Consider the following 288,358-nt stretch of genomic DNA (forward strand, 5'->3'; position numbering starts at 1 on the left):
ATAAATTGCCCTAACCGATTTGCAAAAAGTGGCATTGCTGTAGTGGGAGGAACGTTTTGATCGAGTCACTTTTGTTTAGGGTTCCACAATCTCATCCTTACATAGCTTAGTATACACCGGGAGATCTATACAAAATTCTCCACAAAATGAGGACTCTGCTTCATTTTCAAAAAACCCATCCTCTATCTCCTCTATCTCCATAGGTGAGATGTCTTGGTCCTCCAGGCGGTTCATCCAAGTTTCTTGTATGCCTTCTGTCATTGCCGCTATTAAAGGTGTCTCTTCTATGATCGATACGGGGGTTCTGGCAAACATGGGGATACTCCTAGATGTCATGGGAATGACATACCACCATTGAGGTTGTTGCGGATTAGGGAAAAAGACGACCTGATCCATATTACGATTAGTATAAAAGTCCACTTTGAGATTGCTAAAGCGCATCAAGTATTAGGGACTCTTACCTACTCACAGTGATTTGGCAAAACAAATGTATCACTCAAATCGGTCCACTTCTTCGTTGAGTCAATCTCAACAAAGCCACTTGGCCTTCGCCGAACAGTTGCACCTGCTCCTTCGAGAGTAACCTTGAACCATTGCACATCAAATACGGTTACGGAGAAACTTCGATAGTCCACTGCAAGGATACTCTGTAAACATCCGAAATACTCCATCTCTGCAACTACACGGTTTGGATCTGTGGCATGTCATCGGCTTTCCTGCTCAAACACTGCCATCACTCTATAGTCCATTGTCAAGCGTAACTTGTCAATGTGCTCTACTCTGAAATGTCTTCCACGTGACCATGCTACACTATGGACCTTATACTGGGAGAAGAATAAGTATATTAGTTGTGATTTGCAGTATAGATTGTAATTTCTTGGGATTGCATACCTTGGGATTGCATCCATACCTTGGAATTGCATCCACGTGAGAAGTCCCACTCTTCTTCAGTAACTGTTTCTCAATCTTGAGATGCTTTGGTTAGGGCCTCATGTAGCCATCCAATGGACATGAGTAGAGGCATCTCCTCTAAGCCCTTCAGATATCGAATGGGCCATTGCCGCATACTCCGCCGTCGAAAGTCAGATCTTGCAGACTCTCGCTTAGCTCGAGCATCCTCATACTGTTGCAGCCACTTCTCCATCGTAGCGCTATGCAGCATACAAAATTGGTTTACCTTGGACTCCATGGATGCGTCCGTCTTCTTCTCTATTCCGTTTCCCACTAGGACATCTCCATTCAGACGATCATCCTCCTTAAGTGACCATATCAAGCCTTTGTCCCGGTCCACAGTGGACAACCACTCAGAAATGTACACCAAGGCCTCCGACACTAACCAACCTTTAGCCATGCTACCCTCAGGATGAGCCTGTTGTCGCACAAATCCCTTTAAGGTCTTTATGAACCGTTCAAGAAAAAACATCCATCGACTATGGACTAGACCTGCAACCGGCAATTCATCTACAATATGCACTAGAAGATGGGTTTGTATCATGAGCATGCTAGTGGAAAGATACTTCTCCAAAAGACAAGTAGTCTCTACTGCCATGCATTTCGCGGATTCAATCGATGATGTGAATCTCTTTTTGGGAGACAAACTGAACCAACTCGAACAATTTGTAAATGGCTATCCGTACCTCCGATGTCAGAGACCCCGCGATTGCGATCGGCAATACGAACTGTGAAAACCATGTAATCAATATTGTGTATAAACAACCGGAGATTCTGAAATCTAATATGCAGAATCATGCCATACGCAGCCTCATACCGTACATACTTGACACATCTTATGCCAATCATGGGATTTGAGTCCTGTCAGTTGGTCATCCTTTGTCAATGCTGTCTTGAGAGAACACATTAGGCCAGTCGGCGTGCGAAAGTACTTGATGTTTTCCTTTACTCGTCGCACTTCATTGCCAGACAAAACCCAAGGAGCGTGAGACAATTGCACTTGACTGTCGATACCACTTACAGGCCAATATGGTTCCATCTTTCCCACAGCTTTCAAATCCATCCTTGCTCCTAGTGTGTCTCGCTGCCCAGTGAGGTGGTCCCATAGCAAGCTACCCACATTCTTAAAAATGTGCATGGGATCTAAAAGGTGGTTAATTTTCAGTTTTTTCCAATAAGTCAGCTCATAGAAAATTGAGAAGCGTCGCATTCCACTGGGAAGCGAGTCTTGGTCCACCATCCTGCGATCAAACCAGCTCAGTGCGTTCATTCTCGCAGGAGGGCGACCAAGAAATCCTTCTCTCATGACATGACCCTCTGGCAAAAAAGCCCGATGTCCCTCAAATACCATCTTCTTCATAAATTTTGACATACGAGAATCCAACCTTGGTCCACGCAGAGGACATGCATGGTAACCTGACGTGACTAGCCCTGCAGAACACACATGTACAATGAGGCATGTCATAACATCAACATCTCTCAAAGAAAACTAGCAAAATAAGAAAACACGCTTTACCAGAGCATTCTCCATAACCTGGAAAGTCATGTATGGTTCACATAAGAATTGCTCTTATAGTTGCGGATCGCCTACCAATATGTTTACTCATGTCCTCTACTACAATTCCCTCCCACAACTCCTTTAGCTCATCAATCAGTGGAGAGAGATAGACATCCATATTCTTGACTTTGTATCGTCCAGGCACAAGCAAGCTGAGCAAAAGGTGTCCTTTCTTGGTGGAAAGCCATGGCGGTATATTGTAGTTAACAAGGACCACGGGCCATACACTATAGGAGGTGGAACGTAAACCAAAAGAATTTATCCCATCCATGGCAAGACCGAATCGTAGATTCCTCGCCTCCTTTGCAAAGTCAGGGAAAGTCTCGTCAATGTGATGCCATGCTTCTGAGTCAGCTGTGTACGCTGTATACCATCAGTGGATCGATTTTCCGCATGCCATGTAGTCAACTTTGCAAAACTCTTGGTCTGAAAAATGTGATGAACATGCGGTATCAGCGAAAAGTGCCTTAAAACCTTCTGCGGAACAGTCTGTCCTTGCAAGTCATTTCGATACCTGTCCGCACCGCACTTGGGACATGTGGCCAACAATTCAAACTCTCCCCGGAAGAGAACACAATCATTGGGGCAAGCATGAATGCAATTATAATCCATACCTAGGTTTCGCAACACTTGTCTTGCATCATCACGAGACTTAGGCATCGTGTTTTGGGTAGGCAAAATGTAAGATTTCAACGTTCTACAAATTGCAATGAACCACGTTATTAGAGTACTACATAGCACATTTTAATGGCTTTCAATAAAGAATCATACACATCATAATATACCTGAATAGCTCTGTCACACTCGCATCGCTCCATCCATACTTTGTTTGTATGCTCAACAATGCAAGAAGTGTCTTCAAACGGGATACCCGACTCCTATCATACAATTGAATGACAACCTCCACAATTAAAGGATCTTGGGATTCTGAGTTCGTCCGAAGCAATGATTTGATCATGTCCTCTAACTCGGGCTCCAAAAAAGCAGGAGGATCGTCCATGTCTCCATCATTCTCACCCATAGAAGGGGGTTGAGAGTTATCACCTTCTATGAGACAGTTAGTTATCTCGGATGGCATTTGTATAGAGCACGGACGAACCCGTCTTACTAGACGTTGAACTCCATCCGTGGACCTATTCTGCACATGCCACGTTGTCAAGCTTGCCATGCCAGACGTGCGAAACATGTGGTTTATGCGGGGGATGATTGGAAAGTGTCTGAGAAATTTTTGAGGGATGGTTTGCCCTTGCAAGTCCTGTCGATACCTGTGAGCACCACACTTTGGACATGTCTCCATAGTCTCGTATTCATCTCGAAACAATATGCAGTCGTTGATACATGCATGGATGTTATTGTAGTCCATGCCAAGCTTCCGTAAAACATGTCGTGCATCATCACGAGACTCATGCATGGTATTTGCAGGTGGTAATATATGATATTTCAATAACCTGAAAAAAAATCATAAAACACCTTGAAAAAGCACAAATGTTTGCAATAATACTGTTTAAAAAAAAATCAATGAAGCCTATGTGCAAGGTACCTGAATAACTTAGTCACACTCGTATCGCTCCAACCGTATTTTGCTTGCACACTTAAGAGTGTAAGCAATGTCTTCAACCGGGATACTCGGCACCCATCATATAATGGTATGGATGCTTCCTCTCTAAGCGGGTCAGATGTCTCAACATCCATGGGAATCAATGCATCGATCATTGCCTCCATCTCAGGCTCCAAGATTGTAGGTAGGTCAGGAAGGTTGTCTGTCTCCTCTGGCATTGACGGTATAGATGGGCCTTGCAAGTGGTGGATTGGCTCCTGCAATCCATCCATCGCACGTCCACGAACTCTTCTAATTGGCCGAAAAGGGTGCACTCCCCCTTGGGTCGAGACATCACCCCCTGGATAGAAAATTTTCCAACAAGACCCAATCTTATTGTGTATGGTTTTCAATTAGCTTGCGAGTACAATGCATGATTAATATTAACTTCAAATTACCATTTGCTGAAAATCCACAATCGCCTGATCAATGATCTCAGATTGAAACTCGCCAAATCGTCGTACGTGTTCTATAGACAATCGGCATTTTCGTCTAATTGCCAACTTGCATTGAGAGCAAGGACATGGGACACGCTGATTAAGATACGTCTCGTGGTCTTGAACAATAAGACCTTCTTCGTTTTCCATCTTATCTACATTATAGCAAATGAGGCTTAAATGGATAGCTTTATGGAGATGTATGTCAAGTTGCAAGTTGACCATAAATCATGCATTGTACATAGTAGTTGAGACATTTTTTGATGTTATATCTCGGCCTTGTATCATGCTCAAGGATTTGTTTGTCCCGGTAGATAATTATTTGTTATTGTAAAAAACTGCACTAGAGGGCTTTGAATATAAGTAATCCATTTATGAGCATCATTGAGGATCTCTTAGTCTAATAATAAATCAGTCTCAACAAAAAGCATCTTAGAAATGTGGTTTTTTTGTCCTAGGATCGCGTATTAAAATTAATGCCATCTATGAAATTTATCAACTATAGTAATAAAATTTATTTCAATCAATTCTACTCATAGTCATAAGACCTGAGAGAAAATATCCTATACTCAATTTAAGGGATTCTTCTTCTATAACAATACTTTTGGGTTCATTTTGATGAAGTACTGTAATGACCATTAGCTAGGGTATCATTTTCTTTTAGTCCTTCCGTTGACTAGTTGGAATGATTTCTAATTTGTTATGCCTATAAAGTTAATACAAAAACAATGAATTATGCATATCACAATTAGATCCCCTACTTGGACATTATGAAGGACATGACCAATTTTAAGCAATCTTAAAGAGTCACCAATGTACGTGGCCCATGGCAAAGCACATTGAATACCATTATCGATAATCTATTATCTTACATTTCCTTCCCCTCCCTCTCCCTCTCTTTCTCTCCCTCTCTCTCCCTCTCCCTCTCTTTCTCTCTTTCTCTCTCATTTTCTCTCCTAAACAAGCAAAAAAGAAAGTGATTCAAACATTAAACAAGCAAGAGGGAGAGTGAGAGAGAGAATGCACTCTCCCTCCCTCTCCCTCTCCCTCTCCCTCTCCCTCTCCCTCTCCCTCTCTTTCTCTCCCTCTCTCATTTCCTTCCCCTCCCTCTCCCTCTCCCTCTCTTTCTCTCCCTCTCTATCTCTCTTTCTCTCTCATTTCCTAAACAAGCAAAAAATAAAGTGATTTAAACATTAAACAAGCAAAAGGGAGAGGGAGAGAGACAATGCACTCTCCCTCTCTTTCTCACAATGCACTCTCCCTCTCTTTCTCTTTCTCTCCCTCTCTCATTTCCTTCCCCTCCCTCTCCCTCTCCCTCTCTTTCTCTCCCTCTCTTTCTCTCTCATTTCCTCTCCTAAACAAGCAAAAAATAAAGTGATTTAAACATTAAACAAGCAAAAGGGAGAGGGAGAGAGAGAATGCACTCTCCCTCCCTCTCCCTCTCTTTCTCTTTCTCTCCCTCTCTCATTTCCTCCCCCTCCCTCTCCCTCTCCCTCTCTTTCTCTTTCTCTTTCTCTTTCTCTTTCTCTTTCTCTTTCTCTCCCTCTCTCTCCCTCTCCCTCTCCCTCTCCCTCTCTTTCTCTCTTACTCTGTCGTTTCCTCTCCTAAACAAGCAAAAAAAAAAGTGATTTAAACATTAAACAAGCAAAAGGGAGAGGGAGAGGGAGAGAGAGAATGCACTCTCCCTCTCCCTCCCTCTCCCTCTCTTTCTCTTTCTCTCCCTCTCTCATTTCCTCCCTCTCCCTCTCCCTCTCCCTCTCCCTCTCCCTCTCCCTCTCCCTCTCTTTCTCTCCCTCTCTCTCCCTCTCTCTCATTTCCTCTCCTAAACAAGCAAAAGAAAGTGATTTAAACCTTAAACAAGCAAAAGAAAGAGAGAGGGAGACTCACCGATGAGATATGGCGAGCGTGGGACGGCTCCTCTTTGCGATGAAGGCTCCTCCTCTCCTTCGCGAACAATGGCGGCGGCAAGTCTTCTTCCTCTCCTTCTCTCACGGCGGTCGCTCTCTCCCTCGCTCTCGCTCTCAAAACTCACAATGGAGCAAACGCGAAATGAAAACCGCGCTCGGTTTCGGCTGCTTTTTTTCCCTGTGGAGCGTCGCTATTTGCGTCGCAAATGGCGACGCTATTAGCGACGCCAATATCGACATCAATAGCGATGCCGCTATCCGCCGTCGCTAATCGGCGTCGCTACTAGCTCAAATCTGTGTAGTGTCATTATCACATAAAAGCTTCATTCTTAGACACTAGATACAATGATGCACAAGAAGTTCATGATTTAGAAATTAAAATTGGCGATTATGTTGAGCGCAGAAATTTCTTGGTTGTGTCTTTGCAAGCTAGTGACATTATTTTAGGAATGACTTGGCATCACAAATATAATCTCGATATAGATTATTCTACACATTCCATGAAAATTCATTCTAATGAAAAAAAAAATCATATTATACGGAATGCATACTTTTGATAATTTTCCATTGCTTAGTCACACACAGGCTAAATGTGCATTGAGAAAAGGTAGCAAATCATACTTAGTATGGTTGAATGAAATTGAAGCTAAGGAAAATCAGATGCATCCTAGGTATGCACAATTTCTTTCACAATTTAAAGATTATTTTGCTGCTGATTTACCCCCTGGTTTACCACCTACATGTCATAAAGATCATAAAATAGATTTAATCCATGGTTCTCAACCACCATGTAAAGCACCTTATAGACATAAATAGATTGAACCGAAAGAAATCCGAGCACAAGTTAAAGAACTGTTAACCCGAGGACTCATTAGACCCAGTATTCTCCTTTTGGTTCACCCGTCCTATTAATTAAGAAGAAAAATTAAAACCTATATAATGTGCATTGATTATCGTGCCCTAAACAGGATCACTACTAAGAATAGATATCCAATCCCGAGGGTAGACAACCTCATTAAACTCAAGAAGCTACTATTTTTAGCAAGATAGATCTTAAATTTGGATATTATCAAGTACGATTGGATACACTAGACATTTTCAAGACTGCATTTAGAACTCAATTTGGTCATTATAAATTCCTTGTTATGCCTTTTAGTTTGACTAATACACCAGCTACATTCAGTCGTATGATGAATTGTATATTTTTGAAGCATCAGCATTGTGTAATTGTTTTCTTTGATGACATATTGATTTTCAGTGAAAATGAGAATGAGCATTATGAACATCTATCTTTGGTTTTCAAAATATTGAAAGAGAATTAATTATATGCTAACCTAAAAAGAGTGAATTTTTCCAAACCCACATTGAATACTTAGGTCATATTGTTTCTTCTAATGGTATTCAAGTTGATCCTAAAAATATAGAAGCAATTTTGAATTGGCCAATCCCTAAAAATGTGCATAAGTGATGTTTTTTATCCAGTCTTGCTAGTTTTTATGGAAAATTTGTGAGAAATTTTTCATTGCTTGCATTGCCTTTAACGAAATTATTAAAGAAAGCTGTTGTATATCATTGGTCTGATAATCAGCAAAGGCTTTTGATTCATTGAGACATGCTTTAACATATGCACCTTTTTTTGCAATTATCTGATTTTCATCGACCATTCTTTCTAGTAGTCACTGATACTAGCAAATCATGAATAGGAGTTATCCTTATTATGCAAGATTCACATCTCATAGCCTATTCTAGTTGCAAACTTAAACACTCTAAACTGAAGTATTCTACCTATGATAAGGAATTTTTAGCTATAGTACAAGCCTTACATCAATGGAAACATTATCTAATGGGATCTGAATTTATGATCAAAATTGACCAACAAAGTATTAAACATATTCTTAGTTAGCCACAAATTTATGACCGTCATATCAAATGGGCTGCTTTCATTCAAAGCTTCCATCCACTTATCCAATATCATTTCAGAAGAGATAATATTATTGCTGATGCATTGAGTAGAAGAACAAGTATCCATAATATTTTAGTTGTATCTTTTGATTCCCTTATCCCTATGAAAGATACCTATGACCATGACCCCAATTTTCAAGCTTATTGGAATAAATTAGTTGCTAATAACTAGACTCCAATTGATTCTTTATCTTATTCTGATGGATTTATGTTTTATAAGAAAAGATTGTGTCACTGTTTCATTTAGATCATTCGTGTTGCACGAAATTCATTGTCCCCCATCTCAAGGCTATAAATGTATTATTTCTACTTTAAGAACATTGGTTGTAGATTTTATATTCAACGGTGGATTCCATGAGGTTTTTATTCCACGCTGGATTTCGTGAGATTTTGTGGTGGATTCCGTAAAACTATATTTATTTGCCGGGACTCATACACAAGGTGGATTCCTTGTGCAAGAAGCTGATGGAGACGCCTGTCCTTTTCGAGCGTCATGTTAATTTAATGTGCACGTGGGTGATTCATAGCGAGTGATTTCACAAAATACATATTTAAATTAATGGACATTTATGAGTTTAGAGTGCACTCATATTAAATTAAGGTTAGGATTGAGTTTCAACCTATTTATTTATTTTGTAGCTAAAGACTGCTAGGTATTCACTTTTTCCGGTTTAATTTTATTATTTTCTAACAATTGTGAATGCTTCAATTGATGTGTAGAGCAGGCAGCAGTGGCATTGGGAAGCAGTGGGTGATGGTGTGTATTCAGATTATCTAGAAGAAATTGTCATTTTTTATGGGCACGTGTCTTATCATTAAAGGCATAGCGCTTATATTTATTTAGGTGGCATGCTTGTTTATTGAAGAGTTTGACAAATATTTATTATTTTATATGCGCATGGACACTCAGTTTTAATATTTCATTATTCGACATTGTATTTGGACACAGCTCGATTTTTGGGAAGCCCAACCACTTTATTCTTTATTTGGACAAAAGCAAACACAAAAGTCAAAGCATGCTAATTGTAAATTGGCCTATTTTTTAGCTTGGAGATTAATAAATTTATAAATACATGCCTTGTGGAGTGCTCACACAAGGCATGGGGGAGATTGTACCCAATTTGTCTTTTTGCTTCATGTCGTGCAAAATCTTCTTCTTACTTTATGAGTTTTAGTAGAGTTCTTTGTTTTTGGGGACCTTTCGGCACTCACTACGCATGCATCCAACATTCAATTTGCACACCAAAAAGCAAGGGCAAACAACAAGATGTCACTTGCTATCAATGTGGACGTAAAGGGCATAAAAAGCCTGATTATCACTACTACAAGAAAGAGCAAGAAAGAGAGAAACATCAAGGAAAGAAAAAGAAGGATGACAAGAAAGATGATGACAGCTCTCCCTCAAAAGAATTTGCAAAAGAAAATGTTGTATCCAATGTGGTTATTGAAGAGCTCTCTAACACTGAAGAGATACTTGTTGCAGCTTCATGTAATGATGCAGATATTATGACAGCAGCAGGTGATATGCACATCACTAAAAAGGAGGTGATCGATGCCCTACTTTCAGCTCATGTTGGACTATATCAATCATGGATAGTGAATAGTGGTGCCTCTTTTCATGTCACTCCCTCTTTGGAGTCATTTTCTAAATATACTTCAAGTTGCCTAGGCAAGGTTTACTTAGGAAATAATTATGCATGTGAAATAGAGGGTCTAGGTACCATTCACTTGGCCCTTCAAAATGGTCAAGAGCTGATTTTGCATGATGTCAGATATGTACCTGGCATAAAGAAAAGTCTACTATCAATTGGGTAGCTTGATGTAAGAGAGCATTTTACTACCTTTGCTGGTGGAACTTGGAAGGTCCATAGGGGCTCTATACTAAGGCAGCAAAAAGGAGACTTTGTATTATCTGCATTGTAAAGCATTACCTTTTTGGTTGTGGCTAAATTTTATTCACGAATGGAACTTTGGCACAAAAGACTTGGTCATATGAGCCAAAAAGGTCTTGAAGTTCTCTACTCTTCAAGGAGATTTGATGTAAAAGGCTCTGGTCTCGACTTTTGTAATGATTGCATGTATGGAAAACATGTAAACTCTCCTTATTACTCTACTGTTGTTAAGAAGTCCAATGCTCTTGACTTAGTACATTCAAATGTGTGCACTATGCCTATTAATTCACATGGGGGTGTATGGTACTTTGTCACTTTTATTGATGATTTTAATAGAAAGTCATGGGTGTATTAAAGAGCAAAAAGAAAGTTTTTGATGTTTTTAAAAGGTTTCATATTTTGTGTACAAGCATGTTTCATGCCTTTCTCTAGAAACTCATTATGACTAGAAGATCAATTATTTGTAAGCCTATCTTTTTTTTTTCCATTTGATTTGTGGTGTTAAGACATAGAGGAGTTAGAATCCTGAAACCCATTTGATGGTTTTGATTGCTAGTTACTTTTTTGCACATTGGGTTTTAACTTCATTGTGGTGGCAAGGAAACATTTATTAGGACTTTCTTTTTAGATCTGCTCAAGGGTCTGGACAAAAGTAGTGAGTATTGGCAATTGTCATAGTAAACTTTCTGCTAGTATTTACTGTTGCAATGTGCTATGAATTTTCTGTTTTGCTTGGCAAATGAATTGCTAGAGATGCTTATTGTTGCAATTTTTAGCTAGTTCTGCTATGGAAATGCTGAAATTTTAATGGAAATTGCATCTGACATTTGCATTTGACCTTCATGATGTTTACGAGTGAAACTGTGTGCTTGATGCCAGTTTGTGATGCCAGGTTGGATGCCTTTTTTTTAGTCCAAAATTTTCCTAATGTTTATGGTAATTTAGACCCTCTACATTTTGATGGGTAGTGGTGGACATTGGTATTTGATGTCAAGGACTAAGGTTAATGGAAGTTAAAATGCTTTCAAGGCCAAAGGGTGTAGGATTTTAAATGTGGATGGGTGGTGGCCAATTTTGGGGCAAGGCCAATCAATTTTTGATTTTCAACAATTACTTAATTTTTCTAAATTCATTTCTAGAGGCTGAGTTGCAATTCTAGGCTGGCTGTATTTTTTTGTATGGGGAGGGGGGACAGGAGAAAGAGAGCAAGTGCAATTTTTTTGGATGGTTGTTGTCTAGGGTTTTGGATAGTAGGGAAACATCATACTGAGGTAACAACCGATTTAGAGGTTTTTGAGGTTTTTGATCACCACTTCCCTATAAGTGACCCGATCCGATGACATCTTGGCTATAGGTGATGTCATTCATGGTCTCTAGGATAGCAAGTGTCATGATTTTGGCACTAGGTGGTAGCAGATGAGTGTTCTTGGAACTTTGATCTATAGAGCTAAAGATTTCATTCTCTCTCTTTACTGTTTTCCGCTCCTATCTCTGCAAATCTAAAGCTTTTGAGCACTTTTTTGTTGTATTCAAACTTAATTTCAATTGTGATCAAGGTTTCTCAGCTATCTTGGGTAGTGTGCCATCAAATCTCAGTCAGTACCAAGGAGATTTACTAAAAAATTAAGGATTTATAGAAGATCTAAGAAGAATTGCTCGTCTATAGAAATTGCTTGTAAGAGAAGATGACCCAATTTGTGTTAGAGATTTGGTCATCCCCTGGACAACAGACATAGGCAAAGAAATTTGATTATTTCACACTTCCACTTGAGCTCGGTGCACACAAATATATATATATATATTATATACTAAACCATTTTCTTAGTGGAGATCACATCTTCCAGCTAGTGAGCACCCTTGGTCGTTTGGAGTCTATAGACTGTGTGTGTGTATGTGTGTGTGTGTGTGTGTCTCTCTCTCTCTCTCTCTCCACAAGTTAGCTCGGCATTTATCTGTATTCAATTTCTTTGTCATTTTTGTCGAGTTTAAAGTAATAAAGTTATTTATATTAGATTTAGTGATTAATCATTGATTATTATTTGAATCAAAGTTAAAGGACAAGAAGATACATTTTTGGTTCTTGTGAATTTATAAACCATTTATCTATTTTCTCTTTCTTTGTTGTTATTGTTGAAATTAAAAGGAATAAAGTGGCTTTCTCATTCTTTATTGTTTATACTGACTTTAGTGATTAATTATTGATGATTAATTGAATTAATATTAAAGAACAAGAATTAATGTCAAAGAGCAATTAAATAACAAATAATTATCTCTCTCTCTCTCTCTAGGATATCGGTATGTGAAATAACATGCTGTCTGAGAACAAGATGGCTCACCCGAATTTGCAAGATAACTTGTACAGTTTTGTATTATACTCCTTTGTGAGTACTTGTAAATTCTTGTTCATTGTCTTGCTTACCTCAACTCTAGGTATAAGACCCATCTTGTCTCATAGCTACGAAGACCATTTGTGATACTTTGATTGAACTTTTTCTCTATATCACAACAAAATTTTTTGAGGTATATTTTCACCTTTGTGGTGGTTCATGTTCTTAACATGGCTCTTGTTTTCAATACAACTACTTAAGATAATAGACAATACTTTTGGTGCCAATATTTTTGGCAATATGTTCTCATCAGGGGCTAGTGGATTTAATTCTGGTGGTTTCTCTGGAGGTGGTGCTTTTGGTCAAAATATGAGTCGAACTACAGATAGTAGTTGGTCTAGTAAGTCCCAAACTGGTTATGCTGCTAGCACTGGGTTTAGCAGACCTTCTACCTATGGTAGTAACAATGATTTCACAAGTAGGCAGCCTTTAAATTATGGGAGCTCACCTTCAGCTGCTTTTGGTAGCAGCAACTCCACTAGCTTTGGATCAACAGGAAGGCCCTCCAATTTTGGGAGCACAGCTCACCTGCTTTTGGTAGATCAAGTGGCAATGGAAGCAATAATTGGTCAAGCAAGCCGCACATTTAATTGGACATGCATCAAGTAGCTTCCTTAATTAGCCAGTTAGACATCGGTTCCTTCACATAATCTTAGCACTTGACATAGAAAAACAATGTCAAACAAGTTCCTTTTCAACCGGTTATCTTATTTATCTTTGGAATACATCCATATAATCCAGCCCATAGGCTAATCCATAGTCCGCCCGAAGGCCGCCCAAAGGCAATCCATAATCCTCCCAAAGGCTATCCAGTAATCCACATGGATTACTAATCCAAGATTCCACCCGTAGACTAGTATGCGGGCCTCGAGATCCAATCCCGAGTCACATTCGCCTCTTGTGCAGGGTCTAGAAGGCAAGGGATTTACGGCCAGAGCTCCCCCTGGCACCCAAGTGTCCTCTTACTCCAAGTAGCGCCCAACGGAGAGACCTCTCGTGGCAGGTTGGGTCCATGTTCCTGGCACGACTAACAACCCCCTTGGTTAGGGTCAAGTAGACAATCGAGGGTAACTGATGCTACCTCTCCCTTCAGGCCTTCAACCTAAAGCATTAATTAACTTTCCATCTTTTAGTTTCTTGAGCAAACAATGCAAACAGTGCTCCTAAACTATTACAAGCACAATCAATCCAGTGGTCATTTATTTGGCCAACTGCTAAGGAGTGAATCCTTCTCTCCGAATGCATACAGCTCGATCCGGGATCAATTGCGACTTGGCAAGATCCCCCAAGGACCTATTTGTTACCCTTATATCCTTGGGTTAGGGTCATACCCTGTCAACCCAAATTTACCAACACCTTAGGTTTCATACATTAATAGTAAATCTTGCCGACCATGTTGCTCTAACTTGATTGAAAACCAAGCAATACATAACTTCCCTTATCTTTGCAATTTTCCCCAAGAAAGGTGATGTAACAGGATGACTACTCATCCTCTTACAAGTTATACTTGTGCTAGAACTAGCCAACCTCATTCCAAGGAATGGCAAATCTATCTTATGATTAAACCACAAGGCCATGCGACGTTGCATCTTGTTGCACAAGTATTGCATCTATCTCATGGGATCATTTCACCCATTGAATGGCGTTTCCTAGTAAAGGAATTATGTTTAGACAATAAGAAAGGTTTAGGGTGTCTTCTTACCCAACCCAATCCTAATTTTCCAAACTCAATCCAAGTTTTAGCATTAGGTCAAACGATCCTTAGGGTAGAAACCCTAGATCGTTATTTGCATGAGCGTCCAATTGACCCAAACATTCTGTGAATGTGGGTAGGACCTTAGGGTTTGAGGATTTCGACTTGGCATTCCAAGTGCGATATTAGGCAGCACTTCCAACGTGCCAAGCCCTAGCTAGTACTTGAGGTGTTTGTTGTACCACTAGATATGCTTATACAAATCACTAGCGGGTTACTAGACTTGTGACAAGGACGAGCCTTCCCTAGAGGTGCTAAGCTTGTTCTAAAGGTGTGAATAATTTCAAGACGTCACAATACATGTAAACCTGCAATTCATTACTTCCACGCAACACAAGGTTCGCAATAACCCTATCTTTTCTTGCTAATTCAAGACGCATGATAATTTGAAGAAATACTTTCATAGGACCTACTAGGACTTACATCAAAGAATCATGTCTACAACCTTTTGTCTAGGCAATTGAATTTCATGCTTTGGTAATCCATGAAATGCAATCTTTTCTAAATGCAACTTGATGAAATGAACTTTACGAATATGTAACATGCGACCCTTTTACAACATCGTAAATGAAGTTCAGGCAAGACTAAGGCTAGTGATGACTTAATCCATTTCCAAGTATCTTTTTGCAAGCAACGTGCAATGTCCATTGTTTCATTTTTATGCCTGAAAACCCATCTCGCCTGCATCCCCATAACCAAGGAAAATGCATTTGACACTCTTGGGATCCAACTTACTTCTCTTGTCCCTGGGCACATGGCAAAATGCCTCACATCCAAAGACACGGAGATGCGCATAAGAGGGAGGTTTTCTAGTCCATACCTCCTCTACAACCTAGAAATCCAAACCACTAGAGGGTGATCTGTTTATGACATGCACAGATGTACTAACTGCCTCAGCCCAAAAGCTCTGTGGTACGCCTGCATGACTAAGCATACTGCATACACACTCCTGGATGGTTCTATTCATCCGCTCAGCCAAACCATTCTGGGGGGTGTAGAGGGCGGTCAACTGATGCTTAATACGCCTCTCATCACATAACTGCTCAAAATCACGTGAGACATACTCACCCCCATTATCTGTCCTTAGGCATTTTAGCCTATACCCAAACTGGTTCTCAACCAATGTAAGCTATCTCTGAAACACAGCCAAGACATTGGATTTCAGCTTAATGGGATAAGCGTAAACTTTCCATGAAAAATCATCTATGAATGTAACAAAATACTTTGCACCACCCATAGACTGACAAGGCATGGGCCCACAGACATCCGAATGTACCAATGCCAAGGGCTCACTCATGCGTGGCCTACCAGACTTCTTATGCGTAGATCTAGTCTGCCTGCCATAAAGACAATGCTCACATGAATCAAAATATGCATAATCAAGGGGTGGTAAGTACTGCAAACTAGAAAGCATTTTCATTCCCTTCAAAGACATATGGCCCAAACGGGCATGCCAAAGAGATACATGTAGGATAGAACCCATAGAAAAAACATGATCAAGGGAAGAAGCTAATACAATCAAGGGATAGAGACAGCCAGCCTGGGCACCTCTCGCAATCACAAGTCTGGCACGAGTGATCTTCCATGCAAAGTCTCCAAAAGATACATGATAACCTGAGTCATCAAGCTATCCAGCTGATATGAGACTGCGTGTCAAAGCAGGTACATGACGCACATCCTGCATAACAAAACTGTTGCCAGAAGGAAATTGCAGCCTAACATCACCCATGCCCACAATATCAAGAGAGCTGTCATCACCCAAGCGCACAGAACCCGAAACAGTACAGTATGAATGAAACCACTCTATGTCACATGAAAGGATGCACCTGAGTCCAAGAGCCAACACTGTGCATACATAGAGTGTATCTCTGTCATCTGCGAAGCACTAGAAGAAGCTGCTAGGATATAATCATCATCATCAACATTCTCAGGCTGCATAACATTGATCTCTTCAATTTTAACACTGGACTTTGCAGGTACTATGCTGCGATCAAAAGACTTATCCTACACTTTGTCTTCTCCCTTATCTTTGCGCCTTTCATTGCCCAATTCATGGCATTGTGGCCTAATATGGCCCTTTTTCCCACAATGGTGACAAGTAACATCTGCATTCCTACCACGGGATTTGCTACGTGACTTCCCACGAGACTTGGACCGAGATTTCTGAGAATCCTGTCCACGACCACTACCACTACCATGCTTTCCATATCCATCACTCCTACCTCTAACTATCATAGCATGAGACACATGAGAGGCATCTAAATTCTTACGGTTAACCTCTTCCTGTAGAAGACCACTCTCAACATCAGATAATTTCAAGGTAGCAGTAGAGGCACATAATGCAATCCGAAATACATCCCATGACTCATTAAGAGTACCAAGCAAGAAAAGAGGAGTGACATCCTCTGCAAAAGTGATGTCCTGCGAAGTCAAGTTCTTGAGTATAGCATGGAACTGGCTCAAGTGCGCAAACATAGTCACATTCTCCTTCATGGGCAGATCCATAAGCTGCTTCAGCCAATACATTTGACTCGCTGAACTTTTCTTGTCATAGAGATTTTTGATCTTTTTCCACAACTTCCATGCACTCTGTTCCTCCTCAAAGACATTATAGTGAACCTATTTTGTGAGAGACAATACAATAGTGGACTTGCATAACTCATCAAGCTCAAGCCATTCCTCATCTGGCATAGTTGCAGGCGGATGCCCGCTTTGTCAAGATTGTGGGAGAGAAGGAAGGAGTCTCGCTTGAAGCTTTCTTGCTTGCACAATGGGGGAAGACACACAAGGGTGGAGGCTGAAAACAGTTTTCCTCTTCTTAGTTGTGTAAGCCAAAAGAACTCAAGTACAAAGAAATAGAAGAACCCTCTATATGGGTCTCAAAACCAAACTCAACTAACTAAGGTGGCATACTAACTGAGCCACGAACTAGAGTAGATAAGGATAGCTATCATGTAGCTATTATTCATGGTCCGTGTACCAACCGCATCTGCAACTAACACGTCGGTGACATAAATGCACAACGGTCACCCTGGCGTATCACGAGTGGAGCTCGATATCTCAACACGCTTAACCTCAAAGGTTTGATCTGCGATTTCTGCACCAACACAGCCAAATCTGGCTCTTCCAATAAGAGTAATTCGTACCATCAATCTTAGTGATGTTGAAAATAGCATGATCAGTGGACGAACTCGCCATAATGCAAGCTGGAAGACTGTAGACAGTTCAAAACTGCTTGCTGTTTACTGCAAAAAATGACCAAAAAATCATCAAAATCGAGGAAAAATGGGAAAGAAAGTGGAACCAAAGCTACTGCCCACCAAGTACTAGTGAAAGTACATCATTTCAGAGTGTTTTAGCATGAAAAATCCATGTCAGTCCATACATATATGCTTGATGTAATAAATTTCAAATTTTAGTAAAAGAGAGGTAACAGTGCCAAAATCGGATCCCAAGGCAATTAGATAATGCCAAGACCAAAGCTGGCATCATGCGGGCATAGCATAAGCATATGACGGTCGATAATCATGAATCCAGTACCCAAGTATGTCATACAAACATCTGCCAATGAGTAGGCACACCCCCCAGGCAATGGGGCAAAGTGTTCCTGCCACTACCAAAACTTGACACAAGTAGGTGTCAATTCACAAAGATACAGATCCAAAACTAAGACTTAGCTCATAAGCATACAGTGAACCAATACAAATGATGTATCATCCCAAAAGGTAAGAAGTCCCAAAGTCTCAAGTGTCTGTAACTACTCAATAGCATGTAACGGTTCAATGCATAAAAGTACCACCTGCTCAATGTCTAATAAGAATTCAAGAATGCTCCAACTGGCACAAAATCCATATGTACGAGCTCAAGAGCTCAAGACAAGGTAAGACACAGTGCCAATGACATAAGTCCAAGACAATATATCAATAGTACATCCCGAACATGTAGGTGGTAGAGCATTCGTATGTAGCATCCGTAAGCATGTAAGACATCAAATACATCCCAATCAAAACTCTGACAAGCCAAGTAACATCCAAGACTACTCCAGATAATCCAAAATGCATCCAAGGTGGAGCTTCAATGAGCACTCAAGCTCAACGTATGCATAGGGTAATCAATCGTGACATGAGCATCAAGTTGTAGGCAACGAGTATGCATAAACCCAAGAAGCATCACTGTCAAAGCATATACCAATGTCAATAAGTGCGGGCTGAAATAAGCTCAAGCTTCCAAAAGCATCTGGATTCAATGACAAGCTCAAAGTCGTCCCTTGATGATCAATACATCATAGCATAATCCAAGACATACATCCGGAACCAATAGGCATATGTCAAAGTATGAAAGATAGCTTCAGCCCAAGAGTGTTTAGCATGCATTTACTATTGTAAACTATGTATTTCCAGCCTCAAAATCAGGCCAAAATCATAGCATTACATGTAGCTTCAATCCCCCAATCAATCGGGATGCAATAGGCATCAAACCGGTTATGTAGTCATGCCCAAACAAGCATAGGCATACAAATACATACTGTCTTAGACCTGAAATCTATTGCAAAAGATTCTGTCATCAGAATTTGGCAAATCTGACATCACCATCACATCTGTAGTGTGCCAAAACCCCAACTTAGACTCTTACCTTGCCTGAATCGGGTTCCGAATGCCCGAGATATGACAAAAAGAGTGATTTTTTTGGCCAGATTTTAAAACAGGTGCAAAAAAAAGTGAACTGGTTGGGGGGGTCTGATGTCCCACGTGTCAACAATGGGGCCCAAAGGGGGCACAAATAAGGGCCAAAGAAGGCCTACACCAAACCTCAACAAGCCTTGATAGGCTGGAAGCAAAATCCAGGTGAAGGAAGCTCCAAGAGGTGTGAGCTATGGCTGCCCACAACTTGTTTACAGCCTATGAGACCTGAGAACTGAAGTAAACCCTGAAGAAAATGATCAAATACCTCTGATGTAATGCCCTTAAGGTGCCCAACAATGCCGGGAAGGTGCTCGAGAAGCCGGGGAGTGACAGGGAGATCGAAGGAATCGGATATGGCTGCTCTGGGAAGGAGACCCAATGCAAGTAGGGAGTCGATGGGATGCTGAGAATGCCACGAACCAAGCTCAAGAGTCGAAAAGCAAAGCTTTGATACCAGTTGAAAGGGAGCGACAGATTGAAGGTTGGACTCGAGAGCTATGGTGGGAGAGCAAGAGCAAGAAAGGGAGAGACTAGAAATGGGAACTCCAACAGTCACAATGTGTGACCGAGCCTTCCTTTATTCAAACTGTCACTAAAAGAATAAAGAATAAAGTGACAGTGACAGGTGCTCGCCACCTGCAGTGTGCAATGGCGGTGACTCTCTGTGTAGTAATACACGGGCGGCTAGGCAGAGCCGCCTTTACCCCCAACAATGTCATGCAACGGAAGTTAACAATTTCCTCATGCGAGTCATAATGAAGGAAGTTATTGACTAAATGCAAGATACTCTTTTCCTTCACAGCGAATGCACATAACAATTTCCTCTTTAACCCTAGGCAATATGCATTTTAGATTTCCACTTTGAAAATGCACGACAAGGCAATTTGCGACTAAGTTCATAGGGCGAGTAAGTGATAACTTTTGGAGATGCAAACGATCCAATTGCATGATATGCACCAATCCCTATCCATCATTTACAGAGATACTTTCGCAAATGTACTTTTATCACTACTACATGAATTAACGATAAGCGTAAAATGCATTCTCCCTATGGAATTAATTGTGCTTAAAGCATCTCTTTATGTGGAAATAAATTCGTGGTATCTAGGCTTGTGGATCCACGGTGATGTCCACGTGTAGGTTCGGGGAGGAGCCTCCCGCGGGTGTGCCTTGCGTCTTCTTGGGAGCCATCGTAGACGTGATAATGGACTTCGTGGATTCCCTCTAGCCTTTACTCTCACTCTCCGAGACTGCCTGGAGGTCGATACCTTCTCCTCGCGTAGGAATAGGAGCTTAATGCACCCAGTTTTAAAATCAGGGAAGGGCACGTAGGAACAAGGCCTATGGGCCTTATCCCTTTAGAAGCTTCTTAAAGAAGCTTCTAAGAAGCTTTTGATTGTCCAGGACCACGTGGGAGAATGGTCAATGATTGGGAAAGGAGAATTCGACAACGAAGGGGAATATTGACTCGATGGTGGCAACTGTGAGCTAAGGCGACAGCAGAGCTGCAACGGCGGTAGTGGGCGGTAGGTCTGGGCATGGCGAGGCGGTCCTCATGGCGGCTTCTTCCCAGCACGGCAGCCTCTCTTCTTTCCCCCCTTCCCCCAAGGCTAAGGGGGGTTTTTATAGCTTTAGTAGGGGAGATGGTGGCCACCACGTGGCTGGTGCATGCCTCCCCCCTCATACACCTCACTCCACCTCTTTTACTTCATCTCACACTCCCTCTCCCCCAGCCATGCATCGGCTGGGGAAAAGGGATAATAGTAATAAAAAATTTGCTTATTTTTTAACCACTATCCATTTTGCCCCTTCCAAAAGGGTGTTTCCCCGTGGGTTTTTTTATGGACTTCAACCCCGGCCTTGATTTCACAATGCGGAGGCCTCATTTTTGCGCATGCGGGGTATGGATTAAGCTGCCGATAATTATGATGTGGGAGATAACCTTGCACAAGTTTTATGCGGCGTGCGGGGAGTCAAGGTTAATAATATTTTTGAGCAGAAATATTACAATAATACCCACATTTCATACAATGTATTGAGTCAAATCAGACTCGTCTTCATTATAATAAAATTTATTTTTGTGAAATTCTCTGAGTATTCTTGTGCTATTCTTTTCATTATATTTCATGTAAATGGTATGATTAAAGTGATGTCTTGAAATTAAATCTATACTTTGTGTTGATGTATATATCCATATGTGTTTCGATATCGATGTTTATGTCTGTTTACAAAATGTAAACATCTCTTACTGCCATGTTGATTTGTATGGCATATTGGTGATTACTGGACAGACTTAAAATGCTTCTTATTTAGGGATTAATACATACTTCTTTACATCTAATGCATAGGCTATAATTCCTAAGAGAAGAACAAGCATTCTCTCGATAGAAGTACATAACAGAAAAGATGAAGAAGGGAATTGTATCACTGATACGTATCATTGCTCGTCTTGGATACATATGCGTCCAAGTATGAAGGGAGCTTTCAGGGTGAAAGTATCTGCAATTGCAGACGTATCAAAGCACTGGAAGGGTAAAATTTTAGCTCTCAAACAAAGGAATGTTGATTCTCACCTTGTAACAGATGCGTTTGTACAACATGTATTCATGCAAAAACAAATACATATTGCGCCCACTGTGCCATTTCAACGAAACATTGCAAACAGTAAGTATTAACTTGTCTTTTATTTACAGAAGTACACCCTTCGGATTGTTGTGAGCGGCAAAATGTTCAGAGTTTCACTGGTTCTTTTAAGTGTTACCACCTCGAAATTGGTAGATTGCTCTTTGAGACGTACAGCTAAGCAACTCACAGAGAACCTTGTTTTTTTCTATGACTCCAAGTACATATTATCCAAGGGGAGTCGAGAATATGGAACCCTTGAGTCTATGCACATATCAAATCTCAATAGCATAGAATGGCCATTGTGTAGTAGTGACATTTTGCACATGTGTAGCATAAAAATTTCAGCAGACATATTGAATTCTATGAAGCCAAGCACTAGCTCGAAGAATGTACATCTAAGCTAGTTCATACCGATTGCAATTTTTGCACACATGTTCAAGAAATATAAGGGTTTGAGATGTACCAAAAGCACGTACGTTATAAAAAATACATCAGAGGATTATGTAACAAGGATTCTAGGCAGAACTTAGACATAAAAAATAACTCACAATCCTGACACAGTGGAGTATCGAGTCACAATAAGGTACATGGCTTTCAGGTAAAAATTTTCTCTCTTAGTTGACTATTATCTTACTTTGGGATGAATCGGCTAACTTTCCTTTCCAATTACAGGTACTTTGTTTCACGACAAACTTTATGCCTAGTGTTCAAGTATCGTAGATGGAGAATGCTCAAGGGTAAATGGTTGTGCCTTGATCAAGTCATGCGTGAAAGTGTAGTTGTGGATGTTACTGTCATTTGTGAGGGCCGCGAGCCCCAAGTGTTGCAAGTGGTGGATGATTGGCCCTTGAGTATAATGTGCCAGGAAATTACAATAATGCAGAATCCACCTGTTAACTTCTATTTTAAACTAGATGGTAGGAAAATTCGAAGCCAAGCTGAGGATACTGTTACCAGAGGAAAGTGTGTGGCTCCATATATTTTAGAAATTGTAGAGTCTTCCTAAAAATCCCAACACCGCAAGTTTAATATCCAACACCTGTAAATTTTTGGATTTTTTTGGCCAATAGAATATTGTTGCTTACAAACTTGCAACATTTAAAAATTAAGGTATTTATGCAAAATCATACACTTGTTATACACTTTTCACATCAACACATTTACATATGCATGTAAACTTTACAAAGATGTAAGTAAAGCCATAACTAAATATCGTATGCGAACAACCCTTAATGGTTTAAAACTTAAGGTTTTTAAGGTAGAACTAGTTTAGTTCTTGTTTCATTGTTTCATTTCACACTTTCTCTCTTCATCTCTTCATAATCACCACATCCCTCCTACCTGCTACGATGGATGCTCACGCACACTTTGATAAGTGGATCCACGAGACTATCTTTGCCAACCAGGGTGACGAGATATTCCAGGTTTTCTCTAAGAACTTCAACCTCGAAAGCATGCTCTCATTGCTAGATCCCCCCCTTCAGGTTTTGGAAGACTTTGTGAGCACCATTGCTACATGCACATACTCCATCGAGGGACGACATGACTTGGGTGCCTCTGGAACAGCTCATGGTATTTCAGGTAGGAAAGAATCACCAAAAAGTGGTGAATAGGTATCTGGCCCATGTGGATCCTTTGCATAGAGTATGCACTATTCCCATGGGAAGTGCACTAGGTACATCACCTTTGGATCTCGTGGAGTGTGATTGTGCATTGGCAATTTACCTCCTTGCATTGGATACACCCCTAGAGGAGGAAAGCGATGAAGATACAAGTCCACAGGTTGTTTCTATCACATACACGGGAGAAGAACCGATTGAAGACCTCATAAATATTGAAGAGGAACATTGAGTGGTGACAGAGCAAGGGTTGGCTCTCATGGTGCCATCTTCTTCAGAACAGCCCACAAGTCGACAAACCCAACCTTGCCTCCTTGACACCCATTGAAGTAGATGGTATACAATGCTTGCTTCTATCAGATGTATTGCAATACTTGGAAATGAAGGAAAAAGAGTTGTTTTCTATCCTAGTCAGGGATTCAATGGAAGACCTGATCGATTATGATTACATGGATGTGCATCCAACAATGGCAGAGATTGGAAGTTATGATGGCACAAGCTTAGATACTATGAGTGCGGTCATAGCAGCACAAGAGCATATTACCTCGATTGAAGAAGTTTACCTTGTGCCTGATGCTGAATTTGAAGCACTACATCATGATTTGTTCAGACCAAGGCCCCAGCTTCCTACCAAGGAGTTTGTAGATCCCTCTACCCAAAAAGGTGCCTCCTTGACACATGAGGAAATGAAGATACAAGATGATCTGGAGAACATGATATTTCTAACTACCATATATTTTTATGCAATGAAAATTGATGGTAGGGTGAGTCAGGTCCCTCGAAGTCCACCGGTGAAATCTTGGCAAAAAATGATGCCTGCAACTGCCTTATCCGAAGTCTGGTGTCAAAAAGTGGCCCTAGATGCCAGACTTCAGACACGGCAGCTGCATGCATCATTTTTTGGCCAAGATTTCACCGGTGGACTCCGACGGACCCGAGCACCCTACCATCAAGTTTCATTGCTTTTTGATAACTCTAGGTTAGTCGCTAAATATATTGTTTGATTTGACTTTGTCATTCAGGACATACTGTATATAGATGAGTTTGCATCAAGGCAAGGAGGAGCTCAACATGCGGATCGACGCAAGGATTCAGCTCTTAAGGAGTATATCGGTAACCTTGTTGCAGATTTGGTGGTCTTCCATAAAAAGTGCTCACCAGGAGGGCATACATATTCATGAAAATTCAAGCTTTGACCAAGTTTGGACCTTTTCGAGCGATACATGTGATATCTAGCTTGGAGAAGGTGATGCTAATCAAGCGGTCAAAGCTTCTTTACTTGTTTGACCAAATGTGTAGTGAAGCAATGTGTGTGCTTGTGACATTAGGTAACCTTGCTGAAGTGTCAGATTCGCTTCTCTTGGAGAAAGAGCTAAAGGGGGAGCGCATCATTTTTGAAGCAAAGAAGAAACTTATATTTTCATCGGAAGTTGGCCCCTTCTCTACACCGATGAAAAAGCCAAGGAACAATTGAGAGTTCTTGTTGGCTATCGGCTTTTTGTATCTACATTACTAACAACCATCACATGTATTTTTCTTGATGAATATAAGATACTTTACTTTGTCCTTGAAAATAAATATTTATTAAATAAATGTGTGGTTTCTATAAGTGTGACGATAATGTGTGGTACGTGAATGATGCATTTGCATACGTTAACATAATTCAACGCATAGTACTGCACTTGCAATTCTGTAAGTGTGGCGATAATGTGTGGTACGTGAATGATGCATCTGCATATATTAACATAATTCAACGCGTAGTACTGCACTTGCGATTATGCAGAAGAAATAACGTAACTTGTATCCATATGTATTACTACTTTTGATGCGTTCATACGTTAAACAAAAATTAAGAGTCGTGCATTTCAAGAAACAAAACAAAACAACTTTACTCAATTATTTGAATTCAGTACACATCGCATGAGATATTATGTGTATATAAATAAATATTCCAATGTGGCAAAGTATACAAAATTTTTTGGGCCTCCAAGATGTTATGGCGATGTAACACTCATTACAAACCTTGCATCATTAATCTAGTAAACTATGGCAATGTCCCCTTGCCGTATCAAAGCCGAATGATAAAGTTCATGTCTTTATCTATGATTGTGACATGCTTTGCATGGATGGCTGCAAGCTGTGTATCATCAAACAAGTCGATGAGAAACCCCTCTGCAACTGTTTGCAGGGCCTTCATGGATGCAACAGTCCACCTTCCTATTCATGGGCCATCCCGCACTCGTGCCCAAAATCTTCCCATCCCTTTCAGCTCCAAGTCTTGCATGACTTCTCGAACAACTTTATGAAAAGAACTTTTTGGGATGAGAAGCTCCTATCCGTGTTGGATTCTCCTTATCTCTCAAAGGGCGATAGTGCCCGGTTTCCATCTACTCTTCTTCTGTGGTGGTCCTTGTGCTCTACGGGGAGCACCTGTTGCCTGCACTAGAGGAGGCTCCACCTTGTGTTCTAGATGGCGGGCCTTGGCGTGATGTCTTCCGGGGCCAAAACGGTGACATACTTGCTTAGTGCATTCCATGCAAGCTCAAGGAGGGCAAGACGGAGAAGAGACAAAGGTTGGGGATGTGAAAATGAAGGAAGCAAAGAAATCAAGATGTAAAAATGAGAAGAAGAATGAATTTTTAACCCATTTAAATCCCAAAACTAGGTTAATGCAACTTCATACACGCGTTGTCCATCGTGTGATCGTAAATCCATAACCTTGTATTAGAATACGAAAAAACTTGAGACGCGCACTCATTAGGTGGTCAAGAGCCCAAATTTTTTTTTTCTTGAAAAAAAAGTGCATACAAACCCTTGGTCCGAATTCTGGCGTCTGGATCCACTTTTCTCTTGGCCACCTAATGAGTGCACATGTGAAGTTTCGTCACATTCCAATACAGTTTAGTATTTTAAAAATTATCCCACACCAAAATTATGGATTGATTGATAATTGAGAAATCAACATCGTGACTACTGGCCCTTAGAAACTTCATACCACATAGACTATACAGAGGCATTAGGAGTAAAGTCTACAACAAGAAATGGCAAATTTTTTCATGTTATTCCTATTGAAATTGACAGTGCTAACAAAAACTATAAGTAAGAATTGAAAATACAATGAAGATGCACAGTCAAAATTGAGAGCAAAGGACAAGTGCAAAATTTTAATTCATATTTTAAGGGTGCATACAATAGTTTGCACTGGGACATAGTCATATGTCCAATGCACGAGGATAACACTATGCCAAAAAAGATAACATTGCAAAATGTGTTCATTCCATTGGAACGAATGTATCCTTCACTGCTTGAAGATTTCTTACAAGTTGAAAGTCTTTGGGAGTTATAGTGATGTGCTTTGCATGTATTGCACAACGTTGAGCATCAATCATCAAGTCAACTAAAAAGGCCTGTGCAGCACACTGTAGAGCATGAAGGCATTCTTTTGTGAAGCGATCAGGTCTATCCTGACCTTGTGCCAAAAACCACCTCCTGCTTTTTGTGTGATAGAGGTCTTGCACAATCTCACGAATAAGTCTCGAGAAGCTCGCCTTCGGAATGATGAAATCAAAAGAGCATTGATACCTTCTAATTTCTCTCAAGGCCACTATACATGGCTTCCACTTGCGTTTCTTGTGGGGATGCTGAGGAGGACCCTTGTGAGGGCGACTTGAGGAAGGTGGATTAGGTTGATAAGGGGGTGCATCTGAGCTAATAGATGCTCCAAGGGACTGAACACGATATGGGGCTCTGAGCAGAAGCTTATTTGCAACTACCTTAGACCTAGCCATCTTTCCTGCATAAGAGATGTGAGAACTCAATGAATAAGATAGAAAGTGAAACCCTCTTTTATATAACCCTAAACTGTGAGACTCATTCACATAGATGCACACTCTCTCTTTCTCTCTTAAACTATGAATTGCATTCACACTAACTCGTATTGTTCATCTTACTATCTTAGCCCTTTTCGAACCCATTTGCTGCCTTGTCGAAGCCTTGTTTCTTAGTAGCCACTTGGCATGGTTTTCTTTGGCACTTGAAGCTTCATAACACACTCTTTTAGTAACACGACGTGATTCCATCATGTCTGCAGCCGATTCATCAGCACTTTCATTTTCTCTCTTTTGTGAGAGTTTAGCTTCATCCGCTACTATAATCCTATACCACCAAGATAGCAATTGGATCATTGGATTGCTACCATTCACCCCTCCACCATGATCAATTTTTCTTTGGTATGCACCACGTGCTATCCAATGTTAATTTTCCATCCCTTGTGTGGACCAATTTCCAATGCTTCCCTTTTTTGCAAAGTATGGCCCATGTGCCTCAAGGATATGCTACAAAGACACATATCACACATGAGTAAAACTATGCTCAATAGTGTATACAATTCATACAATTTTAAAATATTAACTTAGTACGCACCATGTAATGTGTGATAGAGCTTTTGCCCCATGCTTCCACCATGTTTTCATAGAAGCTATGCACAATATTGATAAATTCTTGCTCATCTTTATTGTTAAACACCATCTTGCCAAGTAAAGGAGAAAATTTGTTAAGACTTATCCAAACCTTAGCTTTGGCCAATCTTGTTTTTCCTCCATTACTTCGATCAGGAACTGCAAAATGTAACTTTTTCCACCTATTGTAGTCCTGTGGCCTATGAACCATGACATTCCCTTCCTCATTGATGGGTACTGAAAGAAACTTCCTAGCCTTTGCTTCTCCAAAGCAAGGCTTTTTTGGCAAGTTACCAGATTTTCCTGATCTCTTCTCATCTTTTTCAATCGTCATTTCATGCTTGTGTAGCCCAATTTCTGATAGCACTCGCTCCACATTCCTACATGCGTTGCAATGACTTCTTTTTATGGTTGCATCCTATAAGAAAAACAAATGTATTAATATACAAGTTTCTCCATGATTCTGACAAAAGCATGCAATGAAAAAATGTGAATACGATCCAAGGGAATGTTGAAGATGGGCTTTCAAGTGGGATCTTCTCTATTGCGCGTCGGTGCAGCACTTGTCACATTTTTCTAGTTCTTCTTTCTGTCCTTTCCTTCCACCCTCTTCGTCAAGCAGTATAGGCATGGATTCTTTGTATTTGTACCATTGGAGATTCCACACATGCATTTTAAAGTTTTCAAGTCTCCTACAAGATGCCATTCAACCAAGTATTGACCATACCCTTCAACCGAGAGCATCTCACCATGTTCCTGACGATCGATGATGCTTGGAATGCTTGTGTGCATAAAGAATAGCTGCAACACCTCAAATATTTCCTTAGGAATTTCAAATGCAGTGAGCCACCACACATGGCGCTCAGATTGAGCACTAAAGTTCCCTGGGTTGTTCTTGTTGAATTGTAAAGCTCTATTCATTAGAGTTACACTAACTCTTTCAAGCTTTACTCCTTTGACAACCTCACTTTCATATAATTTTATAACAAACTGTAATTTACCATTACATTTCTCAACAGACATATTGTAGTACATTACCATTGCCGGCTGCACCTTGTTCAAATCTAAATAGTAATTATTGAGTTCGGTGAGCTTCACCCCATATGCATTTTTTGTCCCAACCTTTAGTGTTTCCACACATTGAACTTTCATGGGATCTCCTATTAACTCCAAAACTTTTGTATTAAGTTACCGTCGGGCCTCTATTAACTTTGAAGGTTGAGGAAGAGGCATGATTCTATTTCTCTTCAGCACACGACCAAACCCAGCCTTCACACCTTTGAATATTTTTGAGTAAGTCATTGTGCTAATGCCGGCCCTGTCACAAATAGATTGTGCATCCACAGCTGAGAACTCATTTGACACATCTTCTAATGTGCACTTAATCACCTTTTCCTTCACAGCCTTAAACTTACGATTGCTCAAAGCGTTTTCCAATGTACTTGCCTTCAACAATCTACTATTACACGATCCAACCTCACCCTCACCTAGGTTCTCTTTCTGAGCTACCTTACATGCTTTGATATGTCGCTTCCACTGGCCACTATTCACAATTAACTCATTGATTGGCTTCTTCTTTTGTTTGTGCTCCTATGTTAGCTTGATGTTGATCTTTCTCAAGTATTCCAATTGTGCCTTTGCCTCCTCTTATGAGATATCAATGTCATGGATAGTATCCTGCATTGAAATAATTTGATTGTTTTGTTGAATTACAGTGTCATTCAGTTGTACCACTTGTCCTATGAGCTGTTGTATATGAAGTTGATATGCAATGATCACATCATCGCAATTTTTATGTTTGCTTGGCAAGTTGTAAATACTTTGAACGCCTGATCATTGAGCCGCCTAGTATAACCAAGTAACCCATTTTCACCCTTGCACACATACTTTAGCAAATTTGTAATTCCTAAGAAAGTTGGAGGTCTATTGTTTAAGGGGTCAATTGGGTAGATTCCCCTATCAACCCACAAATCTACATGTTTCAATCCCATTTGCCTGTAACTCTGCAAAACCTGAGGGTTGACACTGGTACCTTGGATTCTTTTGAATAATGGGGCATATTCTCGGGGGGTTCACTAAATATATATTCTCTATATAACGTGCGTATATCCTAATCTGTTAAAACACAACCCTTTTCTATTCAATTTGTAAGTACCCCCTTTATATGATACCATTCTGTACGTAAAAAATGTAAAAAATGATGTTTTAAAAACCCTCTATTTTGAACTCACGTTATATATACATATATTCATGAGTGACCCCCCTGAGGGAATATTCAATATCTACCTCAATATGTAATTCCTTCTTTTCTATATTCATTTTACTATTAATAGAAACGGGAAGCCTACTTGGTTGTCACAAGAGGTAGAGTGGAGATGCACAGAGAGGCACACAAATGTCCCAAGGAAAAGGAGGGTGTAAGTAATTCACTCTTTTAATGAAGGTTGCATAAACACAGAGAAGAGGTCACAATAGATCCATGAGAGAGTATAGATATGGGGGAAAATAGCTCAGAGGGTAGGGATGTCCAAGACTTTTCGTACTTTAGATATTTCTATTTTGCCTCCAAAAACATCTCCAAAAAACACGAAATTTGACCAATTGGTTTGTTTTTTGACCAAAAGCTAGGATATAAAAAATCCCCAAAATATCTTAAAAGGAACTTTCAAAATTTCATTTTCCTTGTTCTCGATTAAAAAAACAATTACCTCGTATCTACTAATCATTTTGCATTGAAAACAAAGCACCACACTCCCGTAACTAACTCATTTTTTAATATAAAATTTGGTTGAAAAAGACTTCTTGAATGAGGAGAGAGAAGGAATCTGAGTATATCTTTGTAGATAATATAAAAAAGGCAAAAAGAGATTGCAAAAGTGGAGAGAGAGGAGGATTATTTTACTATTCTTCTCTCATCTTTTCCTTGTTTTAAGAAGGAGAGAGGGGGAGGCTAAAAGGCCCATTTGTGAGTTCATTTTTTTCCTAATGTGTATAGCTTCTGTTTTATTCTAATTTTTTTCTGTATGAAGCATGGATTGATCATTGATGAATGTTGAAATCTCTTGAAATCTTATTGAATAGTTTTTGATAGTTTGGAATGATTTTAGTATGAGTTATGATGATTTGTTGTTCTTTGATGACCTTCTGTAACCCTCTATAAACCTTCTGTAGAGCCTCTGTATCTGTTCTATCTCTATTTCTGTTATGTTCTGTTCTGTAGATCTTCTATAAGTGTTCTGTAGAATGTATGTATGACTGTGAAAAGTTTTCTAAATTTTGGAAAGGATGAATCTAAGTCCAAAAGAGCTGAAACAAATGGAAGAAGCAGCTACTAAAGACTGAATAGAAGATTGAAGTGATAGTAACAGTAGAAAGTTATGAAGAGACACTGTAGTGGCTCTGGTGCCAATTCATACCTCCCATGCCGCTTGGTAGGTGCATCCACGACCTAAGAGGGATTATTAAGTGTCATTATTGAGTATTGTAGTGAGGAGATGATGTATTATTGAGAGAGAGAGACAGAGAGCCAGAGATAGCCAATTCTATCAAAACAGTGTATCTTTATATGAGAGATCAAGAGAAGAAACTATAAAGATATTGAAGATGAATACTATGTGATTGATTTCCATTCAAAAGTGGTGTATTATTTTATTTTTCTTGTTCTATTGATGGATTCTATGAAGATGTTGAAGATTATGATTGATTCTATCAAATCCTTGGGAGATACTTACTATGTTGCTACGTGAAGATTTGCTATTTTCTTTGTTTTGGTCATCAAAAGAAACAGTGGTATGAGAGACAAGCAGCGGGAACTTTTAGCACATGGGATGACCTGAAGTTGGCCTTCCTCACTAAATTCAAGCGTGAAGGTTTTCAAGAGTGGATGCAAGAGGAGTTCATGAACCTAAGTCAGTCCTCTAGAGAAAGAGTAGAAGCTTATGTCTTGCGAATGGAATCCATCCTGAAGAGATGGACTAACCATCATTTGGACGAAGGTATCCAGAAAGGAGTGTTTCTCAGAGGCCTACAACCAGAAGTTTGCAAGTTCATGGAATTGAGAAGACCAATCAATCTACAAGCTGCAGTGGAAGGTGCAAGATTGTATGATGAAGTTGAAGCAAGGTTTTCAATGACTCCAGGAAGAGGAGTCTTACCTTCTCCCATGCTAGGAATGGTATACCCACCAAATGCAGTCCCAGGGACAAATCCGCACCCTTATCCCCAGATGCAAACAGTGTCGCAGTATAATACACCTAATCCACTATGGTTGCCACAGTCGACAATGCCTCAAATGATGGTTTAACCACAACAACAGTGGCCTCAAACAATTCCTCCAATGGCGACTCAACAACAGTGGAACCCTACCAACTCGAATCAACAATCCCAAGTCTCAACAGGAGCTCTGAATCAAAACCAGAATAGAGGACCCTCTGGAACAACCCAACTAGTTGATTTCCATCTATAATAATTAGTGATCTTTTATTAAAAGGCTCCCACATATTTAATGGACATTGAACATATGAAATATCTTTAATAAAAGATCAATACCCATCATAGGTTGAAATTGGCTACTAAAATTTTTAGAAAAACCGAGTCTTCACATGGAGTCTTCTCTCAAAAATGATAATGCCCAAAAAGCTCCGGTTGAGCCTTGTTGCGAAGGCCCTCCTCATTGCCCATCTTTCTCCCCCTCTTTCTATCACTCTTTCTCTCCCTTTCTAAGAGGCCTCCCTCCCTCCCTCCCTCCCTCCCTCCCTCTCTCTCTCTCTCTCTCTCTCTCTCTCTCTCTCTCTCTCTCAATTTCATTCTATCTTTCCATTTCTCTGCATTAATCTCCCTTCGTCTCTTTCCATATCTCTATCTTTGTCTCCTTCTCTCTTTCCCTATCTATCTATCCCTCTCTTTCTTTGCTCTCCCTCCCTCTCTCTTCCCATATCTCTCTTAATCTCTCTCTCTCTCTCTCTCTCTCTCTCTCTCTCTCTCTCTCTCTCTCTCTCCCCTTTCCTCCCTCCCTTGTGATGGAGGGAGGAAGGGAGGGAAGAAGATTAAGAGAGAGAGAGATAGAGATAGAGAGAGAGGGAGAGGGAGAGGGAGAGGGAGAGGGAGAGGGAGAGGGAGAGGGAGAGGGAGAGGGAGGAAGGGAGGGAGGGAGAGAGCAAGCAATATTGAAAGAGAGGGAGAAGAGAGAGGGAGGGGGAGGGTGAGGGCGAGGAGGGAAAGAGGGGATGGAAAGATAGAGAGAAATAGAATGAGATGAGAGGGAGAGGGAGGTTTCTTTATCTCTCTCTCTCTCTCTCTCTCAGTTTTCCTCTCTCTTTTCCCTCTCTATTATCTCTCTCCATCTCCCTCTCTCCCTCCCTTCTTTTTGATCCATTCTTACGACAACTCATCTAAGAATCTCAAATGTGGGGGGGATTGGGAAACATTTCATGTATTGTAGCAATGATAAGTTGAATTGCATCTCAATCTTGATGTTTGAACTATAAGAATGAATATCTATAGTTTGTCTGTACTAGAGAATGCAAGTAACCGATGGGCTCCTTACTCATAGTATTGTGCATAATGCCACTTGATGCATTTAGTTGGTAACACACTTCTAGGTAGGCTCTATTTGTCTCTTTTCATATTGTTGTGCTACTGTCCCTCTCTCTTCATTTTTCTAGGCTTCTGCCAATCTCTCTCTATGCTACTATGGAGAGGGACTTTGACGACCACCAAAACAACCTCTACCAAAAAATCTATGCCACAATGCCTACACCCATGGTTGTTACTACTACCACTCTCATGGGATGACTCATAATGTGGGAATTTTTTAGCAGTTCTTCCAAGGAAAGGCAAAGCTAATACTATTGAAGTTACTAGTGATGGTGCAATTGTCTATGGTTTAGAAGACTAAGAGGTTGTCATGTACTCATACATCTTGGATAGGGTGGGATGGTTCCCAAAGAAGGCCTTTACCTTAGCCATCATTATATATATATATACCCCTACTTGGGGTTAAAGGAACGACCTAAGAAGGATTATTGAGGGTTTTTATGAGAGGATTTTAGTGAGGATATGATGTAATATTGATAGAGAGAGAGAGAGAGCCAAAGATAGTCAATTCTATCAAAACAGTGTAACTGTATGTGAGAGATTGAGAGAGAGAACTATGAAGACATTGAAGATGAATAATATGTGATTGATTTCCATTCAAAGATGGTGTATTCTTTTGTCTTCTTTGTTCTATTGATGGATTCTATGAAGATGTTGAAGATTATGGTTGATTCTATCAAATCCGTGGGAGAAATCTACTATAATGCTGCGTGAAAAATTGTTGTTTTCTTTGTTTTGATGATCAAAATAATGAAATAAAAGCTTGTTGATGTTACAAGATAGATTTTCTTACAAGAGAATTCCCTTTTCCTTGGTGTTCCTCTTGGGGCTCCATGTTTTTGGTGCGCAGCCGGGGAAACTTGCCATCAACAAGCACCAGAAGAGGTTGAAAATGAAGGAAATGGCATTGTCAAGAATAGGAGAATTCAATGGATATTTGCAAAGTTCCTTCTTCCACTGAAGAGTTGGAACTTCTCATAATCAAATCCACTTTTCACAAGAAGTTCATCCCACAATGGTGGAAACATATCACCATCATGATGCATGCTCTATGTGGTGGACTGTTTCCTCTTCCTGTTGAAGCAGCAGAAACTTGCATCTTGGTGGCAAACTGTTTGGGAACAAACTGAAGAGTAGAAACTGAGAGAATGACCATTCATGGAGGATTTGGCATTCATTGAGAAGTTTTCAGACATCATCAAGTGGGAGATTGTGAAGAAGCTTCAGGAGTCTTGGTCTGTAGAGGTTCACGAAAACAAGAAGGAAAATAGTTGGAATTTGTTTGTGGATGCTCAATAGCAAGATACATGGGATGCTTGGTGCACTGACAATCTTCTGTTTGTCCAATTAGCAACCCACTAGAAGTTGGTAGATAGAGTGTTTTTCACAACATACACTATTGAAACCCTCAAAAGCTGGCATTATTATAATGACGCAACAACGATCCTAAGAAGAATGAGTTTTGATACTTTCAGAACAGAATATCTTCCCCTCTGTAGTGGTTTGAAAGCTGAATTCAGAGATGTTGAAAACAAGGAAGTAGAGGAGATGTTGGCCAGAGAATCCATTAGAGACTGAAGCCCTCTCTGATACTATCCTGTTGAGTCCAGACCAACTGGTGGAGCCAACCCCCTGAAGAATGACGCAATAAAGAGGCAAGCGTTAGAACGAGTCCAGAGGTACGTGAGAAAAGAGAAGGAAAAAATCAAAGCTGAGAACAAGCTTGCAGAGCAGAAGCCTCCTTTGATGCCCTAAAAGCACTCTTTACAGAAGTCCCCATGGCGACTTAAGGTCCCCTTCCTAGTCAGATTTGTCCTAGAAATATTGATGACAGGCCAACAAATGTAGTCCCATTGCTAGTTTTTAAGGGAGAGTACAATGAAGACCCTGATCTTCATGTAGTAGAATTCATGGTAGCATGTGTGGCTAACAATGCCAGAACCCCTGAGCATTGGTTAGCAATATTCCCTGCCACTTTCAAAGGCGCGGCGTTTTAGTGGTATGAGACAAGTAGTAGGAACTTTTGGCACATGGGACATTGGCCTTCCTCACTAAATTCAAGCGTGAAGGTTTTGAAGAGCGGATGGGAGAGGAGTTCATGAACCTAAGTCAGTCCTCTGGAGAAAGAGTAGAATCTTATGTCTCGCGAATGGAATCCATCCTGAAGAGATGGACTAACCATCATTTGGATGAAGGCATCAAGAAAGGAGTGTCTCTCAGGGGCCTACAACCAAAAGTTTGCAAGTTCATGGAATTGAGAAGACCAGTCAATCTGCAAGCTGCAGTGGAAGGTGCAAGATTGTATGACGAAGTTGAAGCAACGATGTCAATGACTCCAGGAAGAGGAGTCTCTAACGTTCGTGTAAAAATTTTTTTAAAAAAAGAGGATAATACAATTTTTTTTATATATTCCCCTCCCCAGCCAACTGATGTGCTGGAAGGGGAGGGGAATAGCAAGGAAGCGGAAGCTCCTCGCTGGGAGCTCACTAGTGTGGGAGGCCATGCAATGCGACACATAAGGAGAGGGAGGATTCCCCTCCCTCCCCTATTTAGGAGAGGGGTTGCCGCCGTGGAGAGAAAGGAATGGAAGGGCTGCCAATTCCCTGTGCTACTGCCGTGAGGAAGAAGGAGAGACTACTGACGAAGGGCCACCATTCTGAAGCATTAAGGGGGAGAGAGGGGGGAAAAGATGAAGGGAGAGGTGACGGCACTCTGCATATTCCATCGCCTTGGGAAGTAGCGTCACAGCAATTACCCTCTGGGAAAAACTGAGAAGAGAGGAGTGGAAATGCACCGCTGACGTCTACCAAGGACAGCCGTCCACCGCCCCCCATCGCCGTTAAGTTCCCCCCCCCCCCACGTGGGGAAACTTTGGAAGCTTCCTGGGGGAAAGCTTCCAAAGGGCTTAATAAGCCCCTTTTCACCCCTCTTTCCCACGTGTCTTAAAATTTCCCCCAAGACCCCCTTACTATACTTTTTCCCCCCCCCCCCCACCGGTTTTAATCCTCCGAAGGCCCTTTTCACCCCCCTTCTCGTGCCTTTTCAAAACCCTTCCATACTTAACCTTTAAGCCCTTTGTTATGGGCTTTGAAACCCTCCCCCCCCCCCGGTGCTAAACTCAATGACCCTTTTGTCTTGGGCCATATAAACCCTTTTCATCCCCTATTGTGCCTTTCAAAAACCTTTCACTTTTCCCCGTGTCTTATCATCCCCCTTATCCTTTAAACCTTTAGGCTTTAAAGGTCTTATCACCCCTCTTATCCCTTAAGCCAAAAACACCCCCGTGTGTAAAATTCCTCATATCCCTTCCCTTGTGACATATTGAAGACCCCCTCATGTTTAAAGCTCATAAGGTTTCTTTTTTCCTTAACCTTCCCATGTTTCCCGTGGGCTTTAAAAACCGCATGCTTTATAAAATTCCTTAAGCCTTTCTCTTTGGACTTAGGAATTACTCCCCATTTCTCCCGTGGTTAAAACCCTTGGCCGTTCCTTACCCTTTTCAAATTACCCTTGGGACTTTGATTTTTTTTTCCCCTACTCGAAAAAGAGAAGAAAAGTATTGAGGTGCAAGGGAGCAACCGTGGAATTCCGAAAAGGAAGTGTAAAGCTGTTTCCACATCCGAAGGACTACAATTGCGATGCCTCCTAAGAAAGTCCAAGGCGCAGTCGCGGGAGGGTCATCTCCCGGTATCCATGTGGATATCTCACCCCAAACCCAGGTTTTTCCTTCTTAATTTTTATTTTATATCGTTGTAATTTAATCATGCAAGGTTAGTTGTTAGAAATAGGATATATTTTGTCCTAGTCATTCACGACGAAATACGTCTAATGGAACATGCAAATTAAATAAAGTATAAACGTACTTTTTTCAAATAGCTTTATGCATTGAAATGAATTATGAGCTAGATTATTACCCATTAAAGTAGTATACTTCGGTTAAGCCTAAAGGTATAAAACTGCATCTCGCACTATTAACCCCTATTCTTTTTACAATGAATCATCATGGAAAGTACAAATCATGAAAGGACTCTTATGATGCATAAACTCTATGAAATTATCATTGCTAACTGCATAACTTAGCAAGAAAAAGGTTGCTTATTTAGCATGAGTTTTGTTCGCAAAGAAAAGGGAAGATTAGTTGGAATTAACCTAACCTCAAATCGATAAAGTTTAGGATTGAAAAGTCAATTGACACATAGATAACAAATCATGTGGAAGTAATCTTGAAATTTCCTTCTAGAGTTAACCATGTTGATATAAACTTAAAAATGCCTAGGTTGCGAAATATTCGTTTGGAATAAGTTAAATTTCAAGAAACACATATACCTTAAATACTTGCCCACATTCCCTGAATGTAGGGACAGTGAATTGTAATCGTAAAAGGAACAAGGAATTGTCCCTGAAAATCTTACAAAGATGAAACTTGGAAACCCTAGGTCTAACGATGTCAGTCTAAAGAACCTGAAAATAATTTTTTCATGATTCCATTGTCGCATAATAAGACGAGATACTTGCGCCGCAATTGCGGAATCATATAGTCTTGATTGGATCACAAGAAAAAGGCCAAATTCTTGCGACGAGGATGGCGGATCCTTACACAAGCTATCTTGCAAGAGGATGAATACTTTAGTATCCTTCTTGAGTAAGGAAGATTGTTTAGAAACTAAAGACCAGCCGATAGACGGAGGTAACCAATGAACTCAAGGTTTGACCAAACTGGGTTAATGGGGTATGCCCCAACCCAGGATATAGGGGATCTTGCCAAGTTGCAAGTCCCCGGATTGAGTGCTGGATGCATTCGAAAGGAAGGATTCATTCCTTAGTAGTTTGCCAATAAAAAAAAGGATCAATGGAAATGTTTGTGCTTGCTACAGATTTTAGAGCATTGTTTGGCTTTGTTTGACCAATGAGTTAGAAGATAAATAAATATCTATACTTTAGGTTGAAGGCCTGAAGGGAGAGGCAGCTTCAGTTACCCCCGACTGCCTGCCTGACCCTAACCAAGGGGGTTGTTGACCGCGCCGAGAACGTGGACCAAACTCGTCGGGAGAGGTCTCTCCGTTGAGCGCTACTTGGAGCAGGAGGATGCTTGGGTGCCAGGGGGGCTCTAGCGGCAAATCCCTCGCCTTCCGGGTCCTGCACAAGAGGCTAATGTGACTCGGGATTGGATCTCGAGGCCCGCATACTAGTCTATTGGTGAAAACTTGGAATAGTGATCTCTGTGGGTTGCTGGATAGCCTTTGGGCGGATTCTGGATAAGCCTACGGGCGGAACTCTTTGTATTTCAAAGATAAATATGATGACCTATTAATAAAGAACTTGTCTGATATTGTTTTTCTATGTCAAGTGATAAGATTACGTGAAGGAACCAGTGCCTAACGGGTTAATTAAAGAAGCTGGTTGTTACATATCCAACTAATGTGTTAGATAAGTGAATAACTAAAACAACACAAGGAAAGTGCGGAGGATGGACCATAGGTCCATCCTATGGATGGGTGGTCCCGGTTGGCCAGGAACTTTTCTCAAGACACGAGGAACAGCAGCATGAGTGTCAAAGGACACGAACAACAAAAGTGTTGACCTAGAGTTATGACTTAACCCGATTTACGTTGTTTTAGGGGAACGGAATGGGACTATGCCTTATGGCAGAGAGGTTGAGCTTTGCATCCCTCTCGTTTCCCATTCTCCTTGAACCAAGTGCAGCGTGAATCTGCTTCGAACTTGGTGTTTCTGCGTAAAGTAGTTCGCTTGGGTCCGCGCTACTTGCTGTTAGGAAATGACCAATCAGGAAAACCCTAATTCAGGTTGATCCTAAGTGGGAACGGTTGGAATACTTTCGCTATGTGGCAGACGTGAAAAGCCCTAGATCGCAAACCCCGTGACATTCCATGGGAGTGCCGGGCAGAGCTTTCTAGACATCCTTTCCGATGGACTGTTAAGACGTGTCCTGGATGATACTAGTGGACATGTTACAGTTGGTATCAGAGCCGACCAACAACATAATTGTTTTTATGAAATCATAATAAGATGAAGTAAAGCAAATATTGATGTCCAAACATTTCCTTACCTTCAATACTGTCTTGCAGAATTACAAAGTGTGGAACAAGTACTTGGTATTTCGAGTCATGTTTATGACTGCAATGCATTCTCCACATTATCAACAAAGGGTTGAGATGATGAACATCCTAGAGCGGATCTATAATCCATCACCCTTGTTCGACTTTCCTGACGCGGTCAACAACCCCCTTGGTTAGGGTCAGGCAGGCAGTCGGGGGTAACTGAAGTTGCCTCTCCCTTCGGGACTTCAACTTGAAGTATAGATATCCATTTATCTTTTAATTCATGAATCAAATAAAGCCAAACAGTGCTCTAAAATCTATAGCAAGCACAAACATTTCCATTGATCGTTTTTGTTGGCAAATTGCTAAGGAATGAATCCTTCCTTTCGAATGCGTCCAGCACTCGATCCGGGATGACTTGCAACTTGGCAAGATCCCCTATATCCTGGGTTAGGGCGTACCCTATTAACCCAACTTGGTCAAACCTTAAGTTCATTGGTTACTTCAGTTTATCAACTGGTCTTTAGTTCCAATTAATCTTTCTTACTCAAGAAGGATACTAAAGTATTCATCCTCTTGCAAGGTAACTTGGGTAAGGATCCGCCAACCTCATTGCGAGAATTTGGCCATTCTCTTATGATCCAATCACAAGATCATATGACTCCGCACTTGCTGCGCACGTGTCGCATCGAACTATGAGACAATGGAGTCACGAAACAATCTGTTTCAGGTTACTAGGCTGATGTCGTTAGACCTAGGGTTTCCAAGTTTCATCTTGTAAGATTCTTAGGGACAAACCCTAGTTCACTTTCCAAATTACATTTTCACTGTCCCTACATTCAGTATAGGAATATTAGTTTCAACAATACGTACGATTAGGTCATGTATTAAATTCTCTAGTGAATCTTTTGGAATTCAACTTTTTCCTAAACGAGTACTCCGCGGTTTAGGTGTTTTAGGCTTATGCTAATTTGGTTAACTCTAGAAGATAATTCCGAGATTACTTCCACATGATTTGTTGTCTATGTGTACATTGATTTTTCAACCTTAACTTATCGGTTTGAGGTTGGCATTGGTTAGGTTAATTTCAACTAAACTTCCCTTTACTTTGCAAACAAAATTCATGCTAAATAAGCAACCTTTTTCGTACTAATTTATGCAGTTGACAATGATAATTTCATAGATTTTATGCATCATAAGAATCATTTCATGCTTTGCACTTTCCATGATGATTCATTGCGATATGGGTTAATAGTGCGAGATGCAGTTTATACTTCTAGGCTTAACCAAAGTATACTATTTTAATGGATAATAATCTAGTCTTATAATTCATTTCACTGCATAAGCTATTTGCTAGAAATGCATTTATGCTTTCTTAATTTGCATGTTTCATTTAAAAGTATTGATGACTAATTTCCTTTGTCGTAAACAACTAGGACGAAAATATATCCTATTCCTAACAATTAACCTTGCATGATTGAATTACAACAATATCAAATAAAAATTAGGAAGGAAAATCTGGGCTTGGGGTGAGATGTCCACGTGGATGCTGGGAGACGACCCTCCTGCGGCTGCGCCTTGGACTTTCTTAGGAGGCATCGCAATTGCAGTTTTTCGGATGTGGAAGCAGCTTTATCACTCCTCTTTGGAATTCCACCGTCGCTCCCTTGCATCGTCCGTCAAAAGTAGTTTCAGAAGGCTCCCTCGAGGCTTTTTGAGTGGAAAAGGGAGGTGTTAAAAAAACCTTCAACACTCTTCTTCTCTTTTATGAGTGGGGAAAAAGAACAAAAACCCCAAGGGTATTTTGCATAGGCAAGGAATGGGCTAAGGGGTTTAGCCACGGGGGAAAATGGGGAGTAATCCCAAAGTCCAAGGGAAAGGGTTTAAGGAAATTTATAAAACAAGGGGGGAAGGGGGGGGGGCGGGGTTTCAAAACCCACGGGAAGATGGGAAGGCTAAGGGGAAAAAAGGTCTTACGAGCTTTTAAACACGAGGGGGGTGATAAGAGGCACAAGAAGGGGCCCTTGTAAGGTTTTAGGACACGGGGGGGGTGAAAGGGTTTTCAAGAGATAAAACACGGGGGTAATAAGACCTTTAAGGCCTTAGTTCTTCCAGGGGGAAAGGGGGCTTATAAAGGTTAAAAACCCGGGGGGGTGGGGGGGGACTTCAAGGTGAAGGGAAAGGGGTTTAAGGGATTAAGCACGGGGGGAAAAGGATGGTTTTCCAACATTCATGGGAAAGGGCCTAAGGGGCGTGTGAGGATTTTAAATACGGGGGGTAGGGGGGGTGATAAGCCCAAAAGAAAGGGGGCTTAAGAGGATTTTAAACCTAGGGGGAGGGGATTTGATGAGGCACAGAAAGGGGGGTTAAGGAGGCCCCCCCTTGGAAGCTTCTGAACTTCCAGAAGATTACATGGGGGGAAGGTGTGAGAGCTATCTGTCGACGGTGAAATGAAGGCAGTGGCTCCACCCTGGGCACCGGCGACGTGGCAGCTGAGCGGTAGCACCCTTCTTCACGTTTTCTGGCCCTCCGTCAGTCATCACGGCAGCCCCACTCTCTCTCCCTCAGCGTTTCAGAATGGCGGCCTTCACTCCTCGATCTCTCCTCACGTATCTCAGCTACCCCCTATGGCAGCGCCTCCTCTTGTTTAAATAGGGGAGGGGAGGGGGATCCTCCCTCTCCTATATGTCGACGCGCATGGCCCTAAGGCTGAGCAAGCTCCAACGATGAGCTTGCTAGCCCTTCTATTTCCCTCTCCCCTTCCAACACGATTGTCGCTGATGGGAGAAGAAGAAAAAAAAATTTCCCATTAACCTTAATAGGAGGTTCATGTATGAATTTTCAGTATTTGATATATTACATTCTCTCCTCCTTAGAGGAATCGAGATGTCCTCATCTCGAGATAAACTGGGAATATTGATGGTTGAGTGTGCCTTCATCTATCCAAGTGGCATCCTCTTCGGGATAATCTTTCCATTGGACGAGGCATTCTCTCAAGGTTCTGGATCTCAATTGTCTCTCCCTAACGTCTAAGATCCTGTCAGGCCTTAGCTCAAGGACTCCTTGACTAGGCATTACAACTTGTTGATCATCAAGTACATGGTTAAGGTTAGGTACATACTTTTTCAATAAGCTGATATGGAATACATTGTGAACCTTTAGGTTTTTCAGGAGTTGCAGTTTATAAGCATTAGGTCCTAGGCACTTGAGGATCTTGTACGGTCCACAATACCTTGGACTTAGCTTCTTGCAATCTCCTAAGGATAGGGAACTCTTTTTAGGGCGTACGCGAATGAAGACCATGTCTCCTTCTTCGAAGACTCTATCTTGATGCTTCAAATCCGCGTATGCCTTCTGTCTATCCTTGGCTGCTTGGATGTCTTGTCTTATTGACTTTATTTGGTCATCCATCTCTTCCAACATCTGCCTTGAAGCTTCAACCCTTAAGGTTGGATCTAAAAGGTTTAGGGGACTTCGACAGTCATGACCATACAATGCTTGGAAAGGGGTCATCTGAATGCTTTGCTGGTAAGAAGCATTGTAGGAAAATTCAACCAAAGGCAAATATTGAATCCACCTCTTCGGCTCATGACAGTAGTATGCCCTTAGCATATCCTCCATGACTGGATTTACTCGCTCTGTTTGGCCATCTATTTGGGGATAGTAAGCGGTGCTAAAGTAGAGTTGAGTCCCAATAGCTTCAAAGATAGCTCTCCAGAAGTGTGACGTGAAGAGAGAATCACGAGCACTAATGATTCTTCTAGGTAAACCATGTAGCTTGAATATCTCCTTGATAAACAATCTTGCAATGTCTGAGGCTTTATAGTTTGTATTTACTGGAATAAGCTGTGCAACCTTATTAAGCATGTCAGCCACAACCATGATGGAGTTGTATCCTCCCTAAACTTGGGGTAGGCCAACAAAAAAATCCATACTGATGAATTCCCATTTCATTTGGGGAATGTCAAGCAGTTGCAGCTTCCCTGGCATCTTGACATGTTTGGCTTTGATACATTGACAAGACAAACACTCGGTGACATATTTGAGAATGTCACCTTTGAGCCTCTCCCAATGGTAGCTCTTCCTAACTGCATTAAGAGTCTTGGCATAGCCAGGATGCCCTGTGAAAGGGGAATCATGAGCTTTCCATAATATCTTCTACTTAAGTGACTGGCTTGCTGGTATACATAGCCTTGTTCTATAGTAAACAAGTCCATTATTAATGGAGAATTCATGATACTTAGCCTGCAGCTTTTGGTTTTGATCTTTGATAGAGATCTCCCTCAGCATTGTTTGGTAGGCCGGATCATTGCATGCATCCTCTCTAGCTAACTCAAGTATTGGGTTGTTTGGCATAGATACTTTTGTAGCTAGAGATCTAGCTATTGATGGGTTCTGCAAGATTAGGGAATTAAGGAATGCCTTGCAACTAAGTGCATTGGCAACTACATTCTCTTTTCTTGGTCGGTACTTGATTTCAAAGTCATACTCCTCCAACACTTCAATCCACCGACGTTGCCTCATGTTGAGCTCGTTCTGGGTAAAGATCCATTTGAGACTCTTATGGTCAGTTACTAGAGTAAACTTATTACCCAACAGGTAGTGTCTCCAAAGCTTTAGAGCATGGATGATAGCTAGTAATTCGAGATCATGCGTAGCATAATTCTTTTCATGACTCTTCAATTTCCTTGAAGAGTATGCTACTGGATGACCTTCCTGCGTGAGTACACACCCCAAGGCAAGTATGCTAGCATCAGTTACTACCTCGATTTCTTTATTGAGGTCTAGAAGTTTTAGAATAGGTGCTCATACCAAACTTTGCTTCAATCTGTCGAAGCTATTTTGTTCGGGAGTTAACCATGCAATGGTTGTTTGCTTCTTTAGTAAGTCCGTCAGAGGTGCTGCATTCAAAGCATAGTTTTTTATGAAGACCCTATACCATCCTATCAATCCAAGAAAGCTGCGTATCTCTTTGACAGATGTTGGTATTGGCCATTCTAGCACATCTTTGACCTTGGCTGGGTCCACTGAGATTCCTTCTGCTGATACTATGAATCCCAGATATTCAATTTGGCATTTGAAGAATGCACACTTCTTCATCTTAGCATACAGCTTATGTGACCTCATTGTCTCAAGGACAATCCGAAGTTGGGGTTTATGATCTTCTTCCTGTTTGGAATAGACTAAAGTGTCGTCGAAGAAGACAAGCATGAAATCATGAAGATATGGCCTAAAGATATCCTGCATTAACCTGTTGAAGGTGGCAGGTGCATTCATAAGTCCGAACGACATAACTAGGAACTCAAAGTGCCCATATCTTGTATTGAAGGCCGTCTTGGGGATATCTTCTTCCTTGATCCTTATCTGATAATAACTTGACCTGAGATCAATCTTGGAGAAGATCTTTGTACCCTGGAGACGATCAAGAAGCTTATCTATTCTAGGAATAGGGTACTTGTTCTTGACTGTTGATTGATTCAACCCTCGGTAATCAATACATAGTCGAAGTGTCCCATCTTTCTTTTTCTGGAATAGTATTGGAGCTCCCCACGGTGAACTGCTAGGATGGATATAGCCTTGTTCTAGCAATTGCTTGAGTTATTCCTTCAGCTCAATTGCTTCTTGTATGGACATTCTATAAGGTCTCTTTGCATTTGGCGCAGCTCCTGGTACTAACTTAATCTCATGATCCACTTCTCTTTGAGGTGGGAGTTCTGTCAAATCTTCAAGGAATATGTCCGCGTATTCCTTTAGCCAAGAAGGTCCTTCATTAGACTCTTGCTTCTTATCTAACTTATTGAGTTTGATCAAGTAGACAGGTAATCCTTTTCTGACTCCTTTTATGATCCGAGATACTTTGGCCAATTGGATTCTTGGCACTCCAGCCTCACCTTAGGTTGTAACTAGTTCCCTTTTAGAGTTTCGAAAGGAAACTTGACCCTTTCTGTTGAGATATCGAGCTCCACTCGTGATACGCCAGGGTGACCGTTGTATATTTATGTCACCGACTTGTCAGTTGCAGACGCGGTTGGTACACCGCCCATGAATAATAGCTACATGATAGCTATCCTTATCTACTCTAGTTCGTGGCTCAGTTAGTATGCCACCTTAGTTAGTTGAGTTTGGTTTGAGACCCATATATAGGGTTCTTCTATTTCTTTGTACTTGAGTTCTTTTGGCTTACACAACTAAGAAGAGGAAAACTGTTTTCAGCCTCCACCCTTGTGTGTCTTCCCCCATTGTGCAAGCAAGAAAGCTTCAAGCGAGACTCCTTCCTTCTCTCCCACAATCTTGACATGGTATCAGAGCCTTGTTTGTGGTAAGGAGCTCAAGAAAGCAAGCCAAGCTCGCGGTGGTCATGGTAAGAGGAGCAGTGTTGCTTTCATTTCCTGTTTTGGGAGCAGATCTCTGCAGGTAGCACAGCCGGAAATTGCAGGAGTGCATTGTCTCAGGTTGAGACCTCGGTGACCTTGTTTTTTTGATTTGAGGCCATTTCGGGGCCTGTTTTGCAGACGGAAGTTTTCTGCACGCACTCAAGAAAAGGCTCAGTTTTATGCTGTGCGACCACTGTTCTACAGGTCGGTGAAAAGTTACTGTAGAAATTGCATCGTATGCTTGTGCGCAGAGACATTGGGAGTTTCAGAATCATCCTTGGTTCCTGTTTATGCAAAATCGTCACTAGGAAGTGACTGTGTGGTCAAATACCACTTTCGCCAGTTTTGCAGATTTGCCCTTGTGAGGGTGAAGCTGTGTTTTTTGCAGTGACAGAATTTCTTGCAGTATTCTGTAATGGCGTCTGATTCTCTTTCACAGATTGTCACTGAAAAGCTTGACAAGAACAACTTCCAGGCATGGAAGTTTAGAATGACGAATTTCCTTATGGGAAAAGGATATTGGGAATTTGTTGCAGGAAATGAAGAAGAACCAGTTCTTCCTGATGTTCCCAATCAACAACAAATGCAGGCATTTAAAACATGGCATGAGAGAGCCAGGAAAGTTATGTATTGGCTGTCTATCAGTATTTCAGACTCTATGATTGTGCATATTCAGGATGCAAGTACGCCAAAGGAGGCATGGGATACTTTGTCAAAAATGTATAGCACAAATACGCAAGCTAGGAAAATGCAGCTCAAGCAAGAGTTGCATAATGTGCAAAGAGAAAGTATGAGCATCAACGACTACCACATGAAGGTGAAGAAGATTGCAGATGCACTTGCTTCCATTGGGTCGCCAGTGGAAGATGATGATTTAGTTTCCGTGACCTTGAATGGTCTAGGAAAGGATTATGCACAGTTTCGGACATCCATTTCAGTTCGTGAAAGATTTCCTGATTTTGAGGAGTTGATTGCTCTTCTAATTTCTGAGGAACAGAGAAATGGTGGTGCATCTTCTTCAGGAGGAACTTCAAAAGAAGCTGTCTTCTACTCAAATGCTGGAAGAGGTAGAGGCAGAGGTAGAGGAGGCCGATTTGGAGGCCGTGGCAGAAATCAGAATATGCAGCAAACTCAAGAAAACCAGTCCTATGGAGGAGGACGTGGTAACTCTAGAGGCAGGGGGAGCCAAAGAGGTCGTGGTGGATGGCAAAGAGGCCAAAATGCAAACAGTAATGTTGAATGCTACTACTGTGGTAAAATGGGTCATATGGCTAAAGACTGCTATAAAAAGCAGAATGACATCATGAATGGAAAACTGCAACAAGGGAATTATGCATCTTCTAGTAGACAGGGTGATGACAGAAATGAGCATTTGTTCATGGTGCAGCACATGAACAATTCTATGACAAGTGCAGAAGAAAGCAATGATGTATGGTATGTTGACTCAGGTGCATCAAACCACATGACAGGTCATGCAGAATGGATGGAGGATGCAAGGAAAATGGAAAAACCAGGATTTGTGGAGACTGGTGATGATACTGCACATCCTATTGTGCAGATTGGAAAAATTCCCTTGTCTATGCAGGGTGGGAAAAAGAAATACCTGTCCGATGTATTTCATGTCCCGAATATCACCAAGAATCTGGTTTCAGTTGGTCAAATGGTTGAACAGGGCTTGCAGGTCAGATTTAATCCTCATGGATGCTTTGTTGAGGATATGAAAAATAAAGGTCGCTTGATAGCAAAAGGAAAGAAGAAGGGCAGAATGTTTACATTGGATGCAGACATGTCTGAATTGAGTGCAGCAATGTTTGCACATGGGACCGGTGTAGTTGCAGATATTGATATCTGGCATAAACGCATTGGTCATGTTAATGTACAGCGACTTAAATCAATGCAGGCCCAAAATATTGTTGCAGGATTGCCCAAATTCAAGGTTGCAGAAATGCATAAGGTATGTGAAGCCTGTCAGTTTGGAAAACAGGCAAGGAAACCATTTCCTAGACATGTTCAAGAGAGTGAGAAGCCATTGGAATTAATTCACTCTGATGTGTGGACAACTAAGGCTGCATCTCTTGGAGGCTGTCATTATTTTGTCAGTTTTATTGATGACTATAGCAGAAAAGTTTGGGTGTATTTTATGAAAAAGAAAAGTGAAGTTTTTGGGCATTTCAAAACTCTTAAAGCTATGGTTGAAAAAGAAACAGGCTTGCAGATAAAATGCCTAAGGTCAGATGGAGGGGGAGAGTACCTCTCAAATGAGTTTGCAAAGTTCTTGCAGGAGCATGGCATAAAGCAGCAATATTCATGCAGTTATACCCCACAACAAAATGGAATTGCAGAAAGGAAAAACAGGCATATTGGAGAGGTATCTCGTGCCATGCTCAATGAAAAAGACTTGCCAGATTTTTATTGGGCTGAAGCAGTTGCTACAGCAGTCTACATAATGAACAGGACGCCCACTGCAGCAATACATGGAATGACTCCAGAGGAGAGGTATACTGGTAGGAAACCAGATATTTCTCATTTGAAAATTTTTGGTTGCATTGCCTATGTACATGTGCCAGATGAGCTGAGATCCAAGTTGGATCCAAAAGCTGAGAAGTGCATCTTTATTGGTTACTCTCTGCAGCAAAAAGGGTATAGATGCTATAACCCTTCTACTCGTAAGTTTACAGTGAGCAGAGATGTTGTTTTTGATGAGATGAGTAGCTGGTATAAACCAGTAAATGTGATTGATGATGAAGATGCACAAAATGGTAATGCTACACAGAATTCACAGCAGCAGTCACAAAATATTAGTGGACCTGGAGCGTCCTCTAGCAGTGGTTCACATTCTTCGCCATGGACAGGCAGATTGAGATCAGGAGAATCTTCTCAAAGCAATGCAGATAGTGGTATGCAGGTATCACGAAAAGGAAAAGAGAAGGTTGATCAGCCCATGTTTGATGTGAATGCAGGTCACTCTTATGTGGATGGTGAATCCAGTGGCTCAGAACAGAGCATTGATGATGAGTTGGGTATTCCTTCTATTGTTACACCTGGAGTAAGGAAGACCAGGGATGTTTTGAGAGCACCTGGGAGTGAACCTACTTTGCGCAGGTCTACAAGAGCTAGGTATCCTGTGGATAGGCTGAAATATGATGGATTTACAGCCATTCACTATGCATATATGGTCAAAGTGATACAGGAACCAGAACCCACATCTTTTGAGCAAGCCATGGGAAAAGAAAAATGGGAGAAAGCCATGGATGAAGAAATGGATGCCTTGGAAGCAAATGCTACATGGGAGTTAGTACCTTTGCCTAAAGGTAAGAATGCAATTGGTTGTAAGTGGGTTTATAAGGTGAAGCACAATGCTGATGGTTCTGTGAACAGATACAAGGCAAGATTAGTAGTCAAGGGGTATGCACAAACATATGGCATTGACTATGAAGAAACATTTAGTCCGGTTGCAAGGATGGCAACCGTAAGAGCAGTCATTGCTATGGCTGCATCAAAGGGATGGTCTTTACATCAGATGGATGTAAAGAATGCCTTCTTGCATGGTGATTTGCAAGAAGAGGTCTATATGGAGCAGCCACCAGGTTATGTGCATGCCGTTCATCCTGAGTTTGTTTGCAGGTTGAAGAAAGCCTTGTATGGCTTGAAGCAAGCACCTAGAGCATGGTCTGACAAGATAGGACAGTATCTTGTCACTATTGGCTTTCAGATTTCCAAGGCAGATTTCTCACTTTATGTGAGAAAAACAGAGAAAGGTATTATGCTGCTTGTCATTTATGTTGATGATTTGATTATGACAGGTGACAGTGATGAAGATATCCTTCATGTGAAAATGCTATTGAAGCAGAAGTTTGAGATGAAGGATTTGGGAGAGCTGCGCTATTTCTTGGGCATTGAGGTGATTAGATCACCAAGTGGGATACAGCTCTTGCAGAGGCAGTATGGATTGGACATGCTGTCCAAATATGGGATGACAGGTTGTAAGCCTATTTCAGTTCCTTTGGAGCAAAATGTGAAGCTGAGCACAGATGCAGGTGAGCTTCTAGAAGACCCTACTATGTATAGACGCATAGTAGGAAGTTTGATTTATATGACTATTACCAGGCCAGATTTGAGCTATGCTGTTGGATTGGTAAGTCAGTTTATGCAGGCTCCAAGGAAACCACATTTGGATGCGGCTAGACGCATACTTAGGTATGTGAAGTCCACATTGCAGTATGGACTATTTTATGAGACTGGGGTTCAGATACAGTTGCATGGATACACTGATGCTGATTGGGCTGGTAGTATTTCTGATAGACGATCTACCAGTGGATATGTATTCTCTTTTGGGAGTGCTGCAGTCACTTGGAGCAGCAAGAAACAGCCTACAGTTGCCTTGTCGAGCACAGAGGCTGAGTACAGGGGTGCAGCAATGGCTGCATGTGAGGTAGCTTGGTTGCATAAGCTACTTTATGATATGCATCAGTCTACAGATGGGCCAGTTGTCATTTATTGTGACAACATGAGTAGTATACACTTGGCAAATAACCCAGTCTATCATGCTAGAACAAAGCACATTGAGGTGCATTATCACTATGTGCGAGAGAGGGTTTTACTAGGTCTTATTGATCTAGTTTATGTCAGCACAGAGGATCAGGTAGTTGACATATTCACGAAGGCATTGGGCGCAGAGAAGCTGCGCAAGTTCAGAGACCTGCTTGGTGTGCAGGAATTGGGATTGAGCTCGAGGGGGAGTGTTGAGATATCGAGCTCCACTCGTGATACGCCAGGGTGACCGTTGTATATTTATGTCACCGACTTGTCAGTTGCAGACGCGGTTGGTACACCGCCCATGAATAATAGCTACATGATAGCTATCCTTATCTACTCTAGTTCGTGGCTCAGTTAGTATGCCACCTTAGTTAGTTGAGTTTGGTTTGAGACCCATATATAGGGTTCTTCTATTTCTTTGTACTTGAGTTCTTTTGGCTTACACAACTAAGAAGAGGAAAACTGTTTTCAGCCTCCACCCTTGTGTGTCTTCCCCCATTGTGCAAGCAAGAAAGCTTCAAGCGAGACTCCTTCCTTCTCTCCCACAATCTTGACACTTTCCACAGTGAATGTGGGCGTCATTAGGCTTAAGCCAATCCATTCCGAGTAGACACTCATGGATACCTAAATTCATGACTCTGAATTTAATTGAAGTCTTCTTTCCTCCCAGAAATATTTCCACCTTAGCAATTTGCCTAGTACAAGTAACCTCATGACCATTCGCCAATTCCACAAGCAGGGTAGGTGCTTCTACTGTGGCTATTCCTAATCTTTTTGCACATGCTGGTGAGATAAAGGAATGAGTACTACCACAATCAATCAAGGTCTTCTTTTACCTTGATAGTTCGACGGTGTCTGAATCACCGAGAACTAGCGATTCGGCCCTTTCTTGTGTAGAGCGGCATGGACTGTCGCCCTTTCAAACTCTGCTTCCATGGTCGGATCTTCTTCTTCTTCTTCTTCGCACATTTACCTATTGGCAACACAGGCGGTTCTTCCTCTTCCTCGGGTAGCGGCTCCTTGACCACGGCCTTATCTAAGGTCTGAATGCTTCTTTGTTCGGGTCATTATAAGGTCAAGCTTTGTTACCCCTTGGTCTAGACTGCACTTCCTAAATTATAAGCGCCGCTCGAATGAGTGCATCCTGAAGATCTGATGGATGCATAGATTCGAGACGGGTATTTACTGGTGGATTTAAACCAGCACAAAATTTGGACACCTGTTGTGTCATGTCCATCTGTGGCGCATACTTAAGAAGTGAGACAAATTCGGAATAGTATGCGTCAAGAGTGAGTCCCAACTGTTTTAGCTTGTAGAACTCATTCATTTTCTGCGTGCGATATGCAGGTGGCAAGTATCTTTCCTGCACGGCTTTCTTCAGCTTATCCTAGGTAACGGATCCCTCCACGATCCCTTGATCCCTGCACCATTGCTTCCACCAAAGCCTGGCTTTGCTGATGAGCTTTAGCTTGGCGAGCATAGCTTGATTGGCAGGTGCAGTCAGCTGCTTCAAAGTAATCCTCCATGGATTCAATCCAAATTTCAACATCAGCTTGAACGGACCTGCCTCTCCCGTCAAACACCGGTGGCTTAATCTACTTGAGAAGAAACTTCTCCTGGATTACAATAGTACTTGATGTAGGAGGCGAACTAGGAACCTGTACCTGGGGTTGTGCCTGGATAAAGGTTTCTTAACGTTATTATACGATAATTGTTATTGATTTATATTACATCTTCCATTCTGCTATCACATAAGCAATGTAGCTACTTAACTTTTTATCTATTCTCATGCACAATCAGACATTGACAAGAGGAACTTCTATTCGTATTTATATGGGCCTAGCCCTTTTGGGATACAACATTTCTTGAGATGATAAGCCAACTGTTACATTTAGTTTGGGGAGAACAACGTTGTATTACATTTATCTACAGGAACTATATAATAGTATGGTTTCGGGTCATGGATCTTCAGGAACCAGTAAGTCATTGGAAGTTCAGGGTATCCTTTCCGTTGGAATCCATTCTTCTCATGGCGGCCCAACACTTTAATCCTGTTTGCGGAGATTACACGGGTTACTTTCTCATATACATATGAGTTCATCTCAACCCTCCGACCTCGAATATGTAAAGTTGAGTTTATGTGAGCTTCCACAAAAATGAACGGCTTCATGACTTTCAGATATCCAACCACTTTACCCTTTTTAAGTTGGTTGTAGGTAAGCAAACCGGTGGGCGACTATATAGTAGATTCCTGAGGCACCCGTCCATCTTCATTCCATCTACAAGGGTGATGGATTATAGATTTGCTCTAGGATGTTCATCATCTCAACCCTTTGTCGATAATGCGAGAATGTATTGCAGTCATAAACATGACTCGAAATACCAATAACTTGTTCCACGCTTCGTAATTCTACAAGACAGCATTGAAGGTAAGGAAATGTTTGGAACATCAACATTTGATTTACTTCTTCTTATTAAGATTTCATAAAACAATTCCATTGTTGATTCGCTCTAATACCAACTGTAACGTGTCCACTTGTATCTTTAGGACACGTCTTAGCAATCCATCGGAAAGGATGTCTAGAAAGCTCTGTCCGGCACTCCCATGGAATGTTACGAGGTTTGCAATTCTAGGGCTTTCCGCGTCTGCCACGTAGCGGAAGTATTCCGGCTGTTCCCACTTAGGATCGACCTGAATTAGGGTTTTTCTTATTGGTCATTTCCTAACCGCAACTACCGTCAGACCCAAGCGAACTACTTTATGCAAAAATGCCAGGTCTGAAGCGGATTCACGCTGCACTTGATTCAAGGAGAATGGAAAACGAGAGGGAGGCAAAGCTCAACCTCTCTACCATAAGGCATAGTCCCATTCCGTTCCCCTAAAACAGCATAAATCGGGTATAATCATAACTCTAGGTCAACGCTTTTGTTGTTCATGTTCTTTGATGATCTTCCTGTTGTTCGTCATGATTTGAGAAAAGTCCTAGAGATAGGACCAGAGGTCCAGGAGATGGATGATACAGAAGCACCTCCAAAAATAGAAGAAGTGTCTATGCTGCAATTATTAAAAGAAAAAGGAAAGATGAAAATGGGTATAGCCCCATTCCCCAGCCGGCAGGAGAAGCCTATGGATCCTGTCAAAGATTATGACTTGGTCAAAGACCTAGACACTTTTAAACCAAACCTAACATTCCGACAGTTGCTGATGCTGTCTCCTAGCTACCGAAAGAAATTCAAAAGCATCTTGACAAGAAGGCATGGACTAAGCATCACTCCTTCAATAGCGACCAAGAACAATAAGGCTCTAGAGCCTGTAAAGGAAGTAGATGTGGCTAATGCCTTCCTAGATCCTGGAACCACAGAGATTAGTGTATGGATAGAAGGATGCTTCATTTCATATGCATTGATTGATGGAGGCTCATCAGTAAACATAATGACGGATGTCACAATGAAGGACTTAGGGCTGCAAGGAATTCAACCTACAGAGTGGCTTATCAGATTGGCAGACCAAAGCAGAGTCAAACCGTTGGGCATCCTCCCATATGTAAAAACAACCCTTGCAAGAAGAGACTATTGGCTGACATATTTGGTGGTCAAATCAAATTCTTATGGGAACTCATACCCTCTGCTGTTGGGAAGACCTTGGCTTTTTGAAGCAAGAGCCAGGACGGATTGGTTCAAAGGAACCCTAACCCTAGACAGAGGACCCAACAAAGTAGTGTTAAAGCTATATGGATCGCAAAAAGGCAATGGATCCACATCCATTGAGATCATAATTGACTCCTCTAACAAGGTAACAGATGGTACATCAGGAGAGGAAGAAGCTATTAAGCAAATCTTTCCTACAAAAACAGAGGCACAGTCCCTAACAGTGGGCACTGTAAGTCAATTGCCAAGGGAAGCAAAATCCTTGTCCATGGGAGAATACCTCCTGCCTCAACTAGAATTAACTTCGAAAATCACATTAGACAGTGAAATAGAAGCATGGATGTATTGTTCTCCCTGTTACATGACAGTCGCAGAGACAGAGCAGAAGTAGTACAGAGACAGTATAGTTACAGAGCAGAGACAGTACAGAGATAGACAGATACAGAGCGGCTAAAGAACAGAGACAGAGTAGATACAGAGACAGTTACAGAGACGGTAACAGATACAGAGCCAGAGCCAGAAGTAGAATCAGAAGCTGTAACAGAAGCAGAAGCAGATGTAAAGGCAGAAGATTTTTTCTTCTCCTACAGAGCCTCTACAGAAGCAAAGACAGAGCCTCCAGAGGAAGAGGATGAAAATGATGAGGAAGAAAACGAAGCAGGTTAAGCAAGTCTAGATGAAGAATTTCCTCTGATAGAGGATGATCTTGTTGATGTCCCTATAGAGACCTCAGAGGTCGAAGATCTCTGGGTGCTGGATGGAATGACTATGGTTCCATTTGGATTGATCAATGGACCACAAAGTATGCAGAATCTATATAAGCAATGGATTAAAAGCATAAACATTAAGTTCACCAGTGGCTCCTATCTCCCTTACTGTTCAGTCTAGAGAAAAGATGATGATGATGCCCCTTGTCGACAAAAGCCAAAGCCCTCAAAACCCCGGCCCCTAGAAGGTCCGTGCTATGTGACATTCCTGGTGGATGCATCTTCTAAAGATGAATCCCTAAGTCCAGAAGAAGTTACCACTCACACCGAAGCTAACAAAGCTCTGATCCCCTTCCAACAACCTAAACAAATGAATGAGTCATCTGTTTAGAAGAAGGACACTGGTTCTAGTGGGACATCAGACGAGGATACTACTCTCTTGAAAGAGTCAGACCTCTATCCAGAAGCAATCCATGGGACATTTATCTACGAAGTGGAAGGTGAAAGACAAGTAACGTTCTTGGATGCTGACGGTATTGAACGTTGTCGTAGATTTCGTGTAAAAGCTGCTGAACAGGGAGTTCAAGTCGCAACAAGGGAAGAGGCTAACAAGAAGAAATCAAATTTTTAATGCCAAAGTTCGCTATATTGCTTGTCCAGTAAATTACATGAGGTCCATGTTTAGAAAAATCTGTAGTATCTCATTATCTGTGCTGTTTTCACAACTAACTCTACACATCTTCAAATCAAACAGTTTTCTTTCACCATTATAGGCATGTTCGGCATCTCTAAATCCCAAATATGAAGGATGTCTTTGAAGTTCCCAGCGGCAAGTTGTCAGATTGGACAGATTTAGAGACTCCAGGTTGTACAATCAAACACAACATTGTCAAGTCCTTGAACATCTAGCAAGTCACAACATTCAGAGAGCCAGATCAAGAAGCCATCAGTGCTGGTATCTCTCCAGGAAGTAGTTCTAGTTCATTCACATTGAACCTCTCTTCATCATAGAAACTGACTGCTACAACTTTATCCCCAAAAACAATCTCCCATTCAAGTTCATCAATGCCTTAATAGCCTGTTCAGCATGTTCAAACTCCATAAAAATCCTTATAGTTTCAGTTGCAGGAAATTCTGGTTCTGTAATCTTTTTCTGTTGTTCAGAGATACTACCATTGATCCTCACTCATGAAGAGCTGGTTACCAAGGTTGCATTACAGTCTGAGACGAAGCCCCAAAATCAACTTGGAGAGAAATCTGAAGCGTGTTGTCAACCTGAGGAAGGCAGATATTAGGCAGTCGAATAGTCAGCATGAAAGGCTGCTATTCCATCTTCATGAACGATGCCTATTATGGTGTCACAGCAACAGCATCTCGCCTTCTTGTAGAGCATCAATAATAGAGTAGAGCCGAGTCATCCTTGCACGCAAAGATGTGACCCTACGATGACCATCTTCTCCACAAAATTGCAAAGATAAACAACTCTAGAGTTTGCATTCTTGAATTCAATTTGCAACTCATCGCTTTGATCCCAGTTAGCGGAGGAATGATCAAGTCTTGAAGTTAGATCCCGCTTTGTTGCTGATAATGTTTTCTTCATATAATCAGAGCTTCAGCCCTCCATTAAATGGATCAATTTTCCTCCGTAATAGCAGGACCTCTCCATATTCGAACGGGCTTTACACATATAGCACAGGTAGCGGAATAATATGTGGCTGAATAAGGTATGACCATAGGTAATCTGTGCATCATATAGGCTCTTCAATTGCACGCTTTTGAATAAATCACTGTCTGCGAGGTTCCGGAGATGGATGAACTTGAATTACCAGAAAGTCAGCAACTAGCTGGCCAGACAGTAAGTTTCTGTCTGGGTAACAGGCTAAAAATGAGTTACACTGGCGAGACGACAGTATAAAGCAGGGAAATATTCCGTCAGCAGTGCGACAAACTCTGGCTTTGGTCGCTTTTTTGTAGGTTCCAGCTCCGCTTCGCATGGTTTCGGAAGTTGAAAACCATTCCTTGTAAATTTCGATTCCATTGTTAAAAGCATCAGAATAAGAATTCTGACTGATCAGTGGACTGCATTTGCTGTCAAATTTCTTTGATCAACTGAATAGAAGTGTAGGTTTTTGTCTGCACACACGAGCAAAGTAACTACTGTAGATGATTGCTTCGAATCAGAGGAAATCCTACCCAATTGGCTACAAGCTACCTTTTCCTATCCACCAAGAAAGAAACCTCTGCCCTATTGCCGTGTCTTCCCCACAAAGGTATCCTTTCTGCTCCCAGCGTGTTTTTTGCAATCCACACAGATGATGTTGCCACACCAGGGCAAAAAGCATATCATCCTTAGTCTTCCTCCTCTTCCGTCATCGATTATGCCTCATCCATCTTCAGACTCCTCTGCCTTCGTATGCAAAGCCCCCCCCCTTTTTCCTTGTCTTCTGATTCTTACTTCCTTTCTTATTCGTGAATCTCCTTCATCTCCTTTTTCTTTCCTTTCCGATCTCTCCTCGTCTTCTGTTATTAGTTTTTCTTTTCATGCCGTTCACTGCGTGCCAAAAAAAACTCATTCTAGCCCTCCAAAACAGCCTGCTTTTTTCCCCTCCAAAAGCGGTTTAAAACCCAAAAATAGGTTTCCCCTCTTCATCCTTGAATAACCTCTTACACCTTTAGCTTTGGCGATAATCTTCAATTCTGCCAGTTTGCTCTTTGAGAGATCCAAATGGGGATCAGTGCATGGTTTTAGATCTGAAGATTCAGCACCAGTTTCATGACTCAACAACTTCTTGCTGTCTGATTTAGGACTTCTCACTACTTTTTCTGCAACACCATCCACCTTTGAGCCTTTCTTTTAGGGTATCTTTGGAGTCATCAATTGCCCCATTAACATACAGCTTTGTGATGGGTGATCTACGCACAAACTGCAACTTCGGCCTTGAAGATTGGATGGCAAAGTACTCCCTCGGTGCTTCACTAGCGCTTTACTCGCTTCAGAATTTTTGAGAGACTTCCTTCAACTTTATGTCATGGGAACTTTTGAACTAAGATGATCGCTTCCACAAACCTTCCTTTGATTCCATAATTCCCTGCACTTTTCTTAGAGATCATCATTGAAATTATCAGCTTGATAATGTCCTTTGGCATCAGTTTTTCATATTTTTCTAACACATACATATCATGCATCCAAACAAAATCATACACATGCACTAACGGAATATATACATTGGATGTGGATTATCATAATGCATCACACACACAATGAATCACATGCAGAAAATAACACAAATGCACAACAAAAGAAATGGAGGTGTATATGACTCGGATGCGCAGCAGCACGACATCCACCCCCTCTAAACCTGCGCATCCTCCGGATGTGCCAACTATCCAGGATCATTCAAATCCACAAATAGGTCGAGTCCATCTTCTGTTTCTAGTAGACCTGTTTCTCCTTCAGCTTCATCATCTGTATTCTCTGCTTCTTCTGCTTGACTTTCTTCTATCTGCTCTTCTTCTGTCAATGCTTCAAGTGCATATTCTTCATCTTCTCTTCTCTTGAAAATCTTGACTCGTTTTCCAGCAATGGGCACCCTCAATACTGTTCCATCTAATTCAGCCAACTCATAGGTACCATTGTCAAAAACCTGTTTCACCTCATACGGTCCAAACCATCTTTGAACCATTTTTCTCATGCTACTATGCTGATTCTCTAGACTACTGTCGTAGACTAGAACCCAATCTCCTTCTTTTATGGCTCTAGGCCTCAAGCGATGCCTTAAATCAAACCTGTCCTTATTTCTGAGTCGGGTTGCCTTCAAACGATCAACTGCTAGCTGCACATCTTCTGTCCTTCTCTCTAGTTGACGAATCCGAAGAGCTAGAGGCTCTTCCCTTGATAAATTCTCATGCCACGGAAGAACACTCCAAGTGAGAGTACAAATTTATGTAGGCATGACAAGTTTTTGCCCATACATCAACTCTGCAGGCATGTATCCAGTAGTCACACTATGTGTAGAGCGATCAGCCCACAACGCAAAAGGTAGTAATCTCGGCCAATCCCCAATCCGACCTCTACAAGCTTTTGCCAATGCTTTAACTATTGGTGGATGTCCTCTTTCACTCTTGCCATTTCCCTTTGGATTATAGGCAGTAGTAAGAGCCAATTTAATCCCAAGCCGTGAGAAAAATTCTCTAGCTTCATCTGCATCTAGCTCTCCACGATCAGCTGTAATCTTGCCTATACATCCATACCTGCAAAATATTTCTTCCAACAAGAATTTACATACTGTAGTGGTAGTCTTTGTCCGCAAAGATCTGCCTTCAACATAGTTTGTAAGATCCTCCCTAGCCAAGACAAGGTATCTCATCTGCCAAAGTCCCACTGGCAAAGTAACCAAGTCTACCACCCACTTATAATGCATACATAGTGGATAAGTCGGATGCAACTCATCACGATGTCGCACTAAAGAGTATAGCTGGCAGTCCCTGCAAGTTTCCACAAAGTGAGAAACATCTTTATACATCCCTTTCCACCAGTATCTTTCTTTGATTTTCTCATAGGTAGCCCACACACCTCTATGTCCAGCCCATGAGCTCTCATGAAACTCTCGCATAATCTGTATCTGCATCGCTATATCACAAACTACTCTCAAGGGCAAGCCTCCTCTCTTCTTTGGATGCTTCCAAAGAAAACCATCTTTCAAGAAATACCCATAAGCCTTCCTTCTGATTTTCTTGAATTCATCATCTGTCCAATCAGCTCTTCGAGTCAATGAACTTAGATACTGTCCAATTTGCAGCCACTCGTCAACATAAAGTTCTTCAATAAAGGTTTTAACAGTAGATACATGACAATCATGAACAAGGACAGAAGCAACAAACTCTGTCTCATCATCTTCTACAAGCATTGACTCCTCATCCTCATATCAAACTCTAGATAGCATGTCAGCAACTGGATTATCTTTCCCTGCTATGTGTCGAAATTCTGGATTCAATGATTTGATATAGGCAATCCACCGAAGCATCGCTATATCTGGAGTCGAGCAACTAGTAATCATACCAAGCAAAGGCAAAAAATCTATTTCCACAATAACTGAAGCTTCAATAAAATACCCTTTGTCACACTTCAGTGCAGTGACTACTCCCCACAACTCTCTTTTAATCTGCGGATACCTCCTCTTTCGCTCATTAAGAACTTTAGCTCCAAAGCGGATTGCATATCTATTTCCATCAGCATCATCCTGTCCCACTGCCCAACCTATGCCAATAGGGCTAGTATCAACTGTCAACATGATCGGCCGTCCACACTGATAATTCGCCTTGCGAAGAGTAGGAGCTGACTGCAACAGTTTCTTGAGTTTACGCATGGGTTTTGAATGCTTCTCATCCCAATGAAATTTCTGCCCCTTTCGAAGAAGCTGATAGAGAATATCTGCTATATGAGCAAAATGAGGAATCCAAATCATGTAAAATACACAAGCTCCCACAAATCTCCGCACCTCTGAAGTAGTCGAGCAATACTCTGCAATCCTGTTTATGGCATCCACCTTTGCAGGTGAAGGCTTCCTGCCATAATATCCAACCATATGCCCAACTATGATGACTTCATTAACACCAAAGACAGATTTCAGCCCTGAAAGTGTCAAATTTACCTCCTCTAATCGTGTCAATATTTGCTCACAAGCAACCAAGTGGTCAGCCACAAACTGTCTACATCCACGAAAATCAAGACTTTCATTCTTTTCTTCTTCTGCACAACCCTTAATAGGCACATCATCTAGAAAAGGCATGGTATACTGCGGAATATAGTCTCGTAGAACTCTATGCATAGCATTCATCATATGAGCAACTGAATTTGTGGCACCTTGAGGCAAGGTACACATCCTCACAAGACCAATAGGTGTCCGCATAGTAGTAATATCCCTGCTTTCCAAGGCAAGCTGAAACTGATCATAACCTGAATACAAGTCACCTAGAGAATAGATGGCTCGTCCTGCAAAAGCCTTAGCAAATTCATCCACAACTGGACCTGTTCCCACATTCCTGATTGTCACTTTGTTCACGGGCTGCATATCCTGAATAAATCTCAAAGTACCATTCTTCTTTGGTACAGTAAACCACCTATTAGAATAGGGTGCAGAAGAGGGTTCCAAAATCCCCATTTTAATCTTCTCATTCAGCAACTCTATCAGCTCTGGCAAGTGTGCTTTAGGCACAGGTATAGGACGTATATTCCATGGTACATGAGGAACAGTGAAGATGACCATAGGTGCAACCAATTCGGGACTAATGCAGCCAATTTCATGTGGAAAGAAAGCAAATGCCTTACCATGATGTCCAAGCATCTCTCTAAAACATTCTTTTTCCACTGGAAGCAAAAAATCATCATTTCCAATCTTCAATTCTGCAAGAGTTTCAGCTATAAACTTATGTCCAATATTTGCAGGATCTCTCAACATAGGCTGCTTCATAGCTTTTTCAATCTGTTCATCACTATCAGAAGGAAGAGGACCTGCAACCGGCTTAACCTTCTTATCAACTGTTTTATATTTTGTGTCAACCTTGGCATCATTCAAGCACTCTTTTCTTTGCTGCAATTTCTGCAAATTTTCAGCAACTTTCAACTCTGTTGGCTGAAAAATTTCAGCCTTTCGCTCTATGGACTGCATGGGTGCAGCCTGAAACTCTGTATGTAGAAATGTTTCTGCATTCAACTCTGTTGGCTGAATGAATTCAGCCCTCTGCAGCTCTGTTAGCTGATCAAGATCAGCCATAAATTCAGTTTGCTGAGTTTTCTCAGCCTCTAACTCCGTTTTCAGCATAAAACCAGAAATTTCCTGAAACATATCCAAGGTTTGCACAGGTATGATCTTTGAACCCTTACATACATCAGTTTTCAGCATTGCTCCCATCTCAAACAATGTATATGCATAAGACATCCCTTCATACAATCCATCTACATGCTCTTCTGCTTGCAAAATACCTGCATTCTTCAACTCTTTCTCCTTGCGACCAATGTACTGCCTGGCAGCTCTAGGCAAATCTGAAATTTTCTGATAACTCACTGAACTATCTGAAGAAAAACCAACAAAATTATTGGAGAAAGACTGGCTGCCAGGAGGCGAGATCTCCTCTTTTCTCCGCTCCGTACCACTGGCGTCTCGCAAGACAGCGGTACCTAATGAAAATCCAACTCCTTCGCAGGTAGTGGTGCCTCACGCAAGGAGTCCCTGTTTCTCGGATGATTTACCCCAACAGTCATAAACTGAACAGCTCGCATACCATCTTTACTGCGTATCCGCGCATAAGCTGACCCGTCATCCATCACTTTCGTTTCCATTCTTGCTTCTGTAATGAAAGGCTGTCCAAGGATAATCGGATAAGAGCAAGAATCCTGAACAAAGCAATGATAATCCTCTTCAACATTACCAATAGAAATTCTGATACTCGGACAAGCAGCATACATATCACCAGAAGTATTATTGGCAGCTCTCATGCGCCAGCCATGCTATGCATCCATAGGCCACTTGCCACTCTCATAAACACCTCGAGCAATAAGATTAATCTCAGAACCATGATCGACTAAAGCGACCAATGGAATTTGTTTCTCTCCAATCCTTACCACTGTCTCAGTGGTTACTCTAGCCCAATGACTTCGTGAAAAATGGCTGCGAGGAATGAGAATAGGGGTATCATCATCTTCATACTGCATAGGCTGAACTATTTTCTCCAATTGCGGATTAACAGAAGCATTCTCAACTATCACTGCATCATCATGCTCTTCTCCAAGAATTCCATGCCACAATCCCTGTAAAGCAGGTCCTTCCATTGCTTGTCGTTTCCTCCTCAAAAGATCCTGCATCTGATCCTGTATTTCTCTTCTAGCAATCCCAAGAGCTTCTCCAACGGTAAAAGTGACTTCACTATTCAAAATTCTTTCATGAAAAATCTTACTCATATCCGTCTGCATATCAAGGTCTGACAAGAGCTTGAATCCTGGCTCTTTTCTTGGTTGTCTCTTTTCTTTCTGCTTGTCTCCCATTGGTTGTTCAGGACCTAATTGAGCTAGAGAACTTGACATAGGTGGAGCTGTAACAAGTGGTGAAACAAAGTCACCCCCTCTAATCTTTTTGGAGGTGCTGGGACCCTCCTCATCTCTTCTTCTCTTTTCCTCAACCATGGCATCTAAACCCTGTGTTTTAGCCATATAAGCAAAAATAGAATACCTGTCAACAGGAGAATCCCATCCTGTTTCTCCTCGGATGCTGGAGCCCACACAAGTCATAGTAGATGCCTGAACTTTCCCTCTTCTCGCTATCTCCAAGGCAGAGGATCATAAAGCAGAGTCTCCATCAGATTTCTGCTCAAGCTGGACTCCATAAGCTGAAGCATCTCCTCTAACACTCACATAAGCTGTTCGCGCAGCCATATCATCAACAAGCTTCTTCATGCCTCCCTTACCGAAGTTCATGTCAAGAGGAGCGCCAGTCTCTGTCAGCCATATCTTCCCATCTTGTCCCCAGAACACTACATTCTTCTTACGTGCTTCCTAAAAAGCATCACAATCTCTGCAGTGTTGGTGCTCTGTACTATCGCACCAAATACATCATCGCCCTTTTCTTTGGCCAGCTGGAAAAGCAGTCGCTGGAGCAGGTGCTACAGCAGGTACTGACATAAGTTGCTCCTTTAACTTACCAACTTCAGCTTCGACAGCTTCAATAGTCAAATCTGCCAAGCCTTTAATAACATCATCTACAGATAAGGGCACTGGAGCAGCAGGAACTGATGGATTCACAGCAGGAGGAGTAGGCTTAGGCAAAGAAGTTGCAGCAGGGGTAGAAGAAGAAGTCTCCAAGGATTTTTTAGGAACTGATCCTGTATTACGATGCAATCGTACTCTCCTGCGCTGCTTCTTAACAAGAGCATTCACAGCATCAATGACATGTCTCCACTCGGTCTTTAAACCTGAATCAGTAGCTTGATCTTCCAAAAGATCATCCAACTTTTCCTGTAAATCAGCATCACCAGCTTGTAAAAATAACTCCACTTTCTGCATCTCCAAAGCTTGCTGCTCAGTCCCATCCAACTGATCATAGCGGCTCTCAAACTCTCGTAGAAGACCGGTAACTGAAAGTCCCTTATTAGGCATAGAAACCCATGCTAAGAAATTCCTGCGATTCATAAGACCTGTATCCTCCAGGAAATATTCATCTTTTAATGCCTTCTTAAACTCTGCCCAACCTGCATGTGTTTCTTGAATTTCTGAAATGCGGACTTCAAGAGCGCGCACCACGATCCGCAAGTAGCGGCTCCAAACATCTTGAGAAACCCCAAAAAACTTCATCTTTTCTTCATACAAATGCAGGTAAGTTGACACTTGCTGGCCGTTAAACTGCTTCATCTCCTGTTGGACAGCTTTCAAGGCATCCATAGCATCACTATCACGTTTCGCGTGAGCTTGCTGCTGCATATAAATGGTAAATGACTGAAACAGGTTCTTCATGACATTATCATCTGTCATCTCTTCTTGCGAGTCTCCCATCTTGCTGAAAAGTGACGCAGCACTTTCATGTCGGGTTCACCAGAAATGTCATAGATTTCGTGTAAAAGCTGCTGAACACGGAGTTCAAGTCGCAACAAGGGAAGAGGCTAACAAGAAGAAATCAAATTTTTAATGCCAAAGTTCGCTATATTGCTTGTCCAGTACATTACATGAGGTCCATGTTTAGAAAAATCTGTAGTATCTCATTATCTGTGCTGTTTTCACAACTAACTCTACACATCTTCAAATCAAACTGTTTTCTTTCACCATTACAGGCATGTTCGGCATCTCTAAATCCCAAATATGAAGGATGTCTTTGAAGTTCCCAGTGGCAAGTTGTCAGATTGGACAGATTTAGAGACTCTAGGTTGTACAATCAAACACAACATTGTCAAGTCCTTGAACATCTAGCAAGTCACAACATTCAGAGAGCCAGATCAAGAAGCCATCAGTGCTGGTATCTCTCCAGGAAGTAGTTCTAGTTCATTCACATTGAACCTCTCTTCATCATAGAAACTGACTGCTACAACTTTATCCCCAAAAACAATCTCCCATTCAAGTTCATCAATGCCTTAATAGCCTGTTCAGCATGTTCAAACTCCATAAAAATCCTTATAGTTTCAGTTGCAGGAAATTCTGGTTCTATAATCTTTTTCTGTTGTTCAGAGATACTACCATTGATCCTCACTCATGAAGAGCTGGTTACCAAGGTTGCATTACAGTCTGAGACGAAGCCCCAAAATCAACTTGGAGAGAAATCTGAAGCGTGTTGTCAACCTGAGGGAGGCAGATATTAGGCAGTCGAATAGTCAGCATGAAAGGCTGCTATTCCATCTTCATGAATCAATAATAGAGTAGAGCTGAGTCATCCTTGCACGCAAAGATGTGACCCTACGATGACCATCTTCTCCACAAAATTGCAAAGATAAACAACTCCAGAGTTTGCATTCTTGAATTCAATTTGCAACTCATCGCTTTGATCCCAGTTAGCGGAGGAATGATCAAGTCTTGAAGTTAGATGTCGCTTTGTTGCCGATAATGTTTTCTTCATATAATCAGAGCTTCAACCCTCCATTAAATGGATCAATTTTCCTCCCTAATAGCAGGACCTCTCCATATTCGAACGGGCTTTACACATATAGCACAGGTAGCGGAATAATCTGTGGCTGAATAAGGTATGACCATAGGTAATTTGTGCATCATATAGGCTCTTCAATTGCACGCTTTTGAATAAATCACTGTCTGCGAGGTTCCGGAGATGGATGAACTTGAATTACCAGAAAGTCAGCAACTAGCTGGCGACAGTAAGTTTCTGTTTGGGTAACAGGCTAAAAATGAGTTACACTGGCGAGACGACAGTATAAAGCAGGGAAATATTCCGTCAGCAGTGCGACAAACTCTGGCTTTGGTCGCTTTTTTGTAGGTTCCAGCTCCGCTTCGCATGGTTTCGGAAGTTGAAAACTATTCCTTGTAAATTTCGATTCCATTGTTAAAAGCATCAGAATAAGAATTCTGACTGATCAGTGGACTGCATTTGCTGTCAAATTTCTTTGATCAACTGAATAGAAGTGTAGGTTTTTGTCTGCATACGCGAGCAGAGTTGCTACTGTAGATGATTGTTTCGAATCAGAGGAAATCCTACCCAATTGGCTACAAGCTACCTTTTCCTAACCACCAAGAAAGAAACCTCTGCCCTATTACCGTGTCTTCCCCACAAAGGTATCCTTTCTACTCCCAGCGTGTTTTTTGCAATCCACACAGATGATGTCGCCACACGAGGGCAAAAAGCAAATCATCCTTAGTCTTCCTCCTCTTCCGTCATCGATTATGCCTCATCCATCTTCAGACTCCTCCGCCTTCGAATGCAAAGCCCCCCCCCCCCTTTTTCCGTGTCTTCTGATTCTTACTTCCTTTCTTATTCGTGAATCTCCTTCGTCTCCTTTTTCTTTCCTTTCTGATCTCTCCTCATCTTCTGTTATTAGTTTTTCTTTTCATGCCGTTCACTGCGTGCCAAAAAAAACTCATTCTAGCCCTCCAAAACAGCCTGCTTTTTTTCCCTCCAAAAGCGGTTTAAAACCCAAAAATAGGTTTTCCCTCTTCATCCTTGAATAACCTCTTACACCTTTAGCTTTGGCAATAATCTTCAATTCTGCCAGTTTGCTCTTTGAGAGATCCAAATGGGGATCAGTGCATGGTTTTAGATCTGAAGATTCAGCACCAGTTTCATGACTCAACAACTTCTTGTTGTCTGATTTTGGACTTCTCACTACTTTTTCTGCAACACCATCCACCTTTGAGCCTTTCTTTTAGGGTATCTTTGGAGTCATCAATTGCCCCATTAACATACAGCTTTGTGATGGGTGATCTACGCACAAACTGCAACTTCGGCCTTGAAGATTGGATGGCAAAGTACTCCCTCGGTGCTTCACTAGCACTTTACTCACTTCAGAATTTTTGAGAGACTTCCTTCAACTTTATGTCATGGGAACTTTTGAACTAAGATGATCGCTTCCACAAACCTTCCTTTGATTCCATAATTCCCTGCACTTTTCTTAGAGATCATCATTGAAATTATCAGCTTGATAATGTCCTTTGGCATCAGTTTTTCATATTTTTCTAACACACACATATCATGCATCCAAACAAAATCATACACATGCACTAACGGAATATATACATTGGATGTGGATTATCATAATGCATCACACACACAATGAATCACACGCAAAAAATAACACAAATGCACAACAAAAGAAATGGAGGTGTATACGACTCGGATGCGCAGCAGCACGACAACGTCATCTGAAAGTGAGCCTCAATCTTCCAGAAGAAGAACTAGTGGTCCTGCGAGACCTACTCAAAGAGAACTTAGATGTGTTTGCTTGGTCCTACAAAGATCTAAAGGGGATTGATCCCACAGTATGTCAACATCATATTGATCTAGAGCCTGCTGCCAAACTTGTAAGCCAAAGACAAAGGCATATGAATCCCAATTATTCTGCTCTGGTGAAGGCCGAATTATTGAAACTTCTTGAAGCAAAGTTTATCTATCCCGTGGCTAACAGTGAATGGGTTTCGCCCATTGTGGTAGTACCCAAGAAGAATGGGAAACTCCGAATATGTGTCAACTTTTGAAAGCTCAATTCAAAGATGAAGAAGGATCGTTTCCCTATCCCTTTTACAGACTAACTATTGGACACAGTGACAGGCCATGAGCTTTATTCCCTCTTGGATGGATTCAGCTGATATAACCAAGTCCAAATCACAGAAGAGGACCAATCCAAAACAACCTTCACCACGGAATGGGGGACTTATGCCTATAGAGTGATGCCATTTGGGCTCTGTAATGCTCCTACCACCTTCCAATGAGTAATGATGACTGCCTTCTTGAATCATTTGCATGATTTCATTGAGGTGTACCTTGATGACTTTTGTGTCTATAGTTTGATCCATGAGCACTGGGGACACCTAGAGCAATGTTTTGACAGATGCCGAGAGTATGGGATTTCTCTCAACCCCGACAAATGTGGCTTTGGTGTCTCCTCAGGATTTCTATTGGGCCATATTGTCTCTGCACAAGGGATTGCAACAGACCCGGCAAAAATTGAAAAGATTGCCGCCTTAACAGCACAAACAAACCTCAAGCAATTGAGAGGATTTCTTGGACATGTGGGCTACTACAAAAGATTTATTGCACATTTTGCAACTAAGGCAGCCCCTCTGCACAAGCTTCTAAGGAAAGAAGCCGATTTTCTTTGGACGGATGACTGTGAAGAAGCCTTTAATACCCTAAAACAGTGCCTGATCCAAGCACCTATTTGACAGCCTCCTGATTGGACGAAGGAGTTCCATGTGCACACTGATCCATCAATTTGAAGGGCTAGGTGCTATCCTATGTCAAAAGGGCCCCTCTAAATTAGATCAACCGATATATTATGCAAGTCGAAAGGTCACTAATAGGGAACGAAACTACACAGTGACAGAGCTTGAGTGCTTGGCAATGGTGTTTGCACTGGAGAAGTTTTGACACTATCTATTGTCAACACATTTCAAGTTCTACGTGGATCATGAAGCCCTGCCATTCTTGATGAACAAAGTAGATGTTAAAGGACGACTGATGAGATGGTTGCTACGATTCCAAGAGTTCAACTTTGAAGTGGTCACTAAGCCTGGCCGTTCCCATGTCCTAGCCGATCATCTATCACGGATCCCTCAAACAGAAGAAGAGGGGGAATAGGATGATCCAGACCTTCTTGATGCTTCCTTGTTTCTAGTTGAAACAGTTACTCCCTGGTATGCAGACATAGCCAATATCCTGGCAACTCAACAGTATCCTCCTGGCATCTCAAGTCATGATAAGAAAAAGCTTCTATTAGAATCAGCCCCCTACACCTTGCTAGGCGGTGCACTGTACAAGAGAGGCAAAGATGAAGTGCTGCGAATATGTGTTGCAGGGGATGAAATCGGCATAATATTGAAAGCATGTCATGATGAACCATGTGGTGGACACTTCACAAGAGAAGCGACAGCTAGGAAGGCTCTATTAGCAGGATACTGGTAGTCGACCCTCCACAAGGATGCATACGATTACTGCAAGAGATGTGATGCTTGTCAGCGAATGGGCAAACCCACCAAAACAAGTGCCATGCCACTTCAACCCATTCTTCTCCTAAAGCCGTTTGAGAAGTGGGAGATCGATTTTTTTGGTCCCATTGATCCACCCACCAGACGGAAGAAAAACAAATACATCCTAGTATGCACGGATTATGTCACAAAGTTGTGTGAAGCTGAAGCCCTGAAGCGAGACGATGGTAACAGCGTAGCCCCATTCATGTACGAGAATATTATCAGTCATTTTGGTAGACCCCTCGAGCTGGTAAGTGACAGAGGTACTCATTTCCTTAACAAAATCATGGCGGAGCTGACGGAACTGTATAAGATCCGCCATCTTAAGTCCACTCCCTATTACCCCAGAGCCAATGGCCAAGTTGAGGTCACCAATCGCATCCTTTGCTCGATTGTAACAAGAACGATTGCCGCACATTGTTACGACTGGGACGATCGACTTACAGAGGCCCTCTGGGCGTACGAAACCTCTTATAAGGCAGCAACAGGATAGACCCCTTTTCAGCTAGTGTATGGTACAGAAGCTATCTTCCCTGTTGCGCTGGAATTACCCTCTTTGCGAGTGGCAGTTAAATAATGTTTGGGAGATAATGAATCACTGCAATGCCGCCTCCTGCATTTGGAATGCTTGGATGAGATACGGCGGATGGCCCTACAGTGCATGGAAACCACTCAAGCACAATGCAAGGCCTATCATGACAGTTTTATCAAGCACAAGGAGTTCAAAGAAGGTGATCTTGTTCTAGCCTATGATTCGAGATTTGGCAAGTTTCCTAGCAAGCTTCAACAACGGTGGATGGGCCCGTACAACGTACTGGCCGTCAATCCTAATGTCTCTGTTCAGGTGCAGACCGTTGATGCCTCTAATGATCCTTTCCTGATCAATGGCTATCGCCTGAAGAAGTACTTTCCTTCCTGGGGATCTTAACAATCACAGTCAACCTACCCCTTTCCTTTTTGGCGTTGCACTGTCCTTCTTGTCATTCTTCTGATAGCCATTAAGATTCTCCTCATGAGGCGGTCTTGTTCTGCTACCCCCTCGTAGAAACATCTCAACCCGACATTGTTCTCTTCTCGTCTGATCCAACAATGGTGGCGAGGTTGGTCCTGATATATGGTATTTCTACCATTCCCTTTATTAAGAAAAACGAAAAAGAAAATTTAAAAAAAAGAAAAGAAAAAGAAAAAGAAAAAACAACAAAAAACAAACAAACTGTTATGGGAGAAAAGGAAGAAATTCCCTGTCATAACAGGCCTCGTTACAAGAAAATGTGGAAACACCCTCGGGCAGGAAGCTGACTGTGGAAAAGGTGGTAACACCCCACAGTTCAGGATAGCTGACTTACCAGCAGAACCTTGTTAGCAAATAATTTGAAGCCACCTCCCTTGGTGCAATGTCCCTGCAATATCAGTCCGTCTGCCCTTCTTAACAGACGACTCTTCTTACAAGTCATTGAAGTATGAGATTTGTAGGCTGCCTCCCTGGGTACGCCTCGTCCTCAATATCCTCATGATAACAATAGCCGACATGATCTTCATCACCGACACCTGGAGTGATGTGAGCTTTCATCCTAACAAGATGGGGATGTGAGTTTGGGCTGCCCTCTGTATCTTCCAACAGAGTGTGAGACAGAGGGTGGGGTGAGTGACCAGTCTTTCCCTTCAAATCAAATGAGAGGTGAGATGTGTGAATGGAGTTTTGCACGCACGAGATGAGCCTCTCAATGCACAAAGCACGATCTGTTTCTGTGCACTGCACTATAAGGCTCCCTGGCCTTCCTTCTTGCACTATATGACGGCACAAGGCGGGATGCACAGTTGCACCCTCAAATGCACACAAGGCATACAACCTCTGCACAAGCGACCGTGAGGATTACATCAATGGGTTTCAAGAATGGGCTACCCTCTATATCGTTCAACCGAGCGTAAGACAGAGGGTGGGCTGAGTGTGACTGGTATTTCTTCAATCCATTACCGAGAGGTGAGGATTGAGGGACGTTACGACCTTTGAAGTCAGGTACGTTCCATTTCCCTATGCACCCACAGGCTGGGTTTCTGCCAATAGCACAGGACACATTACTCTATTCTATACACTGCACTACAAGGCTCCCTGTCCTTTCTCCTTGCACCTATGCCAGACGGATTGGACGCACTAATGCACCATCAATTGTGCACCCTAGCATACTCTTTCTACACCATTCCTTTGTTGATTTCTAAACCGGGTGTGAGCTCTGGGATTTCATCATTATTTCCTCGAGTGATATTAGTCATGGGGCGAGTGCCTGCTCTTTCAATCCATTTGAGTGATCGTGAGTTAGGTGCAATATCCCTCGCTATCGACGAATTTCCTGTGATTCCTTCAACTAGCTACCTCCTTGGGTGCTGCCGCGTGATCCCTGCCACGAAGGACAAAGAATGTGTTCTGTGCAGATACTTTGTTACCTCCTGCAATCGACACAACGACACCAGATGCAACCTCGATAGTCGACATTCCTCCTCCACAATATGGGGCAAGTTTTTCTAACCCTACGCCTTCTGTTTCTCAATACTGGTCATGTTTTAAGTGTGGGGATGTTATGGTTGGTCTAATGTGAGGTGTCAAGTCCTTGATGTTTGGTTTCTCCTTCCTGTTAGGCCTTAAGTGTGGGGACGCATCCCTGTGCCTCTATGTTGCATACCCCCATGCATATATCCTGTTCTAATCATGCATCTATACCGTGATTTCATTTTACCTTGATGGGGTTCCTTCCTCACCCTTACGTTCTATTTCATCCTGTCCTCGAGGTTGTTCCTTGACCGTTTACCCTTATTCTTGGTTTTGTGCTTCTTTCATACAAACAGACCTTACATTCATCGGAATCCCAATTCAACCTTACAGTCCTATTCGTCCCTTCGAACTACCTATTTTTCCTTTTTACCAACCCCTGTTCCGACAGACGGTTTTCAAGTTATTAATTTTTGAAGTAATTCTCGTAAAAATTAGACAGTTTTCAATGAGAACGTGTCATTATTGCTTTGGAACCCTGATCTGATGAGTCAGGCCTGTCCTACCCCTTCTCCCTGATATTTTTCCTTTTACTCCGTTTCATTTCGATGCACGGTTCATCCGTTATTAATTTTTGCAGGTTTTCGAGTCTTTTTTTGTGCCTATTTTTCACATTTTTCCATGTAAACCTACCCTATTTTCACCAGAATTCCAGTTTGATTTGAGAGCCCTGTCTTGCCAGCCTTTCCTCCACTTTTCCCTTTTTCCTCCCCCTCTTCTGATTGCCGTATTTTTTGTCATTAATTTTTTCGAGCGTTTTTTAATGCATTTTTCGTGTTTTTTCCACGTGAACCCTTCCATGTTTCCCCCACACTGAGTTTTCATGCACCAGTCCTGTGAATTCCTTTTTTTCAAACATTTTTCCTTTTTACTATCCTCTATTCCAACGCACGATTCTTCCCGTATTAATTTCAGAGTCCATTTTTGGGTCCATTTTTGGGGTTTTCCCCATGTGAACGTGGCCTATCTCGATCGGAACTGTGTTTTCTCATGGTAGGATTGTCAGACACATTGTTCTGTACACTTTTTCTTCTTTCTGCACCTCGTTTCGATGCGTAGATTTTCCGATATTAATGCTCGTATGTGTTTTCGGGTTTTTTTTTGTGTTTTTCCCATGTGAACACCCTGATTTGGATTTTATTAATTTTTCTTTATTTTTTCCGTTAACCATGTTTCTCGCCTCGCGCATGAATGCGCATATTTTTGGTTTTACGCACCTCGTGATGCCCCCTGGCGTCTCTGGCTCGCGCGTCCCCGTCCCTGCTCGTTTGACCCCGTCATTGCAAATTTTTTTACCCCTGCCCGCGCATGCGCACGGGCCGGGGATGTGTTCTTTTTTTTTTCATTATTTAACATTAAAAAACAAAAAAATAAACTATACACAATTTAAGAAAAAAATAAAAAATAAGAAAAAGAAAAAGAAGAAAAAAAACACACTAAAATCACACACGAAAACACAAAAAACAAGAAAAAGAAAAAAAAACAGGAAAAAGAAAAAAAAAACATACATACCTGCCCGTTGCGAATCGGTTCCCTGCCTCCTCCTCCTCTTCCTTCCCCTTCCTCCTCCCCTTCTCCCCTTCCTCTCATGCTCCTTCTTTCTTCCTTCCCCTCCTTTTTTTTCTTTCTTCTCCTCCTTCTTCCCTCCCCCACTCCTATCGGCCGCCCGCTGTGGCTCCCTCCACCTCTTCTCCCTCCCTCGGCACTTCCTCCAACCGCCGCCTCTCCCTCGGCAGGCCTCTCCTCCAGCACGGCCTCCTCCAACCGCCGCCTCCCACTCTCCTCGGCACTCCCTCCACCTCTTCTCCCTCCCTCGGCGCTTCCTCCAACTGCCGCCTCTCCCTCAACAGGCCTCTCCTCTAGCACGACCTCTCCTCCAACCACCGCCTCCTCTCTCTCTCGCGACATTCCGTCGCCCAGTCTTCTAACTCCGCTCCCCCCCCCCCCCCCCCCCCCCCCGCCTTTTGACTCCGCCGCCTCCTCCTCTCCTCCACCCGCCGCCCCCACCCTCTCTTCTTCTTCTTCTTCTTCTTCTTCTTCTTCTTCCTCCTCCTCCTCCTCCTCCTCCTCCTCCTCCTCCTCCTCCTCCTCCTCCTCCCATCTACCTAAAGCTAGGTTAGCAACTAGCCTACGTTTAGTTACACTAACCTCTATTTAGTTAAAACCAACCTAGCTTAAGATCAACTAACCTAACTTTAGTTAGATTAACCCCCATTTAGTTAACTTAACCCCACTCCAATTAACCTACCTAACTGTAGTTAGTAACTAACCTCACTAGAGTTAGGTTCCTACTAACCTAACTAGGGTTAGGTTCTAACTTAACCTAACTAGAGTTAGGTTCCTACTAACCTAACTAGAGTTAGGGTCCTACTAACTTGACTAGGGTTAGGTTTCCACTAACCTAACTGTAGTTAGTTTGACTAACCTAACTCAGGTTAGTTCCACCCCCACTAACTAACCCTAGGTTAGTTAGTCTAACCATGGTTAGTTAGAACTAACCCTAGACTAACTTAACTTGACCTAACTGACCCTAGATTAACCTAATTGACCTAACTAACCCTAGATTAACTCAGACTAACCTAATCAACCTTGAGTAACCTAAGTAACCCAAACTTGACTTACCCTGACTTACTTGACTTATCTATACTAACTTGATTTAGTTGACTTGTTTTGACCTTAGTTACCCAACTAACCTGATTTACATCATTTAATTGATTTAGTTAATTTAAAAATTTCATTTAACTTTAAAAAAATTACAAAAAATTTTCTAAAAATTCCCCCATATTTTTGTCATTTTTGGGAATATCTGTAAGGTGGAAATTTCAACAACCAAAATTACTAGAAGTTAAAATTTTGAAAAGTCATTCAAAATTACATGAAAAATGGATAAAATTCATTTAAAATTAGTAAAATTACAAAAGAAATTCAAAAAAATCTCAAAATATTCCACCCACCCCTTGACCTTTTTCCACTAATTTCTCACTTCAAAATATTTTCATACAAGGCACAAATATTCTTTGAAAAAAAAGAATAAAAATAAAAAACTTATTTTCATTACATAAATTGTGGACATTTTCTATATGACTGAAATTTTATTTATTTTTTCTTTCATCACATACCCATGTGCTATATATCTTGATTTCATTATTATTATTATTATTTAAAAAAACAAAAAAAAACCACAACAAAAACCAACCACAAATAATAATAAATTAAAAAAAACACATAAAACAATTAAACCAAACCAAATAATCAATACAAAACAAACAAAATACAAAATCAAAAAATTAGAAATACACTAAAAATCAACAAACCCGCTAAGGTGTTTTCTTTTTTTGTTCAGTCTCAGTGGTCTTTGATTTTGTTTGACTGGATTCATTGCTTTTGGGGGACTCCTCCATGCGCCTTCTGGCCATTGCATACACACCCCTACCAGGTATTTATTTTGTGAGCTTTATTTATTTTTATTCCCCCTTAATCACAATTAATTGCTAAAATGAACTATCTATTCACCCACATTTTCCACGCGCATTCGTGCTATACACACAATTTAACAACTTAAAAATCAACCAGCCATTCACTTTGCACGTGCTACATGCACTTAAGAGGCACCTTAATTTGTAATAAAAATGAACCAGCCGTCACGAAGAAGCACGCGCTGGCAAAAAAGTGCTCCACATCACTCTTATTTTTTAATTAAGAAATTCACATTTAGAGACCCAGTCTAAAAATCGTAGTCCGGGTTGCGCTAAAGCACCGTTTCACCATAATAATTTGTAATTAAATTTTTAAGAAGGAACCACAGTTTTCTTATAAAGGTTTATCACCTAATAAAATGTCACCCATTGTTAATAATTTCTTAAAATGAACCCTTCATTAACATAATTTCCCCTCACTGCACTTTTTTCTCCCTTTTTAATAAACACGCTTCGTGGGATGGGCACGTAAAAGTCCTTTAGTTGACACTAATGGTCAAGGTTATGGTCAAGCCTTGATGTACATTCTTATGGTATTCTGATTTGTCTATATGTTACGATTACGGGAACGGTGTGTAGTTCTTTCTTTCTTGCCTGATACGGGGATTTGGATGCCTGTTTGTTGCATCGCATGAGGTTTTCGGTCGCATCTGTGTAGAGGTCATGCCGAAATTTTTCTAGGATGTGTATTGTCTGGGGTGGTAAATGGGTTAGTTACGTCTATGTATGCATGAGTGTCCTTCTTTTTGGATTGATTTCTTTTTGATAGCCCTTTGGTTGTTTTGCAGGCATTCTTTGTGACTGTTGTGTTGTGGTGTGTGTGTTTTCCATCTGAACAGCGCCTCACGCTCTTCCCCCTATCCAATATGTCCCACTGGTTAGTAGGGATTACTCTTCCCTACTCACTTTTGAGCCTATCGCGAAGGCAGGACTTGCGACTTTCGTGGCTGCCTCCTTCCCCTTGATTCTAGAAGATCCATCCATGTATGATGAGTTCCTTGCCTCATACAGCAAGAAGTCAGGACTGGTCCATGGTACTTCCATGACACTAACACCCCGAGGTTTAGGGAAGGTTCTGTCTCTTCCCTACAAAGGAGAGCCCTTTGTTACAACTAGACAGCTATTCTCTAATGATGAGATTTTGAAGCTGTTACAGAAACAGAACAAGGAAATTTTGGATGTCAAGAAAGTGATCAACACTTTAGGAGTTTCCTTTTCCATGATCACTGATCCTGTGTGGAAGTTGGTCTACCATTTTCTCCAAGACAAGTTTATGCCTGCCAAAACACCCTCCCATTACTTGTCCAAAGAGCTCTTTACAGCTTCTAGGATGGTGTTAAAAGGAGTAGCTATTGATTGGAGCACTTATCTACTCACAAAGATGGATCAACATTTCATCAAACTAACCAGGGGCAATGTCACAAACGTCACATATGGGTCCTACCTGTATGCTTTCTTGACATACTCAGGCCTCAAGAAGGGTGTGCCTCCACCTCCTCCATCTGATCCAGTACCTCCTCCTCCACCTTCAGAAGAGTCAGAACCTATTGATATAGAGGATCTGGATTCTCCTCCTCCCCTGGTCATTCAGCGAAAACGCTTGAAGCGTGTGGCAGATAAAGCTCCTTCAGTTCTTCCTTCAGTTATAATTCCTGCTACATTTGGTAGTGACCTCCCTGCTTATCTCACATGTAACAACCTGTTCGGAGCACATAGAGAGGGTTCCTTGGACATATCACTCCCTTCACTGAACAATTTAGTGTCGGGAGATGCCATTCCATTCCTGTGTAAAGACATCCAGAGTTCAATTGAACTTTCAGTGACAGCTTGTGTTCAACAACTGTATGCTTTCTTTTTATGAAGAACTGATGCAGTCCAAAGACCAGTTGTATAAGGCAACATTAGAGTTAGCCTCTGCTAAAGACACACCGGTCGATTTGTTTAAGCAGATGGAGCAACAAACCCAAATGATTGAGACCTAAAGAGAAGAGATATCTTCTTTGAAGATTCAGTTAACAGAAGCTCAATCAGAGGTCACTAGAATCTCAGAGGAGAAGGAGAACCTGTCCAAAGACGCGCAAGAGTTTCAGACTCTTTTAGATGCAAAACTCTCAGCCTTACAGACTGCTACTGACACAGTGGAATCACAAGCTTCCCAAATCAAGCAGTTGCAAGACCAACCGGTACAGTCACGGTCTGTTCCTCCAAGCCCTAATGTTCCCCTGATCCCTTCTCTCTCAAAGCAGGACTTGGCAGTTCTCCAAAGACAAGCTACCTTGTGTCCTTTATTCCAAGATAAAGTGGAATGATTACAGTCCAGGATGGATCTGCTATGGTCTACATTTGAGCATTTCTAGGAATATGTTCCTCCAGACCATTCTTTCTTTGTCCACTATCAATTACAGAAGTTGGCCTTTTACATGAAGCTTTCAACGATGGATCTTCCTCTTCCAGAGGATGGTTTGAGTGGGGCTTGGTCTCCTGAGTTGCTGACAGAAGTTATTCGTATGGTGTTTGAAGATTCTGTGACGACGAATACCATGTTGCTGTCATATATGTATCTACGGGGAGATCTGTTGATTCCAGATGAAGTAGATATGGCCTGGTATGTGGGGGACATGGTTTTGCAAGCTGTTTTGTATGTCAACTATTTGGAGCTGCGAATAGATGACATGTTCGAGAATTACTCCTCAAAAGTGGCTACTTGCCCTGATAATTTCTGGCACTCAATGATTGATTTTGTGGTCTTGAATCAACGACAGAACATAGCTTCTATCTATGTACAGAGCACTAACCAACTGAGGGTGGATCTCTTAGCTCACCTTTCCAAAAACAATCCATTTGATTCAACCTATTTTTATGCCTATCAGAGAAGATCTATCTTAGGTCCCTTTGTTCCTAGCCTACTGTATTACCAACAAATGGCTCACCGCTATGATACCTATCTTTCCCTTTATCAAACCAATTCAACCGCAATCTTACCTCTTCTTTTCCAACCTCAATCTTTTTCTCAAATTCCCATATTTATATATTGCTCTTTTATCGAAGATAGAGTATTTTCCCCTTCTCTACCATGCCCTTCTCCATCCATCCATGTACCTTCTACCTTTCCTATTTATCAATTAACACCTTTCCTAACTGTTTCCCTAAAATTTTTAGCCACTCCTTCTTTAACTTATTCCTCCTTTTATGATTTTTCCTACCTATCTCTTCATCCACTTTTACTTATTCCACTTCCATCTCCTGCCACTTCTATCTCTCAACCCCCTCAATTGGTTAGTGAATATGAAGGGTTTGATCAGTAGATTCCTAGAAGAAGAGGATGGAGCTCAACTGATTCTCTTACAGGACCTCAGATAAACTGGCCAATAATTCCAGGGGATTGGACAACTCCCAACAGTCAAGCATACCAGAACTACTCTCATTTTGCTCACCAATATTCACAATCTCTAGATCCTTCGGTGAGATTGACAGCTCATTTTGCTTGGTATCTTGCATACATACATAGGCATTCCTATAATGATCAAAAGGCCATTCCAAAACTTTGTATGAATGTGAATGTGAACATTGACTCCCACCAGTTGGATGTCCTGTATTTTCATGCCCTATGCCTCCCTAGCAGATACCTTGTTTTGTTAGAAAGGATGTGCTGCTTGCAGTTCTTTCAAAATCCTCCAAAGACATTTGTAGATGAATCCTTCTCCATGGATCTCTTTCAAAACCACCAAGCCTTCAAAATGGATCATCTTCATTGATGCCTTTACAATGTATCTTGGATGATTCTTAATTATATATATCTCTTTTTGGAGTGTCATTCATATGGTTGTGTTAGTGTTTGTGTGTGTGTTGTAATAATTGTATGTGATGAGTTCGTGCTAATTGAGAATAATTTGTTCGAGAGCTCTTTTCAAAAGATTGATGGTGGATGAAAAGCCTATGGTGGAAACCTGCAGAGAACCTCTCATATCCTTTACAAATTTGTTATGGCTTTTAAATGATTAATCAGATGAGTTAATGAATACTGGAAGTTTTCATTTAGTAGTCTTTTTCTATCAGATACAGGTAATAAGTTGGGGTCGTGGTTTGGAGAGATTATTGAAGATCCTATGAAAGATCCAAATTGAGCTCTTTAATGAACTTATATTCTTCTTTTCCTTAGGTCGCGAGGACGCTTCCTTTCTAAGTGTGGGGATATGTTGAGAGTGGAAAAATATTGAATTTTTGACTGATTTTTGTTGTTTTTGAGGACTGAATGATTGATTTTTTATGGATTTTAGAGTGATGTATAGTTGTTAAAGAAAGTATTTGAGAGTGTTCTGGATGATATTGATTATGTTTTGGAAATTCATGATGATTCTCAGTGGAGATATGAGGTTTTGTGATGTTCTGATAGGTTCTGATTGGTTCTGTATACCTTCTGTATAGCTTCTGTTTTGTTCTGATTGTCTTCTATATGAAGCATGGATTGATGATTGATGAAGATTGAGATCTTTTGAAAGTAGACCTAAGAAGGATTATTGAGGGTTATTATGAGAGCATTGAAATGAGGATATGATGTACTATTGATAGAGAGAGAGAGAGAGAGAGCCATAGTTAGTCAATTCTATCACAACAGTGTAACTATATGTGAGAAATTGAGAGAGAGAACTATGAAGACATTGAAGATGAATAATGTGTGATTGATTTCCATTCAAAGATGGTGTATTCTTTTGTTTTCTTTGTTCTATTGATGGATTCTATGAAGATGTTGAAGATTATGGTTGATTCTATCAAATCTGTGGGAGAAATCTACTATGATGATGCATGAAGAATTGTTGTTTTCTTTGTTTTGATGATCAAAAGAATGAAATAAAAGCTTGTTGATGTTACAAGATAGATTTTCTTGCAAGAGAATTCCCTTTTCCTTGGTGTTCCTCTTAGGGCTCCAAGTTTGTAGGCATTAGCTAATACCTTGGACTCAACACTTTCCTAATGATAGAGAACTCTTCTTTGGGCGTACACAGATGAAAACCATGTCTCCTTCTTGGAAGATACGCTCTTTCCATCCTAGATTAGCATAATTTTTCTAGTGGTCTTTGGCAACTTAGATGTCTTACCTAATAGTTTTGACCTGATCATCCATGTCTTCTAGCATTTTGTTAGAAGCCTCAACCTTTAGTGTTGGATCTGAGAAATTCAATGGCGTCAAACAATCTTGCTCTTACAATGCTTGAAATGGAGTCATTTGAATACTTCGATGATATGACACAGTAGGAAAAATCTACTAAGGGTAAATAATGTATCCACCTCGTCGGTTCTCTGGAACAGTAAGCTCTCAGTATATCTTCATTGACCTGATTAACCTGCTCTATTTGATAACAATTTGGGGATAGTAAGCTATGCTAAAACAAAGCTAGGTTCCAATTACTTCAAATACATAAACAGAGAGTTACAATCATTAACGATCTGTTTAGGAAATCCATGAAGCCTAAAGTTTTCTTTCACAAACTGTTGTGCAATATCTGAAGCTCTGTAGTTGGTCTTGCTTGGGATAAGATGAGTGACATTTGTTATTATATCCACAATCATCATGATTGAGTTATACCCTCCTTGGACAAAAGATAAGCCAACTATGAAATCTATACTAATGAATTCCCATTTCATTCGTGGAATGTCAAGTGGCTGGAGCTTGCTTTGCATTTTGACACACTCTGCTTTCACCCACTGGCAACTTAGTCATTCAGTAACATATCTGAGTACATCATGCTTCAATCTTTCCCAATAGTAACATTTTCTAATTGCATTGAGAAATTTTGCATAGCTAAGGTGTCCTGAGAATGGGGAGTCATGGGCTTCCCATAATATATTCTTTTTTAGCACGTGACTGAGAGGAATGCAGAGCCTTGTCCTGAAATAGACAAGTCCATCATCCACAATGAAATTTTGGTATTTGACTCTGAGCTTAGGATCAATGTCCTTAGCTCAATGACTGGACTTCTAGGCATCGATATCATGGTATCTAAAGTCTCTTCTTTAGATGTCTCTTCCATGATAAGTGCATTCAGAAATGCTTTACGACTTAATGCATCAGCAATCACATTCTCTTTTCTAGTTCTGAACTTGATTTCAAAATCAAATTCTTGAAAGACTTCAATCCACTGACATTGCCTCATGTTGAGGTCTGGTTCAGTAAAGATCCATTTGAGACTTTTATGGTCACCGAAAAAATTAAACTTGCTTCAAAGTAGATAGTGTCTCCATGATTTGAGAGCATGGATCATAGCTAACAGCTCAAGATCATGGGTGGTATAATTCCTCCCATGGATTTTCAGTTTCCTTGAGGAGTATGCTATCAGATGATCTTGATGCATAAGCACACAAGCTAGTGCAAGAGAACTTGCATATTTACGACCTCGAACTCTTGACTTAGGTCTCGTAGCTTTAAAATGGGTATTGTTACTAAGATTTTCTTGAGCTACTTAAAACGAGCTTGCTCAATGGGCATCCACACAATAGCAATTTTCTTTTTCAGTAAATTAGTGAGAGGTGCAGCTCTTAGAGCATTATTTTTTATGAAAATTCTATATCATCCATTTGGCCCTAAAAAACTTCTCACTTCCTTAATTGTCGTTGGAGGTTTCCAGTCTTGAATATCTCTAACTTTGGATAAGTCTATAGAGGTTGTGCATCCTCATTGTGTCCAGCACAATGCGCTTGCAGCTCATGGTCTTTGTCTCTCTTGGAGTATGTTAGGATGTCATCAAAGAAGACTAAGACAAACTCATCGAGATAAAGGTTGAAAAATGTCATGCATTAATCTGTTAAATGAAGCAGGGGCATTAGTTAGACTGAAAGACATTACAAGAACTTCAAAATGACCATATCTGGTATTGAAAGCAGTTTTGGGGATATCTTCTTCCTTGATCCTTATTTGGTAATAACTAGATTGAAGAGAAAACTTGGAAACGATTTTTGCCCCTTGCAGTCTATCAACAAGTAGCTCCTCTATTCTTTGGATCAAATACTTACTCTTGATTGTTATCTAGTTTAGTCCTCCTCGATAATCAATGCAAAGGCGGAGATTTCTGTCATTTTTCTTTTGAAACAATGCTGGGGCTCCCCATGGCAAATTACTGGATCTAATGTATCCTTGATCCAGTAACTACTTGAATTTCTCTTTTAGCTCAATTGCTTCAGGGATAGATATTTTATATAGACTCTTGGCAATTGCCTCTTGGTTCAAGTTTGATGTCATGATCATCTTCTCCTGGTAATTCAATCAACTCTTTTGGGAAGATGTCATCATATTTCTTCAGCCAATATGGCTCTCCCTCGTCTTGATTATTCAGCTCAATCTTATTTAATTTTATGAGATACACACGTAATCGTTTTCTTAACCCTTTTATTATGTGAGATGATTTGGCTAGTTGAACCTTGGGTTTTCCTACCTCACCTTGGGTCATCACTTTTTCCCCCTTTAGGTTTTGAAAAGTCACCTAGCCTTTTTTGCACTAAATGTGTGCGTCATTGGAGATTAGCCAATCCATACCTAATAGACATTCGTAGGCCCCTAAATTCATGATCCTAAATCCCATTTCAGAGAGATTGCTTCCCAAGCTAAATGCCACTTTGCAAGTTTGCTAAGTAGACATGATTTTGTTTCCATTGGCAAGTTCTAGAAGCAACTTGGATGTAGGTATTGTGTCTATACCTAATTTCTTGGCACACTTTGGTGACATGAATGAGTGTGTGCTTCCACAGTAAATCAAAATTTTAAAGGACTTACACTGATATTTTTTTGGTGTTTGAATCACCGAAAACTAGTGATTTGGGCCTTTCTTATGGAGGGTAGCGTGGACTGATACCCTCTCCATACCAGCTTCCATAGTTGGGTTTCCCTCTTCTTCAAGATCTTTAAGAATTATAGCAAATGCTTTTCCTTTTACAATTGAGGATTGGTTTTAACCTCTGTACTATCCTTGGCGAGGAATTTGGCCAAGCTTTGGGCATTGTCTTTTAAAGTGGCATGGCTTATTACAATGGAACTCACAGTGGAAACACCTAGGTACTCTTGAATTACTTCCCGTAGGTATAAAGTTTTCGACTGCATGCGCCTTTTTAAGGCCACCCAAATTTTTTCGCGCACTTTTCTTCCCCATTTCTCCCGCATCAAACATCTTTGTCTCCATCTCCGTCTCCTTCCATGCGCTACTCCAAACTGTTTGTCTCCTCCCGTCGACTCCTTCTTCATCATCGACTTCCATAATCCCATCTCCTTCTTCATCATCAACACCCCCTCCATCCTTATATAATCCCAACCCCTTCTTCATTGAACCCGTACCCTTCATCCATAATCTCGCCTTCAACCTCCATGTCACTCCCTACATCCATACTCCGTGGCCCCTCAGTAAATACTTAGTGATCTCCTCCGGAGTTCCATAGTCCAACACCCCCTCCATCAAAGTAGTCCAGCCATAAGTAGATAAATAGAAAGGTTTTGATTTTCTTCCTATTGAGTCGTGTTCTCGTTAGAAACGACGTTTTACTACCCCTGCAGAAACGGCGTGATGCTAGCTTCTGGAGATTCCAAAAAGCTTCTATTCACGTCGTATTCCTAACTCATCCAACATGGAGCGAGGGCTACACTTCAAAGAACTTATACATTGATACTCGCCTTGTGTGCAAAGTAGTCTAAAACCTCTAGAGCTATTGAATCTCAAGAAAATTACTGGTACAAACATGTCACACATGTCTGCCTCCACATGTATGAAGAGGAAAAGAGTTCTTAAGCCCACAATGAAAAAGGAGTCAGTTGCCTCAGATGTTTCAATATCATCTCATATGTCTATGACAACTCAAAGTTCAAGCAGGGCTTCAAAGAAGGGAAAGGCTTCAAAGTCTCCTATGAGGATCCCAGAGCTGTCTCAAATTATAGATGTCATAGCCTCTGAGAAGCTTTTGGATTTTCTCATAGAAAACAATATTGACATTTCTTTCTATCCAACAGCTATGGAGATTTTCAATCCAAAGTGGGACCTTGATCAAGTTATTAATTTCTCAAATGACTTTTGCAAGGAAGATTTTGTAGAGTTTGAAGAGTTGGCAAATCCTATTGTTCAGTTGGATTCCAAGGAGTATGTTCACATCCCTGTTGGAAGATCAAGCAGTGAGAAGTCCTTGTTTACCAAGAAATGTGGTTATCATTGTCTTGATAGATTTTATGCGTCTGAGTTAACTTTATACCTAAAAAAATGCAGGCTTATGCTTAAGTCTACTGCATTCATTGTATTTTTCCTTATGAAATACCCTCTAAAATCTGATGAAAAGCATAAAGAAACCTCAAAATTATCTAGTTGTTTCCTTCTTAAAGAGATTGTAGATGAAATTGATGTTGAGGAGCAACTAGACACCCAGATGAAAGCATTAGTTGCAAAGGACCTGGATGTTACTGAATTCAAAGCAGAGACAATAATTGAAGAGACCACTATAGAGGTTGATGAGCCATCTGACACTCCTTCAAGCTTTATCATTCCATCTTGGCCTACTTTCCCAATTAAAGACAAGGAGTACATATTATTGTCTGATCTCCAAATTCTTTTCAATTTGAGAGAAGATTATTGCTTGGCATTTTTGCAGAGGCATCTGTAGATGCCAAAGGCATAGTGGATGTTGAAAATGAGTCCAAGGAGGACTTACTTAAACTAGATACTCAAATTTCTGATGATAAGTTTATGGATGCATTGATTGCTTTTTCCCTGTGTTTAAGCAAGGTTAACGATGCTGTGAGAGAGTTACAAGCTGCGGACAAAGAATTTGACCAATTTCAAGAGAAGCTTGGAATCTCCAATTTCAGAAGGGAAGAAGGAGTCAGAATATGTAAAGGAGCTCAAGGAGACATCAATTAGCTTATGGAATCCAAGCAAACTTGAGAGTGATGAAAATCAAATGGTAATGCATTCTTTTGTTTTTTGTAGAACCACATATATATTTCCATTTTTTTCATTTTGGCTGTTGCTTTTACAATTGGAGATTGCAGATGACAATAATTTCTTGGGAAGAGCCAAAGGATCGAGAGTTGGTGGTAGTTCCCTAAAGGATGTTGCACTTGGGCATTACATATCGAGGATTGATCCCAATATTATGTTGTTTTTTCATAGCACTTTCTTAGAGGAGGCCTTATGGCCAATTGTCTGTGTTAAAGAACTTACAAGGATTCTTGGATACTCATGTTTGTAGTACAATGCGCACAAAGTTATGTTTTTGGAAAAGACAGCAGCCATCCGAATATTTGGTTATGGTCCCAACTTCTCTGCCTCTAGGATTGGATACTTCCTTGCATACTCATCTTATGTTTTAATAGCAAACAAAACAGATATCAAATCCATAGCAGGATACAAGAGAAGAAAATTTTTACATTATAGAGGAGGACGAGGTTGTAAAGGCTCTTAAAAGCTAGCCATGAATATAATATTTTGAAAATAGTGTCTGTATTTTAGATTCCACCTCATTTATTGTGTTCTCCATCTTTGAAGTTGTCTTCGAAAAAACCAATTGAATAACTCCTGAAGGCATTGGTTTTTGTTTCTCCTCCATTTCTAGTGCTCCGAAAGAAACACATACGTGCTTGGTAGTGAGATTTCTCCATACCTTGGCTACTATAAGTTGCTAGGCCCTTGCTCTTCCACAAAATAAGGCCCATGAATAAGAAGAATATGTTGTGACAACCCAGAAATAATAAGTTTAAATAATTAAACCTTGTTTTCAAAGCAGAAATGTTCAAATTTATGTATATCTTACCAAGTAGAAAGTAATATCCTTTTCTCCCCAAGCTTCCTCAATTGCTTGAACAATATTCACAATTGAACATTTGTACTCTTCCGAATAGTTAGATATTATCTTTTATTCCCTGAGAATTTTTAAAAATATGTCAATTTGTCTCCAAATCTCCATTCATAGAAATGCAATTCGTGGTGTGCTTGCCACATTTGTTGTGATTGCACACAACTCTCTCTAGCACTCCCACAATGCGTTCATTTGTTTACCAATATGATTTCTTAGGAATCGTCTAGCTTTTGCACCCCTCACAGAGACATCTGCTAAGACCTCTCTTGTTTTCCTTGATGCTATTGGATCATTTCTCAAGTGAACTTGACCTCCGTGAAAACCCATTTTTGATAGTAAAGCCTCACATTTATGAATGCAGTCATCTAACGAAGATACTGGCTTTATTGAATATGCATAGTCAAGATGCAATCTAAGCAACTTATCAATTATTCTAATCTCTGCACGTAATGTGCAAATTTGAATGTTCCTTAGAGAGATTGAGAGAATAGGATCCTACAAGCCATCCATGTTTTTGAACTTGCTTAAATCTATAGAGTTCCAAGTCGGGGCTCTTCTTGCTTGGTGCACAGATCGGATGTTGTATGTGTGCGTAGTGAGCGCCAAAAGGTCCCCAAGAACAAAAGAACTCTACTTTTGCACAAAAAACAAGGAAGAAAGCTTGCACGACATGAAGCAAGAGACTAATTGGGTACAATTTTCCCCCATCCTTGTGTGAGTGCTCCACAAAGCATGTATTTGATATATTATTCATCTCCAAGATCAAAAAATAGCCCAATTTACAATTAGCACGCTTTAGCTTTTGTGTTTGATTTTGTTCCACTAAAGAATTAAAGCTATTGGGCGCCCAAGGAATTGGGCGGTACCCAAATATAATGTCCAATACAAATATTTAAATCGTACGTTGTCGGAGGGGTTTTGTCAAAAGGTCGAATCCATCGGGGATCAGAGGTCGAAGGAAGTAGAGATAGGAGATGGAAGAGAAGATAGAGAATACCCAAGTGGTAAACACGACAAAAACAAATCACAATAAATTGAATCAATATATATTGAAAGAACCTAGAATCTTTGCACTACTCAGAAGCAATCTCCCGGCATTAGTTCTCCTAGAGCTCCTTCATAGACCAAAAACGTGAATAAGAAAAATCAGCTCTTTCTCTACTGCCCGAAACCCAAATCTGATGGCTTCGTTGGCTCCAAAAGGGGGTAAAACCCAAGGACACCTAATCACGGATCTCCCAGATCACTCCTTCTTCTTCTTTTAGTTCAATCTGCAGTTTTCAGCCTGTTTACAGTGATCGTGACGCGCGCAATTTCGTCAATCTATCTTTTTTATGAAAATTCTCCTAATTGGCTGCAAAAGTGTTGGGGTAAAGGCACCTCCGCCGTGCCGCCCCGTGTATTACTACACTGACAGTACCTGCCACTGCACACTACAGGTGGCGGGCGCCCGTCACATCACTTTATTCTTTACATTCATTTTAGTGACTACTAAATAAAGGAAGGCCCAGTCACACATTGTGACTATTGGAGTTCCCATTTCTTGTCTCTCTCTTTCTTGCTCTTGCTCTCTCGCCATAGCTCGCGTGCAAGCTTCGATCCTTCTCACCTTTCAACTGGTATCAGAGCTTGGCTTCCTCTTGCTCGAGCTCAACTCGGTGCTTCTCTACCTTCGCATCGACTCCCTTCACGCATTGGGTCTCCATCCCGGCAACCATAGCCGATCTCCGGAGCTTCCGACACTCCCCGGCTTCCCGAGCTCCCTCCCGGCATTGTTGGGCTTCTTCAGAATCTTGCCCTTGAGGTATTGCATCAGAGTTTGAAGGGTTTTACTTCAGTTCTTATTTTTAAACAGGAGGAAGAAGAGGGGCAGCCATCATTTGAAGCTTCAAAGCTCCATATCTCCCTTGCCCTTTGCTTTGGGCATTCATGGCTTTGTGTATGCCCTCTTTGGGGCCTCTTTGAGCCTCCCATCCACACCAACATTGCCACATGGAGCAGCCACTTCCCAGGACGCGCTGAATTTGCCCTAGATTTCTGCCTACCTACTCATCACGTTTTCAGCCTATATGCCTTGTCTCCTAAATGAGCTCTTAAACAATGGTTTCTAGAAGGCATTTGAGCTACTTTGAAAGCCTCTTTAGGCCTTGTGCTTCGCATTGAAGCTTTAGGGCTGACATTCTATGATTTGGGATTATCATTTACTGTTATACAGTGCTGGAAATAGGGCAGCCACACTTGGCATTGCCATTTGATGCTTATACTCTACTCTGGTTACCTTGTTTGATGCCCGTATGCGGCCTACATGATGCCTAGTGCCTTGGGAATGTATGCACATGATGATGCCATGATTTTGGCCGGAAATATTGGCTGAAATTTCTCAGTTTTGACAGTCAAACTTGGCTGTAATAACAGTGGGCTGAAGGTACTTTGGATGCTTTGTCACTTACCTATTGGTACCGGATGTATGCTTTGGGATTTGCCATCATGTATCTGACATTTGGGGACGACTTTGAGTTCATGTTTGAGTCTATGGAATGTATTTGAGCTACGCATAAGCTCCGTCTTGGTTGGTATTCACTGGCATTTGGACCGACTTGGCATGCTCTTAGACCACTTATGCCTCATGTCTATGCTTGATAGTTAGGCTTCATACATTACATGCTTTGGTTCGTGATATATGCCGCTTGGTTCGTCTATGCTTTGCCGACATTGGGAGCTTTGCCTTGGATGTATTTGAGCATTTTCGACTCAGTTTGATCATTTATTTGGTTGCTATCGGATGTCATTGAGTTGACAGAGATCTTATTTTGGGATTATGTATTGCTCGTTGGTTGCTTCCATCAGTTGCTTCATGTATGTCATGCTCTTGGGATACGTATGACGCATTGACTTGGTCACTTGTCATTGGTACTTTTTCTTGGGTTGCTTGAGCCCTTGAGCTTGTTTGTACGCCTTTTGTGCTAGTGGGAGCATCTTGCATGCTTACTTGACCTTGAGTAGGGATTACATGCTATTAGAGCAATTACATGTATTGGAGCAGTCTATGTCATTGAGCAGTTACAGATGTATTGAGACTTTGGGATTATACTCCGACAATTGGATGTTGCATTGAGTATATGTCTTGGTTCACAGGATGCTTATGAGCTAAGTCTCAGTTTTGGATCCGCTTTCTTTTGAGCAGACACCTATTTGAGTCAGGTTTTGGCAGTTGCAGGTACATTTTGCCTAGATTGTCTGGGGGTGTGCCTCTTACTGTGGCAGATGCTATTTGACATCTCTCGGTGTTATGCTCATGTATTTTCACTGTCATTTGGCTTTGCTTTGTCTTATTTATGCCGGCTTTGGACCTAGCATTATTTAGTTGACATTAGATCCAGTTTTGGGACAATTTACTCTCATTATTACAGTTCTGAAATTTTTTACAGCAAGCATTTATTGGTGGACTGAGCACTATTTTTTATGTTGAAATATCCTGATTTGGTGTACCGCACCTAGTACTAAGTGGGCAGCATCTTTTGGCACACTTTTCTCGCCATTTGGAGCTCATTTCAATGGATTTTGGGCATTTTCTGCAGTAAAACAACAAGCAGTTTTAGACTGTCTGTGCATTTCCAACCTGCATTATGGCGTCCTCTTCGACTGATAATGCCATATTTAACATCACAAAGTTGGAAGTACCAACTACTCTTATTTGAAGAGTCAAATTTGGCAGGTCTTGGTGCAGAAATCTCATATTAAGCCACTTCGGTTGAGCGGGCAGCAGCCTGCAACTATGAACAATGACGATTAGCTTGAACTTGATGAGCTATGCAAGTCCACGATTGTATTGTCTCTCACTGAATAGGTACATTATAATGTATTTGAGGAAGCACAGAGTGCATGGGATCTATGGAATAAGATCAAGAATCTTTATGATAAGAAAGGTCCGACGAGTCAAATGTACTGGTTGAAGCAGCTTATGGATCTGCGCATGAAGGATAATGCGACTATGTCTACTCACTTGAGCCAGTTCCATGCTATACTGAAGAACCTGACTTCGCAAGATATCACCTTTGGAAGGAAATAACTCCTCTTTTCTTGCTTGGGACTCTGAATGAGTCATGGGATGTATTCCACACTGCCCTATGTGCCTCTAGTGCTACTCTGAAATTGAATGATGTTGAGAGTGCTCTTCTACAGGAAGAGGTTAATCGCAAAAACTTGGATGCCTCTCGTGTTTCACATGCTTTGATAGTTAGAGGCAGGAATGACAGGAATGATCGTGGTCATGGCCGTGGCCGTGACTCGCAAAAGGGTCAGTCTAAATCTCGTGGAAAGTCGCGTAGTAAGTCGCGTGGGCGCAACGCTAATGTCACTTGTCATCATTGTGGGAAAAAGGGCCATATCAGACCACAGTGTCATGAGTTGCGCAATGAGAAGCACGAGGATAAGGGGAAAGAGAAAGTGCAAGAGAAGTCCTCTGATTGCAGCATAGTACCTGCGAAGTCTAGCATCAAGATTGAGGAAATTAATGTCACGCAGACCGAGGATTTCGATGGTGGTGATGAGTTCATACTTGCAACTAGTTCTTCTGATGCCTCACACTTGACTGAGACACCTAGTATGTATGCACAGTGCTGGTTATTGGATTTAGATGCGTCCTTCCATGTGACGCCTTACCGTGAGTGGTTTCACTCTTACCATACTGTATCTGGATCAGTCAGACTTGGAGATGAGAGGTCTCTTGATATTGTGGGCTCTGGAGATATTCAGTTGCAGTTTTCCACTGGCAGTTCCTTTTTGCTCAGGTATGTACGTCATGTGCCTGGGCTTACACGCAGTCTTATGTCTGCAAGACAGTTGGATGATGCAGGGTTTCATGTCTGTTTTGGGGATTCTTCCTGAAAGATTACCAGAGGCAGACTTGTGCTTGCTAGAGGCAGACTTGTGCCTGGAAGATTACCAGAGGCAGACTTGTGCTTGCTAGAGGCACCAAGGCTGGCAGCCTCTATCCACTTGTTGTATCTGGGTCTTCTGTAGACCATGTTTTGGCAGTGGGTTCTATCCCACATGTATCACTTTGGCATGCCCGTTTGGGGCATATGTCTTTGAAGGGAATGAAAATGTTATCTGGTTTGTAGTATCTTCCGCCTTTGGACTATACATGTTTTGACTTGTGTGATAATTGCCTTTATGGTAAGCAGAATAGGTCTACGTATAAGAAATCGGGTAGGCCATGCATGAGTGAGCCCTTAGCTTTGGTGCATTCAGATGTTTGTGGGCCCATGCCGTGTATGTCTATGGGTGGCGCGAAGTACTTTGTTACCTTCATTGATGATTTCTCTAGGAAAGTGTGGGCTTATCCCATAAAGCAAAAGTCCGATGTCTTGGCAGTCTTTCAGCGTTGGCTTGCTCTTGTTGAGAACCAGACTGGGTATAGGCTGAAATGCCTTAGGACTGACAATGGGGGAGAATATGTCTCACGTTCTTTTGAGCAGTTTTGTGATGACAAGGGTATTAAGCATCAGTTGACCGCCCCTTATACCCCACCCCAGAATGGTTTGGCTGAGCGCATGAACAAGACTATTCAGGAGCATGTCCGCTCTATGCTTAGCCATGCAGGCCTACCACAGAGCTTTTGGGCTGAGGCAGTTAGTATGGCAGTGCATGTCATAAACCAATCGCCTTCTAGTGGATTGGATTTCCAGGTTGCAGAGGAAGTTTGGGCTGGTAAGCCACCTTCTTATGCGCATCTCCGTGTCTTTCGATGTGAGACATTCTGCCATGTGCCCAAGGACAAGAGGAGTAAGTTGGATCCAAAGAACATTAAATGCATCTTTCTTGGTTATGGTGATTCAGGAGAGATGGGCTATTGCCTATGGGATCCGCAGGCGCGGAAAATAGTATGCAGCCATGATGTAGTCCTCCATGAAGACAAGATGCACAGGCAGCCTGAGAAGGTGGTTGAGATCCACAGAGTGATCTTTCAGGAGGAGCCTAGAGCTCCTGAACGGCCAGTTGGACAGCCTACAGCTGCAGTAGATGCTCATGGTTAGGGTGTTGGACAGGCAGCTGGGCAGGCAACAGAGCCTGCAGTGAGACGGTCTGCTAGAGACAGACATCCACCTGATAGATTTCAGCCCTCTATGCATTATGTTTTGGTTACAGATGCAGGAGAGCCTTTCACTTATGATGAGGCTATGCGTAGGGGTGACAGTCACTCCTGGGAGAGGGTTATGCAGTCTAAGATGGACTCCTTGCATAAGAATGAGACGTGGGATTCGGTTGCCTTGTCTAAGGGCAAGAAGGCTTTGCCATGAAAGTGGGTGTACAAGCTGAAAAGTACCCCTGGACACCCCAAGCCAGCATACAAGGCTAGATTGGTAGCAAAGGGTTTTAGGCAGGAGCATGGTGTATACTTTGATGAGGTCTTTTCTCCTGTGGTTAAGATGACCACCCTGCACTTGGTCTTGGCTTTGGTTGCTCAGCTTGACTTAGATCTATATCAGATGGATGTCAAGATGGCTTTCTTACATGGGGACTTGCATGATGAGATCTATATGGAGCAGCCTAAGGGCTTTGCAGAACCTGGCAAGGAGCACCTAGTGTGCAAGTTGAAGAAAAGTCTTTATGACTTGAAGCAGGCACCTAGGGAATGGTATCATAAGTTTGATGCCTTTATGCAGTCACAAGGCTATAGCAAGAGTGCTATGGATCCGTGTCTTTACACGAAGAAAGCCCGTGATGGTTCATTGCTTATTTTGGTACTCTATGTGGATGATATGCTGATAGCAGGGAAAGCTCATGATGAGCTAGATGCTCTTAAATCTCAGCTGAAGAAGAGCTTTGAGATGAAGGATTTGGGGCAGGCCTCTCACATACTTGGTATGTGCATTAGACGCGACAGGCATTAGGGACTCCTCTACTTGTCATAGAGGGAGTATATTCATAAAGTCCTTAAGCGCTTCTGCATGCAGGACGTAAAGCCTATTGGCTGTCCATTGCCTTCTTATGTGAAGGTATCACAGGCCGATTGTCCGCAGACAGATGAGCAGAGGGCCGAGATGGCCCAGATCCCTTATGCTTTAGCCGTGGGCAGTTTGATGTATGCCATGATAGCCACTCGTCCAGATATTGCCTTTGTAGTTGGTGTTGTGGAACCATATATGGCTACACCTGGCAGGAAACATTGGGATGCCATGAAGGGTATCATGAGGTACCTGAAGGGCACAACAGATATGTGTATTTGCTATGGCAGCCAGGATACAGGGGTCATGGGGTACACTGACTCCGATTATGCAGGACATGCAGATAGTAGGAAGTCCACTTCTGGCTATGTATTCACCTATGCTGGAGGTGCTGTCTCTTGGATGTCCAGGGTTCAGAAGTATACGGATTTGTCTACCACTAAGGCCGAGTATGTTGCAGCCACTGAGACTTGCAAGGAGGCCATATGGCTAGGCCATCTAGTTGCTGACCTTGGGATTGATGCTATACCTACACTGCATTCAGATTCTATGAGTGCCATTCAGTTGGCTAAGAATCCGGTCTTCCATGCGAAGACGAAACACATTGAGATGAGGTATCACTTAATACGTGGTGCCGTGGAGGACAAGTCTGTTGACCTTGTCAAGATCTCCACTGATGAGAATCCTACAGATCTGCTCACGAAAAGCCTCACTACTGAGCGCTTTGCCTTCCTTAGGAGATTGATGGGCGTTGGATGAGATGTTGCCTTTCCTCATCCCTTGTACCTATGTACAGTTGTACTATCTTTTTCTTTTCTTTTCTCTCTCACTGGGGCAGATTTGCCTTTAAGTGGGAGGTTGTTGGGGCAAAGGCGCCTCCGCCGTGCCGCCCTATGTATTACTACACTGACAGTACTCGCCACTGCACACTGCAGGTGGCAGGCGCCCATCACGTCACTTTATTCTTTACATTCATTTTAGTGACTAGTAAATAAAGGAAAGCCCGGTCACACATTGTGACTGTTGGAGTTCCCATTTCTTGTCTCTCTCTTTCTTGCTCTTGCTCTCCCACCATAGCTCGTGTGCAAGCTTCGATCCTTCTCACCTTTCAAAAAGCAACTAGCTTTTTGCATGCCATCCTAATCTAGAATATTTTTCTAACTTTTTTAGATTTTTACAATAAATAATATCAAAAATAGAGTAAAATTATCCAAAAATCTAGTATTTTCGGATAATCCATGCAACTCACACTAGTACTAATGGCTCAGATCACATTGACTCTCTAGATCAATAGAGAAGTCAGATGATGCATTCCATATTTTTTCACACTGTGTCCTCTTAACATCACGACATCCACCCCCTCTGAACCTGCACATCCTCTGGTATGTTCCAAAATCCTATGTGTCACCGGATTCTGAGTCCTCCTCATCCTCTGCAACCATATCCTTTACTTCTTCATCTTCCATATCTTCCTGGCTAGCCCCTATATCATGGCCACTATTTTCTTCCAATTCTGGCAACTCATAGATAGTAGATTCCCTCCTTTTGAATAATTTGATTCTTTTCCCTGCTACTGGAAGTTTTATGGCATCCCATCCAGCTCATTTAATGCATAAGTAGCATTATCAAACACTTGTCTTACCACATAGGGTCCAAACCATCTTTTGGAAACTTTACTCATCGCACTATGCTGGTTATCTAAACTGCTATCATAAACCAATACCCAATCCCCATCTTGTATGGTTCTTGGTCTCAGTTTATGTCTTTTGTCAAACCATTTCTTGTTCTCTATCCTTGCTGCCTTTAACTTTGCAGTTGCTGCCTCTATATCTTCTGACTTTCTTTCCAACTATCTAATGCGTAAGGCCAACAACTCCTCTCGATTCAACTCCTCCTCCCAAGGTAACACACTCCATGTGACAGTCATCTCTTCTATCGGCATGATAGGTTTTTGACCATACATCAATTCTGCAATATCCTGTAACAGCACTATGAGTTGTTCTGTCAGCCCACAAAGCATAAGGGAGCAATCGTGGTCACTCCTTTACCTTCTCTCCACATGCTTTTGCCAATGCCTTCACAATAGGTGGATGACCTCTTTCACTTTTGCCATTTCCTTCAGGGTTATAGGCTGAAGTTAAAGCAAGCTTTATCCCCAATGGTACAAAGAAATCATGAGCTTCATTTGCATCCAACTCACCCCTATTTGCTGTAATTTTTCCCACACAGCCATATCAAAAAAAGATCTCTTCTAAGAGAAAAGTACATACGGAATTTGTCATCTTAGTACGTAGAGCTCTCCCTTCCACTTGATTAGTCAAGTCTTCATGAGCAAGCACAAAATACCTCATTTGCCAAAGACTTGTAGGCATTGTGACCAAATCCACCACCCACTTAAAATGAAGAGAAAATGGATATGTGGGTTGCAATTCATCCCGATGTCTCACAATTGAATACATTTGACATGTCGTACATGTTTCCACAAAGTGAGCAACATCCTTATACATTCCCTGCCACCAATATCTTTCTTTGATTTTTGTAAAAGTACCCCAAACACCTCTATGACCAGCCCATAAGCTTTCATGAAATTCTTGCATTACTTTCACTTGTGAAGCTCCAAAACTCTCAATGGCATACCGTGTTTCTTTTTAGCATGTTTCCATAAGTATCCATCTTTTAAAAAAAATCCATCGGCTTTCCTCTTGATCTTCTTAAACTCCTCATTTGACCATTCATCTCTCTTTGTTAATGTACTGAGATATTGACCAATTCTCAGCCACTCTCCTGTATATTTATCTTCCAGAAACAGTTCTGGACAAGATGCAAAACATCTAAAGTGTCTTCTCTTTGTTTTTCAAGCTTCTGTTAATGCTATAGCAACACCTTGCATTGCTAAATTCACTCTTGCAACATCATTTTCAGCCATAAGAAAGTCATCTTCTTCCTCCTCATCCATCATCCCATCTTCATTCTCATAGCGTGCTCGAAATAACATGTCTGTCACACTGGGTTATCTCTTCATTCTCATAGCATGCTCGAGATAACATGTATGCCATTGGGTTATCTCTTCCTGTGGATATCTTCTCTATCATTCAGTCAATATTGTTGCACCAAAGTGTATTGCATATCTTTGCCCTTCCTCATCATCTTGCCCAATTGCCCATCCAATCTTGTGGATATCTTCTCTATCGTTCAGTCAATACTTTTGCACCAAAGCGTATTGCATATCTTTGCCCTTCCTCATCACCTTGCCCAATTGCCCATCCAATCCCAATTGGGCTTGTATTAACAATAATAATGATAGGCTGTCCATGTGAATAATCAGCTTTTCTCAACGTTGGAGAAGATTTTAAGAGTTGCTTCAATTTCTTCATTGCTTTTTGATGCTTCCTTTCCCAATGAAATTTTTGACCTTTCCTTAGAATCTGATAAAGAGCATCGGCTACATGTGCAAAGTGAGGAATCCATATCAAATAGAACACACATGCACCCAAGAATCTATGCACCTCTGATACATTCGTGCATACATCTTGCATTCTATCAATCCCATCTATTTTTGCTGGTGATGGCCTTCGCCCATAAGGCCCACACATATGCCCAACAATCAAAACCTCCTCAACTCCAAAGACATACTTTTGTCCAGAAAGAGTTAAATGCACCTCTTCTAGACATGTCAAAATCCTCTCACAATCCACAATATGATCTGCAACAAATTGTCTACATCCATGAGCATCCATCTCTTCATTATTTTCATCCACTGCACACCCTTTGATTGGAACATCATGCAAGAAGGGCATAGTCAATTGTAGTATAAAATCCCTGAGTACCCTATTCATAGCATTTGTCATGTGTGCTACTGAGTTTGTTGCACCCTATGGGAGAGTGCACATCTGTACTAACCCCAAAGGAGTCTTCATGGTTGTGATATCCCTGCTTCCAATTGCAAGCTGGAAAAATTGATCATAACCCGAGTAAAGATCACCCAAAGAATAGATCGCTCTACTTGTAAAAGCCTCTGCAAATTCATCAACCACAGGACCTGCACCCACATTTCTTATGGTCACTTTATTGACCGGTTGCATGTCTTGAATAAATCTCAAAGCCCCATTCTTTTTGGGCACAGTAAACCAACAATTTGAGTACCGGGCTGAAGAAGGCTCCAAAATCTTCATGTGAATCTTTTCATTTAGCAAATCCGTCAGCTTTGGCAAGTAAGCTTTAGGCACTGGAATAGGCCTCAAGTTCCATGGTACATGTGGCATAGTAAATATGACCATAGGAGAGATAACATTTGGATCCAGACAATCTATTTCACTTGGCACAGTAAATATGACCATAGGAGAGACAACATTTGGATCCACACAACCTATTTCACTTGGTTGAAATGCAAATGCCTTCCCATGTCTAGCCAACATCTGCATAAAATAGTTTCTCTCAGCAGGCAAAAGAAACCCTTCTGCACCAACTTTCAATTCCTGTAATGTTTCAGATGTAAACTAATGACCTATATCTTTAGGATCCCGTAAGCTTGGCTGCCTTGACACTTTTTCATACATACCCTCACTCTCTGGTGGAAGTGGCAAAGCAATTGGTTTCACCTTTTTGTCAACTGTCTTATACTTTGTCTCCACAAGTGCTTTAGCCCATTGTAATCCTTCAGCCCATTGTAATCCTTCCTGCTGAGCAAACAATGCTATAACATCATACATATCCAAAGAACATACTCACAACACTCTTTTTTTAGCCTCATTTTCTGCATGTATAGTTGCTGAAATTTCAACCATAGTGTGAGTAATATTCAGCCCATAAAAGATGCTTGAAATGCCATCATTTTCAACTAACAACCCCAATGATCTCAGTTTCTTAATAGCCCGTTTCATAGATATGCATTCAGCCCTACACATAGCTTCCATAGGCTTAAACCAACATGAGCTGTTTGTTGTAAACTGAAAATTATCAATAGTAAATACATGCTTCATTTCATCAAGAGGCGAGTACACCCTCTGAACAGCACTATTGTAGCCCCGCATTACAGCTGTGCTTAATGAAAATCCAGGTCTTTGAATTTCCTTGCATTTGGAACCAAAGGAGACTCTCGAAGTGTATCACAATTTCTACGATGATTAACACGAGCAGTAAGAAATTGGCCTACTTTCCTCCCATCTTTGCCTTTGACTCTTGCATAAGCAGATCCATCATCAAGCACCTTTGTTTCCATAAGCACACTTGTAATATAGGGCTGTCCCAAAATCATTACATATGAGGAATTATCTTGCACAAAGAAGTGTTGCTCTTCCTGTACATCACCAATCGTCACTTTTACATTAGGACATGCAACATAGAGCTCCCCTGATGAATTATTTGTAGCCCTCATACGCCAACCATGATCAGTGTCCACAAGCCATGCACCATTTTCATACATTCCCTGCTCAATGACGTTTATCTCAGACCCATGGTCAAGTAAAGCAACACAAGGAGTTTCACGCTTCCCTATTTTCACTACCGTTTCAGTCGTAGCTCTAGCCCAATGATTTCTTGTGTAGTGACTTCGAGGAATAAATCCTAGAGTCTCTTCTCCATATTGTTGCATTTGCCTTACTCCACCATGCATATTGCTACAAGACAATGCATTTTCAGCCACTTTCTTCTCTTTTCCACATGATGTCCACTGATTAGTAGCATCCTGCATAGATAATCCAATACTTACTTCATACTCATATTCAGCCTGAATACCCAACAAACCAGTTTCCTCTTCAAATTGCGACAATGCACTAGTGGTATCACCAAGAAACTGATGCTTCCTTTTAATTATGACAATGATCTCATCATGAAATTCTTGCTTGACAATGCCAAGCACCTCTCCCAAGGTAAATTCCACCCGACTGTTTAAGATCCATTCTTCAAGAACATTCTTAAGATCTGTGGCTATCTCATTTTCAGATTGCAACTTATATCCTGGCTGCTTGCCCTTCTTTTTGCCCTCTTTTTTGTTATCCTGATTTTGCTTCTGACTGACCTCTTCCATAACATGCTCGGGAGGTGGCTAATTTGCAGCTTTAGGCTGATCCACACTTCTTCTTGTCATTCTTTTAGATGTCCCTGCAATATCTTCATCTCTTTTTCATTTTTCTTCCACAAGTACATCCGTGTTTTGTACCTTCGCTAAATATGCACACATTGAATATGCATCTACTGGTGATTCCCAACCAGTTATGCCACGAATGTCTTGCCCTGCATGAGACATTTCACTATCAGTGACCTTTGTCTCTTCAGCTACATGTAAAGTATGTGTCCATATTTCAGCCTTTGGACCAACCATCACTTGGTCATGCATTCTATCCAACTATAGACAAAAAGTAGAAGCATGTACCGCCGCATAAGCATTTCGAACAACCAAGTCTTCCAACAACTTTTGCATACCTCCCTTTCCAAAATTCAAAGCAAGAGGCAATCCTATTTCTTGTGCATGGATCTTGCCATCTTTCCAAAAGATAAGATGTCGTGCCAAGGCCTCCTAATAGGCAGCACAATCCTTTCTCTTGTGCTGCAAACTATCACACCACATACATCTTTTTCCAAGCTTAGGGGCTGCTGCCAGTCCCCTTTCCTCTTGTCCTTTTTCATCCAATTTTACAACCTTCAATTGAAGATCCCGCATCCCTTTGACCAATTCATCTAAGACATCTTCCCTAACAGAGGGAACAATAGCAGGTACAGCCATAGGGTTAGCCACAGAAGTAGGTGGCTTACTGGACACATCAACTGTCTTGCCCATAACAGTGGGAAAGCTAGAGACATGCAATCTTTCTCTTCTTCTATGCTTCTTCACAAGCATAGTAACAGCTTCCTTGACATGTCTCCACTCTGTTTTCAAACTTGTCTCTGTAGTCTGATCCTCCAGTAAATCATCAAGCTTCTCTTTAAGCTCAGGATCAGCTGCCTGTAGAAACAATTCAATTTTTTGACTTGCAAGAGCTTGCTGTTTTGCAAGATCCAATTGCTCAAATCTACTTTCAAATTCTCTTAATAATTCTGTAGTCACAAGACCCTTATTGGGTTGTATAACCCACTCCTGAAAAGTCTTGTGCGTAATCAAACTGGTGTCCTCAATGTAAAATTCTTCCTTGAGTGTCTTCTTGAAGGCTACCCAGTCTGCATCCTGCAAGTATAATTCAGTAATCCGTGCTTTCAACTCATGAACAGTAATACGTACAAAATACCGGCTCCATGCAGATTGAGCCAATCCAAAGAATTCCATCTTCTGAGCATAGGTATGTACATATGCAGATACATTCCTGCCATTGAATAACTTCACCTCACGCTCAACTGCTTGCAAAGCATTCATCACAACACTTTCTATTTGAGCTGAAGCTTGCATCACCTGTTGTTGTTGTTGTACATGCATAAGCATTTTCATATTTTGCACCAATTGTTGCAAAACATCATTGGAGATTGTATTCGAAGGTTCTCCCATCTTATATTTCCTTCTTCTAGGACGACCTTTCACGTCAGGTTCACCAATGTCGGAGGGGTTTTTGTTGAAAGCTTGAATCCACCGGGGATCAGAAGTAGAAGGAAGTAGAGATAGGAGATGGAAGAGAAGATAGAGAATACTGAAGTGGTAAACACGAAAAAAACAAATCACAATTAATTGAATCAATATGTATTGAAAGAACTTGGAATCTTTGCACTACTCAGAAGCAATCTCTAGGTATTAGTTCTCCTAGAGCTCCTTCGTAGATCAAAAACGTGGATCAGAAAAATCAGCTCTTTCTCTGCTGCCCGAAACCCAAATCTGATGGCTCCGTTGGCTCCGAAAGGGGGGTGAAACTCCAAGACATCTGATCACGGATCTCCCAGATCACTCCTTCTTCTTCTTTCAGTTCAATCTATAGTTTTCAGCCTGTTTACAGCAATCGCGACGTGCGTGATTTCGTCAATCTATCTTTTTTATGAAAAATCTCCTGATTGGCTGAAAAAGCAACTAGCTTTTTGCATGCCATCCTAATCTAGAAGCTTTTTCTAACTTTTTCGGATTTTTACAATAAATAACATTAAAAATAGACTAAAATTATCCAAAAATCTAGTATTTTCGGATAATCCATGCAAGTCACACTAGTACTAATGGCTCAGATCACATTGACTCTCTAGATCAATAGAGAAGTCGGATGATGATACATTCTATATTTTTTCACACTATGTCCTCTTAACATCATGACAACACCCATGCGCATACAAAAATAATAAATAAATGTCAAGCACTTCAATAAATAAGCGCGTTAAAATAAATATTTGTGCCATGTCTAAGATGGGCGCCCATAAAAAATGATAATAATTTGAATACACGCTATCCTCCAGTGCTTCCCAATACCACCGCTGCCTGCCCTACACATCAACTGAAGCATTCACAATTGTTAGAAAATAATAAAATTAAACCGACAAAAGTGAATACCTAGCAGTCTTCAGCTACAAAATAAATAAATTGGTTAGAACTCAATCCTAACCTTAATTTATTACGAATACGCACTCTAAACTCATAAACGTCTATTAATTTAAATATGTATTTTGCGGAATCACCCGCTATGGAATCACCCACTTTCACATTAAATTAACAAGACGCCTGAAAAGGACAGGTGTCCCCATCAACTTTTCACACAAGGAATCCCCCTTGTGTATGAGCCCTAGCAATAAATAAAATTTTACGGAATCCACTGCAAAACCTCACTAAATCTACCATGGAATATGCCTCTTGGCATCATTGCTGGCCGCAAAGTACTCCATTCTTTGGATCCCAAACTCTCCATACAATAAATACAATGATATTTTGCATTGGTCCCATTACTTACTCCAAGCATACATTTGATAGTTTTTAAGTCAGCACTGATATGCCATTCAACATTAAAACTACCAACACCATTGACTATCAACATTTCACCTTCATTTTGAGACTTTATAATATCAAGAATACCTATATGAGAGAATAACCATTTCAAGATTTCATGACTTTCAGTTCGGTACTTGGGCCGCACCAATCTACCAAAGCTCCATCTCAGATTGTATCTTAATTTGTTGTTCTTGCCCCCTACCAGTACTATAATCCAATGCCCTCTTCATGATACAGATGCTGACTCTTTCTATCTTTTGTCCCTTTTGAATATGTGCTTCATCCAATTTTAGTGCAAACTTTAAAAATACTACCACATTCTTGGACAATAAATTTATACATATGGACCATTGCAATCTAGACTCTTTTAAGATCAATCCAAATATTATTAAATGTGTTGTATTGAAAAAAGACCATTGTTTTATTTTTTTTCACAAGGCATAGATCCTTTGATATGGATATACTCCATCTAGAATCCTACAATTCATAGCTATCCTAGCAATTGAAACTGCAAGAGGCTGAGGCAAAGCAAATGCACTTATTCTATGACATTTAAGATTTGTAAACCACAATTTAGAGAGAGCACAATAACCTCTACGGCTAGTACCCATATTGTCACATGTCTCCACTATTTCATTTGGTTTAACCATTCCTTTTAATTTTTTCACTAAGACTTTCAAAGTTTGGCTTCTCAAGTCTACATTTTCAGGTGAGTTAAGAATCCTTACAATGTCCTTCTTTGTTCAATGTTTCTTTAATAAGCTTAATCCTCTCATCATTCTCTCGAATATTAATACCTGAAATATTAGAGACACATCTCTTTGCAAGATTTAGTCTCCTTTTCTTCACCCGACTACACAAGTCCATTATATTTTTAAGTGGTCTTTTTCTTTGTCTAAATCCTATTGGATTTTCATTCAAGCATAATAATTTTTCTTGCAATGACTGATTAGAGTTTTCTAGATTATTAACCTTGTCCGTCAACTCAAAAATAGTTTTTTGTGCTAATGTTAATGCTTCCTTCATTTCATGAATTTGTTCTCTAAATGTAAAAGATGCAGAATATAACCTCATGCAATAGCGAACCATCCCAGCACAACCATATCCAACATACCTTATGAAGTCGTGAATATTGTAAAAAGGAGGATGCTTACCAGTAGAAGGGTCTGGAGGATAAATGTTTCCATCCATCCATAAGTCTACATGCTTCTTTCCTTGTAATCGCAACTTGTTAGCTTCATCCTTGTCAAATAATGCTCAATGGTGTATACTCCTCCAAGATGAATAGACTGGATCTAATTGAATAGTAAGTTTATACTTGTGTGGTGGGGCTGCGCTTGTATTGCTAGAAGAGGTACTGTTAAACATTTTGATAGGGAACCCTAAACAGGGCAACAATATCACACATAAGGAAATAGAACCACAAGAAAGAGAGGCACAGAAAATGAACATCGAGGAACAAACGAGCGGCATCTTTTGGCGCGAAAATTCGAAAATACAAGATTTTGAAATTTCCAAGAGAATAAGACTGAAAAGCTAACACTTAACATCCATTAAAGATTGAAGATATTTAATACCTGACCTCTTAAATGAATCATACATTCTCTCATTAATCACGTTCAGGCAGCCAAATTTGGAGGGTTTTTCTCTTCTAAACCTCCTCTAATTAGCAACTTAATCATTTTCTTACGAGTGCCGTTTTGAAACGTTTTTGGCCCTAATGCTTTGCAACACATTCACATCGGCCTAATTCAAAAATCCACCCAAAACCTTTTGCTAAACTCACAATGGAGAGTGTACTAACCTGGATGGATCATTTTGATAATGTTGCTAGTTGTTACCATTGGCCAGATGAGTGCAAGGTGATGGAAGCTTGCATAGTACTGGAAGGCATCATTGGAATATGGTTTATCCAACAGCTTGACAAAGGTAAGGTTAACTAGGACCTACTCAAATCATTATTAATTCAGAATTTGGCTCACCAAAATTTACCCAATTTGCCATGCAATAGCTCAATGCCCTCAAACAACAACAATTAGAACTTTTGGCCTAGTCTCCATGAAAGTGAATCAAGTCTTGCTTCATGTAGACCCTTCCATGTCTGAAGAGATGAAGTTTTTCCTTTTGTTGCCTTGTCTTCAATATGACATCTCCAAACATGCTTGTGATCACCCAAGGGCCCACTTTATTCCATGTGGCCATCTAGACTGTATAGCAAATAAAAGATACATTTCAACCTGATGCATCTACTATAGTACTTTCACAACCTACTATACGATGGCTTGTAGGGGAATCAAATCCTATCGCCATGGAGATCAACATCCAGGATGCTCAGATCAATCCTTAAAGAGCTCTTGATCACCAAAATGCTCAACGGAAAAGCTCTACCTAATTGAGATTTGTGAGGACTATTGAAATGTTTCTACTGCAATAGCAGGTGGAGAATCATATTCCTACAAGGACAATGTCCATAGCATAGCAATCGGTCTAGAGGGTGTTAGTTTTGCATCAGGGGAACAAGGGGTTGGTGCTTGAATTCCTGTAGTGGAAAAATTGGTCTCAGCTTCTTGCATAAGGGAATGGCTAATCAAGGAGATATGTTGCCATCAAAGAAGCTCATCTTGCTAAAGTAACACTGTCTCCAAGCCCTAATTAGATGCATGAGTATGCAATTTTATTGGCTTTTCAAAGTCTAGGTGGGCTAATAGAGCTGCCTCATTAATGACCTGTTTAAGTTTGTCAAAGTTCTGTTGGCAGCAGTATGTGACACCTTTTTTGAGCAACTTCCTAAGGAGAGGTTTAGGATGAAGCGAAGTGAACAATTGGCCATGCCTAAGAGACTTTGGAGAATTTTCATAGTAGAGGGAGTTGGATAGTCCTAAATAGCTATGATCTTATCAAGGTCCATTTGTATACCTCTCTCAGACAATAAAGCAAATAACTTTGAGCTTGGTGGGCCCCCATTTACATTTTTTGAATTACAGCTGGAGATTATAATCTTAGATCCATTTTAACACTTCCTTCAATACTACTAAGTGTTGTTTCCAACTCTGTGTATGGATGACAATGTCATCTAGATACACAACCAAAACTCCTTTAATGTTGAGATCCTAGAAGATAGTATTAGCTACTGATTGGAAGGTGCTGCTAGCATGAGAACAGGTGCATGAAGTTATATTTTTTAAAAATTTTATTACAACATGGTACATGTCACAAAAGTTAAATCTCTCTTGTAAGTGATTTTGAACATGTAACTTTCTATCCAAACCCCCGACAACCTTGATGGTGGTATGTTGTACCTTCAGCTTCCTGAAGTGCGAGAGTATAGGATCAAAGCAATGTTCCCAATGTAGATGAGGACATTATGCAAATAGAGGGGTCAATATTGCGAGGGGTGGAGGCCGTCGAAATCTTGAAGCATGTAGAGCATCCAGAATCGGATAACAATGATGGAAATACAAGAGTCCAAGAATTCTTTGAGAACGAGGTGGACTCATCCTTTTGTGGTAACCTATCTATTGACCTTCCAGTGTATGCGGAATTGTGTCAAGAGATTGACATGGGACCATAGGGTACTTCATACTTGGAGCATCCACCTACTCAATTCATTGACGAATTGATTATAAGGGTACATAAGATATGTGTTTTAAGTAAGATCATTTTTTAAAGATTTATATTACCATGATTTGCTTGATTTATATTGATTATGCTAACATTAATTTTTATCTATGTAGGTGAGCTTTGTGGATATTTGGATCCATACGATGAGTCGAGGGATGAGCGATGAGGAGTTACAGGAGATCTTCACACGTATGTCTCTAGATCAGATGGCTTGATTCAGAGATATGGCAGACCAAGAGCTGCCTTCCACACCATCAAGCCATTCTGTTAGATCTACTTCGGTGTGCTCTGATGCTTCAGTTTTCAGTAGACAAGGTTGACGCTCCAGAATTGGATCGGACGGAGGAAGTGGTTCTAGGGGATGTTGCGAAGACGTGGATGTAGTGAGCCCCCAGTCGACTCGGGATATAGGTGCTACTTCTCGCTCTCGTGCAAGTTCAAGAGAGTGTGGCTTAGGTGGTTGTTGTGGAGGTACCGAGATATGCAGTGTCTCCATCTCGTCATTCTGTTAGAGTTATGTCACCTATGGGATTTGTCACACCTGTGGGGACGTTGACTCTAGTCACTCCAATTTTTGCTCAGCTATCTACAGGTGGCAACTCTATGGGTGCTACTCCAAGCGATACTACCCCCATAGGTACACTAGATGTATAGGGGTCTCCTAGATATGCCCAGGAGTGTGGTCGCAGGTGGGAGAGGATACATCTTAGACATATCCCAGAGGGGTATGGATACCTTGTAGATGATAGGACAAGAGCCATCATCATGAATGATGAGGGGAGGAGGGTGATGGCGCATATGAGAGAGTTGTGCCAACAAGTTTTTCGATACAACGTCTTGGATCATTGGAAGAACATATCGGAGGGGAGCAAGAACTACATAGTAGCATCCTTGCATGAGGAGTTTTTGGTACCCGCCACAACAGATTGGTCTTCCACAGGCTGGATGATGGAGTGTATGCATGCGTATATGTCACACAGACGATTAAACGTATGCAAGGCACTTAAGAGTGGGGCCTCAAAGCCTGAGTGGCTAGACGGAGATGACTGGCACTGACGCAGGGAGGAGGCTACAGATTCTCCAAGACGTTGGAGACAGCAGCACGAGGTGGGGAGGGTAAGACTGGAGGCAAGAGTGGTCCATTATCTTGGGAGTGGCAGCCACATAGCTTATCTAGAGACAGCAGCACGAGGTGGGGAGGGTAAGACTGGAGGCAGGAGTGGTCCATTATATTGGGAGTGGCAGCCACATAGCTTATCTAGAGGACTTTGTAAGTTTTTCTTTTGTTCTTCTTGGTTATTTTTTTGCAATATCCCTTGTATTGACAATCGTGTTTCTAATAGTTGTATTTTGTTTTCTTTTTATAGCACTCCATTGCAAACCATGATCCCACCGACGTAGAGACTCGATATGCAGAGAGACACGGTCTCACTACATTGATCTCCCGATTGTATGGACGCAGCGGTCGAGTCCCAGGGGGTCCACTAGGGTTTTACCGTATGGTACCACGCGAGTGTAAGGGGGGGGTTATTTAAGGGAAGGAAGGTACATTTTATAAGGTAAGGTCCCATAAACAGGGGGTAGATAAGGGGTATTTTCATATATTTCTTGCACGCATGTGACATATCCTTATTACTTCTAGTGAATCCCCCGTGGGCCCAGTAATTCACTCATCTTTCTTATTCGTAGTTACTAATTTTAATTAAAATGCATTATTTTATGGTGGACTGATGTGTGATTGTTTTTTTTTTTGGCAAAGTCCATTCGATGTCCTTTTGTGGCGGGACAAGCTTTCGGATAGGAGGATCTATATCTCGCCCTTGGATCCGTGGAGCACACATTCTCTTCTTTTTTGGTCATGCGATTTATGTAGGCATTTTCTATGCACTATGTTATTATCATCCTTTATATCTTGCCATGATTGTACCATCGCTTTCGTTACGTGATCTTGTATTTATTTTATGTTTACTTAGTCTTATGGATTCAAGTACACTTTGCCTTCATTTTAAAAGCATTGTATACTTTACAGTAACTCTTTTGTATGGCCCAAATAAAGCAAAAACTGTTATTTATGGCAGGGTAGCTTGTTGCCTTGCCACAAAATTTTCCCCCTATAACTGTTGCTATTAGCATCGTAAATTTATTGAATATGTCACTATTAGCATCACAAATCATCGCTATTTGTGTCGCATAGGCATCACTATGCGATGATGATAGCAACACATATAGTGACGATGATAGCGACTATTCTATGGCGTCGCTAATGCCGACATTTTTTGCAACGATGGGGGCAAATTTTTTAATGAATATTTTCATCGCTTTGAACGTCGGTATGAGGCATGTATCTTGTAGTGAATCTATTTGACTTTGTTCTAGAGGGGATCTGCAACAAGAATCCATGTATACTAAAGAAGCATCAGTTGTATTGATAGAATAATGCAAGAAGGGTGTGTGTTTTTCTGAAAGAGCTTTAGAAATTTGTGTAATAAGGTGTAAAGTGATGCAGATGAGTGTGTTGGATTACCGATGTATTCTGTGTGTGAACAAAATTGGGACCTTTATGTGAACAAAACATGTGAATTTGAATTGTGTTTGGCAAAACAAGCTTATGACTATCAAAATATAATCAAGCCTTGGTTTTTAACAAACCAATCACAACCCAAAGTAACTGGAAACAAACTAACGCGACAGAACATAATATGAATGAGTGAAATGCTTATGAGCCAACTAAAATGTGTTGTGAGCTTGTGTATATGAGTGATATGCTGGATTGTAATCTCCGAACAATACAATGATTGGAGGTGTTGTTGTTGTGGGGATGCCTAATTGATGAACTGATTTGTGACTAATTGAAGCAATCGTGCTTCCTAAGTCTAGTAGTTCCCCTTGTGATGTGTTATCCAGATGAACCAACATTAAACATACCATGTGTCTAGAAGATTTGGTGCCCTGAACATGTGGGCAGTGCTCTTCCACCATCCTCCAGCATAGTTTTTTATAAAGACCTTGTACCATCCTGTCAATCCAAGAAAACTACGTATTTCTTTTACAGATGTTGGTGTTGGCCACTCCAGAACATCTCTGACCTTGGCCGATCTACTGAAATTCCTTCCGCTAATACAATGAATCCTAGATATTCAATCTGTCGCTTGAAAAATGCACACTTCTTCTTCTTCACATAAAGCTTGTGTGCTCTCATTGTTTCAAGAACAATACGAAGCTGGGGTTCATGATCTTCTTCCTGTTTGGAGTAGACTAGGGTATCGTCAAAGAAGACGAGTATGAAGTCATCAAGATAGGGCCTCATCGAACAAATAGGAGCCTATGATTCAAGACATTATAAGGCAACTTAAGCCTCCCTAACTTGCAAAACCTCAAAGTCAATTTTTGGTGTTGGATAATGTTTTACATTATGTTTCTCCAAGCCAAAAACATCACATCTACTTCATAGCAATATTACAATCCCACTATTTGGAATTTTACCACTTCCATCCTCTTTCAGGTTACCTAGGTTTTCACAAGGTTTGGAGAAGTTGCTTCTCCACTACTATTGGCCAAAGATGTGCTAGACCATATCTCAATACCTAAAGTAATGTGAGAGCTATCAAAGCATCAAATCTCCTCCTCAAAATTTAGGTAATTTCTCACCCATTCTCATGCAATAAGCATTTGAGCTAGCCAGCTAGGACTTGATGTGTCCATTCCCAACATCAGTAGTTGGAAACGGTCACATCCTTGTTATCATAGAATATCTAACCCGCTAGTGTGAAGTAGTTTCCATTCCCAATGTCATGAAAGGCATGTCCTTCACTATCACATCTGTAGACATCCAAAAGTGTATTTTAAGCCATGGGAGCCCCCAACAACTCTTGTGAGATCAAGGTACATAGCTTAAGAGTGAAGCACTACATATCCTTTCCTAGAGTTTAGGGATTACATAGCTTTTCACCTCTCCCTATGCAATGGTCTAATAAAGCAAATGAATCGGACCATCAAACAAATAATAGCCACGTATGTGGATCTCTACACCAAAATTTGGACTAGGTACTACCCTCCTGTGTAGTACATGTGTACAACACTTCAGTCCAAGCATCAATGTATATCAACCCATTCCATGCTTTATATGGGTGTGAGTCTCATCTTCCCCGTGACATCCATACCTCGTAGCTACAACCCTTCAATGCTGACATCGTTGATTGGATGTTATACCTCTAGCAAAAGAAATCTCTCCTTCAATGATCCCGTCTCCACAACCTCGAAGTAGCACAAAGTCAATTGAAAATTAGCAAATGATGATGACCGACACACAATGGAATATCTAGAATAGGCTTTGGTTCTTTTTTATTATCACATTCACACAGACCAAGCTGAAGGGAATCCCTTCTAGAAAGGCGGATAGGACCTTACAAAGTCCCCAACAAAAACTACACGCCAACACATATTGACTCCAATGGCTATCCAATAACATGATTACAACTACCCATGTAATCTGCATGAAGCCCTACCAAAGCTTCAACTCAAGGTTTTATTGTAATGGTTGTTTCTTTCTCTCAAGGTATGCATTGAGACTTTCCTTCTTCTTTTGACTTGTTCCAGCTTGCTCCCCGCTTGTTGAGGAGCTTCCCAAGGCTTAGTTGAGCCTTGTTGAGTGCTTATTAAGTGCTGAAGAGCAACCATTTCTTTCATTTTGAGTGGATACAGAGTATGATATAGAAGTCATGGACAACTATGGCAGCTTGGTAATAGCATCGTATTTTTAGTCATAACTTTTGCATACGCTATTGTATTTAGCGATTCTATAGCTAGAAATGAATAGTGTGACGAGATCTAAAAATTTGGACACGCATAGAGTTGATTCTATGCAATTTCTTGTTCTCTATTTCACACAAAACAAAACTCTTTTGGTTTGAACAACAGACAATAAATTTCATAATGCATGTTTCATGCTTCGGGGATACTATTTTGGTTACCCGAATGGTATGGTTTTGATTTTGGGCTGATTTTGAGCACACATGTGACTCACTTCTCTCGGAGATTTCATTGTTGTTATAACAAGGCTAAATACCATTTACCTAGGAAAAGCATATGTCTCTTGTCACCCCAGGGAATTCACTATATGTGTACCCTCTATATCACATGCATTCAAGGCCTATTTATAAATATCATTATCTGTGAATTTTTCCTAAATAAAATATAACCCTTTTCTATTCAATATCTAAGTAAACCCTTTATATGGGACCCTTATATATGTAAAAAATGTGTAAAAATAGTATTTAAAAAATCCCTTATGCTAAACCCATATGATACATACATATATTTATGACTCTTCTCCCTTGCCTTATCATTTGATGCTTCCAAAGCTTGGTATTGAAGCTTGAATGCTCGATTTTGACACTTGGGGATGCTTTGATAAATATTATGCTCATTATGGTTTGAAGCTACTAGGGTATCACATATGGGATATACGGACACTTTGGTTGTCATGTATGGCTATGGATATGTTTATGACATGCTCTTAAGTTGGGCTTGGAGTTTGGATTCTTTGACATTAGTCTTCTGTAATATTTCCGCTCGAAATATTAAGTCAACCTTAAACCCCGGACACCCCACGCAATAAGGAACCCCAAAGTGATCTCCCACATTGAAAAATGTTGGCAGTTAAACACTTACCCCGCACGTGCGATAATAATCCCCATCCACGTTGTGCAAATAAGGCCGACGTTAAAACCTGCAAGCCACATGAGAACACCCCTTACGGAAAGGCAAATGGATAAATGATTAAAGTAGTGCAAATTTTTTTATTAATTACCCCCTCCCCTCAACCGATGCATGGCAGGGGGAGAGGGAGTGTGAGAAGGAGTGAGTTAAGTGGAGAAGCATGTGGAGGAGAAGGCATGCAATCATGCCATGGGGATGGCTATTCTCCCCCCTTAGCCTATATAACCTCCCCATTAAGCTTGGGGGGAGGCACGAAGAGTAAGAAGAGGGAGACTCTGCCTGTGGTGTAGCCGTCGTCGTCGCCTTGCAACGCCACGTAGCCCGCCAAGCTACCACCTTCAACGCCACGATTGCCATCATCATCGCCCTCATAATTATCATCTTTCCCTTTCCCAATCATTCCCTAAGACACGCCAAACACTACATCTTCACTAATCATATTTCTTGACCAAGGAACGTCGTTGATGGGAGATTGATCCCACGTACAAGTTAGATGTGACTCCTATGCAACAAGTCACAACGTCGCATGGCTTTGTGTTTAAGTCACAAGATGGATTTGCCACTCTTTAGAACAAGGGTTGGTAGGATCTAAGTACAAGATAATTTGCAAGAGGATGAGTAGTCATCCTGCTACATCACCCTTCTTGGGCTGAGTTGCCAAGTTAGGGTAACTATGAATTGCCTAGCAAGTTGACAAATCAAGTTAGAGCAACAAAGTCACCAGGATCTACTGTCTTAGTTAGGGTACCTAAGGTGTTTGCTAATTTGGGTTAATAGTGTATAAACCCTAACCCAATGATAAAAAGGGGTAGACAAGCAATGAAACCCTTGGAAACTTGCCAAGCCGCAATTGATCCCGGATCGAATGATGCTGGATGCATTCGGAGATAAGGAATATACCTTAGCAGTTGGCCAAATAAACGACCACCGGTTTGATTGTGTCTGTACAATTTAGGAGCACTGTTTGTATTGCTTTGCTCAAAGAACTAAAGATGGAAAAATAATTAATGCTTTAGGTTGAAGGCCTAGAGTGAGAGGCAACATCAGTTACCCCCGACTATCTGCCTGACCCTATCCAAGGGGGTTGTTAGCCGCGTCCGGAACATGGACCGAACCCGTCGCGAGAGGTCTCTCCATTGGGTGCTACTTGGAGCAGGAGGACGCTTGGGTGCCAAGGGGGCTCTGCCTGTAAATCCCTTTCCTTCCGGGTCCTGCATAAGAGGCTGACGTGACTCGGGATTGGAACTTGAGGCCCGCATACTAGTCTACGGGCGGAAACTTGGATTAGTAATCCCTGAGGATTGCTGGATTGCCTTCGGGCAGATTATGGATTGCCTTCAGGCAGATTATGGATTGCCCTCAGGTGGATTTTGGATAAGCCTTCAGGCTGGATTATATGATGTATTCCAAAGATAAATAAGATCAATTGTTGTAAAGGAACTTGTTTGACATTGTTTTTCTATGTCAATGCTAAGATTACGTGAAGGAACGGGTGACTAATTGGATAATTAAGGAAGCTATTTTTGGCATGTCAAACTAAATGTGGTAGGTAATTAGACAACTAAAGAAACCCCGAGGAAAGTGCGGTGGATATGGCCATGGGTCCATCCTACGGATGGGTGGTCCCGGTTGGCCGGGAACTTTTCTTGAATGAAATTGACAGCAAGGAACGATGACTTAGAATCTAGAATATTAGAATCCCGATTCATGCTGTTTTAGGGGAAGGAATGGGACTATGCCTTATGGGCAGAGAGGGGAGCTTTGCATCCCTCTCATTTCCCATTCTCCTTGAACCAAGTGCAGCATGGATCCTGACGTTTTTGTGTAAAGTAGTTTGCCTGGGGTTCAACGCTAGTTACTCTCTAGGAACTTGACCATTCAGGAATCCCTAATTCAGGTCGGTCCTAAGTGGAAACTGCCGGAATGCTTCAACTTCATGGCACACTCGGGAAGACCTAGATCGCAAACCCCATGACATTCCCTGGGAGTGTTGGGCGGCGCTTTCTAGACTCTCTTCTCGATGGGCTGCTAAGATGTATCCTACGAGCGAACAAGTGGACACGTTACATCTTCATTCTTGTCCTTGGATGCTACTTAAACGCTACAATCAGAGTCTTGCAGACTACTTGGGTTCCATGTGGATGTATACTCTATGAATCTTATATACTCAGATGTCATTCACATGAGGCAAATAATAATTAATTAATTACTGAACAATATAAATATATTAAAAAATAAATATTTATATTAATAGATTGAGAAAGTTTAAAAATAATTTGTGACCATTCAACAAAAATTATCAAAATAAATATTAAAAGAGTATTGGTAGAGAGAAAGAGTGCACAATATAAAGTTAGAAAGAGAGAGAGAGAGGGAAGTAAATTCGAAGGATTCTTAGAGGCTTTAAAAATTGAAGAGCCTATACCAATGAATATAGAAATATCAAAATTTTAGTTAAATTTTAATAATTAAAAATATTAAAAATAAAAAATAAAAAACTATGAAGGAAGAGAGAGATAGAAGGTTACTACTACTCTCTGTCTCTCTCATGTCTCCCCTTCCCATTCCTTTTTTTCTCTTTCACTCACTATATATACATTAACATTGTGTGTGTAGAGAGAGAAAGAGAAAAACTATATATGCTACAACTATATACCATAGTATATATGTTTAACATATTGATATTAGTATAAAATATAAAATAATGACATCATTATATATGCAATATGTTAAAGTATATACTGTAACACACACACACACACACACATGATGTATTGATATTAATACATACATTAATATTTCATTATGTGGGTTCTTTCAGCCTAGCCAATGATCACGTGGGTTGATCTCCATCTATTTGACTACAATTGCTCTAGCTTGTGGGTTTCTTCTCTACAGCTTTACATTACATTGATTAATATGCATTTTATCATTATGTTGATTAATATATTTTTTATCATTACGTTGACTAATATATGGATTTTTTAGAATTCCTCTCTAGCTTGCGACCATCACCATTTGTGGGTTCCATCTCATTACCTTGATTAATATATGTAAATGCATATGTTCCCTAACTCTGGCTTATGGGATTTTAATTGAAGTGAGCCAACCTGAGATCTTGTGTGCATCAGAGAAGGGCAAACATTATCATGCATGCAACAGAGAAGAAGCAAACTACTATGATCTCCTACCTATGCGACACATGCGATGACGACTTCTAGCATTTGGCATCAGATTGGTTCTGACCAAGAGTGGCATACTCTATATAATACATTTTAGATTTTTTTGTGTATAATAGTGTAATATTTTCGACACAACGCTTCATATCAAGAAACAAATTCGGGCTTGAAGCGTTTTAAAAATTACTCAACGAGCTATCACATAAGTGACTACACCACACAATTTTCTTAATATTGAGTCTCGCATTAAATTAATTCAGCAATCCAACTTTGAGAAGACGCCTCAATGTTCCCAGCCAACAAAAAGCAAAGATGCCTCGTAAATAATATTTTGATGGCTTGATCATATAATTTTTCCCACATTATATTTGATTTGGCATTCCCGATTCCATTTAATGCGTTAAGAATTGCATTGATTTTGTAACCGCAAGACAATTCGCAAAAGTCTCAATCGGTAGTAGACGAAGAATGCACAAGAATGAGTATGATGCTCAGTAAGTTAAGTATCAAAGAGTATGACATGACTTTATACACTAGATAAGTCATGAAGTAACTAGGCCAAAAACCACTAGATAAAGTCGTTTTGAAAAGAAAAAGACGGTTTTGAAAAAAAGGTTGAAATGCATGACATTTTTAATGCCTAGAGAGAGGTAAAGCACTAGATAATCAACCCCATGCCACCATCCAACAAGTAAGAAATCAAAATTAATATTTAATAAAGCTCATCTGGCTCTTAAAGTAGCCAAAAGAATCAGTTGACTGCATATTCTTCCCCATGCCTATAAATACACCCCCTCTCCTTCACAAAAGAAGCAAGAAGAAAGACCTTTTGATGATGGAAATTTTTCTCTACTTCTCTTATCCATTGAAGCTTGAGCCTTGAAAGAGAATAATACCCCCCCTTCTACCTCATTTTCATTTTCTCTATCCCCCTGCTATGCCTTCATCCCCCCATATGACCATACCGCTAAGCGAAACACTAGCAAAATTTTTGGGATGACCATGAACTCTCTCTAGACTACCACGCCAATTTTTCCTAACCCATGGATGTGTGAGGTCACGCAGATATTCAAAAAGCTCATTTGAAGCAAGGAAAGCAAGAAACACCGATGAAGGAGAAAATGACACGGTAGAAATTGTTGAGACCCTTGTCACAGCAAACTTGAGAGAGGTAACATCTTGTTGGTTTGGAGCAAATTAATATTTTATAAGCTTATCACTTGATTTGGATTTAAACGATTATAAACTCATTCTAATGAAAATGCATATAAACTGCCGCTTAGGAAAATAACCTAAGTAATATAATAATTAACTATTCAATGAAAAGAATTTTTCACTTGGAAAATGTGTATATGCATATCATTAAATAAAAATCTTAATTATGATTTTTTTACAATATTTATTGTTATTTCATCAATGACGTGTGTGATCATAATAACATAAAAATGGTAGACGTTGTTAGGGAAGGGAATATTTTGTATTATCACATTCACACTGACCAAGATCTACAAAGGCGGATAGGACCTTACAAAGTCCCCAACAAAAACTACACGCCAACACATATTGACTCCAATGGCTATCCAATAACATGATTACAACTACCCATGTAATCCGCATGAAGCCCTACCAAAGCTTCAACTCAAGGTTTTATATTAAATCGTTGTTTCTTTCTCTCAAGTTATGCATTGAGTCTTTCCTTCTTCTTTTGACTTGTTCCAACTTGCTCCCCCCTTGTTGAGGAGCTTCCCAAGACTTAGTTGAGCCTTGTTGAGTGCTTATTAAGTGCTGAAGAGCAACCATTTCTTTCATTTTGAGTGGATACAGAGTATGATATAGAAGTCATGGACAACTATGGCAGCCTGGTAATAGCATCATATTTTTAGTCATAACTTTTGCATACGCTATTGGATTTAGCAGTTCTATAGCTAGAAATGAATAGTGTGACGAGATCTAAAAATTTGGACACTCATAGAGTTGATTCTATGCAATTTCTTGTTCTCTATTTCACACAAAACAAAACTCTTTTGGTTTGAACAACAGACTATAAATTTTATAATGCATGTTTCATGCTTCGGGGATACTATTTTGGTTACCCGGATGGTATGGTTTTGATTTTGGGCTGATTTTGAGCACACATGTGACTCACTTCTCTCGGAGATTTCATTGTTGTTATAACAAGGCTGAATATCATTTAGCTAGGAAAAGCATATGTCTCTTATCACCCCGGGGAATTCACTATATGTGTACCCTCTATATCACATGCATTCAAGGCCTATTTATAAATATCATTATCTGTGAATTTTTCCTAAATAAAATATAACCCTTTTCTATTCAATATCTAAGTAAACCCTTTATATGGGACCCTTATATATGTAAAAATGTGTAAAAATAGTATTTAAAAAATCCCTTCTGCTAAACCCATATGATGCATACATATATTTATGACTAATCTCCCTTGCCTTATCATTTGATGCTTCCAAAGCTTGGTATTGATGCCTGAATGTTCGATTTTGACACTTGGGGATGCTTTGATAAATATTATGCTCATTATGCTTTGAAGCTACTAGGGTATCACATATTGGATATACGGACACTTTGGTTGTCATGTATGGCTATGGATATGTTTATGACATGCTCTTAAGTTGGGCTTGGAGTTTGGATTCTTTGACATTAGTCTTCTGTAATATTTCCGCTCGAAATATTAAGTCAACCTTAAACCCCGCACACCCCGCGCAATAAGGAACCCCAAAGTGATCTCCCACATTGAAAAATGTTGGCAGTTAAACACTTACCCCGCACGTGCGATAATAATCCCCATCCGCGTTGTGCAAATAAGGCCGAGGTTAAAACCTGCAAGCCGCACGACAACACCCCTTATGGAAAGGCAAATGGATAAATGATTAAAGTAGTGCAAATTTTTTTATTAATTACCCCCTCCCCTCAGCCGATGCATGGCAGGGCGAGAGGGAGTGTGAGAAGGAGTGAGTTAAGTGGAGAAGCATGTGGAGGAGAAGGCATGCAATCATGCCACGGGGGTGGCTATTCTCCCCCCCTTAGCCTATATAACCTCCCCATTAAGCTTGGGGGGAGGCACGAAGAGTAAGAAGAGGGAGACTCTGCCTGTGGTGTAGCCGTCGTCGTCGCCTTGCAACGCCACGCAGCCCGCCAAGCTACCACCTTCAATGCCACGATTGCCATCATCATCGCCCTCATAATTATCATCTTCTTCATCATCTTTCCCTTTCCCAATCATTCCCTCCTCCCACGTCACCCTGTAACTCAGAAGCATAGAAGCTTCTAAAAACAAGGCTTCTATAAGCGTTGTTCATCCTCACCACTGCGGGTTTTGCCTAAAACCACATTCTGTAAGGGCCGTGTCCCATGCAAAATAGAAGATCTCGAGAAGAAAGGGATTCAATACGCGAAAGATCCAAAGAGGAATTGTTGAACCAGAATTGGACTCATCAATGGCTCCCAAGAAAATGGCTAGAGGCGCTCACGCGGGAGTTTCTACCCCGAGCATATGCGTGGACATTCCTACGAGTTCTCATGCCCAGGTTCTACGAGCTTGATTCCACATAAAAGAAATGAATTAGGCACGTTTAAATTCATGGGAAGAATGCATTTATGCTTGTCTCTAGTTCACGTAGTCAAGTTAAAATACATTTGGAAAATTTATCTCCTTGGTGGATTTACAAGAGTTAGTGCATGTCGTGCATTTGGGTTGCTTGCATTTCCAAAGTGACAATCCTAAATGCATATTGCATAGGGTAAAAGGATGAAAATTTGTTTAAATTCACCATTTTCTTCCTTGCAAGAAAGAACAAGCGTATATTGCATTTAGGCAATAACTTCCTTGTTGTGATTCGCCTGAGAAAATCATTAACATCCATCAGATGTTGTCCAAAGAATTGTGTGGTATGAAAAGGAAACCATGAACTTGCCTGTTACATGAGAGGATGCGAGCATTTTAAGTCGGATTAATTGCCGTAGAACGGATTAAGTCAACAATAGTTTTATGACATTCGTCATGCATAAACTTCATTTATCGAAGCTGTCTCTAGAAAAGGTTGCATGTCATATTAAAGCCTAAAATTCAATTGCATTAAACAAAAAGTTTGTAGGCAAAGTTCTTGACATAAATCTATGTAGGTTTTATGCAAGTTATTCCCCAAATTGTCAATCATCATGATTTTTGCAAGGAAAAGAAATGGTCTTTGCAAACCTTATAGTTGCATAGAAGTAAAAGTCTATGATTCGCATACTTGCATGGAATGTTGCATCTTGAATTTATTTATTTGCACCTCTTAGGAAAATTATTTGCATATCTTCTAAGCAAAGATCACTCTTGTCGCAAGAGAATTAGATCCTTTTAGGTAGATCACTTGTAATTGTATAACCCTCAAGGAATTTGTAAAAGCATAACTAGTTGGTACGATGAACACTTCAAAGTGCTATGTAGGGTTTAGCACGTTAAACATTCTGCCTAGTACCGCACTTGGATGCAAAGTCAAGACTTTCGAACCCAAGGGTCCTACCCACATTTACGGAATGATTGGGTTAATCGGACACCCATACAATAACGATTTAGGGTCTTTACCCTAGGGCAAATTGGCCTAATATTAGACTTTCGATTGAGATTAGAAACCCTAGGGCAAATCATTATCAACCTAGTAAGGTTAGGGTTGGGTTGCGTAAGAAGACACCCCAAACACTACATCTTCACTAATCATATTTCTTGACCAAGGAATGTCGTTGATGGGAGATTGATCCCACGTACAAGTTAGATGTGACTCCTATGCAACAAGTCACAACGTCGCATGGCTTTGTGTTTAAGTCACAAGATGGATTTGCCACTCTTTAGAACAAGGGTTGGTAGGATCTAAGTACAAGATAATTTGCAAGAGGATGAGTAGTCATCCTGCTACATCACCCTTCTTGGGCTGAGTTGCCAAGTTAGGGTAACTATGAAATGCCTAGCAAGTTGACAAATCAAGTTAGAGCAACAAAGTCACTAGGATCTACTATCTTAGTTAGGGTACCTAAGGTGTTTGCTAATTTGGGTTAATAGTGTATAAACCCTAACCCAATGATAAAAAGGGGTAGACAAGCAATGAAACCCTTGGAAACTTGCCAAGTCGCAATTGATCCCGGATCGAATGCTGGATGCATTCGGAGATAAGGAATATACCTTAGAAGTTGGCCAAATAAACGACCACCGGTTTAATTGTGTTTGTACAATTTAGGAGCACTGTTTGTATTGCTTTGCTCAAAGAACTAAAGATGGAAAAATAATTAATGCTTCAGGTTGAAGGCCTAGAGTGAGAGGCAGCATCAGTTACCCCCGACTGTCTGCTTGACCCTATCCAAGGGGGTTGTTAGCCGCGCTGGGAACATGGACCAAACCCGTCGCGAGATGTCTCTCCATTGGGTGCTACTTGGAGCAAGAGGACGCTTGGGTGCCAAGGGGGCTCTGGCCGTAAATCCCTTGCCTTCTGGGTCCTGCACAAGAGGCTGACGTGACTCGGGATTGGAACTTGAGGCCCGCATACTAGTCTACGGGCGGAAACTTGGATTAGTAATCCCTGAGGATTGCTGGATTGCCTTCGTGCAGATTATGGATTGCCTTCAGGCAGATTATGGATTGCCCTCAGGCGGATTATGGATAAGCCTTCAGGCTGGATTATATGATGTATTCCAAAGATAAATAAGATCAATTGTTGTAAAGGAACTTGTTTGACATTGTTTTTCTATGTCAGTGCTAAGATTACGTGAAGGAACGGGTGACTAATTGGATAATTGAGGAAGCTATTTTTGGCGTGTCAAACTAAATGTGGTAGGTAATTAGACAACTAAAGAAACCCCGAGGAAAGTGCGGTGGATGTGGCCATGGGTCCATCCTATGGATGGGTGGTCCCGGTTGGCTGAGAACTTTTCTTGAAGGAAATTGACAGCAAGGAACGATAACTTAGAATCTAGAATATTAGAATCCCGATTCATGTTGTTCTAGGGGAACGGAATGGGACTATGCCTTATGGGCAGAGAGGGGAGCTTTGCATCCCTCTCATTTCCCATTCTCCTTGAACCAAGTGCAGCATGGATCTTGACGTTTCTGTGTAAAGTAGTTTGCCTGGGGTTCAACGCTAGTTACTCTCTAGGAACTTGACCATTCAGGAATCCCTAATTCAGGTGAGTCCTAAGTGGGAACTACCGGAATGCTTGCACTTCATGGCAGACTCGGGAAGACCTAGATCGTAAACCCCATGACATTCCGTGGGAGTGTCGGGCGGCGCTTTCTAGACTCTCTTCTCGATGGGCTGCTAAGACGTATCCTACGAGCGAATAGGTGGACACGTTACATCTTCATTCTTGTCCTTGGATGCTACTTAAACGCTACAATCAGAGTCTTGCAGACTACTTGGGTTCCATGCGGATGTATACTCTATGAATCTTAGATACTCAGATGTCATTCACATGAGGCAAATAATAATTAATTAATTACTAAACAATATAAATATATTAAAAAATAAATATTTATATTAATAGATTGAGAAAGTTTAAAAATAATTTGTGACCATTCAATAAAAATTATCAAAATAAATATTAAAAGAGTATTGGTAGAGAGAAAGAGTGCACAATATAAAGTTAGAAAGAGAGAGAGAGAGGGAAGTAAATTCGAAGGATTCTTAGAGGCTTTAAAAATTGAAGAGCCTATACCAATGAATATAGAAATATCAAAATTTTAGTTAAATTTTAATAATTAAAAATATTAAAAATAAAAAGTAAAAAACTATGAAGGAAGAGAGAGATAGAAGGTTACTACTACTCTCTGTCTCTCTCATGTCTCCCCTTCCCATTCCTTTTTTTCTCTTTCACTCACTATATATACATTAACATTGTGTGTGTAGAGAGAGAAAGAGAAAAACTATATATGCTACAACTATATACCATAGTATATATGTTTAACATATTGATATTAGTATAAAATATAAAATAATGACATCATTATATACGCAATATGTTAAAGTATATACTGTAACACACACACACACACACACACACATGATGTATTGATATTAATACATACATTAATATTTCATTATGTGGGTTCTTTCAGCCTAGCCAATGATCACGTGGGTTGATCTCCATCTATTTGACTACAATTGCTCTAGCTTGTGGGTTTCTTCTCTACAGCTTTACATTACATTGATTAATATGCATTTTATCATTATGTTGATTAATATATTTTTTCCTAACCCATGGATGTGTGAGGTCATGCAGATATTCAAAAAGCTCATTTGAAGCAAGGAAAGTAAGAAACACCGGTGAAGGAGAAAATGACACGGTAGAAATTGTTGAGACCCTTGTCACAGCAAACTTGAGAGAGGTAACATCTTGTTGGTTTGGAGAAAATTAATATTTTATAAGCTTATCACTTGATTTGGATTTAAACGATTATAAACTCATTCTAATGAAAATGCATATGAACTGCCGCTTAGGAAAATAACCTAAGTAATATAATAATTAACTATTCAATGAAAAGAAATTTTCACTTGGAAAATGTGTATATACATATCATTAAATAAAAATATTAATTATGATTTTTTTACAATATTTATTGTTATTTCATCAATGATGTGTGTGATCATAATAACATAAAAATGGTAGACGTTGTTAGGGAAGGGAATATTTTATACTTTTTTCTTGAAAGTGACTATCTCTATTTCATTTTGCTAGTGATAAACAGATGCATATGAATTTTACAAGAATTTATAGAAAAATATTTAGATAATATTGTGAATTAATCAATGCATTAAATCAACACAAAATTGTATAGGAAAATATATACTAGATGTGCATAAATTAATTTCGTGGAAATATAATTCGATGGCTAAAAGACGAAGAAAAAAATACACTTATGATTTTTGCATTGCTTGGAATAAAAACTTCAGAAAAAAAATCAACATTGCACTTATGACATAGCTAAATGAAAAATGATCTTTCTAAATAATGTTGAAAGTTTGGCAAATGGTGAAACATCAGGAATTAAACCATAGAATATGAGTAGAATTTAAAAATTTTGGTTTTTACAAAAGACACATGTAATGTTAATATTAATGATTATATTAGCGAGAGCGTCAATATCATGAGTTAACCCATGTATGAACCACAAAGAAAACCTAACCTAAAATATCAAGAATGTTGAAGTGAAAACAACTATGAAATACTTAACAATCTTGAAACTATCAATATCACGAAGTTAAATAAATATCGAAAGTCTATAGGACTTGTTGGACATCGATAAGAATTTGTCGATACAGATTCTAAAGTCTAAACAAACTTGGAAAAGCATTTGAAATCTTGCTAAGCACGGGTTAGAGCAGGGCAACACATGAATAGCCTACCATAGGCGTAAATGGTTATATTATCTTTTAGGGAAAAAACAATAAAATTTTCATAAGGATAAAATAGACTTCTCATAATTAATCAGCTTCGCGAAATAACTTGCGGACTTTGAAAAAGAGCTGCAAGTAGGAAGCAAAACCCTAAGAATATGGGACCTTAAAATAGAAACCCTAGATTTGGATGGGGCTTCTTTCTATGCTAAAAACACTTACTGATGTTTCTTTTTTATTTGTGCATGCATTGATGGTTGCACATGAAAGATTGATTATTCTTGCAATAGTTAGATCCGATTGTAAATATATAATGAGAAAAATAAGAGGAAAGATTCTACTATGCCTCCCCCATGGCTAGATGTCGAACCCTGCTCCAAGGGAAATTGTTTTGTACCACCGCGAGGAGCTTTGGACTGACCCCGACGGCAAGAGTTTTCTCATCAGTGAGGAATCCATTAGGCAGTAGCAGCAGGCAAGAGTGCTAGGGTGGCTCTGGCCATAAGTTTCTCGGTTGTTTTTAGATATTGTCTAACCCTCACACGAATCAAGATGGGATTCTGGAGTTCCCGGTACTAGTGAAGGGACAAAAATCTTGGAGGGTTACTTTTCTTCTACATAGACAAAATGGATTTTCCAGTGAATGGAGGTTTATCTTTTGCATAGACAGAAGAGTAAAATCATTGTAAAAAACTTTGTGAAACAATAAATAAATATATTTTGCCAAAAGACCATTTTCTATGTCTTTGTGTTGTGTTGTAAAGTTACGCGAAGGTACCTGTGATAACAAACTTAATTAACGAAGCTGCTTTTATATGCCATAACTTAATGTGATAGGTAATTAGAAAACTAAAGAAAACCATTAGTGGAAAGCAGGTGGGTGAGATCCCCATGGATCCATCCTACTACGGATGGGTGGTCCTGATAAGCAAGGAGCTTCTCTCAAGAGATTGAACGACGCATTAATTAGAAAAAATTAGGTAGAGCTGAGTGTTCACTTACCTAGGGTCAAGTCTTAAAACCTTGATAAAAAATTATCTTAGGGGAAAGGTGTGGCAGTTGTGCCAAAAGTCTATTAAGTTTCCCTAAATCCTAACTAGTTACTGGAAAACCAAGGGTAACTATGATCGCTACAGTCAGACGAGAAGCCCTTGTGGGACACCTCTGATGGAGCTAGCTGTTGTATCGAGACCTCAATTGTCAAATTAGGACCTAGAGCTTGGAGCTTGATCCGCATGGGGATGGCCCGCTTATAAGGTGGAATCTAGGAAAGCTAGACGATAGACCCTGTGCATTCTCAAGAATGCCAGGTGAAACCGTCTAGATGAACCACTAATCTTGGCAGATATGTCTAAACTATTATGTCTATGACAAGGTACTAAAGGTAATCCCAACCGACATTATTATAATCCAAGGATGTCGCAAGGATCGAGATTACTGTCTCCATGGTTTTCCAGATCTACCATTTCCACAGTATAGGTTTTTGGACATAGACAACAATTGTCCTACTTTCTTCTACATGAATGTAACTGATATGCATCCCTAAAAAATAAATATATATTGATATCTTGTTTTAGAAATTATACATAGCATCCAGCCTATCCTATCAATGCTGATGTATCACTACTTGTAAATATCCACCATTTGTAAATATTCCTTACTTGTAAAAATCGTAGCTTATGGATACTGATAATAAAAGATAACAATGTCTAGATTTTGAAAATCTATTGTGCTCTTTGGCCCATCATTGTTTTACAAAACTAGTAAGATATGTTAATGTGTAAATTAAGCTGAAAAGTTTAAGTGCTAAACTAATTCACAAAACTTATGATAACCAAAGATAATACATCTATCGCCGGACTGAAATTTAGTAGAAGTATCTCCTTAAGCAGGTTAAGCCACCAGAATTTGATGGCAAGGGCAAAGACATTGAAGCCGAGGCAAAGATTTGGATTGAGACAATGAAGGACTACTTTACTACTGCGGGAACTACCCTTGCTAATTAGGCTATGATCGCCAAGTTGAAATTGACCGGTGAGGCATGCCTATGGTGGAAACAATGGTGTAAAGGCCAAGAACTTGCTGAGACAACTATTACGTGGGAAAAGCTAAAAGAAGTTGTGCATGGTTGATATTTACCACCATCTTATTGCATGCTAAAAATAAATGAGTTTTTTAACTTAAGGCAGTTGGGAATGAGCTTGGAGGCATATTACTCAAAGTTTATCTCATTGCCTAAATATTCGTGTTCCATGACTATTACTCAGCAGGTTTCTAAGTTTTGCCATGGATTGAATGCTCCTCTAAACAAACGCCTTGAATCTATGCGTCCAACTGATCTGCAAGATGCTTTGACTCACACAACACCTCTTGTTCAGGAGATTAAGTCAAAGCCAAGGAATAATAGGCTATGGAATCAAAACACAGGGACTTCACAGGACAATGTTAAGCGAGCCCAAGGTCAGCGTCCGATTGGTCAAGGAAAGAGGGCCAAAACAAATGCGGTTGGAAACTTTATACCTACGGGAAGTAATTCAAGAGCACCTAGGTGTTTCCACTGTGAGTTCCATTGTAATGAGCCATGCCACTTTAAAAGACAATGCCCAAAGCTTGGCCAAAGTCCTTGCCAAGGATAGTATAGAGGTTAAAACCAAGCCTCAATTGCAAAAGGAAAAGCATCCGCTGTAATTCTTAAAGATCTTGAAGAAGAGGGAAACCCAACTATGGAAGCCGGTATGGAGAGGGCATCAATCAGTTCACACCACCCTCCATAAGAAAGGCCCAAATCACCAATTTTTAGTGATTCAAACACCAACAAAATATCAGTTTAATTCCTTTAAAATTTTTATTTTTTGTGGAAGCACACACTCATTCATGTCACCAAAGTGTGCCAAGAAATTAGGTATACACACAATACCTACATCTAGGTTGCTTGTGGAACTTGCCAATGGAAAAAAAATCATGTCTACTTAGCAAACTTGCAAGGTGACATTTAGCTTGGGAAGCAATCTCTCTCAAATGGGATTTAGGATCATGAATTTAGGGGCCTACGAATGTCTATTAGGTATGGATTGGCTAATCCCCAATGACGCACACATTTAGTGCAAAACCTAAAGGGGAAAAAAGTGATGACCCAAGGTGAGGCAGGAAAACCCAAGGTTCAACTAGCCAAATCATCTCACATAATAAAAGGGTTAAGAAAAGGATTACATTTGTATCTCATAAAATTAAATAAGGTTGAGCTGAATAATCAAGATGAGCGAGAGCCATATTGGCTGAAGGAATATGATGACATCTTCCCAAAAGAGCTGATTGAATTACCACGAGAAGTTGATCACGAAATCAAACTTGAACAAGGATGCAATCGCCAAGAGTCCGTATAAAATATCTATCCTTGAAGCAATTGAAATGAAAGAGAAATTCCAGTAGTTACTAGATCAAGAATATATCAGATCCAGTAATTTGCCATGGGGAGCCCCAATATTGTTTCAAAAGAAAAAGGACAGAATTCTCCGCCTTTGCATTGATTATCGTGGACTAAACCAGGTAACAATCAAGAATAAGTATCCATGCCAAGAATAGAGGAGCTACTTGTTGGTAGGCTACAAGGGGCAAAAATATTTTCCAAGATTGATATTTGATCTGGTTATTACCAAATAAGAATCAAGGAAGAAAATATTCCCAAAACTGCCTTCAATACCAAATATGGTCATTTTGAATTTCTTGTAATGTCTTTCAGTCTAACTAATGCCCTTGCTACATTTAACATATTAATGCATGACATTTTTTGACCTTTATCTCGATGAGTTTGTCCTAGTCTTCTTTGATGACATCCTAACATACTCCAAGAGAGACGAAGACCATGAGCTCCAATTGCGCATTGTGCTGGACACAATGAGGATGCACAAGCTCTATGTGAAGAAAAAGAAGTGTCACTTTTTCAAAAGACAGATGGAATATCTCAAATTCATAGTATCTATTGAAGGAATCTCTGTAGACCTAGCCCAAGTTAGAGATATTCAAGAGTGGCAACCTCTAATGACAATTAAGGAAGTGAGAATTTTTTTAGGTTTGACCGAATGGTATAGAATTTTCATAAAAATTACGCTCTAATAGCTGCACCTCTCACTAATTTACTGAAAAATCAAATTTCTATTGTGTGGATGCCCATTGAGCAAGCCAGATTTGAGCAAGTCAAGAAAATTTTGATAATAGCACCCATTTTAAAGCTACGTGACCTAAGTCAAGAGTTTGAGGTCGTAACATATGCAAGTTCTCTTGCACTAGCTTGTGTGCTTATGCAGCAGCAAGGTCATCCAAAAGGCTTATTTCTCAAGGAAAGTGAAAATGCATGAGAGGAATTATGCCACCCATGATCTTGAGCTGTTAGCTATGATCCATGCTCTTAAATTGTGGCGACACTATCTACTTGTTGGAAGCAAGATTACTTTTGTCACTGACCACAAAAGTTTCAAATGGATCTTTACTCAACCAGACCTCAACATGAGGCAACGTTAGTGGATTGAAGTAATTCAAGAGTTTGATTTTGAAATCAAGTTCAGAACTAGAAAAGAGAATGTGATTTCTGATCCATTAAGTCGTAAAGCTTTTCTGAATGCACTTATCATGGAATAGTCATCTAAAGAAGAGACTTTAGCTACCATGATATCGATGCCTAGTAATCCAGTCATTGAGCTAAGGACATTGATCCTAAGCTCAGAGTCAAATACCAAAATTTCATTGTGGATGATGGACTTATCTATTTCAGGACAAGGCTCTCCATTCCTCTTAGACAGGTGCTAAAAAATAATATATTATGGGAAGCCCATGACTCCCCATTCTCAGGACACCTTAGCTATGCAAAAGCTCTTAATGCAATTAGGAAAAGTTACTGCTGGGAAAGACTGAAGCATGATGTACTCAGATATGTTACTGAATGCCTAAGTTGCTAGTGGATGAAAGTGGAGTGTGTCAAAATGCTAAGCAAGCTCCAGCCACTTGACATTCCACGAATGAAATGGGAGTTCATCAGTATGGATTTCATAGTTGGCTTATCTTTTGTCCAAGGAGGGTATAACTCAATCATGATGATTGTGGATATGCTGACAAAGATCACTCATCTTATCCCAAGCAAGACCAACTACAAAGTTTTAGATATTGCTGTTGAGATATCGAGCTCCACTCGTGATACGCCAGGGTGACCGTTGTGTATTTATGTCACCGACTTGTCAGTTGCAGATGCGGTTGGTACACCGCCCCTGAATAATAGCTACATGATAGCTATCCTTATCTACTCTAGTTCGTGGCTCAGTTAGTATGCCACCTTAGTTAGTTGAGTTTGGTTTGAGACCCATATATAGGGTTCTTCTATTTCTTTGTATTTGAGTTCTTTTGGCTTACACAACTAAGAAGAGAAAAACAGTTTTTAGCCTCCACCCTTGTGTGTCTTCCCCCATTGTGCAAGCAAGAAAGCTACAAGTGAGACTCCTTCCTTCTCTCCCACAATCTTGACAATTGCATGACTGTTTATAAAAGAAAACTTTAGGCTTCATGGATTGCCCAAATGGATCTAACTCTCTGTTTATATATTTGAAGTAATTGGAACCTAGCTTTGCTTTAGCATAGCTTACCATCCCCAAACTGTGGTCAAACAGAGCAGGTTAATCAAGTCATTGAAGATATACTAAGATCTTACTATTCCAGAGAACCGACAAGGTGGATGCATTATTTACCCTTAGTAGAATTTTCCTACGTTTTGTCATATCACCAGAGTATTCAAATGAATCCATTTGAAGTATTGTAAGGGCAAGATTGTTTGACACCATTGAATTTCTCAGATCCAACCCTAAAGGTTGAGGCTTCTAAGAAAATACTAGAAGACATGGATGATCACGTCAAAACTATCAAATAAGGCATCCAAGCTGCCAAAGACCATCAAAAAGCTTATGTTGATCTAGGACAGCAAGAGCGTATCTTCCAAGAGGGAGACATGGTTTTCATCTTTGTACGCCCAAAGAAGAGTTCTTTGTCATTAGGAAGGTTCAAAAAGTTGAGTCCAAGGTATTGTGGACCATACAAGGTTCTCAAATGTCTAGGAGCTAATGCCTATAAGCTGCAACTTCCTGATCATGTAAAAGTCCACAATGTATTTGACGTTAGTCTTCTAAAAGCTTATGTGACAAATCAAGATCATATTCTTGATGATGACCAACAAATTGTAATGCCTAGTCAAGGAGCCATTGAACTCGAGCTTGATAAGATTCTAGATGTAAAAGAGAAACCTCTAAGAATGAGGAGGATGCCACCTAGATAGAAGAGATGACCCTAGAAAAATAGTTTCCCTAGTTCTTTTCGAGATGATGACATCTCGATCCCTCTAAGGAGGAGAGGATGTAATATTACTGCCATAGTGCCTCATATCAAGAAACAAATTTGGGCTTGAGGTGTTTTAAAAATTACTCGTTCAACTATCACATAAGTGGCCACAATTAATTTTCTTAATATTGAGTTTCACATTAAATTAATTCTGCAATCCAACATGAGAAGATGCCTCAATGTTCCTAGGCAACAAAAAGTGAAGACGCCTCGTAAATAATATTACGACGGTTTGATCATATAATTTTTCTTGTATTATATTTGATTTGGCATTCTCAATTCCATTTAATGTGTCGAGGATCACATTGATTTCATAACCGCGAGACAATTCACAAAAGCCTCAATCAGTAGACGAAGAACGCCCAAGAACGAGCATGATGTTGAGTAAGTTAAGTATCAAAGAGTATGACATGACTTTATGTACTAGATAAGTCATGGAGTTACTAGGCCAAGAATCACCAGATAAAGTCGTTTTGAAAAGAAAAAGATGTTTTTTAAAAAATATGCTGCAATACATGATGTCTTTTATGACTGGAGAGAGGGAAAGCATTGAATAATCATCCCCATACCACCATCCAATAGGTAAGGAATCAAAATGAATATTTCATAAAGCTCAATTGGCTCTTGACAAGTAGCCAAAAGAATTAGTCGATTGTACATGCCTATATATACACCCCCTCTCCTTCACAAAAAAGAAAGAAGGAAGACCTCTTGATGATGGAAAATTTTCTCTACTTCTCTTATCCATTGAGGCTTGAGCCTTGAAGGAGGAAAATACCCCCCCTTCTACCTCATTTTCATTTTCTCTACCCCTTACTACACCTTCGCCCCATACTACCATACCGATAAGTGAAACGTTGGTAAACATTTTTTGGATGACCACCAACTCTTCCTAAAGTGCTACCTCAATTTTGCATGACATCCGGATGGCTCTGCGAGGTCGTAGGAATTCAAAAAGAACATTTGAAGCAAGGGAACCAAGGAATGCGGTCGATGGAGAAAATGATCCGATAGAAATTAGCAAGACTCCTCTCATAGCAAACCTGAGAGAGGTAACATCTCATCGGTTTGGAAAAAAATAATATTTTATAAGCTTATCGATTTATTTGGCTTTAAACAATTATTAACGCATTCTAATGAAAATGCATATGAACTACCGCTTAGCAAAATAACCTAAGTAATATAATAATTCACTATTCAGTGAAAAGACTCTTTCACTTGAAAAAGGATTATATGGCTGTCATTAAGAAAATATCTTAATTATGGTTCATTTCATGATATTTATTGTTGTTTCATTAATGACTCGTGTGATCATAATAACAGAAAAATGGTAGACATTGTTAGTGAAGGGACTATTTTATAATTTTCCTCTAAAAGTGACTATCTCTATTTTATTTTTCTAATGATAAATAGACATATATGAATTTTATAAAACATTATAAAAAATCATTTAGATAATATCGTGAAATAATCAATGTATTAAATCAACGAAAAATTGCATAGGACTGCATGCCAACACATATTGACTCTAATGGCTATCCAATAACAAGATTACAACTACCCATGTAATCCGCATGAAGCCCTACCATGCCCCATCATCTGGATAACATCTAGGTCACCCCTAGTTCCCCTAGGGGGAGATGTGGAGTAGACTCCACATGCGCTAGATAATAACCAAATCACAGCCTTGTAACAACCAACTTCTTGATGTAGCCACTAGTGGCCTTCTTTCTATATTAAAGGACTGGAGCTCTATTGGAAGAGGTGGAGGTTATTGGCCTGATCCTATGCATTCCACACTATGATTAATTGATTATTTGTGAGTAAAAAAGTTCCAATATTCCAAGGAAAGTTCACATCAAATGCTTGCACAAATGTAACTCTATTGATAAAAAGGTAAAGAACAATTTTGTATTCTTGTGATGAGCATCTTAAGAGTAAGAACTTGAATTGGAAAAAATACAAATGCTTAGGAAATTTGTGGGGAGTACATTGATCATACATCCAATACCTCCTTAAATGAAGGTCATATAATATCTGAAAGACTACTTAAGGTGGATTATTCCAAAGTATGTCCAAGTTAGGTTCTACTTAAAATATAGGTCTTGTTAGGGGTAAAGGCGCACGTGCCTAGCTGCCCATGTATTACTACAATGATAGTACCAACACACATGCACACTGTAGGTGGTGGGCACCCACCACTGTTACTTCATTCTTTATTCTTTCAAATATATTTGAATAAAGGGAATCATGGTCACACATTATGACTGTTGGAGTTCCCACATCTTGTCTCTCTCCCCGTCTTGCTCTTGCTCCTTCCACCATAGCTCTTGCTTTTGCTCATGTGCTTCCACTCTGAGCTTACTCCTTTCAACTAGTATTGAAGCCAACCATCAAAGGAGCTTCTTCATCCTTTGCTTTAACCCATATTCAAAGCTTCAACTCAAGGTTTTATTGTAGTCATAGATCCTTTCTGTCAAGGTATGCATTGAGTCTTTTCTTCTTCTTCTGACTTGTTTCAGCTTGCTCTGCGCTTGTTGAGGCACTTCCCAAGACCTAGTTAAGCCTTGTTGAGTGCTTATTGAGTGTTGAGGAGCAATCTTTCTTTTTTCTTTGAGTGGATACAGAGTATGGTATAGAAGTCATGGACAACTATGGCAGCTTGGTAGTATTATCATATTTTGACCATAACTTTTGCATACGGTATTGGATTTAGCGGTTCTATAGCTAGAAATGAACAGTGTGACAAGATCTAAAAATTTGGGCACTCATAGAGTTGATTCTATGCAATTTTTTGTTCTCTATTTCACACAAAACAGAACTCTTTTGGTTTGAACAACAGACAATAAATTTCATAATGCGTGTTTCATGCTTCGGGGATACTATTTTGGTTACCCGGATGGTATGGTTATGCTTTTGGGCTGATTTTGAGCACACATTTGACTCACTTATCTCGGAGATTTCATTGTCGTTATAATAAGCATGAATGCTATTTATCTAGGAAAAGCATGTGTATCTTATCACACCGAGGAATTCACTATATGTATACCTTCTATATTACATGCATTCATGGCCTATTTATAAATATCCTTATGTGTGAATTTTTCCTAAATAAAACATGACCCTTTTCTATTCAATATCTAAGTAAAATCTTTATATGGGACCATTCTATATATAAAAAATGTGTAAAAATAGTATTAAAAAATCCCTTATGTTAAACCCACATGATACATACATATATTTATGACTAATCTCCCTTGCCTTATCATTTGATGCTTCCAAGGCTTGGTATTGATGCCTGAATGTTCACTTTTGACACTTGGGGATGCTTAACACACGTCTTAGAATGCTTTTTGTGGTTCGATTGAGCTCGCTTTCACTTAGACTTGACTATCATATCCCTATTGTTCATAGTTAACAACAAGCAATTGTGTGATAAAGATTATGCTCATTATGCTTTGAAGCTACTAGGGTATCACATATTGGATGTATGGACACTTCGGTTGTTATGTATATGCATATGGATATGTTTATGACATGCTCTTAAGTTGAGCTTGGAGTTTGGATGCTTTTGACATTAGTCATCATTCTTGTCCTTGGATGCTACTTAGACGCTACAATCAAAGTCTTGCTGACTACTTGGGTTCAATCCGGATGTATACTCTATGGATCTTAGATACTCAGCTGTCATTCACATGAGGGAACAAATAATTAATTAATTACTAATTAACATGACTATATTGAAACAATTAAATATTAATAGAGTGAGAAAGTTTACAAATAATTAGTAACCATTCGACAAAAAATTATCAAAATAAATATTAAAAGAGTATTGGTAGAGAGAAAGAGAGCACAATATAAAGCTAGAGAGAGAGAGAGAGAGGGAAGAAAATTCGAAGGATTATTAGAGGCTTTAAAAATTGAAGAGCCTATATCAATGAATATAGAAATATCAAAATTTTAATTAAATGTTAGTAATTAAAAATATTAAAAATAAAAAACAAAAAACTATGAAGGAAGAGAGAGATAGAAAATTATACTACTCTTTGTCTCTCTCATGTCTCCCCTTCCCATTCCTTTTTTTCTCTTTCACTTGCTATATATACATTAGCATATATGTATGTGTAGAGAGAGAAAGAGAAAAACTATATATGCTACAACTATATACAATAGTATATATGTTTACCATATTGATATTAGTATAAAATATAGAATAATGACATCATTATATACGTAATATATTAAAGTATATACTGTAACACACACACATGATGTATTGATATTAATACATACGTTAATATTTCATTATGTGGATTCTTTCGGCCTAGCCGATGATCACGTGGGTCGATCTCCATTTGTTGGCTGCAATTGATCTAGCTTGTGGGTTCCTTCTCTATAGCTTTACATTACATTGATTAATATGCATTTTATCATTACGTTGATTAATATATAGATTTTTAAGAATTCCTCTCTAGCTTGCGACCATCACCATTTGTGGATTCCATCTCATTACCTTGATTAATATATGTAAATGCATATGTTCCCTAACTCTGGCTTGTGGGAATTTAATTGAAGTGAGCCAACCTGAGATCTTGTGTGCATCACAGAAGGACAAACATTATCATGCATGCAAGAGAGAAGAAGCAAGCCAGTCTAATCTCCTACTTATGCGATGCCTGCGATAACGCCTTCTAGCATTTGGCATCCGATTGATTTTGACCAAGAGTTGCATACTCTATATAATACATTTTAGATTTTTTTGTGTCTAATAGTGTAATATTTCTGCCACAATGCTTCATATCAAGAAACAAATTCAGGCTTAAGCCGTTTTAAAACTTACTCCCCGAGTTGTCATATAAGTGACCGCACCACCTAATTTTCTTAATATTGAGTCTCGCATTAAATTAATTCCACAATCCAGCTTCGAGAAGACACCTCAATGTTCCCAGTTAAGAAAAAGAAAATATGCCTCGTAAATAGTATTACAATGGCTTGATCATATAATTTTTTCTGCATTATATTTGATATGGCATTCCCGATTCCATTTAATGTGTTAAGAATTTCATTGATTTTGTAATCGCAAGACAATTCGCAAAAGTCTCAATCCATAGTAGATGAAGATTAACGTGCAAGAACAAGTATGATGCTGAGTAAGTTAAGTATCAAAGAGTATGACATGACTTTATATACTAGATAAGTCATGAAGTAAGTAGGCCAAAAACCATTAGATGAAGTTGTTTTGAAAAGAAAAAGATGGTTTTGAAAAAAAAGGCCAAAATACATGACATTTTTCATACCTAGAGAGAGGTAAAGCATCAAATAATCATCCCCATGCCACCATCCAACAAGTAAGCAATCAAAATGAATATTTCATAAAGCTCAATTGGCTCTTAAAGTAGCCAAAAGAATAAGTCGACTGCATACTCGCCCCCATACCTATAAATACACCCCCTCTCGTTCACCAAAAAAGCAAGAAGGAAGACGTCTTGATGATGGAAAAATTTCTCTACTTCTCTTATCCATTGAAGCTTGAGCCTTGAAAGAGAATAATATCCCCCTTCTACCTCATTTTCATTTTCTCTACACCTTGCTATGCCTTCATCCCCCCATATGACCATACCGCTAAGCGAAACACTGGCAAAATTTTTTTGGATGACCACTAACTCTCTCTGAACTACAATGTCAATTTTGCTTGACCCATGGCTCTACGAGGTCGTAGAAATTCATAAAGCACATTTGAAGCAAGGGAAGCAAGGAACACGAACGATGGAAAAAATGACATGTTAGAAATTGGCGAGACCCCTGTCTCACAGCAAACGTGAGAGAGGTAATATCTCGTCGGTTTAGAAAAAATTAATATTCTATAAGCTTATCACTTGATTTAGATTTAAACAGTTATAAATATATTCTAATGAAAATAACCTAAGTAATATAATAATTAACTATTCAGTGAAAAGACTCTTTCATTTGGAAAATGATTATATGCTTATCATTAAGAAAGTATCTTAAATATGGTTTATTTCGCGATATTTATTGTTATTTCATAAATGACGCATGTGATGATAATAACATAAAAATGGTAGATGTTGTTAGGGAAGGGAATATTTTATAATTTTTTCCTTAAAGCAACTATCTCTTTTTCATTTTTCTAGTGATAAATAGACACATATGAATTTTACAAGAATCTATAGAAAATCGTTTAGATAATATCGTTAATTAATCAATGCATTAAATCAACGTGAAATTGCATAGGAAAATATATACTACATGCACATAAATTAAGTGTGTGGAAATATGATTGGATGTCTAAAAGATGAAGGAAAAATTACACATGATTTTTGCATTGCATGTAATAAAAACTTCAGAAAAACAATCAACATTACACTTATGGCATAGCTAAATGAAAACTAATCTTTCTAGATAAGGTTGAAAGTTCGGCAAATGCTCAAACATCAATGATTAAACCATAGAATATGAGTAGAATTTAAAAAGATTATTTTTCACCAAAAACACATGTAATGTAATATTAATTATTATATTAGTGAGAGTGTTAATATCATGAGTTAACCCACGTATGAATCAATAAGAAAACCTAAACTAAAATATCGAGCTAGAATGTTGAAGTGAAAACAACTATGAAATACTCAACAACCTGGAAACCATCAGTATCAGGAAATTAAATAAATATCGAAAGTCTATAGGACTTGTTGGACATTGATAAGAATTTGTTGATACAAATTCTAAAGTCTAAACAAACTTGGAAAAACATTTGAAATCTTGCTTAGCACGGGTTAGGGCAAGGGAACGCATGAATTGCCTACCATAGGCATAAATGCCCATATTATCTTTTAGGGTAGAAATAACAAATTTTTCATAAGGATAAAATAGACTTCTCAAAACTAATCACATTTGCGAAATAACTTGTGGATCCTAAAAAAGAGTTGCAAGTAGGAAGCAAAATCCTAAGAATAAGATGGGACCTTAAAAGAGAAACCCTAGATTTGGGTGGGGCTTCTTCCTATGCTAAAAACACTTACTGATGTTTCTTTTTTATTTGTGCACACATTGATGGTTGCGCATGAAAGATTGATTATGCTTGCAACAATTAGATCTGATTGTAAATATATAATCAGGATAATAAGAGGAAAGATTGTACTATGCCTCCCCCATAGCTAGACGTGGAACCTTGCTTTAAGGGGAATTATTTTGTACCACCGTGAGGAGCTTTGGACCGACCCCAACTGCAAGAGGTTGCTCATCAATGAGGAATCGACTAGGCAGTAGCAAGCGGGAGTGCCTGGGTGGCTCTGGCCATAAATATCTCGATCGCTCTTAGGAACTGTCTAACCCTCACACGAATCAAGATGGGTTCTTGGAGTCCGCGATACTAGTGAAGGGATGGAAATCTTGGAGGGTTTCTCTTCTTCTACAGAGACAAAAGGGATTTTCTAGTGAACAGAGGTTTATCTTTTGCATAGGTAGAAGAGTAAAATCATTGTAAATAACTTTGTGAAATAATAAATAAATATATTTTACCAAAGGATTGTTTTTTGTCTTTATATTGTGCTGTAAAGTTACGCGAAGGAACTTGTCATAACGGCTTAATTAATGAAGTTGCTTTTATATTCCATAACTTAATGTGATAGGTAATTAGAAAACTAAAGAAAACCATTTGTGGGAAGCGGGTGGGCAAGATCCCTAACGGATCCATCCTACTACGGATGGGCAGTCCCAATAAGCTGGGAGCTTCTCTCAAGAGATTGAACGACACATTAATTAAGAAAAATTAGGTAGAGCCAAGCATTGACTTGCTTAGGGTCAGATCTTTAAACCTTGATCAGAAATTATCTTAGGGGAAAGGTGTGATGGCTGTGCCAAAACTCCATTAAGGTTCCCTGAATCCTAACTAGTTACTAGAAAAAGGCATTGCACTCCATGAACCAAGGATAACTACGATCATTGCAGTTTGGACGAGAAGCTCTTGTGGGACACCTCTGATGGAGCTAGCTGATGTATCGAGACCTCAGTTGTCAAATTTGGACCCGAAGCTTGTAGCTTGATCCTCGTGGGGATGGTTGGCATCTTCCCTTACAAGGTGGACTCTAGGAAAGCTAGATGATAGACCCTGTGCATTCTCGCGAGTGGCACGCGAAACCGTCTAGGATAGTTCCTCGATGAACCACTAAAACGTGCTACCAAGGAATTGTTAGGCAAGCATGTGACATGTGGTATTAGAGCATAATTGAAATTAAAAATATCTATGGTTTTTAAGAACAACAATTCTAAGTAATAATTAGTCTACTAGAATAATGAAGCTTGAAACCAGTTCCTTGTTTTTGGAGCAATGTACACATTTGTGGTGCTGAACTCCAAGGATGATGAGTGGAGAAGAGAAATGACGAGGATAATCGATCACCTATATGCTCCATCCCCTATGAATTGCGAAAGAAGATGGTCCTAGGATGAGTGTTACTATTACATTGAGGCTGATTGATTCTTCAACATGTAGACTAATCTGAAATGCCTTGAATGGATGGAAAATTTAAAATTCGTTGAGGTCTTTATCTTTTGTCCATCCAGAAGGAATCCACTTATTATTACTAGTGGTCGGTAGATATGTCTAGACCCTTATGTCTATGACAAGGTATTGAATGTTATCCTAGCCGACATGATTATAATCCAAGGATGTTGCAAGTATCAAGAGTACTGTATCCATGGTTTTCCAGATCTAGCATTTCCACAGTATATGTTTTTGGATATAGATAGCAATTGGCCTACTTTCTTCTACATGAATGTAACTAATATCCATCCCTAAAAAAGAAAGATATAATGATATCTTGTTTTAGAAATTGCACATAGCATCCATCCTATTCTATGGATGTTGATGTATCACTACTTGTAAACATCCACCGTTTGTAAATATTCCGTACTTGTAAAAATTGTAGCTTATAGCTACTGATAATAAAACATAACAACGTCTATATTTTGTAAAAATATTGTGCCCACTACAACCCCCTCCTCCCACAAAATCTGAAGCTCATCAACTAATGGACAAAGATACACGCCCACATTCTTGACTTTGTAGCGGCCGGGAACGAGCAAGTTAAGGATGAGGTGTCCTTTCTTCGCAGAAAGCCATGGAGAGATGTTGTAGTTAAGAAGAACTATAGGCCACACATTGTAACAAGTTGAGTGCAGACCGAATGGGTTCACACCATCCATAGCAAGACCAAGCCAAAGACTCCTTGGCTCTCGAGCAAAGCCTAGAAAGGTAGAGTCAATGTGGCTCCATGTGCATAAATCTGCTGATATTCGTTGGACTCCATTTGTGGATCTATTCTGTGCATGCCACGTTGTGAAGCTCGCCATGCCGAACGTATGAAACATGTGATGTATATGGGGGAATAAGCAGAAAGTGTCTAAGAAATACAAAACTAGTAAGATATGTTAATGTGGAAATGAAGCTGAAAATTTTAAGCGCTAAACTAATTCATGAAACTTATGATTACCCAGGATAATACATCTATCACTCAACTGAAATTCAGGATAAGTATCTCCTTAAGTCGGTTAAGCCACCAGAATTTGATGGCAAGGGCAAAGACGTTGAAGTCAAGGCAGAGCTTTGGATTGAGAACATGGAGGACCACTTTACTGCCACGCAAACTACCCTTGCTAATTAGGCTATGATCACCAAGTTGACATTGACCGGTGAGGCATGCCTATGGTGGAAAAAATGGTGTAAAGACCAGGGACTTGCTGAGACAACTATTACTTGGGAAAAGCCAAAAGAAGCTATGCATGGTTGAAATTTACCACCATCTTATTTCATGCTAAAAATGAATGAGATTTTTAACTTAACACAGTTGGGAATGAGCCTGTTGGAGGCATATTACTCAAAGTTTACATCATTGCCTAAATATTTGCATTCCATGACTATTACTCACTAGGTGTCTAAGTTTTGTCACGGATTGAATGCTCCTCTAAACAAACACCTCGAATCTATGCATCCAAAAAATCTACAAGATGCTTTGACTTGCACAACACCTCTTGTTCAGGAGATTCAATCAAAGCCAAGGAATAATAGGCTCTAGAATCAAAACAAAGGAACTTCACGGGGCAATGTTAAGCGAGCTGCCCAAGGTCAGTGTCCTCTTGGTCAAGGAAAGAGGACCAAAACAAAGGGTGGAAGAAGGAACGTTCCAAAAACCCTAATCAAACAGCCAGTGAGAACATGACACGTGGACATTAGCACCCTCAAGTATATAAGAACTTCTCAGTTGTCATGAACATGCATTCATACCTTACATCACGACTACCATTCGTCCGATAATACTGATGTATTCGATCGATAGTTGATGTACGTCCAACGCTGGTGATGTCAAAAGTTGCCGTACGTCCGATGTTGGTGACGTCTGAATCAACACGATAGCATATTTAGCCAACTTTAGAAATAACGGTTCATCGCGTTGTATTCGAGCTATAGAGGTGTAGAGTTATCCAAAACAATGCAATAGCATACTGCACTATGGATCCAATAATCCTTCATCACATTGTATTGAAGCTAAAGAGCTTCTTGTCATGTTCTTGCACTCTGCAAGCGAGGAAAATACGAAGCGAGGGTGTGCAAAAAGAAACACAAGGAACTCATGCATTCACATTGTGTTGTAATCACCAATACGAAGAGATATTGGCAAAGCAAGAATTCAAATTCACTCAATCGTGTTGTATTGGGCCTACCTTTATTCCGAAGCGAGGAGCAGAAGTTCAAGGCCTAGGCATTTATTCGGCTTCCATCTAGTCTCTGTTTCGGCGCAATGGGAGTCAGTTTTCTTCATTTAGCTTCCATATCACATCGTGTTGCTTTCAATAGCGAGGAAAAAACAAATTGTAAGGAAGGTCTTGGTGAAGAAATCTTTTGAAGAAGGTGCTAAGCAAACTGTTGAGGAGACAATTGAAGAAATTGTTATCCCTGTCACACCATCTGGTCAAGTATGTGAGGGTGAATCCTTTGAGAACAAGTCATCTGGTATGGTTGAACCCTCAACTTCTCCTCAAGAGAAGTTTTCTAAGGAAGCCCCTATGATGAATAAGAGAAAGTCAAGATGGTTTTACATGTAGAGGTGTTTTACAGAGATCAAGAAAGCTCAAAAGTCAACTACTCACCTTATTCCTAAGGCTGCATTTTTTAGACTGGTCAAGGAGATATCGGATAGGTTGTCCTCTATTGCTTCTGTGGATGACCTCAATAAGAGATGCCAGATGTCTGCCCTACTATGCTTGCAAGAGGCATCAGAGGATTTTTTAATAGATTTTATGAATGATGCTTATAATGCAGCTGCCCATGCACATTGAACTACATTAATGAATAAAGACTCTAGTATGGTTAGCAGACTTAGATATAGGTTTGACAAAGTTTTAAAGCCCGTTCCATCGACTGATCAGAAGGCATTTGAAATCCTCAATGTTCCACCCAAGATAGAGTAGAAAGAGCCACCAGCACCCAAGATTGAAGAGGTTACCCATTTGTATCATACAAGGGTTGCAAGTGAGCAGGAGGTTGTCTTGGAGGGGAAAAGGAAAGAGGTAATAGAAAATGAGGATCTGATCTGCCAGAGAAAGATTTTGTCTCTTGGCCCAGTGAACTTCAAGAGGATCGGCAAAGTGTACGGCCAAATGGTTGTGAATGTTTCTGTTAGTCCTGAGAAAGAAGACTACCTTAGCATTTCTCTAGAGGATAAGATCCTATTTGAGAAAAGGGATACTCAACTAATAGATTCAGTAGTTTATTGTTGTTTGAGGTAAGGTCTTTTGCTTCTCTTTATTTATAATGATTTTTTCCAAGGGTCCTTATATTGCACTCATTCTCTTATTCATTCTTTACTTTGTATACAGGGCATATGTTGCTTCTCTTAGCATTGATATTGCTAAGGGTATATTTGTTATTAATCCACTTCTCTTTGTGGATTTGTTTTCAAAATCTGATTCAAATATTGTAAGGTTTTTTAAGGACTTTGATAGTGTCACAAACCATCATATATTTTTTTCCATATATTGAAAGGTACTTTCTTCAACATTCTATCTCTTGATGATTTGTCTTTAGGGTTATTTCTCACTTGTGTTTTGGTTTGCAGAGGACACTGGAGCCTTATCTATATCGACATTCCTGCAAGAGAGATCATTTTTATGAATTCTCTTTTAGGAATCCATGGCCAATCGAAGATGTATTGTCAATAAGCACTCTTTGTTTTATCTTTTATTGGATAAAGTTTATAATATTTGCTAATAAGTTAATATGTGTAGTGTTGCTAGACTTATAACTACCCACTTGGACACCAGCTTTGAAAGCATTGTTGATCCTCAGAGACCTTTCAAATTTCTGATTCAAGAGGTCCCATTGCAAAATGGCGTACATAGTTGTGGCTGGAGAGTGCCTTTCAAATGCTTCAAGGATAATAGAGGGGGTGAATGTAAGTCTCCTATGTTTTATCCTCTTTATTTTGAAAGTCTCTTGCTACTTCAAATAACTTGTGTACTTTGTTACAGTGGAGAGATTACCCTGAGTCATACATGTGGTGGATACAAGAGAGGTGTATTCAACTAGTTTTAGATAGGGCAATTACACTGCTAGATCTAGATTCCCCTCACCCAGCTAAAAATTCCAAAGAACAGGCAACAACCAAGGGCAAAGGCAAGAAAATGGCAACCACCAAGAAAAAGAAGTTTCGAAGGTCCAAACAAAAGGGGTCCAAAATGAAGGGCATGCCTAAGCTATTTGTACTGAAGTAACATTCCCCTTGTGTATACATATGTAGTGCAATATTCTAACCCAAAATGTAATGATATGTCATTCAGATCTTACCCATGAAAGATTATTTTTCGTTCATAAAATCACAGAGAATTATAAAGCTTGAACCAAGTCTTTCCTATTAAATTGTACTGCAATTTTGTAACTCATGATATAATGAAATCATTTTGATCCATAAACGACGATTTGTTATTCATGGAATCATTGCAAAGCTTATACCAAGATTTTTTTAATAGTACTTATCAATGTGTATAATTTCATGTTTCTAGTAGCAATATTTGTGAGCAAAAGAAAGATTCAAAATTATTTATACATGTATATTTATGGTTCGAAACTCACAACACTAGGAGGACAAACAGCTCATACATGATACAGAGCTCTCAGCTCTTTTTCCAATTACAACACGATTTACCTTGAACTTATACCCAGGAGTAATAATGTCTAGAAACTCCAAGGTGTCTCTTTAAGACTCCACTTTGAAGTAATGTTCACCTCCTTTACTTCTTATGCAGTAACTTGCATTGTAAGTTTCAATATCTTGCAATCAATATCTGAATCTAAAGGAAACCAAGCACCCAATCTAAGTTTGTATCTTCTATAATCAAAACCTATGATAAAAGATTGTCGAGATATATTATAGGATAAACCCAATGATTAAGGGCACATGTTGCAAATTATAAAGTCACCTTTGTGGTCAGATTCCTTGACTTTCCAACATAGACCTAAAATTTTGTCCAAATCTTCCTCTGAAAAATTTCTGTTTAGCCATGAAACCTTCGTTCGTTGTAAACATGCTATTTTAAAGCAAGCTACAAAAACATGCAAGGGTAAAAACCACAATAAGTGTACTCTTCTCGAGATCCTTCCAAGATTCATAGCCTTTTGAATATCTTGAGCAATCTTGAATTTAAAACTCTCAGTTGTTGCTTCATCAAGCATCTCCCAATCCAAAGATGAGAGGCTTGGTAACTGCAGATCTTCAAGGTATCCATACACACCTGCTCTTGAAGGAACCATATATTGTGTATAATACACAAAGATTCCACTTCATTAGGGCCAAAAACGCTTCAAAAATGGCACTTGTAAGAAAGTGATTAAGTTGCTAATTAGTTGAGGTTTAGGAAGAATAAAACCTCTAAATTTGGTTGTCCAGATGTGATTAATGAGAGAATATTTGGTTCATTGAAGAGGTCGGCCATTAATTGCCCTCATCTTTTAATCCAGGTCAGGGGTTACCTTTTCGGCCATTTATTGTCTTGGAACTCGAGAGATTTTGTATTTTCGAGATTTTCGTACGAACTTCGCATTTGTTTGCTCCCGCGTTTTCTTTCTATACACTATTCTCTTTTACCATTCCTTTTGCTGCACTTGCTTTCTATCACTGTGAGATTCTTGCTCGGTTCATTTGCTAGAATGTCTAGCAATACTACTTCAAATAACACAGGCGCAAGCACACGTAAATACAAGCTATCTATTCAGCTAGATCCGACTTACACATCTTGGAGAAGTATACATCATCGAGTATTGATAGATGAGATTGAAGCCAACAGGTTGCGAACACAAGGAATGAAGCATATAGATTTGTGGGTGGATGGAAATATCTATCCCAGGGATCCTTCTACAGGTAAACCACCTCCTTTTTTGAATGTCCATGACTATATAAGATATGCTGGAGAAGGTTATAATGGAATGCTTGGCTACTGTATGAGGTTATACTCTGCATCTTACACATATATAGCCCAAGTGCACGAAATGAAAAAAGCACTAGAAACTACACAAACAAAAATTTTAGAGTTGACAAGTCAGATTGATATTTTGAAAAATGTTAATAATTCATTGCAGAATAAGCTAATACGCTTGAGAGAAACTCCAGTAGGATTTAGAGAGAGGAAGAGACCGTTAAAAAATATAACCAGCTTGTGTGAGAGAGCAAAGAAAAGGAGACTAAATCTTACAAAGAAATATGTCTCTAACATATTAGGCATAAATATCCGAAAGAATGAGGAAAGAATTAAACTTTTGAAGGAAACCATGAATAAGAAAGACATTTTGAGGATTCTTAAGTCACCAGAAAATGTGGATTTGAGAGGTCCAACTCTGAGAGAGTTAGTGAAGGATTTAAAAGGCACAGTGAAAGCAAATGAAATCGTAGAGACATGCGATACTGTGGGTATAAGTCGAAAAGGTTACCGTGCTATCTCTGGATTATGGTTTAAAAATCTTAAACGCAATAGGGTAACTATATTTGGATTGCCCCGAGCCCTTGCAGTTTCCACTGCAAGAATTTCCATGAATCGCAAGATTCCACATGTTTTTGGAGATTACTTTCACATCGAAAGGTCTATGTCCTATGAAAAACAAAAAAAACAGGCAATTTTTTATTACAATGAGTTTAACAATATATGGGTTGATCTAAAAAAGGTGCAAATTGCAATGGTTCACATGTATAAAATCACAGTAGAAGAAAGTTATGGTGTTCTAAAGTTTGCCTTGAAGTTGGATGAAGCACAGATTCAAAAGGGACAGAAGATGGAAAGAATTAGCATTTGCCTCATGAACATGGCATTGGACCATGGCAATGGCGAGGGCAAAGCTCCATTGCATAAGATCCAATCCGAGATGGAGATTTGGTGGATTGGTGCAGCCCAGGTACCAATTGAAAATCATCAAACGTTGAAATGGTTGTTCAACCATACAGGTATTCCAAATATCATTAAGTCTCAAAGTGAAGGCGAAATGTTGGTAGTTGATGGGGTTGGTAAATTTAATGTGGAATGGCATATGAGTGCTGATTTGAAAACTATCAAATGTATGCTTGGAATATGTAATGGTGCAAATGCAAAATATCCTTGCATTTATTGCATGGAAAGTATTGGATCCAAAGATTGGAGTAGTTTGCGACCAGTAAGAAGAGCCCCAAATAGAGACTCTATAGATTTGAGTAAATTTAAAAACATAGAAGACATCTGGGATCCCATTCTTTCCATCTCTCTTAAGAATGTTCATATTTGTACTTTGCATGCAGAGATTAGAATAATCGATAAGCTTCTCAGGTTGCATCTCGACTACGTATATTCCATTAAGCCATTATCTTTATCAGATGAGTGTATTGATAAATGCGAGGCATTGCTATCGAAAATGGGATTTCATGGGGGCCAAGTTCACTTAAGAAAGGATCCAATACTTTCAGGAAAAACAAGAGATATCTTGGCCGATGTCTCTATGGGAGGCTCAAAAGCTAGACGATTCTTAGGAAATCATTCAGGAAAGCAGGTGAATGCGGCTTGGGAGTGTTGGAGAGAGCTATGTGAGATCACAACAAATGTTGCAAGCACGCCGAGGCTTGCGTTTCTTAGAATGGAGGTCTGGATACACCTTGATGTTTTTCTGAAACTCCTCAGGCAACATAAGACAACATATACATATGCGGAAGAGTTCAAAAGATCAATCACAAAGCTTGTTCAGGCGATAAAAGAGGCATGGGGAGAAAAAGATATCACTTTTTATCTGGTAAAGTAATAATTATTTAATATCGGCTTATTTTGACAGGTTTTTCAATTGGTATAAAATTTGTCTTACTTTGTATTGCAGCATATTCTTCATATTCATGGACCTTTCTTTGTGGAGGAGCATGGCCCCTTAGCAACTTATAGCAACCAAGGCATGGAAAAATCCCACTATCAAGCACGCACAAGTTATTTTCGAAGCACAAGGCATGGGGGAGGAGTTACAAAAAGCAATGCTTTGGAGGAGCTATTCAACTGGTTTTTTCGACGACAACTTCAAAGAATGCAAATAAAAGACGGCAATGACACATGAGCAATCACACTTTTATATATAAGAAAGAATATATACAAAGCTAGTTTTCCAAAACCCTCACATTCTCTTCCTCCTCAGGAATCTTTCCTCTATAACGTAGAAATTTTTTCTCTTGTAGCCAACTATAGATTTTACATCAGTTCTGTCTGCAGCTAAGGCGTAGGATGAAACGCCAAAAAGTATCCTGCTCTAGAAGCAGAGTAACCTGGACCGTAGCCAAAAATCCCAATTGCTGCAGTCTTTTCCAAAAACATTATTTTGTGGGCATTATATTGTAATCCTGAGAAACCTAGAAGCCTTGTAAGAGCTTTAATACAAAGTATCGGCCATGCTGCGTCCTCTGAGAAACTACTATGAAGTACAAAAAAGGATTCAGGGTCAATCCTAGCCAAGTAGTGGCCGAGTGCAATGTCTTTGGTGGTGTTACTAGCAGCTCTCGATCCTTTGCCACGCCCCAAGAAGTTATCTGTATCGGCAATCTCCAACTGCAAATAAAAGCCATACTGAATGAGCATGAAATGTAAACCTACCAATGTGTAAAAGCAAATTCAAAATTATCTTACCACTTGATTTTCATCGTACTCCAATCTAAACGGATTCCATAAATTAATTGATGATGCTGTCTCATTGGTGTTAGTCAATTCTTTAACATATTCAGACTCCTCTCTTCCAAAATTGGAAATGCCGAGCTCGCTTTGAATGCGATCGAAGTCCTCATCAGTAATACTCAACTCCTTTTCAGCTTCTTTGGCCTTTTCAAAACAAAGAGAGAATGCCTCACCAGCATCAATAAACTTATCATCTAGAGTTTCTTTATCAAGTTTCAGAATCTCTTCCTTTGTTTCATTTTCTGTGTCAATTATCCCATTAGCAGCATCAGATGCCTCTGCAATAATTGCAAGACAATAATCTTCCCTGAGATTAAAAAGTTTTTGAATATCTGATAGTAAAATGTACTCCTTGTCCTTGAAAGGTATACATGGCAGGGAAGGAACAATATGGTGAGAACTCTCATCAGGTTGAGGGTTTGTATCTCCTTGGCTCTCCTCAATGATAGTCTCAGCTTTGAAGTGAGCAACATCCAAATTCTCAGCAATGGAAGCCTCAAAATCTGTATCTACAACCTCCTCTGTTTCCCTTTCATCTGCCAGATCATCCAACATGCAAAAGCTGGCACTCTTTGCTCCTTCCAACTGTTGCTCCTTAGCTTTCATAGGGTATTTAACAAGGATGAATATAATAAAAGCAGCAGATTTTCTCATCATCTTGCAGTTTTTGGAATGAGTGCAGCAAAATATGTCTGTTGAATGAAACCTCTCCATAGAGTGGGCCCTGGACTTCCTAGTAAATACTGCCTTTTCATTTCCTGTTGACCCAATGGGAATATGGACATAGTCAATTGTGCCAACTTCAACAGAAGGACCTGCAAGAGTTTCAAACTCCAAAAAGTCCTCCATAATATATTTTTCACAAGATTTCAGAACTTTTTCAAGTTCCCAATCAGGATTAAAAATATTTTTCACAACTCCATAGAATGAGAGATCCATTCCATTCTGAAGCATAAAATCAAGTAGCCTCTCTGATGGAGTGATATCAATGAGCTCTGATACTCCTTGACCTCTCACTACTGGCGTTCGCTTCCCTGGAGATGTACTTGGCTTTCTCACACTGGTGGCAGAGGATGGAGAGGAAAAAGAATGCACAGACTGATCAGCTGTTGATGCACTTGACCCTTTTGAAAGCCTTGTTCTTTTACCAGTTCCTGAAGAAACCTTGGATTGTATGGGTTCAGACATGTTTCCAACTTCTGATGATACGGCGCGATAAGAGAGAAACGATTCAGACGGAAAGGCCCCCTCGCGCCGTATCGGTGATCCCAGTAAGAAGCGCAAGAGCCACAACAAAGGTGGTCACACGAGCTTCAGGAACGCTGAAAAAAGACTAGATCTACAGAACCTCCAAAACGAAGCGAAGAGAGGAAAGCGAAGAAAACCAACAGTCGCCCTCGCGCCGTATCAGCAATAGAAACAAAGGTCAGAAACCGAAAAAAGCCGTACAGATAAGAAACACACCCTTATGTAGGCGCGGATTATGCCACCTGGCAGTACCCGTTAGTGTCATACACGTGGCAGTAGCCGTTGGGCAACACGTGGCCGAAAACCACGTGGCGAACAAGTGGACCGGTCATTACTTGACACGTAGCATACGGACCATAAATGCAGATACGTGGCACAATCAGTATCGGACACGTGTCATGATTTACCTGGGTATATAAGTGGTCATTTGTCCGACGTGTACACTTTTCAATTCTTGAGCTCTTCGCTAGCAAAAAGAGGTGTGCCGATACAGAGCGAGGGCGTGCAAACGGTGAGCTCGGTTTTTCCTAATCGCACCGTATCGTCTTCTGATCTCCGATACGGAGCGAGGGCGCGCAAACGTGGTGGTCATTTTGTCCTAATCGCGCTGTATCATCTTCTCATCTCCGATACGGAGCGAGGGCGCGCAAACGTGGTGGTCGTTTTCTCCTACTCGCGCCGTATCATCTTCTCATCTCCGATACGGAGCGAGGGCGCGCAAACGTGGTGGTCGTTTTCTCCTACTCGCGCCGTATCATCTTCTCATCTCCGATACGGAGCGAGGGCGCGCAAACGTGGTGGTCGTTTTCTCCTACTCGCGCCGTATCATCTTCTCATCTCTGATACGGAGCGAGGGCGTTGTTCCATTCTGCTCGCTTTGTTCATATCGCGCCATATCGGAATTGCTCATTTCGTCACTTTCCTCGCCAGTTTGTCTTTCAGTTTGTCCTTCTGGTTGTTATTTTACCTTTTCTGGATGGCAAGGACAAAGCAAACTGCAAGAAGAGTGTATTTAGATGGGAAGGACAGTGGGGGTAGAAGAAAGTTAAAATTTGATGAATCTAAGGGGGTAGAAGAAGCTGGTCCATCACAGGCTCCAGAGCATTTTACAACAGAAATCCCTCCTACACCAGGTGTTGTCCTTACATCTTCCATAAATGTTTCTTCACCTGAAGTTGAGGAAGCAAAGGATGAGGCTAACCCTGTGAAAGATTCATTCCCTACAATGGTACCTGAGCCCACATCTGCTGAAGCCACTGAACACCCCAAGCCACAGAAGAGGAAGAGGAAGTCCAGGTTCTTCTATATGCAAAGATGTTTCAGTGAGATCAGGAAAGCCCAGAGAGCTACACAGCATGTCATTCCAAAAGCTGCTTTTATAAGGGTGGTTAAAGAGATCTCTGATAGATTGTCTCAAGTGGCAACTGTCTCTGGTCTAAATAAGAAGTGGCAACTCTCAGCCATTCTTGCCCTGCAAGAGGCCGCAGAAGATTTTGTTATTGATTTCATGAACGACGCTTACATTGCTACTGCCCATGCTCATATGATCACCCTTATGAATAAAGATTTCAGCATCATTAGCAGAGTGAGGTATAGGTTTGACAAAGTCCTGAGGCCCTTGCCTTCCAATGATCAAAAAGCCTTTGAAATCCTTAACGTTCCCCCAAAATTGTCCAGGAAAGAGAAAAAGCTAAATGTTAAAGATGTTACTGACCTTTACCCTACAAGGGGTGCCACCCAGCAAGAGGCTTTCTTGAGTGAAAAAAATCAGGAGGTGTTTGAAACTGAAGACAATGTTTACAAGAGGAAAGCCGCATCACTTGCTCCCGTCAACAGCGAGAGGATGGGCAAAGTGTATGGGCAGATTCTTGTGAATGTTGCTGGGGAATCTGAGGAGGAATATCTTAGTATATCTCCCGAGGACAAGCCCATGTTGGAAAAAAGGGATCTCCAACTATCTGACTTCGTGGTATTTTGTTGCATAAGGTAAGGTTTTTTGTTGCATAAGTTAAGTCTTTTCAATTATATTTTGGATGAAATTGGTATTGAATAGCTTTTGCTATTATCTGCAGGGCATTGGTGTCCTCTCTCACTCTCGATATCCGAAGAACCATATACATTGTTGATCCACTTCTCTCTGTGGGACTTTTTGCAAAATCTGGTTCTAATATTTCACCATTTTTTCGTAGCTTCGATAGTGTGAGAAATTACCACATCTTTTTCCCTTATGTAGAAAGGTATTTTTCTTTTACTGTAGAGGAGAATTTATGTTCATTTGCTTTCACCCTTCTACTCACCTCTTTTATGAATTTGCAGAGGGCATTGGAGTCTCATCTACATTAATTGTCTTTCAAGGGAAATTATCTTTATGAATTCTCTCAGCGGTGTTCACGGTCAAGCACGAATGTATGTTGGAAGAAAATTACTTACTTTGATTTCTTTTATAAATAATATTTTGAACTTACAAAGCTTCCTTTTGCAGTGCTGCTAGACTCGTTTCTACATTTTTGGATACAACATACGAGGATCTTGCTGATCCTCAAAGGCCGTATACTTTTCTTCTACAAGAAGTTCCATTGCAAAGCGATGCACATTCTTGTGGATGGAGAGTTATCTCAAACATTTGCAGAACAGTGGATTCAAAGCTGTTACAAATAGAAGGAGTGAATGTAAGTTTATTTCATTTGATGTTTGTGTAACCCTTATCATGATGTCTTTTCACTAACTTATAACATTTATTCTTACAGTGTAGAGACTATCCTGAATCATATGTTTGGTGGATAAGGGAGAGATGCATCGAGCTGATTCTAGACAAAGCAATCACACCGTATGATCCTGACTCCCCTCTTCCTCCCAAAACTTCAATGGCAAAGGGCACAAGCAAGGGAAAGGTCAAGGGAAAGGGTAAGGACAATGGTAATGGTAAAGACAAAAGCAAGGGAAAAGGCAATGGGACCACTGCTGCAGAGTCTAAGAAAAAAGGAATGCCAGTGCTCTCTCCTCTTAAATTTGATCCATCCCCTCTTAAGCCCCAAGAAAGGAGACTACCTGTAAAGGTCAAATTTTTTCAACAATCAAAGAAAGGCCCTGTGAGGAAAAATATCTTTGAAGAAATCGATAAAGAATGAAAATAGCAAACATAAGCATACACGAGCCATTTTATTTTGGCTTTGTACATTTTTATGCAATTTTTGTACCTCATTGTGTAATGAAAATTTTCACTTGTAAATCGAATGTAATGTACATTTTATACACGAGCCTTATTATTTTGGCCTTGTACATTTTCATGCAATTTTTGTACCTCATTGTGTAATGAAAATTTTCACTTGTAAATCGGATGCAATGTACATTTTATTTATACACATTCGAAAGGCGACTTGCTTCACGATAGCTTATGAAGTTCCCATTAAAAAATATCTTGAGGATAGTCTGTTAAGATAAATTCCTGCCAAGTTTTCATTCTTAAGGTCCCAAACTCACAATTGTGGGAGACAAACAACTCGTACAAAAGAAAGAGCGTTCGGCTCTTTTACCAATTGTTACACCATTCACTTTGAACTTATATCTAGGGGATGTATTGTCTAGCAATTCCAAGGTATCCCTCACATCTTTCAGACTCCAATTGGAAGTAACACTCACCTTCTTTACTTCTTCATGCGGAAAAACGTGCACCACAAGTTTATATGTTGTGTTCTCTGTATCAGAATCCAAGGGAACCCAAATACCCAATCTTCGTTTGTATCGCCTGTAATCAAAGGCCAAAGCAAGATTTTGGCGAGGGATACTGTAAGCCAAAGCCAAGGATTGAGGGCATGCACTGCACCTCAAGATATCACCTTTATGATCGCACTCTCTAGATTTCCAATGCGTCCCTATAGTGTTGTCCAAATCCTCTTCCGAAAAGTTTCTACTTAACCAGGATACCTTCGTTCTTTGTAAATTTGCTGTTTTGAAGCAAGCGACGAAGATATGGAGGGGTACAAACCATGATAAACGTATTCTTCGTGAGATCCTTCCAGCTGTCATGGACTTTTTAATATCCTGAGATATTTTGAATTTGAAACTCTGCACTGTTACCTTGTTAGGAATCTCCCAATTTAGAGATGAAAGACTTGGCAATGGCAAATCTTCGATATTCCCATACCTATCCGCTTTAGAGGGAACCACATACTGTGCATAATATATAAAAACCTTGCATTCACTATAAAAAGACATAGTTTGATCGGCATAAATAATGTCTGCCAATACCTTATGAATGGCATGGAAAGTCCCACTTAGGCTTTCCACAGGTTGCCATTCAATACTTGTTGACGGAAAGATATCTACAATGACGAACCGTTTGTTAGAACTTGCATAAATGGAAAAGAATTATATATGTTATTCAACTTATAACTTACAATGTGTTTGTTGGGGAACACGTTCGTTTGGAGGCAAGTGCATATCCTTGACCATGTAAACATGTTGCACCTTGACAAACCAGCCTTCGGGCATAATTTTGAAGGCAATGATACGCCCCTTCCAGTGATGTTTTATATCTTCTCGTTTTCTTCTTTTCACCTTATGGGAGCCCTTGCAAGATGGCAGCATGGTAACCCAATCATTTACAGCAAAGGTTTTGGGCTCAAAATTTCCATCTACTCCCTGGCTATAGACTGTGCAAGAGTGTATTAAACGAGAAGGGTGCCTGGAGGAAGCCATGAAAAGAATGAAAGCGCAGAGAAAGAAGCTCAAAGAGGGGTGAATGAACTAAAAAGTAGCGCCAAGAACCCAAATGAGTATGTATTGGGCGCCAAAAACAATATTGAAAGATCTCCCGACTTTCAAAAAACTCATTATTAATTTCATCACATCTCTGTCATGTATTTTGTCAGATTTGTAAGTAAATAACGTCTTTGGGACTCCAAAACATGTCAGACTTTAGGGGTTTTGGCTAAAAAAGAAGAGAGAATCACGAAATGGACTCCACTATCTCTAAAAAAGAGGAGACAAGAATACCATATTCTTGCACACGTGGCGAACTCTCTTTGGCCCTTTCCTTAATCCCGTGATTAACAAAAGTGCATTTTTTGAAGCGTTTTTGGCCCTAATGTCATGAAAAAAACTCGTGGTCTGATCAGCATAAATAATATCTGCAAATTCTTTATGAATGGCATGGAATGTTCTACTGAGGCTCTCCATGGATTGCCACTCGAAACTTGTTGATGGAAAGATATCTACAACCAACAATCCATTAGTTAGTATATGCTTCAAACAAAACCATATACTCATGTATATTTTACAACTGAAACTTGTAGTGTGCTTGCTGGGAAAAACATTCTCGTGGATCCAAGTGCATATCTCTAGCCATGTAAACATGTTGCATCAAAGCAAACCAGCCTTGAGGCGTGGTTTTGAAGGCAAAGATACGTCCCTTCCAATGATATTTGATATCCCCTTGTTTTGTTTTTTTCACTCTGTGAGAGCCCCTGCAAGATGGTAGCATTGTAATCCAATCATTTATAGTAAATGTTTTGGGCTCCCATTCTCTATTTGTGCTCTTAGTATACATGGTGCAAGAGTTTATGGAATGACAAGGACTCCTTGTGGATGCCATGTAAACGACAATGAGTTTGTAGACAATGTGGAGAGAAAGAAAACTAAAGAGAGAGGTCAAGGAGACATATTCAAAATACTACGAGCACCAAGAACTTTGAAAATTCTCCCGATTTTCAAAATGGTCTTAATTAACTTAACTTTGTCATGTCTTCGTCAGAGGTTTTGTCAGCTTTTATTAGTTAATAAGAGCCGTTGGAACTACCAAAACTTGTTAGGGTTTGAAGATTTTGGCTAAATAGAAGGGAAGAACTACAAAATGAACTCTACTATCTCAAAAGCAGAGGAGACAAGAATACTATATTTTTGTCCACGTGGCAAAATCTCTTTGGCCCTTTCCTTAATCCATGGATTAAGAAAAGTGTCCTTTTTAACGTTTTTCGGCCTAATGTAGGAGTACAAATAATTAAGAAGGGTTTGATTAGTATAATTGACTTGGACTAAGATATTAGAGATAGCTTGGAACAGTTGTTCCATTGGCATTGTATGGGGGAGAAATTTGGGGTGCATTGAGGCATCCTCATAACTAATGGACCTAGAACAAAGCATCAATTATAAGCTTCAAAGAAGGAGGTATCAAAAGGGAATTGATTAGAACTATGGGATGAAAGGTCCTCCCCCAATTGATTAGCAGTTTATAATCGTATAGGAGCTTTCAATTGTCTCTGATTTAATACCAGAGACTCAATAAAGCAAGGTGACTCATAGTAGGGTTGAGAGGGTTAGAAATGACATGCCAATGGGCTAACTATGAGTATGGCTGATGGTTGAGAAAGGAGAGCAAGCAAGAGGAGCTCTCTGGCAAGAAGATGCTGCCCAATGTCTCCACCAATGTAGACTCCACATGACATGCCAATAACCTCTGACTCTTCTAGTAGAGTTTCACTCCTTTATAGAAACAAGGCCACTAGTGATGACATCAAGTAGTTGGTTGTTACAAGGTTGTTATTTCGTTATTACTTAGCCTACATAGATCCCAAAGGTCATAAAACATGAAGAAGATGGTCTATCAGGGACACGATACATTCTTGCCAGACAACCATGATTTGAGAGTGAGATTCTTTGGATGACTTCCCACACAGATGCATGCCCGAAGCTGGTATGACTGGAAGATGGTCCACAAGGAGTTGGTCCCAAGTGAAATGCAATGGTTCCAAGTGGAATGCAATGGTTCTCAATTTTCTATAAATTCTCATATTGGACCCATTTACAAATCAACCATTTGCTGGATCACATACACATTTTCAAAAATATGGATAACTTATTGTTGTCGTAGGAAAGAGAGACACTCTAGGGACATGAATCGATGATGGTCTATGGCGGTGAAGTTTATGCAAATGATGAGGATGAGGATAATGGCGAGCATCCAAGGCCTGTAGAACTAGAGGGGCACTAGAGGGATGGCAGGAGAGGATGGTAGAGCTACTGCTGATGAGGAGAAGAAGCAGCTCGAACTTATAGGTGGGCATGAGTATAATGTGCACACGGGATTTGATGAGAGAGAGAGCAACGAAAGAGAGAAACTGGTAGAGGGAGACTGAAGAGAGAGAGAGAGAGAGAGAGAGAGAGAGAGAGAGAGAGAGAGAGATCAGCGAAAGAGAGAAGTTGGTAGAGGGAGACTCAAGAGAGAGATATCAGAGACAGAGAGTGTGTGTGTTGCTGCTGGAAGTGAAAGTGCCTGTGAGTAAAACAACGAAAGTACCTACTTATAATTTCATTTGTGATTCTAATATTTCTAATATATAGACGTAATTTCTAATCTCCGAGATACAGATCCGGAAATTACGCACTGGTCTGGTTAACAAGTACCACGATTGGGCAACAGTCATCCCTCGACGAAAACTAGTCATGGGCTGACTGAAAGGTTTTGAAAAAAAAAACAAAAGCAGCCATCCCTCGACGGCAAGTCGTGGGTCGTTGCCTCTGCTCTTTCTCTCTCTCCCATTTCCCAGTACGCAAGCCGCAAATCTGGAGCATTGAATCCCTTTAAGAGCCCGGTCACCCCACCCCAGGGTGAGCAGGGTGAGCAGGGCGAGAGCGTAACATACAAGCGAAGATTCCCTGCGGGTCATACCAGTGCTGGGGGAGCTGAAACTACTTGTTCCTTCTAGTACTACACGTGGGGAATTCATTTCATGCCCGCTTGATACAACGTTGCTTGTCATCCTTTTTTAATGATCGTCGGCAAATTTCCTTTCCTTACTTCTCTAAAGATTACTTGTAATGGTGCACCGAGCCTTATAACGAACTTGAACTTCAATTAATCTGTAATTTAATGTTGACTACCATTTGACCTAGCTCAACACCTATAGAACCTATTGTGATTAACCATTTGCACTCCTTTGTTCCCACCTTTCTGATATGCATCCTCATTGTTGCCAAAACACGCAGAAAAGGATCCTCTTTTTTAACGTTGCACAAACTTGGGCAATATCCTAAAATAGGCATCAACTCACTTAGTCTACTTCCATTAGAAACTTCAACATGACTAGACTCCAAAGAAATATATCAAGCTTACCAAATGGTTAGGCATTCCACCATGTTGATAGGCTAGAATTTTGCAGGGACAAAAACAAAGAGGGGAAGAGAGGGGGGAGAGAGAAAAATATAGAGGGAGAGAGAGAAAGAGGGAGGGAAGGAGAAACAAAGAGGGAGGGGGAGAGAAATAGAGATATAGAGGGGGAAAAGAGAAATAGAGGGAAGGAGGAAAAGAAACAAACCCTCAAATTTTAAAGCGTGAGATGGCAGCTATGATGCTAGGAGGCATATTCCGCGGTGGATTCCGTGAGGTTTTACGGTGGATTCCGTAAACTTAGATGACCGGGGCTCATACACAAAGTGGATTCTTTATGCGAGAAGTTGATGGGGACGCCTGTCCTTTTCGGGCGTTTCATTAATTTAGTGTGTACATGGGTGATTCCATAGCGGGTGATTCCGCAAAATGCATATTAAATTAATAAACGTTTATGAGTTTAGAGTGCGCACTCGTAATAAATTAAGGTTAGGATTTATTTCTAACCAGTTGATTTATTTATGTAACTGAAGACTGCTAGGTATTCACTTTTGTCGGTTTAATTCTATTATTTTACTAACGATTGTGAATGCTTCAGTTGATGTGTAGAGATAGCAGCAGTGGCGGAGGAAAGCATTGGAGTCTAGCGAGTATTTGACTTATGGATTATATTTTGATAGGCGCCACGCCTATATTTTGTTATGTCTATTGAGGCATCGATTATTGATTATTATTTTGTATGTGCCTATGCGCACGGATATGTTATTTCTATTTGGGACATTGTGTTGGGCGTGCCAGACTCCATGGGCACCGTCCATTAGCTTTATTTCCTATTTTTGTAAAAGCAAACTCAAAAGCTAAAAGCTTGTCATATTTTTGTAAATTGGGCTATTATTGAGCATGAAGATGGAAATATACATAAAAATACATGCTTTGTGAAGCGCTCACACAAGGCATGGAGGGAGATTGAACCCAATTGGTCTCTTGCTCTTGTCGTTCATGCTTTTTACATTGTAATTTGTGCAAAAAGGTAGAGTTCATTATTCTTGGGGACCTTCCGGGATTCACTACGTGAGCATACAGCGACCAATCTGCGCACCAAGCTATGATCAATATATTACAACCTAGGGGTACTGAATCATTTGATCCATTAAGAGAGGCATTATACAATGGGTGCTAAGTATCTTGCTTAAAGACACTCCTTGCATACCTAAGTATATAGTAGTATAGATGGAGCAATGCAAGTGTGATGGAGTTATTCAGGTACATACTATAATCCTTTATCTTGATCCATACATAAGAATAATTTTTTATTCTTCAAAGGTACTTGTTTTTTTAAAGACTTCTAGAATATCATATATTACCATCTAGAAACACGATACTTGAGTCTCATGATGATGCGCGGCAAGTGTTACAAAATCTTGGCATAGATTATAACAGTATTCATGCATGTATGAATGATTATGTGCTCTTTCAAGGAGAATACAAGTCCATGGAAACATGTCTGAAGTGTGATACTCACATGTATCGACAAGAAATGTAGGGACAACAAACCATCCCTCAAAATATTTTTAAATACTTTTCACTTATATTGCACATCCATTACATATTTCACACGTCAGACATACCAAGCTTGACAATATGACATGTGCAAAATAGGTCCACAAATGAAATCCAAAAAATACCAGCACACTCACCAGCATGGAATCACATTGAGTTCACCTTTCTAGGCTTTGCACAAGAGCCAATGAATATTCTTCTTGGCCTTGCTATGGATGGCATGAATCCATTCGAACTTTGCTCGATTTCTTACAATGTGTGGCTAGTAGTCATTGTGAATTACAGCATCCCGCCATGGCTTTCTATGAAAAAATGACACTTGATCCTTAGCTTTCTTATTCTTGGGCACTATAAAGTCAAGAATATGAATGTCTATCTCCGTCCATTAGTTGACGAGCTCAAGATTTTGTGGAAGGAGGGGATTACTATGAAAGACATGAGCAAGCATATTGGGGGGTGGTCCATTAGCATATGAGCTATTCTTATGTAGACCATTCCCTCCCTCCCGTCGTATGACCCCTTCCTTTATTAATTTTTTATTTTAAAAAAAAGAAAAGAATAAATGCCCCCCCTTTTACTCACGTCGCCAGCTGGCAGGACGGAGGGGAGGCTACTAGGTGATGACGTGCGGTCGTGGGGGAGCTCCAGCTAGTGAGGTTGGAGGGGGCAGGATTCGCAAAGCCCATCAAGGCCTTTTAGAATGGTTACGTGGGCATGGGGGGGACCTCCAGTTGGAAGAGGACGAGCTGTAGGGATGGACAATGATTATCGAGTGATGATGAGACGACGTGGAGGAGAGGCGGGCATCGACCATACCCTGCATGGTGGCCACCCACCTGGCCACCTTGATGGGGATAGCGGGGCTCCATACCATGCTATTCCCTCCCCCCCCCCCCCCCCCACAATACACTATAAAAAGCCCCTTAGGACTAACAAGGGAGGGGATTATGATCGTGACTCCTCCCTATTATTGAACTAGAGAAAGAGAGAGGGAGAGAGTAAGAGGAAAGAGAGAGAGAGGGTGAGAGAAAAGAGAGTGTGTGAGAAAAAAGAGAGGGAAAGTGTGAGAGAAAGAGAGAGAGAGAGAGTAAGAGCAAGAGAGAGAGAGAGAGAGAGAGAGAGAGATTTTTTCTTAGAGGCTTCCGAGCTTTCCCTTTCTTCTTTCCCCCTCTCTAAAAGGGTTCTCATGAGTAGTTTCCTTCCACAAGGAGTCAATTCTCTTGTATCCTGGGTGCGTATCCATGAAGAAAAAAATTCGAATTATACGATGCCTCCCAAGTGAAGTAAGGTCCAATCAAGCTGGAATCCTGCTTCAACCGATGGAGTTGTAGGTCAAGGAACCACGACACTTGGTAACCTGGTGCATCCCATAAATCCTACTTGATGGAACTCTTAAAAACATAGATCAACTTCATTGGGAAGGGAGAAGTATTCGGGCAAAAATCTATGATAACTAACCACCAATCAGGTTGCATTATTCAATCATGTTGGAAACTGTGTTTTATTGCACTTTGACATGTTTTAAACAAACAACTTGCACAAAAGATTTCGCATTTGTGCATGCTGAAATCAAGGACTTTATTGATTGTGTTCGTAATGCATTAGATTAATGCACTAGCATTGGCATGTTTGAGAGGTAAAAGAAACTAAAAAATGGGTTATCGGGACGATAGCGGTATATTCACCATTAAGCGAAAATCCTACTTTTTGCATCGCGAAATTTGTGAAATTGGAAAGGTAGAAGTAAAGTCTTGAATCAAGTCCATGGGGATCATGAGTTGCTATGATAACAGTTAAGTATATTTAGGTCATTGCAATACTAGGCCAGGTATTAGGCTCCTATAAACCTTTAGAGAGAAGTAGCTTGCACTTGCATTCGACCTAATGACTTCGTGTTCCTCACACCAAAGAAAAATACAGGTCTCTATTTATGATTTTCATAAGTTCCTTGGAAATGAATTCCCAAGAGTAGAACTCCGCATTGCATCATCGTCTTAAGATAGGGACTTGCATCTGGATTGTGTGGTATCATGGACAGTTTCAGCTGCAGTGCTAGGGATTCATCTTAAAGATAGTTAAATGACGTGCATACAAAAGACTAAACTTAATTGCTCAAGGCGATTCAATGAGATGAACCCTATATACGCAAGGATAGGGCTTAACTCGACTTATTTAGGGTTTAAAGGTAAATGGCCTAATCTATTGTTACATTCATAGGAGGACCTTGAGACAAGTAAAACACTTATTGGTCTCTATTGTACATCTAGCCTCGATAAAGCTGAAACAACCTTGAAGATATCACCTTCAATCATGACACAAATCGATGTTAATACAAGAGAGTTTGAGTGTTGTTTTTCCAAAACAAGAACCCTGGACTTAAGGCTAGCAAGCTATAACAACAACCATCCGAGAACTATCGGATATAGATCCAATTACATAATTGCTCGTTCCTATCACATAGGAGTGGGGTCGGAAACAAAAGGTATTCCCTAAACCTCGGAGGATATGGGAGATTTCCGCCAAGGCAAGAAGGACAAACGCTAAGCATCAAATATAGGGACTCTACCTAACCAAATGTCCCAAGCACTCGCTTGCACCATTGTTTGTGCTTATAAATTTAGGAACACCACTTATAAAAAGATTGTATAACCCCAAATTCATAAAAGAAATGGGAATAATGAGTTAGGCTGAACTTTTGGAAGGCACGCCAAACCACTCCTAGCTGGCCGCCAACCCTAGTTAAGGGGGTTCTAAATAGCCGTGACATGAATGCTTGGATGCTTGGATGTCAGGGGGGGCTCTAACTGTAAGTTCCCTGCCTCTCCGGGTCCTACTCAAACGATTTGTATGACTTGAGATAGATTCTCGAGGGCCTCTACTGTTACTACTGCAAGGGCAGAATCTTGGAGGAAATAATGTGAATCCTCACAGATTCCCGATATTTTCCCTTTTGAATAAGTCTTGTACCTCAGTTGAAATGCTAATACTAAGTTTACTTCCAAGGAACCTGTCAGGAATTGTCTTGTGTCAGTGCCATAAGATTACATGAACAAACCCTATTCCCTAAAATGCTTAATTAAGGAAGTTACTTTTAAACGTCGCCTATAAATGTGATCGGGCTAATTAGATAACTAAAGTATGTCTATTGAGGGAAGCGGGTGGGCAAAACCCCTGACGGGTTTGTCCAATGAAAGGGTGGCCTCAGAAAAGTGGGAGGCTTCTTGCAAGGTTTTCTGACCTTTAGATAGTGTTAAGTTAGAACATGATTCATACTATTTTAGGGGACTAGAACGGGACTATGCCCTGCGGGCAGAGAGGTTGAACGGCACATCCCTCTCGTTTCTCATTCTCCTTGAACCAAGTGGGGTATGGATCTGCTTCGGATTGAGTAATTCTATGTAAAGTGGAATGTACAGGACCCGACCCTAGAATGTTGTTAGGAAACCATGATCATTAGAAACTCAAGTTTTAGGTCGATCCTAGTGGGTTCGGCCAGGAATGTTCCGTTGCGAGGCAGACTTGGGAAACCCTAGGCAAAAAACCCTGTGGCATTCCATGGGAGTGCTGGGTGGTGACGATGAGATTTGTTTCTCGATGGGCCATCAAGACATGCTTGGACAGCCAATAGGCCAGCTAATAGGCGGTCATGTCATAGTATTGGTCTAATACAATCCCATGAAAATGCCACAAAACTATTTTGCAAGTGAGCCATGCCTATAGTGGTATCCACAACCAAACTTTCATGGCCCCTTTCAATCAAAATGCATTGTCTATAGTAATGTGCACCAAAGAAAAGCCTCACTTCGGCACGACATTCTAATGAGAAAAGTGATGATATGTGTGTTTTCCAATGGACAACACTCATATCAACAATGATATCTTCATCACATCTTAAAACTATTTTATCTCCCACTTTATAAGTTTCTCCCTTAAGAAACACCTTTTTATGTTCTATTACTCATTTTACCTCTAGCTTGAAAGTCTGATGAACATATCTCCTTTCATCACTAGCTGCATTCCTATACCTTAACCTCTTCCCTCCTAGTACTATTCCCTTTGTTACTATTGCTATTTTGCATGCGCAATCATTAGCTTTCGCACAAAATCTCCATAACTCTTCTACTCTATCAACACACGATACATGCATGAGACCTAATGCATGCCATTATGGACATTCATCACATCTATCAAGATCCACTAAGTATCCATCATGTGGCAAGAAAGCTTTGTGAAATTGTCTTATCATCCTTTGATGTGGCATAAGTTTTGTCAAGTTGATCTTTTGTTATATAAATGAGTACCCATATAAAGAAACTCCACCTCTGATAATTTGCATAAGAAATCTCATTGTCTTTGTTGTTTGTTTTGATATTAACATATGTTGAGACCATTCGTTCATATGTATAGCACCAAAAAGTATCATGGCTACTGTGACAAAGAATATCATCTAAGAACTCTCTGAAACCTATAATTGATTTTTTAAAAAGATACATTATTAAATTAAAATGTAGATACCATAAATACATAAACAAAAGGAAAGTTGAGAAGAGTTTATACTTGCAACATGCTCCAATCAGTTTGGACCCTAAGAGTTCTTCAGAACTTACTCTCCAAGAAGCAAGCAATTCTCTCAAAGTATCTACATCTTCTCTAGACCAACATGATCACAAGTGTGGTTATAAAAAGCTTGAGAAATGTCTATGAGTATTAATCCCAAGTCATAAAAGACCTTCAGAATACCTTCAACATCACATAATACATATGGAAAACACCATTGTATCCACTTTTGATTTTCTTCGGCCTTATAGCTTTCAAAGTATTTACTAGGATACCTTGGCCATCAACCATATCATATAGAGTATGGAGTTACTTTTGTAACATAATGTGTTGCCTCATCAATTTTTGTTTTCACTCTATTGTCCACATTCCTTATTAGAGTACACATATACTTTGTAAACAAATTTAGAGCCAAAATATGCATGCAATCATATACAAGATCCAAGGACAAATCAAAGCCCTAGAGATTATATAATATCCCCACAAGCTTGATCTACCAAAAATCCCTACTTCTTTTAAAAGTTCATCCCTATTTGCTTGAGTGAGGGCTCTCTTTGCCATAATCAAAGTAGTAAACATTTCATCACTTGATTTTTTGATTGGTCTATATTTCAATCGAAACCTATTTTGATAATATAATCAATGTCCTAATCCCGCACTTTCCAAGGTAGCTATCGCTTTGTGTCCATGACAAAAAGATTGACCACCCTCTTTAAAAGATCCAATCTTGCATTGAGTTGTGTGGTCACGAGTTACCATCATTAGCATGGCATGTGCGATGAATCTTCTACTAAGAGAATTTCTATGTTGAGTAATGTGTATGATTGGATAATTGAAATCTACTTTAAATCCATGAGCAAACATACTTTCCAACTCATTATCAATGTCTGCATGAAGACATGAAAAAGCTTGCTAAGACTCCCAAGAACCTTTTTATATCTAAATGAAATAAATAAAACTACTACAACTCAAATAAAAGAGTTCTTCCCAACATTGAGGGCCTTGACCTCAACAACTCCGCAATTCTTTTAGGTTGTCTTTGAGGCCTAAAACCCATGTCCTAGTGTAATAACAAAGAGAATTTTAGTTGTTGTTGATCTCCATGCATTTGGCCACCCACAAGATTCCACCTCAAATTTTACTGATTGGCTTTTGCAGAGAGCTAAGCAAGGGATCCAGTAAAGCAAAGAAACAGTAGGTGGTATTGTGATCATGAGACAAATTAGGATGGTGATGGTGATGAGGAGGAGCAAGTTTTGTGAACTTTCTTGCAATAGAAACCAAATTTTTCCAAGATACCTATATAGTTTTGTCCATCCTTCTACGATAGGTAACCCAAGTTTTCTTTTTAATGCAATGTTGCATGTTACATTCTTCAAATTTACCATGAATAAGCATAAATTTCCTTGACGATGTTGATTTCATGCTACATCCTTGAAGATTTCTATAGCATAGAGGACCCTTATTTCTTTTTTCCTTTATTAAAATAGTGTAGATGGAAGAACTCCACAAACTCGGTGCTGTCATTCCAGATTCCAACCATTATTATCATTATTAAGTGAAGGATGGATTTTAGGCCCCGGAACGTGCCTAAAAATAGCAAAAAAATGTGGAAATGCGGGGAAAAATACCAGATCGCGAAGGCGGCGGCTCGACCTAGGACGATTTTAAGCATTAAGTACTTGACGGGCGCCCGTGCCACACTCCGTGAATTTTCATAATTTTTCCGTGTGCCCGTGTCAGTCAGTGAAGCTGCAGGCTTGTCCGGGATGTTGAGACGAGCTCACAGGAATTTTCAGATCGAAGTTCGGAGTCCGGATGTGGAAGATGGCCCGAAACTGGCCAGGGTGCCCAAGAGGGGGCCCAAAAAGGAAATCCCAAAAGGTGTAAGAGAGGGGGTGACACCTTTGGCACCCCCCCCTCCAAAAAAATTGTGGATATGGGGGGGGCGGCGGCTGAAAACAGCCGCCGAAAAAATCGCCCCCCCCCCCCCCCCTAATCGATTCCTGGCTTGCAAGCAAGCCATAGCTATGAGCACTCAGGCCTGATCAAGACATCGTGCCGATCGAATCGCCGGTCTCCGCTCCCGCAATGGTGGACTGGTTGGAGAGAGAGAAAATCAGTCTTTCTCTCTCCTCCCTCTCTCTCCTCTTAGCCCCCGTTCGTGCTTGAAGGAATAGGATGGAGATGGACGGCCGGATGGATGCCGATTCTTGACGGGATGAAAGAACAATGCAAAACCATTGTAGATTGCTGATTCCAAGCAGAATTCATGGCTGGAAATCAATCGTGGGACGTGCCAAATTTAATGAAAAACCCGCAAGTCACGGTAATAATTGTTTTTACAAAGAAAATGGTCTTTTGATGCAAATTTGGTTGATAAAAATGTGTTCATATGGATTGAGTTTTGAGTATGTCATGCTTTGAGTTGTTTTCTAGCTGTTCATCATTTAAAAATCAGGAAAACATGTGTGGGATAGCAGAAAATAGAAAACCGAGACACGAAAAACCATAAAAATGAAGGAAAATAGGGTTTTGGGCTAAAAATGATGCAATAAATTAATCCACACCTACTAAAATTTCTGTTTCTGCTGAAATGAACTAAGGGCCACAGCCCATAAACTGAGCTTAATTTTTAGCAATTAAAAAAGGGAGAAAATGGGAAAATTTGCAAGAAAATGATGGAAAAATCCTAAAAAATAGGGAAAAATTATATTTTGGGCTTCGGAAAATTGGAAAAATTATGCGTAATGTTCGTGAATGTATAGCAAGGCTGAGGCATGAAGATTTGCTTCAGATCAGCCTTGTTTCCGTGTTTTAGTTCGTTGTTTTCCGCTTTTTATATGAAAAATAATGGGAAAAAACTGTAAAATGACATGCAACGAAACAATACTAAACCGGGGGAGGGCAGGGTAGTTGAGAAGTGTTTAAATGCTATTGGAATCAATGATAAAGTTACTGATTTCCATTGCATAAGCATTTAGGACGAGGAATTAATTAAAATTAAGGCCTAGTAGCACGAAGAAAACGTCGGTGCTAGGTCTTGCAACGAAGCACAATCGTTAGAAAGGAACCATGAAAAGGATGTTTTGCACTTGTGCACGATACTGTTTTGCTAAATGTTTGAGCACTAGACATCCACCAAATGCATGGAGCATGGAAAAGAATTTGAAAGGGTCAGTGAGCAGCTCCTGGAAATGCATTGCAATTGGTTTGTGAGGATATGACCTACGTTGAGAGGCAGTGAGATACCCACGCTGTAGACTAGTCGTGGGGTCCTAAAGGGGAAAACAAGTGAGGACAATGGTACATTCCTGGACACGCTTATTGAGTACCTTGAGCGACGTTTGTGCGAAATGTCTATATGTTGAGCGACGCATCGAGGGGCCAATCCCCAAGGTGTAGGAGAGTCGCAGAGGGTTGACGGCATTCAGCCGTAGGAGGAACCCCATGTGTATGTGATTCGAGCCTTTTGGCTATGTGCAAGGGACTCCCTTTGAGGAGTAATATTGGGTGAGGATCAGTTGGACTTCAACGTATTACAAATGCAATGTTTAGGAAGGCAGAGATTTTGATAGACGCTCCTGGCCGCGAGGCCGAGGGGTTGTCTTGTGCATAGTGACGAGGTCCGGCTAGTGCATGAGCCAGTGCCGGCCCATTTTTAGGTCCATCAGTGGTGCGTCTGCCGGGAGCCGCTTAAAAGTGGCGGTTCTCGAATCCTGGTTGTTTAGGGACCAACTAGCAGTTTATGCCAAAGGATACTGAGATTGATCCGTTATTTATTGATAAGCATCGTCTAGCAGAAATCCAAAAGCAAGAAAGAGACGAAAGAGCTAGGCGACGTGCTGAAATTTTTAGGAGATATTCCCCTAAGCGTAGCGGTGCTGAACCCTTACGAGGGAGTGGATCTAGTGGTCTTAGGACCACAAGCAGTAAGTTAGGAGAAGGTGGAAGCTCTAGTGCTCCCCTTCCTTCTATAAGCCAGTCCACGTCAAGTACGGGAGGTGTAATTCCACCGTCCCCTATTTCTAGTGCAAATCCAATCCTCGTCATGGCGCAGGCTATTGCAATTCCAGCAGGAACGACGGATTTGCTGGCTCTAGGTTACCCGCTACCCATTTTTAATGGGTTAGTTGAGGAAGATGCGGAACTCCACATTAGGGAGTTTCAAAAGCTGATGTTTAACTGTCGCATCCAAGAAGAAGGACATTTAATGATGTTCTTCAATATGACTCTCAAAGGAAGAGCCACTATATGGTATCATGGTTTAGAAGCCGGAACCATATTGAATATTGATTCATTTTATGGAGCTTTTCGAAGGGAGTTTGCCCCTGAAAGGGGTGGGCAATATTGGTTGCGTGTACTTAACGTGACCCGCCAAGAACCACACGAGGATATTCGTGCTTATGCGAAGAAGATAAAAGAGGTTTTCCGTAAGTTGGACACCTCTATTCCTATCCCCGCAGCGGCCCAATTGCAATATTTCCTTCATGGTTTGGACTTTAATATCCAATTGCAGTTGAGTAGTGTTCCCTTGGGGGATATAGACACTGCCATTACACGAGCACAAGAGGTGGAATCCCGACTACAAGCAGCCTATGCTTCTCGAGGCAATTCGAACATGGGTTTAGTATTGGGAAATAATGTGGCAATGGCCAATGGCAGTAGTGGTCAAGGGATAACGATGGCTAACCCTAATGGGAGAGGAAACATGATGCAGAATGTCCCTTTATTACAAGCTCCCCCTAGCATGTCGATGTCTACGGGCAGTCAAATGATTCCAAACGGTGGAAGCCAGGCAGTTAATTCTAACACCATGCCTGTGGTTCAACAACCAGTGCCTAATCGAATTGTTAGGCCGATGGAACGACATGGTAATGACCAAGGCTATGAGTCCAGTTCTTCCAATGTTCTTGGTGAGGTTAAGGACATGATGAAGCATTATACCGACATGATTACGGAGCAGTATCGACAAATAGCCGTGGATGTCAACTTCCTTAAAAAACAACAAAATTTGATAGGAAGTAGATACCCAGAGGAGGGTGCACCGTCGAGGTTTAGTTGCAAATGGTGTGGTGGGCAGCACTATCCAAGGAATTGCCCAAATGTTAAGTGCGACATTTGTGGAAAATCTGGCCATTTAGCAGCTACTTGCTGGAGTAAGATCAGTTCCCTCCAGCGAGGAAGTCGGCAACCAGGGCCTGTTAATCATCGTGCCCAAGGAAATGATTCCCAGCCAGAAAATGGGCCTAAAAAAATACTTCAACGACCAAAGACTACAATAGAGGAGCTACCAAGTGGCAGCTGGGTTAGTTTGATTGAGGCTGTATGCATTAACGATGCTGAAACCTCTAATTTGCGAGCTGTCCTTACAAGAGGTCAAAAGGGCAGAGGAGCCGACAAGGATAAGCCTGTCGACGGAAACCCTAAACAAGGTGACAAAGGAACGCAAGTTTTGGATCCTGCCCTGGAAGGGGGACCTTTGAAGCCCGTAGAAAGTAAAGCCGATAGGGAAGCACCAAAGAAGAAGGTGAAAGTTAAGAAAGAGGCAATAAAGCCAGTTCAGTGACCTAAAGAGCGGATGGTTTGGCGTGAGAAGCGAGCTCTATCAAACTATCATGAATTCGATTTGGCGGGCTCTCTTTGCGAAGTCAAGCCGGATGTGAACCTTTTACAGCTTATTAAGCTTTCCCCAGGAGTACGTAAGGAATTTAGAAAGATCTTACGTACCGGGTATATCGTAGAACCTTTGGGAATTGCGCGAGTTGGTGATGACTGGTTCGAGCATGCTGAGAAGCATTGCCCAAGGGTTGCAGCCTATGTCGATGGGATATTAGTAGATTATGCCATTGTCGACACGGGATCATCTGTTAACATTATGAGTTCTGAACTGATGGAAAGGCTGGGTCTTGCGATCCAGAAAGATACCTCCACAATTCTCAGAATGGCAGATGATAGTTTGAGACAGCCAGAAGGCTGCATTACTAAGGTCCATGTCACTGTTGCAAATGTAGAATGCCTGTTGGACTTTAGGGTGATTCGTTTTGCAGGGCGGCCAAGTTACCAAGTATTACTTGGACGACCTTGGATCTTGCAAGCGGACTGCCAAGTGGATATACCCGCCGGTCGACTGATATTCGGGAGAGGTGCCTAGCGTGTGGTGGTTGATGCTTATCCGGAGTCCCCGCAGAGTGAGAGAGCTCCTCTATCTTCTACAGAATTGGAGACATTAGAAGATTTATCTGCCAGTGAGACATCATCGAGCAATGAGTCCAAAGAGGGATCCACCACGGAGGACATCTATCAGATCACTTTGAACGAGCCGATAGAGGGCCAAGATCGTATAAGAGATGCAGATGTTATCGAGCTAAACCTTGGTACGCTTGATGATTCGCAGCCAATCAAATTAGGGTCTATGCTCAGTACAACAGAAAGGGAGGACTATGTGGCCTTGATCCAGGAATTCCGTGATATCTTTGCCTGGAGTTATGATGAGTTGAGAGGCATTCCTCCTAGTCTTGCTGTTCATACAATTTCGTTGAAAGAGGGCAGTCGTCCTGTACGGCAGAAAGTAAGGCGTATGCCTTTCGAATTGAGGGACGGCCTGTTTGAAGAGTTACAGAAGCTTCGAGAAGCGGGTTTGATTTTTCCTGTGCAACACACGGAATGGTGTTCGCCAGTTGTGATTAGAAAAAAGAAGAATAATCAAATCCGTTTATGTGTAGACTTGAGAGAGCTGAATAAGCAGACAGTTAAGGACTACTACCCGTTGCCATTTATTGACCAGATTTTGGATCAATTAGCGGGTAGGGAGATATATTCGTTTATGGATTGCTTTGCAGGATACAACCAGATGGCATTTGCAGAAGAGGACAAGTTGAAAACAACTTTTATTACTGTATTCGGTACTTTTGCGTACCATGTGATGGCCTTTGGTTTATGCAATGCACCGGGTTCGTGGCAACGAACAGCAGATAAGACATTCGGTGACATATCCCCCGAAGAGTTGAAGGTGTTTATTGATGACTTAGGGGCCGCCATCGTGAGAGGAAGGAAGTTGCTCATTTTAAGAAAATGCTTTGAGCGCTGTAGACAATTTTGCATCGCCCTAAACCCACGGAAGTGTGTTTTTGGAGTACCCTATGGGCTGTTGCTGGGTCATGTGGTCAGTTCGGTAGGAATTGCGACAGACCCTGAGAAGGTTAAAGTTATAGTTGCCATGGGTCCACCACGCACTCCGAAAGAGGTTCATAGCTTTCTGTCTTCGGTTGGTTACTATCGTAGATTCATCAATGCCTTAGCAGAAAGAACGTTGCCGCTTACAAATTTATTGTCCTTTAGCTGTTCGTTTGTATGGGGTGACCCTTGTAAGGTAGCATTCGAGGATGTGAAACAAGAGCTAGCAAGAGCGCCCGTCTTAAAAGCACCTAAAAGAGGTGAGGTGTTTTATATATTTTCAACAGCCACGATGTATAGTATCAGCTGCTGTTTAGCCCAAATTTGGGAGGAGAAGTGGTACCACCCGATTGCTTTTGCTAGTCGGAAGCTGGGGGTATCCGAAATCAATTACACTTACATGGAGAAATTGTGTCTAGCGATGGTTTTTGGGACCAAGAAGTTCAGGCATTACATTCTCTATGAGAAAGTCGTGCTTTATACGAAGGCGGAGGGACTTCGATTATTGATGAATAAGTTACAGCCGCCTGATCGTCTAGCAAAGTGGTTAATCACTTTGCAAGAATTTGATTATGAAATCAAGAGTAAGCCACCAAGGTTGCAAGGCATCGTGGAATGTCTTGTGGACTTTGGGGAGCCGAAAGAATCTGTGGTTGAAGGTAGTGACATGGAGTTGTTATTTAAAATAGATACGGCATCTATTCCCTCCTGGTACGCTGCAATAATGCATTATTTATCAACAGGACAGGCGGGATCCGAATTATCTAAAGCTGAGAGAAGGAAAATTAAGCAGCAAGCGTTAAAGTTTGCCTTGATCGCAGGTACATTATATCGGCAAGGGGTTGATGACATATATCGCCGGTGTGTGATGCCTGACGAGGTGCCATTCATTTTGGAAGAGTGCCATGATTCTGCTTGCGGTGGCCATTTTGCTGGACGGCTTACAGCACAAAAGGCTTTAAGAGCAAGTTATTGGTGGCCTGCCATCTTCCAGGATGCGTTTGTGTATGTTAAGCGATGCGATATTTGCCAACGGCATGATAGTCGAGAGAATAGGAAACGACCACTCACCCCTATTATGGCGATACTTCCATTTGAGAAGTGGGGAATAGACTTTGTGGGTCCTATTACTCCGTCGTCGACTACGCAAAAGAGGTACATCATTGTCGCAACTGACTACTTCACAAAGTGGTCAGAAGCACGTGCAACAAGGAAAGATGATGCTAAAGAAACTGCTAGTTTCCTTTTAGAGCAGATAATATGCCGGTTTGGTCCGCCGAAAGAATTAGTGTCGGACCGCGGAACCCATTTCCTGAATAAGGTGATCAAAGGTTTGACAGAGATGTGGAAAATCAAGCATAACAAGACAACCCCATATAATCCGCAAGCCAATGGTCAGGTTGAAAGTACCAACAAGCAGCTTGTGGGCATCCTTTCCAAAATCGTGTCGGAAAAGAAACGAGATTGGGATACAAAGTTATACGTGGCAGTGCGGGCTTATAATACGACCTTCAAACGAGCCACTGGCCATACCCCGTTCAAGTTAGTATATGGGGAGGAGTGTGTTTTGCCTTTAGAGATTGAGCTGCCAACTATTCGGTTTGCCATCAATCATTCTTTGAGCGATAAAGACGCACTTTTTGAGCGCTTGACGACACTGGCACATTTAGATGAGCTTAAGTTGCAGAGCTTATTGCACCAAGAAGTGGCGAAGCGCCGAATGAAGCAGCTACACGACCTCAAAGCCAAGAAATACACCTTCAAGAAAGGACAGCTTGTTCTGTATTATGACGCACGACGAGAATTATTTCCAGGCAAGCTAGAACCCAAATGGGATGGGCCCTATAGGATCGTTAGAATAGGAAAGAATAAATCCACAGTTTTGTTAGCTGACCTTGAGGGGATATAATTTAAAAATAAGGTTAATCTTAATAAGATTAAACCTTATTATTTCTGATTGCACTAATGCTATGACTGCCTTGCAGGTCTAGGAGAGATCGATCAAATATCTGCAAGGAAATCGTGATAGAGGTTGATGGGTCGTCTGATCCCTTATTTAGAACACCCATATTTGGAACAAAGGTATCATCAGGGAAAGCTCATTTGGTGGAGCAAAGGATACAAGGTGATTGAGCAAGAAGGCGGGACATTTATTTGGGAGATCAAGGTCTTCTGCCATCACTGCCTACAAATTCTGACGAGCATCCCTGTTGAATTCAATGATGATGGAGGGATGGAGCCTACAGTCCACCCGTTGAATATGCTGAATTTCGATTACCATAATTACGAGTAGAGTTCAGGATGGTGGGATATGTAAACCCTTTATGGACGTACACCTTATACTTTGATGGGGCGTCCAGGGGTGCATGCAAAAAAGGAAGTGTAGGAGTTGTCATCCGAGACCCCCGACGACGCATTGTCATGAAGTTAGCTGCTTATCTCGGGGTGAATTTTACCAATAATATGGCAGAATACAAAGCCCTGATAATGGGTTTGAATATTGCAAAGCAGGGTGGTATTCGTCAGTTATTGGTGAAAGGGGACTCTCAGTTGGTTTTAAATCAACTCAATGGGACATACATGGTACGAAACCCCATCCTTTGCATGTACCATCATACTGCCATAGCCCTGCTAGACGAATTCGATAGAGTGTCTTTTCAGCTGATTCCACGGAATTGGAATCAGTTTGCTGATTCATTGGCTAATTTCGCGTATGAAGAAGACCTCTTCTTTAATTATGGCCCTTGTCCCGATATATCTATTGATGGTGAGACAGGACCCGGTCGTTTGTGGGGTATGCTTTCTGAACATGCCCTCTTTGGCAGACGATGGTTGATTTGGGTGATGCAGAGGGTAAGCGAAACTCATCTCCCTTTATTATCTTGGACCCATAGACTGATTCGACGACATGTGATGCAAACACCTCTTGCGATATACGCAGGAGGGATAGGTCATAATTTAATGCACCTAGTTTAGGGCTGCAAGCCCTATTTCCCTGGGAATGGCATGCTCTGATGTCTATCATAGTTGTTTCCAGGAGGATGTTATGCGTAGTATTGTTTGATTTCATTAGGCCAAGAGGGCCGATTCAGTTTTGTAGTGAAGTGTTTCATTTCATTAGGCCAAGAGGGCCATTTCCCTGTCTAGTGCGGGTGCGTTTAATCGGGGTTTTGTTTTAAGTGTTGCGCTGAACAGATTTCGTGGTTCATGGACTTTGGTGGAGCCTGGAGGAGCCTTTGCTGCGATGGAAGCTTCTTGCGGCCAATCCAGGTGATATTTCTCCTTTACGAGTATCTTTCTTTCCTGTTATATTTGTATTTGTACTTGTCAAGGGGGTACATTTTGTTGGGGACCGGCAACCAAGGCATGAAGTCCCAGGTTTAGGCTAAGTATGTTTGAGGGAGGTCGGAGTAGTCATTGCCTCTTGTAAAGACATTGTCAGGCATCGAAAGACCTGTTTTAGAAGGAAGCCCTAATGGCTTTGTTCTGCTAGCCTGGTAGGCAGCCGTTCTAGGAGTTCTTGTTAGTAGTGAGGCAGTTAGAGAAGCCTACCAGAGGATAATCATAATGATGCCAAGAAATCCTGAATATCCTAAAAGATGACTATAAATACGAAGGTGTGTAAAAAGGGGTTTTAACCCCTATCAACGCAAAGAAAAGGAATGAAAATATATAAGCAGTTGATTGCCTTGCGAAGGCCTAGTAGGTTCTTGGGGACGAGTCAGACCCGGGGCCGATACCTTGTCTTCCTAGGGGTGGCTTCTTGCTGAAAACCAAATGAAATGGCAAAATAAGGAAGGCTGGAGCGAAAATAAAAGTGAGCGTTAGAAAATGATTAAGTGTCGCCTTGCGAGGGCTTGGTAGGTCCTTGGGTACCGGGACAGGACCCGAGGCCGATGCCCTGTCCTCCATGGGTCACTACGCTCAGCTCCCTCCTTTTTACACGCTCGAGTATGGAAATAAAAAACCTAAAAGCTGAAATGTGCTCAAAAATTATATATATATCTTTTGATCAGGCTATAGGAGTCCTCGCCTAGGAGGAACTCCTGGTTCTGTTGTCCTTAGTTAGGTAGGCAGTTCAGACCAACACTTAGGGCAACCTCCATGATAGTTCTTTTAGTCTGGCCGTGTTGGAGCAGTGGGTTAGTGACTGGCTTCAGGCTTTCTGGCAGATTATGCTGGGCCTACTCCTCGTGGATTTCATGCCTTGGTTTTGTCAGGGGTAGGGTGAGCATTGTGCTGTGTTTTATAGCATTTTTGTTTTGTAGCAGTTTGATGCTCTTTTGGTTGTTTATGTGCAGATATGTTCGTGGGTTCGACGGACTGAGTCGTCCTATCCCGTGGTCGCCAATGAAGGATGGATTTTAGGCCCCGGAACGTGCCTAAAAATAGCAGAAAAATGTGGAAATGCGGGGAAAAATACCAGATCGCGAAGGCGGCGGCTCGACCTAGGACGATTTTAAGCATTAAGTACTTGACTGGCGCCCGTGCCACACTCCGTGAATTTTCATAATTTTTTCGTGCGCCCGTGTCAGTCAGTGAAGCTGCATGCCTGTCTAGAGATTCGGTGTCCGCGAGGTGGGACAACCTTGCTGTTTCTTGGTTGGTGAGGCTGGACAACGTGCGCGGGTCAAACGATGGGATGAGGCGTTGCCTAATGGCTTGCTCTTCGGAGACCTCGCGAGCAAGTAGCTCAGCGGCAGAGCGTGAAGCTTGTGCGAAGGCGAATTCGAAAGTCTCCCAAGAGCAAGGCATAGTGCATACGTCCGTTGCAAGGGGTTCTACTAACAGTCCCAAGTCTAGGCGGTCATAGCTAAGGGCCAGTGCCACAAAAGTGGCATCGAGTTGTTTGATGCAGTCCACAACGTCAATCCCTGTGTCCTCAGCGAGGTCCGCGGCCAGCGTTAGGAATGACTTCCGTTCATAGGAAGGCTTCAGGCCGCCGGGTGATTGAGGTTTGTTGGGGCTAGAAGTTCGGTCGGCACAGGGCTGCCGGTGGGGGCCTGTTTGAGTCAGCGGCTTGGCCAATGGTTGAAGGGACGGGTCGAGGTTGGTCTGAGGGACCGTGCTCGGGCGGTCGGCAGGGCTGCTGGGTTGCGGGCCAGGGTGGTTGGGTGAGACCGCCAGCAGTAGTGGCCGGTGCTTGGGCAGTTGGGCGTGTATGACGCCTGTGGAATGCCTATCAAGGAAGTCGGATGACTGGGATGGATTGCGCGGTTCGTGGTCTTGAAGTGTCCGAGGACCAGACGTTGCGATTGACGTAGGAGCTGGACCTGTGTCAGTGGGGACCTTGGGGATCCATAGCAAGGCATTCCCTTCATAGTAGCCTTGTGCATGCAGCAGGGTTTTAGGGACCCATATTTTCTTGACCACGCGACGCTTGTGATGATGGCATCTTGGTCTTCTAAGTTTAGGTTTGTATGTGTTTCGCGGATCCGCACGTCTAGTTGTAGACTGATCCCACGGCTTTTTCGGCACCCAGTGCAAGCGAGTCAGTTGGGGTTTTGCCTTAGGTCTGGCGGATTGCGGTGCATGGGGATCTGGGGGTAGTAGATATGTACGGCCTTCTTTCTTGGTCCTTTGTGCAACTATTTCTAGTGGTGGTTCGTTGAGCATGGTTGGGGTTACAAGGCGCTCGTTGGAGGTCGTGGTAATTGTCACATTCCCGATTGTTAGGTGGATGCGTTGTAACGCATAATCAACATTGCAGCGGGTCTGCTTTTTAAAAGTTCGCCCGAGCAGTGACTCTGCGCCTGCCTCCCTGGCATCGGGTAGGACATAGAACAACATGGGGATAGTTTCAGTCTCGATAGAAACTGCAACCCTGCACGTGCCAAGGAGAGGGTAGGATTGGGCCCCATATGGGTTCAATCTTGCTGCTGTGGGGTGAAGTGTTGGAGCGCCCAGTTGGGTCCAATGCTCGTGTGCTAAGATGTTAAAATCCGCCCCCTCGTCGATCAGGGCGTTGATGGAGCACGTTTGCTTGGCCGTGATTGTGATGCGGAGGTAGGCGGGTTCGACAAGCTCGTCCTCATCTTCTTCGATTTCTGTAAGTGTGGCTACTCGTATTTTAACAAGCGGTTCCACCATTGGTTGTTCATGCAGTGGGTGCATGGGTGGGTAATACTTTTTGATTCGACTGCCGTTAAAGAAGCCGATGCCCTCTCCATCCAGGGTTTCCAGCTCGACATTACCAGTACAACTGATGGCGTGGACCTTAAAGGGCCCAAGACCTCTGAATTTCATCTTTTGTTTGTGTCCTTTAACTGAATAGAGGAGTACTAGGTCGCCTTGCTCAGACTCTCGTTGCTTGATGTGCCTGTCAAACCAGGTTTTGCGTCTAGCTTTCTCACAAATAAGCGCATGGGTGGCTAGCAGACGTACCTCCGACAGGCGTTCTAGCTCGACTAAGCGTTGCGTCCATGCCTCCCTCCCCTCCCATCGTTCTTGTAGTGCTATCCGTAGGCTGGGGACAAAGAATTCTAGGGGGAGAATAGCTTCGGTCCCATAGGTTAGCCTGAAAGGCGTTTGCCCGACGGCCGTCTTATAAGCTGTTCGGTAGGCCCACAGGGCCGCCATCAACTTGTTATCCCAGTCACTTCATGAGGTTGAGACAACTTTGGTCAGGACGGCGATGAGAATTTTGTTGGTTGACTCAGCCTGGCTGTTAGCTTGAGGGTAGTATGGTGAGGATTTGCAATGGATGATGAGGAATGTGGATAGGAGATGGGCTATCACTTCGTTGATGAAGTGCGTTCCCTGGTTGCTGACCAATTCAATGGGGCACCCAAAACGTGAGATCACTTGTTCCCATAAAAACTTGGCAGTTGTCCTAGCTTCGTTTTTCCGCGTGGCTCTTGCCTCCACCCATTTGGTGAGGTAGTCGGTGGCTACCACTATATATCTAGCCTGTGAATATTGTGCCGCAGGGCTGATGGGTCCTATGAAGTCAATACCCCACTTTTCGAAAGGTTGGCGAGCGATGACCGGGGTTAACTCCATCTGATCTTTACGGATTGGGACCCTCGTTTGTTGGCACGCATCGCAGTGTTTGACAAATTATAAGGCATCCTGGAAGAGCGTGGGCCACCATAGCTGGGACTGCAACACCTTCCGAGCTGTCGTATCCCCGCTAAAGTGTCCTCCTGCAATGCCGCTGTGCGCCTCTGAGAGCACATCGTGCATCTCATGCTCACATACACATCTACGTAGCAGACTGTCTTGCCCCAGCCTATAGAGCTGGCCTGCAATCAACTGATAAGGCTGGATCTTCAGGATTAATCGCCTGAGTCATGCCCGTTCCATTGGTCGTTCGGGCAGCCCATGCTCGAGTACTTGGACTATGTCGTCCGCCCAATATGGTGTTAGGTCGGCCCTGAATAGGTCTTTTTCGCTGGACATGCGGAATAAGTGGCTGTCTCGTAATTCGTCCACTATGCCTTGTCCAGCAGCTTCTCCTGTGAGTATTCGGGACAGATGGTCAGCCATATAGTGTTGTTTTCCCTTCCGTACTACCACTGAGAAGTCGAACTCTAGGAGCAGGAGAAGCCACCGTGCTATACGCCCGGTAGCGCAAGGTTTGTTGACTAGGTAGAGCAGGGCTTGATGGTCGACAAAGAAGGTGAAGGGGGTGGCAAGCAGGTAATGCCGGAACTTCTTCACGGCGAACACCATAGCTAGTCCTTCTCTTTCCGTTGTTGAATAGTTCATCTCTGTTTCAGTAAGCTGCCTACTTGCAAAACTTACTGGGTAATCTAAGTTATGCTCGCCTGGTTGGCACAGCACCGCCCCCACGGCGAACTTAGAAGCGTCGATGTGTACATGGAATGGCATGGTCCAATCTGGGGGTCGTAGGATAGGTGCTATCGTTAGGGCTTTTTTCAGTTCCTCGTAGGCTTGCTGGCAGGCCTCGGTCCACTCGAAGGCAACTAGCAGTTTGTACAATGGCCTAGCGATGAGCGCGTAGTTTAGTACAAACCGCCTGTAGTATCCTGTGTGACCTAAGAAGCATTGAACCCCCCTATAATTGCTTGGGGGTGGGAGGTCCACGATAACCTTGACCTTTGAGAAGTCCGTGGCAATGCCGTTCTTGGACACCACGTGTCCCAGGATGCAACTATGCTTTACCCAAAATTGACATTTCAGGGGGTTGAGGGAGAGACGGTATAAACGGCACCGTTCAAAGACCGTGCGGAGTTTTTCGAGATGCTGGTTCCAAGCTGAATGGACACATAGGTCATCGATGAAGACCTCCAACTCCTTGCGAAGCATATCCTTGAATATGGTGCACATGAGGCGCTGAAAGGTGGCGGGAGCATTGGTTAGCCCGAATGGCATGACTACATAGGCGAAGACGCCCCACTCAGTGGCAAAGGTGGTCTTGTGCCTATCTGCAGGGTGCACTTGCACCTGATTGTATCCCGAGAAGCCATCCAGGAAACTGTAGGCTTCCTCACCTGCCACCCTCTCCAGCATGTGCTCAGTGTATGGTAAGGGGTAGTTGTCTCTCTTTGTCGCTGCATTTACTTTCTTATAATTGACGCACACTCGAATCTTGCCATTTTTCTTCATCACAATGACTATGGGTGATACCCAGTTCGTGTGCTCAATTTTGTAAATGAACCCAGCTCGCATTAACTTGTCAATTTCCTCCTTGACAGCATGGGCGTGCTTGGGATTCATGGGATATGGTCGCTGCTTGACTGGCATTGCATCCGTCGTCATGGGTATGTTGTGAGTCACAACGCTCGGGTCCACTCCTCGTAGCTCGTCTAGGGACCAAGCAAACACATCCCGATACTCCCGCAAAAGAGTGATGAGGTTGGATTCCTCCTCCGTGGTCAGGTCCTCGACAATGAACACCGGTCGGGGTGTTTCCCATTCCAGGGCAAGGTTTATCTCCTTGACCTTGGCTGGCCCTTCGATGGGTTCGCGGATTTGCCCTTGGCGTTTGGCGCTTAGCAGAACCACCACCCTATCCCCTTTTTTGAATTTCGAAAAGCGCTTAGGGAGGTCCCGCGGCTTTCGTTGTCCTTCTGGTCGCACACCATTGGAGCGCTCTGTTTTATTCTGTCGGAGTCGTCGGCGCCTCAGGTGGATGGGTAGATCTCCCCTGGTGCGTCTGGCCGTGGGTGGCCTGGGGATTTCCGGGTCATCCTCCGAAGTAACTTCAGATTCAGAGTCGAATTCCTCATTTTCACTAGGGGAGGTGGTCTCTCTTGGCGGCCTCAGTTCGGAGGGCGACTCGGTTCTAAGCAGGGCTGCCGCTCTTGGTTGGGTCAGGCTGGCCTGCTTAAAATCCACAGCCCCCATTTGTTCCAACCACACACGATCACATTTCGCACACATGACCCCTTGGTCCACCCAAATGGCCGGCCTCGGCTGTGGTTTTGCACCCGCTCGGATTTGTTCAATCTCTCGCCCTTCGGTATCATATTCTACCGTGTCCATCTCACCCTCACTTTCTTCATCGAAGGGTTGGCAATCTTCGTATTCGTCGCTGGAATCCGCCTCGCTGGACTGCGCGTCGATCTCCAGGGCCTGTTTTGCCTCATTTTGTTGGTCGGAGACCAATGCCCAGTTGTATCTGAGATTTAGTTCGTGCACTCTGGTCCACTTCCATTCGGGTTGTTCCAAGAGGTCCTGGAGCGGCTTGAGATTGGCGGCTGCGTTGAGCTCCAGTCGGTTCGTTAGGTGTCCCAGTATCCCTTGAAGTTGTTCCCTATTGGTTGGCACTTGGAAGGCGACAGGTTTAGGTCCGTCATGGAGGCTTGCTGCCATCATGTAGATAGGCGCGGGCTATGTTTCTCTTGGCTTGCCAACTGTTTGGACAGCCTGCTCGTACGCTTCCTGATCCGAGAATGGCAAATCGAGCGTAGCGAGAACGTGCATCCAATCCCTCTCGTCCTTCGGGCAAGGGATATACCTCGTCAAGGACCCGCGGGATTCCTTGTTCTGGTCGGTTCCTTTGAGTAGAGTGGAGATGGTATCTAGGTCGACTGGTGAGGTCTTCCAAGTGTCCATCTCTATTCTCACAGCGTCAACTCGGTTGCCCAAGAAGATCAGGTTGTTACCCCAGTCTTCGATAACTCTGGCATTGCGCATCCAGGGTCGACCCAATAAGATGTCATAGTCTACTCCCTTCATGACGATGAAGTCGACAGAGAACTGAATTCCTGCAATCTTCACTGGCCAATTCTTCAAGACCCCGAATGGTCTCACTCGCATGCCATTTGCTAGTGTGACATTAAACCGGGCAGTTTCGACGGGTGGGTTTCCCCACTTCTGTAGCACTGCATGGTTGAGCACACTGACCCATGCGCCTGTGTCCACGATCCCCCTTCTCGTTGTGTCCCCTAGGGCTAGGATTGGCAGGACTGCGTGCATTTCTGAGCCCTCCCAGAAGGCGTTGATGTGCAAGGACTTAGGGCTTGAGTGTAGCGTCAAGCTTGGCAAATGCGTTTCTGCATCCTGGTCTTGAGCATTTCCTGGCTCTTGCTCGTGCGGTCTGTCGATCCACCGCTTGAGATCTTGCCACAGGGTCGAGTGCTGCCTGAGCAGCTCTCCCAGCGCAACCGTTACAGGGGTGGTTACTAACATGGTTAGGAGATTGCTAACCCCCTGTCCTGGTCTATGTTCAGACTGTACGGGCCAACGGCCAGGGCTGTCCTGTGGTTCTGTTACGTCTAGGCCTGGCCTTGCCCTTGTCGGTACTGCTAGTGGCATAGCCGCCTCGGCAGACTTAGGGTGGGGTAGCGATGATGGTGCACTCAAGCTGGAGAGGTCCTCAATCTCATCCTCCGTGATAGGCTCGACGTCCTTGAGGTGCTGTTGAGCCTCCCTCACCCATTCCTTTACCTTTTCTATGGCTTCCAACTGCCGCCTGGGGTGTGGGTATTCCCCCACCTTAGCGCTCTCCGGTTGCGCAGTTCTAGGGGCTGAAGTTTCTGCCTCTGCGTCTGAGACCTTCTTGCCGGGGGGCAAGGTCGTGATGCTGTCGGTTTTTAGTGCGACCTTAGCCTCTGACCTCTTCTTTTTCCGCCTACGGCTTTTCTTTCCTACAGAGGCAGCGTCGAGATTGCTAGGTCCTGGCAGAGAGATGCCGGCCTGCCTCGTTTGTGCTCGGGTCATCACTCGTAGAGGGATAGGTGTGGCCTCCCCATCGGGGTTTTCAACCCCAAACAGTCCCAGAGGGACGGACGGCAAATTGGCCGTCCCAGAGGGCGGCTTCCGCTTTGTCAATCTATAAAAAGATGAGTGATTCCGCACTCCGCACACCTTTGGTCGGTTTTGTCCCTATTTTGCTGCTCTCTCTCTAGGCACCTTGATGAGATGTGGCCGGGATGCCCACATGTCCAACAAGTGACTGGATCCGATGGCTGCCCTCCAAGGCCTCTACCCCGTCCTCGTCCTAGTGCCATCACCGGTACTGGTCGATAATCCATGAGGATTGCATTGCCCTCATCGTAGTGCGAGATGTACGGGTACATGTAGGTTTCTTCGTCACTGGGCTCCTCTACGTAATGCACAGGAGCATCACTCGTCGGGTGGGTCACATAGGGACTAGGCGGCCTAGGGATACCGGTAGGGTTGATGTCCATCCTAGGGACCGCTGGCTTCGCATCGTTAGGTGCTGGTAGGGCAAGAGGAGCTCCCCTTCCGTAGAATGGCTGTGGCCTATTAGCCGGATAGAGCTGGCCGTAGGGCTGCGTGTACGGCAGTCGTCGTGGTAATCTGCAGTGTGCGGCATCATGGTCGAACCTTCCGTAGTTGGTGCAGGGTCTCGACCTAGGGTCCTGACATTCTGCTGGCAGGTGGTTTCCTCCGCAGTACACGCACTGGGTATGCTGACGCGCAGGTCGCCGTAACATGTCCTGTATTTTGGCCAGTTCTATCTTCACCTCGGCCAAGCCATGGTCTGCCTCGGCGGACTTTCCTTTATCGTGGGATGACGTGTTGGGTCGTTCGCTAGAGGTTGGAGTTCGTTCTAAACTCCATGGGTTGAGTTCTTCCGGGTTCGAGCTCCTGGAGCTCCGCTCCCTCAGCTGGTCATCGACCCTAATGGCCTCCTCGAAAACTCTAGCCACCACGTCCCTTTGCAAGCTCGAGTTGCCCGCTAGTGCTTTGTACAATTCTTCATCCCGAATCCCGCTGATGAACACGGTTGACACCGCCCTGTCGGTCGGTCTTTCGCCCAAAGGGATTCTCTTAAGGAGGCTTCTAACGTGGGTGACGTAGTCGCGGATGCCCTCCTTCTCCTTCTGCTTGACGTTCATCAGACGCACTAGCAGGTTGTCAGAGTATCCGGGTTCGGCAAATCTCTTAACGAAGAGATCCTTGAGGTTATTGAAATTGGCCCGTTCTACATTATCTAGACTTGTATACCACGTCCTACCCTTATAGCTTAAGCAAAGTCCAAACGCTTGCGAACGCTGGGTTTGGTCATTGAGGCCATTTGCTTTGCAGACCTGCTCGTGCTCGACGAAGCTGTACGGGTCGTCCGGTGGTTGGTACTTGTCGAGTTGCTTAGCGACAATAGGTATTTTGGCCTGGCTCTTTGAGCCCTGGGTTGCCCCTAGTCCTGCAAGTAGCGAGGTTGCTAGCGCAGCGGCATTTTGCTCCGCCGCGGTGTTATCGAACAGCCGTTTCATGAGGAGCTCGCCTAGCGTCAGGTCTCCCTCGAGTGCTCTCTCCTAGTCTGTTCGGGTTCGGCCAGCCAGGTTCAGTACTCGCTGCACCTCATGTAGCTCCATGCTTTGCCTTAGGCTCCTGGCTTGTTGGTCCCTATTATAGTCTGCTATGCCCTGCAATGCCTTGCGGGCTAGCCTCCTCTCCTCCTCTAGGTCTGCAATAATTGCCTCCGCTGTCCTGCCATGGTGTTCGTACCGGGCGTGCGCATCGTAACTGCTCACCATTTGCTGTATGGCTTCCGGAAACGTGCTAACATCCAGCTCCCCTGCAAATCGATGATCTGGAACTCCCTCTGTCATGGTGAAATCCTTACGCCTGGCTGTCCGTCCACTGCTTGTCGTTGTTACTCCTCGCTTGATCCTACCCTGCGCTCTGTGCGTCTGTCGTAGGGCCACTCGTAAAATTTTGGCAATTTATCTGAGTGAGTTCTTTTTTACTTTTTGAATGCAGCGCTCAACTTAGGGCCACTCGTAATTGTGTTATCCTTGTGCACTCGTGCTCAAACAGGCTTTCGACTTTCCTAAGTGTTCTCCAAGTGCAGAAATTCGATCAAGAGCTGTGAGTGCTCTCCCTGTGTCTTGCCCACTCCTGTTCGTTTTGGGCCTAACAGGCTTCACTACTCTCTTCCTGGCCGCCTCATGGGTAGCAGGGCCCCATGCTGCTTCCTGTTGCGCACATGGGAGGGGGATCACCGGGGGAGTGCCCCAGTGTGCTCCTAAATGGGTCAGGTTTTGTTCTAGGTTGACTCTGGGAATCGGACGTCCGATTTACCAGTGGTCCGATTTACCAGTGGTCCGATTGTGGGGATCGGACCAGGTATGTCAGGGCGAAGTGGGGGTCTTAGGGTCCGCGTGTCCGATTCTCAAGAGTCGGACGGACGGGTGTGCGAGGAATCGGTCCGATTCTAGGCGGTCCGATTCTAGGCGGTCCGATTCTAGGCGTGTAGAACTCCATCCGATCGGACCGGTGGGTCCGAGCCGAGGCGTCCGAGTGGTCCGAGCGTCCAATTTTAACAAAAGGGACTGGTCGGTCCGAGTGCCACGTGGCACGTCCGATCGGACCAGTTAGTCCGAGCTAGTGATTGAGTGGGAGGTCCGATCGGACGATTGTCCGAGTGTCCGATTCTAGGGATCGAACACTGGGCCGGCCGTCCGATTCCGCCGGTCCGATGGGTCGCGCACACCGACTTGCTTGATTTTCACTAGGTGTATTATCCTATTGGTCGTGCGATTACCCCGTGACAGAGTTGGAGTGGGGTGGACAAGATCGATTACCTGAAGTCGCCGAATGCAATGTCCTCCTAGCTCCAGACGATCGGACAGCTGCCCAGCTCACTCACTCTCTCCCTCTCTGTCTCTTTCGCTCTCTGTTGGTTGAGAATGGGGTCCTTCTGCCCCCCCCTCAGAGTTTTATACTCTGCTAGTTCTGCCCTACACCCTCCAGGTTCTGTCCCTGGTGTTCCTTATGCCGTTACCTTGCATCTACTCCATTTTTTCCTTTTGTTCTAGTGATCTCTTCCTGGTTTCACAGCAGCAGCCCTCTGCCTCTTCGTGTGTGATTTCCTACTGCTAATCTATCCTAAACACATCCTGAATCGAAAACAAAAAACTGAACCAATTTCTCCATGTTGTCCAGTCATTATCAACCACATTGTTCAAAAACACTTACCTGTTCTGAAGATAAAAAACACCAGACTTCCTACCTATCTCAAGCTCTGTTTCAGGGTGAATGCCCTACTTCGGTGCTCGATATGGGGCGCGCGAGTGCTCGAGCTTGAATCCGTTGGTCCCGGCAACGGAACCAAAATGTGGGAGCTTTCGCTCAACCGCCAAGACCCACAGACCGCTTATTGTTCAAGCGTTCCAAGCGAGCTCTCATGGCTATCTCTCACCTAGCCGTCACGCCGCCGATCATATGAATGCAGTGAACTTACCTTGATGCTCGATCGAGTGCCCTCCTCTCTCTCACACTTAGGTAGCTCCACGATTCTTGATGCTAGCTCAAGCATCCTCAAGCCTCCTCCTTCTCCAAGCCTCATCCTCCATAGCCGCGCGCGCAAGAGAAGAGAAGGCTTCTTGAAGCAATGGTACACTCTTCGATTAAAGTGGGCAACAGAAGGATGCCGCACAATGACCAACGCTGAACAACACCGAGCCATCAAGGCGGCCGAGTATGATCCCACATACGTGGCGCCTACCTCGTATCGAGTATTAACCACTCTTCGAGGTCGAACCATGGACGATCATATCTTAGGACACCCCTATCTCGATCGTATCCTGACCGAGGAAGAGCTCCATATCGCAAGTCGGACCAACTCCGGAGATTTTCTTACCGATGTCCTCACATACATCACCCACGTAGGCATCCGACCCTATGACCTGGACCACACTGCACACCTCGAATATAACCCCAACTTCTACGATTGGCTCCTCCTTAAAACAACCTGACCACCTGCAGCCCACACCCCAATCCTGGGATGGATTTTTCTTTTCCTCCAGGGAAAGGGCAAGAAATAGTGGGGCAGTAAATCAGTATAAATAGTGGGGCAGTAAATCAGTAAATCTAAACAGTGGGTAGTAAATCTAAAAAGCAAACCAAGCACGAAAGTTAAACAAGTGAACCACGCATGAAAAAGCTCCAAATTAAAATGCCATGCAGGAACAGGTGATAGAAGTTGAAAAAATAATAATAATTTTTTATTATAAATGATGAAATCTGTTATGGTTGTCCCACAAATTGGTTGCCAAAATACTAAGGAGCGAGTTGACTGGATATACAGGTAGTGACCATGGCAGGCCAAGACAAGGTGAGCAAACTCCCTTTTTCGGAGGAGGAACAGGCGCGGTACGGCCTCAAGGTGGAAACCAGAGCATTCAATTAGCTGAAGTTCCGCCATATATTCAATTTGGAGGATGTAGTTATTGAGGAGCCAGCAGTGCGACGAATCATGGAGCAATGCCACTTGCAACGGTACCTGGAAGCAGTAGGCCGGAGAATAGACTATGCCCTGTGCGCAGAGTTCCTACGCACCTTCAACAAAAACAGAGGCACCATCACAGTACGGGACGCAGGAGCCACCAAATAGGTGCAGGTTGAGCTAACCCCGAAACTGGTATTTAGCTCTGGAACTTCCAAACAAGGTGGAGAAGAAGCCGAAAAGGGACGTCTACGCCATGTTGGGTATGGACAAGGTGAAAGTCCACACCAACGATAGAGTCAACTTGGCAGACATCCCTGATCCAGAGATCCAGCTGCAGGCAAAAATGATGCATGCCCTATTTTCTAGTCAATGGTACAATAGCATCATGTCCAGGATAAATGTACCTTTACTCGAAAGCATCGCGGCTCAGGCACTGGATGAGGTAAACCTCAATGGCTTCGTGAGAAGGACGATCGAGGCCTCAGCAAAGGCCCTGGCAACGGCAGGAAGGGCCGGGGCAGGAGAATCCCTCTCGCCTTGATCGACCCGCAAGGCCTCGTCCTCCAAGGCCTCCACCGTAGGGTTTGGAGGTGTCCTCACTGCAATCCTCCACGAGGCAATAGGGCAGGGACGTGCTGAAGAGGACAAACAGGGAGGCGGCGAAAAAGGAGGCGAATCGCCGTCGCAGTCCCAGCCCCGGCCGGACGAACAGTCCGATGAAACAGAGACGGACACCGACAAGGAGGAGGAGCGCCAGGCGGCACCAGAAAGGGAAGCGGAGCAACGAACCAAAGCCCTACATGGAAAGAGAGAGGAGGAGCGAAGGAGGAAAGAGCGGGAGGAGCTCGAATGGGCCCGAAGAGAGTCGGTGAGAGAAGAAGAGGAAAGAAGAAAAAGAGCTGAGGAAGAGCTGAGGAGGAGAAAAGAAGAAGAATTGGAGCTGGCAACACGTCGCTTCATCGAGGAACAGCGTAGGGAAGAAATAGAGGGAGCGGGCAGGGCATACCAACCCAAATTTGAAGCGCCCGGCCCCAGCACTGGTGCACCAGAACCCGTGCCGCCGCCTCCTACAGAAGGGAAGGGAAAAGAACCGATCAAACCCTCCTCCCCTTCCCCCGCACCAGCCGCACAAGCCACTCCCCTCAAGATGACGCCCCCTGACACGGCCACCCTGGTGCACACCGCAAAGGTAGATGAAAGCAATATAGTTACCTGGCTACAATTCTTAGTGGAACGAGAATTGGCAAGGGACGCAGCCAAGGCCACCCGAGTCTCAGGGGCCAAAAGGGCAGCGACGACCAAGCTAGAGTAGGAGCCAGACGAGAAAAGACAAAAGGTGGAGGAGACCGCCACTACTACGATCCGGCCCCACTATCCACCCCCAGTAGGCCACTATGATGACTATGTAAAGGAGCTGCTCGCGCAGTTGCAAACAGCCAGGCAGGAAAGGCGGGTGGCGGTGGAAGAGCTGGCAGCAGAGCGTGAATCGCAAGCGGTCCTCCAACTAGACAGAGTAAGACAAATAACAGAATATCAAAAAGAAATAGCTGCGCTTAAGGAGGAAGCCAGCACCAAGGAGGTGGAGGAGCTGAAAGCCCTGAAGGAGCGCGATGCTACTTGGGAAGGACGAAGGAAAATTCTGATGGAGCGTCTCACCAGGGAAAGGGAGACAAATGCCCACCTTCAGCGCAGAAATGACCAGCTATCTGCAACTAACTTGGAAGCACAGAGCCAACTCGAAAAAATCAGAGAAGACGTTGCAGAGCTGGATCAATTACGGGTAGAACAGGTGTGCCGGTTACAGGCGACGCGGGACCAACTCAATGAGCAGATTGCAGAACAACAACGAGAGCAGTCCCGTTTGCACCAGGAGCTCGAAGCCCAACAACAGCAGCTCAGGGCAATGACCCTCCGACAAGGAGAGAGCCTGGAGGACATGGAGAAGCGGGCAAAGGAGTGGGCAATTCACAACGAGCAGAGAGTGCGAGACCTAGCACGCCGGCTGGCCAAGGCTGAGGGTGACAAAGTGATGGCAAAAAACCAAGCAGAGGCAGCTCAACTTGCTATGATGGCTCAGCAGCACACTTTCATCAACACGCTACTCCACACCACCCACTCAGAAACAGGAGAGACCAATGATCAGTTGCAGAAAAAGCTAACCACTGCGCGCCAGGCCCTTATGGCAGGCCTGCACATACCACTGCAACTGGGAGGTCCTCTGCAGAGCCTGGAGGAACAAAGGAAATGTCTGGCACAAGCAGGACTCACAACACAGGAAATGGATGATCTGGGGTTCACTATAGAAAAAACACAGGAGGAGGAGCAAGCGGAAGGGGGTGAGCACAAGCTTGAATTAGGGCCTCAGGACGAGGAATATGCCCCGCCACCCCCTCAAACCCAACAAACCGAAGTGCCACCCCATGATGCACCCGCCGAACGAAGAGCGGCCCACACCACTCGAAGGAAGGAACTAGTGGAGAAGGCAAGAAGAAAACTCAAGGCCAGACCCGCCTTGAAACAGCCCGTCCCGTTCCCGTTGCGCACCCAAGACTCACCCGCTGAGTACCGTGCTGAGATGATCATCTGGGAGCAGCAGGAGTATAGCCGGGTCCCCTTCGACCTACGCTTCGAATTGCCCACCGCTCTGAATAGGGTGCTGCCCATTCAGTTGGTGGAGGATGTCATCGCCATGGGGGCCCGGCTCAAAGCTAGCTGGTTAGAAGAGCGTGAGGCCCACCCAACTGCTTGGGGGACCGAGGACCACAAATTTTGGCAGGACAAAGTCCTCCAGGTACCCCGCACCGTGGAAGGATATAGTTCCCAACCTACCTGGAGGCAGCGCATTTTTGACGTCAACCTGGAGGCGTGGATGGCGTTTTGCAACACCCTCCCTTCGGAAAGGAACGACCCCACCTATATGCTGTTTCCTCGAAGGGTAGGCGTGGATTTTAACCCGTCCATCCACGGCAGGTTTGACTTTCCCATTATTTACAATGTCAACTCCACGTCCCATAGGAGCGCCCTTCTCTTCACCCTACCCGATTTGTACAGCTCCATAAATAAATTCCTTACTGAATTCTCTTCTTGTCCTGACCCAGCCTTCATCACCACCTGTAACTACCTCGGATTAATTAGAATACTAGTACACCACGAACCTGCGCCCCAAGAGCGCCATCTTCCGCCCCTTTATTTTGATCCCAACGCCATAGATAGCACTATCATGACCCGTTTCATGATGCGCACTGCCCTTTTGCCATCCTTTTGTGTTGCACTGCTGGAGGACATGAATGACAGCAAGTTCACACAGTGCAATCACCCCTTTCTCTCCACCACCACCCTTAAAACCCGCCTCCATACTAAAGGCTACTTGCTAAGCCGGAAGTTCCTCAACAAGGCCCCCCGGCCTCCACCCACACTCCCCCATAATTCGGATGATGAGGGGTAGAACTCCCATTATCCCTTGTATTGCTGCTCCCATGTAACCATGGCAAAAAAAAAAAAAAAAAAAACTGAGGTGTACTTTATCTCCCCATTACCACCCTCCTGCTCCACGCAGCCCCCGTCGCCCGGTCTCCTAACTAAGTAATACTTAAGTATGCACACGCACGACACTCCTATAATACTTACACAGAACTAATTCACAGTTTGGGTCCTCAAGTGCAGGACAACACTCTCAGCTTGCTCAGAGTTCGACCTGTCTCCCAAACTAAGTCTTGCGCACAATACAGAGACTAGCACCCCCCCTAGGGAGAGACCACCTGACAGGTTTTTCAATTGCAGGTATTGACAACCACGACCCAAGTGGCATGCATTCTTCATCAACCTCCCATGCTAATTGCCCACCTGGCATCCAGCGAGCTGACAAACTCAACCAACCCGGCACCCCCAACCAACCCCCGCATACCCAGTCGCCACGGACTGGCACTCGTCTAGGAGGGGGGCAATGTTAACCTCAAACACGATAACCTCAAACACGACAAGAGCGAAAGAAGGCGGAGATGACGCAGGGCAAAGGCGAAAAGAAGGTAGCCCGACGGAAGGAAAAGAAGGAGAAAAGCCCAAAAAGCGCAAGGACAACCGTCAAAGACCAAGGCAACCATAAAAAGGGAAAGGCGCATAAAAAGCGCACTCTAAAATCTTGTAAAAGAGTGCCGGGCTCTCACCCGTGCTATTTGTAAAGATAAAAGGGTAGTGAAAAGAAAGCAAGGAAGAGAAAAGAACAATGGGAAACAGGGCTTGGGCTATGACCGGTCATGTAAAAAAGGGAAAAAGGGAATGACCGCCCAAAAGGGAAGTAGGGTTTTGTATAAAAAGCTGAAAAGTGAATGAAGAGCTCATTCTTTGGTGTGGCAAACTAGTCTTCTCCTTCCTCTCTTCTTCTCTTCTTCTTCTTGCTTGTGTGTGTGCTCTTGAGAGAGGGAGTGTGAGAGATTGAGGGAGTGAGCACGTGAGAGAGTGAGGAATCAAGAGGGTGAAGCTCTCCTCCATCTCCTCCCCCCTTCTCCTCTTCTCCTTCCTTCTCTTCTCTTGCGGGCGCGGCTATGGAGGATGAGGCTTGGAGAAGGAGGAGGCTTGAGGATGCTTGAGCTAGCATCAAGAATCGTGGAGCTACCTAAGTGAGAGAGAGAGGAGGGCACTTGATCGAGCATCAAGGTAAGTTCACTACATTCATAGGATCGGTGGCGTGACGGCTAGGTGAGAGATAGCCATGAGAGCTCGCTTGGAACGCTTGAACAATAAGCGGTCCGTGGGTCTTGGCGGTTGAGCGAAAGCTCCCACACACTTGTAGACCATCTGTCATATGAGCATCTTGCCCAATTTGCATCTGTGTATCCAAATAGTGTCAAGGGCTTATCTGTGACATAGAACATCCCATAGTCTACAGTGGACTTAACATACCTCATGATGTGTCTAACTGTATCCAAGTGCGGCTTCCTCGGCTTCTGCATAAACTGGCTTATCAGCCCTACAACATAGGTCAAGTCAGGCCTAGTGATGGTTAAGTAAATCAGACTGCCAACCATCTACCTGTACATAGTCACATCTTCAACTTCAGCCCTAGTGTTCATGTCTAGTTTTACATTTTGATCCAGAGGTGTATCCAGTGGTTTGCATTCAGCCATGCCATACTTCTTAAGCATTTCCATGGCATAGTGCTTCTGCATCAGCCATAAACCATTTTCAACTGGTACAACCTCAATACCCAAGAAATACCTCAAATCTCCTAGATCTTTCATGTCAAATTCAGATTTGAGCATCTTCATTGCATGCTGAATTCCCATGTCATCATCTCCATAATTATTAGGTCATCAACATATATGACCAGCACTACCAAGCCACTAACAATCTTCTTTGTGAACAGGCTGTGATCAGCCCTGCCAACAACAAATCCGAGGCTCTGCACAAGTAGCTGCTGATCCTAGCATGCCAGGCTCTTGGAGCCTGCTTCAGCCCATACAGTGCCTTTTTCAGCCTGCACACATAATGCTGAAAATTAGGGTGCTCATACCCTTCTGGCTGAACCATATATACATCCTCTGCTGAATCACTGTTGAGGAATGCATTCTTGACATCCATCTGCTGCAATCTCCAGCCTTTTGCAGCATCCAAGGTAATTACTGTACATATGGTTGCCACCTTTGCAACCGGGCTGAATGTTTCATCATAATCCAATCCATACTGTTGAGCATATCCTTTAGTAACCAACGTGGCTTTGTATCTTTCCACACTGCCATTAGACTTACATTTGATTTTATAGACCCTTTTGCAGCCAATGGTCTTTTTCCCATCACGCAGTGGCATCAGATCCCAAGTCTAATTTTCAACGAAGGCATTCATCTCTTCGTCCATAGCATTGCACCAATTTTCATCCTTTATTGCTTCAGCATAAGTACCTGGTTCTTTGATCTCCATCACTTTTGTCATGTAAGCATAGTGCTTTGCAGCATAACCAGTGTACGTAAACCTGTCAATAGGTCTCCTGATCCTCTCTGATCTCCTAAGCTGTGGCTCACTCTGAGCTTGCCTCTCATGAGTCAGCACATAATGGCTCTGCCTAGCACCTGGTGTCATAACAGACGGAATCCCTAGTTCACTGTCTAAGTTGTCACTGCTTGATGACTCATAGCCTGCTGTGAGTGGTCATGTCACATCCTCAAAAACCTTTTCTTTTCCTTTTCCCTTGCCATTTCTCCCCCTCACTGACATGTCCGTGTCAGTGGACGTAGAATTACGGTTCCATAAGCATCCTGACCAAGGACTCACTGTGGAAGATACATCTGCTGTCTTACCACTCATAAAAGTACTCTCTGCAGGAGTATTTTTAGCATGATTCATACTAGGTGCTCCATGAGTAGGCACCACAACCGGATTCCCATACCACGATGCTAACTCATCAAAGACTACATCTCTGCTGATGAGTGTCTCATGCGTAGAAGGTACATAACACTTGTATGCTTTCCGTTCTTGTGCATATCCCAAAAATACACTCTTCACTGCCTTAGGATCCAATTTCTTCCTCTTCTCATCCAGTATATGCACATACGTAATACATCCAAAGACTTTCAAGTGCCTGATGTTAGGTTTATGACCATACAGTTTCTCATAAGGGGTGACTGCATGTATTCCTGTTGTAGGAGTGCAATTCAACACATAAACTGCAGTCATTACTGCTTCAGCCCAATAGGCATTAGGCAAACACTTCTCATTTAGCATAGCTCTTGCTGACTCCATTAAGACTCTATTCTTCCATTCTACAACACCGTTCTGCTGCGGTGTATAGCTACATGTGAGCTGCCTTCTGATCCCATACTTGGCAAGATATCTATCAAATTCTTTGGATACATATTCACCTCCTCCATCTGATCTCAAGCATGATATGTAGCAGCCAAGTTCATTTTCAGCATGTTTTTTAAAGTCTCTAAAGACTTCAAACACCTCATCTTTATGCTTTAAAATGTACAGCCAAGTGTACTTGCTGAAATCATCAATAAATGAGACATAGTACCGTGCACCTCCAAAGGACGCATTATGCAACGGTCCCCAGACATCAGAGTGCACCAACTGCAAAGGCCTAGTGTTTTTTTGTACATGTCTCATGAAAGGAAATCGTGCCTGCTTCCCAAACTGACATGCAGGACACACATGCCCAAAGTCATTATACTTGAATTTCGGTAATCCAAGCACAACTGCCTTCTGCTACATGGATTTCAGCTTCTGTATATTTACATGTCCAATTCTCTTGTGCCAAATCTCTACATCTCTGATGGCACTCTCATCATGAGCAAACATAGCTACTTTAAGTTCAGGAATGGTTGCTTCCAAAGTAAACATCATGCCATCCCTTCTGCCCTTGGAAATTAGCTTCCAGCCATTTCCATACTCCTCAATGAAACATCCATCCTTGTTAAACCTCACTTGCAGATTTTATTCTGCCATTTGACCCACAGACAACAAATTCTTCATTATGGTCGGTACATGTAAGACATCATGCAGGCCTTTCTTCTTGCTATCAGGCATCATCAATGGAACAATCTCTTTATGCTTTATGCCATGTTGGGTGTCATCCCCAGTACATACATGACCATGTGTACCTGCAACCATCTCATCAAACCACTCTTCATACGGAGTCATGTGGTTTGATGCACCAGAGTCAATGTACCACCTGTCATCTCTGTTCTGCCTTGACGCAGTCTTGGACACATGCTGCATGGCAAAGAGTCTATCAACCTGATCATCCTGACCACTACTAGAGGATGTATAGTGCCCATGTTGTTTCCCTTTTGCCTTCATGTCATTCTGCTTTTTGTAACATTCCTTCGCTATGTGCCCATACTTGCCACAATAATGGCAATCTTTGTCCCTGTTGGACTGATCAGAGGACTGCCAAGATCCAGATCCACCTCCTCTTCCTTGAGGTGATCTCCCCCTGCCTCTAAAACCACCAGATCCTCGCTGGCCTTGTGTATTGGCACCATGCCAATTTTCCTGCTGCTGCTGCTGTCCATAGGCATTACGAGTGTCGCCACGACCTTGATATGAACCACGGCCTCTGCCTCCTCTGCCACGCTGGCTAGAGTATAACACATTGTCTCTGCTCTGAGAGGCATTGGAACTTGTATTTAGGCCAAGTTTGACCTCCTCATGCAGCAACAATGCAACCAGTTCTTCCCAATCAGGGGGATCTGATCTAACTGAGATGGAAGTGTCAAATGCTTTGTATTCTTTCCCTAAACCATTCAATGCAACAACAATCATATCATCTTCTGATACCCTTGAACCAATGGTAGCTAATTGATCAGCTATGGTCTTGATCTCCATGGTATACACCTAGATGCTCTTGCCATTTCTAGACATATTATTGAACTGCTGTTTCAACTCAATCTTCCGTGCATGTGTCATGGTTCCATAATTTCTCATCAGTATATCCCAAGCATCCTTCGGAGACTCACAGCCAGTGATTTGAATAGCCATAGTATCGGATATACATAGTGAAAACCAATGCAGTACCTTACATGCTCTTTCAGTCCATAACTTGTGAGCTCTCTTCTGTTCATTTGTTGCATTTGCTTCAGGCAAATCAGGAGCTGCTTCATCTCCTGTGCATAAGTCCCAATATCCTCTAACAACCAGAAAATTTTTAATTCTGAATTTCCATAATGCAAAGTTTTTGTTGTCTAGCTTTTCTCCAACTATTTGCGTGATATTATCAATCCCATGTGCATTAGCCATGATGCAATAGACTATATGTCAAATGTCTGACTCCCTGCAAGTCAATAAGTCCAACTGACTAAGTTCAGTCCGTTACAATTGATGACAGTTTTCTGCAATTAATTGCAGTAAAAAACTAGTAAATTTCAGCCTAGTATTAGCCCAAAATAGTCCACAATCAAGTGGTCCAGCTCGTAGAAATAACTATCAATACATATGCCATGTACTTGCTTCACATTGAACTCCTGCAAATCCACTGCCAGGGTCCAAAAACATGCAGTCTAAACCTGTAAACTGTGATTAACAGTAGCACTTTCAATGCCAAAAACAACACGCACACATGTCATATATGTCCCAAGTCTTCTCAGATGACTGCAAGTACATATGTTACTCCAAACATGAGCATATAAGCACGAACCAGTGCATAATCAGCAAGTACAAGTGTCAACAGTTTTGTTTGTAGGTTGCAGTCAACCAAAAAATAGCATAACCAGCTTCAAACCGCTTCAAAGTGTCTTCAACCAAACCATACATTTTCTCCAGTATGACAAGGTCAATGCATGACTACGTAGTGACCATAGACTATCTATCTCTAATGAGCAAAGTCATACATTACTTCTGCAATTTGTATTCAGCCAAAAAAACAAGATTGCATTTGCTTTAGCTCCAAAAATTTCAACATTCAATAGCACTTAATGCTTTTCTCAACCCATGAACATTCTGACATACATATGTCAGTACATACATCTCATAGATGTCACCAAGTGTCACACTATGCTTCAGTAAAGAACAAATGCTTGCTGTCCATGTTAAATGACAATTTTCAGCCTGTCTGAAATGCTCCACATCTGAGTATTTCAGTTACCAAAATCAGCTTGCAGTGGATCACAACACGTACAAATGACCTCCAGCATATACCTATGCTCCAAGAGTGCTTTTGGGCTTGTCAGAGAGATTCCAAATCTCTTCAATGTGTTGCATATACCATGTATGCTGTGTATACAACAGTCTAGGCCTTTTTTTTCAGATCTGCCCACTCTGATCTCAGCTCATGTCAGAGCTCAAAGTCAAGCATTTGCTTCTTGCAATCTCAAAGCACTTCATACATGACATAACCAAGCATTTGATGACCAAAGACACTAGCATTTCATGAAGTGCAGCCCAACAAATGATGACAGCAAACAGATGCAGTTCATGCTGCCTGCAAACCTGGATTTTAGCATGCTTCTGAAGATGATGATGATGGTAGTGAGTGATACACACTCTGATGTGGTCTTCTTGGCCTCCTCAAGGCTCCCAACAAGGCACAAGCACTGATCTTCACCCTGGAGTATGCAATGAACAAATGCTCACCTGTAGCCCACAATGGCAGCTTGTTTAATGCAAGGAAAAACCTAAGTCAGGTCCTCTTCACTTCTTATATGTAAAGTGCATCATAGAAATCAAAATTCAGTCTATAACATAGAAATGGGGGTAAACTAAGGCTAAAACTTTATGCCTTAGACCCATCCTTTATCCACAAACACATTTATAACTTTCTATAAATTTTTTGTGTAGAAAAATAATTTTTTTATTTAAAATATTTTTTAATTTTTCGTAATTTATTTATTAATAAATTTTTATTATTTTATCATTTTCTTATTCAACCAGATTAGGATTACTGAAATTCAACATTATCTTTCATTTCATTTCATAAAAACATGATTTTTCAACTTGAAATGGAAAAACTTCTATTTTTATACTTAAGTACCGCATTTTGAGCTTTAAATGATTAATAATGACTACATTTAATTATGGGTTGTATGTATTATCACTTACAACCCTCAAACACATGTCAAACAAGGTTTATATAAATTTTTATACCATATGCACTTTATTTGGATAATAAACTGTAAAAAATAAGCAAATTTTCTTCATAAAATAGACACACCGCTAAATTGGGTAATTTGGGTCATAGAAATTGAAAGCATGGATAGTCATCAGATGCACCATCAATCTCTACACAGCATGAAACATCAATTCTTAGCATCCTCTCGATCTTGCCTCAATCCGGTGCACATCGGATAAGCATTCTTTATCCCATTCTTCTCTTTCTTTTGCCTGCATGAATGGTCTCTTGAGGAGAGAGAGAGAGAGGAGAGAGAAAGGCATAATCTCCATCTCTACAATCGTGTAGCCATTGTTAGAGCAAAGAGTGGTGATAGGAAGTGAAAAATTGGAGAAATTCGTTGGTATGATCAAAGTGATAGCTTGTTTTTAACCCCCAATCCCTCCTCCCAAAATGCCATAGTATGGGGGGATACTTGTTTTCTCACGTCATTTTTTTCAAAATCCCCCCCATCCCCCCTTCACATGAATTTTTTGGGCCTTTGGGTCTACAAGGCCCATGTCTCTTCCAATCTTTGCCATAATTTTGACAATCCTAGTGCCCAGGTCTAGCACTACAAGATACATGCGTCATACCAATGTTCAAAGCGACGAAAATATTCATTTAAAAATTTACCCCCGTCGTCGCAAAAAACGTCGGTATTAGTGATGCCATAGAACATTCGCTATTATCGTCACTATATTCATTGCTATTTGTGTCGCTATCAACGTCCCATATGCGATATTGATAGAGATATATATAGCCACAATTTGTGACGCTAACTGCAATGCTAATAGCGACACGTGCAGTAAATTTGTGATGCTAATAGTGACAATTACAGGGGAAAAGAAATTTTGTGGCAAGGTAGGGCCGTACAAAAGAGTTACAATAATGTGTACAATGCTCGTCTCCATGAAGGTAAAGTGTACTTGAATCCATAAGAGTGATACATAAAATAGTAATGAAAGTGATGGTACAATCATGGCAAGATACAAAGGATGATAATAAGATAGTGCATAGAAAATACCTACATAAATCACATGATCAAAAAAGAAGAGGATGTGCGATCCACGAATCCAAGGGCAAGAATTGTTTGTCGTAATATAGACGAAATGGAAAATGATGAAGGCGGTGATGTTCAAGATCGTGAGGCGTATCTTAATCAACGTGTCCCATGTCCTTGCTCTTAGTGTAAGTTGGCAATTAGACAAAAACGTCGATTGTCTATGGAACACGTATGACGCTTCGGCGAGTTTCAATCTGAGATCATTGATCACGAGATCTCAGATTTTAAGCAAACGGTAAGAAAAGTGTATATCAATCATGCATTATATTCGCAAACTAATTGAATATCATATACAAAAACATTGGATGTAGCTGTAAAATTTATTACAGGGAGGTGATGTCTCATCCCAAGGAGGAGTGCACCCTTTGCAGCCAGTTAGAAGAGTTTGTGGGCATGCGAGGGATGGATTGCCTAAGCCAATCCACCACTTGGAAGATACTACCCAATCTATACCATCAATATCAGAGGAGACAGGCAGCCTTCTAGAAATTTTCTACAATTTTGGAGCTTGAGATGGAGACAATGATTGATGCATTGATGCCCATGGATGTCGAGACATCTAATCTGGTTAGAGAGGAACCATATATACCATTATATGATGGGTGACGAGTATCTTGCTTGAAGACAATGCTTGCACTCCTAAGTGTGCAAACAAAATACGAGTGGAGCGATGTGAGTGTGACTGAGTTGTTTAGGTACCTTCTACATACACTTTTTTGATTTCTTTTCGGCACTATCATAAAAAAATTTGTGCTTTTCCAAGATGTTTTATGATTTTTTTTTCAAGTTACAAAAGTATCATATATTACCACTTGCAAATACCATACTTGAGTATCATGAAAATCTGCGATATGTTTTACAAAAGCTTGGCATGGACTACAATAGCATCCACGCATGTATCAATGATTGCATACTATTTCGAGGAGAATAGGAGACTATGGTGACATGTCCAAAGTGTGGTGCTCACAGGTATCAACAAGACTTGCAAGGGAAAACCATTGCTCAAAAATTTCTTAGACACTTTCTGCTTATCCCCCATATACATCACATCTTTCATACGTTCAGCATGGCGAGCTTCACAATGTGGCATGCACAGAATAGATCCACAGATGGAGTCCAACGAATATCAACAAATTTATGCACATGGAGCCACATTGACTCTACCTTTCCAGACTTTGCCTGAGAGCCAAGGAGTATTTGGCTTGGTCTTGCTATGGATGACGTGAACCCATTTGGTCTGCACTCAACTTGTTACAATGTGTGGCCTATAGTCCTTCTTAACTAGAACATGTCTCCATGGCTTTCTACAAAGAAAGGACACCTCATCCTTAGCTTGCTCATTCCCAGCCGCTACAAAGGCAAGAATATGGACGTGTATCTTTGTCCATTAGTTGATGAGCTTAAGATTTTGTGGAAGGAGGGGGTCGTGGTGAAAGATATGAGCAATCGTGATGGTCAACGCTTTGCCAATCACGGGGGATTCACTAGTAGTAATAAGGAGATGTCACCAGCGTGCAAAAAATATATGAAAATACCCCTTATCTACCCCCTATTTATGGAACCTTACCTTATAAAATGTACATTTCCTTCCTTAAATAACCCCTCTCCCTTACACTCACATGATACCATATGGTAAATCCTAGTGGACCCCCCGGGCCACCAATATTTGAGCCATTCTCATGTGGACCATGCATGACTTTCTAGGATTTAGGGAGTGCTTAGGTAAGTAGGCTTCCATTCTCATTGGTAATATCTATCATAGCTCGTCCATGTTTTTATTCACTGGATAGAGGTATTGGGCCAAGTTTGGTTACCTTAGGTTATCATGCATGTCCATTGTGTGGGCTACAATTAGACTCCTAAAGGTCACAAACCATGAAGAATATGGTATATCAAGGACATGCCACTTCCTTGTCAGAGGATCATGAACTGAGGGAAGGTTTTCTTGGATGACCTCTAGCACGAATAAATGCCCAAAGCTGGTACGATCAAAAAATGGTCCACACGGAGTCACATCCAAATGGAATGCAATGGTTCTCAGTTTTCTATGAGTTGCCATATTGGACCCACTTACAGATCAACCACTTGTTAGATCCCATGCATATTCTTAAGAATATGGGCAGCTTACTATGGGACCACATCACAGGAAAAGAGAGATACTACAGGGGCATGAATGGATTTGAAGGAGGTAGGCAAGATGGAGGCATTAGCCATAGTCAAGTGTTGATGGTCACTTGCAGCTACCTTGCGCTCCATGGGTTTTGTCCACTAAAGAAGAGCGCCTTGTGAAGCAAATTATCAAGTCTATCCGCACTCTGATGGGTATGATTTGTTCTCTCAGGTCCACATTTTCTAAAGATGACCAATTATGAGGGCTAAAATCCCACCATTGGCATAAGATATGCCAGGTTTGTATTTCACAATGGCTACCAACGGTGGATTCAGACAATAATATGCTATGGTTGCTGAAGGACGATGATAGACTGACCGGAGATGTGGTGGTTAGAAATGGGGTGGAAAAAAGAATGGATGCTACAATGGAGGAGAAAGTAAGTCATTTTTGTATGTTGCACCATGCCCCCATGGAGACCTGGCTCGCTAGGTACGAGCAAGCTAGGAAGGATCATGGGAAAAAGCATGATCTAAATTTCAATATAGTACATAACACCAATCAATTTGATATCTCAAGGGCATGGTGGAGATGTCACAGTTTATGTCAACGCGATGGTTACATGGAGCATTGACGGTAGCATCTCGCAAAGGGGCAGAGGTCTCAACTAAGGAGTGGGAATTCTCAAGGGGATGTAGTCCAAAGGTGACGACGTGTTTAGGGTTTATCATATCTAGATTTTATATGCGACAACTAATTGACTGTTTCAATGTATAGTACAAAATACATAGGGCGATGTGGTCGCGCGGATGACATTTCTGTATGGAGCGTATCAACAAAATGCACTCCACAACAGATTATGGTATCATGGTGACAACGAGCAATGGATTCAAACAATGTTATAGATGAGATGGAGTATTTTGGGAACTTGCAAAGTATTATCATGGTGGATTACCGTAGTTTCTCCATGATCCTATTCCATGTGCAGTGGTTCAAAGTGATACTTGAAGGAGCTGAGGCAATAGTTAGACGAGGTCCATCTGGATTTCTCGAAAAAGATTCCAAAAAAAGATGGATGGATTTACGTGGAATGTTTGTAGAGCCCATTGTGATGAGTTGCATGAAATCATGTTTTTTTAAAATTTTATTATGACATGGTACATGTCACAAAAGTTAAATCTCTCGTACGTGATTTTGAACATGAAATTTTCTATCCAAACACTCGACAACCTTGATGGTGGAATGTTGTACCTTCAGCTCCCCGAAGTGTAAGAGTATATGATCAAAGTAATGTTTCTAGCGTAGATGAGGATAATATGCAAATAGAGGGGTCAATATTGCAAGGGGTGGAGGCCGTTGAAATATTGGAGCATGTAGAGGAGCCAGAATTGGGTAACAATGATGGAAATATAGGAGTCCAAGAATTCTTTGAGAACGAGTTCGACTCATCATTTTGTGGTGGCATGTCTATCGACCTTCCAATGTATGCGGAGTTGTGTCAGGAGATTGACATGGGACCATAGGGTACTTCATACTTGGAGCATCCACCTACTCAATTCATTAACAAATCACCTTGAGAAGTACCTGGTCAATATCATGCTCATGTTTTGGTGCATACAAACCCACCTTCTGGTGCATCTTGTAGATGAAGTGGAGATTGCTAGACATGTCTAGACGCATGGCTCAAGTGGTTGTTATAGAGATACAGACGCAGTGTCTCTGTCTCGTCATTCTACTAGAGTTGTGTCACCTATGGGATTTGTCACACTTGTGAGGACGTCTACTTCAGTCAGTTTTGCTTTTGCTCAGCCGTCCACAAGTGGCATCCCTATGGGTGCTACTCTGAGAGATACTACCCCTGTAAAGTTCTGCATTTTCCTTCACATGAACTAACCCCTTTCAATGGATAATTTTGATAAATGCTTAGGATAATGCAAAAAAAATTTCATTATTCCCCTCCCCAGCCGACTATCGTGCTGGAAGGGGAGGGGAATAGTAACCGTGCTGAAGCTCCTCGGTGGGGGAAACGCAGGCGGTAGTGCCATGCCAACGAACATGTAAGGGTGAGGAGGATCTTATCCCCTCCCCTATATAACTAAGGGGGGGCTGCACGGCTAGAGGACGGAGGAGAAGACCAGAAGAGAGAACCGTCAGGCTGTGTGTGAGAGTGAAGCAATTCTGCTTCAGCCGGTCGCTGCTGTGGGGTGAGGAGGAAGGGAAAGGCTGTGATAAGTTGGAACGTGCCATGTGAGAAGCGAGAGAGCTGCCAGCTAACACAACAGTGCCGCTACCTGCAGCCGTCGACCTCATTCGCCACACAGAAGTGTCGCCTGCCCGTCGCCAACATGGCGTTGAAATGCCCTCCTGCCAGTATGAAGCATAGAAGCTTCTGAAGAGAAGCTTCTTAAGGAGGCTAGTTAAGCCCCCTTTTACCCCCTCATGTTCCCTTTCAAACCCCCCCCCCCCCCCCCCCCCCCGGTTTTTGTTAAGACCCTTTTGCCCCCTTTCATTCCCCTCCCCGGGTTTTTAAGACCCTTAAGCCCCCTTTTATTTCCCCCCCCCCCCCCCCCCCCGGTGCTAAACTCAATGACCTTTTTGTCCTAGGCCATATAAACCCTTTTCATCCCCTATTGTGCCTTTTGAAAAACCTGTCATTTTCCCCCGTGTCTTATCATCCCCCTTATTCTATTAAACCTTTAGGCTCTAAAGGTCTTATCATCCCTCTTATTCCTTAAGCCAAAAACGCCCCCGGGTGTGTAAAATTCATTATCCCCCTTCCCTTGTGACATATTGAGGACCCCCTCATGTTTAAAGCTCTTAAGGTTTCTTTCTTCCTTAACCTTCCCATGTTTCTTGCATGTGGGTGTTAAAAAAATCCGTGTGCTTTATAAAATTCCTTAAGCCTTTCTCTTGGACTTAGGAATTACTCCCCATTTCTCCCGTGGTTAAAACCCTCAGCCGTTCCTTACCTTTTCAAAATACCCTTGGGACTTTGATTTTTTCCCCTACTCGAAAAAGGGAAGAAAAATATTGAGGTGCAAGGGAGCAACAGTGGAATTCCGAAAAGGAAGTGTAAAGCTATTTCCACATCTGAAGGACTACAATAGCGATGCCTCCTAAGAAAGTCCAAGACGCAGTCGCGGGAGGGTCATCTCTCGGAATCCATGTGGATATCTCACCCCAAACCCAGGTTTTTCCTTCTTAATTTTTATTTTATATCGTTGTAATTTAATCATGCAAGGTTAGTTTTTAGAAATAGGATATATCTTGTCCTAATCATTCACGATGAAATATATCTATGTAACGTGTCCACTAGTATCATCCAGGACACGTCTTAGCAGTCCATCGGAAAGGATGCCTAGAAAGCTCCGCCCGGCACTCCCACGGAATGTTATGGGATTTGTGATCTAGGGCTTTCCGCGTCTGCCACGTAGCGGAAGTATTCCGGCCATTCCCACTTAGGATCGACCTGGATTAGGGTTTTCCTGATTGGTCATTTCCTAATAGCAACTAGCGTCGGACCCAAGTGAACTACTTTACGCAGAAACGCTAGGTCCGAAGCGGATTCACGCTGCACTTGGTTCAAGGAGAATGGGAAATGAGAGGGATGCAAAGCTCAACCTCTGTGCCATAAGCCATAGTCCCATTCAGTTACCCTAAAATAGCGTAAATCGGGATAAGACATATCTCTAGGTCAACGCTTTTGTTGTTCTTGTCCTTTGACGTTCATCCCGTTGTTCCTCATGATTTGAGAAAAGTTCCCGGCCAATCGGGACCACCCAACCGTAGGACGGACCCATGACCCATCCTCCGCACTTTTCTCGGGTTGTTTTAGTTATGTAATTATCTAACACATTAGTTGGAGATGTAACAACCAGCTTCTTTAATTAACCCGTTAAGCACTGGTTCCTTCACGTAATCTTATCACTTGACATAGAAAAACAATATTAGAAAAGTTCTTTATTAACAGGTCATCATATTTAACTTTGAAATACAAAGTGTTCTACCCGTAGGCTTATCCACAATCTGCCCGAAGGCTATCGAGCAATCCACAGGGATCACTATTCCAAGTTTCCACCCAAAAACTTTCCTAGAGTTTATGCATTTTAAGAATCCTTTCATGATTTGCACTTTCCATGATGATTCGTTGTAAAAAGAATAGGGGTTAATAGTGCAAGATGCAGTTTTATACCTTTAGGCTTAACCAAAGTATACTACTTTAAGGGGTAAATAATCTTGCTCATAATTCATTTCAATGCATAAAGCTATTTGAAAAAAAATACGTTTATACTTTATTTATTTTGCATGTTCCATTAGATGTATTTCGTCGTGAATGACTAGGACAAGATATATCATATTTCTAACAACTAACCTTGCATGATTAAAATTACAATGATTAAAAATTAAGAAGGAAAAACCTGGGTTTGGGGTGAGATATCCACATGGATTCCGGGAGATGACCCTCTCGCGGCTACGCCTTGGACTTTCTTAGGAGGCATCACAATTGTAGTCGTTCAGACGTGGAAGCAGCTTTTACAACTCTTCTTTGGAATTCCACCGTCGCTCCCTTGCACCGTCCGTCAAAAGTTTTTTTTTTTTTGGAAGGCTTCCTCCTTGAAATCGGGAAATTCGGAAGGATGTTTCAGAATATTTTACGACTAAGGCCCATTGAAGCCATGGGGAAGGCTTAATGGCCTTATAATGACTCGTTCAACGAGGTATGAAAAGGGAGGGAAAAGCACAAGGTGCGGAAGAGAACTCCAAGGAAATATAGTAACCGTAAAGGCTATAAGTAAGGTCGAATGTCCTTGGGTCAACTTGGAGTGAAGGGTTTCAATACGCCACAAGGGAAGGGCTAGGGAAGGTTTTAACACAGAGGAAAGAGGGGTGGTTCCAAGGAAAATGAATAGGGGTTTTAAAGGATTAGCACGGGGGTGTGTGGTTCCAAGGGAAAAAAAAACAAAAGGGGCTTAAGGATAGGGGTTGAGTGAACTTTAAAATCACAGGGAAGATCATAATCCCAAAAGAAAGGACTTAAGGGTAAGACATGGGGTTCCAACACCCATGGGAGAGAGCCATATAATGTATTTAGACACAGAGGTGTTGTAAGCTTAAGGGATAAGAGGGGTGATAGGACACGGGGGGAAAAGGGTTTCAAAGCCCATAACAAAGGCTTAAAGGTTAAGTCACGACAGGTATGGAAGGGTTTTGAAAGGCACGATAAGGGGGTGAAAAGGGCCTTATGAGATTAAAACCGGGGGGGGGGGGGGGGGTGAAGGGGAAGGTTTACAAGCCCATAAGAAAAAGGCTTAAGGGTCTTAAAAACCCAGGGGGGAATAAATGGGGCTTAAGGGTCTTAAAAACCTGGGGGGGGAGGGGGGGGAGGAATAAAAGGGAACACGAGGGGGGTGAAAGGGGGCTTAACTAGCCCCCTTAAGAAGCTTCTCTTCAAAAACTTCTATGCTTCAACGTGGTAGGAGGGTGATTCGACACCATGTTGGCGATGACAAACTGCGCTTCTGTGTGGCGATTGGGGTCGATGGCTGCAGGTGGCGGCACTGTTGTGTCAGCTGGTAGCTCTTTCCCTTCACATGGCACGTTCCATCTTATCATTGCCTTTCCCTTTCTCCTCACCCCATGGCAGCGACTAGCTAAAGCAGAATTGCTTCACTCTCACACATGGCCTAACGGTTCTCTCTTCTGGTCTTCTCCTCCGTCAGTGTCGAGGCGGCGTGCCTCCTTCTCACAGTGAGATCCTGGCAGCGTCGTCCTCTCTCTCTTCCCTGGCCTTCCCTTGGGTGGGGGTTTTTATAGGGAGAGGGAAGGGAATCCTCCCTCCCTCCATGTCATTTTGCATGGTGGTGGAAGGCGCCGAGCTTCACCAAGGAGCTTAGTCCTTCATTCTATTTCCCTCCCCTTCCAGCACGACAGTCGGTTTTGGGGAGGGAAAATAGAAAAATTTGCATTATCATAGGCATTTCTCAAAATTATCCATTGAAAGGGGTTAGTTCATGCAAAGGGAAATGCAGAACTTTACATTCTCTCCCCCTTAGAGGAATCGAGATGTCCTCATCTCGAGATAAACTAGGGATATTGATGGTTGATAGTGCCTTCATTTATCCAAGTGGCATCCTCTTCGGGATAATCTTTCCATTGGACGAGGCATTCTCTCAGGCTTCTGGATCTTAATAGTCTCTCCCTAACATCTAAGATCCTATCAGGCCTTAGTTCAAGGACTCCTTGACTAGGCATTACAATTTGTTGATCGTCAAGTACATGGTTAGGATTAGGTACATACTTTTTTAATAGGCTAATGTGGAATACATTATGAACTTTTAGGTTCTCAGGGAGTTGCAGTTTATAAGCATTAGGTCCTAGGCATTTTAGGATTTTGTATGGCCCACAATACCTTCGACTTAGCTTCTTGCAATCTCCTAAGGATAGAGAACTCTTTTTAGGGCATACGTGAATGAAGACCATGTCTCCTTCTTCGAAGACCCTTTCTTGATGCTTCAAATCCGCGTATGCCTTTTGTCTATCCTTAGCCGCTTGTATGTCCTGTCTTATTGACTTAATTTGGTCATCCATCTTTTCCAACATTAGCCTTGAAGCTTCAACCCTTACGGTTGGATTAGAAAAGTTTAGGGGACTTTGACAGTCATGACCATACAATGCTTGGAAAGGGGTCATTTGAATGCTTTGCTGGTAAGAAGCATTGTATGCAAATTCTACCAAAGGTAAGTATTGAATCCACCTCTTCGGCTCTTGACAACAGTATGCCCTAAGCATATCCTTGATGACTTGATTTACTCGCTCTGTTTGGCCATCTGTTTGGGGATGGTAGGCGGTGCTAAAATAGAGTTGAGTCCCAATAGCTTCAAAGATAGCTCTCCAGAAGTGTGATGTGGAAAGAGAATCACGATTACTAATGATTCTTCTGGGTAAACCATGTAGCTTGAATATCTCCTTGATAAACAATCTTGGAATGTTTGAGGCTTTATAGTTTGTCTTTACTGGAATAAGGTGTGCAACCTTAGTAAGCATGTCAACCACAACCATGATGGAGTTGTATCCTCCCTGGACTTGGGATAGGCCTACAACAAAATCCATACTGATGAATTCCCATTTCATTTGGGGAATATCAAGCGGTTGCAGTTTCCCTGGCATCATGACATGTTCGGCTTTGATACGTTGGCAAGACAAATACTCAGTGACATATTTGAGAATGTCACCTTTGAGCCTCTCCCAATGGTAGCTTTTCCTAAACTTCATTAAGAGTCTTAGCATAGCCAGGATGTCCTACGAAAGGAGAATCATGAGCTTCCCACAATATCTTCTGCTTAAGTGACTGGCTTGCTGGTGTACACAACCTTGTTCTGTAGTAGACAAGTCCGCTATTAATGGAAAATTCCTAATACTTAGCCTGCAACTTTTGGTTCTGCTCCTTGATAGAGATCTCCTTTAGCATTGTTTGGTAGGCCAAATCATGGCATGCTTCCTCTCTAGCTAACTCAAGTATAGGGTTGTTTGGCATATATACTTTTGTAGCTAGAGATCTGGCTGTTGATGGATTCTGCAAGATAAGGGAATTTAGGAATGCCTTGCGACTAAGTGCATCGGCAACTACATTCTCTTTCCCTGGTCGGTACTTGATTTCAAAGTCATATTCCTCCAACACTTCAATCCACCGACGTTGCCTCATGTTGAGCTCATTCTGGGTAAAGATCCATTTGAGACTCTTATGGTCAGTTACTAGAGTAAACTTGTTACCCAACAGGTAGTGTCTCCAAAGCTTTAGAGCATGGATGACAGCTAGTAATTCCAAATCATGCGTAGCATAATTCTTTTCATGACTCTTCAATTTCCTTGAAGAGTATGCTACTAGATGACCTTCCTGCATAAGTACACACCCCAAGGCAAGAATGCTAGCATCAGTTACTACCTCGAACTCCTTATTGAGGTCTGGAAGCTTTAGAATAGGCGTTGATACCAAACTTTGCTTCAATCTGTCGAAGCTATTTTGTTCGGGAGTTGACCATGCAATGGAAGTTTACTTCTTCAGTAAGTCCGTCAAAGGTGCTGTAATCAAAGCATAGTTTTTGATGAAGACCCTATACCATCCTATCAATCCAAGAAAGCTACGTATCTCTTTAACAGATACTGGTATTGGCCACTCAAGCACATCTCTGACCTTGGCTGGGTCCAATGATATTCCTTCTGCTGATACTATGAATCCCAAATATTCAATCTAACGCTTGAAGAATGCACGCTTCTTCATTTTAGCATACAGCTTACGTGACCTCATTGTATCAAGGACAATCCAAAGTTGGGGTTTATGATCCTCTTCCTATTTAGAATAGACTAAAGTGTCATCGAAGAAGACAAGCATGAAATCATCAAGATATGGCCTAAAGATATCATGCATTAACTATTGAAGGTGGCAAGTGCATTCATAAGCCTGAATGACATAACTAGGAATTCAAAGTGCCCATATCTTGTATTGAAGGTTGTTTTTGGGATATCTTCTTCCTTGATCCTTATCTGATAGTAACCTGACCTGAGATCAATCTTGGAGAAGATCTTTGCATCCTGAAGACGATCAAGAAGCTCATCTATTCTAGGAATAGGATACTTGTTCTTGACCATTGATTAATTCAATCCTCGGTAATCAATACATAGTCGGAGTGTCCCATCTTTCTTTTTCTGGAATAGTACTGGAGCTCCCCAAGGTGAACTGCTAGGCCGGATGTAGCCCTGATCTAATAGTTGCTTGAGTTGCTCCTTCAGCTCAATTGCTTCTGGTATGGACATTCTATAAGGTCTCTTTGCAATTGGTGCAGCTCTTGGTACTAACCTAATCTCATTATCCACTTCTCTTTGAGGCGGAAGTTCAGTCAACTCTTTAGGGAATACGTCTGCGTATTACTTTAGCCAAGAAGGTCCTTCATGGGACTCTTGCTTCTGATCTAATTTGTTGAGTTTGATCAAGTAAATAGGTAATTTGTTGAGATACTTTGGCCAATTGGATTCTCGGCACTCCAGCCTCACCTTGAGTTGTGACTAATTCCCTTTCTAAGTTTCGAAAGGAAACTTGATGCTTTCCACAGTGAATGTGGGCGTTGTTAGGCTTAAGCCAATCCATTCCGAGTAGACACTCATGGATACCTAAATTCATGACTCTGAATTTGACCGAAGTCTTCTTTCCTCCCAGAAAGAATTTCACCTTAGCAGTTTGCCTAGTACAAGTAACCTCACGACCATTTGCCAATTCCACAAGCAGAGTAGGTGCTTCTACTGTGGTTATTCCTAATCTTTTTGCACATGCTCGTGAGATAAAGCAATGTGTACTGCCACAATCAATCAAGGTCTTGAAACCTTTACCTTGATAGTCCGACGGTGTCTGAGTCACCGAGAACTGGCGATTCGGCCCTATCTTGTGTAAAGCAACATGGACTGTCGCTCTTTTGAATTCTGCTTCCATGGTCGGATCTTCTTCTTCTTCTTCTTCTTCTTCTTCTTTGCACATTTGCCTATTGGCAATGCAGGCTGTTCTTCCTCTTCCTCAGGTAGCGGCTCCTTGACCATGGCCTGTTCCTTGGAAAGGCGCTTGGCGATGTCCTCCACCAAGCTTGGGACATTGCCTCTTGAAGTGACCGAGTTCGTTGCAGTGGAAACAATGGAGGTTTCGGCCATTACTTTGAGTAGGAACAAAGTTGTTGACATTATTCGTCCTTGCTTTCTTTCTTTGTCCCTGATTATGACCTTGAACTCTCTTCATTTGAGGTCTGAATGCTCCTCTGTTCGGGTCATTATAAGACCAAGTTTTGTTACCCCTTGGTTTAGCTTGCACCTCTTGAATTATAGGCGCCGCTCGAATGAGTGCATCCTGAAGATCTGATGGATGCATAGATTCTTAAACCCGCACAAAATTTGGACACCTGCTGTGTCATGTCCATCTGTGGCACATACTTTAAAAGTGAGACGAATTTAGAGTAGTATGCGTCAAGAGTGTGTCCCAGCTGTTTTAGCTCATAGAACTCCTTCATTTTCTGCGTGCGATATGCAGGTGGCAAGTATCTTCCCTGCACGGCTTTCTTTAGCTTCTCCCAGGTAACGGATCCCTATGTGATCCCTTAATCCGTGCACCATTGCTTCCACCAAAGTCTGGCTTCGCCGATGAGCTTTAACTTGGGGAGCATAGCCTGATTGGCAGGTGCAGTACTGGCTGCTTCGAAGTAATCCTCCATGGATTCAATCCAAATTTCAGCATCAGCTTGGACGAATCTGCCTCTCCGTCAAACTCGGACGGCTTAATCTGCTTGAGAAGGAACTTCTTCTCCTGGATTACAGCAGTACTTGATGTAGGAGGTGAACTAGGAACCTGTACCTGGGGTTGTGCCTGGATAAAGGTTTCTTAACGTTATTATACAATAATTGTTATTGATTTGTATTACATCTTTAATTCAGCTATCTCGTAAACAATGTAGCTACTTAACTTTTTATCAACTCTTATGCACAACCACACATTGATAAAAAGAAGTCTTTATTTGTATTTATATGGGCATAGCCCTTTCGAATACAACGTTTCATGCGATGATAAGCCAACTGTTACATTTAGTTTGGGGAGAACAACGTTGTATTACATTTATCTACAAGGACTATATAATCGTAAGGTTTTGGGTCATGGATCTTCAAGAATCGGTAAGTCATAGAAAGTTCAAGATATCCTTTCCGTTAGAATCCATACTCCTCATGGCAGGCCAACACTTTAATCATGTCAGCGGGGATTACACGGGTTACTTCCTCATATACATATGACTTCATCTCAACCCTCCGACCTTGAATATGTAAAGTTGAGTTTACGTGAGCTTCCACAAAAATGAACAGTTTCACGACTTTCAGGTCTTCCAACCACTTGATCCTCTTTAGGTTGGTCTGTAGATAAGGAAACCAGTGGGCAGCTATATAGTAGATTCCTGAAGCACCCCTCCATCTTCGTTCCATATACAAAGGTGATGGATTATAGATCTGCTCCAGGATATTCATCATCCCAATCCTTTGTCTATAAAGCGGAGAATGCATTGCAGTCATAAACATGACTCGAAATACGAAGAACTTGTTCCATGCTTCGTAATTTTGCAAGACAGCATTGAAGGTAAGAAAATGTTTGGACAGCAACATTTGCTTTACTTCATCTTATTATGATTTCATAAAAACAATTCCGTTGTTGGTCGGCTCTGATACCAACTGTAACGTGTCAACTAGTATCATCCAGGACACGTCTTAGCAGTCCATCGGAAAGGATGTCTAGAAAGCTCCGCCCGGCACTCCCACGGAATGTTATAGGATTTGTGATCTAGGGCTTTCCACGTCTGCCATGTAGTTGGAGTATTCCGATCGTTCCCACTTAGGATCGACCTAGATTAGGATTTTCCTGATTGGTCATTTCTTAACAGCAACTAACGTCGGACCCAAGCGAACTACTTCACGTAGAAATGCTAGGTCCGAAGCAGATTCACGCTGCACTTGGTTCAAGGAGAATGGGAAACAAGAGGGATGCAAAGCTCAACCTCTCTACCATAAGGCATACTCCCATTCCGTTCCCCTAAAATAGCGTAAATCGGGTTAAGACATATCTCTAGGTCAACGTTTTTGTTGTTCGTGTCCTTTGACGTTCATCCCGCTGTTCCTCGTGATTTGAGAAAAGTTCCCGGCCAACCGGGACCACCCAATCGTAGGACGGACCCATGGCCCATCCTCCGCACTTTCCCCAGGTTGTTTTAGTTATGTAATTATCTAACACATTAGTTGGACATGTAACAACCAGCTTCTTTAATTAACCCGTTAAGCATTGGTTCCTTCATGTAATCTTATCACTTGACATAGAAAAACAATATCAGACAAGTTTTTTATTAACAGGTCATCATATTTAACTTTGAAATACAAAGAGTTCTGCCCGTAGGCTTATCCACAATCCGCCCGAAGGCTATCCAGCAATCCACAGGGATCACTATTCCAAGTTTCCGCCCGAAAACTAGTATGCGGGCCTCGAGATCCAATCTTGAGTCAGGTTAGCCTCTTTTGCAGGACCCAGAAGGCGAGGGATTTACGGCCAGAGCCCCCCCTGGCACCCAAGTGTCCTCTGCTCCAAGTAGCGCTCAACGGAGAGACCTCTCGCGGTGGGTTCGGTCCACGTTCCCGGCGCAGTCAACAACCCCCTTGGTTAGGGTCAGGCAGGCAGTCGGGGGTAACTGAAGCTACCTCTCCCTTCAGGACTTCAACCTGAAGTATAGATATTCATTTTTTTAAAAATTCATTGGTCAAACAAGTCAAACAGTGTAAATCCTCTAGCAAGCACAAACATTTCCATTGATCGTTCTTGTTGTTGGCAAATTGCTAAGGAATGAATCCTTCCTTTCGAATGCATCCAGCACTCGATTCGGGGTGTCTTGCAACTTGGAAAGATCCCTTATATTCTGAGCTAGGGCGTACCCTATTAGCCCAACTTGGTCAAACCTTAAAGTTCATTGGGTACTTCAGTTTCTGGTTTAATCTCCAATTAATCTTCCTTACCCAAAGAGGATATCAAAGTACACATCCTCTTGCAAGATAACTTTGCATAAGGATCCGCCATCCTCGTTACGAGAATTTGGCCTTCCTTCTTGTGATCCAATCACAAGACCATATGACTTCGTACTTGCTGTGTAAGTGCCGCATCGTACTATGCGATAATGAAATCACGAATGAATCTGTTCATCTTTCTTAAATTGTTTGAGAAGGAATTTCTTCTCTTATAACTCAACAAAATTAACGTATATAAAGTCTCCACCTGCCTACAAACGGCCTACAGTATGTAAAGTCTAGTATGCTATGCATGGGAATGAGGGAGTAGCTACCCTATGTCGGAGTCTTTCATGTCCCATCATAGTATTGCACTGGACCACTACTACTACTAGTACTTGCCTTCTCAAACACACCAAAGGTTCACCTTTAACAAAAGCTCTCTCTCTCTCTCTCTCTCTCTCTCTTTCTCTCTCTTCTACTACTGCTACTGCTACTGCTACTGCTACTGCTACTGCTACTGCTACTGCTACTGCTACTGCTACTGCTACTGCTACTGCTACTGCTACTGCTACTGCTACTGCTACTGCTACTGCTACTGCTACTTCTACTGCTACTGCTACTTCTACTGCTACTTCTACTGCTACTTCTACTGCTACTGCTACTGCTACTGCTACTGCTACTGCTACTGCTACTGCTACTGCTACTGCTACTGCTACTGCTACTGCTACTGCTACTGCTACTGCTACTGCTACTGCTACTGCTACTGCTACTGCTACTGCTACTGCTACTGCTACTGCTACTGCTACTGCTACTGCTACTGCTACTGCTACTGCTACTGAACTGCTACTGAACTGCTACTGCTACTGCTACTGCTACTGCTACTGCTACTACTACTCCTACTACTACTACTACCACCATTACTACTACTACTACCATCACCACCACCACCACCACCACCACCACCACCACCACCACTACTACTACTCGCCTTCCCGAAGCGTCGAACACATCCAAGGTGCACCTTTAATAAAACATCTCTCTCTCTCTCTCTCCTGCTATACTGCCACCACCACCACCACAAAAAACAAGAAACAAAGAAATTAAAGAACTACTATTGCTACTGCTATTGCTACTGCTACTGCTATTGCTACTGCTACTACTACTACAAAAATTTAAAAAAACAAGAAAAAAAAAATAAAGAACTACCACTACCACAAACAAGAAAAGAAGAAATTAAAAATGAATTTTTAATAAAGCTCACTTGGCTCTCGACAAGTAGCCAAAAGAATGAGCCGATTACATGCTCCCCCTCATGCCTATAAATACGACCCCTCTCCTTCACAAAGAAAGCAAAAAGAAAGACCTCTTGATGATGGAAAAATTTCTCTACTTCTCTTTTCCATTGTAGCTTGAGCTTTGAAGGAGGAAAATACCCCTCTTTTACCTCATTTTCCTGTTCTCTACCCCCTGTTACGCCATTGTTTGATACATCCATATTGCAAAGCAAACGCTAGTACAATTCTTCTAGATGACCACCAACTCTCCCTGGACTACCACATCAATTTTGCCTGACAACCATAGCTCCGCAAGGTCGCAAAAATTCAAAAAGCCCATTTGAGCAAGGGAAGCAAAGAACGTGACTAATGGAGAAAATGACACAGTAGGAATTGACGAAACCCTCGTTACAGCAAACTTGAGAGAGGCAACATCTCATTGGTTTGGAAAAATTAATGCTTTATAAGCTTATCGTTATATTTGGCTTTAAATGATTATAAACACATTCTAAAGAAAATGCATATGAACAGTTGCTTAGACAAATCAAAGTAATATAATAATTAGCTATTCAATGAAAAGACTCTTTCACTTGAAAAAGGATTATATGCCTCTCATTAAGAAAATACACTAGCATCAAATGTATTCTTTGATCATAATCATGTATTATTGTGTGCATATTAACCATTATTATCATAGTCTTTTCATCTAGAAAGTCATCATCATTAGTGGATGATTGTACCCTCTTAGCCTCGACATGATCAGTTGGTATGCATCTAGTCACAGTGAAAATGCATTGGATGATGATGATGATGACGATAATGATGATAGTTATGTGGAGATTAAAGAAAATCAAGAATCATAGAGCCTTAGTGGAAGCAACATTTGGTACCACATCTATAGTTAGCCCTTGATCTAGGAGACTACGCAGTAGCCCCACATCTTTAGATGGATCTACAAGGGTTGCATGTAAAGATAAAGGAAAAAAGAAAGTGTTGGATGATAATGATGCATCTACTAGTCATTTGGGATTTGATGGAGATTCTAGTGGTTCAGAGAGTTTGAATGATGAGCTTGGTATTCCTTTAGTCAAGACACCAAGTGTATAGAGAGCACATGGTAATGTAAAGGCTCCATTGTGTGATCCAATGGTATAAAAACCTAGCATGGTTAAATATCCTATTAAAATATTTGGTTTTGAAGGTTATGTAGCTCACCATTATGCTTATATGGGGAAGGTGGTTGAGGAGATTGAGCCTGCTTATTTTGAGGATGTTGTTGGTCGCGCTCATTGTGATGCAACAATGGATGAGGAGATGGTTGCATTAGAAGGCAATAATACTTGGGATTTGGTACCATTGCTTAAGGGCAAGAAAGCTATTGGTTATAAATGGATTTACAAAATCAAGCATAATGCAGATGGTTCTATTATCATATATAAGGCTAGGTTAGTTGCAAAAGGCTATGCTCAAACATATGGCATAGATTATGAAGAGATATTCAGTCCAGTTGCTAGGATGGCAACCGTTAGATGCGTGATTTCTTTGGCAGTAGCCAAAGGTTAGATTTTATAGCAAATGGGTGTTAAGAATGCCTTCTTTCATGGTGAATTGCAAAAAGAGGTGTATATGGAGCAACCCACAGGTTATGAGGATTTAGAGCATCACACATATGTGTGTAGGTTAAAGAAGATGCTCTATGGACTGAAGCAAGCACCTAGAACATGTTCTGACAAGATCGAAGAGTATCTTGCCAACATTGGCTTTTATATTTTTGATGTTGATCAATTAATTTATGTGAGAAAGGGAGATCCAGGTTTGGTTATCATAGTTATCTATGTAGATGACTTGATTATTACAAGTGACAGTGATAGAGGGATTGCTAAAGTTAAGGACTTTTTGAAGGAGCAGTTTGAGATGAAGGATTTGGGTAAGCTAAGGTACTTTCTTGGTATTGAGATGATTAGATATGGCTATCTCAAAGACAATATGGCTTGGATATGTTATGCAAGTATGGCATGACAATATATAAGCCTCTTTTAGTGCCATTGGAGTAAAATGTAAAGTTAAGTGTTGATGTTAGGGATGAGATAGAAGACCCTACTGTGTTCAGGAGGATAGTAGGGAGTTTTATTTACATGACTATCTCACAAGTTTGGCCTTGTTAGTTAATTTATGCAAATGCCTAGAAAGCCTACTTGGATGCAATTAGATGAATATTGAGGTATGTGAAGTCCACTTTGCATTATGAACCTTTTGAGAGCAGAGTTTTGAGCCCGGAATATGCCTAAAATTTGCTGAAAATGTCATAAAATAGGAAAAAAAATTCAACATCGAAGGCGGCGGGTGCAGCTAGGATGATTTTAAGCACCAAGTAAAAGACGGCTTGTAAAAGGCACCCGAGAGACACTTGTGGATTTTTAATACTTTTTTTGACTGTCGTGCGGGATGCCAGGAGCTGCCACTCAGTGCGGGATGACGAGACGCACGCGCAGGATTTTTTAGAGGCTGAAACGGAGCCCCGACGGGGAAGAGGCCAAAAAATGACCAAGATTCGAAAAGGTGGACCAAAACTTAGGACCAAAGGGGGGTGCCCTTTGGGACTTAAACCCCCCCCCTCCCCCCCCCCCTTCAATTTTTATGCAAAAAATGTGGAGGAAACGTGGATATGGCGGTAGCAACAGGGCGACGCAAATTTCGCCCCCCCCCTCATGGATCTTGATTTGGGGGCTGCAAAGAACCCATGCAATAGAGACTGGGCATAAAATTCTCCCTCTTGGCTGACTCTATCGCCGGTCTTCGTGCGAGATATGGTTGTCTAGATGAAGAGATCAGAATCTAGTATTTCTCTCTCCTCCCTCTCTCTCTTCTCTATGGGTTGTTCATGTGCACCATCCTGAAGGAGGAATCCGAGAGGGAGAATGAAGGAAGTGGTGATGGAGATGGATGGAGATGCTGAAGATTGATGTACAGCATTGGATTGAGAGCAATGGAGGCTCCATCTGTTGGTTATGCAGTCATTCAAGGCATCTTGGGTTTCGTAAAAACACGGTATGACCATTTTTATGAAGAAAATGAAGGATTTTTGATAGTTTATAATGATAATTATGTTCTTATTGGATGAAATTTTGTTTGTGTGCTGGCTGCATCATGATTGATTACTGTTTATAAAAAAAATTTGATTTTGCAATGATTTACATGCTCTATTTAATTCCCGTAAACCCGAAATGCGGTTTTTAAGCGATAAAATGGTAGTTTTTCCGTTTCGGGTGGGTGAAAGATGTTCCCATGGGGGGAAAATGGAAGATAAATTGAATGTTAGTATGCTAAAGTGATTGGAATAAGAAAAATCAGAAAATAGCATATTTTATTCACAAAGAAATCAAGAAAATGGAAAAAATAAGGGGAAAAATAGAAACACGTCTTACAAAAATAAGGAAAAATATAATGATTGTTTGTGGATGTATGGTAGTGACAAAGCATGAGGTTTAGCCTCAGTCTGCCCTATCTCCTTGTCAAAGTTTGTGATTTATCGCTTTCTATACATCAAAACATGACAAAATGAACCTCTACACCTATGCAACGAAAGCAATACCTAAATGTAGGGGGTTGAGGTGTTTGAATGGTGTGATTTGCGTGCTGATTATTGTTGATTTTCTGATGCATATCATGACATAGAGTTCGTTGTATTTTAATTAAGAGGATAGTAGTATGAGTGTTGTCTCGGTGCTATCCTTACATCGCAGCAACGAGTTAGTGAATGAGCATTGAAAAGCCTGGTTGTGCACAACACGTGCCTCATTGAAAATTATGTTTAAGCACTTTAGGATCATTCACTTTGCATGTGCATGTCAACCATGGTATAATTTAAAAAAAAGGATTGGATGCATAGCACCTGTTTTCAATGACAATGACCCACGCTTGAGTGTGGAAAGGTATCCTAAGCCGTAGGATAGACGTTCATTTCTTAGGGAATTATTTGGTAAGGACACATGGTATCTCCTAGAGTACTTTCGAAGTGAAAGAGTGGAGTTTATTTGTTTGTTCTATATATTGAGCACCGCATCAAGGGGCCAATCCCTGCGATGTAGGAGAGCTACAGTGAGACCGCAGTGATTCCACGAAGAGGTTGCCTCCCATGTATGTGATTATCATGGCATTTATTGCCAATGTGTAAGGTTCTCCCTCTATGGAGTTTATAGAAAGGGAAACGTTGGACTAAAAATCTATAAACGCATAAATTCGGCTTTAGGACAGTTTGTTCTTTAGTAGCAGATAGACACTCCTAGCCCGTGAGGCCATGATGGTGTGTTTGTCTGTTATGAGCATGAGGTCCGGCTAGTGCCATAGCCAATGCCAGCCCATTTGAGGTCCCATCAGTGGTGCATCTGCCAGGAGCTACCAATAAGTGGTGGTTCTCGAATCTAGGGTTTCTAGGAACCAAAAAATTGATTTATGTCCTCTAACAAGGACCGTCAAGCCGAAATACAAAAAGTAGAACGTGCTGAGAGGGCTAGACGGCGGTTGGAGATTGTAAGTCGCTATTCTCCTCAAAGGAGTAGCCCGATACGCATAAGAGATAGTAGTCTTAGTAACCCAACTGCTGCAGATAGTCTTTTAGATGTAGGAGGAAGCCTAAGTTCTTCCTCTCTTCCACCAAGTCAACCCACTTCAAGTGGGGGTGTGATACCATCGGTTCAAACTCCCATTGTCAATCCAATTGTCGTCATGGCACAACCCATTGCAATTCCTACAGGGACGCCGAATCTGCTAGCTTTAGGAGTTCCTTTGCCCATTTTTAATGGGTTAGCCAAAGAAGATGCAAAGTTTCACATTTGTGAATTCCAAAGATTAATGTTTAATTACCGCATCCAAGATGAGGGACATCTTATGATGTTCTTTAACATGACATTAAAAGGAAGGGTTGCAGTATGGTATCATAGCATAGAAACTGGAACCATAACTACAATCGATCAATTTTATGCAGCTTTCCAAGGAGAATATGCCCCTGAAAGAGGTGGCCAATACTGGTTGCGTGTTTTGAATGTAACACGCCAAGACCCCCATGAGAATGTGAAAGCCTATGCCAAGAAGCTTAATGAAGTGTTTCTTAAGTTACAAACTTACATTCCTATTCCGCTAGCTGCCCAATTGCAATACTTCTTGCATGGATTGGATTTCAATATTCAGGTACAATTGAGCAGTGTGTCTTTGGCTAATATAGACACCGCCATCACGTGGGCAGAAGGAGTAGAGTCACGATTACTAATGGCCTACTTCTCTCAAATAAATCTTAATGCGGGTTTAGTACCTGGAGGAAAATTACCATTGATGAATGGAAGTCAAGGGATGCCTATGAATAACCCTAATGGGAGAGGAAGCATGGTTCAAAATATACCTTTGCTGCCAGCTCCTCCCAATGTGACTATGCCTATGGCTAGTCAATTGGCTCCACCAAATGTTGGAGGCCAAGTTTCGAACCCTAATGTTGTTTCTGTGAGTCAATAACCAATGCCCAATCAAATGGTTAGGCCAATGGAACGATGGATAGACGATCAAGGCTATGAGTCAAGTGCCTCTAATGTCCTTGGCAAAGTTAAGGATATGATGAAGCACTACACTGACATGATTTCTGAACAATATCGACAAATAACTGTTGACGTCAATTTCCTAAAGAAGTAGTAGAATCTGATAGGGAGTCGACGCCCTGAAGAGGGTGGTCCCTCAAGATTCAGTTGTAAGTGGTGCAGCGAACAACATTTCCCTAGAAACGGTCCAAATGTTAAATGTGATATTTGTGGGAAGTTGGGCCATTTAGCCGCTACCTGTTGGAGTAAGATTAGTTCTCTCCAACAAGGGAGTAAATAGCCAGGTCCACTCAATCATAGAGCGCAAGGTAATAACCTCCAGCAAAATGATGGACCAAGACAAATATTGCAAAGGGGAAAGACCACTATAGAGGAGTTGCCACAAGGCAATGGAGTCAGCCTTATCAAGGCTGTACGCATCAATGGTGCTGAAACCTCTAACCTACGAGCCGTGACAAGAGGCCAAAAGGCTAAAGAGGGTGATAAAGATAATGCAAAACCGGTCAAGGGAAACCCTAAGCAAGGGGATAAGGGGACGCAAGTCCTAAATCCTAGCGTGGAAGGTGGACCTCTAAGGCCTGTTGACAAAAAAGTTGATCCTAAGAAGGATGAGGAACTGCCAAGAAAGAAGGCAAGAGCTAAAAAAGAAGCACCAAAGGCGGTCCCGAGACCAAAAGAAAGGATGGTTTGGTGAGAAAGAGAGCTTTGGCTACCTATCATGATTTTGATTTAGCAAGTTCTCTTTGCGAAGTCAAACGAGATGTAAACCTCTTACAGTTGATTAAATTATCCCTAGGAGTACGCAAGGAATTCAAGAAGATCCTGCATATTGGGTATATTTTAGAACCTTTGGGCATAGCACGAGTAGGGGAAGATTAGTTTGATCATGCTGAAAAGAATTGCCCTAGGGTGATTCCAGCATATGTGGATGGAATATTAGTAGAGCATGCTATTGTAGACACTGGGTCTGTTGAGAAACACGAACCTAGAGCATGGCTATGGTGGTTCAAAGACGAGAAGAAGACTCATGTAGACATAGACTCAGACACTGACTATCACACAAGTGAATTAGGTTTCAAGATTGAGACTTGAACTCATAAACACAATCTTGTGTGTGGACAATGACACTGACACTTTACTGGAAAGAAAAGAGTACTATCATTGCATTAAGAAAAGGAGTGCAAGTACAATGCTTTATAGGAAAGTAGAAAACTGCAGTAGGCACCACTGTGCATATGGGATAGGTAAGCCTGCATGTCCTTGGCCCTGAAGCTCCATACAAAGAGGCTGTTAGTGAGTGTGATTGCTGAATCTTGACACCCCTCCTCAATCACAACTAGAAAGGCACAAAGTGTGTAGAGACTATAATGAGAACCACTTGCAAAGTGTGGACACACCACAAACATGGTAGACACCAGAGGCTATTGCACAAAAGGCTAAGTGTGGGCACCAAAACATGATGGACATCCAGATGCTGTAACAGGGGCCTCACAAAGTGTATAGGGACTGTAGTGCCAAGTTACATGAGGATTTTACAAAGCTTATGGCAAGAAGCATTAGGGCTAGGAAATACAAGGCTTTTAAAACAATCTATAAGAGTAATGAGAGTAGAAGGACTGATGAGGCTTGTTCTTCCGTTCTTGGTGGTCTTCATCTTCATCTTCATCTTCATCTTCTGGTCCATGGTCTTCTTCTTCTTTCACAGCTGCAAAATAGGCCTTTTGGGACCTCTTCCTAGCATGACAGAACTTCTCAGTGTGTCCGGTCCTTTTGCAGAAGTCACAGAAGAGCGGTTCCTTTTTACCTTTGTATCTGTTGTTTATATATAACATTTGTTCATCCTTTGAAGTGCTAGGCTGTTCTTTGCTTTTAAGTTTCTTTTCTTCCTCTAGCAGAGAGGCTTTAATATCAACAAGTTGAGGATCAGACATATTGGTTAGAGTGGTTGATACATTATCATAAGCAGGAGGCTGACTTTTTAACAAGACACCAATACAAACATCTTCATCCATTTTTAGCTTTATCCTTGCGAGCTGGAATAGGAGACTTTCCATGTAATTTAGATGGGATGCCAAGGATGTATGAGGCTTCATATCAAGTCGGAAAAATTCAATCAATAGACCATACTTAGATGACATTGATTGTGCACCAAATAAGGTATCCAATTTGTCCCAAGTGTCATGGGACGTGTCACAGGCATCCACATGATGGATGTAGCTATCATCCAATTCCAGCTTAATGATGGCTTGTGCCTTGTCATCATTCTTCTGCCAAGTAACTACAAGGTCTACATCTCGAGGTTTCTTTTCTTTGCCATATTTGATGGCCCAAAGACCCTTCTTCATCAAGATGAGCTTGATGCGGGTTTGCCAGGTGTGAAACCCAACTCCTTGAACCGAGCATTTGGAGAGTCTTTTCCCATGTTGGATGGTTGGAGCAGCAGCAAATCAGCTCCAAGATTCTCAGATTTTACAAGTGAAAGAGTAGATTACAATGTGTCAAGAGACACAAGTAATGGTGGTGTGAAAACACACTATGTAGAGACTTGATGTTGAGCTTGAATCTTCCTTGCTCAAGGTCGTCGATCCTTCTTCAATCTTCTCAGGTCCTTCTAGAGCATGGCTATGGTGGTTCAAAGACGGGAAGAAGACTCATGTAGACATAGACTCAGACACTGACTATCACACAAGTGAATTAGGTTTCAAGATTGAGACTTGAACTCATAAACACAATCTTGTGTGTGGACAATGAAACTGACACTTTACTGGAAAGAAAAGAGTACTATCATTGCATTAAGAAAAGGAGTGCAAGTACAATGCTTTATAAAAAAGTAGGAAACTGCACTAGGCACCACTTTGCATATGGGATAGGTAAGCCTGCATGTCCTTGGCTCTGAAGCTCCATACAAAGAGGTTGTTAGTGAGTGTGATTGCTGAATCTCAACAGGGTCCTACGTCAATATCATGAGTTCAAAGTTGATGGAGAGGTTGGGTCTAGGCATTCAAAAAGACAGCTCCACCCTTCTTAGAATGGTTGATGATAGTCTAAGGCAACTAGAAGGTTGCGTCACTGAAGTCCATGTTACAGTTGCAAGTATAGAATGCTTCTTGGACTTTAGGGTAATATGATTTGCACGACGTCCTAGCTTTTGAGTTTTGCTAGGCCGGCCTTGAATCTTATGAACAGACTGCCAAGTCGATATACCCGCCGGACGAGTGGTTCTAGGTAGAGGTGCTAATCGAGTAATAGTCGATGCTTACCCTGAGTCTCCTCAAAGTGAGAGAGCTCCCTTATCCTCTACTGAATTAGAAACAGTAGATGATCCATCTGGTAGTGAGGCATCATCCAGTGATGAATCTAAAGAGGGGTCCACTACAGAGGATATTTATTAGATAACTCTAAATGAGCCGATAGAGCCGCAAGATAGGATAAGAGACGCAGATGTGATTGAGTTAGACCTTGGCACGCCGAATGATTCGCGGCCAATTAAATTAGGTTCCATGCTCACTTCAGCAAAAAGGGAGGACTATGTGTCCTTGATTCAAGAATTCCACGACATCTTTGCCTGGAGTCATGACGAGCTGAGAGGCATTCCTTCTAGCCTGGCTGTTCATACTATTCTTGTAAAGGAAGGCAGTCATTCTATGCGTCAGAAGGTAAGGCGTATGCCTTTTGGATTGAGGGACGGGCTGTTTGAGGAGTTACAAAAGTTACAGAAAGCTGGTTTAATCTTCCTTGTATAGCACACAGAATGGTGTTCACTAGTTGTCATCAGGAAGAAGAAAAATAACTAGATCTGACTATGTGTAGATTTTAGAGAGCTGAATAAGCAGACGGTTAAGGATTACTACCTGTTGCCATTTATTGACTAGGATTTGGATCAATTAGCGGGTAGGGAAATATATTCCTTTATGGATTTCTTTGCAGGTTCTAATAAGATGGCAATTACAGAAGAGGACAAGTTGAAAACAACTTTCATTATTGTCTTTGGTACTTTTGCGTACCATGTGAAGGCCTTTGGATTGTGCAATGCACCTGGATCATGGCAACGAACAGTAAACAAGACTTTTGGCGGCATATCCCCAGATGAGTTGAAAGTATTTATTGATAACCTGAGGGCAGCCACTGTAAGGGAAATGATGTTGATTATCTTAAGAAAGTGCTTTGAGCACTGCATACAATTTTGTATCGCTCTTAACCCACGGAAATGTGTCTTTGGAGTACCTTATATGGGCTATTGCTAGGCCATAAGGTCAGTTCAGTAGGGATCACAACAACTGACCCTGAAAAGATCAAGGTTATAGTCTCTATGAGTCCACCACGCACTCTGAAAGAGGTACATAGCTTTCTATCATTGATAGGGTACTATCGGAGGTTTATAAATGCCTTGGTAGAAAGGATGTTGCCACTAACGAGCTTATTATCCTTTAGCTGTCTATTTGTATGGAGCGAACCTTGTAAGGTAGCTTTCGAGGATGTGAAACAGGAGTTAGTAAAAGCACTAGTTTTAAAAGCACCTAAAAGAGGTGAGGTATTTTACATATTTTCAGCAGCCACCATGCATAGTATCCTGCTGTTTAACCCAAATCTGGGAGGAAAAGTGGTATCATCCAATGGCTTTTGCTAGTCGAAAATTAGGCATATCAGAAATTAACTACACCTACATGGAGAAGTTGTGCCTTGCGATGGTCTTTGCGATTAAAAAATTTAGGCACTACATCCTCTATGAGAAGGTAGTTTTCTATATGAAGGCGGAAGGGCTTAGATTGCTTATGAACAAGCTACAACCGCCTGATCATTTGGCAAAGTGGTTAATCACTTTGCAGGAGTTCAATTATGAGATTAAGAGTAAGCCACCAAGGTTGCAGGGGATTGTGGAGTGCCTTGTGGATTTTGGGGAGCCGAAAGAGACTTTGGCTGAAGGAAGTGATATTGAAGAAATGTGTAAAATCGATACAGCTTCTATCCCATCTTGGTATGCTGCTATCACACATTATTTATCAATGGGAGAGACTGGAGCTGGTTTATCAAAATCTAAAAAGAGAAAAATCAGACAATAGGCTTTGAAGTTTTCCTTGATCACAGGAACACTATATCAGCAGGGTGTTGATGATATCTATCGCCAATGTGTGATGCCTGACGAGGTTCCTTTCATCTTGGAAGAGTGCCATGGCATGGAAAGCTTTAAGAGTTGGATATTGGTGGCTGTCCATCTTCCAAGATTCCTTTGAGTACGTTAAGAGGTGTGATACCTGTCAAAGACATGATAGTAGAGAGAATAGAAGATGCCCACTTACACCTATCATGGCTATCCTTCCATTTGAGAAGTGGGGCATTGACTTTGTGGGTCCTATCACCCCGTGGTCTACTACCCAGTAGAGGTACATTATAGTAGCAAGTGATTATTTCACAAAATGATCAGAAGCACGGGCGACGAGGCATGACAATGCAAAAGAGATTGCAAGTTTCCTTTTAGAGTAGATTATCTACCGTTTCCGTCCACCAAAGGAACTAGTGTCGGACCGTGGAACCCATTTTTTGAATAAAGTGATTAAAAGCGTGACTGAAGCTTGGCAAATCAAGCACAACAAAATGACCCCTTATAATCCGCAAGCAAACGGGCAAGTCAAAAGTACTAATAAGCAGCTTGTGGGTATCTTGTCTAAAATAGTCTCGGAGAAGAAACGAGATTGGGACAGGAAGTTGTATGTGGCTATATGGGCGTACAATACAACGTTCAAGCGAGCTATTAGACATACTCCATTTAAATTAGTTTATGGGGAAGAGTGTGTGCTGCCCCTTGAAATCGAGTTGCCAACCATATGGTTTGCAATTAACCATTCTTTGGGAGATGAGGATGTACTCTTTGAGCATTTCACGACCATAGCCCACCTGGATGAATTGAAATTGCAGAGCTTATTACACCAAGAGGTAGCTAAACGTCGGATGAAGCAGTTGCACGACCTTAAAGCAAAGAAGTATACCTTTAAAAAAGGGTAATTAGTTCTGTACTATGATGCGCGTAGGGAGCTGTTTCCAGGGAAGCTAGAACCTAGATGGAATGGCCCCTACAAGATTGTTAGGATAGGGAAAAATAGGTCTACGGCTCTACTAGCTGATTTGCAGGGAGTAGAATTTAAAAATAAGGTTAATCTTAATAAGATTAAATCTTATTATTTCTAAGTATGATAACACGGAGAAATGCATTGCAGGTCCATGCTGGGGCTGATTTGAGACCTGCAAAAGAGCTTAAAGCTGGTTGATGGGGCGGTTAATTCCTTATTTGGAGCACCCATATCTGGAGCAAAGATACCATCAGGGGAAACTTATCTGGTGGAGCAAAGGATACAAATTGATTGAGCAAGAAGAGGGAACCTTTGTGTGGGAGATCAAAGTCTTCTGCCATCACTGCTTACGAATGTTGACAAGTATCCCTGTTGAGTTCAATGAAGAAGGTGGGATGGAGCCGTCAGTTCATCCTCTAAACATGCTAAATTTTGACTATCATAATTACGAATAGAGGAGTTCGTGATGGCAGGCTGTGTAAACCCATTGTGGACGTACACATTATATTTTGACGGAGCATCCAGAGGACCTAATAAAAAAGGGAATGTTAGAGTAGTAATTCGAGATCCCCGACGTAGAGTTACAATGAAGTTAGCTGCTTATCTCAGGGTAGGATTCACTAACAATATGGTGGAGTATAAAGCCTTGATTATGGGACTGCATATTGCCAAGCAAGGTGGTATTCGGCCACTGTTAGTAAAAGGGGATTCCCAGTTGATCTTGAATCAGCTAGATGGGATATACACAGTGCGGAATCCCATCCTTTGTATGTATCATCAAACTACCATGACCCTACTTGAGGAGTTTGAGAGAGTGTCTCTTCAGCTGATTCCACGTTACTGGAATCAGTTTGCGGATTCATTGGCAATCTTGCTTATGAAGAAGACATTTTCTTCAACTGTGGTCCTAGTTTGGATATTGCTATCAATAATGAGACAGGACCCGGTCGCTTGTGGGGAATGTTATCGAAGCATGCAATGTATGGCAGGCGATGGTTGATATGGGTGATGCAAAGAGTAGTCGAGACCAATCTACCGTTGTTATCCTGGACCCATAGGTTGATTAGACAGCATGTTATGCGTACGCCTCTTGCATATATGCAGGAGGGATGGGTCATAACCTTATGCATTTAGCTTAGGGCTTCAAGCCCTATTTTTCCTTCTTGGAAAAGAGCATATTACTGTATATCTATACTATGTCAGGGAGGGATGTGTAGGTGCTATATTGTTTTATTTCGTTAGGCCAAGAGGACCAGTTTTGCGAGGTTTTAAATGTTTTATTTCATTAGGCCAAGAGGGCTGATCCGTTTTTTTAGTGAAATGCTTTATATCATTAGGCCAAGAGGTCCAGTTGTGTGTTTAGTACAGGTGTAGTTAATGGTTTCCTATTCTAATCTTGTGCCAGACAGGTTCAAAGAAGAGCTTGGAAGGAGTTTATGTTGCGCGGAGACTTCTCGTGGCCCTATCCAGGTGATATCTCTCCTTTAGGAGTACCGTTTTTAAATGCTATATGTGTCTGTGTACTTGTGGGTGGTTTTCTTTTCTTGTTGGGGACCGGCATCCAAGGTATGAAGTCCCAGATTTAGGTTAGGTATGTCTGAGGGAGGTTTGAGTAGTCATTGCCTCCTGTAAAGACATTGCCAGACACTGAGAGACCTGTTTCAGAAGGCAGTTCTAGTGTCCCTGTTTTGCTAGCCTGCAAGGAAGTTGTTCTAGGAGTTCCTATTAGTTGTGAGGCAGTTAGCGAAGCCTGACGAAGGAAAAAAAAGATGATGATAGATAGAGAGAAAAAAACCCTGAATATCTCAAAGAAAATAGATATATACAAAGGTGTGTAAAAAGGGGTTCTAACCCCGATAAAAAAAGAAAAGGAAAGATAAGAAAATTTATAAGCAGTTGAGTATCACCTTGTGAAGGCCTGGTAGGTTCTTGGGGGGCCGAGTCAGACCCAGGGCCGATGCCTTGTCTTCCTAGGGATGGTGTCTCGCTGGAAAAGAAGAAAGTAACGAAGGTTGGAGCGAAAATAAAAGTGAGAGTCAGAAAAGGATTAAGTATTGCTTGGTAGGTTCTTGGGTACCGAGACAGGACTTGAGATCGATGCCCTCCTTTTTACACGCCCGAGTATGGGAAAAATAAAAACCTAAAAGAAAAAATGTGCTAAAAGACAATACTTCTTGATTAGGCTATAGGAGTCCTCGTCTAGTAGGAGCTCCTGGTTGTATTGTCCTTAGTTAGGTAGGTAGTTCAGAGCACCACTTAGGGCGACCTCTTTGATAGTTCTTTTTAGTTTGGCCATGTTGGAGCAGTCGGTTAGTGACTAGCTTTGGACCTTCTATCAGATTATGCTAGGCCTACTCCTTGTAGATTTCATGCCTTGGTTTTGTCAGGGGGTAGGGTGAGCATTGTGCTGTGTTTTAGTATGTACATACTTTGTACCAGCTTGATGCTTCCTTTGGTTGTTTTTTATAGATCTGTTGTGGGATTCGACGGGCTGAGTCGCCCTATCCCGTAGTCACCAATGAGAGCGGAGTTTTGAGCCTGGGATGTGCCTAAAATTTGCCCAAAAATTCGGAATTTAGGGGAAAAATATTCAACATCGAAGGCGGCAGTTGCAGCTAGGACAATTTTAAGCACCAAGTGAAAGACGGCTTGTAAAAGGCGCCCGAGCAAAACTTGTGGATTTTTTATAAATTTTTTGACTACCATGCAGGATGCCAGGAGCTACCAGTCAGTGCGGGATGATGAGACGGATGCGCAGGATTTTTCAGAGGCTGAAACGGAGCCCAGACGGGGAACAGGCCAAAAAATGGCCAAGATTTGAAAAGGTGGACAGAAATTTAGGACCAAAGGGGGGGTGCCCTTTGGGACTTTTAAACCCCCTCTCAATTTTTATGCAAAAAACGTGGAGGAAGCGTGGATATGGTGGCAGCAACAGGGTGGCGCAAATTTCACCACCCCCCTCATGGATCTTGATTTAGGGGCTGCAAAGAACCCATGCAACAGAGATTGGGCATCAACTTCTCCCTCTTGGCTAACTCTATCGCCGGTCTTCGTGCGAGATATGGCTGTCTGGATGAAGAGATCAAAATCTAGTCTTTCTCTCTCCTCCCTCTCTCTCTTCTCTATGAGGTGTTCATGTGTACGATCTTGAAGGAAGAATCCGGGAGGGAGAATGAAGGAAGTGGTGATGGAGATGGATGGAGATGCTGAAGATTGATGTACATCATTGGATTGAGAGCAATGGAGGCTCTGTCTGCTGGTTATGCAGTCATTCAAGGTTTCGTAAAAACACTGTATGACCATTTTTATGAAGAAAATGAAGGAATTTTTATAGTTTATGATGATAATTATGTTCTTATTGGATGAAAATTTGTTTGTGTATTGGTTGCATCGTGATTAATTGTTGTTTATCAGAAAATTTTTATTTTGCAATGATTTACATGCTCTATTTATTCCCTAAACCCGAAATACAGTTTTTAAGCGGTAAAATGGTAGTTTTTCCGTTTCGGGTGGGTGAAAGATGTTTCCATGGGGAAAAAATGGAAGATAAATTGAATGTTATTATGCTGAAGTGATTGGAATAAGAAAAATAAAAAAATAGCATATTTTATTGACAAATAAATCAAGAAAATGGGGAAAATAAGGGGAAAAATAGAAACACGTCTTACAAAAATAAGGAAAAATATAATGATTGTTTGTGGATGTATGGTAGTGACAAAGCATGACGTTTAGCCTCAGTTTTCCCTATCTCCTTGTCAAAGTTTGTGATTTAACGCTTTCTATACATCAAAACATGACAAAATGAACCTCTACACCTATGCAACGAAAGCAATACCTAAACGCAAGGGGTTGAGGTGTTTGAATGGTGTGATTTACGTGCTGATTATTGTTGATTTTTTGATGCATATCATGACATAGAGTTCGTTGTATTTTAATTAAGAGGATAGTAGCACGAGTGTTGTCTTGGTGCTATCCTTACATCGTCGCAACGAGTTAGTGAAGGAGCATTGAAAAGCTAGTTGTGCACAACACGTGCCTCATTGAAAATTATATTTGAGCACTTTAGGATCATTCACTTTGCATGTTCATGTCAACCATGGTATTAGAAAAAAAAAGGACTGGATGCATAGCACTTGTTTTCAATGACAATGACCCACGCTTGAGTGTGGAAAGGCATCCTAAGCCGTAGGATAGACGTTCGTTGCTTGGGGAATTATTTGGTAAGGACACATGGTATCTCCTGGAGTACTTTCAAAGTGAAAGAGTGGAGTTTGTTTCATCTTCAATATCTTTATAGTTCCCTCTCTTGATCTCTCATATAAAGATACACTGTTTTGATAGAATTGGCTATCTCTCTCTCTCTCTCTCTCTCTCTCTCTCTCTCTCTCTACAATACATCATCTCCTCACTACAATACTCAATAATGACCTTTAATAATCCCTCTTAGGTCGTGGATGCACCTCGCAAGAGGTATGGGAGGTATGAAAGGGCACCAAAGCCACTATAGTGTCTCTTTATAACTTACTACTATCATTGTCACTTCAGTCTTCTATTCAGTCTTTAGCAGCTGCTTCTTCTATTTGTTTTAGCTATTTTGAACTTAGTTTCATCCTTTCAAAAAAAAATTGAATTTTTTTCCAAATTCACACATACATTCTATAGAACACTTACAGAATATCTACAGAATAGAAACAAAGATGGAACAGAGACAGAGGCTCTAGAGAAGGTTTAGAGAGGGTTACAAAAGGTCATTAGAGAACAGCAAATCCTCATAACTCATACTAAAACCATTCCAAACTATAAAAATTTCTTCAATAAGCTTTCAAAAGATTTCAACATGGAGCCCCAAGAGGAACACCAAGGAAAAGGGGATTCTACTGCAATAAAATCTATCTTGTAACATCAACAAGCTTTTATTTCATTCTTTTGATAACCAAAATAAAGAAATCAGCAAATCTTCACGTATCATCATAGTAAATATCTCCCACGGATTTGATAGAATCAATCATAATCTTCAACATCTTCATAGAATCCATCAATAGAACAAGGAACATAAAAGAATACACCACTTTTGAATGGAAATTAATCACATAGTATTCATCTTCAATATCTTCATAGTTTCCTCTCTTGATCTCTCATATAAAGATACATTGTTTTGATAGAATTGACTATGTCTCACTTTCTCTCTCTCTCTCTCTCTCAATAATACATCATCTCCTCACTACAATACTCAATAATGACACTTAATAATCCCTCTTAGGTTGTGGATACACCTCCCAAGAGGTATGGGAGGTATGAAAGGGCACCAGAGCCACTACAATGTCTCTTCATAACTTACTACTGTCACTGTCACTTCAGTCTTCTACTCAGCTTTAGCAGCTGCTTCTTCCATTTGTTTTAGCTCTTTTGAACTTAGATTCATCATTTTCAAAATTTAGAAAACTTTTCTAGAGTCACACACTCTACAGAACACTTACAAAAGATCTACAGAACAAAACAGAACAGAAACAGAGATAGAACAGAGACAGAGGCTTTAAAAAAGGTTTATAGAGGGTTACAGAAAGATCATCAGAGAACAGAAAATCCTCATAACTATGGATCCCCAAGAGGAACACCAAGGAAAAGGGGATTCTACTGCAAGGAAATCTATCTTGTAATATCAACAAGCTTTTATTTCATTCTTTTGATGACCAAAACAAAGAAAATAGCAAATCTTCACGTAGCATCATAGCAAATATCTCCCATGGATTTGATAGAATCAATCATAATCTTCAACATCTTCATAGAATCCATAAATAGAACAAGAAACATAAAATAATACACCACTTTTGAATGGAAATCAATCACATAGTATTCATCTTCAATATATTCAGAGTTTCCTCTCTTGATCTCTCATATAAAGATACACTATTTTGATAGAATTGGCTATCTCTCTCTCTCTTTCTCTCTCTCTCTCTCTCTCTCTCAATAATACATCATCTCCTCACTATAATACTCAATAATGACACTTAATAATCCCTCTTAGGTCGTGGATGCACCTCGCAAGAGGTATAGGAGGTATGAAGGGGCACCAGAGCCACTACAGTGTCTCTTCATAACTTACTACTATCACTATCACTTCAGTCTTCTATTCAGTCTTTAGCAGCTTCTTCTTCCATTTGTTTTAGCTCTTTTGAAATTAGATTAATCCTTTCCAAAATTTAGAAAACTTTTCTAGAGTCACATATACATTCTAGAGAACACTTACATAAGATCTACAAAATAGAATAGAACAGAAACAGAGACAAAACAGAGATAGAGGCTCTACAGAAGGTTTACAAGGGGTTAGAGAAGGCCATTAGAGAACAGCAGATCCTCATAACTCATACTAAAACCATTCAAAACTATCAAAAACTATTCAATAAGCTTTCAAAATATTTCAACCTTCATCAATCATCAATCCATGCTTCATACAAAAGAAAATTAGAACAAAACAGAAGCTATACAGAAGGTATTAAAACCAATCACAACCTCAACAGAACCTATTAGAACATCATAGAGCTTCATATTTCCACTAAAAATCATCATGAACTTCCAAAACATAATCAATATCATCCAAAACAATCCCATTAACAACCATACATCACTCTAAATCCATCAAAAATCAACCATTCAGACCTCAAAAACAACAAAAATCAGTAAAAATTTCAGTCTTTTTCCACTCTCAACATAACCCCACACTTAGAAAGGAAGCGTTCTCGCGACCTAAGGAAAATAAGAATATAAGTTTAGTAAAGAGCTCAATTTGATCTTCTGTAGTATCTTCAACAATCACCCCAAACCACGACTCCAACTTATCACCTATATCTAGAAAAGAATACTACTAAAGGAAAACCTCATTATTCATTAACACATCTGATAAACAATAGAAAGTCATAACAAATTTGTAAAGGATATAAGAGGTTCTTTAGCTTTGCATCATAGACTTGCCATCCACCATCAGTATCAATAGCTGAAAAGAGAGCTCTCAAACAAATTATTCAACCAACACGAACTCTTCACATACAAATTAATACAACACACACACAAATACAATCATCTGAATGGCAACTCCAAAAAATGTCTCATTAAGAAGCACAGAAGATACATCCAGGGGTATCAATGAAGATGATCCCTCTTAAAAGCTTGATGATTACAAAAGTGATCCAAGGATAAAGACTCATCTACAAAAGATTTTGGAGGATTCTGAAAGAATTGAAGGCAGCACATCCGTTCTAGCAAAACAAGGTATCTGCTAGGTAGACAAAGGGCATGAAAATATAGGACATCCAACTGTTGGGAATCAATGTTCACATTGACATTCATACAAAGCTTTGGAATGGCCTTTTGATCGTTATGGAAATGCCTATGCATATATGCTAGGTTCCAAGCAAAATGGGCTATCAATCTCACTGAAGGATCTAGAGATTGTGAATATTGTTGAGAAAAATGGAGGTAATTTTGGTATGCTTGACTAGCAGTTGTCCAGTCCCCTGAAATTAATGGCCAATTAATCTATGTTCTCGTGAGAGAATCAATTGAGCTCCATCCTCTTCTTCTCCGAATCTGCTGATCAAATCCTTCGTACCCACTAACCAAGTGAGGGGGTTGAGAAATAGAAGTGGCAAGAGATGGAAGAGGAATAAGTAAAAGAGGATAAACAGATGGGTAGGAAAAATCATAAAATGAGGAATAAACTAAAGAAGGAGTGACTGAAAATTTAAGAGAATTAGTTAGGAAATGTGCCAATTGATAAGCAGGAAAAGTAGAAGATATATGGATAGATGGGGAAGGGCATGGCGGAGAAGGGGAAAATACACGATCTTCAATGAAAGAACAATAGGTAAAGATTGGAATTTGAGGAAAACCTTGAGGTTGGAAAATGAGAGGTAAGATAGTTGCTGAGTGGGATTGATAAAGGAAAAAATAAGCATCATAGCAATGGGCCATTTGTTGATAGTACAATAAGCTAGGAATAGAGGGACCTAAAACAGATCGTCGATGGTAGGCATCAAAGAAGGATGAATCAAATGGATGGTTCTTGGAAAGATAAGCTAGGAGATCCACCCTCACTTGGTTAGTGCTCTGCACAGAAGTAGAAGCTGTATTCTGGCGTTGGTTCAGGACTACAGAATCAATCATTGAATGCCATAGTGTCAGGGCAAGTAGCCACTCTAGAAGAATAGCACTGGAACATATCATCTATCCTCAAATCCAAATGGTTGACATATAAGACAACTTGTAAGACCATATCCCCCAGATACCAAACTAGATCTACATCATCTAAAATTAACAGATCACCTTGTAGATACATATAAGATAGCAGCATGGTATCCGTTGCCACAGATTCTTCAAAGACCATATGGACAACTTCTGTTAGCAAAGCAGAAGACCAAGCCCCACTCCAACCATCCTTCCTGAAAGTGCTTAAATGTAGACCAAAATAAATCCATCCTGGACTACAATCTTTCCACTTTATCCTGAAACAATGGACATAATGTGGCCTGTCTCTGGAGAACTTCCAAGTCTTACTGAGATATAGAAGGAATCATGTTAACACTGGGGCTTGGAGAAATGGACCGTGACTATGCCAGTTGGTCCTTCAACTTCTTAATCTGGGAAGCTTGGGATTCCAATGTATTGTGAGCATTCTGCAAAGGGGACAGTTTTGTATCTAAAAGATTCTTAAATGTGAAAATGAGCGGGATCTAGGACATGGCAGTGAGCAATGGTGGATGGAAGAAGAAGAATGAACTCATGATGATAGAGACAAAGACACTGTTTGTTACACAAGTGAATTAGGTTCCAAGATTGAGACTTGGACTCATAAACACAATCTTGTGTATGACTGACAATGACAAGACACTTAACTAAAAGTACAAAGCATCATGACATTGTATTCATTCTACATGAAAAGTAGTAGTCAAGTACAATGCTTTATAGTTGTTGGATGGGTAGCAATCTTCCCTCTCAGTGCATATGGGATTACTGCAGCCTGCATGTCCTAAGCCTACGGTGCCTCATACAAAGAGGCTACATTAGGTGTGATTGCAAATATCTCAACACCCCTCCTCAATCACAACCAGAAAGTGCAAAGTGTGTAGAGGCTTTAGTGAAAGTAACACCTGCAAAGTGTGGGCACACCATAAACATGGCAAAAACACCAGAGGGTGTCACAGAAAAGGCTAAGTGTGGGTACCACAAACATGATGGACATCCGGAGGCTGTAGCAGGGACCTCAGAAAGTGTACAGGAGGCTGTAGTACAAGGATAACTAAGGAGTTTATAAGTTTATGTTTGAGGCATTAGGGCTAGAAAATACAAGGCTAAAGAAGTCAGTAAAAAATTGGATCAAGGACCGGCACGCCCTTGCAGTTTTCAGCATTTCTTTTGATATGGATATTCAATTCATTGTAGGTCTTCTTGTCGGAGTAGTCCAGCTTGCCCTTTTTGATCATGTACTTGCTATTCACTTTGCTTTCCGCTTCAGAGTCTTCATGATTTTTATGCTTCTTCTTCTTATTATTTTTCTCTTTGATCTTTCCTTCATGGTCATCATTTTCATGGACTTTGCTTGCATTAGTCATCTGGTTCTTGTCTTTATGGTCCCCCTCAAGAAAAGGTATAATCTTTGAGACAGCGAAAATGTCTTCAAACTTTTTCACTTTCATGTCTTCAAGGTCTTCAAATGGATGCACTGATGGCATTTGGATATAGGTAGCTCCATGTCTCTTGTAGGTAGAGTAACATCTTCTACATAGTACAAGTGCGTAATAAGAGTAGTTGTGTTACCCTTGATAGCATGTGCCCATATGAAAAACTTTATTTTGGTCATTGAGTATTAGCTTCAAATTAGAGATAAATCAGTAGTGAGTTGATTCTTGAATGTGTTAAAGAGCAAAAGTGCCAAGAAGCACTGAATTAGTATCAAGAGATACTATGGTTTGAAGATGATGATTCTTGATGCTTGTTGTTGCTTTGCTTGATGAACCGGTTGCTTGAGTCCCCTCCTTGCTGGTGTGATGGACAAATCTTGCGGGTAGTAAAACACTTGAATCCTTGCTTGAAACTTAGTTGGGAGCTTAGATCAGAGTGGTAGCAGCTTCAATGTACCAAGAGGAGTGAGAAAATGAAGAAAATTGAAGCTTTTGAGAAGTTGGCTATGGCTGCCAACTCTAGGGTTTCAGGAAAGCCCTGGTTTTTCAGTCTGTGTGCATTGTATCCTCAACCATTTCTAGAAATTTTTATATGGTAATGAATCTTGGTTAATGGGCTTCCAAAGCCCTATGATCCTAGGCTAGATCGTGACCTGCACACAGTGCGCCCAGCAGTATAAACAGGAGCAGGAGAAATTTTGGATAGCGATGGCAAAATCACGTAACGATGGGATGTAGGAAGGCCAATGTCAGGGTTGCTCATGCTAGGATGAAGCGCCATGATGTTAGGAATGATTCTTTAGAAGGAAGCGTGAGCTGATTTGGCCTGTATCTTAAGATATAGAAGCTCCAAGGGTTGTATGTCCTATTTGGCTATGGCTGCCAAACACTGGCTATGGGGTTCAGTGGAGCCCCAAGAGAGACACCAAGGAAAAAAGGATTCTACTGCAAGAAAATCTATCTTGTAACATCAACAAGCTTTTATTTCATTCTTTTGATGACCAAAATAAAGAAAACAACAAATCTGCACGCAGCATCATAGTAAATATCTCCCACGGATTTGATAGAATCAACCATAATCTTCAACATCTTCATAAAGTCCATCAATAGAACAAAGAATATAAAAGAATACACCACTTTTGAATGGAAATCAATCACATAGTACTCATCTTCAATGTCTTCATAGTTTTCTCTCTCAATCTCTCATATACAGATATACTATTTTGATAGAATTGGCTATCTATGGCTTTCTCTCTCTATCTCTCTCAATAGTACATCCTCTCCTCACTATAATACTCAATAATGACTCTCAATAATCCTTCTTAGGTTGTGGATGCACCTCCCAAGAGGTATGTCTATGTCGAAGAGGCACCAATGCCACTATAGTGTCTCTTCATAGCTCACTACTGTCTCTGTCACTCCAGTCTTCTCTTCAATCTTCAACAGATGCTTCTTCCATTTGTTTTAGCTCTTTTGAACTTAGATTCATCCTTTCCAAAAGTTAGAAAATTTTTCCAAAGTCACACATATATTCTACATAACACTTATACAGAAGATCTACAGAACAGAACAGAACATAAATAGAGCAGACACAGAACAGAGACAAAAGGTTTATAGAGGGTTACAGAAGATCATCAGAGAACATCAAATCCTCATAACTTATACTAAAACCATTTGAAAATATAAAGAAATATTCAATAAGATTTCAAAATATTTCAACCTTCATCAATCATCAATCCATGCTTCATACAGAAGAAAATTAGTATAAAACAGAAGCTATACAGAAGGTATCAAAACCTCAAAAGAACCTATCAAAACATCACAGCTTCATATTTTTACTAAGAATCATCATGAACTTCCAAAACATAATCAATATAATCCAAAACACTCTCAAAAACTTCCATTAACAACCATACATCACTCTAAATCTATCAAAAATCAACCATTCATACCTAAAAAACAACAAAAATCTGTCAAAAATTCAGTCTTTTTCCACTCTCAACATATCCCCACACTTAGAAAGGAAGCATCCTCACGAACTAAGGAAAATAAGAATGTAAGTTCACTAAAGATCTCAATTTTATTTTATTTAGTATCTTCAACAATCATTCCACCATGACCCTAACTTATCACCTATATCTAGAAAAGAATAGTACTAAAGGAAAACTTCGTTATTCATTAACTGTAACATGTTCGCTTGTATCATCTAGGACACATCTTAGCAGTCCATTGGAAAGGATGTCTAGAAAGCTCCGCCTGGCACTCCCATGGAATGTTACCGGGTTTGCGATCTAGGGCTTTCCGCGTCTACCACGTAGCGGAAGTATTCCGGCCGTTCCCACTTAGGATCGACCTGAATTAGGGTTTTCCTGATTGGTCATTTCCTAACAGCAACTAGCGTTGGACCCAAGCGAACTACTTTACGCAGAAATGCTAGGTCCGAAGCGGATTCACGCTGCACTTCGTTCAAGGAGAATGGGAAACGAGAGGGATGCAAAGCTCAACCTCTCTGCCATAAGGCATAGTCCCATTCCATTCCCCTAAAACAGTGTAAATCGAGTTTAATCATAACTCTAGGTCAACGCTTTTGTTGTTCGTGTTCTTTGACGATCCTCCTGCTGTCCATCGTGATTTGAGAAAAGTTTCCGGCCAACCGGGACCACCCATCCGTAGGACGGACCTATGGCCCATCCTCCGCACTTTCCTCGGGTTGTTTTAGTTATTTAATTACCTAACGCATTAGTTGGACATGTAACAACCAGCTTCTTTAATTAACCCGTTAGGCATTGGTTCTTTCACATAATCTTATCACTTGACATAGAAAAACAATATCAAACAAGTTCCTTATTAACAGGTTATCATATTTATCTTTGAAATACAAAGAGTCCAGCCCGTAGGCTTATCCACAATCCACCCGAAGGCTATCCAGCAATCCACAGGGATCACTAATCCAAGTTTCTGCCCGTAGACTAGTATGCGGGCCTTGAGATCCAATCACGCGTCACGTTAGCCTCTTGTGCAGGACCCGAAAGGCAAGGGATTTACGGCCACAGAGCCCCCCTGGCACCCAAGTGTCCTCTTGCTCCAAGTAGCGCTCAACGGAGAGACCTCTTGCGGCGGGTTCGGTCCACTTTCCTGGCGTGGTCAACAACCCCCTTGGTTAGGGTTAGGTAGGCAGTCGGGGGTAACTGAAGCTGCCTCTCCCTTCAGGCCTTCAACCTAAAGTATAGATATTCATTTATCTTTTAATTCATTGGTCAACCAAAGCTAAACAATGCTCTAAAATTTGTAGCACGCACAAACATTTCCATTGATCGTTTTTGTTGGCAAACTACTAAGAAATGAATCCTTCCTTTCGAATGCGTCCAGCACTCGATCCGGGGTAATTTGCATTTTGGCAAAATCCCCTATATACTGGGTTAGGGCATACCCTATTAACCTGACTTGGTCAAACCCTAAGTTTATCGGTTGGTCTTTAGTTTCCAAACAATCTTCCTTACTCAAGAAGGATACTAAATTAGGACGATTATTCATCCTCTTGCAAGATAACTTGCGTAAGGACATGCCAACTTCATTGCGAGAACTTGGCCATTCCCTTGTGATCCAATCACAAGATCATATGACTCCACACTTGATGCGCAAGTGCTGCATCGAACTATGAGACTATGGAGTCATAAAACAATCTGTTTCAGGTTCTTTAAGTTGACGTCGTTAGACCTAGGATTTCCAAGCTTTATCTTTGTAAGATTCTCAGGGACAAACCCTAGTTCCTTTTACAATTACAATTCACTTTCCCTACATTCAGTGAATGTGGGCAAGTATTTAAGGTACAGGCATTTCTTGGAATTTAACTCATTTCCAACCAGTATTTCGTAGCTTAGGTGTTTTAAGTTTATGTCAATTTGGTTAACTCTAGAAGATAATTTCGATATTATTTCCACATGATTTGTTGTCTATGCGTAAATTGATTTTTCAATCCTAAAATTTATCGATTTGAGGTTAGGTTCATTCCAATAATATTCCTACACTTTGCCAACAAAATTCATGCTAAATAAGCAACCATTTTCTTGCTAATTTATGCAGTTGACAACGATAATTTCATAAAGTTATGCATCATAAGAGTCGTTTCATGCTTTGCACTTTCCATGATGATTCATTGCGATATGGATTAATAGTGCGAGACAGTTTATACTTCTAGGCTTAACCGAAGTATACTATTTTAATGGATAATAATCTAGTCTTATAATTCATTTCAATGCATAAGCTATTTGCTAGAAATGCATTTATACTTTCTAATTTGCATGTTTCATTTAAAAGTATTGATGACTGAGTTCCTTCGTCATGAACAACTCGGACGAAAATATATCCTATTTCTAACAATTAACCTTGCAAGATTGAATTACAACAATATCAAATAATAATTTAGGAAGGAAAACATGGGTTTGGGGTGAGATATCCACGTGGATGCCGGGAGACGACCCTCCTGTGGTTGCGCTTTGGACTTTCTTAGGAGGCATTTCCACAGTGGAAGCAACTTTACAACTCCTCCTTGGAATTCCACCGTCGCTCCCTTTCACGGTTCGTCGAAAGTAGTTTTTGGAAGGCTCCCTCCTTGAAGTCCGGAATTCAAAAGGGTGTTTCAGAATCCTTTATGACTAAGATCCATTGAAGCCATGGAGAAGGATTAATGGCCTTTGTACTCGCACGAATGGGAATAGAAAGGTGTGGAAAAAACAGAAGGTGCGGGAGAGCTCCAAGGGAAAATAATAACCGTAAAGGTTATAAGTAAGGGTCTAAGGACCCTTAGGCAATTTAGGAGAGAAGAGGCTTATGAGGGTTTACCCATGGAGGGGGAAAATGATTCCGAGGCCAATGAGGAAGGGGCTAAAGGAAAATTAAAAACATGGGGGTTGGGTTCCAACTATGGGAATGGCATATAATGCTTTAAACACGGGGGGGTGATAAGACCTTTAAAGTGTAAAGGTTTAAGGGATAAACACGGGGGTTAGGCTTAAGGGATAAGAGGGGTGATAAGACACAGGGGGGTGAAAAGGTTTTTGAAGCCCATAAGAAAGGACTTAAAGGTTAAATCATGGGGGGGGGGGGGGGGATATGGAAGGGTTTTGAAAAGGCACGAGAAGGGGGGGTGAAAGGGCCTTAAGAGGATTAAAACCAGGGGGGTAATAAGACCTTTGAAGGCCTTAGATCTTTTTTGGGGGGGAAATAGGGGCTAAAAAAGTGTAAAACACCGAGGGGGGGGTGTGGAGGTAATAAAGCTAGGGGAAAGGGGCTTAAGAAGCTCCTTTTTAGAAGCTTTTAGGAGCTTCCACATGGGGGGGGGGGGGGGGGGCGATTGACAGATGGGCGTGGTAGCTCTACATACGTCACATGCGACAGCCTCCCTTCGTCCTCCTTCTTCACTCTCTCGTTGACTACACCGGTGATCCTCACTTCCACCTTCATCCTCATGGTAGCAGCGCAGGGTATATTTTGGCAGCACTCACTCCTCTGTACCTCCCGTCGACTGCATCAGCGTGGGGATAGCACTACCTTTCACCTCCTCCAAGTGTCGCGACTGCCCTATGGCAATGGCCTCCTCTTGTTTAAATAGTGGAGGGGAGGGGGATCCTCCCTCTCCTATGTGTCGCATCGCATGGCCTCCCACACCTGCGAGCTTCCACTGAGGAGCTTTTGCTTTGTTGCTATTCCCCTCCCCTTCCAGCACATCAGTCGGATGGGGAGGGGAATATATTAAAAAAATTGTATTATCCTTAAGAAAAAATTTTACGCAAACGTTACATTCTCTCCCCCTTAGAGGAATTGAGATGTCCTCATCTCGAGATAAAGTGGGGATATTGATGGTTGAGAGTACCTTCATCTACCCAAGTGACATCCTCTTCGGGATAATCTTTCCACTGGATGAGGCATTCTCTCAAGGTTTTGGATCTTAATTGTCTCTCCCTAATGTCTAAGATCCTATCAGGCCTTAGTTCAAGGACTCATTGACTAGGCATTACAACTTGTTGGTCATCAAGTACATGGTTAGGATTAGGTACATATTTCTTCAATAGGCTGATATGGAATACATTGTGAACCTTTAGGTTCTCAGGGAGTTGCAATTTGTAAGCATTAGGTCCTAGGCATTTGAGGATCTTGTACAGTTCACAATACCTTGGACTTAGCTTCTTGTAATCTCCTAAGGATAGGGAACTCCTCTTTGGGCGTACGCGAATGAAGACCATGTCTCCTTCTTTGAAGAATCTATCTTGACGCTTCAAATCCACGTATGCCTATTGTCTATCCTTGGCAGCTTGGATGTCTTGTCTTATTGACTTTATTTGGTCATCCATTTCTTCCAACATCTGCGTTGAAGCTTCAACCCTTAAGGTTGGATCCGAGAGGTTTAGGGGACTTTGATAGTAATGACTATACAATACTTGGAAAGGGGCTTTGTTGGTAAGAAGCATTGTAGGCAAATTCAACCAAAGGCAAGTATTGAATCCACCTCTTCGGCTCACGACAAAAGTATGCCCTTAGCATATCCTCTATGACTTGATTTACTCGCTCTGTTTGGCCATTCGTTTGGGGATGGTAAGCGATGCTAAAACAGAGTTGAGTCCCAATAGCTTCAAAGATAGCTCTCCAGAAGTGTGACGTGAAGAGAGAATCACGATCACTAATGATTCTTCTGGGTAAACCATGTAGCTTGAATATCTCCTTGATAAACAATCTTGCAATGTCTGAGGCTTTATAGTTTATCTTTACTGGAATAAGGTGTGAAACCTTAGTAAGCATGTCAACCACAACCATGATAGAGTTGTATCCTCCCTGAACTTGGGGTAGGCCTACAACAAAATCCATACTGATGAATTCCCATTTCATTTGGGGAATGTCAAGCGGTTGCAGTTTCCCTGGCATCTTGACATGTTCAGCTTTGATACATTGACAAGACAAACACTCGGTGACATATTTGAGAACGTCACCTTTAAGCCTCTCCCAATGGTAGCTCTTCCTAACTGCATTAAGAGTCTTGGCATAGCCAGGATGTCCTGAGAAAGGGGAATCATGAGCTTCCCACAATATCTTCTGCTTAAGTGTCGGGCTTGCTGGTATACATAGCCTTGTCCTATAATAGACAAGTCCATTATTGATAGAAAATATGATACTTAGCCTGCAACTTTTGATTTTAAATCTTTGATAGAGATCTCCCTTAGCATTGTTTCGTAGGCAGAATCATGGCATGCATCCTCTCTAGCTAACTCAAGTATTGGATTGTTAGGCATAGATACTTTTGTAGCTAGAGATCTAGCTGTTGATGGGTTCTACAAGATTAGGGAATTAAGGAATGCCTTGCAACTAAGTGCATCGGCAACTACATTCTCTTTTCCTGGTCGGTACTTAATTTCAAAGTCGTATTCCTCCAACACTTCAATCCACCGACGTTGCCTCATGTTGAGCTCATTCTGGGTAAAGATCCATTTGAGACTCTTATGGTTAGTTACTAGAGTAAACTTGCTACCCAACAGGTAGTGTCTCCAAAGCTTTAGAGCATGGATGATAGCTAGCAATTCCAGATCATGAGTAGCATAATTCTTTTCATGACTCTTCAATTTCCTTGAAGAGTATGCTACTGGATGACCTTCCTACACGAGTACACACCCCAAGGCAAGAATGCTAGCATCAGTTACTACCTCGAACTCCTTATTGAGGTCTGGAAGTTTTGGAATAGGTGCTAATACCAAACTTTGCTTCAATCTGTCGAAGTTATTTTGTTCTGGAGTTGACCATGCAATGGAGGTTTGCTTCTTCAGTAAGTCCGTCAGAGGTGCTGCAATCAAAGCATAGTTTTTGATGAAGACCCTATACCATCCTGTCAATCCAAGAAAGCTGTGTATCTCTTTGACGGATGTTGGTATTGGCCACTCAAGAACATCTCTGACCTTGGCTGGGTCCACTGAGATTCCTTCCGCTGATACTATGAATCCCAGGTATTCAATCTGACTCTTGAAGAATGCATATTTCTTCATCTTAGCATATAGCTTATGTGATCTCATTGTCTCAAGGACGGTTCATGATTTTCTTCCTGTTTGGAATAGACTAAAGTGTTGTTGAAGAAGACAAGCACGAAATCATCAAGATATGCCTAAAGATATCCTGGATTAACTTGTTCAAGGTGGCAGGTGCATTCGTAAGTCCAAATGACATAACTAGGAACTCAAAGTGCCCATATCTTGTATTGATGGCTGTCTTGGGAATATCTTCTTTCTTGATCCTTATTTGATAGTAACCTCACCTGAGATCAATCTTGGAGAAGATCTTTGCACCTTGAAGACGATCAAGAAGCTCATCTATTCTAGGAATAGGGTACTTGTTCTTGACTGCTGATTGATTCAACCCTCGGTAATCAATACATAGTCGAAGTGTCCCATCTTTCTTTTTCTGGAATAGTACTGGAGCTCCCCATGGTGAACTACTAGGACGGATGTAGCCCTGATCTAGCAGTTGCTTGAGTTGTTCTTTCAGCTCAATTGCTTTTGGTATGGACATTCTATAAGGTCTCTTTGCAATTGGCGCAGCTCCTGGTACTAACTTAATCTCATGATCCACTTCTATTTGAGGCGAAAGTTCCGTCAAATCTTCAAGGAATACGTCCACATATTCCTTTAGCCAAGAAGGTCCTTCATTAGACTCTTATTTCTGATCTAACTTGTTGAATTTGATCAAGTAGACAGGTAATCCTTTCCTGACTCCTTTTATGATCCGAGATACTTTGGCCAATTGGATTCTTGGTACTCCAGCCTCACCTTGGGTTGTGACTAATTCCCTTTCTGAATTTCGAAAGGAAAATTGACCCTTCCCACAATGAATGTGGGCTTCGTTAGGCTTAAGCCAATCCATTCCGAGTAGACACTCATGGATACCTAAATTCATGACTCTGAATTTGACCGAAGTCTTCTTTCCTCCCAGAAAGAATTCCACCTTAGTAGTTTGCCTGGTATAAGTAACCTCACGACCATTTGCCAATTCCACAAGCAGGGTAGGTGATTCTACTGTGGCTATTCCTAATATTTTTGCAATGCTGGTGAGATAAAGGAATGTGTACTGCCACAATCAATCAAGGTCTTGAAACTTTTACCTTGATAGTCCGACGGTGTCTGAATCACGGAGAACTCGCGATTTGGTAGTTTCTTGTGTAGAGCGGCATGGACTGTCTCCCTTTCAAATTCTGCTTCCATGGTCGGATGTTCTTCTTCTTCTTCTTCGCACATTTTCATATTGGCAATACAGGCGGTTCTACCTCTTCCTCGGGTAGCGGCTCCTTGACCACGGCCTGCTCCTTGGAAAGGCACTTGGCCACGTCCTCCACCAAGCTTGGGACATTGCCTCTTGAAGTGACCGGGTTCGTTGCAATGGCAACAACGGAGGTTTTGGCCATTGCTTTGAGTAGAAAAAAAGTTGTTGACGTTCTTCGTCCTTACTTTCTTTCTTTGTCCTTGATTATGACCTTGAACTTTCTTTATCTGAGGTCTGAATGCTCCTCTATTCGGGTCATTATAAGACCAAGCTTTGTTACCCCTTAGTCTAGATTGCACCTCCTGAATTATAGGCGCCGCTCGAATGAGCGCGTCTTGAAGATTTGATGGACGCATAGATTCGAGACGTGTATTTACCGGTGGATTTAAATCGCACAAAATTTGGACACCTGCTGTGTCATGTCCATCTGCAGTGCATACTTAAGAAGTGAGACAAATTTAGAATAGTATGCATCAAGCGTGAGCCCTAGCTATTTTATCTCGTAGAACTCATTCATTTTTTGCGTACGATATGCAGGTGGTAGGTGTCTTCCTTGCATGACTTTCTTCAGCTTCTTCCAAGTAACGGATCCCTCCGCGATCCCTTGATCCCTGCACCATTGCTTCCACCAAAGTCTGGCTTCGCCGGTGAGCTTTAGCTTGGCGAGCATAGCCTGATTGGCGGGTGCAGTACCGGCTGCTTCGAAGTAATCCTCCATGGATTCAATCCAAATTTCAGCATCAGCTTTGACGAATCTGCCTCTCCTGTCAAACTCGGGTGGCTTAATCTACTTGAGAAGGAAATTCTTCTCCTAGATTACAGCATTACTTGATGTAGGAGGCGAACTAGGAACCTGTACCTGGGGTTGCGCCTGGATAACTGTTTCTTAACGTTATTATACGATAATCGTTATTGATTTGTATTACATGTTTAATTCAGCTATCACGTAAACAATGTAGCTACTTAACTTTTTATCAACTCTTATGCACAATTAGACATTGATAAAAAGAAGTCTTTATTTGTATTTATATGGCCATAGCCCTTTCGGAATACAACATTTCTTGTGATGATAAGGCAACTATTACATTTATTTTGGGGAGAACAACGTTGTATTACATTTCTCTACAAGAACTATATAGTAGTATGGTTTCGGGTTATGGATCTTCAGGAATCGGTAAATCATTGGAAGTTCAGGATATACTTCTGTTGGAATCCATTCTTCTCATGGCAGCCCAACACTTTAATCCTGTCGGCGGGGATTACACGTGTTACTTCCTCATATACATATGAGTTCATCTCAACCCTTCGACCTCGAATATGTAAAGTTGAGTTTACATGAGCTTCAACAAAAATGAACAGCTTCACGACTTTCAGGTCTTCCAACCACTTGATCCTCTTTAGGTTGGTTTGTAGATAAGCAAACCGGTGGGCGGCTATATAGTAGATTCCTAAAGCATCCGTCCATCTTCGTTCCATGTAGAAGGGTAATGGATTATAGATTTGCTCCAAGATGTTCATCATCCCAACCCTTTGTCGATAATGCAGAGAATGCATTCCAGTCATAAACATGACTCGAAATACGAAGAACTTGTTCCACGCTTTGTAATTTTGCAAGATAGCATTGAAGGTAAGGAAATGTTTGGACATCAACATTTTCTTTACTTCAACTTATTAAGATTTCATAAAACAATTCCATTGTTGGTTGGCTCTGATACCAATTGTAACCTGTTCGCTTGTATCATCTAGGACACGTCTTAGCAGTCCATCGGAAAGGATGTCTAAAAAGCTCTGCCCGGCACTCCCATGGAATGTTACGGGGTTTGCGATCTAGGGATTTGCACGTCTGCGACGTAGCGGAAGTATTCCGGCTGTTCCCACTGAGGATCGACCTGAAATAGGGTTTTCTTGATTGGTCATTTCGTTATAGCAACTAGCGTCGGACCCAAGCGAACTACTTTACACAGAAACGCCAGGTCCGAAGCGGATTCACGCTGCACTTCGTTCAAGGAGAATGGGAAACGAGAGGGATGCAAAGCTCAACCTCTCTGCCATAAGGCATAGTCCCATTCCATTCCCCTAAAATAACGTAATTCGGGTTTAATCATAACTCTAGGTCAACGCTTTTGTTGTTCATGTTCTTTGATGATCCTCCTGCTGTCCATCGTGATTTGAGAAAAGTTCCCGGCCAATCGGAACCACCCATCCGTAGGACGGACCTATGGCCCATCCTCTGCACTTTCCTCGGGTTGTTTTAGTTATTTAATTACCTAACACATTATTTGGATATGTAACAACCAGCTTCTTTAATTAACCCGTTAGGCACTGGTTCTTTCATGTAATCTTATCACTTGACATAGAAAAACAATATCAAACAAGTTCCTTATTAACAGGTTATCATATTTATCTTTGAAATACAAAGAGTTTAGCCCGTAGGCTTATCCACAATCCGCCCGAAGGCTATCCAGCAATCCATAGGGATCACTAATCCAAGTTTCCGCCCGTAAACTAGTATGCGCGGCTCGAGATCCAATCTCGAGTCACATTATCCTCTTGTGCAGGACCCGGAAGGCGAGGGATTTATGGCCAGAGCCACCCTAGCACCCAAGCGTCCTCCTGCTCCAAATAGAGCTCAACGAAGAGACCTCTTGCGGCGGGTTCGGTCCAGTTTCCCGGTGCGGTCAACAACCCCCTTGGTTAGGGTTAGGCAGGCAGTCGGGTGTAACTGAAGCTGCCTCTCCCTTCAGGCCTTCAACCTGAAGTATAGATATTAATTTATCTTTTAATTCATTGGTCAAACAAAGCCAAATAGTGCTCTAAAATTTTTAGTAAGCACAAATATTTCCATTGATCGTTTTTGTTGGCAAACTGCTAAGGAATGAATCCTTCCTTTCGAATGCGTCGAGCACTTGATCCGGGATAACTTGCAACTTGGCAAAATCCCCTATATCCTGGGTTAGGGCGTACCCTATTAACCCGACTTGGTCAAACCCTAAGTTTATCGGTTGGTCTTTAGTTTCCAAACAATCTTCCTTACTCAAGAAGGATACCAAATTAGGATGATTATTCATCCTCTTGCAAGATAATTTGCGTAAGGACATGCCAACTTCATTGCAAGAACTTGGCCATTCCCTTGTGATCCAATCACAACATCATATGACTCCACACTTGATGCGCAAGTGCTGCATCAAACTATGAGACTATGGAGTCACGAAACAATCTGTTTCAGGTTCTTTAAGCTGACATCGTTAGACCTAGTGTTTCCAAGCTTTATCTTTGTAAGATTCTCAGGGACAAACCCTAGTTCCTTTTACGATTACAATTCACTGTCCCTACATTCAGTGAATGTGGGTAAGTATTTAAGGTATAGGCGTTTCTTGGAATTTAACTCATTCCCAACCAGTATTTCGCAGGTTAGGTGTTTTAAGTTTATGCCAATTTGGTTAACTCTAGAAGATAATTTTAAGATTACTTCCACATGATTCGTTGTCTATGCGTAAATTAATATTTCAATCCTAAACTTTATCGATTTGAGGTTAGTTTAATTCCAATAATCTTCCTACACTTTGCGAACAAAATTCATGCTAAATAAGCAGCCTTTTTCTTGCTAATTTATGCAGTTGACAACGATAATTGCATAAAGTTATGCATCGTAAGAGTCGTTTCATGCTTTGCACTTTCCATGATGATTCATTGCGATATGGATTAATAGTGCGAGATGCAATTTATTCTTCTAGGCTTAAGCGAAGTATACTATTTTAATGGATAATAATCTAATCTTATAATTTATTTCAATGCATAAGCTATTTGCTAGAAATACGTTTATACTTTGTAATTTGCATGTTTCATTTAAAAGTATTGATGATGACTGAGTTCCTTCGTCATGAACAACTCGGACGAAAATATATCCTATTTCTAACAATTAACCTTGCAAGATTGAAATACAACAATATCAAATAATAATTTAGGAAGGAAAACCTGGGTTTGGGGTGAGATATCCACGTGGATGCAGGGAGGCGAGCCTCCGGTGGTTGCGCTTTGGACTTTCTTAGGAGGCATTTCCGCCGTGGAAGCAGCTTTACAACTCCTCCTTGGAATTCCACCGTCATTCCCTTGCATTGTTCGTCCAAAGTAGTTTTTGGAAGGCTCCCTCCTTGAAGTCCGGAATTCGAAAGGGTGTTTCAGAATCCTTTACGACTAAGACCCATTGAAGCCATGGAGAAGGATTAATGGCCTTTGTACTCGCACGAACGGGAATAGAAAGGTGTGGAAAAAACACAGGGTGCGGGAGAGCTCCAAGGGAAAATAATAGCCATAAAGGTTATAAGTAAGGGTCTAAGGACCCTTAGGCAATTTAGGAGAAAAGGGGCTTATGAGGGTTTACCCATGGAGGGGGAAAATGATTCCGAGGCCAATGAGGAAGGGGCTAAAGGAAAATTAAAAACATAGGGGTTGGGTTCCAACTATGGGAATGGCATATAATGCTTTAAACACGGGGAGGTGATAAGACCTTTAAAGCGTAAAGGTTTAAGGGATAAATAGGGGGGTGTTTAGGCTTAAGGGATAAGAGGGGTGATAAGATACGGGGGGGTGAAAAGGTTTTTGAAGGCCATAAGAAAGGGCTTAAAGGTTATATCACGGGGGGGGGGGGGTATGGAAGGGTTTTGAAAAGGCACGAGAGGGGGGGTGAAAGGGCCTTAAGAGGATTAAAACCAGGGGGGGTAATAAGACCTTTGAAGGCCTTAGATCTTTTTTGGGGGGGGAAATAGGGGCTTGAAAAGTGTAAAACACCAAGGGGGGGTGTGGGGGTAATAAAGCCAGGGGGAAAGGGGCTTAAGAAGCTCCTTTTTAGAAGCTTTTAGGAGCTTCCACGTGGGGGGGGTGCGATTGACAGATGGGCATGGCAGCTCTACGTACTGTTGAGAAACAGCAATCACACTCAAACAGCCTCTTTGTATGGAGTCTCAGGGTCAAGGATATGCAGGCTAACTTATCCCATATGCACAATGGTGCCTACTGCAGTTTCCTACTTTCCTATAAAGCATTGTACTTGCTTCCTTTCTTAATGCAATGATAGTACTCTTTTCATTTCAGTAAAGTGTCAATGTCATTGTCCACATACACAAGATTGTGTTTATGAGTCCAAGTCTCAATCTTGGAACCTAATTCACTTGTGTAACAAACAGTGTCCTTTCCATCATGAGTCTACACTTCTTTTTCCATCCTCCATAGCTTCCGGTTTTTCCATGCTCTAGATCCCGCATTTCTCACATGGTATCAGAGCCTAGTTGGGCATGGCATTGCTTGTCTAGCCTCTCTTGATTCCTTTCAACCTCAGTCTAGCTCAATGTCAGCTCATGACTTCATCTCCCAACTCTACTCTCACTGAAGCTTCCATGGCAGCCATAGCCAGCAGCACCCTGTCAGATTGAGTTGCTTATATCTCACTCCACAGGTCAAATCTCTTGGAGCTTCCTTCTGGAAAAGTATTCCTCAACTCACAAAGCTTCCTTGTATCACATCAATCTAGGACATTGGACCATCTAGAGCTCAGCATTGTGAAAATCCTCAATCTCTGCTCTGTGTCTGCCATAGCCAGACAGGACCTACCTTACTTGGAGCTTCCATAACTCTTCAACCAGGCCATTTCAGCCCATGATTTCTTCTAGGGAGTTGTTCCTCTGCTCAAGGCGCTTCATCCTGGCACAACAAATAACCACATTGGCAAGCTACAGCTCTGGCATTGCACAAATTCGACGTCGCTGCCCCAGACTGCGCCGATTCTGTTCGTGCCCCCTGCGTGCTGCATACTGTTCACGATTCTGACGATTATGATAGGGCTTTTGTAGCCCATGAAATCAGCTTCCTAGGCATATAAAAATTTTTGAAAATGATCCACTGTAGCTCGTGCAATCAGCAAAAAACCAGGCCCCTGTCTCAGAAACCCTAATTCCACCATAGCCAAAGCTTCAAAATCTTGACATTTTTCACTGTTTCTCTCACTGAAGTTATCAACAGTGATTTTAATCACTGAGCAATACTCTCTGAAGTTCATTAAAGTACTGTCACTCAGATCTGAAGGCATCAGCATCAAATCAAGAAGGGGAAGATCACTTGGATTTTAAAAGAGTAAAAGACTTTTGCAGATCTGGTATTCATTGACACTCAGTTAGTGTTTTTTAGCACTTGTGTCTCTCAACCAATTCTTCTGTTGCTCAAATCTAATAAGTCTAAAGTTGATTTGCTACTGTTCCCGTAAATCTAACATGGGCAAAGACTCTCCAAATGCTCGATTCAAAGGAGTCGGGTTTCACACCTGGCAAACCCGCATCAAGCTCATCTTGATGAAAAAGGGTCTCTGGGCCATCACAAATGGCAAAGAGAAGAAACCTCGGGACGCGGACCTTGCAACTACTTGGCAAAAGAATGATGACAGAGCTCAGGCCATTATCAAACTGGAGCTAGACGACAGTTATATCCACCATGTGGATAACTGTGAGACCTTACAGGATACATGGAAAAGACTTGACACCCTGTTCGGTGCACAATCTAAATCATCAAAGTATGGTCTCCTAATTGAATTCTTCAGGCTTGAAATGAAGTCCAGCACATCACTTGCCACACATCTTAATTACATGGAAGGACTCCTAACCCAACTTGCAGGAATCAACATTAAAATGGATGAAGATGTTTGCATCGGTGTTCTACTTAAGAACTTGCCTCCTGAATATAATAATGTATCAACAACTTTAATCAACATGCCAAATCCTGAACTTGTTGATATCCAGGCATCACTGTTAGAAGAAGAAAAGAAGCTAAAAACTAAAGAAGAACCAAGTACCTCTAGAGATGAGCATGCATTATATGTTGGCAACAGGTACAAAGGCAAGAAGGATCAGTTCTTTTGTGACTTCTGCAAAAGGACCGGACACACCGAGAAGTTCTGCCACGCAAGAAAGAGATCCCAAAAGGCCTATCTAGTCGCAATCAAAGAAGAAGAAGAAAATGGAGCAAAGGAAGAAGAAGATGAAGATGAAGACCACCAGGATCGGAAGGACAAGACTCATCAGTCCTTGTACTCTCATAATTCTGATAGACTGTTTTAATAGCCTTGTATTTTCCTTGCCCTAATGCTTCCTGCCATAAGCTTTGTAAACTCCTTATGTAACTTCTCATTACAGCCTCTACACACTTTGTGCCATTTCTAGTTGTGATTGAGGAGGGGTGTTGAGAAACAGCAATCACACTCAAACAACCTCTTTGTATGGAGTCTCAGGGTCAAGGATATGCAGGCTAACTTATCCCATATGCACAATGGTGCCTACTGCAGTTTCCTACTTTCCTATAAAGCATTGTACTTGCTTCCTTTCTTAATGCAATGATAGTACTCTTTTCATTTCAGTAAAGTGTCAATGTCATTGTCCACATACACAAGATTGTGTTTATGAGTCCAAGTCTCAATCTTGGAACCTAATTCACTTGTGTAACAAACAATGTCCTTTCCATCATGAGTCTACACTTCTTTTTCCATCCTCCATAGCTTCCGGTTTTGCCATGCTCTAGATCCCGCATTTCTCACACGTACGTCACAGGCGGCAGCCTCCCTTCGTCCTCCTTCTTCACTCTCTCGTTGACTGCACTGGCGATCCTCACTTCCACCTTCGTCCTCACGGTAGCAGCGCAGGGTATATCTTGGCAGCACTCACTCCTCTCTACCTCCCGTCGACTGCATCAGCGTGGGGGCAGCGCTTCCTTTCACCTCCTCCAAGCGTCACGACTGCCCTATGGCAATGGCCTCCTCCTGTTTAAATAGTGGAGGGGAGGGGGATCCTCCCTCTCCTATGTGTCGCATCGCATGGCCTCCCACACCTGCGAGCTCCCACCGAGGAGCTTCTGCTTTGTTGCTATTCCCCTCCCCTTCCAGCACATCAGTTGACTGGGGAGGGGAATATAATTTTTTTTTGTATTATCCTTAAGAAAAATGTTTACACAAACGTTACATTCTCTCCCCCTTAGAGGAATCGAGATGTTCTCATCTCTAGATAAACTGGGGATATTGATGGTTGAGAGTACCTTCAAACTAATGATTCGTCTGGGTAAGCCATGTAGTTAAATATCTCCTTGATAAACAATCTTGCAATGTCTAGGCTTTAAAGTTTTTCTTTACTGGAATAAGGTGTGCAACCTTAGTAAGCATGTCAACCACAACCATGATGGAGTTGTATCCTCCCTGAACTTGGGGTAAGCCTACAACAAAATCCATACTGATGAATTCCCATTTCATTTGGGGAATGTCAAGCGGTTGCAATTACCCTGGCATCTTGACATGTTTGGCTTTGATACGTTGACAAGACAAACACTCAGTAACATATTTGAGAACGTCACCTTTAAGCCTCTCCCAATGTTAGCTCTTCCTAACTGCATTAAGAGTCTTGGCATAGCCAAGATGTCCTGAGAAAGGGGAATCATGAGCTTCCCACAATATCTTCTGCTTAAGTATCGGGCTTGTTGGTATACACAGCCTTGTCCTATAATAGACAAGTCCATTGTTGATAGAAAATTCATGATACTTAGCGTGCAACTTTTGATTCTGATCTTTGATAGAGATCTCCCTTAGCATTCTTTGGTAGGCTGGATCATGGCATGCATCCTCTCTAGCTAACTCAAGTATTGGATTGTTAGGCATAGATACTTTTATAGCTAGAGATCTAGCTGTTGATGGGTTCTACAAGATTAGGGAATTAAGGAATGCCTTGCAACTAAGTGCATCGGCAACTACATTCTCTTTTCCTGGTCGGTACTTAATTTCAAAGTCATATTCCTCCAACACTTCAATCCACCGATGTTTCCCAATGTTGAGCTCATTCTGGGTAAAGATCCATTTGAGACTCTTATGGTCAGTTACTAGAGTAAACTTGTTACTGAACAAGTAGTGTCTCCAAAGATTTAGAGCATGGATGACAGCTAGCAATTCCAGATCATGCGTAGCATAATTTTTTTCATGACTCTTCAATTTCCTTGAAGAGTATGCTACTGGATGACCTTCCTGCATGAGTACACACCCCAAGGCAAGAATTTTTAGCATCAGTTACTACCTCGAACTCCTTATTGAGGTCTAGAAGTTTTAGAATAGGTGCTGATACCAAACTTTGCTTCAATTTGTCGAAGCTATTTTGTTCGGGAGTTGACCATGCAATGGAGGTTTGCTTCTTCAATAAGTCCGTCAGACGTGCTGCAATCAAAGCATAGTTTTTGATGAAGACCCTATACCATCCAGTCAATCCAAGAAAGCTGCGTATCTCTTTGACGGATGTTGGTATTGGCCACTCAAGCCTATCTCTAACCTTGGATGGGTCCACTGAGATTCCTTCCGCTGATACTATGAATCCCAAGTATTCAATCTGACGCTTGAAGAATGCACATTTCTTCATCTTAGCATATAGCTTATGCGACCTCATTGTCTCAAGGACAATCCGAAGTTGGGGTTCATGATCTTCTTTCTATTTGGAATAGACTAAAGTATCGTTGAAGAAGACAAGTACGAAATCATCAAGATATGGCCTAAAGATATCTTGCATTAACCTGTTGAAGGTGGCAGGTGCATTCGTAAGTCCGAATGACATAACTAGGAACTCAAAGTGCCCATATCTTGTATTAAAGGCTATCTTGGGAATATCTTCTTCCTTGATCCTTATTTGATAGTAACCTGACCTGAGATCAATCTTGGAGAAGACCTTTGCACCTTGAAGACGATCAAGAAGCTCATCTATTCTAGGAATAGGGTACTTGTTCTTGACTGTTGATTGATTCAACCCTCAATAATCAATACATAGTCGAAGTGTCACATCTTTCTTTTTCTGGAATAGTACTGGAGCTCCCCACGGTGAACTACTAGGACGGATGTAGCCCTGATCTAGCAGTTGCTTGAGTTGTTCTTTCAGCTCAATTGCTTCTGGTATGGACACTCTTTGCAATTGGCGCAGCTCCTGGTAATAACTTAATCTCATGATCCACTTCTCTTTGAGGTGGGAGTTCCGTCAACTCTTCAAGGAATATGTCTGCGTATTCCTTTAGCCAAGAAGGTCCTTCATTAGACTCTTGTTTCTGATCTAACTTGTTGAGTTTGATCAAGTAGACAGGTAATCCTTTCCTGACTCCTTTTATGATCCAAGATACTTTGGCCAATTGGATTCTTGGTACTCCAGCCTCACCTTGGGTTGTGACTAATTCCCTTTCAGAGTTTCGAAATGAAACTTGACCTTCCCACAATGAATGTGGGCATCGTTAGGCTTAAGCCAATCCATTCTGAGTAGACACTCATGGATACCTAAATTCATGACTCTGAATTTGACCAAAGTCTTCTTTCCTCCCAGAAACAATTCCACCTTAGTAGTTTCCCTGGTACAAGTAACCTCACGACCATTTGCCAATTCCACAAGCAGGGTAGGTGCTTCTATTGTGGCTATTCCTAATCTTTTTGCACATGCTGGTGAGATAAAGGAATGTGTATTGCCACAATCAATCAAGGTCTTGAAACTTTTACCTTATAGTCCGACGGTGACTCAATCATTGAGAATTGGCGATTTGGTCTTTTCTTGTGTAGATCGAGATGGAGTGTTGCCCTTTCAAATTCTGATTCCATGGTTGGATCTTCTTCTTCGCACATTTGCCTATTGGCAATGCAGGCGGTTCTACCTCTTCCTCGGGTAGCGGCTCCTTGACCACGGCCTATTCCTTGGAAAGGCGCTTGGCGATGTCCTCCACCAAGATTGGGACATTGCCTCTTGAAGTGACCGGGTTCGTTGCAGTGGAAATAAGAGAGGTTTCAGCCATTGCTTTGAGTAGGAACAAAGTTGTTGACGTTGTTCATCCTTGCATTCTTTCTTTGTCCTTGATTATGACATTGAACTCTCTTTATCTGAGGTCTGAATGCTCCTCTGTTCGGATCATTATAAGACCAAGCTTTGTTACCCCTTGGTCTAGACTGCACCTCCTGAATTATAGGCGCTGAATGAGCGCGTCTTGAAGATCTGATGGATGCATAGATTCGAGACGGGTATTTACCGTTGGATTTAAACCCGTACAAAATTTGGACACCTGCTGTGTCATGTCCATCTGCGGTGCATACTTAAGAAGTGAGACAAATTTAGAATAGTATGCATCAAGCATGAGCCCTAGCCATTTTAGCTCCCAAAACTCATTCATTTTATGTGTGCAATATGCAAGTGGTAGGTATCTTCCTTGCATGGCTTTCTTCAGCTTCTCCCAAGTAACGGATCCCTACGTGATCCCTTGATCCCTGCACCATTGCTTCCACCAAAGCCTGGCTTTGCCGGTGAGCTTTAGCTTGGTGAGTATAGCCTCGTTGGTGGGCGCAGTACTGGCTACTTTGAAGTAATCCTCCATGGATTCAATCCAAATTTCAGCATCAGCTTGGACGAATCTACCTCTCCCGTCAAACTCGGGTGGCTTAATCTGCTTGAGAAGGAACTTCTTCTCCTAGATTACAGCATTACTTGATGTAGGAGGCGAACTAAGAACCTGTACCTGGGGTTGCACCTGGATAATGGTTTCTTAACATTATTATACGATAATCGTTATTGATTTGTATTACATCTTTAATTCAGCTATCACGTAAACAATGTAGCTACTTAACTTTTTATCAACTCTTATGCATAATCAGAAATTGATAAAAAGAAGTCTTTATTTGTATTTATATGGCCATAGCCCTTTCGGAATACAACATTTCTTGCGATGATAAGCCAACTGTTACATTTAGTTTAGGGAGAACAACGTTGTATTACATTTATCTACAGGAACTGTATAGTAGTATGGTTTCGGGTTATGGATCTTTAAGAATCGCTAAATCATTGGAAGTTTAGGATATCCTTTCCATTGGAATCCATTCTTCTCATGGCTGTCCAACACTTTAATCCTGTTGACGGGGATTACAAGGGTTACTTCCTCATATACATATGAGTTCATCTCAATCCTCCGACCTCGAATATGTAAAGTTGAGTTTACGTGAGCTTCCACAAAAATTAACAGCTTCACGATTCTCAGGTCTTCCAACCACTTGATCCTCTTTAGGTTGGTTTGTAGATAAGAAAACCAGTGGGCGGCTATATAGTAGATTCCTAAAGCACCCGTCCATCTTCGTTCCATGTACAAGGGTGATGGATTATAGATTTGCTCCACGATGTTCATCATCCCAACCCTTTATCGATAATGCAAAGGATGCATTGCAGTCATAAACATGACTCGAAATACCAAGAACTTGTTCCACGCTTTGTAATTCTGCAAGATAGCATTGAAGGTAAGGAAATGTTTGGACAACAACATTTGCTTTACTTCAACTTATTAAGATTTCATAAAACAATTCCATTGTGGGTTGGCTCTGATACCAATTGTAACGTGTCCACTTGTATCATCCAGGACACGTCTTAGCATTCCATCGGAAAGGATGTTGAGAAAGCTCCGCCCCGCACTCCCATGGAATGTTACAGGGTTTGCAATCTAGGGCTTTCCACGTCTGCCACGTAGCGGAAGTATTCCGGTCGTTCCCACTTAGGATCGACCTGAATTAGGATTTTCCTGATTGGTCATTTCCTAACAGCAACTAGCATCGCACCCAAGCCAACTACTTTACGTAGAAATGCCAGGTCCAAAGCGGATTCAACCTGCACTTGGTTCAAGGAGAATGGGAAACGAGAGGGATGCAAAGCTCAACCTCTCTGCCATAAGGCATAGTCCCATTCCATTCCCCTAAAATAGCATAAATCGGGTTTAATCATAGCTCTAGGTCAATGCTTTTGTTGTTCGTGTTCTTTCACAATCCTCCTGCTGTCCATCGTGATTTGAGAAAAGTTCCCAGCCAACCGGGACCACCCATCTGTAGGACGGGACCTACGGCCCATCCTGCGCACTTTCCTCGGGTTGTTTTAGTTATTTTATTAGCTAACACATTAGTTGGACATGTAACAACCAGCTTCTTTAAGTAACCCGTTAGGCACTGGTTCTTTCACGTAATCTTACCACTTGACATAGAAAAACAATATCAAACAAGTTCCTTATTAACAGGTTATCATATTTATCTTTGAAATACAAAGAGTCCCGCCCGTAGGCTTATCCACAATCCGCCCGAAGGCTATCCAGCAATCCATAGGGATCACTAATCCAAGTTTCCACCCGTAAACTAGTATGCGTGGCTCGAGATGCAATCTCGAGTCACATTATCCTCTTGTGCAGGACCCGGAAGGCGAGGGATTTATGGCCAGAGCCACCCTAGCACACAAGCGTCCTCCTGCTCCAAATAGCGCTCAACGGAGAGACCTCTTGCGGCGGGTTCGGTCCACTTTCCCGGTGCGGTCAACAATCCCCTTGGTTAGGGTTAGGCAGGCAGTCGGGTGTAACTGAAGCTGCCTCTCCCTTCAGGCCTTCAACCTGAAGTATAGATATTAATTTATCTTTTAATTCATTGGTCAAACAAAGCCAAATAGTGCTCTAAAATTTGTAGTAATCACAAACATTTCCATTGATCGTTTTTGTTGGCAAACTACTAAGGAATGAATCCTTCCTTTCGAATGCGTCGAGCACTTGATCCGGGATAACTTGCAACTTGGCAAAATCCCCTATATCCTGGGTTAGGGCGTACCCTATTAACCCGACTTGGTCAAACCCTAAGTTTATCGGTTGGTCTTTAGTTTCCAAACAATCTTCGTTACTCAAGAAGGATACTAAATTAGGATGATTATTCATCCTCTTGCAAGATAACTTGCGTAAGGACATGCCAACTTCATTGCAAGAACTTGGCCATTCCCTTGTGATCCAATCACAACATCATATGACTCCACAATTGATGCGCAAGTGCTGCATCAAACTATGAGACTATGGAGTCACGAAACAATCTGTTTCAGGTTCTTTAAGCTGACATCGTTAGACCTAGGGTTTCCAAGCTTTATATTTGTAAGATTCTTAGGGACAAACCCTAAATCCTTTTACGATTACAATTCACTGTCCCTACATTCAGTGAATGTGGGCAAGTATTTAAGGTATAGGCGTTTCTTGGAATTTAACTCATTCCCAACCAGTATTTCGCAGGTTAGGTGTTTTAAGTTTATGTCAATTTGGTTAATTCTAGAAGATAATTTCGAGATTACTTCCACATGATTCGTTGTCTATGCGTAAATTGATTTTTCAATCCTAAACTTTATCGATTTGAGGTTAGGTTAATTATTTCAGCCTATCCACAGGATACCTAGCTCTCGTAGACCTGCGCAAAATAGGTTCACTCCCAGGTGCTCTAGGCCAATGAGGAAGGGGCTAAAGGAAAATTAAAAAACACGGGGGTTGGGTTCCAACTATGGGAATGGCATATAATGCTTTAAACACGGGGGGTTGATAAGACATTTAAAGCCTAAAGGTTTAAGGGATAAACACGGGGGTGTTTAGGCTTAAGGGATAAGAGGGGTGATAAGACAAGGGGTGAAAAGGTTTTTGAAGCCCATAAGAAAGGCCTTAAAGTTTAAATCATAGGGGGGGGGGGTATGGAAGGGTTTTGAAAAGGCAGGAGAAGGGGGGTGAAAGAGCCTTAAGAGGATTAAAACTCGCGGGGGGGGGGGGGGGAGGGGGGAAGGGAGGGGTGTGTGGGGGTAATAAAGCCAGGGGGAAAGGGGCCTAAGAAGCTCCTTTTTAGAAGCTTCTAGATGCTTCCACATGGGGGGGGTGCGGCCATTGTTAGATGGGTGTGGCAGCTCTACATGCGTAACAGGCAGCAGCCTCCCTTCGTCCTCCTTCTTCACTCTCTCGTTGAGTGCACCGGCAATCCTCACTTCCACCTTCTTCCTCACGGCAGCAGCGCAGAGTATATTTTGGCAGCACTCACTCCTCTCTACCTCCCGTTGACTGCATCAGCGTGGGGGCAGCACTACCTTTCACCTCCTCCAAGCGTCACGGCTGCCCTATGGCAATGGCCTCCTCCTGTTTAAATAGTGGAGGGGAGGGGGATCCTCCCTCTCCTATGTGTTGCATCGCATGGCCTCCCACACCTGCAAGCTCCCACCGAGGAGCTTCCGCTTTGTTGCTATTTCCCTCTCCTTCCAGCACATCAACCGGCTGGGGAAGGGAATATTAAAAAAAATTTGTATTATCCTTAAGAAAAATGTTTACGCGAACGTTACATTAACACATCTGATAATCAATAAAAAGTCATAACAAATTTGTAAAGGATATAAGAGGTTCTTCAGCTTTGCATCATAGGCTTTCCATCCACCATCAGCATCACTAGTTGAAAAGAGAGCTCTCGAACAAATTATTCAACCAACATGAACTCATCACATAAAAATTAATACAACACACACACAAACACAACCATCTGAATGGCACCTCCAAAAGATGTCTCATTAAGAAGCATAGAAGATACATTCGGGGATATCAATGAAGATGATCTCTCTTAAAATCTTGATGATTAGAAAAGCGATCCAAGGATAAAGACTCATCTACAAAAGATTTTGGAGGATTCTGAAAGAATTGAAGGCAACACATCCATTCTAGCAAAACAAGGTATCTGCTAGGTAGACAAGGGGCATGAAAATATAGGACATCCAACTGTTGGGAATCAATGTCCACATTGAAATTCATACAAAGCTTTGGAATGGCCTTTTGATCGTTATGGCAATTCCTATGCATATATGCTAAGTATCAAGCAAAATGGGCTCTTAATCTCACTGAAGGATTTAGAGATTGTGAATATTGTTGAGAAAAATGGAAGTAATTTTTGTATGCTTGACTAGCAGTTATCCACTCCCCTGGAATTAATGGCCAATTAATCTGTGGTTTCGTGAGAGAATCAGTTGAGCTCCATCCTTTTCTTCTTGGAATCTGCTGATCAAATCCTTCATACCTACTAACCAAGTGAGGGGGTTTAGAAATAGAAGTGGCAGGAGATGGAAGAGAAATAAGTAAAAGAGGATGAAGAGATGGGTAGGAAAAATCATAAAATGAGGAATAAGCTAAAGAAGGAGTGACTGAAAATTTAAAAGAATCACTTAGGAAAGGTGTCAATTGATAAGCAAGAAAAGTAGAAGGTATATGGATAGATGGAGAAGGGCATGGCGGAGAAGGGAAAAAGACTCGATCTTAAATGAAAGAACAATAGGTAAAGATTGAAATTTGAGGAAAATCCTGAGATTGGAAAAGGAGAGGTAAGATAGTTGCTGAGTTGGATTGATAAAGGGAAAAATAAGCATCATAGTGATGGGCCATTTGTTGATAGTACAATAAGCTAGGAACAAAGGGACCTAAAACAGATCGTCGATGGTAGGCATCAAAGAAGGATGAATCAAATGGATGGTTCTTGGAAAGATAAGCTAGGAGATCCACCCTCAGTTGTTTAATGCTCTGCACATAAGTAGAAGCTGTATTCTGGCATTGGTTCAGGACTACAAAAATCAATCATTGAAGGCCATGAAGTATTAGGGAAAGTACCACTTTAGAAGAATAGCATTGGAACATGCCATCTATCCTCAACTCCAAATGGTTGACATATAAGGCAGCTTGTAAGACCACATCTCCCACATGCCAAGCTAGATCGACATCATCTGAAATTAACAGATCACCTCGTAGATACATATAAGATAGCAACATGGTATCCATTGTTACAGAATCTTCAAAGACCATACAGTCAACTTCTGTCAGTAAATCAGAAGACCAAGCCCCAGTCCAACCATCCTCTAGAAGAGGGAGATCCATCGTTGAGAGCTTAATATAGAAGGCCAACTTCTGGAGCTGATAGACAATTCAAAGCCGAGCTAAGGATACTGTTACCAGTGGAAATTATGTGGCTCCACATATTTTAGAAATTGTAGAGTCTCCTTAAAAATTCCAACACCACAAGTTGTAATATCCAACACCTATAAAATTTTGGATTTTTTTGGCCAATAGAATATTGTCGCTTACAAACTTACAATATTTAAAAGTTATGGTATTTATGCAAAATCATACACTTGTTATACACTTTCCACATCAACACATTTACATAAACATGTAAACTTTACAAAGATGTAAGTAAAGCCATAATTAAATATCGTATGCGAACAACCCTTAATGGTTTAAAACTTAAGGCTTTTAAGGTAAAACTAGTTTAGCTCTAGTTTCATTGTTTCATTTCACACTTTCTCTCTTCATCTCTTTATATCCACCACATTCCTCCTACCTGCTACAATGGATACTCGTGTACACTTTGATGAGTGGATCCACGAGACTATCTTTGCCAACTAGGGTGACAAGATATTCCAGGTTTGCTCTAAGAGCTTCAACCTTGAAAGCGTGCTCTCATCGTTGGATCCGCCCCTTCAGGGTTTTGGAAGACTTTATGAGCACCATTGCTACATGCACATACTCCATCGAGGGATCCGACATGACTTGGGTGCCTCTAGAATAGCTCATGGTATTTCAGGCGCAGGGAAGAATCACTAAAAAGTGGTGAATAGGTGTCTAGCCTATGTGGATCCTTCGCATAGAGTATGCACTGTTCCCATGGGAAGTGCACCAGGTACATCACCTTTGGATCTCGTGGAGTGTGATTGCGCATTGGCAATTTACCTCCTTGCATTGGATACACCCCTAGAGGAGGAGAGCAATGAAGATACAACTCCATAGGTTGTTTCTATCACATACACGGGAGAAGAACAGATTGAAGAGCTCATAAATGTTGAGGAGGAACATTGAGTGGTGATAGAGCAAGGGTTGGCTCTCATGGTGCCATCTTCTTCAGAACAACCACAAGTCGACAAACCCAACCTTTCCTCCTTAACACCCATTGAAATAGATGGTGTACAATACTTGCTTCTATCAGATGTACTGCAGTACTTGGAAATGAAGGAAGAAGAGTTGTTTTCTATCCTAGTTAGGGATTCAATGAAAGAGCTGATCGATTATGATTATATGGATGTGCATCCAACAATGGCAGAGATTGGAAGATATGATGGCACAAGATTAGATACTGTGAGTGCAATCATAGCAGCACAAGAGTATATTACCACGGTTCAAGAAGATAACCTTGTGCCCGATGCTAAATTTGAAGCACTACAGCATGATTTGTTCAGACCAAGGCCCCAGCTTTCTACCAAGGAGTTTGTAGATCCTTCTGTCCAAAGAGGTGCCTCCCTGACACACGAGGAAATGAAGATACAAGGCGATCTGGAGAATATGAGATTTCTAACTACCATATATTTTTATGCAATGAAACTTGATGGTAGGGTGCAGATGCCAGACTTCGGACAGGGTAGCTGCATGCATCATTTTTTGCCAAGATTTCACCGGTGTTCTCCGAGGGACCCGACGCACCTAATCATCAAGTTTTATCACTTTCTAATAACTCTAGGTTAGTCGCTAAATATATTGTTTGATTTGACTTTGTCATTCAGGACATACTGTATATAGATGAGTTTGAATCAAGGTAAGGAGGAGCTCGACATGCGGATCGATGCAAGGATTCAACTCTTAAGGAGTATATCGGTAACCTTGTTCCAGATTTGGTGGTCTTCCATAAGAAATGCTCACTAGGAGGGCAAGAAATAATCATGAAAATTTGAGCTTTGACCAAGTTTGGACCTTTTTGAGCAATACTTGTGACATCTAGGTTGGAGAAGGTGGTGCTAATCATGTCAAGATTGTGGGAGAGAAGGAAGCAGTCTCACTTGTAGCTTTCTTGCTTGCAAAATGGGGGAATACACACACGGGTGGAGGCTAAAAACAGTTTTTTCCTCTTCTTAGTTGTGTAAGCCAAAAGAAATCAAGTACAAAGAAATAGAAGAACCCTATATATGGGTCTCAAACCAAACTCAACTAACTAAGGTGGCATACTAACTGAGCCACGAACTAGAGTAGATAAGGATAGCTATCATGTAGCTATTATTCATGGGCGGTGTACCAACCGCGTATGCAACTGACAAGTCGGTGACATAAATACACAACGGTCACCCTAGCGTATCACGAGTGGAGCTCGATATCTCAACACTCCCCCTCGAGCTCAATCCCAATTCCTGCACACCAAGCAGGTCTCTGAACTTGCGCAGCTTCTCTGTGCCCAATGCCTTCGTGAATATGTCAGCTACTTGATCCTCTGTGCTGACATAAACTAGATCAATAAGACCTAGTAAAACCCTCTCTCGCACATAGTGATAATGCACCTCAATGTGCTTTGCTCTAGCATGATAGAATGGGTTATTTGCCAAGTGTATACTACTCATGTTGTCACAATAAATGACAACTGGCCCATCTGTAGGCTGATGCATATCATAAAGTAGCTTATGCAACCAAGCTACCTCACATGCAGCCATTGCTGCGCCCCTGTACTCAGCCTCTGTGCTGGATAAGGCAACTGTAGGCTATTTCTTGCTGCTCCAAGTGACTGCAGCACTCCCAAAAGAGAACACATATCCACTGGTAGATCGTCTATCAGAAATGCTACCAGCCCAATCAGCATCAGTGTATCCATCCAACTGTATCTGAACCCCAGTCTCATAAAATAGTCCATACTGCAATGTGGACTTCACATACCTGACTATGCGTCTAGCCGCATCCAAATGCGGTTTCCTTGGAGCCTGCATAAACTGACTTACCAATCCAACAACATAGCTCAAGCATTTGCTTCCAAGGCATCCATTTCTTCATCCATGGCTTTCTCCCATTTTTCTTTTCCCATGGCTTGTTCAAAAGAAGTGGGTTCTGGTTCCTGTATCACTTTGACCATATATGCATAGTGAATGCCTGTAAATCCATCATATTTCAGCCTATCCACAGGATACCTAACTTTGGTTGACCTGCGCAAAGTAGGTTCACTCCCAGGTGCTCTCAAAACATCCCTGGTCTTCCTTACTCCAGGTGTAACAATAGAAGGAATACCCAACTCATCATCAATGCTCTGTTCTGAGCCACTGGATTCACCATCCACATAAGAGTGACCTGCATTCACATCAAACATGGGCTGATCTACCTTCTCTTTTCCTTTTCGTGACACCTGCATACCACTATTTGCACTTCCTTGAGAAGATTCTCCTGATCTCAATCTGCCTGTCCATGGTGAAGAATGTGAACCACTGCTACAGGACGCTCCAGGTCCACTAATATTTTGTGACTGCTGTTGTGAATTCTGTGCAGCATTACTGTTTTGTGTATCTACATCATCAATCACATTTACTGGTTTATACCAGCTACTCATCTCATAAAAAACATCTCTGCTCACTGTAAACTTCCGAGTAGAAGGGTTATAGCATCTATACCCTTTTTGCTGCAGAGAGTAACCAATAAAGATGCACTTCTCAGCTTTTGGATCCAACTTGGATCTCAACTCATCTGGCACATGTACATAGGCAATGCAACCAAAAATTTTCAAATGAGAAATATCTGGTTTCCTACCAGTATACCTCTCCTCTGGAGTCATCCCATGTATTGCTGTAGTGGGAGTCCTGTTCATTATGTAGACTGCTGTAGCAACTGCTTCAGCCCAGTAAAAATCTGGCAAGTCTTTTTCATTGAGCATGGCACGAGATACCTCTCCAATATGCCTATTTTTCCTTTCTGCAATTCCATTTTGTTGTGGGGTATGACTGCATGAATATTGCTGCTTTATGCCATGCTCCTGCAGAAACCTTGCAAACTCATTTGAGAGGTACTCTCCCCCTCCATCTGACCTTAGGCATTTTATTTGCAAACCTGTTTCTTTTTCAACCATAGCTTTAAGAGTTTTGAAATGCCCAAAAACTTCACTTTTCTTTTTCATAAAATACACCCAAACTTTTCTGCTATAGTCATCAATAAAAGTGACAAAATAATGACAACCTCCAAGAGATGCAGCTTTAGTAGTCCACACATCAGAGTGGATTAATTCCAATGGCTTCTTACTCTCTTGAACATGTCTAGGAAATGGTTTCCTTGCCTGTTTTCCAAATTGACAGGCTTCACATATCTTATGCATTTCTGCAACCTTGAATTTGGGCAATCCTGCAATAATATTTTGGGCCTGCATTGATTTAAGTCGCTGTACATTAACATGACCAATGCGTTTATGCCAGATATCAATATCTGCAACTACACCGGTCCCATGTGCAAACATTGCTGCACTCAATTCAGACATGTCTGCATCCAACGTAAACATTCTGCCCTTCTTCTTTCCTTTTGCTATCAAGCGACCTTTATTTTTCATATCCTCAACAAAGCATCCATGAGGATTAAATCTGACCTGCAAGCCCTGTTCAACCATTTGACCAACAGAAACTAGATTCTTGGTGATATTCGGGACATGAAATACATCGGACAGGTATTTCTTTTTCCCATCCTGCATAGACAAAGGAATTTTCCCAATCTGCACAATAGGATGTGCAGTATCATCACCAGTCTCCACAAATCCTGGTTTTTTCATTTTCCTTGCATCCTCCATCCATTCTGCATGACCTGTTGGTACTTGACCACACAGTCACTTCCTAGTGACGATTTTGCATCAACCGGCAACAAGGATGATTCTGTAACTCCCAATGTCTTTGAGCACAAGCATACGATGCAATTTCTACAGTAACTTTTCACCGACCTGTAGAACAGTGGCTGCACAGCATAAAACTGGGCCTTTTGCTGAGTGCGTGCAGAAACTTCCGCCTCCAAAACAGGCCCCGAAACGGCCTCAAATAAAAAAAACAAGGTCGCCTGCACTTTCCGGCTGTGCTACCTGCAGAGATCTGCTCCCAAAACAGAAAATGAAAGCAACACTGCTCCTCTTACCAGAACACCGCGATCTTGGCTTGCTTTCTTGAGCTCCTTACCACAAACAAGGCTCTGATTGGTATGTCAAGATTGTGGGAGAGAAGGAAGGAGTCTCACTTGTAGCTTTCTTGCTTGGACAATGGGGGAATACACACACGGGTGGAGGCTGAAAACAGTTTTTTCCTCTTCTTAGTTGTGTAAGCCAAAAGAACTCAAGTACAAAGAAATAGAAGAACCCTATATATGGGTCTCAAACCAAACTCAACTAACTAAGGTGGCATACTAACTGAGCCACGAACTAGAGTAGATAAGGATAGCTATCATGTAGCTATTATTCATGGGCGGTGTACCAACCGCGTCTGCAACTGACAAGTCGGTGACATAAATACACAACGGTCACCCTGGCGTATCACGAGTGGAGCTCGATATCTCAACAAATCAAGCGGTCAAAGCTTCTTTACTTGTTTGACCAATGCGTGGTGGAGCAATGTGTGTGCTTGCGACATTAGGCGACCTCATTAAAGTGTCAAATCCGCTTCTCCTGGAGAAAGAGCTAAACGAAGAGCGCATCATTTTTGAAGCAAAGAAGGAACTTATATTTTCATCGGAAGCTGGCCCTTCCTCTCCACCGATGAAAAAGCCAAGGAACAATTGAGAGTTTTTGTTGGCTATCGGCTTCTTGCATCTACCATCACTAACAACCATCACATGTATTTTTCTTGATGAATATAAAATACTTTACTTTGTCCCTACAAATAAATATTTATTAAATAAATGTGTGGTTCATATAAGTGTGACGATAATGTGTGGTACGTGAATGACGCATTCGCATATGTTAACATAGTTCAATGCATAGTATTGCACTTGCGATTATGCATAAGCAACAACGTAACTTGTATCCATACATATTACTACTTTTGATGCGTTCGTATGTTAAACAAAAATTAAGAGTCATGCATTTTAAGAAACAAAACAAAACAACTTTACTCAATTATTTGAATTCAGTACACATCGCATGAGATATTATGTATATATAAATAAATATTCCAATGTGACAGAATATACAAAATTTTTTGGGCTTCCAAGATGTTATGGCACTCTAACACTCATTACAAACTTTGCATCATTAATCTAGTAGACTATGGTGGACTCCCCTTGCTATGTCGAATCCAAATGATAAAGTTCATGTCTTTATCTGTGATTGTGACACGATTTGCTTGGATGGCTGCAAGCTGTGTATCATCGAACAAGTCAATGAGAAACCCCTCTACAGTGTTTGTAGGGCCTCCATGGCTGCAACAATCCACCTTCCTGCTGGTGGGCCATCCCGCACTCGTGTCCAAAATCTTCCCATCCCTTTCAGCTCCAAGTCTTGCATGACTTCTCAGACAACTTTATGAAAAGAACTTTTCGGGATGAGAAGCTCATATCCATGTTGGATTCTCCTTATCTCTCGAAGGGCGACAGTGCCGGTTTCCATCTCCTCTTCTTCTGTGGTGGTCCTTGTGCTCTACGGAGAGCACCTATTGCTGCACAAGAGGAGGTTCCACCTTGTGCTCCAGGTGGCAGGCCTTGGCATGATGTCTTTCCGGGGCCAAAACAACGACATGCTTGCTTGGTGCGTGCCATGCAAGCACAAGGAGGGAAAGACGGAGAAGAGACAGAGGTTGGGGATATGAAAATGGAGGAAGCAAAGCATTCAGGATGTGAAAATGAGAAGAAGAGTGAACTTTTAACCCATTTAAACCCCAAAATCGGGCTAATGCACCTTCATACGCACTGTCCATCGTCCTCAGGTACTTTTTTTTCAAAAAAATAAAATTTGGGCTCTTGGCCATCTAACGAGTGCGGTGTGAAGTTTTGTCGCATTCCGATATAGTTTAGTATTTTAAAAATTATCCCACACCAAAATTATGGATGGATTGATAATTGAGAAATCAACATTGTGACTACTGGCCCTTAGAAACTCTGCACCACATAGACTATACAGAGGCATTAGGAGTAAAGTCTACAACAAGAAATGGCAAATTTTTGCATGTTATTCCTATTGAAATTGACAGTGCTAACAAAAATTGTAAGTAAGAATTGAAAATATAGTGAAGATGCATAGTCAAAGTTGAGAACGAAGGACAAGTGTAAAATTTTAATTCATATTTTAAGGGCGTATACAATAGTTTTGCACTGGGACATAGTCATATGTCCAATGCACAAGGATAACACTATGCCAAAAAACATAACATTGCAAACTGTGTTCATTCCATCGAAACGAATGCATCCTTCACTGCTTGAAGATTTCTTACAAGTTGGAAGTCCTTGGGAGTTACAATAATGTGCTTCGCATGTATTGAACAATATTGAGCATCAGTCATCAAGTCAACTAAAAAGGCCTCTACAGCACACTCTAGAGCATAAAGACATTCTTTTGTGAAGCAATCAAGTCTATCTTGACCTTGCACTACAAGATATAGGCCTTACAATGACATCAAAAGCGACGAAAATGTAAATAAAGAAATTTGCCCCTGTCATCGCAAAAAGCATCGTTATTGGCAACGCCATAGAACAGTCTATATATTAGCGTCATTATCACTGTCGCTATTTGCGTTGGTATTAGCATCGCATTTGTGACATTGATACCGATGCAAAAAATGATGCTGATAACGATGCTTTGCAACGCTAATAACGATGCATGCAAGTAAATTTTCGATGCTAATAGCGACGATAATAATCCAAGAACAAGCTATACATCCTCGCCATCCGAAAGCTAGTCCCGCTGCAAAGGAGCATCGAACAGACTCTGCAAAAAAGGAAACAACTACACATCAGTCCACCATACAATAATGCATTCTAATTAAACATGGTAACTACGGACAAGAAAGATGAGTGACTTATAGGGCCGTCGCGTCTATACAATCGGTTGATCAATGCAATGAGACCGTGTCTCTCTGCATATAGAGTCTCAAGGCCGATCCGATCGCAATTTATAATGGAGTGTTGCAAAGGAAACAAAATACTAACAGTTAGAAACATGATTGTCAGTACAAAGGATATTGCAAAACAATAAGCAAGCAAAACAAAATAAAAACTTAAAAAGTCCTCGAGATATGTCATGTGGCCACCACTCCCAGGATGATGGACCACTCCAGCCTCTAGTCGTGCCCTCGTTGCCTCATCCCTCAGTCGGCGCCAGTCGTCCATGTCTAGCCACTCGGGCTTTGCAGCCCCATCTTGAGTGCCTTGCGTGTGTCCGATCGTCTATGTGACATATATGCACGCATGTACTCCATCATCTAGCCCGTAGAAAACCTATCTACTCTGGCTCGTACCAGAAACTCCTCATGAAAGGATGCTACTATGTAGTCTGTGCTCCCCTCCAGTATGTCTTTCCAATGATCCAAGATGTTGTGCCGAAAAACTTATTGGCATAACTCTCTCATGCAAGCCATCACCCTCCTCCCCTCATTATTCATGATGATGGCTCTTGACCTATCATCTACAAGATAGGCATACTTCTCTGGGATATGCCTAAGATGGGTTCTCTCCCACCTGAGACCACGCTCCTGGGAATATCCAGGAGACCCCTATACATCTGGTGTATCAACTGGGGTAGTATCTATTAGAGTAGCACCCATAGGGGTGCCACCTATGGACGGCTGAGCAAAAGCCAGAGTAACTGGAGTAGACATCCCCACAGGTGTGACAAATACCAAAAACGACACAACTCTAGTAGAACGACGAGATGGAGACACCGTGTCCATGCCTCCACAGCAACTACCTAAGCCACACTCTCTGGAACCACCACAAGAGCGAGGAGTACTACTTGTATCTCGAGCTGACCATGGGCTCATTGCATCGGTATCTCTGCAGTATCCCCCTGACCCTGAAGCACTCCCTCCCTCTCGCCCAAGTTTGGAGTGTCGACCTCATCTGCTCGAAGCTGAAGCATCTGATCGCGCCAAAGTAAATCTAATAGAGTGGCATGACGATGTCCAAGACAGCTCCTGGTCTGCCATGTCTCTGAATCTTGCCATCTGATCTAGAGACGTGCACATAAAGATATCCTGCAACTCCTCATTGCTCATCCCTCGACTCATCCTGATGATCTAAGTATCCACAAAGGTCACCTGCACAAACAAAAAATGATGTTAGTGTAATCAATTTAAATCATACAAAGCACGGTAATATAAATCTTTAAAAAAAATCTTACTTAAAATTCATATCTTATGTATCCTTATAAGCGATTAGTCAATGAATTGAGTAAGTGGATGCTCCAAGTATGAAGTATCCTATGGTCCCATGTTAATCTCCTAGCACAACTCGGCATAAACTGGAAGGTCGATAGACATGTCACCACAAAAGGATAAGTCCACCTCGTTCTCAAAGAATTCTTGGACTGCTATATTTCCATCATTGCATATTTTCCTCATCTATGCTAGAAACATTGCTTTGATCATATACTCTTGCACTTCGGGGAGCTGAAGGTACAACATACCACCATCAAGGTTGTCCGGGGTTTGGATAGAAAATTTCATGTTCAAAATCACGTACAAGAGAGATTTAACTTTTATGGCATGTACCATGTCGTAATAAAATTTAAAAAAATATGAGTTCATGCACCTCTTCACAATGGGCTCGCAATACTAACATTCCACGTAAATCCGTCCATCTTTTTTCAGAATCTTTTTTGAAAAATCGAGATGGACCTCATCGAACTATTGCTTCAGCTCCTTCAAGTACCACTTTGAACCAGTGCACATCGAATAGTATCATGGAGAAGCTACGGCAATCCACCGTAACAATACTTTGCAAGTTCCCAAAATAATCCATCTAATCTATAATTGTGTTTGGATCCGTTGCTCATCGTCGGCTCTCTTGCTTGAACCTTGCCATGATACCACAGTCTATTGTGGAGCGCATTTTGTCAATATGCTCCATGCGAAAATGCCATCCGCGCGACCATGCTACACTATATATTTTTTACTATACATTAAAACACTCAATTAGTTGTCACAAATAAAATATAGATATGAAAAATCCTAAACACATCATCACCTTTGGACTACATCCCCTTGAGAATTCCCACTCCTCGGTTAAGACCTCCACCCCTTCGTGAGACGCTGCGATCAAAGCTCCATGCAACCATCGCATTGACATAAACCGCGGCATCTCCTCCATGCCCTTGAGATATCAAATCGGTCGATGGTGCGTACTACGTCAAAATTTAGATCACGCTTACTCTTGATCTTGCCTAGCTTGCTGGTACTTGGCGAGCCACGTCTCCATAGAGGCATGATGCAATATACAAAAGCGGTTCACTTTCTCCTCCATTGCAGCATCCATTCTTTTTTCTACCCCATTTTCAACCACCACATCTCTGACCAGTCTATCATCGTCCTTCAGCGAGACCATAGCATACTGTTGTCTCGATCCACCGTTGGTAGCCATTGTGAAATATGCACTAGCGCCTCAGACACCAACCAACCTTCAGCCATGCTACCTTCTGGCCGAGCTCATCATCTCACAAAGCCTTTCAAGGTTTTCATGAAGTGTTCCAAGAAGAACATCCATCGCATATGGACATGTCCAGCAATCTCCAATTCATCTACAAGATGCACAAGAAGGTGGATTTGTATCGTGAGCATGCTGATAGGTAGGTATTTCTCAAAGAGACAGACCAGCTCCACTGCTCCCGGCCTTGCGGATTTAGTAGAGGACGTCTTAATCTCCTTCTATGAGATCCGTTGCACTAAAGTCGACAACTTGTAAATGGCTCCACGTATTTCTAGAGTAAGGCATCTTGCGATCGCGATCGGTAGTACAAACTACCACAAATGAGAAAGCATTATGAACAATGACTACACTCCAAATAGCAAAATGCACATGCCACTTACAATCCATTCGTAGTACAAACTTGACATATCTTATGCCAATCATGGTATTTTAGCCCTAATAATTGGTCATCTTTAGAAAATGTAGACCTGAGAGAACGCATCATACCCGTTGGAGTGCAGATAAACTTCACTATTTGCTTCACAATGCGCTCTTCTTTAGTGGAAAAACCCCAAGGAGCGCGAAGTAGCTGCACGCAACCATCAACACTCGATTGCGGCCAAAGTGCCTCCATCTTGCCTACCTCCTTCAAATCCATTCGTGCCCCTATAGTGTCTCTCTTTCCTGTGATGTGGTCCCATAGCAAGCTACCCACGTTTTTGAAAATATGCATGGGATCCAACAAGTGGTTGATCTATAAGTGAGTCCAATATGGCAACTCGTAGAAAACTGAGAACCGTCACATTCCGTTTGGATGTGACTCCGCGTGGACCACTTTCAGCTCGTACCAGCTTTGGGCATTCATACGTATTGGAGGTCATCCAAGAAAACCTTCTCTGAGTTCATGACCCTCTAGCAAGAAAGCAGCGTGTCCTTGATATACCATCTTCTTCATGGTTCGTGACCTTCAGGAATCTAACTGTGGCCTGCGCAATGGGCATGCATGATAACCTGAGGTAACCAGACCTGTCCCAACACCTCTATCCAGTGAATACAAACTTGAACAAGCTATGATAGATATTACCAACGAGAATGGAAGCCTATTTACCTAAGCACTCTCAGAATCCCAAAAAGTCATGCATCGTCCACATGAGAATGGCTCGAATATTGGCAAACCGTCGACCATCACGCTTGCTTATATCTTGCACGGTGACCCCCTCCTTCCACAAAATCTTAATCTCATCGACTAATGGACGAAGATACACATCCATATTTTTGACTTTTTAGCGGCCAAGGACGAGTAAGCTATGGATGAGATATCCTTTCTTTGTAGAAAGCCATGGAGGGATATTGTAGTTGACAAGGACTATAGGCCACACACTGTAAGAAGTTGAGAGCAGACCGAATGGGTTCAAACCATCCATTGCAAGACCTAGCCGAAGATTCCTTGGCTCTCGGGCAAAGCCTAGGAAGGTAGAGTCGATGTGGCTCCATGCGCGTGAATCCGCTGATATTCCTCGAATTCTATCTGTGAACTTATTCTGCGCATGCGAGATTGTCAAGCTCGCCATGCCGGACGTATGGAACATGTGGTTTATGCGGAGGATAAGCAAAAAGTGTCTAAGAACTTTTTGAGGGATGGTTTGCCCTTGCAAGTCTTGTCGATACCTGTGAGAACCACACTTTGGAAATGTCTCCATAGTCTCGTATTCTCCTCAAAACAGTATGCAATTGTTGATTTATGCATGGATGCTGTTGTAGTCCATGCCAAGCTTTCGTAAAACATGTCGTGTATCATCACGAGACTCAAGCATGGTATTTACAAGTGGTAATATATAATACTTTAGTAACCTGAAAAAAATCATAAAACACCTTGAAAAAGCATAAATGTTTTTAATGATAGTGCCGAAAAGAAATCAATGAAGCATATGTATAAGGTATTTGATCAACTTGATCACACTCCCATCGCTCCACCTATATTTTGCTTGCACACTTAGGAGTGCAAGCAATTTCTTTAGGTGAGATACTCAGCACCCATCATATAATGGTATGGATGCTTCCTCTCTAAGTGGATCAGAAGTCTCGACATCCATGGGAATCAATGCATCGATCATTGCCTCCATCTCAAGCTCCAAGATTGTAGGTAAGTCTCGAAGACTGTCTGTCTCCTCTAGTATTGACAGTATAGATTGGGTAGTACCTTCCAAGTGGTGGATTGGCTCTCAAGCACTCCATCCATCACATGCCCACGAACTCTTCTAATTGGCTACAAAGGATGCACTCCTCCTTGGGACGAGACGTCACCTCTTTGGATAGAAAATTTTCCAACCACACCCAATCTTCTTTTATATGCTATTCAATTAGCTTGCGAGTACAATGCATAATTGATATTAACTTTTCTTACCGTTTGCTAAAAATCCAAGATTGCCTGATCAATGATCTCAGATTGAAACTCGCCACGTGTTCTATAGACAATCGACATTTTTGTCGAATTGCTAACTTGCATTGAGAGCAAGAGCATGGGACACGCTGATTAAGATATGCCTCATGATCTTCAAGACCTTTATCGTTTTCCATTAATAGATAAGAAAACAAAAAAAACCATTACTACAACAACAATAACAACAACAATTGTTGTTCTCTCTTCCTCTCCCTCTTTTATTTCCTCTCCCTTGCTCACCCTCACCCTCTCTTTCTCTCTTTCCTTATTATGTTTAATGTCTTTCCCTATTATGTTTAATTTTTTTTCTCTCTCCCTCTCTCATTTCCTTTTCTCTCTTCCTCTCCCTCTCTCATTTCCTCTCCCTCCCTCACCCTCTCCCTCTCTGTCTCTCTTTTCCTATTATGTTTAATATTTTTTCTATCTCCTCTCCCTCTCATTTCCTTTTCTCTCTTCCTCTCCCTCTCTCATTTCCTCTCCCTCCCTCACCCTCACCCTCTCTTTCTCTCTTTCCCTATTATGTTTAATGTTTTTTCTCTCTTTCTCTCTCCTCTCCCTCTCTCATTTCCTTTTCTCTCTTCCTCTTCCTCTCTCATTTCCTCTCCCTCCCTCACACTCTCCCTCTCTTTCTCTCTTTTCTTATTATGTTTAATGTTTTTTCTCTCTTTTTCTCTCTCCTCTCCCTCTCTCATTTCCTTTTCTCTCTTTCTCTCCCTCTCTCACCTCTCTCTCTCTTTCTCTCTTTCCCTATTATGTTTAATGTTTTCCTCTATTTCCTCTCCCTCCCTCTCCCTCTCTCATTTCCTCTTCCTCTCTCTCCCTCACCCTCTCTCCCTCTCCCTCTCTTTCTCTCCCTCTCCCTCTCCCTCTCTTTCTCTCTCATTTCCTCTCTCTCCCTGAATACACATCAATTTTAACAAAACCAAGTAAAAGAGAAAGAGAAAACACAAAAACAAAGAAAGAAGGAACAATACACTCATCGTAAAGGCTTGAAGAAGGCTTTGGGAGCTCCTCTTCATCCTCCGTACACTTCCTCCTCTTCTTCGCGAACGATGGCGGCGGTGGTGAGAAGCTTTCCTTCTCCTTCTTTCTCTCTTTCTGTCCCTCTCCCTCTCAAATGCAAGATGTTCTCTCTCCCTTTTGTGTATGCACGCAAAATAACGCGCTCGGGTTTCGGCCCGCATTTTTTTCGTCTAAGTACCGTCGATATTTGCGATGCTAATAGTGACGCAAATAATGATGCCGCTATTTTACGGTTGAAATCGCTGTCACTATACCTCCATATCCTTGTAGTGTTGTGCCAAAAACCACCTCCTACTTTCTGTGCGGTAGAGGTCTTGCACAATCTCACGAACAAGTCTCGAGAAGCTCGCCTTTGGACTGATGAGATCAAAAGAGCGTTGATACCTTCTAATTTTTCTCAAGGCCATTGTACCTCTCTTTCACTTGCGTTTCTTGTGGGGATGCTGAGGAGGACCCTTGTGAGGGCGACTTGAGGAAGGTGGATTAGGTTGAGAAGGGGGTGCATCTGAGCTAGTAGATGTTCCAAGGGGCTGAACACGATATGGGACTCTGAGCAAAAGCTTATTTGCAACTACCTTAGACCTAGCTATCTTTCTTGCACAAGAGATGTGAAAACTCAATGAATAAGATAGAAAGTGAAACCCTCTTTTATATAACCCTAAACTATGAGACTCATTAACATAGATGCACACTTTCTCTTTCTCTCTTAAACTATGAATTGCATTCACACTGACTCACATTGTTCATCTTACTATCTTAGCTCTTTTTGAATCCATTTGCTGTCTTGTCGAAGCCTTGTTTTTAGCCATTGGCATGGTTTTGTTTAGCACTTGAGGCTTCATAACGCACTCTTTTAGTGACACGACGTGATTCCATCATGTCTGCAGCTGATTCATCAACACTTTCATTTGCTCTCTTTTGCGAGAGTTTAGCTTCATCCGCTACTATAATCCTATACCACCAAGATAGCAATTGGATAATTTGATTGCTACCATTCACCCCTCCACAATGATCAGTTTTTCTTTGGTATGCACCATGCGCTATCCAATGTGAATTTTCAATCCCTTGTGTGGACCAAATTCCGATGCTTCCCTTTTTTGGAAAGTATGGCCCATGTGCCTCAAGGATATGCTGCAAAGACACATATCACACATGAGTAAAACTATTCTCAATATTTAATACAATTCACATAATTTTAAAATATTAACGTAGTACACACCATGTAATCTGTGATAGAGATTCTGCCCCATGCTTCTACCATATTTTCGTAGAAGCTATGCACAACATTGATAAATTCTTGCTTATCTTCATTGTTAAACACCATCTTGCGAAGTAAGGGAGAAAATTTGTTAAAACTTATCCAAACCTTAGCTTTGGTCAATCTTGTTTTTCCTCCATTACTTCGATCAGGAACTGCAAAATGTAACTTTTTCCATCCATTGTAGTCTTGCGGCCTACGAACCATGACATTCCCTTCCTCATTGATGGGTATTGAGAGAAACTTCCTAGCATTTGCTCCTCCAAAGCAAGGCTTTTTTGGCAAGTTACCAGATTTTCCTGATCTCTTCTCATCTTTTTCAATCATCACTTGATGCTTGTGCAGCCCAATTTCTGATAGCACTCGCTCCACATTCCTACGCATTGCAATGGCGTCTTTTTTTGGTTGCATCCTATAGGCAAAGAAAATATATTCATATACAAGTTTCTCCATGATTCTGACAAAAGCATGCAATGAACAAATGTGAATATGATCCAAAGGAATGTTGAACATGGGATTTCAAATGGGATCTTCTCTATTGCACATCGGTGCAACACTTGTCACCTTTTGCCAGTTCTTCTTCCATCCTTTCCTTTCACCCCCTCTGTCAAGCAATATAGGCATGGATTCTTTGTATTTGCACCATTGGAGATTCCATACATGCATTTTAAAGTTTTCAAGTCTCCTGTTGCAAGATTCCATTCAACCAAGTATTGACCATACCCTTCAACCGAGAGCATCTCACCATGTTCCTAACGATCGATGATGCTTGGAATACTTGTGTACATAAAGAATAGCTGCAACACCTCAAATGTTTCCTTAGGAACTTCAAATGCAGTGAGCCACCACACATGGTTCTTGTCAAATCGTAAAGCTCTACTCATCAGAGTTACACTAACTCTTTCAAGCTTTACTCCTTTGACGACCTCACTTTCATCTTATTTTATAGCAAACTAAAATTTACCATTACATTCCTCAACAGACATATTGTAGTACATTACCATTGCTAACTGCACCTTGTTCAAATCTAAATAGTAATTATTGAGTTCGGTGAACTTCACTTCATATGCATTTTTGGTCCCCACCTTTAGTGTTTCCACACATTGAACATGCATGGGATCTCCTATCAACTCCAAAACCTTTGTATTAAGTTGCCATCGGGCCTCTATTAACTTTGAAGGTTGTGGAAGAGGCACGATTCTATTTCTCTTCAGCACACAACCAAACCTAGCCTTCACACCTTTGAATATCTTTGATTAAGTCGTTGTGCTAATGCCAGCCCTGTCACAAATAGATTGTGCATCCACAGCTCAGAACTCATTTGACACATCTTTTAATGTGCACTCAATCACCTTTTCCTTCACAGTCTTAAACTTACGATTGTTCAAAGCATTTTTCAATGTACTTGCCTTCAGCAATCTACTAATACACAATCCAACCTCACCCTCACTTAGGTTCTCTTTCTGAGCTACCTTACATGCTTTGATACGTCGCTTCCACTGGCCACTATTCACAATTAACTCATTGATTGGCTTCTTCTTTCATTTGCGCTCTTGTGTTAGCTCGCTGTTGATCTTTCTCAAGTCTTCCAATTGTGCCTTTTCCTCCTCATATCAGATACCAATGTCATGGATAGTGTCATGCATTGAAATAATTTGATTGTTTTGTTGAATTACAGTGCCATTCAGTTGTACCACTTGTCCTATGAGCTGTTGTATATGAAGTTGATGTGCAGCAATCACATTATGGTAATTTTTAATGGTTGCTTGGCAAGTTGTAAATACTTTGAATGCCTGATCATTGAGCCGCCTAGTATAACCAAGTAACCCATTTTCACCCTCGCACACATACTTTAGCAAATTTGTGATTCCTGAGAAAGTTGATCTATTGTTTAAGGGGTCAATTGGGTAGATTCCCCCATCAACCCACAAATCCACATGTTTCAATCCCATTTGCCTATAACTCTGCAAAACTTGAGGGTTGACACTAGTACACTAGGTTCTTTTGAATAATGGGGCATATTCAATCTCTACCTCAATATGCAACTCCTTCTTTCCTGTATTCATCTTACTATTAATAGAAATAGGGAGCCTACTTGGTTGTCACATGAGGTAGAGTGGAGATGCACAGAGAAGCACACAAAGGTGCCAAGGGAAAGGAGGGTGTAAATAATTCACTCTATTAATGAAGGTTGCATAAACACAGAGAAGAGGTCAGAATAGAGCCATGAGAGAGTATAGATATGGGGGGAAATAGCTCAGAGGGTAGGGATGTCCAAGACTTTTCGTATTTTAGATATTTCTATTTTGCCTCCAAAAACATCTCCAAAAAACACGAAATTTGACCAGTTGGTTTGTTTTTTACCAAAAGCTAGGATATAAAAAATCCCCAGAATATCTTAAAAGGAACTTCCAAATTTTCATTTTCCTTGTTCTCGATTAAAAAATCAATTACCTCGTATCTACTAATCATTTTGAATTGAAAACGAAGCACCACACTCCCGTAACTAACTCCTTTTTTAATATAAAATTTGGTGGAAAAAGACTTCTTGAATGAGGAGAGAGAAGGAATCTGAGTATATCTTTGTAGATAATATAAAAACAGCAAAACGAGATTGCAAAAGTGGAGAGAGAGGAGGATTATTTTACTATTCTTCTCTCTCTTTTCCTTGTTTTAAGGAGGAGCGGGGGGGGCTAAAAGGCCCATTTGTGAGTTCATTTTTTTCCTAATGTTGTGCTCGATTTTTCGGCACTTTTTTTCTTAGACTGGCATTGCTATTTGAGTCACTTCAAATTAGTGATGCAAATAGAGATGCCACTATTTTGTGTTGCAAAGTACCATCGGTATTGCCCCATTCTGTTGTAGTGTCCACTTTATTCCATGTAGCCATCCAGATTGTATAGTGAATAGAAGATATATTTCATCCCGATGCATTTACTGTAGTACTTTCACAACCTACTATACAATGGCCTACAGGGGAATCCAATCCTATCCCCATGGAGATCTACATCCACCATGCTCAGATAAATCCTTGGTGAGCTCTAGATCACCAAATCCTCCGAATCAATCCTCGGCAAGCTCTACCCAATCGAGATTTGCAAGGAAGAAAAAAATGTTTCTATTGCAACACTTATGGCCACATTCATCAACATTGTGCAACCTAGCAACATCAAAATGCTCAAATTTAGTTGGCTAATGCTGCTACTCTCGTGGAGCTACTAAAAAACATCTAGGTGAGAGGATGGTGGAAGAGCATTGCCCATGTGTTCATGCTACGGAATCCTTTGGACACATTGTGTGTTCAATACTGGTTCATCTAGATAACATATCACAAGGGGCACTACTAGACTCAAGAAGCATAGTTGCTTCCATTAGTCACAAATTAGTTCATTAGTTTAGGCATCCCCACAACAATAGCACCCCCAATCACTGTATTGATTGAGATTACAATCAAACCTATCACTCACATACACAAGTTTACAACACATTTTAGGTGGTTCATAAGCATTTCACTCATTCATTTTATGTTCTACCACATCAGTTGTTTCAATTACTTTAGGTTGTGATTGGTTTGTTAAAACCAAGGCTTGATTACATTTCGACAATCAGTAACTTGTTTTGCCAAACACAAGTTCAATTCCCATGTTTTTTTCACATAAAGGCCCCAAGTTTGTTCACACATAGAAAACATTGGTAATCCAACACACTCGTCTCCATGACTTTACACCTTATTACAAAAATTTTCAAAGCTCTTTCACAAAAACACACACAGTTCTTGCATTAATTTTCTAGTGCATTATTCCATCAATACAAAGTTATACCTCCTCAATACACATGGCTTCTTGCCATAGATCCCCTATAGAACAAAGCCAAATAGATTAAGCAGTCTAAGAAATGCTCCAAAATGGAGTCATCAAACCCTCTTCTAGTAGTGATTGGGTCTCCGAACCCCATTTAGTCAACAAGACAATGGCAGCTATTACAGATTTTGCATGAACTTCATACCACTAATAAAGTCATAGTCCACGACCTTTATCCTCTACTACGGATAAATGAACTAGTGGATTTGTTGGGAAAATCTAACTACTTCACATCACTTGACCTTGCCTCCAACTATTGGCACATACCTTTGAGTCCTGATGACGCCACAAGACTACCTTCTAAACTCCTCTGGTGTTATTTTAGTTCATGCGTATGTCTTTTGGCCCTATTCAATGATGCTGGCAACACCTTCCAAACGAGCAACCAATACTATTTTCCAAGTCCTCTTCATTAAAGGAGTTTTGGTTGTGTATCTTGATGATATTCTCATTCATACACATAGTTGGCAACAACACATAGCAGTATTAGAAGAAGTGTTAAAACGGATCCAATATTATAATCTCTAATTGCAATTCAAGAATTTTAAATGGGGGGCCATTGAACTCAAATTTGTTGGCTTTATTATCCTGGAGAAGGTATACACATGGATTCTGACAAGATCATAGTTATTCATGAGTATGCAACTCCCTCTATTGTTAAAATACTTGAAAGTTTCTTTGGCATGGTCAACTTTTCAATTCACTTTATCCCAAACCTCCCTTTAGGAAGCTACTTGAAAGAGGTGTAACTTATGATTGGACTTTAGCTTGCCAACAGAGCTTTGATAGACTTAAACAAGTCATCAATGAGGCAGCTCTATTAGCCCACCAAGATTTTGAGAAGCCATTCAAATTGCAAACTAATCATTTGATTAGGGCTCGAGGATAGTGTTACTTTAGCTAGATGAGCTTCTTTGATGGCAACCAATCTCCTTGATTACCCATTTCCTTACGCATGAGGCTGAGACCAATTACTCGACTATAGAAAATCTATAAAAATAGTGTTTTAAAAACCCCTTATTTTGAACTCACATTATATATACATATATTCATGAGTGCCCCCCCACCCCCTAAGGATAAATTGTGCTTCTTGCTAGTAAAGCATTCTTCCAGAGTCATCCCATGAACTGCAATTGTGGGAGTTCTGCTTTTAATATAGACAGTAGTATGGACACCTTCAGACAAAAAATGTTTTGGTATATTCTTTTTAGCCATTAATGCCCATGCAACTTCTACAATATGCCTATTTTTTCTTTTTACAATCCCATTTTGCTGTGGGGTACACCTGTAAGTAAATTGCCTCTTTATCCCATGAGTCCTCAAGAAACCACTAAACTCATTAGAGAGGTACTCTCCCCCTCCATCTGATCTCAAGCACTTCACTTTCAAGCCTGTTTTTGTTTCAACAGTTGCTTTGGAATATTTGAAGTGCTCAAATACATCATTCTTTTCCTTCATGAAATATACACATAGCTTCCTTGAACAGTCATCAATAAATGTGACAAAGTATTTGCTGCCACCAAGAGATACATTCTGTGTAAGCTCGCAAACATCTCCATGCACTACATCAAGTATATTTCTTCTCACTTCTCTATCATACGAGAAGGGTTGTCTTGCTTGCTTACCAAACTGGCATGCTTCACAAACTTTATGAAATTCTGCAACTCGAAAGAAAGGCAACCATGCAACCAATCCTCTGGACTTCATTAATTTCAGCCTTTGGACATTTGCATGTCCAATATATTTATGCCATATCTCAATGTCTGCAACTACTCCTTTTCCTTTAGTATACATAGCAGCATCCATTGAAGGAATTCCAGCATCTAAAGTGAACATGCGGCCAACTCTACTTCTTTTTGCAGCAAACGTGCACTTATCATTAAAGTCTTCTACAAAACAACCTTTTGCATTGAATCAGACATGCAATCCTTGCTCTACCATTTGGCCAACAGACACTAGATTCTTTGTGATTGAATGCACATGTAGTACATCTATCAGACTCTTTGTCTAACCATCATGTAGGGACAAGGGAACCTTTCAAATGTGTGAAATTGGGTGGCATCAATCATCATCCACTTGCACATAACCTAGATTTTGTAAGTCTTGCATCTCTCCAAGCCATTCAACATGAATAGTCATATGATTAGATGCACCTAAATTGACATACCAACATCATCATGTGTCCCCTTTCTTGTAACTGCATTAATCATATGTTGCATAACAAACAAATGCTCATTTTTGTTTTCATTCTATTGTGAAGACGATGCATAGTTTCCTTGCTTCAATTTACCACTGCGTATATAATCCTTCTTAGCATAACAATGGGCTGCAATATGACCAGTTTTGCCACAATAATTGCAAATAAAAGCAGAATTTCCATAACCTATGTTCTATCATTCACCTCTTCCTCTAGAGCTTCCCCTGCCTCTAAGGTTTCCTTGGCCTCCTGAAACCTACATTTCACTAAATTGCTTATTAAAATTGTTTTGCTGGTCATGTCCCAACCATGGCCTCTTGAACAGGATCTACCATGTCTCCTTTTTGAACTTGAGTGAAATGCTTGGATGACTTCACCATTTCTTTTACATGAGTCACCCTGCATATTGATATCTTCGGTAATCATGAGAGAGACCAGCTCATCAAAATCTAGAAATGGCTTCTGTACATATACTAAAGTAATAAATGATTTCCATGCCTTCTCATTATTAAGGCCACTCAAAGTAGATGAAACCAAATCATCATCATCAGGCATTGCATCAATCACTGTAAAGCATCTGCAATGCTCCTCACCTTCAAAACATACTCATTGACAGACATTTTTCCTTTCTTCAAGTATTCAACTCTTGCTTGAGTATAATCTTTTGTGCCTTTGTATTTACTGAAAACATGTTCTAAAAAATTTTTCAAGCTGCATGTGAAGTTTCAGCATTCCTGATATGTCCCAGCATAGTATTATCAATGATTGCAGATAGCTAGTACATCACCTTTTTGTCTTTTTCATTCCATTCTTTCCATGCCTTTAATGCATGTACAGTTGGCCAGCTTTGGCTCCTTTTATTCACTGAAAACAAACTCATAAAGGCCCTTTTGCAATGAGGAAGTTTGTCACATGGAACTTCCATGAAGGGTAGTTGTTCTTGTTGAGCTTCTCAATAATGGGATTTTGACTGTTCTCTGCCATTATCACAAAAAAGGATACAACACATCAAGCTAGTCTTTTGCAGCCTTTCACAACAAGTGCAAAGTAACCTTTTTCACTGATTTCTCAATAATACATGTAATGTGCAACTTGTTTGCAGATAAACCATATGTTTGCTTCTTGGAAAACACCTCAAAAATTACAGATTAGAAATTTGTAACATGTGCACCCACATTCGGTCAATACAGCTGAAATCACAACATACCTTGAAACTGTTGTCCGCAACCTTGCGGCTCTAAAATGGGTCTTGAAACGGCCTCAAATGCCCAAAAAAAACTCAAGCAGTTATCTATTGAAGGAAGCTTCATGATCAACCTTCAAGACCTACGAACCGCTTATTGGTCAAGCATTTCAGGCCGAGTGGCCATGGCTACCTCTCACATAGCCGACGCCCCCTCCCTACCTATGGGGTACAGTGAGCTTACCTTGATGCCTGATCGAGTATCCTCCTCTCCCGTGCACACCGGTAGCTCCACGATCCTTGAGGAAAGCTCAAGAAATCTCAATCTCTCTGCAACAAGCTCCATCCTCCATAGCTACATGAGACAAGAGAAGAGTAGAGAAGAGAAGATGATGAAGAGAGGAGATGGGGAGCTTCTTCTCCTTGATTCCTCACTCTCATACACTCATCCCTCACTCCCTCACACTCACTCCCTCCCTCTTGGCACAACCAAGAAGGCAAGAGGAAGAGAAGAAGAAGAAGAAGCTTTTTTCCACACACAAGAATGAGCTTCTCATTCACTTTTCAACTTTATATACAAAACCCTAAATCCATTTTGGGCGGCCATCCTCTTTATCTCCTTTTTTACACGGTCGGTCGTGGCCTAGGCCCTTTTTCCCATTGTCCTCTTATCTTCCTAGCATCCTTCTTATCGCCCATCTACCTTCACAAATTGCACGGGTGAGATCCGGACACTTAAAATAAATCATGATGTGCCCTACGCCTTTTTTCCAAAAGTATTGACTTGCACTTTTTCTCGTGTGCATTTCTCATTGCTTTAGGACTTCTTTGCACTTCTTATGTTTCCACATTCTTCTTAGTGCGCCTTCATCTTCTGTTTCACTTTTGCCTTGGCCTTGTCTTCTGCTTTAGCTTTTCTGACTTTTCCACCTTGTTTGTTTGAGGGTTAACATTACCCCCCTCCTAGACAAGTGCTAGTCCCATGGCACTCACCATCATAGGTAGCAGGCTTTCACATGCACCGAAGATGTGGGTGGAAGGGACATATGTGGTGTCGTGGAGGAGTTTTTGGTGGTGGTGCGGATAATAGTCATTGGGTGCATGTTGGTACTGATAGGGCTGGGAGTCGCACTCATGGGTGGCACGGGTGTTGATGTTTCAGGGATTCTATGGCTGACGATTCTTGGAGGGGTTGCATGATGATAAAGGATAAGAATTCAAAGTTGAGTGTTGATGAAGGGCGAATGACACTTTCGTGGGAGTCTTCAATACCTGCAATCGTAAACCTCGCATATGCGGTCTCTCCCTCGGGGTAGTGCTAGTATTCTTTATCGTGCACAAGACGTAGTTCCATTAGTTTGGGAGACAAGTTGAACTCTAAACAAGCTGAGAGTATTGTCCTGCACTTGAGGACCCAAACTGTGTATATATTTCGGTGTAGATATTATGTGAGTGCTCGTGTATACTTAGATATTACGTAGTTGGACGGCGATGTCTAAGGGTTTTTGAAAACAAAGTCGTGTCCACAGAGAGGACCTTGATGAATTTCAAGATATAAGATCAATCAAGAAAATAATAAAGACAAGAAAATGATGCCAAGACTCTGTTTTATTTTTTTCAATAACAAATACAAGGTACAAGAAGAAGAATCCCGAGCGGCCTCTGGGCTTAGGCCACCCATAAACTCCTTCTCCAACTCAATCACTTCTTAACAATAGTTGTACAACTTCATCCTGAGAGAGAAGTAGGGGATTGAGATCGACAATAGGCACTACTGCAGGAGATGAAGAAGCCTTATCCTCATATTCCGTTAAGGCTTTTCCCGCAGGAGCAATCATGGAGCTGAAGCCAAGGTGTGCAAAGCATACACTCCTTCGCTCTCTGTGTGATGACTAGGTTTAGTAGTAGCTTTATGAGCAGGATTGATCATAGAAGCTTCACCTTGATTAACATAGCTTATGACAGGCTAAGTGATAAGATCCCCTTCAATCTCATGTCCAAATCTATTTTTTTTGTCAGAAGGTCTCTCGTCTACCCTCTGATCTGACTGAACAGCTGTATCGACATCTTCTCCGCTGTAGTGGCCAATCCAATTAGTATTCGATCTCTTCCTTAGTTGTCATTGTAGTTCTTATGACTACAGTATTGTGCTCATAACACCATCCTTTTGATAGCATTCAACTGTATGTGCTCCCTACTCAACATTCCCTTTAGTCGATGCCCTTAAAGCTGTTGCTTTGTCCAGGCGTACTGTCACCTTGCTCCGATGTTGTTAAGGCGTCCTATTGCAAAGTCTGTATCTTTGATATGTTGCTTATCTTTCTCGAGTGCCATGTTGACATAGGCGTCAAAGCTTTTGATGACCCATATTTTGGACTCTATACATTGGTCTATCAACTCTGAAGGGAGAAGATATCAGGGCCCCCCTTTCTAAACTTCCTCTATCTCGCATTTTGAGATGGTGTTGGATCGTTGGATGCTGGCTTCGGTCTCTGACTTAGGACAAAATATTGCAGAAAAGGATCAATACAGATTTTTTTCTATTTGTTCTCCCCTGCATACCCCCTGCGGAACTACACCGGTGATCCCCTTCTTGCCCTCTGATGGCTTGATTTCTTGCTTTTTCCCCCAAAAAGCTTTTTATAGCTAAGCTTTTTCCTTAGCTTTCACTAAGCATCCATGGCACAAGCTTTCGCCTCCCTGAACTGCCCACTAAGATAATATCTATTAAGCGGTTAAAAAAATCCTTTAAACCTCCGTGTGACATGTTGCTTTACAGTTGCCTTAGTTGCCTGCAAAGAAAGTGCTGAAAGTCCTGCTTTAGGTAGAACTTCATTTATTTGGGCAATGTCTATGGAAAGAATTGTTTTGTAATAAGACCGGTCATTTAGCAAGACAAAAAGACCCTGAATGCCAGCTTGTACCAAGTCCACATCAACATCAACTCTATTCTCTCATCATGGAGTTCCTTTAGATCCGCAAGGACATCCAGGCTACCTTGTAAAATTATATCCTGAGAACCCTTTAGTGCTGTTTCCAATGGCTTTTCTTGGGCTGAAACCTTTAATCCAGGGACCAGTTTCAAAGCATCTGCACTTTTGATCTTTCTTTGAGGCCTGGGGCCATTTCGATTGCAGCAGCCCATAGTCGTCCACTTGTAGGGCATTCTTGTATTTCTTCCTATCTTAGATCCGAGATTTCTTGTACCACTTTGATAGGTACAGCAATCTTCCTTGGCATTGATTTTTTTGAAAAATATTTTTAACACGCACACATGCACAAGAATTCATTCACACACATGTAGAGATAAATGCACATAGATAATATTATTTACAATAGAACGAAGTCCCAGCACACACACGGGTTTGAGACGATAACTGGAAATACACTTACGGGAAAGCTAGGGTTTATACACATACAAACACTCAAGCCACATGCAGAACAAAATGCAAACACAACGACTGGGTATACACGGAACATGAATGTCACACACAAACTTTTTGGTGGATTCCACACCACAAATGCGCAGTAGCAAGACATCAACCCCCTCTGATCCTGTGCATCCTCCGGATGGACCAACTACCCATGATCATTGTCGTCAAGATCCACAAACAGATCAATCTCTTCATTGTCTATTTTTGGTATATCAGCAAGGTAATCTGACATATCATCTATCTCTTATACTAGAGTTTCTTCTCGTTGCTCTTCTCTTGCAAATTCTTCCAATGCATAATCCTCCTCATCTCTTTTCTTGAAAATCTTGATTCTTTTTCTTGCAATGGGCACTCTAAGCACTGTCTCATCCAATTCTGTCAGCTCATATGTTGCATTGTCAAAGACATGTCTACCCAAACCATCTTTTCACCATCTTCTGAAGTGCAGTATCTGATTTTCAAGGTTGCTATCAAAGACTAATACTCTGTCTCCCTCTTCTATTACTCTAGGCCACAAGTGATGCCTGTTGTCAAACCTATCCTTATTTCTAACTCTAGCAACCTTCAACCTATCAATAGCTAGCTGAATATCCTCTAGTCTTCTCTCCAACTGCTGGATCCAAAGAACTAAGAGCTCCTCTCTCTTGTCAAATCTTCCTGTCAAGGTAAAATTGACCAAGTCAAAGCACAAGTCTCAGTCGGCATAACCAGTTTCTAACCATACATCAACTCTACAGGCATATATCCTGTGGTAACACTGTGAGTCGTATGATCAGCCCACAAAGCAAATGGTAGAAGTCTCGGCCATTCTCCAATCCGTCTTCTGCATGCTTTGGCTAATTGCTAATTCTTTCACTATCAGTGGATGCCCTCTTTCACTCTTTCCATTTTCCTCTGGATTGTATACTGTGGTTAGAACCAACTTGATTCCTAGTTGAGAGAAAAAATCCCTAGCTTCATCTGCATCTAATTCACCGCGATCTGTAGTGATCTTACCCACATAGCCATACCTACGGAAAATTCCAATAAGAACTTACACACTGCACTGGTGGTCTTTGTTCTCAAAGGTCTTCCCTCAACATGATTGGTAAGATCCTCTCTAGCCAATATAATATATCTCATCTACCATAGACCCATCAGCATAGTAACCAAGTCAATCACCCACTTATAATGATGCATAGTGGATAGGTCGGATGAAGCTTGTCTCGATGACGCACTACAAAATACATCTGACAGTCTCTGCAAGTCTCTACAAAGAAAGAAACATCTCTGTACATGCCTTTCCACCAATATTTTTCCTTGATTTTCTCATAAGCAGCCCACACTCCTCTATGAACAACCCAAGGACTCTCATGAAACTCTCTCATCACCTGTAACTGGGTCTCTTTATCGCAGATAACCCGCAAGGGTAATCCACCTCTTTTCTTCAAGTGCTTTCAAAGAAATTCATCCTTGAGAAAATAACCATAGGATTTTCTCCTGATCTTCTTGAACTCTTCATCTGTCCATTCATCTCTTTTTCTTAGTGTACTAAGGTACTTGCCGATCTGCAACCAATCTCCAGCATAGAGTTCTTCTATGAAAGCCACAATATCATAAATATGGCAAACATGATCAACCATAGCAACTAAAATTTATGCATCATCCTCTTCTTCAAGTAGTATCTCCTCATCATCATATTTGGCTCTAGATAGCATATGCGCCACTGGATTATCCTTCCCTGCTATGTGTTTAAATTCTGGATTTAATGGCTTGATGTATGCAATCCATCTCAGCATAGCTATGTCCAAAGTAGAGCAACTCATAATCATACCTATCAATGGCAAGAAATCTGTCTCTACCACAACTGGGGCTCCAATAAAATACTCCTTGTCACATTTGAGAGCTGTAACAACCCCTAGTAATTCCCTCTTGATTTGCGGATACCTCCTCTGTCTCTCATTTAGGACTTTTGCCCCAAACCAAATATCGTACCTGTTTCCATCTGCATCATCTTGACCCACAGCCCAATTGGACTAGTGTCAACTATCAATACAATAGGCTTTCCACAATTATAATCCGCTTTCCTGAGAGTCGGAGTAGTCTACAATAACTTCTTCAATTTCCGCATGGCTCTAGTGTGGCTCTCATCCCGATAAAATTTCTGCCCCTTTCGAAGCAGTTGATATAAACAATCTGCTATGTGTGCAAAATGGACTATCCAAATCATGTAAAACACACAAGCTCCAATGAATCTCCGTATCTCTGAAGTGGTAGAACAATACTCTGTGATCTTTCCTATAGCATCCACCTTCACAGGCGAAGGTTTCATGCCATAATACCCACACATATGTCCAATAATGAGGACCTCATTTACACCAAAAACAGATTTCTGCCCTGATAGTGTCAAGTTCACTTCTTCTAACCTAGCCAAAATCTTTTCACAAGCTACAATATGATCAGCCACAAAGTATCTGCATCCCTGCTCATTTAGACTCTCATTCTTCTCTTCTTCTACACACCCCTTAATGGGCACATCATTCAAGAAAGGCATGGCAAGCTAAGGTATGTACTCACGAAGGACCTTATCCATGGCATTCATCATATGCGCGATAGAATTAGTGGCACCTTGAGGCAAGGTACACATCCTAAAAAGCCCAATAGGAGTTCTCATAGTGGTTAGGTCCTTGCTTTCCAAGGCCAGCTGAAACTAATCATATCTCGAATACAAGTCACCTAAAGAATAGATGGCACGTCCAACAAATGCTTCCGCAAACTCATCCACAATTAGACCTATACCAACATTCCTCATAGTAACTCTGTTTACTGGCTGCATGTCTTGTATAAATTGGAGAGTACCATTCTTCTTTGGAACCGTAAACTGCCTATTTGAGTATGGCGAAGATGATGGCTCTAGGATTCCCATCCTAATTTTCTCATTCAACAAGTCAACTAGCTTTGGCAAGTGTGCCCTAGGCACTGGAATAGGTCGGAGGTTCCAGGGAATATGAGGGATAGTAAAGATCACCATAGGGGCAACAATATCCGGATTCACACAGCCAATCTCATGCGAAAAGAAAGCAAACCCCCTTCCATGTTGCTCAAGCATATCCTGAAAGCACTGCTTCTCTGAGGATAGCAAGAAATCACCATTTCCAATTTTTAATTCAG

This window comes from Lygodium microphyllum, chromosome 8 (assembly GCF_053477565.2).
Source record: "Lygodium microphyllum isolate KBCC chromosome 8, Lygodium_microphyllum_v1.1.10, whole genome shotgun sequence".
Lineage (NCBI taxonomy): Eukaryota > Viridiplantae > Streptophyta > Polypodiopsida > Schizaeales > Lygodiaceae > Lygodium > Lygodium microphyllum.